General features: G+C 43.5%; 2 protein-coding genes and 1 long non-coding RNA gene across 3 annotated transcripts in view; 2 read left to right on the forward strand and 1 right to left on the reverse strand.

Annotated features, from left to right (window-relative positions):
* LOC110255847 lies at positions 17,308–28,852 on the forward strand. The gene is made up of 2 exons (XR_002336729.1): positions 17,308–17,340; positions 26,843–28,852. It is a non-coding gene; the product is annotated as an uncharacterized LOC110255847 (long non-coding RNA).
* LOC110255845 (multidrug resistance-associated protein 4-like) lies at positions 57,357–188,410 on the forward strand. The gene is given in 28 exon segments (XM_021065788.1): positions 57,357–57,854; positions 69,804–69,914; positions 70,462–70,582; positions 76,512–76,736; positions 82,007–82,096; positions 83,136–83,299; positions 84,861–84,907; positions 84,910–84,985; positions 86,401–86,650; positions 95,792–95,893; positions 99,050–99,139; positions 100,578–100,769; positions 105,923–106,017; positions 106,214–106,300; positions 109,112–109,208; positions 112,814–113,020; positions 114,661–114,801; positions 115,607–115,644; positions 116,680–116,774; positions 119,261–119,407; positions 129,109–129,188; positions 149,541–149,691; positions 155,779–155,898; positions 157,077–157,187; positions 160,138–160,238; positions 161,312–161,503; positions 167,551–167,706; positions 187,362–188,410. Coding segments are annotated over 28 exon segments (3,462 nt in total). The 5' UTR covers positions 57,357–57,780; the 3' UTR covers positions 187,464–188,410.
* The window catches only part of LOC100738425 (multidrug resistance-associated protein 4), a 135,616-nt gene continuing 45,493 nt past the window's right edge, over positions 198,236–288,358 (reverse strand). Inside the window, exons 13-32 of the mRNA XM_021065400.1 lie at positions 280,729–280,814; positions 280,410–280,496; positions 277,409–277,505; positions 273,613–273,819; positions 271,930–272,070; positions 270,786–270,823; positions 270,330–270,424; positions 268,137–268,283; positions 256,917–256,996; positions 249,235–249,385; positions 243,398–243,517; positions 242,112–242,222; positions 239,267–239,367; positions 237,983–238,174; positions 233,742–233,897; positions 223,904–223,993; positions 221,157–221,329; positions 220,024–220,129; positions 211,107–211,241; positions 198,236–200,217 (exon numbers count right to left, since the gene is read on the reverse strand). Of these exons, the coding sequence (XP_020921059.1) occupies positions 200,197–200,217; positions 211,107–211,241; positions 220,024–220,129; positions 221,157–221,329; positions 223,904–223,993; positions 233,742–233,897; positions 237,983–238,174; positions 239,267–239,367; positions 242,112–242,222; positions 243,398–243,517; positions 249,235–249,385; positions 256,917–256,996; positions 268,137–268,283; positions 270,330–270,424; positions 270,786–270,823; positions 271,930–272,070; positions 273,613–273,819; positions 277,409–277,505; positions 280,410–280,496; positions 280,729–280,814 (2,334 nt within the window). The 3' untranslated portion in view covers positions 198,236–200,196. The remainder of the gene's footprint in view (positions 200,218–211,106; positions 211,242–220,023; positions 220,130–221,156; positions 221,330–223,903; positions 223,994–233,741; positions 233,898–237,982; positions 238,175–239,266; positions 239,368–242,111; positions 242,223–243,397; positions 243,518–249,234; positions 249,386–256,916; positions 256,997–268,136; positions 268,284–270,329; positions 270,425–270,785; positions 270,824–271,929; positions 272,071–273,612; positions 273,820–277,408; positions 277,506–280,409; positions 280,497–280,728; positions 280,815–288,358) is intronic.

Genomic DNA, 288,358 nt, shown 5'->3' on the forward strand with positions numbered 1-288,358 from the left:
ACACAAATTAATAAAAATAAATAAATTCCAAAATATGCAAACACTGCTAACACCTTTTTATCAAGAAAAAACACCCGCTCAAAAAATGGTCAGAAGACTTAAATAGACATTTCTCTAAAGATGACATACTGATAGCCAACAGGCATATGAAAAGTTTCTCAACATAGCTAATTATTACAGAAGTACAAATCAAAACTACAATGAGGTATCACCTGACAACAGTCAGAATGACCACCATTAAAATGCCTACAAACAATAAATGCTGGAGAGGGTGTGGAGAAAAGAGAACCCTCCTACACTGTTGATGGGTCATGTGGTGCAACCACTCTGTGGAACAGTATGGATGTTTCCCTTAAAAAAATAAACAGTTCTCATACAATCCTGTAATCCCACTTCTGAGCACATGTCTGGACAAAACCATTAACTGAAAACGATATAATGCATACGGTGTTCACAGCAGCACTATTCACAACAGCCAAGACACACAAGTAATCTAAATGTCCATTGACAGATGAATGGATAAGAAAGGTGTTGTGGGTATGTGTGGGTATAAAGAATATTAATGATAAAAAATGAAATAATTCCATTTGCAGCAACATGGATGGACCTAGAGACTATCATACTAAATGAAATAAATCAGAGAAAGACAAATACCATATGATATCATTTATATATGGAATCAAAAATGTGATACAAATGAACTTATTTACCAAACAGTAAAAGATTCATAGACATAAGAAACAAATTTATGGTTACCAAAGGGGAAATGGGCAAGGATGAATTGGGAGTACAGTAACAACATATACACACTGCTATATGTAAAATAGATAAATAGCAAGGACCTACTATATTGCACAGGGAACTATATTCAGTATATTGTAATAACCTATAATGGAAATGAAGCTGAAAAATATGTGTGTATTTATGTATAACTAAAATCATTTTAGTGTATACTTGAAATTAACTGCATTGTAAATCAACTACACTTCAATTTTAACAAAAGATACTAAGTCCTTCCTCAAAAAAAGGGGAGGGGATCTATTTCTGCCCGCTAAAGTGTATGTGATGATGACCAGTGGTTCTCACCTGGCTACCACTCCTCACCTGTGCCCTATAGGTGGGCTCCTGAGCTGCCTTCCCTTGTGTTTTTGGCAGGCACTCAGGGCAGCTCTGTGTGTGTACATATGTTTATGTGTGTACATGTGTACGCACACACAATTATAGGTAATAGTCCAAGCCTCTAGGTGCTACAGAGAAGCATCATGGTGGCACTGAAGTGGAGAGGTGGAGGGGGACACAGTTGTGGTTCTGGGTCCCTGGTACCACTGTTGGGGTGTTATTTGCTTGGAGATGTAATTATTGTATAAAACTACTCAACTCGTAAAATTAAATGATTAAGCAAGAGGGACAGGCTGTGCCTGATGAAAAGCCCAAGAGAGCTCACGTGGCCTCCATCTACAACATTTGGATTTCTGACTGTTAATGAAGGACAAGATTAATACAAGTAGTTTTCTAAAAATGGTGCAAAGAATCCTGACTTGAAATCAAACATTTCTATGCAGTCATGATCAATAGTTACTGAGGGCCTAACATGACCAAACTTTCCAAACCATCTCAGCACTTGCACAGTTCACACTCCCCTCATGTCCTCAGCTTCTCTGACAAGAGCTTCCAGGCAGTTTCCACAACAGCACTCCCTTTGCAAGGTGACAGTTCACTGACAGAGGCATGGCCAGTATTGGGTGAGCCATGATTTAACCACTCCCTGATGGGCCAAGTGCATCTGGTCCAAGACGGTGCTCAGCCCCCACCTCTGGGGACAAGTCCTGCACTACACTACCCCCCAGCCTGCCAGTCTCTGGGACGAGGGTGGGAGGAAAAGGCAGAGCATATCCCAGAGGCCTGCTGTGCAGTTCAGGAGGGACATTGCCAGGGAGAGTCTCTGCATACTGGAAAATCTAGCGCCCAGCTGGACACCATTCAGAAATCATGATTTCCAATAAGGGGGAATATGAGGATTTATTCAGTACACCATGTGGGGAAAATAGGACGTTTGGGGAAAAAAATGGGACTTATCTTGTAACAAATAGTAAAAGAAATTCCAGCTTCCTTTACTATTAGAAAAATGAGAAAAGAACTAAAATAAAATGTTTATGGAAATTTAGATGATGCTGAGCTTTTAAAAAGATATTACAAAAGCAACAGGAGAGAAAAGGCTCAATATAATTAATGACACATAATTTAAAACCTCTAAACTAAATTACAGGAAAAGTGAAAATCTGGAAAAGTACTATAAGCACTACTGCAAATTATATCAACCTATAAATGCCTCATAGGAGAAAATCTAATAACTCAAAGACAAATGGCAATCGATATGTTTCATCTCTATAAATCAAATTCGAATTAAAACTGTTTGATATTAACCTTAGACCTAAAAAACTATAATTCAGGTACTCAAAAGTTGGCAATGAAGCACATAAACAATGGTTAAATGGCAAACTGGTCCAAACCTGATGAAAAACAATCTAGACTTTCACCCATTATTCTACTTCTGGGAATATAGAAAAAGGAAAGATGCACCAAATTACATGGTCATGAACACGCATCACAATATAATTAAAAACTGTTAAAAGTGGAAGGCTTCATGAATTGCAATTAAATTCTGTGTTTTAAAGGTTATTTTGTACCATAAATAAAAACTACAGAAAATTAGGAAGGATTCAAGACTCAGAACTAGTTTTATTGAAATGTGTGCTAAAGCAAAACGTGTCCCCAAATAGAGTCCCCACCCATTAAATTAAAAAAGTAATAGGAGGCAGGATCAAGCTTGTGGAGGAGTACAACATGGAGCTCACCTACTCCCACAAACTCATAAAAAGAAAAAAAACATGTAGAATGATTCCCATAGAACATTTACTGAAAGCCAGCAGAATACCTCAGATCTCCAAAAAGGGCAAAAAACCCTCCACATAACTGGTTAGAACAAAAGAAAAAAAGAAGAGTTGGGGGTAGCAATCAGGATAGGACCTGCACTCCTGAGAGGGAGCTGTGAAATAGGAAAAGAATCCACACTCAGGGAGGCCACCTAAATGACAGGGAGTTCAGCTGTAATGGAGGGGAAACCTCAGCCTCAGAGGAAAGCAGAGCATCTCGTTTTGGGAAGGCAAAGCAGAGCGAGGGCAAATCAGATCACTGGTGCCACCACCCTGGACATCACAGGCTGAGACATCTGGGCCTGGCTGGGTGTTGAGGCTTGGCCCTTGGAGGTCAGTTCCAGGGAGAGGAATAGAGTTGACTGTGTGTGGAGACAGTCTAAGGGGCTAGGGAGCTGTGTGCTACAGTTCAAAGAGTGCCAGAGGAGGCCTAGGCCGGCAGGAGTACCAAGGCACCATTTGGGGGAGGGTGAGAGGAGGAGGGGTGGGAACACTGTAGGAACATCTTACTCTGTGCACACACATGCTCTCAGGCTTTGGGGCATCTCTTATATGGGCTACAGACAGCAGGAGCAAACTGCCAGAGTTATCTCATACTCCTGAGCTTCATGCAGCCTGTTAACACCAGGGTCCCATGAACAGGCATGACCTGTGGCCCCATTCACCTCAGGTTACTGCCATATAGGGCCCTGAAACCTAGTGCAACCCACTGCCCTCACGCCCCTAGGAACACACATGCCCTACCTTTGCTGCTACCAAAGGCTCTGGGCACTGCTTCCACCTCCCTGTGAGTCCTTGCTAATGTCAAGAGTCAGCAACCAGGTACTGGCTAAAGGAACTGCCCATTGTCTCCAGCTCCCTGGAATCACATGCAGGCCAGACACTGGCTCATCCCCTATTAAGGGGATAACAGTCACACACTGAGGAAAAAGATAGCAAGCATCCAAACCAAAAGCAGCACTCACACCAAAAAATTACTAAGCCCTTACAAGCTATGCAGGAGCACTCCTGCATATAAATAGCTTCCCAAGACTACAGTATATAATTGTTTCCTGAACTGACAGACTAAGAAAAATATAAGCAAAATGAAGAAGCAGAGGAACCATTGCCAGTTAAAGAACAGAAGAATTCTCCTGAAGGATCAAACAATGAAACAGACCTTTGCAGTCTAACAGACACCTAGTTCAAAAAGGAGGTAATAAAAATACTAAAGAAATTAAGATCAGATATGAAGAGTAATACAGGTTACTTTAGAAACAAGAAATTATAAGGAGGAGCCAGGAAAAATTAGAACATTCATTTGCAGAGACACAAGCTGAGTTAAAGACATTGAAGAGCAAAATGAATAAGGCAGAAGAACAAATAAATGTCTTGGAAGATACAAAAATGGAAACCACCCAATCAGGACAGCAGACAGAAAGTCCAATGAAAAAAAACATGGAAACAATTTAACAATTTAGGGATTCCAGAAGGAGAAGAAAAAAAGGGATTGAATATATATTTGAAGAAATTATGGCTGAAAGCTTTCCAAACATAAAGGAGACAGATATCAAGATACAGGAATCACAGAGAGACCCAAACAAGTTCAACCCAAACATTCCTACACCAAGACCTATTATAATAAACGCTGCAAAAGTTAAAGATAAGGAGACGCTTTTGAAGGCAGCAAGAGAAAGAGAGTTAATTATAAGGGAACCCCCATAAGGCTATCAGCTGATTTCTCTACAGAAACACTATAGGCCAGAAAAGAGGGGACAGATATACTCAAAGTTCTGAAAGGGAAAAATTTGCAACCTAGAATATTCTTCCCAGCAAAATTATCATTTAAAATATAAGGCGAGATAAAGAATTTCTCCAACGAACAAAAACTAAGAGTACAAAAATCTAAACCCATTCTAAAAGAAATATTGAAAGGACTCATCTAAATAGGAAAGAAGTAAGAAGACCTAGGATGGAGGAAATCACAATTGGAAATTAATCACTTAAGCCAGAATAAAGATTAAAAAAGAAAAAAAAAACAGTTATGAAAGCAATGATAAACATAAGGAACAGCAAAAGGATAAACATGAAGATGTAAAAAGGATATTAAAATCATAAAATGTGGGGAAAGAGAGTAAGAAAGTCTAGAGTCTTTTTTTGTTTGAGTGTATGTGACGATCAGGCTAAAGCAAGCCGATATAGGAAGGGGTTAGCATACTTGAAACACAGGGCAACAACAAATCAAAACCAAACAATACATTCACAAAATCTAAAAAGAAGAGGACACGATCATAGATGAAAGGTAATCAGCCAACCAAAAAAAATAAAATAAAATAAAATAAAATAAAATAAAATAAAATAAAATCATCTGGAAAACAAGGTTTAAAATGGCAATAATTACATATTATCTATCAATAATTATCTTAAATGGTATTATCTATCAAAGGAGTGATTGCTGCAATAAAAAGACACAAAGTGGCAGAATATATTAAACAAAAGCCTACAATATGCTGCCTACAAGAGAGGCATGTTAGAACAAAGGACACATATAAACTGAAAATGAGGTGATAGAAAAAGATATTTCATGTGAATGGAAATTTCAGGAAAGCAGAAATTGCAATACTTAGACATAATAGACTTGAAAACCAAGGGCAAAAAGAAAGCTAAAGAAGGACACTAGCTAATGATGAACAGATCAAATAAAGAAGAGGATATTACACTCATCAATATGTATGCCCCTAACATAGGAGCTCTCAAGTACATACAACGAATACTAACAGACATAAAAGGAGAAATTAGTGGGAATACCATAATAGTAGGAGACTTTAACACTCCACTCACATCAATGGACAGATACTATAGACAGAAAAAGCAACAGAGATCCTAAGTGACAAAATAGAATAGTGAGATTTAATTGATATTTTCAGGATATTACATCCAAAAATACCAGAATAGAAATTCTTTTCAAGTGCACATGGAACATTCTCTAGGGTTTACCACATACTAGAGCACAAAACTAACCTCAACCAATTTAAGAATATAGAAATTATTTCAAGCATCTTCTCTGACCACAAATAGTATGAAATAGAAATCAGCTGCAGAAAAGCAAATGAGAAAAAAACTGACTACCTGGTGAGAGTGGACATCTTTATCTTGTTCCTGATCTCAGAGGGAATTCTTGTACTCTGAAAACTATAAGACATTGATGAAAGAAATCAAAGACGACACAAACAGAAGGAAAGACATACCATGCTCTTGGATTGAAAGAATCGATATTATCAAAATGACTATATAACCCAAGGCAATCTACAGATTCAATGCAATCCCTATCCAAGTACCAAGGACATTTTTCACAGGACTAGAACAAAATATTTTAAAGTTTGTTTGGAAGCACAAAAGACCCAGAAGAGCCAAACATTCTGAAAAAGATAAATGGAGCTGGAGGAATCAGGCTCCCGGACTTCAGTCTATACAACAAAGATAACAGTCATCAAAACTGTATGGTACTGGCACAAAGACAAATATAGATCAGTGGAACAGGATAGAAAGCCCGAAATTAAACCCATGCACCTACAGTCAACTAATCTATGACAAAGGAGGCAAGAATATACAACAGAGAAAACACAGCCCCTTCAATAAGTGGTGCTGGGATAAATGGACGGCTACATATAAAAGAATGAAATTAGAATACTTGTTAACACTATACACAAAAATAAACTCAAAATGGATTAAAGACCTAAATATAAGACCAGATACTATAAAACTTAGAGGAAAACATAAGCCAAACACTCTCCAACATAAACTGCAGCAATATCTCCTCAGATCTACCTCCTAGAGTAATGACAGTAAAAACAAAAATAAACGAATGGAACTTAACTTAAAAGTTTCTGCACAACAGAGGAAACCCTAAACAAAATGAAACGACAACCTACGGAATGGGAGAAAATATTTGCAAATGAAGTGACTGACAAGGGATTAATCTCCAAAGTTTATAAACACCTCCTACTGCTCAATACCAAAAAAAACCCATCAAAATATGGGCAGAAGATCTAAATAGACAGTTCTCCAAAGAAGACAAACATATGGCCGAAAAACACATGAAAAGTTGTTCAACATCACTAATTATTAGAGAAATGCAAATCAAAACAGCTATGAGGTACCACCTTACACCAGCCAGAATGGCCATATCAAAAAGCCTACAAACAATAAGTGCTGGAGAGGATGTGGTGAAAAGGGAAGCCTATTACACTGTTGGTGGGAATGTCAATTTGTGCAACCACTGTGGAAACAGTATGAGATTCCTAAGAAAACTAAAAATAGAATTATCATTTATCCAGCAGTCCCACTCCTGCCACTGATCCAGAGAAAACCATGTCTCAAAAGACACATTACTCAAATGTTCACTGCAGCACTATATACACTAGCCAAGACATGGAAATGACCTAAATGTTCATCAGCAAAGGAGTGGATAAAGATGATGTGGTACATATACCCAATGGAATATTACTCAGCCATTAAAAGGAAAGAAAAACAATGGCATTTTTAGCAACATGGATGGACCTAGAAATTATAATGCTACGTGAAGTTAGATATGAGACACCAAAATCATATGCTATCAGTTACATGTGGAATCTAAAAAAAAGAACAATGAACTTCTTTGCAGAACAAATACTGACTCATAGAATTTGAAAATCTTTTGGTGCCCAAAAGAGACAGGTTGGGGGGTGAGTTGTGCTGGGGTTGGGGATGAAATGCTATAAAATGGGGTTGTGATGATCACTGCACAACTATAAATGTAATAAAATTCATTGAGTTAATTAAGAATAAATAATGTGATGAATAAATAAAAATTTACATAAGAGAGAAGGTACAATATCTTTTACACAATCCTATCTTGAGTATAGATAGATCCATTTCTATTTTTACAAATACACAGAGATTTTTTTCCCCTCATGTGAACTCTGAAGGCTGCAGATGCTTTAGAGAATGGTTGTAAAATATTTCTAGTCGGAATTGTAGGATGGAAGTGTATGTACACACAGACACACAAACATACTAAAAAAACTGAAAATTACTGGTAAATCACTTTTCTTTTTTTTTTGGGGGGGTGCCCTCCCAGATCATGTGGCATTTCCCAGGCTCAGGGCTTAAATCTGAAGCTATAGCTGCCAGCTTACACCACAGCCACAGCAATGCCAGATCCTAGCCACCCTCTGCAAACCTACACCACAGCTAAGGCAACGCTGTATCTTTAACCCACTGGGCAGGCAGGATGAACCGAATCCTAATGGAACTAGTCGGATTCATTACCTCTGAGCCACAGCGGAACTCCTAGTAAATCATTTTTCTGTTTGTCTCCCAGCTTTGAGATTCTCTCTCTCAGATTCTTAGGTAGTAAAATTACTCTAGATTTATATAATATAGTTCGCGACAGCCAGAGGTTATGTTAATTAAGGAGAAATTCCTGTTAAAAATGTCTTTGAGTTCCGGTTGTGGCTCGGCAGGTTACAAACTGGACATTGCTCTGTGAGGATGGAGGTATCTCTCTGGTCCTCACTCATTGGTTAAGGATCTGGATTTGACACACAGCTAGCAGCAAAAGGTCACAGATGCAAGCTCACTATGATGTGCTGTGGCTGTGGTGTAAGACTCCCAGTGTTACTTCTGATTCGCCCCAGCCTTAAGAACTTCTATTTCCTGTAGGTGTATACTAAAAAGGAAAAAAAAAAAAACAAACCACCATAGAAATTGGCTCCTAAACCTTATAATTAACTCATCTGGTTGCAGCCAAAATTACATTTGAGTATCTCTGAATTCTCATATGACTGAGGTCGTGGAAGTGGTAGAGGATAATACTGCCTTTTTAAACTGCATTGAAAACTTTATGATTAATAAAAATAAACATGGGGTTTATTTCACAAAGTGTGCTTGGTTTCTATGTATGCTTCGTGGAATTGACCCTATCACTTAGTTGATGTCTTCAATGAGAAATCACTCCACTGTGTGTTTCTCCTAGATTTCTTTCTGCCTATATTGACTCTTAGCACTTTCTCAGTGATGCTCACTTGGAGGACGCTCCCCCATCACCTGGCTGCACATGTAAGATACGTTAGGAAGTCCTGAGGGCCCTCAGAGGCGTGAATGTCTAAGAGGCTTGTCTACTTCAGTAGACGAGTTTGTTGGGAAAATGTCACTTCTTTTCTGTATCCACAGGTTCAGCTAAAGAAGCCATTGAAGGTCTCCCTGGAAACTGAATTTACTGATTAGCAGAATCTGGGATCGAACTTGAGTGCTGGACAGAGACAACTGGTGTCCTTTGCCAGGGGCTATTCTCAGGAAAAATAAGATATTGATTTATCGATCAAGCCACATCAATGGTGGATCAAGGTCTGGAGCTGGCGGTCCATGAAACCTGGAATCCAAACATTTAGACTGTAAAGTGGAAACTATTTTGTGATTGCTGAGAAATGTTTCTATTCTTCCACCAAAAGGTAGCTTTCTTGTTATCATAAGTTCTAGAAAATCAGAAGACACCAAAATGTGTTATGTATATTTTCATGTTGTTATGAAGTATCCTAGGAGAGCAGTATTTCTAAATTTCGCTCCTGCGCATTTCAAGTAATTCAAGGGAAGACTATTTCCACGTTGTGACAAATAATAACTTTCTTAAAGGAAAGTTTTAATATTTTTCAGCGAACATAGAGTTAGTTTACCAGTTTAATTTTTAAACACAGTATGAAATATCATGACTGATTTTTAACTCTGCTGCTTTCATATCTTTACTGTAACTTAAATCACCTTTCTTTCATTCAGAAACCGATGAGGTATTAAGAAGAAAGTCCGTGAAGAAATTTGCCCCAGTGCACTGTGTTAACCATCACAAACAGGTTGGCACCGTTTATTTGCGCGAACAGGTGATGGTAAGAGCCTCGTCTGTTTGGGAATTTCAGTTGTTTTTCCATTTATGTTCAATTTTTAACTCATCCTGTTTCTGTAAACTTGATAGAAACCTCCAAAGTATTAATTTTCTCTTAATTCTCCTCTGTTCCTGACATTAACTTCAGCTACTTTAACTCTGCTTTTCTGAGAGTGCTTTTTGAATAATTTCATATTAAAAATTTATTTGCATTGTCATTTTTTGAAGATGGTTAACCAGAAATATTATTCAAAATCCATGTTTGGCTTCATCATTTTCAGACTGGTGGGACATTAGTACCTGTCACTGTGCGTCACAGCTATTTCAAGCTTTGTTGGATTCTTGATTCCAGGAAAATTAGCCTCTTCATCGAGACTGCCCCGAGAGTTGGCTAGGGTTCAGATTTCTCAGCTGTTGGCTGTCAGAGGGGAGGTCCATGAGAACCCGTAAATGGCCTTAGTGAGGAAAAACAAGTAGTTCAACCAGAAGGGATTTAATATAGGAAATTTGTTACATAGGACTTTGAGAGTCTAGAAAAATGAAAGGAACATCTGGGAAAAGCAATTTTAGGAACGCAACTTCCCATGTCCTCAGGACAACGTCCAGACCTAATGACCGAGAGGCAAGAAGGCTCTAAGAGTCGGCGCTCAATCCTTCCAAGTCACCGTCCCAGACTGCTGGTCATTCTGATTGAGGAGCCGAGGAGCAGGTTCTCCATGTGCTGAGAGAGCTGGGAGCTGTGGAGCAGTGTCATCACTGCTGGGGTGATGCTGCAGGAGGAGCAGAGACCAGGTAGCCATTAGCTGAGTCCCACCGTCATGTCTTCCCTCTTGGTGCCCCCCAGTGGCAGAAACCTCCAAGGGGGAGGCAGGTCAGTACAGAAGGCCTCTGAAATGAAGTTTGAGAGACCAGGCTCTCTGCATCACAGGTGAGAGGGTAGAAGAAAGGGGAAAGCTGGGAGCCTGAGAGCCTGTAGAGAAACACCCAGCAAGTGTCTTTACACAGCAGATCTTGGACTCCTGGCACACACAGCAGGCTCCAGGCTTGGTCTTGTGGGTGTCTGTCTAGTGTCTTTCTTCCTGTTGTGATTGGCGCTTTGTTCTTTAGTGATTTAACATTTCTTCCTTAGCTCTAGTCCTTCCTTCCTCCCTTTATTCCTTTACTCTTTCTTTTTAATCTTCTCTCTTTCTTTGTTCTTTCCTCTGTTTTTGCTGAGTTTCAATATATGTTAGGGTGTGGCTTTATAAAATGATAAGGAAATCATCCCTGAAAGGAAAAACCTTTGGCTGCATATAATCCCACAGGAATGCAAAGTATTTTAAGGTTAACCCCTAGCCTGTGACAATGAGTTGATTTCAGTGATCTTATTAATTCTAAGTAACCACTGTCAGGAGACACCACAGGACCAGCTGATGCTTGCAGGAGACTCCGATGATGGCTACCATTTTTTAGCAATAAATTATTTTTACGTTAAAGTCTACACATTGTTTTTTTTAAGAAACAATGCTTAGTGCACACTTGAAGCTACGGTAGAGTGTAAACATAACTTCTCTGTGCCCTGGGACACCAGAGAATCATGTGACTCACTTTATACGATGGTCCTTCATTGTGTGTTTCTGGAACTGAACCTGCAAGTCTCGAGCGATGCCTGTACCTGTTTCCTTTCAGAAAGCAGGTGATTTGTTCTGAAAGGTTTAAGCATAAAGACAAGTCCATCAGCTGCAAAGCTTAATGCTGCAGAGGGCAGGCAGCGCAGCCTCTGGGTTGGAGTGGGCTGGGAGTGATGGACACTGATGAAGGGCATAACCATCAGTGTGTTTCACCTTAAAGTCCAGTCACTGCAAGTGCTTAAGCTGTAATTATTACATTTTGCTGCACTGGTGACTATTCTGCATGAAGATGGATGATGTGCTTTTGTTTACTGTAAGTCAGTCAAACAGAAGTCTGGCTGGTAAACAACTGTGACCTGGTAGGTAGCTTTATGTGTGGTTCTCCAAAGGATTCATTCAGTTTTGCTTCATGACACACCATGAGTGGGTGAGACTTAGAATCTGTTCTACAAAGATGTTCTTCAATTTTCACTTTATTAAACATGGTGTAGTCATAATGACACATAATTTAATCTTCCTTATTTACTCCGTTATCACTAAACAGGAGAACAAGACAAATTAGAAATCCTCTCTTTCCTAAGAGTTACCACTGTACCTACATTGAAGGCTGCTTCTTGTGGTTTTTAGGACCACCTGGTCGCTTGTGGCCTGTTCTCTCTTCAGCCGGTGGCACAGCTTTCCTCCGATCCCTGCACACTCCTGTCTTCATAAGCACCCCCCACCCCCAGATTCTCCCTTGTAGTGTGAGCACAGGAAGCAGGTAAAAATCTGCTGTTGCTCCAACTTTGGTTGCCTGTGTTTCAGCATTTTCACCACCAGCAGTTCGAGGATTCTTGGAAACGAAGGACCCGAACCAGGGCCAGGAAGCTCTTCTGTCCACAGGCAGTCTTGTGGTTTTATGTCCTTTTCCTTCTTCCTCAATGCAAGCCTCTTTGGAAGTTTTTCCAGTGAAATGAAAACCAGAAACTGTTGTAACATAACACCTGAAAAGCACAACAATGGCCCACACCTAACTAGAGTGTTACTGAAATTCTATATTTCACCTTCATGGAATGTTTCTTTCATAAGCCTACATGGCCGCAGTTAAAACATTTCAAGGAGAAAAGCTCTTTCAAAGACATACTAAAAGGAGGAGTTCCCATCATGGCGTAGTGGTTAAGGAATCTGACTAGTAACCATGAGGATGTGGGTTCGATCCTGGCCTTGCCCAGTAGGTTAAGGATCCGGTGTTGCCATGAGCTGTGGGGTAGTTCACAGATCAGCTCTGATTCAGCGTTGCCGTGGCTCTTGCGTAGGCCAGTGGCTACAGCTCTGATTCGACTCCTAGCCTGGGAACCTTCATATGTGCCAATGGAAGAGGCCTAGAAAAGGCAAAAAGACAACCCCTCCCCCCCCAAAAAAAACATACCAAGAGATGTCATTCCAGTTTCCAGAGGGAAGATAGAAGCACAATCTGGAGAGGAAATCCCTTATGGGGGGGAGCTTCCATGTAAAAGCAGCAGCTCTAGAGAGCAGCGTGGAGTCACCATGGCCTTGCCGGCCTCATTCCCCAGCTGAGAAGAGGGGTTTCGTTGTTCAGGACCTCAGAACAGTCTTACGTTAAATACTTGCTACATTGTCAGTCACTGAGAAAGTCACAGGCACCCACTTTACCAGTGACGGACCCACCATCCAAGGTTGGATAACTGCCCCCATGTCACCTGGCAGCCAGAGATAGAGGCCTGACATGAATAACTTCCCCTCCCCCTCTCTATTGTCACTAAGTGGGTCTCCCTTCCTGTGTGTTCCCATATTGAAAGCTGTTCCCAGCATCTCTTTCCTATCTGGCTTTTCCTCCACCCTGTCCTGCCCCCACCTCTCCCTGCAGCCACCCCATTGTCACTGCTGGCATCCTGCCAGTGACATGGAGCAAACTAGTTTGCAGTGGGTCCCTTAGATGTTTATGTCTGGACAGTTACCTGGAATATCTGCAGATACACAGGCCTGATAAACACTCTTCACTGAGCTTCTGTAACTGCCTGACTCATCTCATATACTGTATTTTCCTTAACCTTCCAGAGGGTGGTGAGCAATTCAAGGTTGGCGTTCCTGGAGAGAGCCTGGGGTTTGAGGGTTGTTATCGCACCCCCTTGAATGTGTGGTTAGTTTTATAGTTAACTTGGGTTACAAGAAGAGTGGGACACAGCGGGAGATTACAGGAGCCTTTTTCTTATAGATATAAAGGATATTAACTAAAAATTCAAGTTTATACTAATTTTTCTGTACATAAAGAAAGTTTAGAGTTACTTTTCTGTTTATTTCTTCTGAAATATCTAGATCTTTGATCAAACCGGTAATGTAAAAGGCCACGTGGGTAAAATTCTATTCTAGCCTTTTTTCAGTCTGGCGCCCATCGCAGCTCCTGGAGCCCCTGACCTGAGCCTTGGGGCGCTGCCCTCTGCTCCTTCAGCTCCCCCTCCCTCGGACTGCACCTTCTCTTCTCTCTCTTTCCAGTATTTGACCTCAGTGAGTTTCAAGCCTCCATCCTCAACCCTGGTTTTCTCCCCCTCATTTTTCCTCACTCTCCTCTGGCCCGTGGCCATCAACTGTGGTCCTCCCCGTCCACATCCCTCGTCCTGGAACCCCTGCATCCACTGCCTGAACTGTCTCCCAGGCCAGCTGGACTGGTTTCCTCCTTGGTCTCACTCTACAGTCTTGCAGGCGGCACCATTGGGAGGTCAGCCAGTCATGCCCTGAACTTCATTTCCTTTGTATTTTTCCTTTCAGGCGGCCTGTACTCTGTGCCTCTTACCTGTCATGTACAATGTCAGGGCCCCTAGATGCAACAGAGAACAAGGAAACCACACAACCCTGCCTTAAAAACTTCAAGGCTCACCTCCAGCCCTCCTGGCTCATGTGGTTCCCTGTGTCTGGAAAGACCACTGTCCACCCACCCGTCCTGTGTCTGCAAGTCCACGTCTGTCCATTCGTCAAGGCCCAGTTCCCTGCCCTCTGTCCTCCTTGAAGGTTGTCCTCTGAACCTGTGACCCGAAGTCACCTCTTCTACTATGAACCTGCTCCTTGTCATGCTTTTTTTCTTGCATCATAAACACTTGAGGGTTTTCTCCTCTCCTCTTTCAGTACAGGCTCTCTGAAGGCAGGTGCTGTGTCTGCTGCTTCCACAACTTCTGCATAATGCCATCAATGCAGTTAAATATGCAGTAAAATGTGTGCTGAATCAATACAGAATTAGTGAAAATTTCCTTGCTTTCCTCAGATGTGTTTTAGCCACATGGTATTTACTGTTTTTTAAAAATTGAAGTACAGTTGATTTACAGTATTGTGTTAGTTTCAGGTATACAACAAAGTGATTAAGTTATATATATATTTTCAGAATATTTTCCATTATAGGTTATTATAGGATATTGGATATAGCTCCCTGTGTTATATAGGAAATCCTTTTGCTAATTTTTATGTGTAGTAGTTTGTGTCTGTTGATCCTATCGTCCTGGTTTATAACCCTCTTCCTTTCCCTTTTGGTAACCTCAGTTTGGTTTCTGTGTCTGTGATCTGTTTCTATTTTGATTATAGATTCATTTGTACTTTATTATTTTTTTAGATTCCATATGTAAGTGATGCCATATTTGTCTTTCTCTGTCAGACTTACTTTATTTAATATGATATTCTCTAAGTTCATCTACATTGGTGCCAAAGGCACTATTTTATCCTTTTTTATGGGTGAAAATATCCGTTGTATATATGTATGCCTTCTTCTTAAACCGGTCATTCGTTGATGGGCGCTTGGGTTGTTTCCAACTCTTTGCTTTTGTAAACAGCGTTGCTATGAACTTTGGTGTGCGTGTATCTTTTTGAAATAGGGTGTTCATGTTTTCTGGATGTATGTCCTCGAGTGAGATAGCTAGATCATATGGTAGCTCTATTTTCAACTTTTTTTTTCTTTCTTAGGGCCACACCCACAGCATTTGGAGGTTCCCAGGCTAGGGGTCTATTCAGAGCTGTAGCCACCGGCATACGCCACAGCCACAGCAAAGCCAGATCCAAGCCATGTCTGGACCTACACTACAGCTCATGGCAATGCCAGATCCTTAACCTACTGAGCTAGACCAGGGATTGAACCTGCACCCTCGTGGGTACTAGTCAGATTCTTTTCTGCTGAGCCAGGATGGAAACTCCTATTTTCAACTTTTTAAGGAAAATATTCCTTTTCATATTGTTTTCCAAAATGACAGCACTAGTTTACATTCCCACAACAGTGTAGGAGGGTTCCCTTTTCTCCATACCTCCCAGCATTATTTGTAGACTTTTGTGATGGCCATTCTGACTGGTGTGAGGTGACCTCATATTGTTTCTGATTGCATATCTCTAATGTAGCAGTGTTGAGCATCTTTTCATGTGCTGTTGGCCATCTTTATGTCTTCCTGGGAGAATGTCTGTTTAGGACTTCTGCCCATTTTTCATTGGGTTGTTTGTTTTGTTTGATAGTCAGCTGTATAGTTGTCTGTACATTTTGGATAGTAACCCATGTTGGTCACATCATTGGAAATATTTTTTTCCGTCCCTTAGGTTGTCTTTTCATTTTATTGGCATTTCCTTTGCTACGCAGAAGTTTTAAGCTTGATTATGTCATATTTGTTTATTTTTACTTTTATTTCTTTGCCTTGGGAGACTGAGCTAAGAAAATATGTCAACTATTTATGTCCAAGATATTTTGCCTTTGTTTTCTTCTAGGAATTTTATGGTATCATGTGTTATAGTTAAGTCTTTACACCATCTGAGTTAATTTTTGTATATGATGTGAAGGTGTGTTCTAATTTCCTGATTTCCATGTAGCTGTTCAGCTCTCCCAGTGCCACTTGCTGAAGAGACTGTCTTTTCTCCATTATCTAGTCTTGCCTGCTCTCTCATAGATTAATTGACCAAAGAGGTGTGGAGACCTGTGTTTTAAAATTGCATCTTTGGGAGTTCCTATCATGGCTCAGTGGTTAATGAATCCGCCTAGAAGCCATGAGATTGAGGGTTCGATCCCTGGCCTTGCTTGGTGGGTTAAGGACCGGCATTGCCATGAGCTGTGCTGTAGGCCAGCAGCTACAGCTCCAATGAGACCCCTAGCCTGGGAACCTCCATATGCCATGGGTGTGGCCCTAAAAAAAGGCCAAAAAAATGCATTTTTTTCCTTCTTTTTCAACATTAGGAGGAGTAGTTATATTCTGTCATACTGTGATTAAGTTAAATTACACATTCAGGGGATCCAAATTGGTATTCTAGGTTAGAGGACATTTAAATTATTATTTGGTTATGACAAATTCAGTTATTCTTGAATTTTTTTGAGCAAGCTGCCTTAGCAGTGCTTCCCAGTGATAAGCAAAAGATTAACAGGACGGTGGCCTTTAAGAGATCTAATAAATGCCTCTAGTTAAATACCGTGGGGCAGAATTAACTGCAGTCCTTAGCTATGGAAAAACAACCTGTGTTCTGTTCAGAGTTTCAGCACCTTCTCTTAAAATACATTTAGTCTAAGAATGACCTAAATGAAGAACTCAGTACCCTTAACATCAGAACTATGTCTATAGCTGTATCATTTGGGCCAACTGTTTCAGACTTTCTTCTCTCCAGCACCTTAAGCAAAGCCACTAGTTAGTGGAAAGCAGAGTAAGAGCCCCTTCCTCTTTCTTTTTAATCTAATCATGTGACAATTCCATGTGAATAAATATTTCTGATTATATCATTTGTGGAACATTGTCTGATAATAGGTTCTTTCTCCTGATTATCAGGTTTTGGATTCAGGAAGACAAAAGAATACATTCGCCATATAAGTTGTTGCAAAATAAGAACAGCCTATTTTACAAGATGGTGCAACCCTGGGGGAGGCGAGGCCACTGCCCTCACTGAGACAGCAACACAGGTGAGCTCCAAGCAGAGAATTGTAATTAAAGTTCATTTCCCTGGTTCACTCTTCAGGATCTCCATGAGGGGTCTGGTAACAAGCGCTCTGTGCCCTTTGCAATTATGAGCCTCAGAGACGAAGCTTCATGGTGGGCCTTAACAACAAGGTGCAGGTTGAAGGCAGGTCTGCCGAGAATCTGCAGAAGAGGTGTGGGTGGGGCAGGATGTGTGTGTGCTCAGTGTGCACGCACATGTGCATAAGAGAGAGATTGTAGTTAGACTTTCCACAGGTTTGGACTCTGTGGGTTCAGATTCCCACACAGCACAGATCACTCTCATTCTGCAGACCCTTTGCATTTTTCCTGATTGGTCCTCAGCCCATTTGTGATGCAAGTGCTGTCAGGGAACATCCGGGAAATTTGAGAGGTTGAGGGGAAAATCTGGACTATTTCGGTCTAAAGATCTTACCAGGGAAAGGTTTAGGTTGTTTTTTGTTTCTAATTTGTAAGAAAATCCAACATGATACTATCTCCCTATTCTTTGCTGTTTAGAATTAGGTTGCCTCCCTAAGCTTCCTCTACCTTCTAGAAGGTACAGTTGTCATTAGGACGATCAGGAATTCACACAGCCTTAACACTGTAGTCTGAATGGGGCTTGGGGTTTAACAAAGCCTTTGTGCAGAGCTGGGGGGTGTGGAGCTCTAAGCCTGTAGGCGGTGTGAGGAGGTGCTCCACAAGTAACACTCAGGCCACGTGGTGTCGCTCTAACAGAGGGGAGGTGGTGGTATCTTGTCCTACAGATGTGATAACTCAGGTCTGGCTTCAGAGACTTAGCCATTGCCATGCAGCTGCCTGTAGTTCTATCCGACCAGGTGAGAGTGGGGTTGATGGAGGATGGAGGAGGGAAGGAGGTCTGGTGTCCTTGCCCCTTGAGAGCGTGGCTCAGGTAGGAGGAGGTTCCAACTGGATGTGACGGGGGCTTCTCATCCAAACGTATCTCTGGGCCTTAAATGATGGGAGCATTTTTCCTTCTCCATACTTTTCTGCATTTCCCAGATTTTCACTTGTAAGCAGAATAAAATTACTTGTGTAATATTTAAAATATCTCTTAAAGATATGGCCCAGTGTCCACAGTACTTTTGTATGAATGACTTATCTAAAATGTACCTGAGTTCTCTCTGTCCTGGTTTCACCTCATTCCTCCCGCCTAGAAATGAAGACATGATGAGCAGTGCCTCCACTGTTCATAGGCTAGGAGATTGCCAGGGTCACAGAGCTGGCTGAGGAGTTGACAGAGTTCACTGGTTCAAGCTCGGATTAGGGACAGTGGAGACTTTCCACAAATACTCAGACTGTATGCACATGCAGAGAAGCCGCACTTGGAGCCCGATATTCATTTGTGCCTGAAATGGACAGAGTGCTTTCGTCTCCCAGTCTAAGCTTCCTGTCTGAGACCTGATAATCCTTTAGGAGATTCCCTGTATAACCTAACACAGAACAGCCTGGAATCTCCCAAACCCTTTTATTCATTCACCCTTAGTTATTTCACCTCAAAGAGATGTGCCCTACCTCTGTGTCCAAGTCTTTGTTTAAAAAGTGTGTTATCATTATCTATTATCAAGACCTTGAGCAATGAGAAATAGATCACAGGATTTTAGATAGGGCCAAAGAACAGAAGATAATAGGATTCAACACCCTGATTTTACAAGTGAGGAAACTAAAGCCGTAAGGAGGAAGACGGCCCTATAGATACAACTGGTATGAGATTTATTTGCAGCAGACAGAGAATTGGTAATCTTTTCATTCAATTAATTTTTTAAGTCAAGTGTAACCTACAAACAAAGCAGACATAGGTCACAGAATTAGAAATCTCGTGATTCCTGGTCTAGTGATCTTGTACCTACTTTTACAATATTAATGGTAATTTACTTTGGTGTAGTTCTTTATAATGTGTTTTACTTAGTTCTCACATGTGTGATTTCACTTAATCCTCATGCCAGTCCTTTTTTAACCCATCTCATCCACTGGGTCAAGATTAGGTCAAAGGCTCCCCCAGGGTCACAGAACTGGTCCAGGGAGCACAGAGCAGACCTGCTGGGGGTGGTGGGTGCCGCCCTAGGTACCGTGTTCTGTGCTGAGTCTGAGAAGCTGCTCCTTTGACCTGGTAACCAAGGAGGGATTGTCACCCAAGTTCACAGGGTGGCAGAGCATCACTCCTGGATTTCAGCCCTACCAGTGGCTCGGGTCACCTCTACAGAAAGACACAAGGAGATACACATCCCGATTCTCATCCCAGTTGAATATCTTCCTGCCATTATTTCTGTATATGCTCTGCCCTCTTAGGAGAACAAGTATCAGATTGTCAGCTCTGTAAATGTGCAAGCTTCTGATGTCACTCCTGTCACACTGGGAGGAGTAGCCTAAGTCAGCAAGCTTTTCACTCTAACAGAACAGAATTCATTCATTTGAAAAGAAAACTCAGCATCTGGGAAAAGGTGCTTCCAAGTCATGTTTACTGACCACGTAGTTGCTTCTCTGAAAATGTTAGTGTAGGTGACCCGAGTCATTGACACATTTCGATGATCAGGAAATAGTCAGGACAGTGCTTTTTGATTCTGTGCTGAAGGGTGCATTAGTTTGCTGGGGCTGCCATACAAAGTACCACAGAACAGGTGACTTAACGAGACTCATGTCCTCACTGTCTGGAGGCTGGAGGCTGAGGTCAGGGTGTCAGCAGGGTCGGTGTCCCCTGAGGCCTCTTTCCTGGGCTTGTAGGTGCTGTCTTCTCCCTGTGTCTTCACATGCTCCCTCTGAGTGCCTGTGTCCTAAACTTTTCTTCTTATGAGGACACCTGTCAGATTAGATCAGGGCCCAACTATGTGACTTCATTGTAACTAATCCCTTCTGTAAGGTCCCTGTCCCCAAATATTTTCATCTTCTGAGGGACCAGGGTGGGGGGTTTAGGACTTGAGCATGTACCATTGGAGGGGACACAGTTCAGCCCATAACAAAGGATGATTCCTTCTGCGGTAACGGTAACGCAGACCTGATTGAGGATTTTGAAGTTTCTTTGTTCCAGTGGGTAGCAGAGGTGTCATTGTATCTATTCATGGTACCACCAGCTATAACCCCAAAGTTAAGATATGCTAACATCCTAGATCTAGGAGTCTGGGGCGGTGTGAATAGTGGGGGAGCCACTCAGCAGCCACGTGGCCTCATGTCCCCAAGGTCTCTGAGCCTCAGGGTCCTCCCCTGTGTGTAGAGCAGGGGTTACAGCCCTGCGGGCTTCTTCCCTCTGTCATTACAGGGATCAGATGAGAGGGCATGTGCTTCAGTGCTTTGTGAATATAGAGCCTTTTACAGCGTAAAAGTGGGATCATTTCTTTAAAGGCTGTAGATTGAGCCCTTACCTCCCAATAATAATAAAACGTACCCACAGTTCTTCTAAGTAGCTTTAGAAAATCTAAATAATGAAAGTGTAATTTTAATCATCAGTTTTTAAACAAATGATATATCTAATGCTACCAAATTCAAAAACTTTATTTTTAAAAATAGATTTCTATGGATAAAGAATAAATCACTCTGCCATTCCAGTCACCACACAGCCCCTCCCGCGGAGTGGAGCCCCGGCAGCACCTTTGTTCTGCTGACATGTTCTGTGCATCAGGAAGAATTTGGGCCTGTGTGGCCTTCCTGTTTCTAAGCACAAATGATAGCTGTGCCTTGCTGTTCTCATTTAATATTATATTCTAGATCTTCTCAGTGCATAGTTATCTCATTCTTTTGAAAGGCTACAGAGTATTTATTGCTTTCTCTGTTTCCTGTTCCTCATTTTCCCTTCTAATTAATTGTTGCAGTTTTATTGTTTTTTCCCCCAAAGAAAGAAGAAATTTGCTTTCAACATGTATTCTTCTTTATAATTTATCTCTTTCTGCTTTGTATATTTAATAATTCCTCCCTTCCTTTGATTTACTTTGTTGTTGCTTCCTACTTCTTAAATGCATTTGATTTCATTCCTTCTTGTTCTTTAATATAAATATTTTTAAGTATGAGAACTTTTATCTGAATAGTGTTGTAGCTATAACGTATAGGTTCTGGTGTGTAGTGCTTTTATCATAGTTGTGTTTTTATCTATAGATTCTGCAATTTTGGTTTTCACTTCCTCTTTAGCCCAAGAATTATTTGAGAAGGAGATCTTTCCAATGTCCTAGTTAGAAGATTTTTTAAATATTTGTTTTCTATTTTATACATCATTTCACTCATTTCATTGCCTTGTGATTAAACAAAAATGTTCTTTGTCGTATATCTACCCCAAAACAATATATATTAATATTTTTTGGTGATGTAGTATATTGGCTAAGTTTTGTGGATGTTCTTTGGGTATTTAACAGATGGACATTATCTATTTAAGATACAGAGTTTAACTTTTAATTAGAGTGATTTTTATTAATTACATTATTTAGGTTTTCGCTATCCTTATTTCTTTTGGTCCATTTGGTATGAGTTAGACTGAGAGAGGGGAATTAGTCTTCTGTTATAGCAAGTTTCACATTGTAGTTCTTGTCATTTTTGCTTTGATAATTTTAATGTTATGATTTTTCAGTCCGAGATATTCATGACTTGGGTTTGCACTATGAATTATGTATTTGTACTACTTTAGAGTTCCTTTCTTCAATTTATTTAATGTCTCTGGCCCTGAATCCAGAGTGGTTCGAAACTGAAATTGAGTCCCCTGTATTTATTTCCTTGATATATCTTTGACCGGCTTTTAATATCAGTTGTAGATGTGTCTCCTTCGGTGACAGGTAGTTAGATTTAGCTCTGAGATTTAATCTTGGCCTTGTAGGTATATTTTGTCTTAGTGCTGTTGTGCTATGATTTCAGTTTTTAGGTTTTCTTAAAACTTTTAAATTTATAGCTTGTAATATTTGGTTTTTTTTTTTTTGCACTTTATGTGCATTGCTTCAATTTCTTCTAGAAATATTTTATTTCCTTATTATTGACTCCACATTATAAACATCATTATTTTCCTTTTCTATGTTCTACTAAATGTTTAGTTTTTCTTTCACTGTTTACTTTCAAATCTTTAAAAATACTTAGACCTCTATTATTTTACCTACTTCTATTAAAGGACACTTTTTACACCTCTAGTTGGCTAAAGTTTGTCCTCTAGTTTAGCCTTTTTAAAACTTTGTGTGGTATGGAAGTCATGAGTGGGGCTATGAAATCTGTTTAGTCAGGGGTGACCAGCAAGTTTTAAGAAATGCAATAGAAAAGAAGGGAATGGACGAAAAACAGCAATGTGTGTTTCCTAGAAGTAGTAGATATTTCATGAATTCCTTTCAGGGTACATAAATTTAGATAGAGCTGGTGACTCTGTACTGGGACTCAATGTAAAATTAAACATATTTAGTGTTGAGGATGGCAGCCCCCAAAAAAGTTTGAAAACAAGGCTCTATGTTATCTTAAAGGGGGGGGGTCCCTTGGAGTTAGAATCCCTGACTTATTGTACATATAGGTAACCCTTGAACAGCACAGGTTTGAATTGCATGGGTCCATTTGTATGCAGAGTTTCTTCAGTGACTATGTGCTGTAATATTACCTGATCCACAGTTGTTTGACTATGTGGATATGGAGTGACTGTAAAGTTATACACAAATTTTTGACCATTTAGAGGGTCAGAGCCACTCAGCCCCACCTCGATCAAGGGTCAATTGTATGAAACATATTTCTGTCACATCTCTGATTTCAAATAACTTAATCTTCCCTCCTGGATGCACAAAGGATTCTTTCTTTATTTTGAAGGTCATTGGTTTTTCCTAGGACATCACGTACTCCTGGTCTCTACAATCAAGTGTTTTATTTCGAGAAGTTTGCTTGAGTTATGTCTTTGAGTTTGTTTTATTTGAGGGGAGTCTCCTCTTTATAAATATCTGTAATATATATGTTGCCTGTCCTGTCTGTTTTATCTCCTTAATTCTTTTAAAATTTTTATCAATTTACAGTGATGTGGCTTTCTTTCTCCATCCTGTCCTCCAATGTCTCTATTATTTCTTTAGCTGTAGCTAATCTTCTTTGTGTGGCCTTCAGAACTGTCATTTCTTTGATGTTTTCATTTTTCTCTTCCATTCCACTTTGGCATCTGTCAACTCGTGTTTCATCATCTTCTGTTGCTGTACCATGTTTTCCTGTGCTCTGATGTCTATTGTCCACAGGTTGATTGTTCTCCATTTTCTTTGACTGTATTGCATTATATTTTTACGTAATTTTCATTTGTTAAGTGAGTATTTTTTCATCCCTCACATGCTCATTTTGTTCGTTTTCCTCATTCTTTTTGTTTGTGTATGTTACAGATATTGTACTGCTTTTTTTGTTATTGTTTTTCCTACTACTCGCCTTCGCATTGAGTTTTTTCTAGATCGTATATTTGTGGGTAGTTGTGGTTAGGGCATCATTTCAGGCTGAATGGAATTTGCTCTCTGTAATACATAAGCTCCTCATGGCACAGAAAGATAGAAGAGGGTGTGTGTTTTTCTTTGTCCATCAGCAAGTGGGAGAGAAATTGAGAACATGTATTCATTTAGCCTGTATTCTTGCCTAGCCTGCAGTGATGGGCAGTTCATACCGCTTGCATTTCAGAATCTCTCTTCTCCTAGGACATCACCGGTGTGTGTGCTTCAGGCAAAGATAATGATTCTACATGATCCTAGAATTGGCACCTTAGAATCTGCCCCTTAGTTGGAGAACCATGCTCTCCCGTGATTGCTGAGATCTGTTCCCCTTAAGCACCCTCTCTCTGCCTTGCCACAGCGCATTAGATCCAGTTGCATACGGCAGCCTGTCCAGATATTTCGTCATTTGGGATTTAAAATAACTCCTGATTTCATCAATGATTGGGCTCAATTTTTATCTGCCAATTATCCTTTTTAGGGTGATTTCTGTAAGGATGAGGGGAGAGAAAATGCATTATTCCATTAAGTTACAAGTAGAAATCCTCTCTTACTATTCAGTACTTTTTAACTTGATAATATATGTGCCAGTATATACACAAAAGTTAGACTGCTTTAAAGATGAGGAGGTTGAGGGTTCCTGGGATTGAACCAGGGCCATGCTGTTCAATGAGGATGAACTGACTGAGTCTTAAGCCAGAATTCTCAATGTCTTGAGCCAAGTGCTGGACTTCACTCATGCAGGGGAGTTTTTCTTGCTCTCTTGCTTTTAGTAAGCTCTAATTCCATGACAGTGGCTTTATCTACTAGCTCGATTTTAAGAGTTAGACTTAGTTTCAACCTGCAGTGGAAGAACTATAATGAACCAAGCCCAAGAGAAGGTGGGGAGAGGGCCAAGAAACCCACCACCCACTGGTCTTATATTCTACTTGTTCTGAATTTGAACTTTTTTTTTTTTGACATTTTCTCTTTTAATCTTCACAACCATTCTGAGCTGGCAGTATTATCCCTCAGATGGAGAAACTGAGGCAGAGGAACCTAAGTAATTTCTCAAAGTCACTAAGGGGCCACGTCTCTGAGTAGCATCATGATCACACCCAACACTTAGCTTGGTGTGTTTTCAGCCTGTGGTTTGTAGTCATCCCTTGGTTCCTATGAGGTAGGTCATTGCCTCATTTCACAAATGAGGCCCCCACTGTGGAGAGAGCTTAAGTGATGTTTCCAGAATCTGCAGTGACCCCAGGAGAGGGAGATGAGCCCGGGCTTCCTTACTCCAGCCTCGGGCCATCCATGAGGACTCTGCTAACAAGCTTTCAGTCATCTCAACCCCCTTCACAACCTGCCCTGTGAAAGAGATGCCTTCTCTCACTTGTGCTGTCAGCCAGAGTGTGGTCTACACCATAGTAACACATGAGAAAGAGAAAGGTCAAATCAAGGATTTTATACACAAGATGCTCATCTTCAGTCTCGGTTTCAAATATTTCACACCATGAAACAAAGGCCATTTGGGTTAAAGGTTGCTAGAATTAAAATTGTCTTTATAGCAAATCACATTGAGAAAGAGTTATGGGGAATGGAACCAGGTGATTTTTGGAGGATTGTCAAGCAGAAAAAAGTGAATGTAATTCCATTTGTTCTTTTGGTTGTTTTTAGTTTTACCTGGAGAGTATCTAAATATATAACCACACAGGATATGGCTAGTTTTTAAAAATGGAGGCAGGAGATTCAATGCAATTAGGCTTCCTGCCTTATTTTTAATTTCTTGCATTACAATGAAAGTAACTTCTGATTTCACCCAGTGGGGTTCCAGCATTCTTGAAGAATTTCCTATTTTTCTCCTTAACTTAAGGGGCATTTGAATATATAGCATTTCATATTCAGTGCTCTTTGGGGGGTAGCAGTTATGCAAGCAGCATCAAGAGAAAAAGAAAGTACACCTGATAGGAAAGTAGGTGTCTTGACGCTTTTCTATTTCGTGTGTAAAACCCATCATTTCTCTTGATGACTTTGTGGACAGGACCCACAAATGTACTTGGGGCCAGGTTTTATAAGATAGATCTGCAGTCTCATGACTGAGTGACCCAGCAGGTGACATGAGCCAGCCTAGATGGATAGTACATTTTCTGTTGTCGAGTCTCAAACGAAACTTTTCTCATTCTTCTTTGGGGAAAAAAGATTCCATTTGAAGTCCTTTTTTAGCCAAACACATTCAGAGATAGGAGCTCCCAAGTCTTGACATTATTTCAGTTTGTTCTGTGCACCTGCCCAGGAATGGAGGTAAGATACAGCTCCAAAAAACTGATGATGGTGAAACAGAGAAACTTGACAGTGTTTCATTTCCTTTATGTTCTGGTTATACATTTATCAGAAAACCTGTATGTCTTCCAGTTCAGCTAGAAACTGGTAGAATCAAGAACTCAAAGGCCTGGCAAAGTACTGTCGTATCATTGGTCTCATCTTCCATTTTAGAGAAGTTGCTTAGTTGAGTCCTTGTTAAGCTTTTGATTCTCTTTTCATTCTTGTCACCCACTCTCCACAGATCCCATGTCTATAGGCCCTGCAACTGCTTTGCTGCACAAATTAGACACCAGGAAATTTCATACATATACACCAGTGTTTCAGTGCTTGCCCAAATTCGTAAAATATAGGGATTACAACCTGATGTCAACATCAAAAACTGTTGTTGTGCTCCTCTTATGTGTGAAAATGAGAAACTCTCATGCAGATGCTAGATTTCCTAGCCTCTTTGTCACTCTGTTCTTAATTTATGTCCAGGTTTTGAGTCAGGAAAATGACTTTGCTTTTTACTTTAAAATAGTGATAAAGGATCTCTGTGAATCAGAATGATCAGAACTAAAGTAGATGTGCAGGTTGATTGGCTTTAAGTCCAAGCCCCACGGAGGGTTTTAATGGGGCTACTTCCTCCCTAGAACCAATACATCCCTGGGTTTTAAATTGTGCCTCCACTCGTGCTGTGACTTGCTTCACACGAAGAGGTGGACGTGGAAATGGCTTTGGGACAACTACTTGAAAACCCTGAAACATGTTATTTCTGTTTTTTTTTCCCCCTCAGGTGCACATGGGAAGGAAATAGCCAGAAATCACTCACAATGGCCACATGGTTCTGAACGTTTCCAGTGGATGGGCCTCCGCCTGAACAGTTTGGGGGCAGCACTATGATCCTGCCGTGAGGTCAAGTCTACTGCAGAGGCATTTCTCCAAGTTTTTGCACTGCATAAACTGTATTGTGCTGTTTTTATACCAGCAACGAATATTTATTCATACAGGATGTTAGTTTATTTTCATTTTTTTCCTCTCCACCTTCACCCAGTACTTTCAAGCTCTTAGAAAAATGATTTGTTATTTTTATATATATGTTACACTATTTTTTTCTTGTCCAAATCAGAGGTTCAGGCCACCAATAAAAGCTGTCTCTCAGGGTTTGTGCCTCGAGAGACTCCAGAGCCAAAGCTCATTTTCTAAGGTATAAGAGAAAGTTGTCACAGAGGATTTCACTGCTCCTCCCCACTGCCCCAATTGCCTCCTACTTTCTGGTTGTATCAGGGATTCTGTTCACCTGAAGACTTTAAAGTTGTCATTTTCACTCACTACTTCCTTTAACTGAACTAGGATCCATTATTCCACCCAAATACTTCATATGGAAAACTAAAAATATACTTTAGTGTGTGACATTATAGGAGAGGTGTCCCCTCCTCCAAAAGTTAGAATGACGTATGATTAAAATACAGAAACACAATCTTTACATGTTCTAAAAGAGAAGGAAGAGAAAATACGCTTCTCATAAAAGGAGCCCTTCTCTGGATTTGATGATGAAGGACACACATGTGACTGTCTTCTACATGGAAGGATTTATTTTTTTGCCTTTCTTACTGTGATAAAGTATATACAACATAAAATAAGCATACAATTCAGTGGCTTTAATGGCATTCACAGTGTTGTGCAACAATCAATGTCTAGTTAATTTTGATAATTATTTTCGTACTATTCAGTGTTTTTTCTTTTTTCTTCTTTTTTTTGGTCTTTTTTTAAGGCCAAACCCACAGCATATTGAAATTCCTAGGCTAAGGGTTGAGTTGAAGCTGCAGCCACCAGCCTACGCCACAGCCACAGCTACGCCAGATCCAAGCCATGTCTGCGAGCTACACCCCAGCTCATGCAGTGTCAGGTGCGTAGCCCACTGGGTGAGGCCAAGGATTGAACCTGCATCCTTGTGGATCCAAGACAGTATCATTAACCACAAAGGGCACCATGAAGGGAACCCCCCAGTGTGTTATTTTTACAGAGTCATTTTTGGTAAGTTTTATTTCTCTAGGAGTGGGTCTCTTTCCTGTGGATCTTGAGCTTGATTGGTATAATGTTAACCATAACATCTCATACATTTAATCTCTGTAGCATCTATAATTGTGTTCATTTTGGCTTATTAATTTTCTTTGGGCCTTTTTTCTTTTTAAGAATAATCTTACATGACTTTTGCCTATTAATTTTCAGAGTCAGTTTTTTTGCTTAACTGATGATCTTTGTCTTTTAAAATTTCTATTTAGTCATGATATTCTTTTTTGCAACTTTTCATTTCCTTTGAGATTTTTTTCAAAATACTTAAATTGGAAACAATAACAATTATTTTTGTAATGTAAGTAGACCCAGTTTAGCTTTAACCTACAGGTTAGGTACTTATCAATAACCATAGTGTTATGTATTTTCTAATTTGTGATTTAATTTATTGATTACATATTTTATCCATGAGTTATTCTTCAGTGTAAGGTTTTCTAAATTTCAAATACTAATTCATTTTTCTATTAGCTCGAACCACGTGGAATATTCAACTTTTGTTTAACCTATAAAATGGCAGTTTTCTATGGTTCAACATAACAGTTTTCTTTTGTTATTAATATATAAGTTAATTTCATTTGGTCAGAGAACATTAGATTATGGATTTTGAACCAAAGCTAACCATATTCATACCCAAAGTCCTGTTTCTATACTTTTGTATTCTCTTTGGGGATTTTTAAAGTTGTAAGTATATAAATAACCAGTCATTTTCAAATAAAAATCCTGAGCCCTGGAATCTTTTTTTTTTTTTTTTTTTTTTTTTGATACATATTGCAGGTTGGTTCTGTGGAGTACAGACTCACATGGAGTCTAACGTTGGGATGTGTATTAGGGGTGCATTGGGATCAACACTCATGGAATCAGGAGGAAAGAAACAGGACAGGGCAGAGGGAAAAATCAAGCTGGGATGCTGCCCAGATGACCTGAGCTGACCCTGTGGGGGCTCTGGATGAAGGTGGCCCCTCAGGGTTTCCTGACATGACCAATGGCCTGGTCTTTATGCATCCACATGATGGGTCATTGCACGTATGTGGCCCCCAGAAGGGCTGCTGGTTTAAGGCTGCCCAGTGGCAGCACTTCTGGCAGCTGGACAAGTCCTTGAAGGGAGATCTGGACGTCATGTGTCCACGTCCCCCACGGTGTGTGTCACATGTCCAGAGGTAGAGCTGTGTGTACTGTGTGTACTGTGGAGGGACACTCTTGGTGGCTGACATTTAAGTCAAGATGACTAAGTGCCTGTTCTCATGCCCTGTGATCTGAACATAGAGGAGCAGGTCCATGTAGGGGAGGAACCCTCATTCTCTGAGGTCAGCCCAGTGTTCAGCTCTTCAGGAAGCATCAGTCATCTCCTAGGGAACTTGTGTTTCTGTAAAGCCCTCAACTCCTCTCATTTGTTACACTGACCATACTTGGTTTAGTGTCCTGATGTCACCATCTTGAGATACTTAAATTTTAAACAAGAAACCCTGTTCTTTTCCATTTTGCACTGGGTCCTGTAAATTATATAGCCTGCCCTGATTATGAGTATGCATAGGTGGTCTCTTTTCTCACTAACCCATGAGCTTCTAGAGACCTGGAACTGTGCCCTATTCACTTAGTAATTACACCTTCCACACAGGGTCTGTCACAGGGGGTAAAGGTTTGCTGAATGAATAATGACTGAGAACAAACCTTCCATCTAAACTTCATAATTGTGAAATATTAAGAGGAAGCCTGGGATACTAGAAAGCCCTGGGTTGGGAGTCAGTCACACAGATCAGCTTGTCTGTTCTTTCTCTGCCACTTGCTAGCAACGTGGGTGCCCAAAGAATATACTGTCCAAAGTGGGAGACTTGAGAGTGAGAGGAGAGTGATAACCAGCTAAGGGGCTGGCATAACACACTGGCACCTTCCTTGACAGAATGGGCTGTGGTCACCCTGTAGCCTGGTACCTGGAGTTACATGCTTGGGTAAGTGTCTCAACCTGTGAATCTCAGCCTCTTCATATGGAAAATGGATGTAATTCCCACCCTTGCACAGCTGCTTTCATTGGGATGATGGATGGGCCAAGATTATCCACAGACGCAAAGGATGGAATCAGTGACCTTGGTGACTCCTCATCACCAGGAGAGGAGAGCAGGATTGGTGTGGATGAAGGTGGCTGTGTGGACTGTGGAAGGTGTGTCTGAGGAGGTCCTGACCTGATGGCCTAAACCGAACTGTTCATCCTTCACACAGAGTTAAAATCCAACAAGCACGCGGGGAGCAGCCCGAGGTCTGGAGCCAGGCTTCCAGGGTCAAATGCTGGCTCCTCTGGGCACTGCCTGGGTTTGGACACAAGTTCTGCTCCTGCTAATCGTGTGCTCCTGAGGTTGGGAAGCCCACTGTGCTTTAGTGTCTTTGTCTGAGAGCTGATATGGGAAGGGTACGTTCCTCAGAGGGCTGTGACAAGATTCAGCATGACAGTGACACTCACACCAAGGCCTGTGAGCTAGCGCTGGTCCACAAACTGTTTGTGACTAGGTCTGAAATATGAATGGGAATTTAAAGCAAGCTAGCACCTGACACTGTGGTGACATCCACACTCAGGAGGGGGGGATCTTACAGCCCAGAGACCAGGCAGAGGGTTGAGGTGTATGTGGCTGAGCTGCACACTAGCCGTGCACAGTGGGATCGCTGATGAGGGTACAATGGGCTGAAAATGTAAAATTAAATCAAACCAATTCTTAATCCCAGATAGTTGAGAACCCCTGCTTAGAACAATACTGGCTATGTGATTAGCTCTCTTCACTACCCTCTGTATTAACTGTTACCATGATATTTATGTTTAAAACTAGACAATTTAGGAGTTCCCATTGTGGTGCAGCAGAAACGAATCTGACTAGGAACCAAGAGGTTGTGGGTTTGATCCCTGACCTCACTCAGTGGGTTAAGGATCCGGTGTTGCCGTGAGCCGTGGTGTAGGTTACAGACACAGCTCGGATCTGGCATTGCTGTGGCTGTAGTGTTGGCTGGCAGCTATAGCTTCACTTTGACCACTAGCCTGGGAACCTCCATATGCTGCAGGTGTGGCCCTAAAAAGACAAAAACAAAACAAACAAAACAAAAACCCAGAATATAGATTAACTGAGATTTTGCCTTCTTTTTTTTTTTTTTTTTTTTTGGTCTTTTGCCTTTTCTAGGGCTGCTCCCGCAGCATATGGAGGTTCCCAGGCTAGGGGTCGAATCAGAGCTTTTGCTACTGGCCTGCACCAGGGCCACAGCAACAGAGGATCCGAGCCACGTCTGTGACCTACACCACAGCTCATGGCAACGCCGGATCCTTAACCCACTGAGCGAGGCCAGGGATCAAACCCGCAACCTCATGGTTCCTAGTCGGATTCGTTAACAACTGCACTACAATGGGAACTCTGAGTTTTTGCTTTTTAAACCTAATGTTCTAAGAAAAATAACCTCATTTTTTCCCCAAAAAAACTAAAACAGTAATATGTGTTGAAAAGCTGGGGAAAAAAAATATATGTATTGGAATTTAGAACTGAAAAGTAACATTAGTAGAAGCAGTTACATACCCCAGCCCTGTGAGGCCTCCACTTATGCTCCAGGCCCATCTGACTTGCCTTGGGGTCAACATTGCGATTGTAGGATTTTCTTAAGAACCAAGATTGAGACTTTGATACACTAAAAATGTTCTTCAGAAAGCTTACATTTTGGACGGTTCTGACTAAATTGACTTTTTCACTCAGCAACTGTGCTCATAAAACCAGCCAAATACTCATCTCAAGAATGACCGCTTTGGGTGTTCCAAAACAAGCTTTGGTCCAAATCTAATCATATTTAATTTTGGAAGACAGTACATAAAAAGATTTTTAAAATTAAACTTTGCAGACTACCCGGACAAAAAGTGAGTCTCTGAGATGGAGTTTATATCATCTTAGAAGTGCTGGAAGTAAGAAAGGAACAGTCAACATCGGATTGAGGATTTTTAAACCTTACGCTTTGCAACAATGCATTTTTTTTTTAAATCCATAAATCTGTTCTGATTTTGATAAAATACAAGCTAAATAAAAAGAAGGGAAAGTTTTTTTTGAAGTAGAACAGCAACTGACAAATGTAGGAAGATTGACAGGAAATTACCTTATGGCAGCCATCACTGTCATAAATAATTCAGACAAAATTCATCATTGGCTGATAAATCAATGTAGGGTGAGTGGGGCATTGGGGGAGAGAGGACGTTTTCATAGACTCAAAGTATCTTTCCAGATTAATTCTTTAGGGAAGAATTATATTTTTATTTTATTTTATTTATTTATTTATTTATTTTTGTCTTTTTGCCATTTCTTGGGCCGCTCCCACGGCATATGGAGGTTCCCAGGCTAGGGGTCTAATCGGAGCTGTAGCTGCCTGCCTACGCCAGAGCCACAGCAACGCGGGATCCGAGCCCCATCTGCAACCTACACCACAGCTCACGGCAACGCTGGATCGTTAACCCACTGAGCAAGGGCAGGGATCTAACCCGCAACCTCATGGTTCCTAGTCGGATTCGTTAACCACTGCGCCACGACAGGAACTCCTATATTTTTATTTTAATTTTATTTTTTTTTAATTTTTTTTTACCCTTTTTTTTTTTTTTTTTTTTTTATTTTCCCACTGTACAGCAAGGGGGTCAGGTCATCCTTAGATGTATACATTGCAGTTACAGTTTTTTCCCCCACCCTTTCTTCTGTTGCGACATGAGTATCTAGACATAGTTCTCAATGCTATTCAGCAGGATCTCCTTATAAATCTATTCTAGGTTGTGTCTGATAAGCCCAAGCTCCCGATCCCTCCCACTCCCTCCCCCTCCCATCAGGCAACCACAAGTCTCTTCTCCAAGTCCATGATTTTCTTTTCTGAGGAGATGTTCATTTGTGCTGGATATTAGATTCCAGTTATAAGTGATATCATATGGTATTTGTCTTTGTCTTTCTGGCTCATTTCACTCAGGATGAGATTCTCTAGTTCCATCCATGTTGCTGCAAATGGCAGGGCTGCACACACACCATATGGAGATTCCCAGGCTAGGGGTCGAATCGGAGCTGTACCCTCCAGCCTACACCACAGCCACATCAACGCCAAATCCAAGCTGCGTCTGAGACCACCATAGCTCATGGCAATGCCAGATCCTTAACCCACTGATTGAGACTAGGGATTGAACCTGCATCCTCGTGCATGTTCATCAGATTCGCTTCCACTGAGCCATGACAGGAACTCTGAGAATTCTATTTTTAAAGTGGAAAAATTTGGCAGACACCAGGCTAAGCAAGTGACCAGAGTCAATACCAATAATGGACCTACCGACACCCTTGGCTCTTGATGTGTGAGGTCATGACAATAATATAATGTCTAGAGTATTCATGCTCCATACAAAGAAAAAAAGGATTATGGACTAAAACAGATCAGCAGACAACCCAAACTGAGGACATGCCACAAAACCACAAGCCTGTGCTCTTTAAAAATGTCAATGACCAAGAGTTCCCGTCATGGCTCAGTGGTGAACGAACCCAACTAGTATCCATATGGATGTGGGTTCGAGCCCTGGCCTCGCTCAGTGGGTTAAGGATCTGGCATTGCCTTGAGCTGTGGTGTAGGTTGCAGATGCAGCTCGGATCCAGCGTTGCCGTGGCTGTGGCGGTGTTGTAGGCCGGCAGCTGTAGCTCTGATTTGACTGCTAGCTGGGAAACTCCATGTGCTGTGGATGCGGCCCTAAAAAGACAAAAAGAGAAAAAAAATGTCAATGACAACAGTTGGGACAAGTATTAGCTCATCTGACAAGTTTCAGGTTTGTATCCTCTGCACAGGCTCCAGTCCCGCGTGGGGCCACGGCACAGAGACAGGCACAGCCTTGCCTGGAGCAGGTGGAGTGAGGCGCTGATTGCTAATAAAAGCAGTTTTCACACAGGCGGTATAAGGCAGTAAGTGGTTTTTTAAGGATATAATAATGCCAAACGCAGCATCACCTATGCACGGAATTCCAAGAATAGTGCCATTCCCTGATTGTTTCGGAGGGAGGGGCCCCTGTGGATCCCCTGTGTTCTGAACAGAGGTTCTTTGAACAGCAGAGCTGCAGGGAGCCGTGGATGCCTGGGGCTCCAAAGGCAGTTGAAACACAAACCCCTGCTCCCTGACGCTCCACCCAACGATGTGTCCTGGTGTAAGTTCATTGTCTCCGGAAGGCTCTCTTTTTCCCTGGGGTATATAGATTTTTCTACCTGGAGTTGGGCCAGTAACATTTATTCCAGTATGCCTCTTCTTGATAGGAAGATAAACGAACTCCAGTTCATTTTCTTAAAGACCTGGTTTAACTGATGTGACTCTGCCACTAGTGGATTTTAGAAGAAAGTATCTTCACAGGTTTGATGCTACTTGGACGTGTAGTAACCCAGCCAACACCCAAGCGCACAGGGGAGGGTTGATGATTCTAGAATTCCTTTCCTCCGAGTAGGAAGCCAATTTCAGGAACCTTCACCTGGGCGATTTGAGACAATGCTGAGAAATAGGGATGTCTGCATTCTCCTAACAGATGAACATCTCTGGCCACTTTCGAGTTCTACTGAAATTCGCAGATTTCCTTTACTAACTAAATATGCATAGTTTTCCTTCCTTCTTGTTTTATAGCAAATACAGTGACAGCAAGGACAGCACACTGTCTTCTCCGATTCACAGGCTTAAAACTGACAGTGCTTAGCTCTTGGCAAGGATCCAGCACCCTCAGCTCGTTCACACGTGCTGGCCACCCCTCCCTCCCTCGCAAACGGGCTCTCCCAGCCCAGGACTCCTCACACCTGAGGTGCTGCCTGGCGCTGTTACCCTTGGGAGGCTGGACTCAGGCCACAGGCCCAGGCAGGTTCTCAAAATGGGCTGGGAGGATGGGCAGGACGTTCTGGGATCCTGGGCACCTGAGTGGTCTAGACAGTGCTTCTGGATCTTTAAGGGGCAAATGATCCACCTGGGATCTTGTTAAAATGCAGACTCTTGTTAACTTGCTGTGGGCAGAGGGCAGGCTGAGAGCCTGCATTTCTAACCAGCGTCCAGGTGATGCTGACACTGCTGGTTTGTGGACCACACTTTACCAAGCGAGCACCCGGAGAAAGGGGTGCTGGAGAGGTGTGTCCCCTTGGCTCTCAGAGGCTTCTCCCCATGGGGACCAGTGGGGTCAGTGGGAGGCTGGACTGGGGTCCTCCAGAGTGTGAGGCTCAGGGCAGAGGCCTCTTGCCCTGGTCTAAGGGTGGTCTGGTCCCGTCTTTGCCCTCATCCCCGTGGCATCCATGGGCTGTGTCCCCACACTGCGGGCCCTGGTCCTCCCCACCCAGCTCTGCCACTGCAGCCCTTTGATCTCCCACCCACTCTCCCCACATCCAGTTTCTCTTGGCTCCTTTCCCTGTAGCCTTCCCACTGCATCCTCTGCTTTTCTCTTACTCCATGAAACAAATGTAAAAGTAATGTTTCAAATATAATGAAGATTAATGCTAATGAAATTGGGGAATTTGTGTCTTTGTTTTCTTGGGATGTAAGCAGGCAGTGAAACAATCACAATTACAGCCCCTCCAGTGCCCAGCTATTTTGTGAACAGAATCCTATCTGATCCTCCATCAGCTGAAATTAGGATATTCAAACATAAGTGCTTGCTGGCTTAGAGCAGACTGGATGTTTCTCCCATGTTTTTATTTTGACCAGGCTAAGAAAGCTGTTAGCTCACCATCAGATGGAATCAAACAGGCTGCAGAAAATAACCCCTCAAGTTCCCATTACAAACAGGAAACACCTCTCCCTCTTTGCCTGTTACTGCGATGAAGCTTAATCCTTCTGCTTGAGTTACAGTATTTGCACTGGTTTTGAATTCTTTTCTTCTTTGCAAGGCTGTTTTTCACTATTTGCCTGAGTTATGTGAACAGGTGTCTTTGCACCTCCTATGCTAGTGTGAGGCTTCTCTCTGCTTTGAGGCCACTCTGGAAGGCAGGTGTTTAAGGGAGAAATGGTCCTTTCTTGCTAAACTACTCACACCTGTTCTGCTACCCACCTGTGTGGAACTAAAATGCCATTCCAGAGGGGTCTCCCCTAAGTGGACGCACGCTCAGCAAGGCAGAGGCCCTGTGGATGGAGAGGAGGTAGGAATCCACTTTCTTTTTTCTTTTCTGGTTCCTATGACAAGCAGCCCAGGCACTGTGTCCTGTGGCTTGGAGCTAGGGGACCCCCTGGCTCTGTCTGGAAGCCAGTGGACATTAAGGATCCCTGCGGGGAAGGTTTGTGGGATCCTCGCTGGACTTGGTCACTGGCCGGGTGCAGGTGGGTGCATGAGGTCTCCGGAGCCTCAGCAGACCACGGCTGGGGCCTGAGCCAGTTTCTCCATCCTTCATCCAGGGCTCTTGGAGTGGAGTGTGGGAGCTGTGCTTGGCGGGGCATCACTGGCTGGCTGTCCTGGGGATGCTCTGCATGCTCCCTGGGTACACATCACAGGCAATCGCCCTCCACCCACCTGTGCCCTGGAATGTGATCACAGGTCACCCAGGGCACACCCGTGCCACAGGGGTCAGTGATGGACCTGGGAAGCCTTCCAAGGCTGAGCGAGGGCTTCTCCCGGCTTCCCGCAGGGTGTCTTCTTCTGGGGGGATGTGGCAGGGGAAGGGAGGCCAGTCCTTCTGGCCTCAGGGGAATGAGAGGCCAGGGCTAAGCAGTCCCAGGAGGGGCTGTGTAGACAGTGAAGTCAGGGCCGTGTGGTAGCCACCGAGTATGGACTCCTAACCCAGGGCTCGCTGAGGATGGGCTTTTCTAGAACATTTGCGGGGGCGGGGGTGGGGGTGGTAGCTACATTCTACTGGTTCCCTGATCACAGGAAAAGAAAGAATGAAAGGCACATGCAATAGGCAAGACCCGCCTGGATATAGCTTAAAGGGACCCATTCCTGCCCTCAAAAGTGCCTGTGACGATGATGCCCAGGGGTTCTCACCTGCCCGCCTCTCCTCACACCCACGCAATTACAGGTAATCATCTGAGACTCTGGGACCGTGAGGAAGCAGGAATGCCTGGCACTCTTCCCCTCTATTGATGGCCCTGTACCTACCATGACCTGCCAGTCCCCGTCACCTCTCTAGGAGGCAGGGGTGCACTGGCAGCTGGGCTGTGAGTATGGGACTCCTGTTCAGTGAACAAAGGCCACAGAGAACTGCTGGGAGACATTTCTGGAGGCAGATGCTCACCCGGCCTTACCCATGGACAAGGACAAATGGAAAGTGAGAAAACATACAGCACTTTTTAAAATGTATATAGCAGGTGGGATATAAAAACATAATTTTAAGTTAAATTGTTCCTGAATTCAGGGCAGCTCTCCAAAGGCTTTTGCCAAATCAATACAGCACAACAGTGCAATTTGCAACTATAAGTGTTATAACTTTAGGGAATTGTGCTTTCCTTCCAGCTTCTACCTACCTCTCCTCCAGTGTGTGGCAGCTGCTAGTAGGGTTTTGGACATGCCATAGCTGGCTCCCCCCAAAAAAGAAATGTCAGTAGTGCCAAGAGTGAAAAAGCCTGCTTCCTGTCTCCTGCAATTCCTAAAACACATAGCCATGCTCTTTCTTTAAAGTGCAAATTGGATCATGGCATTCCATTGCCATGGCATTCCATTCCATTCCATTCCATTATTCTTAGTATGAAGATTAACAAAAAAAAAACAAAAACAAATTCTCATCTCCTTGAACCTGCATGACCTGACATCCACCTTTCTCTTATATTCTGTTTTTTAACCAAACTAATATTATCCCCCCCCCTTTTTTTCCTATAAGGTGTCATAATTCTTCCTACCTCACAGGGTCTTGGAACATCTTATAAATCATTTCCCTCCCTCCCACTAGCCTCGCCCCCTTTTGCCTGCTCACTGCTGCCCTCTAATCCTTTAAACTTCAGCTCAAAGTTGTCTCCATCAGGACCACCACAGCGTAAGCAGACTGAGGTGAGAAGCCATGTGGAGAGAGAGCCCAGGCCATCCCAGCTCTTCCAGCCAACCCAGCCCAGGCCTCAAATGGAAGCAAGTCCTGTCCTGGACACTCAGGGTCTGCTGGGCCCCTAGCTGGCGGCAGGTGGGTGAGTAAGCCCATGAGGCCAGCAACACCCCTCCTCCTCAGCCCTCACAGTTGTGCTAAACAATAGCTCCATGCCTCCTGTTTAAGGCCCTTTGTCTTGGGTGGTTTGTGTGTGACAGACAACGGATTCCTGCTTCCTGGCGTCATGAGCTGTGCACTAAGGAGGCTCCCTGAGAGGGTGCGGAATGTCCCCTGACCTCCTGGCTCACCCTGCACAGGACTGTGGGGCAGGACCTGAGTCTCTGGGTCTCTGTGCACTTGACAGGATGATGCTCTGTCCCCAGTAGGTCAGTGCATGGAGGTGGGGCGACTGTCCCCTTTTCCATGTCCCCAGCCTGTCCTGTCAGCCTCCCTGGAACTTTGGCTCTGCCCTGGGTAGGGGTGTTCTGACTCAGTTAATTCAGGAGCTGGATCAACATCCAAAGGGTATTTATTTCAGTGCAGAAGGGAAATGGCTACAGCTCTGACAACGTGCCTTTTCCCAGATTCAAAAAGTGAACACCAGAGAATTGGCCTTTTGGGAGTTCCCGTCATAGGGCAGCGGAAATGAATCTGACTAGGAACCATGAGGTTGTGGGTTTGATCGATGGTCTCGCTCAGTGGGTTAAGGATCTGATGTTGCCATGAGCTGTGGTGTAGGTCACAGACTAGCTTGGATCCTGTGTTGCTGTGGCTCTGGCGGAGGCCTGCAGCTACAGTTCTGATTAGACCCCTAACCTGGGAACCTCCATGTGCCGCGAGTGCAGCCCTAAAAAGACAAAAGACAACAACAACCACAACAACAACAAAGAGAGAGAGAGAATTGGCCTTTTGCCGAAAGCTCCCTTGGTGGGAACTCCGGGGGCCACACCAGTCCTCTTGCCCTTGGTGTTTTATGGAGGCCCCCTTCCACTGTGGTCACGCGACTCTCTACCGCCCCCTGCAGGAAACCCGTCCTCATAGGAACCACTAGTCCTGTGAATCCGGCTCCAGACCCCTGGCCAGTCAGGCAGGTCTCAGGTCCCAGTCCCTCAGTTTAGAGGACAGGGGCGCTTCCTGGGGCTCAGGTCTGTAGGGTGAGGGCGTCTGAAGGAGGAAACGCTCTGACGGGTGGGCTCCTGGGTCTGGTGTGAGCCCGGGTCTCCCGGGCAATGGATTTCCTTCAAGACTCCCGCCTCTGAGAGCGTGTGAGGGTCTGTTTCTTTAAGTCTTTGACCTGATGGAACAAGAAGGGTTGTAAACCTCACGTGGCTTCTATCAGGAGGGGAGACGCACGTTTCCAAGAATCAACATCCCTCTTCAAGGGACATGCAGACCCCACTCATATTTAAGAAATAATTTTCTTAGCCGCTCCCTTAGCTCTGTCCCTAGGGGACATCACACAGCATGACTGAGCAGAAGAGGGTCCCATTTCTTCCTGTCCCGTTACCCACCCTCCCCAGTCAGACCCCAAGGGGGACCTGCTGCCTGGTGTCGCTCACACCTGTGGAATGAGGACTAGTTTGGGTCTGAGGCAAGGGAAGGCTTTGGTCTTTGGTAAGAGACCAGAGAGATGGGAGCCACTTTCTCCACAAGGCTGGTGGGGGGCGGCTGCCTGGGCTCCTGTGGGGGGCGGGGCGGGGTTCCGAGAGGGAGGGGTGGGGCCCTTGGGGGCGGGGCTCGGGTGGGGGCGGGGCTCGGGTGGGGGAGGGGCGAGCAGCTGAGTATCTGCGCCCTCCAGCCCCGCGGAGGTGGAGGCACCGGCCTGTGGCTTCAGGGCGTCTGGTCTGAGGGGCCGAGGGTGAGGCCTCCGCATGAGGCCCCCTGTGAGCACGTGACACTGGACTAAGCACAATGGAAAGAGAAGGTCAGACTTTATTTTGTGAGGCGATTCCGTGTGGACTCTGGGGTTGCTGACGGGCTTGGCGGGTGGCACCGCCTCTCTGGGCCCTCCTGCTCCTGGTCCCTGAGGGGCGCTGAGGGGCACAGGTCCGGCTCCTGCAGCCGCTTCCTGTGCGTGTGGCGTCGTCACGACCCCGGGGAGGAGCAGGGCCTCTCCCCCCACCGCCTGGACCCGTGTCTGGGGCCCCCGGGCCTCAGCCGCACCTGTTCTGTCCCTGAGCCTCTGCCCGTTGGGGTTTCACAGCTGCTCAGGCTCACTGAGGGGCCAGGAAGGGTTTGTCTCCCCGGCTGGGCTCCGGGTTTGTTCCGCCAGGTGAGGCGGCCTGGTCTCCGCAGCCCAGCGGCCTTCCCGGGTCTGTCTTCACCGCCTTCACTTAGGCCACGTGGATCCACCTGCCAACAGCCCCACCCTCACCCCCTCCACCCCTGCCCGCTGGTGCACAGACCCCTCCCCAGGCAGTTGGCGGACAATCAGGGCGACTCTGTCACCCACAGGGCCATCCTGGCCAGGGAGGCAGCAGACTTTTGTCACAGCTGGAAGTCCACATTGGGCTTCTTGGTCACTGTCACCAGGGTGACTGTATCCTGTTTTATGATGGCAGTGATGTATATGGTTCCCTTGCCAAGGTCACTAGCTACCCCCTGGGAGCAGTGATTCCTGCAGTTAGTAGTCTGCATCTGGAAGAAAAGCTTCTCGTCAGAGCGAGATTCACACGTTTGGTCAAGGAGCTCAGTTGGCCCAAGTTGTCTCTCTAGAGGTTGGAGCTCAGGTGGAGACGGCCTCACTTGACCGTGATGCACCCACAGAGTGACCCCCCCACTCCCACCCTCCCACCCCCCCACCCCCGCCATGGCTTCAGGGCAGATGGGTGATGAGCATCACAAGTGGGGTCTGTTCCTCTTAGGAGTGAGCTGGTCTCATGGCTGCAGGTTTTCCAGGGTTTTAGATGCACCTGGTCTCCTGGTTGGAACAGGTGGAGGACAGGTTGGTGGGTGTGGGCAGCACCTGGTCACCATGGTTTCTCCTACTTGGAGGCAGCACTGGAGTTGTTTCAAGGGGGCTAAAGTGCCCCTTCTCTCGGCATTGGGAAGTTCAATGGCTTTCAATTTTAACTTGTCCCTCAGGGTTAGTCACATGCTGAGCAGGGCAATTGGGAATAACTTAATCCAATTTTCTTGACTTTCTTGGCATAGCTTGACTGAAGTTCCTTCTAAGGTTTAATTGGATCTATTTTCTCTGATGATTGGGTTCTCCAAGCTTAGTGCAAATCCATTTCTGCCCACTTGTTATCCCATTTGTCATTTGAGACAGGAATCCTGAGCCATTATCACTTTGTAAGGATCCTGGGAACACAAACCTCTTTGTAATCTTTGCCACTTTGGCTGCAGTTTCAATTCTAGTGGGTGTGAACTGGAGCTTGGCACCTGTCATGGGGCCTCTCCATAGATAAAAGCATGAGCCACTGCAGCTGCTGACCCCTAGCACTGCCTGAGCAGAGCTCAGGGTGTAGATCATATTTTTAGGAAGAGATTTTAGGAACCCATTTCTTGCACCTCCTCATGTCTAGAAAAAGATGAAAATCCTTCGTGGTGATGTCTCCTCCTCCAATGACTAGTAGTAACCTTCATGATGCCAGAAGCAATCCTGTAAACTGTGTGCATGGCTGCATGCACCTCCCCCTTCACCTCTATCACTGCATCCTGATATTTCCCCTTTCCTCTCTGGTGTGGTATTTCAGAGCTGTCTGAAATACTGCCCCCCACCCACCCCTGCTCTTCTTTTTAAAAGCAAAAAGATGTCACAGTCTTCTGTGAGGGCAGCCACTCCCAAGGGTGAACCTGTGAGCACTGAGGGAACTCAGGAAAGAAACAAAGAGTGCTGGCCCATAGCCTATCAAAGGAGTGATTCCACTAAGTCTAGACCCTTGCATCTTGCTGTAGAATTGTGCTAAAATCCTTGACTTGAGATACCTGGTTTTCTGTACATCTTTTGCCCCTACTACCTACCTTTTGTTGAAAAAGCTCCACTAGCACCGTCTTCCAGGAGAGAAATACCTCCTTGCCTCCTTGGAGAGGTTTCTCAGGGCCACCTGAGATGCAGTCTCCCAGGCTTAAGTTCTAATTTTGCCCCAAATAAAACTTAACTCTCAACTTCCAGGTTATGAATTTTTTTTTAAGTCGACATGGTGAACCCTTCTACCCACCCTGAAAACAGGTGCACTAGCACCAAGAGTTATCTGAGGTTGTCCTATGCTCTCGGCATGACAGCAAAGTCAATCTCCTAATCTTCTCCAGGATATGTCCCTCTGGTCTGAATGGGCTTTATCTGGGGGCCTCGGGGTGGGGGGGTGTCTAGTGTTGGGGGTGTTCATTGTGCAGATGGGGCGTGTCTCAACTGTCAGGCAAGAGGAATGGTGTTGGCCAAGTGGAGTTCTCACTTTTCATGCCAGGAGTTACCATGAGCTCAACTAACACATTATACAGAACTTTCCTCACGTAGTGGATTCCTTGATGAGCCTCCCTAATTTCTTAACAGGTTGCAAAAAAAAAAAAAAAATATTGCCCATGTTCATTAACTAGCCCTCCATGGGCTCCTATATCTCTGTTGAAGTCCTGCATCTGGGCTTTGGGAGAAGGTATTAATAATATAGGTTGTTTTTTGTTTTCCACAGGGTAACTCCCTCTTGGTAGGGGCTGATTTTTCTACTAAAACGTGTGAGAGTCCTTGGTTTAGGAAGAGAATTGAGTATTACTTAAATGGGAAAGGACATGGCCTAGACATCAGGGTGCATGAAGAACCAGGTCTGGGCTCCCAGGTGACAGGCTAAGATGCCTCATTAATATGGAAATGATGTCTCTATGTTTTTACCTTGGAGGATGAAAAATAGGGATTATAGACCTAACCTGATTACAAATCAGACTGAAATGGGGCAGGACCCTGTGGGCCTCTCCCAGACACAATCCTTTCCGTATGCCTCTCTTCTTGTCTGTAGGAAATGGGCTTCTTTCAGCCTCCTAGATCTTCCCCTAGTTCCCAGGGGCAGATTCAAATCGTTGCTCATCGTGGGTGGAGGGGTGGAGAGGGTATGTGAACAAGGGAGGAGCAGTCAAGCAACAATAATGCTGCCTTGATGCAGGGTCCTGATTCCTCCACAAAGAATATGCAGACCCGTATCTTTGAGTTGTTCTGCAGAAGCAAGGCCTCCCCCCAGGAGGAGGATGGTACCTTCAGGCTGAGCACTAGGTACCTGGAGCACTGTCCTGTTACCTTAACTCTAGCCAATCAGAGGAAAGCTACACACCCTGCAGGCCTCACCCCAAATTTTGCCTATAATAATCCCGTCCCCCCCAAAAAAAATCCCCATCAGGGAGTTCAGGGTTTTAAAGCATGAGTCACCTGTGTTTCTTGTATTGGTGCCTTTAAAGTAACGCTGCATTTTCCTTCACCATATCCCCAGTCAGCAATCGGCTTTACTGTGTGTGGTCAGGGGACCCAAATTTGGTTTGGTATCAAAATTATCTAGACTTCAGAAAAGTCCTTATGAAAGTGATTTCTGGAGTTCCCATCGTGGCTCAGTAGTTAGTGAACCGGACTAGCATCCATGAGGACACAGGTTTGATCCCTGGCCTCATTCAGTAGTTTAAGGATCCAACAATGCTGTGAGCTGTGGTGTAGGTCACAGACTCAGCTCAGATCTGGTATTGCTGTGGCTGTGGCATAGGCCGGTTGCTACAACTCCAATTGGACACTTAGCCTGGGAACCTCCATATGCCACGGGTATGGTTCTAAAGGACAAAAAGACCAAAAAAAAAAAAAAAAGAAAAGAAAAAAAGTGACTTCCACTTTCCTTGGCAGATATTTTTAAAAATTTACTTTGTTTTTTAGGGAGTTCCCACTGTGGCTCAGCAAGTTAAGGACTCAACTAGTATTCATGAGGATGAAGGTTTAATCCCTGGCCTCGCTCCATGGGTTAAGGATCCTGTGTTGCCGTGAGCTGAGGCAGGAGGTCACAGATGAAGCTTGGTCAACACAGAAACACATCTGACCATAGTTTTAGGAGGCATTTCATAACCATTTTGTCCCATGGTGCTAGGAATGCTCATCCCAGGTCTGGCAAAGATTTAATTGATTAGGCCACTCAATGTGCTGTTACTTGACTAGGCCTTATTACAGTAGCCCAAATCCGCTGGACCACCTCTCCTCATAGTCTATTATGGCCCAGGAATACATTCCCTCTTGTTGCATCTTCCCATATCTAGAGTTACACTATTACAGTCATTGATCTGGTAAATAACCATATATTTAATTAACTGCTTTCAGTCTCCTAGTCATCATGATTTTTCGTTGAGGCTCAGTCACGCATTTGGTAATACAAGAAACAATACTCTTGAAATACAACAGTACTGCTAATAACACTAATAGAGTTTAAGTAAATATTTAAGTCAATAGCTTCCTGCTTCAAACTAGTTTCAGAAGGGGATGTTTCAAACAGGGTCAGAGCAGCAGGTATTTTTAATTGGCCAGGTGCAAAAATCTCAGCCAGTAATAAAATACATTTTCTAGGGGATATTCAGTCAGAGCCTTGGAGATGAGGAATCCAGCAAGCTAAGCCAGAAGTACTAGGCACAGGTAATTGGCCACAACCCAGTAATTGGACTGGTTTTTAAAATTACCCAAGGATGGCGCTCCTGATGGAAGAACATTTGATTCATATGCAGAAGTTCAAGAAGTCGAGAAAACATTATAAATCAACATACGAGTCAGGTCCAGCATCTTGGGCCAGCTGTCTACTTCTCCTGGTATATGTGTTCTTCTTGTCCTGGTGTAGCTTTTCCTCCATGTGAGTGTGATTTTGTCAGCAGTCCTCTTGTTAAGCCCAGTGCAGGGGTCATTCAGCACTGGATTCAGCATTATGGTCTGAAAATCAGGAACTTGTATTTTTCAAAAGTCTTTTCTATAGCTCTCCTTGAGGAGCAAGCATGTTTGCAAAGGTGTTAGAATAAACACAGTAACTGCCTATAATGACAAAAGACTTAAGAAAGCACTTTTAAGGTCTGATTACAATGCAGTTGACAAAGAAACTTGGTCACTCTTGAGACATCATACTGTGGAATCTGAGGCGTATTGTTCATTTGAGAATGCTCTCCATGGATTTCGCTCATGAATTTAGTTCTCCCACTCCCTTCCCTGATGAGCAGCTGTTTGAACTTGCCTTTTGGAATTCAGGGAAGGTCAAGGAAGCTGAATGAGGCCTATTTCCTGAAAAAGGAACGGGGGACACAAAGGCTTCTTCCAGGTGCCCCAGAGGGCCTGGCTCTGTTTCAGGACTGGACAGAAATATTTTGGGTCATCAGAGGTTTGTTTTGTTTTGTTTTTTAGGGCTGCACCTTTGGCATGTGAAAGTTCCCAGGTTAGGGGTCAAATTGGAGCTACAGCTGCCAGCCTACACCACAGGCACTGCAGCATGTGATCCCAGCCACGTCTGGGACCTACACCACACACCACACACAGCCCACAGCAACACCACGTCCTTAACCCAGTGAGTGAGGCCAGGGATTGACCCCACATCCTCATGGATTCTAGTCAGGTTCATTAACTGCTGAGTCATGAAGGGAATTCCCATTATCAGAGGTTTCAGAGGGAGGAAATGGCCAGATTGAGAAGAGAGGAAGAACAAAAGGGGTGGCCTGAGAGTATTCAGGCTGCAACTAGGCCAGGGAGAAGCAGAGGAAGGACTCTAAGCTATTTAATTTACAGGCTACTCATTTTCTTTTCTTGTTTTTTTTTTTTTTTTTTTTTTTTTGGTCTTTTTAGGCCCACACCTGTGACATATGGAAGCTCCCAGGCTAGGGGCCAAATTGGAGCTGCAGCTGCTGGCCTACCACCATAGCCACAGCAACTTGGGATCTGAGCCATGCCTGCAATCTGCACCACAGTTCATGGCAACCTAGTTCCTTAACCCACTGAGTGAGGCCAGGGATTGAACCTGTGACCTCATGGATACTAGTCAGGCTCATTACTACTGAGCTACAATGGGAATTCCCACACTAGTCATTTTTAAAAGAAATATAAGGAATATAATTTTCATTTGCATCTGTGTTCATCAGTGAAATTGGCCTGTAGTTTTCTTTTTTTGTGGTATCTTTGTCGGGTTTTGATATCAGGGTGATGGTGGCCTCATAGGATGAGTTGGGAGTGTCCCTTCCTCTGCAATTTTTGGAATAGTTTCAGGAGAGGTGTTAGCTCTTCTCTAAATGTTTGATAGAACTCGCCTGTGAAGTCATCTGGTCCTGGACGTTTGTTTGTTGGAAGTTTTTAAATCACAGTTTCAATTTCAGTACTTGTGATGGGTCTATTCATCTTTTCCATTTCATCGTGGTTTAGTCTTGGAAGATTGTACTTTTCTAAGAATTTGTCCATTTCTTCTAGCTTTTCCATTTTATTGGCGTATAGTTGCATATAGTAGTCTCTTATGATCCTTTGTATTTCTGTGATGTCCGTTGTTACTTCTCCATTTCCATTTCTAATTTTATTGATATGGGTCCTCTCTCTTTTTTCCTTGATAAATCTGGCTAAGGGTTTATCAATTTTGTTGATCTTTTCAAAGCTTTTTGTTTCATTGATCTTTTCTATGGTTCTTCGTTTCTATTTCATTGAATTTCTGCTCTGATCTTTATGATTTCTTTCCTTCTACTAGCTTTAGGTCTTGTCTGCTCTTCTCTCTCTAGCTGCTTTAGATGTAAAGTTAGGTTGTTTCTTTGAGCTTTTTCTTGTTTCCTGAGGTATGCTTGCATTGCGATAAACTTCCCTCTTAGAATGGCTTTTGATGCATCCCATAGGTTTTGGAGTGTTGTATCTTTGTTGTCATTTGCTGCTAGGTATTTCTTTAATTTCCTCTTTGATTTCTTCAGTGATCCATTGGTTGTTTAGTAGCATGTTGTTGAGTCTCCATGTGTTGGTGTTTTTTGCAGTTTTTTTCTTGTTGTTGATGTCCAGTCGTATAGCGTTGTGGTCAGAAAAGATGCTTGATATGATTTCAATTTTCTTAAAGTTATCAAGGCTTGGTTTCTAGCCCAGGATGTGATCAATCTTAGAGAATGTTCCATGTGTACTTGAGATGAAAGTGTATTATTCTACTGCTTTTGGATAGAATGTCCTATAAATATCTATGAAGTCCATCTGGTCTAAGGCTTCATTCAGGGCCTGTGTTTCCTTATTGATTTTCTGTCTGGATGATCTGTCCATTGCTGTAAGTGGGGTGTTAAAGTCCCCCAGTATGATTGTGTTATTGTTGATTTCTCCTTTTAAGGTTCTTAGCAGTTGTCTTATATATTGTGGTGATCCTATGTTGGGTGCATAGATATTTACAACTGTTCTAATGTTGTTATACAATTAGACAATGTTGTTATACAATTGTTATAATGTTGTTATACTATTACAATGAAATATTTCTCGGCCATTAAAGGGAAAGAAATCATGGCATTTGCAGCAACATGGATGGACCTAGAAATTATCATGCTAAGTGAAGTCAGTCAGAAAATGAGACACCAACATCAAATGCTATCGCATACATGTGGAGTCTAAAAATAGGACACAATGAACTTCTTTGCAGAACAGATACTGACTCACAGACTTTGAAAAACTTATGGTTTCCAAATGAGACAGGTTGGAGGATGGGGATGCACTGAGGGTAAGGGATGGAGATGCAGTAAAATGTGGTTGTGATGATTGTTGTACACCTATAAATGTAATACAATTCGTTAAGTAATTTAAAAAAGTAAGGAATATAATTTCCTTTCTTAGGTGCATGAGGTACCTGCATCACATTGTTTCCCCACTGCTAGTTCATTCCTTCCATTTCGATGGAAGACAGGCAATGGGCGTCGTAATCGCCTGGCTGCCTCCTGCTGAACAGGGGTGGTGAATGGGGGATCTTCTCATGGAAGGAATGAGGTTATTATGCCATTCAGATGGGGGCTTAAGGGTAGTTTTTGTAGTCTTTTTTGCATAAGTATGGAATACAACATAGAAGTAGTCTAATTGAGGCATAAATCATTATTCCTATAAGAAGGGTTAAGACAAAACATTTAATTGTCCCTGAAAGAACTGAACGAATGCCCTGTGGAATCCTGCCCAGTATGTCAGAAAACCAGTCTGAAACTTGAGTCACTACTTCAGAGGCCTAAGCCTTCCCATCCTGTACTTTCTGTGCTTGGGGTTTCATCTCTTTAAGCAAAGCAGAGGTTTCTCCACAGTCATCTGGTATAAAAGTACAGCCTTCTGAGTGAATGATGGCTCAGGTTCCCCCTTGAGAGGCAGTGAGGATGTCTGGGGCCATTCTCTTTTGCAAGATTGCCTTTCTCAGTAGGGAGACCTCAGTCTTTAACAAGGTGATGCTTCTCTGGCTATCAGTTAAGGCTTTTTGGGTGAACTTCACCAGAGCTTCTATATGGAGAGTGACTCTCTCCAGGCCTATGCTGGGAACAAAGAAATTGATTGAATGACCAAAGCATCTGAAAACTGACCGAGTCCATCTAGTAGATTAGCAGTTTGGCAAATTGCAGAGTTTTTTATTTATGTTTGGGGCCCAAGAGAAACCCAGGGTGCATGTGCCAATCCAACCTGGAGGGAGATAGGCCGCTGTGGATGATACTTTTCACAAGTTACAAGAGATTTCAAAAGCAAATACAGGAGTTCCTGTCGTGGTGCAGTGCTTAAAGAATTGGACTAGGAACTATGAGGTTGCGGGTTCAGTCCCGGTCCTTGCTCAGTGGGTTAAGGATCCTGAGTTGCTGTGGCTCTGGTGTAGGCCGGTGGCTACAGCTCCGATAGACCCCTAGCATGGAAATCTCCATATGCCGTGGGAGAGGCCCTAGAAAAGGCAAAAAGTCAAAAAAAAAAAAAAAAAAAAAAAAAAAAAAAAAAAAAGGAAATACGGATCACTTAAAGGCAAAGGACGTCACATAATCTGTTGTAAAAAGAATATCCCAAGAAGACTTCGTTCTCTTAGCAGAGAGAAAAATGCCAAATTCAAGTTTTGTACCAGCTTATTTTAAAAAATTAATTTACTCAAATTTATTCTAAACTTGGTCCTGACCCTTACCATGCACAAACTCTCTTCTCAGAGTCCACTTCCCCCATGCCTTGTATCAATTTCTGTATCCAGATTGTCTGTCCCTTATTTTTCCATCCAGAGCAACAAGCAACAAGGACTTCCCATCATGGCTCAGTGGTTAACGAATCCGACTAGGAACCATGAGATTGTGGGTTCAATCTCTCGCCTTGCTCAGTGGGTTAAGGATCCAGCGTTGATGTGAGTTGTGGAGTCGGTCACAGACGCAGTTTGGATCCTGCATTACTGTGGCTCTGGTGTAGGCCAGCAGCTACAGCTCTGATTAGACCCCTAGCCTCAGAATCTCCTCATGCCGCCGGAGCAGCCCTAGAAAAGGCAAAAAGACAAAAACAAACAAACAAAAAGAAAAAACCTATAAGACAGATTTATTTCCTTTTCCCTTAATAACATGCAGTTCCATTCCTTATTCCGTTTTTACTAAAAACACACTTCCTTTTTTCTAAGGCAACCATGGACTGTCTTTTCTAATTTCTAAAAACTTGTGTTTTCCTTATAGAGAACATCTCAGGGCGGCACCAACCATATTGAGTAATAGTCCTCACTACCTTTCACTTCTGTTTAGTGAATGTTGTCTCAGTATCTCATATGACCTCTATTAAACCTAGGTACCATACGGGATTATATTTAATGTTGATAACTCTAAAGAGGTGTCTATATTGATTATATTAACAAACTTTAGCTTTAATACTAGATATTAATTCAATCCTGAATATTCATTCCCCAGTTCACCTGAACCTAAAATTAATTCTGGCCAGTTCCCTTCTGCATTTTTGAGAATTTATATAAGCACTTAATTTGTTATGCCAGATAATTAGAGTTCATTGACAAATTTTGATACCATCCAAAGGTGAGGACATATACATAATATACACAGACACATAGACCAACACAAGCAGAACTCTCACAGCTTCTTTTTCTAAACTTAATCATGAATCAGGTGTCACAATACAAAACTCAGTACTTTATAAACTAGTTTTTCCTTGTTTCAGTCACAGGATTTGGAGATGATCTAGAAAAGTGATTCTGAGAGCCCAGGTCTCAAGGCACAGGGTGAGAAAAGCAAGTTCTCCCAGAAGCACGTCTTCCCACAAGGTCAGAATTCAGAATTCTGAAAAGAAGCTTTCTCAAGCTTGCTTTTTTACAATTGCATATGCACAAAGAACCAGTTTTGGAACTTTCAGAAGAGTCTCACCCAAACCAATTTCCTCTAGAGTCTGAAGAATAATGCTGTGGCCATACAGCATTAAAATATTCTTTTTCCTTAGTCTTAGCCTCTTTCCAGTCAGAATTCGCCCAAGAGGGCGCTGCAGTGGAACAGAACCAGAATTTCCTATTTCACAAGGCAGAATGCCCATCACGAATGACAACACAGAGCATAAAGTACACATCACACAGGCGTGGTCATCTTAATCAGACACTCCCTTCAAGTCAAGGTTGTAGTCTCAGAAAACCTACAGAGACACAGAACCTTCAGACCCGAGTACTACTCAACTGAGTAAACAGAAATATCTTGGGTCTTCGAAGGTTTCCAAGGGAGGAAAAGAGGCCAGCTTGAGAGAAGGGAAGGGGAAAAGGTCAAAAATCTCTTGTCCCTCACCCGGTCAGGACACTCTGGCCAGTTGTCCACATCAGGAGACCAGGGACCAAAGGGTCCAGGTGGCAGCAACTGGATCTGGTCCTCAAGTGCCCCGAGTGGTCATCATGTCAGTCATGGCAAAGGAGGGATGTCCCACCAGAGTCGCCAATTCTGAAAAGATTTGTTTTTCAAGCTAACTTCCTCTAATAACTGCATATGCAATAAAAGGGCCCATTTTGCCTAATTTTAGGGCAAAAATATTTTCTTTAATACTCAAGTAGATACCTGCAAGTGTAAGTTTTGTACACACATGAATCTGGTTGAGGTGTTAAGAGCCTAGCTTTCTGGTGTTCCCTGATCTTCTGTGTGAGACTTTATTTCTCATTTTAAAGTTGAAATTGTCAGGGTTAGAGTTTATTAATGACATTGTGTGGTGGGCCCGTGTGCTGCTTGAGAGCTTGATTCCTCTAGGTTTTTGTCCAGAGCTGCTTCAGCTCTCCCTTGTGTGTCTTGGGTCTCCCAGGGGCATCTAGGACCCTACAGGTGCTCAGATGGCCCAATGGCCAGGTGTTATTCGTCCCTGGCTGAGCAGGTTTTAATAATGAGTGGGTTTCCCTATGGGACCACAGCATGGTGTGAGGACTCTGCCCCCACCACCCCCATTAAATTTCTAAGTCACCTGAGAAAACTGTAAGTAGCCGGGAGGAGTCTTTTCCCTTTTCTTTGGAGCAAAGACTCTCATGTAATACCTTCACCTTTATCCTGACAAATTCTACTAATGCAGCCAGATTGAGGAAAGGCGTCAGATCAGCCTCTTACCTAAACCCTCAGCCCAGACCCCTCAGTCTCTTCCAGCTAAGCCAGCCATGGTATCTTAGTCATTGGTTCATGGATCTAAGTGGACTAGTTGCCTGTGATCTTCCCCAGGGGACTGCCTGATGGCATTTCAGAGAAATTTCCCAGATTGGCTTTGTTTGTTCTTAGCTTGCACAACAGAGGCATAGGCTAGAACCTGTTACAATCTTTGCAGAGTACCATCAGATGTAATTAAATACTCAAGCACAAAATCGAAAGCACAACTGAAATCCTCACTCACCAGCCATAAGGAAGCCACAGATTCAAAGTCCCAAATTGGCTTCCAAGAACCACTAAGCCTGGGACCTGAGTCCAAGCCGCGCCTTACAGATGAGATCTCCCAAAAGGAAATCCCCAAATAGGAACCAAAGGTTCCCCAGATGGACAAGGTCCAGGGGACCTCGGAATGCATGCTGGGGGAATTACCCAGATGCTGGCAGAGGTGTCCTGACATCCCAGCTGCTACTTTTCTCTTACCAAAAAGGTTTATTGAAGTGGGAAGCTTGGGTCTGCGGGAGCAGAGGAAAAGGAGGAGTTCCCTCAGGGCCAGAGGAGCCTCTGTGGTTGCTAGGGTGGTCCTTGCCTTCCAACCACTTCTCCACCACAGAGTTTCAGCTTCTGAGATGACAATCAGGTCTGCTCAGGGCCAGCCTTGCATCAGGAAACTCTCAGCAACCTGGCCTCCAAAAGGGTCCTGCAACCCTCCCCTCATCCAAAGGGATCCTGGGGTGGAGAGAGACCCCAGAGCATCCGAGAGCCCTGTGGGGCCACCTGCCCGCAGACAGATCCCAGAGGAGCCCTCCAAATTTGTTGCTAAAACTCAGCCTCTGTCCTCCACTGCCAAACAGAAATGCGCAGACAGTTTTGGGTGAAGGAGAAAAAGAGCTTTGTCGCTTTTTCAGGCAAAGGGGGTCACAACAGGCTAATGCCCTAAAAACTGTGCCCCCACCCCCACCCCCTTGGGAGAGATTAGGAGGTGGTTTTATAGTTTGGGGACTAGAAAATGGGTCCAAAGATAAGGATCAGGGTAGAGGCAAGCTTGCATTGTTTCTCTAAGCTGGTGTCTAGTGGCCCCAGGACTCTGGTGGTCCTCTTCTTCCTGGAAAAAAGACTGATCATCAAGTAGTTCTTCCATTTGTGTGTGGGGTTTTAGTTCTGCAGAAAGAGTCAAAGATATTGTTACATGTGTTCCTTGAGGAGGAAGCAGGACCTTGCCCCAAGGCTGCACTATTATCTCTTGACTGCTCCTCCCTGGTCTCTGCATCCCCTCCTTCCCTGATTAGCCACTGCCCTTTGAAACTTGGGGAAGGTTTGGCCATACAGAGATCAAACAACACTCAGGAGAAATTAGTGCACCTGGGGCAGGAGAAATCAGGTCCCCGATCATGTCCATGGCATGGGGATAAAATGGAAGATCCAATTGTGAAAGGGGCCAGTCCCTACTCCCAGGGCGGCCCACTTTCTCTGAGGTCATGAATAAGTTTGAGGTACCTTTATTTCAGTGACCTTGATTCGAACTTGGTGGTTATTTCCAAGGCAGCCCATGGCAGCGATAGAGCCAGATCAGTGGACTGACCCTCAAAAGCACCCTCACAAGAGCTGTAATTTTATACCCCAGACGCTCTTGGTATAAGGGGGTTTTTTCTCAGCTCTGACCTGCTGAACCAGATCCCACAGAACTCTCCTGCCTAGAAAGCCTGCCTGCCTGCTTCCCTAAGGCAGCCTCAGTTCTGATGTGGTCAGTGGATCACTGCCTCTATCCTGGCATGGCTGCGGCACTTCTAGCTTGGATGGGCCCACCAAACAGCCTGCCGTTCCACATCCTTGCTGTGTGTGAGCGAGAACCGAAAGAAATAATGCAGAGCGTAGTAGCAGTAACATATGCTAAAGTATGATGAGTCATCTCAGGAGTCCATATAAAGAGGGTCTCCTACTTTCCCTTAAATTCCTGTTCTTGGATCTAGCATCCTTGTCTTGCTGACCCTGGATGCAGGCTTCATTTTACCTTTCACTTAAAGATCTGAGGCCTCTCCTGCTTTTATTTATGGTTTTATAGATAAGAAATCATATAGATGGTTTCCTGGGTGATTATGAACTTCACAATGATCTCCCAAAGTTCCCTAGGTTTTCCTCTCTTTCTGTGGTGCCCTCCTGGGACCTGCAACTACCTGTGTAACTATCCCACTCCATCCCTATCCATTTGAGGGAAGAGAAGTTTTCATTTTCATTTTAATTATTTATTTTGCTCCTTAGGGCCACACACATGGCATATGGACGTTCCCAGGCTAGGGGTCAAATTGGAACTACAGCTGCCGGCCTTTGCCACAGCCCTTCGGCCATAGCAAGCTAGATCTGAGCTGAGTCTGTGACCAACACCTCAGCTACAGGCAATGCTGAATCCTTAACTCTCTGAGGGAGGCCAGGGATTGAAGGTGCATTCTCACAGATACAAGTCAGCTTCCTTTCCTCTGTGCCACAGTGGGAACTCCTGGAAGAAGTTTTTATATGCAAAATTTGGGGGTGAGGGCTGCAGGGTGTGTGACTTTCTTCTGATTGGTTTGTGGTGAGATAACAGGGCAGGGCTCAGGAGTCTGGGTGCTGGCCTTCAGTCCCACAGAAATCAAAGATATTGAGATATTGTTCTGTACATTCTTTGATCCAGCTTTAATCTCCACACTATAGTTTCTTTTCTTTTTAAAAAAATTATAGTTGATTTATAATGTTGTGCTGATTTCTGTTCTACAGCAAAATGACTGAGTCATTCATATACATAGATTTTTAAAAACATTATTTTCCATCATGATCTATCCAGGAAATTGGATGTAGTTCCCTGTGCTGTACTTTAGGACCTTGTTGTTTATCCATTCTAAATGTAATAGTTTGCACCTTCTAGCCCCAAACTCCCCCAATCATCCCACTCCTTCTCCCTCCCTCTTGGCAACCACAAGTCCATTTGTACTATAGTTTCTTAATTGTTCCTCCTTTGTTTTTGCATTGCCTATTTCCCTGATTAGCAACTGTTTGAACCTGGGCTTTGGTGTTTGTGAGGCTAAAGCCTTTTTTGTGCAAATAAGAAACTGGGTGGACTGGGAAATGTTTTTGTGTCCAGGAGGGCATGGTTACAAATTATTCATCTTGCATAAGTGAAGATAAAGCTGTTGGTTTTTTTTAATTGAAGTATAGTTGATTTACAATGTTGTGTTAAAAGCCATTATTGGGAATTCCTGTTGTGGCTCAGCAGGTTATGAACCCAGCTAGTATCCATGAGGATGTGGGTTCAATCTGTGGCCTCTCTCAGTGAGTTAAGGATCCTGTGTTGCTGTGAACTGTGGTGTAGGTCACAGGTGGGGCTTGGATCTGGTGTTGCTGTGGCTGTGGTGTAGGCTGGCAGCTTCAGCTCTGTTTCGACCTCTAGCCTGGGAACTCCCCCATGCCACAGGTGTGGCCCTAAAAGAGACAAGAAAAAGAAAAAGGCCACTATTAATAACACTATTTTAGGAGTTCCCTCCTGGCTCACTGGGTTAAGGATCCTGGCATTGTCAGTGTTGTGGATAAGGTCACTGCTATGATGTAGGATGGGTCCCTGAACTGGGAATTTATGCATGCTGTGGGTGCATCCAAAAAAAGTAATAACACTATTTTAGCCAAGGTACATGGGAAATACTCAAAGAATAATAAAATGATGTTGTTATAAACACAAAGAACTTTGAGCTTTCTTCATTTAGGGTGGAAGGGAAGAGAAGATGGCCAAGATTTGGATCATTCGGACCTGCTGTCATTCCTTCATTCAAACAGCATATTCTAGGCACTTTTCATGCACACTGTCCACCCTCCAGTGAGACCATGCTGGACTTTCACTTGGGTCCAGATCAGATTTATTTTATTTTATTTTATTATTTATTTTATGCCAGCCTGCTCCATATGGAATTCCTGGGTGTGGATCAGATCTGAACCACAACTCCAGCCTGGAATTCCTGGGTGTGTGTGTCAAATCCAAGCCACAACTGCGTTGCCAGATATGTCAACCCACTGTGCCAGGCGGGGGACCAAACCTGTGTCCTGGTGCTGCAGAGATGCCTCCAATCTCCTTGTGACACAGCGAGAACTCCTACGCATGGATTTTAAATCCTTGGACAAGTTCTGTTCTTGAGCCTCATCTTTCTCATCTGTAAAACAGGGATAATAATACCTTCTTTAAAAGGGTATCGTTAGAAATAAAAGTGTAGGGAGTTCCCCTCATGGCTCAGCAGTAATGAACACAAGTCATATCCATGCGGATATGGGTTCCATCCCTGGCCTTGTTAGCACCAGTCCGTGTGCTGATGCACAGAAAGGCCAAACATACCAAAATGTCGGAGTTTGGAGTAGAGAAAAGTTTATTGCATGGCCATGCAAGGAGAGGCAATCAAGAGTCAGGTTGCAGTGTACAGAGACTTTTATTTACTTACACCCTCAGAGTGCGCAGGCTGCCCTGTGTAGGGACTGGCGCTGGCTGCAACTGGGTCTCTCCTTATATTCCTATATTGTGGACCTGTTTGGGGACTCCTATTCTCTTTCCCCTCACCCACTAATTTCCTGTCCCAACCCCCCTGTGTCATGGGTGCCTAAGGGCTGAAGGTTGTTTTGATCTCTGTATGGGGGGCGTGTTTTGAGTCTCTGATTGGTTCCAGGCAGGACTGCCTTATTTGCGTGGGAAAAAGATTATAGGGAGATGCCTGAAGAGCTTCCTTTGGTACCTGCATGTGTCTTCATTGTTTGATCGCAGGGCTCCTGTTCTTGGAAACGATAAATGGCCTGTTTTGAATCACCCGGGTCCGAGTCCCTATCCATCCTACCTAACACATTTTCCCAGAGCACAGAGTGCCTCAGTCTTGATGCCCACCCTGGGTTCCCTTCAGGGGATGCTGAAGGTCAGTGACTGCAGTGGCTATTGACCGAATCCTTGTAGAGGCGGATGACAAGTGCCAGTTTTCAGTTGGCAGGGCCCCTTCAGTGTCATAAACCTGACCATGGTTTTGGGGACATTTCATTCCACAGTGCTGGGAATACTGATTCCCAGGTCTGGCAAAGATTTCATTGATGGGCCACTCAGTGTGCTCTTACTGGACTAGACCCTATTAACAGTAGCCCACATTCTCTTGACCTTCTTGAAAATGTGGCAGTTTTGCAAAGCATCAGCTTAACTATTAAAGATAGTTAAAAAAAAATAAAAATAATTAAAAGGGCAGTCATGTTGCCAGAAATGCCCATAACCGGTGTTTTATTCCATATACCACTGTTCTTCCACTAGGTTCTGAGCACATGATGAAAACTATCCTAAGGCTGTCTCTCTCGCCATATTCCCCTTTCTCAATCTAAAAGATCAGCCAAAAGCTCACAGAGGTTCCCCTGCACAAGGCAGCAAAGTGAGATGCCAAAAGCATTTTGGAAAGTGATCTTCCAAAATCATTTGAGTTCTCCTAATCCTGTTAATGTATCTATGGATGTTGCAACGTTACAAACATAATCTGTGCTAAATCCAGCCATTGTCCGATGTCAACTGTTTGGCAGCAAGTTGGAGAACCTCCCAGAGCATCCTAGTTTGGTCCTGATGAAGGCAGGGTGCCCAGAGAGTGTACCGCTAAGGCCACTGCCTGCTTTCTCTGGGTCTTCAGAACGCTGCGGGGGCGTTTCTGAGCTGCAGGGGCGGGCAGATACCACGCCTCCCCTCTCCACCTTCTGGTTGGGTACCCAGGCTGGGAGCAGGAACTAAGGCAGAGCTGGCAGCCAGGTGCGAGCACGCTGGTGTCTAGGCGTGGTCCTTGGGCAGGTCTACCACTTCCATCCGTAGGTGCCTACCGCCTCGCCTCGCACTTTCTGGACGGCCTCCGCCGGGCCACCCGTTTGCCCCGCTGCCCCCGCACGCGCCAGCTGCTCCGGGCTTTGGGCCCATCAGGCAACTGCGCACAGTTGGCGGCCCCGCGAGGCGGCGCGGCCTGGGAGGCGGACCGCAGGCGCTCCATTCCCTGAAGCGAGTGTTTCCTGGGCTCCCGCAGCGCAGACCCGGCGCCAGCCTGGGGTCCAGCATCCCTGCCGACCCTTCTGGCAGCAGCGTGAGCGGCACTGCTGCGGGAGCAGTGCGACCGCACCCGTCTCGGCAGTCAGGATGCTGCCGGTGTACCCGGAGGCGAAGCACAACCCGCTGCGCGACTCGAACATCTGCTCGCGCCTGTTGTTCTGGTGAGCGCCCCGCCTGAGTTGTGACACCCCTGCCACAGCGCTTGCGCCTTTCGGGAACATAGGGTTGGGGCAAGTAAGCGCTTTCCGCTGTTGCCCTGGCATATCGGCTTCCGGTGACAATGGGCGGCCCCACGCCGGTTGCTTGGTCCCCGCCTGGGCGCGCGGGGGCGGAGGAGCAGGGCCGGGGAGGGGGGCCTGGCGGCGAGGGCACTGGGCGTCCCTGCCTTTCCTCGCTGCCCCGCCAGCCCGTAGGAGGAGGAGGAGGAGGGGGAGCCGCTGGAGCAGGAGGGGGAGAGGCGGAGAACCAGGCTGCCCAGGGGGAATCTACACCCAGCAGGAGAATGCGCTGCGCCCCCTCCCCGCCCCCTACTCTGTGCTTAGCCTGCTTCCCCAGTACTGCTGGGGAGTTCGCAGTTCTGAACTAAAGCTGCACCCTTTTCCCCTAAGCAAGCAGCTTATGAACAGCTTCCTTTATCTAATTCGTGCCCTGGACCAGTTGCCATCTTCCACTAATGCCCCTGGCCTGTCCTCCGGGGTCGTGGTCACAGGGCAGGAAGTGGGCAGCCCCTCAGCCCGCTGGAGCTCAGGGAGCTGGGCCTGATGGCTCACTCCCCACTTTCTGCTGCTTCTGTGCTCACTTCCTCAGGCCCTTTTCTGCCTCCAGCTCTTAATGTGTCCTGGGTTCTAGGAACTGTCTCTGCTCCTCCTCCTCCCGCCTCAGAAGGTCGGCCCCATTTACTGGGTTCCCTAAATGTCTACACACAGTGAGGTTTGGTGATCTTTGAAGATGTGGGTTGAGGATCAACAGGGGAAGGCCTTGCCCCTCCCCTGCCTCTTCCTCCTCAGCGCCCATCCCTCTGAGGTAGGAGGCAATGTCTCACCTCCTGTGGGCACAGACACTCAGTTTTTTGGGTTTTTTTTTTTTTTTTTTTTGGCCTATCCCTGAGGCATGCTGAAGTTCCCCACACCAGGGTTCAAACCCAAGCCATAGCTGTAAGCTGCAACCAGGGACACAGCCGTGACAACGCTGGATCCTTAACCCACTGAGCCACAAGAGAATTCCCAGCACAGCCGCTCTGACCACTCCAGGACCTGCTGAGACTTTCAGAAATATTTTTCTACATTATGCAGATTCCTATGTTACCAAATAATATTTGTAAAAGTTTGGCCAAGTGTAGCCTCTTTCTTTGCCCCCAGCTAAGGAAACGGGAGGTGCACAGAGGTAAAAACATCTCTGGGCCCAAAGCAGTACAACTTAGTAAGTGGAGAGGATGGAGCTGTCTGAGCTTCCGAGGTTGAGAGATGAATGTGGCCGAGGTCCTTGGAAGGCAGGGGAGGGAGAGTTACATTGAGTTTGAGGAGCTGGTGTGATCCAGGAACAGAACAGGTGGTGCTTATAAAAACTGCATTGTTTCTTAGATTGTGCGGAAATTCTCTTTCTTAAATCTCTTAAGAAGTGCACCTCCAAAGCATATTGCATGCCCTACAGGTGATGGCTTCTTTCCTAGACTTAGCAATCTGGTGTCAGTGTTCCTGCCCAATCTTTTTTTTTTTTTTTTTTTTTTTTTTGGCTTTTTCCTATTTCTTGGGCCGCTCCCTCCACATATGGAGGTTCCCAGGCTAGGGGTCAAATCGGAGCTGTAGCCACTGGCCTACGCCAGAGCCACAGCAACGTGGAATCCAAGCCGCGTCTGCAACCTACACCACAGCTCATGGCGACGCCGGATCATTAACCCACTGAGCAAGGGCAGGGACCGAACCCGCAACCTCATGGTTCCTAGTCAGATTCATTAACCACTGCGCCACGACGGGGACTCCCCGCCCAATCTTTATTTCTGAAGTGTCCCCTGGTTCCTGATAGATTTTTGGCTTGATTGTAGAGAAAAGATTTTGTGTTCTTTGTAGCCAGGTCTTCTGACAGGCCATGATCCTATGCATTGCACTTGCATCTTTTATTTTGGAAGGATATAAATGACTTGGTGTAGCAGCCTCCCTCCTGCCCCTTCTCCCCCAGAGGGGGAAAACAAAATACCTTGATTTGATATAAAATCAGATTAGTAGTAAAATTTTTGACTGCTTGAGGTTATAGAGCCGCTATCTTTCTTTTTTTTCTCTTAACTTTTCAGAGGTCTCTTGTGGCGCAGCAGGTTAAGGATTTGGCATTATCAATCACTACAGGGGCTTGGGTTGCTGCTGTGGCGTGGGTTTGATCCTTGGCCTGGGAATGTCCACATGCTGCAGGTGCAGCCAAAAAAAAAAAAAATTAAAATTTTCCTTTTCACCTGTACCAGGCAGCTCAACTTTTGCTTTGCCCAGGACAGTCCTGGTTTATACTCCTTATCATATTGTATTTATTAACCATACCCTGTTTTACTACTAAGAGTATCTTAGGTTGGATGATAAATAATATGATTGCCCTGATGGAGCTGAAGTTCATATTCCATAAAATGTGCCCCTCCCCTGTGCCATGGATTGTGGGTGGGAGCTTGGACAAGGTCATGGCAGTATTGGCTATACTTTTGCCAAAAGTAATGACTAGTGCAAACCTATTACTATAGCTATCCCACTTGAGCAGGTATTCTCCTAAGGTAACCCTTGACCCGTGGTTTGTGCATGACAGTGATGGCCGTGAAAGCTACAGGGAGAGTGGGTCCTCCCTGAGGTGGCACCTGGCAGGCCCAGTGGGTGGGCGTCTGGGCTGGGTGGTCCTGCTGGGCTGTGGGAGCTGGGGCGACGATGACAGTCATGGGGAAGTCTCTTGTCGTGGTCCAGTCCCAGGGAATATAGGGGTCCCCTGAAGATGTGTGCGAGTCCAGCCAGTGAAGGCACTGAGCTCCAGCAGAGAGGGCCAGCTGAACAGGAAGCTGAGGCCAGGGGACCATGAGGCCCAGGGAAGTCCTGGGTCAGGTGTAGAGACTGGCAGGCCCGCAGGTGACCCAGACCTTCACCGTCTTCGCTCGCTTAGACCATGAGCTGACTGCAGTGCCTTTGCAGTGGGCCAGGAGGAAGAGTGGGCCGTGGACTCCGAGGGCATGGGTGGCTTCCCTGTTGCCCTTGGGCTCTGCAGAGGCTGAGGAAGCCGGATCCACACCCCTGATGGAAGGACCCGGTCTGTTGGCGATTTGAACTCTGTGGTGACTGCCTGCCTGATGACCAGCCCTGTGATCTTGATCTTGGTCCAATTCGACCCCTAGCCTGGGAACCTCTATATGCCATGGGAGCAGCACAAGAAATAGCAAAAAAAAAAAAAAAAAAAAAAAAAGAACAACCTGGAGCCAGCTGGAAGAGGCATTGGCGAGAATAAGAGGGCTGTAATGCTGCATCAGTGTCTTAAGATCCTCAGCTCGCTAAGTGAAACGGAAGGAAATGCATCAAATGCTGCTCTGTGAACACAGGGCCTTTTATTCTAAACTTTCCGTGTTTTCAATGACTTACTCCTCTGGGGAACTGAAGGCACAGCTTGCGTCTGATAGGTGGACCGCAAGAGTCATGACTCCAAGGGACTGGGGACCAAAGGAAGCAATCACGGAGGATTCTGTTCAGGACTTCACACCTGAGCCAAGCTGACCGAACCACACTGAGGCTGGGCCTGATGGAGGGGGCCTAGCTGGTCTGTGCTGAAAGAGTCTTTAGGAGAGGAAAGTGTCTAAAAATTACAACTGTGCTGTGTGGTGACTTTGGGGAAAAAAAGTTAGCAGGTTTTGGGGCGGTTCCAAATGAAGTAGGAACCTTGTTCTGAATAAATTGTTTTTTGTTTTATTTTGTTTTCTTTTTTCGTCCTAAGGCACGTGGAAGTTCCTGGGCCAGGGATCGAACCCATACCTCAGCAGTGATAAAGCCTGGTTCTTAACCTGCTATGCCACAGAGGAACCCCATAAATGAGTTTTTTATGAATTAGGAGAGATAATTGACTTAAATATATGCATCTTCCTGATTTCTTGTGGTGAAAATATCTTTTTTTCTTATCCTTTTTGGGGATATAAAATAAATGGAGTCTGGAGTTCCCTCTGTGGCGCAGCGTGTTAATCCAGCTTGTCCTGTGGCATTGCAGGTTCAATCCCCAGCCTGGCAGAGCGGGTTAAGGATCCAGCATTGCTGCAGCTGTGGTGTAGGATTCAATCCCTGGGAATTTCCATATGCCCCGAGTTCAGCCCAAAAAGAAAAAAAAAAAATGAGGTCACATATTGGGCATATGTGGGCTGATTATTGTGTCAAGTAGCAAGTATTTCGGTTTATCCGGCACTTACTTTGCATCGGGTCTCAGGTGCTTGGGGGAAAGGAGAACAGTAAGGAGGAGGCTGTGGCCCAGTGGGGCTCACATCGTCCCTGAAGGTAGAGGTTCCTCAGATTTCCTGTTTGACTGTGGTCACAGTGGCCAGGCCAGGAGGAGCTCTCTTTGCCTGTGAAAGGCTTTTGCAGAGAACAGCAGCAGCATAAGGCGCCCACCCTCTGGAATGTTTCCCCAAGAACCTTCTCTCAGGTTCTTGAGGTTAATCAGCTTTTGCCTCTCTGAGTACATCCAACACTTTAGATTTCTCATGAATTCTTATTCAAATGGAGTGGGGTTTTTTTGTTTGTTTGTTTTGTTTTTGTTTTTTGTTTTTGCTTTTTAGAGCCACACCTGTGGCATAGGGAGTTTCCCAGGCAAGGGGTGAAATGGGAGCTGTAGCCACCAACCTACACCACAGCAAAGCCAGATCCGAGCTGTGTTTGCAACCTACACCAGAACTCATGGGACCACTGGATCCTAATCTCACTGAGCGAGGCCAGGGGTCGAGGCTGCATCCTTATGGATCCTGGTCAGGCTCATTTCTGCTGTGCCTCGATGCGAACTCATCAAATGGAGATTGTGGTGGAGGCTAGCCCTGGCAGTTCTAGGCAGGGGGAGGCTCAGAGATTCTTGGATGTTCAGCCTGTTTCCCAGCTTTGATCCTGTGGTGATTGAAGAAGGCTGAGGGAATCCTGTCCCCCTCTTCAGTTTTATGCAAAGCCCTGGTGTCATGCAAAGCCAGTCATGCCCTGTGCCCTGTTTCTCTCAGGCCCAATGTCTGTTACATAAATAGCAAAAGGACAGAATTTAAGAAAACTTAACCCTAAGCCCAAGAAAGCTCCACTGCAAACCAGAGCATCTCAGGGTATCTGTGGGATGACTGCCAAGTTCTCTTAGCCTCCTGCAAATTTTGGACAAACACGGTGATATTTGTATACAGCTTTTATAAACACCGCACTGCTAGGTTGTCCAGGGCTGAGGTGATGCAAATGTATGCCGAGGTGTTATAGACAAAGAGTCTGTTAATCATAGCCGCAGTCCCAGTAAACAACTTCCATGTGGACTTTTGTGTGCGAACGGCGTGGCTGGGGATTGTGTGTGAACCTAAGGCCCACGTGTGACCTTCTTGTCTCCTACTCCTGGGCCCGAGGTGGCTGTTCCTGTGCCGTGGCAGTGACCACTTTGTCTCTTCCCAGAAGCCCTCCCTTCCTCCAGGCAGATGATTCCCAGCCCTGGCTGAGGGCCAGAGTTGTCCTGTGGGGAAGAAGCCAGCCTCCCAGGGAGGCATCATTGCAGGCGTCACTGCAGACTGATGGCAGTGGGTCATGTCCATGGGATCATGTGTTCATGAACGTACAGTGTTTCTGGGAACCACACTGGTCACAGGGGTTACAGCGTGAGCCCCACTCTGTCACGGAGATGGCGCTGCTAAGGGCAGTGTCTGCACAGTGGGCAGCTGTCCACACCAGTGTTGTGCAGACATGAGGTTGCAACCCATCAGTGGGTAAGGAAATCAATTTTAGTGAACTTAGTGTTTCTTAAAATAGTTTAAATATATGGTATAATATTACACAGTATTTACCATTTTTACGTATATAGGTGAGTGGTATTAATTACAATACATTCTTACACAACCATCATCACATCAACAGAATTCTCTTTCTATAAAGCAGAAACTCTGTACCCATTACTACAACCCCCTCACCCAATCCCCTGGCTGTCATTGTTCTTCTTTTTTGTCTTTTTTTCTGGGGCTGCACCCGAGGCAGGCTAGGGGTCTAATCGGAGCTATAGCCACCGGCCACAGCCACAGCCACAGCAACAGTAATGTGGGATCGGAGCTGCTTCTGCGACCTACACCACAGCTCATGGCAACGCTGGGTCCTTAACCCACTGAGCGAGGCCAGGGATCGAACCCACAACCTCATTGGTTCCTAGTCGGATTCATTAACCACTGAGCCACAACGGGCAGTCCTCCTTGTTCTACTTTCTGTCTGTATAATTTTGATTCTTTTGGGGACTTCTTGTGAGATTGATCATAATGACCTTAAGGTTCATCTGTGTTGTAGCACGTGTCAGAACTTCCTTTTTTTTTTTTTTTTTTTTCTCTCTTTCTTTTAGGGCTGCACCCACGACATATGGAAGTTCCCAGGCTACGGGTCAAATCAGAGCTGCAGCTGCTGGCCTATACCACAACCACAACAATGCAGATCCTTAACCCACTGAGCAAGGCCGGGGATCAAATCTGCATCTTCATGGATACTAGTGGATTCTTAACCAACTGAGCCACAGTGGGAACTCCTAGAATTCCCACCCTCCTTTTATTTTTGCTTTTTAGGGCCACACCCTCAGCATATGGAGATTCCAAGACTGGGGGTCCATTTGGAGGTATAGCAGCTGGCCTACACCACAGCCACAGTAATGCGGGATCCGAGCTACATCTGTGACCTACACTACAGCTCACAGTAACGCCAGATCCTTAACCCACTGAGTGAGGCCTGGGATTGAACCCACAACCTCATGGTTACTAGTCGGATTTGTTCTGCTGTGCCACAATGGGAACTCCCAGAATTTCCTTTTTCAGGGTAAATAATATTCTGTGTCTGTGTCTACCATACTTTATCCACTCCTTGGACACTTGAGTAGCCTCCACCTTTTGGCTGCTGTGAAGAATGCTCCTGTCATTATAGATATACCATGATTGACGTTTCCTTTATAACAGTAGGGCAGGATAGAAAATATCCAAGTGGCATAGAAAAATCAGGGGAAACGGGTACTCAGTGTGGGCAGACCCTGAGTGCTCAAGAGCGTTTTAGAATGTGGATTTTTATGGGAAATTTTCTTACTTCTTTTAGCTATTATTTAAAAAAATATTGATATGTACCACACCAGACAAGTTTGTTGTTATGATCTTGTGTGTGGGCTTCCAGTTAGTGACTTTAGGGATGAAATGATAGGTACAAAGGACATCTGAGGACATCTGCCATGGAAATTACCCCTGGAACCAAGGAAGTGAGGTGTGCTGGAGAGTTCCAAGAGGCTCCATGAAGGAGCTGGCACTTGAATAGGTGTCATCAGTTAAGCCGGCTTTTAAAAAGGGGGCGGTCGGAACACTCACTCATTGCTGATGGGAATTCAAAATGGGGCAGCTGCTTTGGCAGTTTCTTCCAAAACTGAACATACACTTTTTATGTAATTCGGCCTTTCCTCTTTTTGGCATTTATCCAAACTCTGGAGACGGTAAAAAGATCAGTGGTTGACAGGGGTTGGAGGGAGGGAAGGATAAACAAGGAGAGCACGGAGATTTTTAGGGCAGTAACATTACTCTGTGAGGTATAATAATTTAGATACACGTCCTTACGTGTTTGTCAAAACCCATGGATTGCACAACAAGAGTGAACTAAAGTAAACCATGAACTTTGGGTGATGATGGATGTTTCAGTGTAAGTTCATCAGTCATAGATAGCATCAGTTACCATCTCTGTTGACGGAGGTTGGTCAGGAGGGAGGTTGTGTGTATGTGGGGCAGTGGGTATACAGGAACTCTCTGTACTTTTTGCTCAGAGTTGCTGTGAACTTAAAAAACTGCGCTAAGATTGTTTTTATTTGGAGTTCCTGGGTGGCTTAGTGGTTAAGCATTTGTCATTGATGTAGCTCAGGTCTGATCCTTGCCTGGGAACTTCCTCATTCTGCAGGGATGGCCAAAAAAGAAAGCAAAGTCTATTTGAAACAAAGGCTAAAGACTGGGGCTGGGGAATAGACGGAGTGTTGGTGTGTGTGTTGAGGGGATAAGATGGCAGCTAGCCTGGCCACGAGAAAGGGTTCCTGTTGACGAGGGATATGGACTGGACAAGCAGGTGGGGGCCACTGCAGATGGGCAGGCACTCACACAGGTGATGCCGGTACCGAGGCACAGCTTTGTGAGCACTTGAGATGACATATCTCCTAAGTTAGCCTAAATGCACAGATGTTTATTTTCCATGGACTGATAAACCCTGAGCAGCCTGTGACAACATCAAGGTAACTTACTAGATTCTGTGAGTTCTTTAGCTTTGAGTTAGTTGTCTTATTATTATTATTTTGCTTTTTAGGGCTGCACCCATTGGCATATGGAGGTTCCCAGGCTAGGGGTAGAACTCCAGATCTGAGGTGCGTCTGTGACCTACACCACAGCTCATGGCAATGCCAGATTCTTAACCCACTGAGCAAGGCCAGGGATCACAACCTCATGGTTCCTAGTCAGATTCGTTTCTGCTTTGCCACGATGGGAACTCCTAGGTGTCTTTTTAACTAAGAAAATGTGAATTGCATGTTCACATGCATCGAATTCAGCATCTAGAACAGTTCTTTGATTCAGGTAAGGTAGTTTCTTTCCTATGGTTTGTGGTTTTAGGAATCCCAACGAGTGGCATGGGAGGCTTGCTGGGTTAGGCACTCGTGCTCTTTACTCTCAGGAGGGACCCCTGGAGCCTGGAAGCCAGAGCTCTGTCATCCCTCCTGGGGGATGGAGCCTCACAGTTTGGGAGAAAGCGTTTGATTGGCCCCCCATTCAGGGGCGAGTCCCACCAGATACTCAGGGGCTCGGAGGGGTCTTGGTCAGGATTGAGTCCTGTACCTAGTGGTGGCCATGCATGCTGTGCTAAGTAGACAGGTTGTTACCTGCTGGTGGTGAGGTCCCTTCCTTGTTAGTTACAACCAGTACTGATTTAATCCTTCAAAACCCTGGGAGTTGGCCAGCACGAGTAATATTTTCCTTGTGATTCCTTGCTTTATTCTGTGTTACTGAATTGTGTGCAGATGTGTCAATTAAGGAATTAGGGCAGTTATCATGCGGAATGGTTGTAGTATGGGAAGAAGTTTTGGGAAGATGTGTGGTGATAAGGTAGGGGGCTGTGACCGTAGGATTAATGGGCCAGTCTATTTCTTGCCTACTTAGTGGTAAAGCTCACAGATGTATACTTTTGTTTTAGAAGGAAATTGAGACCTAGAGATACTGGTCATGGAAATGCTGAACTGGGGTGGAGAAGGGGAAGGGCCACATTTGAGGCCCTGGATCCTCAGAACCACTGCTGCTACTAGAATGCAGTATTCTGGCTCCTAGACTGTTTTTTGTTTGTCTTTTTAGAGCTGTACCAGTAGCAAATGGAAGTTCCCAGCCTAGGTGTTGAATCGTAGCTGTGACTCTCGGCCTACACCACAGGCACAGCAATGCAGGATCCGAGCTGTGTCTGTGACCTACACCGAAGCTCATGGCAACGCCAGATCCTTTAACCCACTGAGCGAGATGAGGGGTCGAACCCTAGTCCTCATGAATATGGTTGGGCTCATTACCACTGAGCCACAGTGGGAACTCCATGGACTGGGGTTCTTTAGAGGTGCCAGGTGTTGAGGGTTTGAAAAATCTGAAGTTCAATCTCTCTCATTTCTTCTTTGATAATTCGTAGACACTCATTTATTCAACAGATAATTCTTGGGCATCTCCTCTGCACCCATATTGTCCCCAGAATAATGCAATAAATAAGAGAAATGTGGTCTCTGCCTTATGGGTTATTATTGTCCGGCTTTGGAAATTTTCTAACTCTGCCCAAATCAGTTAAATAGTGTTAATCTTTGGGCTATCTCTGCATGTTAATTATTATCGTTTGAATAATGCACAATGGATGTGAATAGGGTCTTGGGGAATCCTCTTCACAGTTACTGTTTTTTCCTTTTAACGTTAATAAATAATTTGCAGAGAGATAATTTGCGATTATGTAAATATCGTGTTCCACTAGTTTTAACTTCTGTTGATAAATTTCTAACTCTGTGGTTCCTTTTATGTTTGTTTGTTTGTTAGAGCTTTCCCTTCTCTCCTGTTTACATGGCAGTACAGACTCCTGGAGTCTTTCATTATTTAATGGGTTGTCATTCATTGCCATGTATTTGTCGTGATGCTGACAGTATCCCAGGTTTGGGTAGTGAGAGCCATTCAAGCTGGCTTCTCTGTCTTTCTACACATCCTCACAATTCCTGAGCGCTTCCTCACTTGATGGTGCAAGAGGTCCCAGGTCCATCATGGACCTCTGCCTGTGGGTCTTGGTCTCTTGATAGCGATGCTGTGGGTGGGCATGCCTGGGGTGCTGCTCACCTGGGCCTGTACTGGTTCCGGCAGCCCCCACAGACAAGGCCCTTTTGGAGCCAGTGTTGTGGCTGACAGGCCCTGGTGGCTCTTATGATTGTGAGATAGGTTTCTGCAACAACCATCAGGGAACTTTGAAATGTTCAGAGTTCAAGGTTTATCAGTCCCGTGTTGTGGAGGGTTCAAGGCACACCTGGATAGAGAGAGTATGTGTGAGTAAGCGTGGGCTTGGTGTCCTGCCCCTTTGGGGTCAAGGGCAGGATGCCTAACATTTCTGCGTTCACTTTCTGCCGGTGAATTTAAAATATAAGAGCAGGAATTAAGGTGCAGGAAAGGAGAAGCAAGCAGTCAGTGAGATGATCTGTTCTAGGTCCACCAGAGATTTCTAAAAATGGGAACTTCAGAGTTCCTGTCATGGCTCAGTGGAAATAAACCTGACTAGGATCCATGAGAACATGGGTTCAACCCCTGAACTTGCTCAGTGGGTTAAGGATCTGGTGTTGCCATGAGCTGTGGTGAGGTTGCCGACATGGTTCACATCCCATATGGCGTAGGCTGGCAGCTATAGTTCCAATTTGACCCCTAGCCAGGAAATTTCCATATGCTGCACCTGCGGCCCTAAAAAAAAATAGCAAAAAATAAGAAAGAAAGAAAGAAAGAAAGAAAGAAAGAAAGAAAGAAAGGAGAGGAGAGGAGAGGAGAGGAGAGGAGAGGAAAAGAAAACTGGGAACTTCATGGGCGGGGTGGCCTTTTGTCTTTATCTAGTTGTGAGGCTGGCATGTGTTCATGGAGATGGATGTCTTTGAAGCGCGTGTCTCCAAAGCCTAATGACAGGCACTTACATTAAAGTCAAAGAAGCTAATTATCAGGTGCTTACACAGACCTTGGGACCAGCCATTTCTTCAGGAGCCTTGCTTCGTCTTAGGAAGGGTGTTAAAAAACCAAGGAGTGGGTGAAAGGTGCCCAAAGGCGCAGATTCCAGGTATAAAATAAGCAAGTCATGGGATGTGGTGTCCAGTGTGGTGACTGGGGTTAATCACGCTGTGTTACACACATGAAAGCTGCTAAGAGAGTACTTCCTAAAAGTTCTCAATACAAGGAAGAAAAATATGTTAAAAAAATAAGACCCGAAGATCTGGGGTCTGGAATTCCCTCTCTTTTAGGGCCTTTCAGCCTGTAGAGCTAGGGACTCTGTGTGTGTGCGTGCGTGTGCGTGTGTGTGGAAGTAAATAACTAATTTCCCTCCCATATCTCTGTATATTTAAAATGTGGACCTTCTTGTTTTTCTTGGCCTCACCTGTCGTTCCCAGGCCAGGCACCAAGTCAGAGACTCAGCTGTGACCTACACCACAGCTGTGGAAATGCCAGATCCTTAATCCCTTGCGCCAGGCCGAGGGTCGAACCTGAACCTTCCAGAGAAAACACTGGCTCTTTAACCCGCTGTGCCACAGCAGGAACTCTTAGACCATTTTAAGGCAAAGCCCATGAATGTAGGATTCTAATTAGACAGAGATGCCTGGTTTGGATGCATGTCTTTCTCCTTTTCTCTCCATTTTAACAGCTGGCTAAACCCCCTGTTGCGAGTTGGCTACAAGCGGAGGTTAGAGGAAGATGACATGTACTTGGTGCTTCCAGAAGATCGCTCCGCGCGCCTTGGAGAAGAGCTGCGAGGGTGAGCAGCAGGCAGCCAGGCGCAGGGGAGGAAGAGGGAGCAGGTCTCCGTGTGGCTGGTGGTGGGAGTGGGCTCTGCCTTCCCCTGGGCTCTCCTGGAGCCCCCTTCCCCGGACCCTGCACGCTCGCCCCTGCCCCTCAGGCGGAGCCCGGGCTGAGCCGACTCTGGAGGCTGGGGACCCCGTGTGTCCTGGGTGCTTGTGGAAGAGGAGGGGCCCGCAGCCAAGGCCCTGGATGCCGGGCTCTGTCCCCGAGGGGGTGTCCCTGGAGGAGCTCGGCTGCCTTCCTGGGCTGCTCCTGTGCTGTGAGTCCAGCCGAGCTTGGCAGGCACGTGTGTCCTGAGACTGGGCCTCTTTCCCTCAAAGCCTGTTGTTCTGGTGCTTCAGGTTCTGCATCGTTCTGCCTTCAGGAGCCTGCAAGCCATTAGCCAGCCCCTCGGGGACAGTCACAGAGGGCCCTGCAGTAGAGGCTTGTCTCCACGCCGCCCCTCCCTCATGCTCCCTGTGGTGGGCAGGCTGTCCTTTACTGTGCTTTGTGTATCCTCGCAGGTACTGGCATCGAGAAGTTTCGAGAGCTGAGAAAGACGCACAGGAGCCTTCTTTAACAAAAGCCATCATCAAGTGTTACTGGAAATCCTATTTAGTTTTGGGAATTTTTACGTTTCTTGAGGTAAAGCTTTTGCATACAGTGCCTTGCTATTCAGTGTATGTGGATCAATCCTGAGATGGACGGGGTGGAGGGGAGAGAGGCCAGCAGTTGAAGGTCTGAGGATAAGTCTTGTCTAGGGATGATGATGGAGCTCAGCGGTTGTGTTTGTGTTTAGAATGCACAGATGCTTAAAGGCCTGGATCTCCTGGGGATTGCTGTTTTTCTTTACCTGATTAAAACACAATGTCATGGAAGGATGGCACTGAAAGGAAAGGCCATTTGATACCATGTTAAGACACTGTTGGTGCTTAATAAATAATGTAAATGCTAAGAGTGATCCTTGACCGAAACAAGATCCTACAACCTCAAGGAGTATGTGCCCTGTGGTTTGGGGGAAGTAAACTTGGACCAGAGCTCAGAATAACGACATTTTATTGGTGTTCAGAAATAATTAACTTCACCAGGTCATATCTGATAAACACTTTCCTAAGAAGGGGCGTCACCTCTGTCCTTCCAGGGGAGCAGAACTGGGGCCCTGGATCTGGGCTGAAGCTGCCCAGAGCTCCCAGGAGCACTCCCTTCCCTATGGACCGGGTACCCCAAACCCCAGCTCCCTGTGGGGGGAGCTCCAGCTTTACCATGAATTCTGTGTCCCACCCATTCTGGTTTCTGTCCCTGGTTGTCAGCGGTGTTGCTGGTTGCAGGGGGAGGCTTGGCAGCCTGGCGTTTGCAGCGTGTGTAGGAAGGGGTGTCCAGAGGGAGACCAAAGCCTGAAGCTGGGAGGTCTGTGACCACTGTGACCCTGAAGAGTCTGGGTCAAGGTCCCCAGTGAGACTGCTCCCCCCGGGGCACAGTGCCAGTCAGCCGGCCTGTTGTGGGCTGTGGCTGCAGGGTGTCTGCTGCACCTCCTCCTGGTGGCTCATGCTCTCTGTGGTACCTTTGTGCTGCCTTAGGGACATGGGCAGCCTGTGGGTGTGACAGCAAGTGGGACAGAGGGGCAGCTGCCAGGAAAGGGCTGTTTAGCTGGAGAAGGTAGTGAGTTGTCGTCAGTACATTTTGTTGGGCGAGGAGGGTGGGCAGGGGTTTGTAGGTGGGGGTGTGGCTCTTGTCCTGAAGGGCCCTGTGGGCAGAGGGTGGCCAGGTAGGTGAACCTGCCCCCACACTGAAGAAACCAGAGACTCTGTCAGCTCCCAGGTGACTGATGGTGCTGGGAGTCTGAGTTCTCACTGATGACAAAGGTGGGCTGACCATGTGCCAGAGGGTGGGGACAGGTGCAGGGGCAGAGTGTCACCTTTGAGAGGACACAGAGCCCCCAGGTACCGCAGTGCTGTGTAAAGGGCAGTGTTGATCCCACAGTTGTCCAGCCCAGTGATACTCACTGCTGGGGTCCAGGAAGAACAGCCCGGGGCTGCACAAAGTGGCCACTGGTAGAGTGCTGGCCCCTCTTTCAGAGGGTGGTTGTTGGGCGGTCATGGCAGGAAGGTGGGGAGTGGAGGACCTGAGGGTTCATCTCAGTAGTAGTCCTAGCAGTACTCTAGCAGTAACAGGGGCTCATCTCTACAGTACTAGTAGTACTTTTAGCAGTACCAGCTGCTTATACTCCCTAGTAATACTAACAGTACTCGTGGTAATGTAGGTTCATCTCAGTTACAGTGTATTTGTGGTGGCAGCAGGACTGTTAGCAGTTTAGTAATAACAATTTTAAGTAGTCACCAACTGTTATGAGCACTTTCCATGGAATGTCACTTTTGTTTCTTTGGCTTAGTCCATGAAATCCTTGGTGTTATGTTACCCCCACTCTAGAAGAGAGGACACTGAGTACACGTGGTTACATGTGTGCCTGCAGTTACACGAAGCATAAAGGACAGATGAGCCTGACCATCTAAGGACTGATGGCTTGTCCAGGGTCAGGGAGGCGCGTCCTGAGAGCTTCGTCTCCAGGGTCTCAGACACCTGCACCCTGAATTGGCCTCAGGGTAATAAACAGGGTGCTGAGAACTCCTGGGAGCAGGGGCTCAGATTGGGGATCATAAATGAGGGTGGAATCCAGGCGACCACATCCTCTGGGTGCTGGAAGTGCCGAGAGTGTGACACTGGCAGCAGCATCGTGCTGGGTTCACAGGGGTCAGGAGCCTTTAGGAAGAAGCCACCTTTCCTCCTTTCCATCCCAACGTGGGTGAGCTGTGGCGGCCCAGGTGAGCTATGTCTACACGTCCATTCGCACACTTGTGACACCGTTACACACCAGCTCGTTGAGATGGACCCGTGGGAAGGCAGTGGGTCTGGGGTGGTGACTGTGTTGGGACATTGATGATCTGGGCACAGGCCGAGTCCTCTCTGTTGTTACTTAGTGAGAGCACGTGGCTGCTTGCTGAAGGAGGTGTCTCTGAATCTGGGGATGCATTTGCTCATCAGGATTGAGAACCCCAGATCAGCCCCTGGGTGTGGACATTGCTTCTGTCCTTTTGTCTGAATCCACTTTCCCATTGCCTCAGGCCTGAGGTCTTAGGGTGACAGCTGGGTGGGACCAGGCAGTTCCTGGGTGGGTAGCAGATAAATTAGTGTGACGTGAAGCTGATCTTTCTCCCAGGAGGGTGCTTGCTTGTTTTGGCTGTTAAGGCCAATGTTGTGATGACTCCCAGGCAGTGTGCTGTGACCACAGACAGCACAGGCGTGGCCTCCCCCAGCACTACTGGCAGCGCCCACGGGAAGAGGAAGGTGATACCAGTTGAGGACCAGGCTTTTAGTGTTAGGATTTTGAAATATGAAAACCTCTGTTCTATGAGAATTGAGAATGACAGTAACGCTCAGAGAAGCGAGTACCAGGCTGATGTTGACCTGGAGCTCCTGGAGGCCACCCCTGATGAGAACAGATCAGCCAGCGAGCTCCTGGCAGGCCTGGCCCCTGTGTGCACCTCCACGGGGACTGCAGGTGGGGAGGACAGGTCTCTACCTGCCCAGGACCCTCAGGGTGGCGAGGAGGAGCCTTCAGCTGCTTCATGGGCCAGAGACACACAGGTCACCTCCCCACATCATCTGGGGCCTTCTCTCTGAAGCTGCTGGTAGGGAAGTGGGGTGACCTCACAGAGCCAGTGTGGTTCCCCCAGGCCCTTCCCCTTAGAGGGGAGGAGTGGCCGGGGTTGCGTCCTATTCCTGTGACCTTTAGAAATAGCCCGGGCTTTTCTGGTCACTTGGCCTTTGTCCAAGGCCACGCTTGCTGATTGTCTCTGGTCCAGGTGGAGGCTGTAGGAAGGCACGTGTTTGTGGAAATCTTCCCTCTGGAGCTCAGCTGATGGGCAGGAAGGAAGCAGACCCTCTGAGTCTACAGGGAGCTTTGTGCCTCGATTCATGGCTCGTTCCCCAAGAGCTGCCCTGGGCTTTGCGTTTATTCCCCAACCCTTTCTTCCAAGTGTCCCTCACTCCCCTCTGCCCAGGAGGTTGAGGAGTGGCTGCTGGTGGCAGAGACACTGTGGGCCCTGAGCAGCCCCTGAGGACCACGCAGCAAGGGAGGGGTGAAGGAGCACTGAGCAAAGGGAACAGGGGCCCTGCAGGGCAGACCTGCTGTGCACACCTGCTGGTTCCTGAGCACATAGCATTAGCCACTAGATGTGAGTGGTGTCCACAGTGACTGAGTCATAATGGGGGCAGTGCTTTCCAATCCATTTTCCTTATCTTTTTTTAAAGCTTTATGTAAGTTTTAATTGTGGAATCAAAATTTTTTAAAAATTGAATTACAATTGACTTGCATTTCAGATGTACAAACATAGTGATTCAATATTTTTATACATTAGAGAATTTTGACTGATAAGTGTAGTTACCACACAAAGCTATTCCAATATTATTGACTCTATTTCCTCTACTGTGTATTATAGCCACGTGACTTATTTATTTTATGATTGGGAGTTTATACCTCTTAATCTCCTTCACTTATTTCACTTGTCCCCCATCCCCTCAATCCATTTTAAGGAGTCAGGAAATAGGTGACTCATTTTTCAAGATTGCACTCAGAAAGGTTAGTTTTTTTTTTTTTTTTTTTTTTTTTTTTGGCTTCACCCACAGCATGTGGAAGATGCAGGCCAGCGATCCCGCTGCAGTGACAATGCTGCATCCTTAACGCACTGCACCACAAGGGAGCTCCATAATGGTCAGGAATTTTAAGAATATGCTTAGAAGTGAAACGGTTAATCACTGTCTGGAAAAGCTGGCTTTTATGAATGAGGTTTCTCAAGAGGTCATGTTCTCCATGATCACCTCTCAGCAGCAAATGAGTTTTCCAAGCTTGTGCCATTAAGAATCGAGTAGCTTTCTTCCCAGGACTTCTGTGTAGTAAATGATCATAGCTTACACTTGTTTTTATGCTGGTTTCAAAGCACTCTGAGCTGTTATATATCATTTAGTTTTCTCAGGATTCCTTCGAAGTAAAGAAGGCAGGTATTTCCATGGATAAGGACCTGGAGGCGCACGAGGGCTTGTGATGGGCTTGGAGTCATCATCATCCGATGGCTGATCTGGTTTCTGAAGCAAAATGTTCTGATGCCTAGGCCAGTTTTCCATGAATTCTATCTTTCGCTTTTTAACAAATTTCTATTGAAGTATAATTGATTTACAGTGTTGTCATAGTTACAGGTTTATGTCACAGCGCACATATTTCTATACTATTTTTTAGGTTCCTTTCACTTATAGGTCATTACTGAGCTATACAGTAGGTCCTTGTTGGTTGTCTATTACATGTATAATCGTCTGTATCTGTTAATCCCAACCTCGTAATTTACCCTTCCCTCCACTCTCCTTTCCTTTTGGTAACCATTGGTTGTTTGTTTTCTATGTTTCTGAGTCTCTGCTTTGGAAATAAATTCATTTCTTCTTTTTTTTTTTTTTAGATTCTGCATATTAGCAATGTCATATATTTGTCTTTCTCTGATAATCTCTGGGTCCTTGATGGGGGACAAGGGACCTCACACATGGTAACTAGAGGGAGGAAGTAGGCTGTGGGTGGAGTGGCTGTTTCACAGGGTGGGTAAGTGTTGCTATTCCTTTGCCTTTCACATTGGGATAGAAAATTGCTTTTCTCAAGTTTTACTCAGGTCATAGCCCCCATGCCTCTCATCTCATTGGTTTAGGATTTGATTTTTGTCTTGGGGGATAGATGGCAGATAGTGTTTCTCCCAAACCAGCACCTGCAGCGTATGTTGGATGGAGAGCCATGGAAGACATCATTTTTTAGCTTGGCCTATGGCATGTTTAACTTTTGATTCCGGGGAACATCCCAGCTTCTAGGAGGTAAAGACATAACCCCCCCAACCCAGCCCTCCAGAACTGAGAGCCTGGGAGCCTCCCAAGCCTGGTTTCTTTGTGATTCACCAAGAAAATCTGGGCTCCATTCTCTTGATCTACTGACACATGAACCTCAGGTAGGGAAGGATTGGATCTGTGTTTGTGCCAAAGTCTCAGTTCATAAAGGCTCTTAAAGCAGGAGGCGATGGCAAGAGTGTGTCTCCTGTACATGAGCCACCTGGACTTCCTGTTGGCTGGGGCCTTGAGTGCACAGGGGACAGGGACAGGCTGCCAGCGGGGCGCCTTCACATGGAAGCAAATTTCTCACCGTTCTTGTGCCGCCTTTTTCCGTCTTCATCTTAGGCCAAGACTCACTTGGTATTTTGTCAAGTGTGTTCTAAAGCACTGGTTATGGTATTTATTGGGCATCCCCAGTGTACTGAGCACAGTGTACTAAGGCTTCATCGTCTTTGAATGTAAAAAATTGGTTTGAGGTTAAAACTGCCTTCTGCTTGTCTCATAGAAGATAGCAGATCTGCATATTTTTTTCCCTAGATTAGCTATGAATGTAGCATATTGTCAAAGTGTCTTTTTGATACATTAATAACAAAAGTACAGCTTGTGTTAAGAAAAACCAGTATGCCTTGAATTTCTCAATATGACTTTTTTCTTTCAGGAAGGCACCAGAATAGTTCAGCCTGTCCTTTTGGGGAAAATTATTAGTTATTTGGAATACTATGATCCCAGTGATTCTGCCGCCTTCCACGAAGCCTTGGCCTACGCCACAGGGCTGAGCGTCTGCGTGCTCACCTGGGCCTTTCTGCACCACTTGTACTTCTATCACATTCAGCGTGTGGGGATGAGGCTGAGGGTAGCCGTGTGCCACATGATTTACCGCAAGGTAAGTGTCATTGTCACCAAAGCGTGTACTTCCTCTGAAGCATCAGAGGTATTTTGGGAAAGTTCTCTGTAAATGAACAGTTTTGGGAGTTCCTGTCATGGCTCAACAGTCAGTGAACCTGACTAGCATTCATGAGAACACAGGTTCAATCCCTGGCCCCGCTCAGTGGTTTAAGGATCTGGTGTTGCTGTGAGCTATGGTATAGGTTGCAGCTCGGATCTGGCGTTGCTGTGCCTCTGGCATAGGCCAGTGGCTACAGCTGCGATTGGACCCGAGCCTGGAACTTCCATATGCTGTGGGTGTGGCCCTAAAAGAGACAAAAAGACCAAAAAAAAAAAAAATTGTAACTGGGATCATTTACCCGTTATTAGAGAAGCTTGCTATTTGCCTTAAGGCAATTTTGTTATTGTTTAACCTAATTTTACCAGCAAATAATGAAAAGTTTTGTATTGAGATCAGGTCAGGGCTGCCTTTGATAGCTTTTAGCCACACATTGTTGCATGGTACCCACTGAATTTGTAACAAAATATAATTTGAAAGTAAGTATTAAAAGTATGGCGTTGGAGTGCCCATAGTAGCTCAGTGGGATAAGAACCTGATTAGTATCCATGAGGCTGCAGGTCTGATCCCTGGTCTTGCTCAGTGGGTTAAGTATCTGGCGTTGTCGCAAGCTGCGGTGTAGGTTGCAGATGCAGCTTGGATCTGGTATTTCTGGGGTTATGGTGTAGGCTGAAGCTGCAGCTCTGATTTGACCTCTATGTGCTGTAGGTGTGGCGTAAAAAGAAAAAAGAAGAAAAAGAAATAAAAATATCAAATTGATTTTCAGTGTTTTCATGCCTAAATTTGATAGTGGTGTTTATGGAAATTTTGTTTTTGGTGTTCATTAAAACCTTTGTTTACATGAAACTTGTATTTAAAGTGAACGTCGGTGATTGAATCTATAAAATGAAATCTAGTAGAAAAGAATGTTTTGGGGAAGGGTATGATTCTATCTTTAAATGACATTTAATATAACTGCCTGTTCAACATAATTGCATTAACTAAAGAATAATATAAATGAGATCTGTTGTGAATACAGACTCCCTCACTATATTCTATAGCTATGATTGCTTTTAGTAGTATTAAAAAAATAGTGACTGTTTGGGATGAAACTTGAAATTTTGCATCATTTTTAGTAATTTTGGAGAGAATTTGTTGCTATTCATCCAAGTTATTTTCTTTTTTTAATAATTATTTTTATTTTTTCCATTATAGCTGGTTTACACTGTTCTATCGATTTTCTACTCTCAGCAAGGTGACCCAGTCGCACATACATATTTGTCTTCTTTTTCTCACATTATCATGCTTCATCATCAGTGACTAGATACAGTTCCCAGCGCTACACAATAGGATCTCATTGCTTATCCAATCCAAAGGCCATAGTTTGCATCTATGAACCCCCAGATTTCAGTCCACCCCACTCCCTCCCCACTTGGCAACCACAAGTCTGTTCTCCATGACCATGATTTTCTTTTCTGTGGAGAGGTTCATTTGTGCTGGATATTAGATTCCAGATATAAGTGGTATCCTATGGTATTTGTCTTTCCCTTTCTGACTTATTTCACTCAGTCTGAGAGTGTCTAGTTCCATCCCTGTTGCTGCAAATGGCATTATTTTGTTCTTTTTTATGGCTGAGTAGTATTCAGTTGTGTATACATACCACTTCTTCTTAATCCACTCATCTGCAATGAACATGGTTTTTCCATGTCTTGGCTATTGTGAATAATGCTGCAATGAACATGTGGGTACATGTGTCTTTTTCAAGGAACGTTTTGTCCAGATATATGCCTAAGAGTGGGATTTCTGGGTCATATGAAGTTCTGCATATAGTTTTCTAAGGTACCTCTATACTGTTTTCCACAGTGGTTGTACGAATCTGCATTCCCACCAACACTGCAGGAGGGTTCCCTTTTCTCCACACCCTCTCCAGCATTTGTTATTTGTGGTCTTATTATGATGGCCATTCTGACTGGTGTGAGGTGGTACCTCATAGTAGATTTGATTTGCATTTCTTTAATAATCAGGGATGTTGAGCATTTTTTCATGTGCTTTTTGGCCATGTGTATATCTTCTTTGGAGAAATGTCTATTCAGGTCTTTTGCCCAAATTTCACGTGGGTTGTTGGCTTTTTTGCTATTGAGTTGTATGTTGTTTGTATATTTTCGAGATTAAGCCTTGTCAGTTCATCATTTGAAACTATTTTCTCCCATTGTGTAAGCTGTCTTTTTGTTGTCTTTATGGTTTCCTTTGCTGTGCAAAAGCTTGTCAGTTTGATTAGGTCCCATTGGTTTATTTTTGCTTTTATTTCTGTTGCATTGGGAGACTGACCTAGAAAACATTTATAAGGTTGATATCGGAGAATGTTTTGCCTATGTTGTCTTCGAGGTGTTGGTGTCTTGTCTCAAGTTTAAGTTTTTAAGCCATTTTGAGTTTATTTTTGTGCATGTCAAGTTATTTTCTTAATACAGTATTCCTTTTTTCTTGAGTATGCATTGTAACACTTTTAATGATACCTGATCTGATGTGTTCAGTGATTTTGTAATGAGAAACGCTATAACATTCCATAGTTAACCCTGATCTTAACTAGTATAAAAGGAGTTAGGATTTTAGATGTCTTTACAAAGAAATTGACACAGATACACCATGTCATTAATTGAAACGCTTTTATAAACTTGATGCTGGATACGTTTTTGCCCTGGGATGTTCTCCTTTACTTAAAAAAAAAAAAATCTTATTTAACTGTACTGTATGCCTGAAATTTGCTGAGAAAGTAGGTGGTAAGTGCTCTCCCCTCACATAAAAGAGGATAACAGCGTGTGCTGATGGATGTGTTAGGTGGTTTTATTACAGTAATCTTTTCCCATTGTGTATTTATATGAAACATCACACTGCACACCTTAAATACATGAATTTTTGTTAACAAGTAAAATCCTTATTGAAAGCTAAAACCAAACAATTTAAATGGAAAATTTAATTTCTTTCCCGTAGTTGGTACTTTCCTGGAGCTTTTGTTTCTTGGGATTATTCTTGTCAGCCAAATGACATCTGTTTCCTCCTCTTCTCTCCTGGAGCAGAGACTCATCCATTTTGTGGCCCTGTGAGCCCAGGGCCTGGCCACAGCCACAGTGACACCAGATCTGAGCCGATTCTGTGCAACAGCTGGTGGCAATGCTGGATCCTTAACCCAGTGAGCAAGGCCAGGGATCGAACCCACATACTCATGGATACTGTGTTGGGTTCTTGACCCTCTGAGCCACAACAGCAACTCTGGCTTGGGCCCTTTTAAAGGTGATCGCTAAGGCTGCACATCTGCCAGCTTCCCACTGTGGCCCATTCAGCATTTTAGTGCTCTCTTCAGCTGAATTTGAAATGACTCTGAGGGCTGTATCATATATAAAAATGACTTGTCATTTATTTACTGTTCCACAGCTTTGATAAAATTACTTTTGGTTTTTGGTCATTGATTTTTTTTATTGTGCTAAAATATACACAGCATGACATTTACCGTCTCAACTCCTTAAGTGCGCTGTTCAGTGACATTAGGTGCATTCATGCTGTGGTCCAACCGTCACCGTGTGCATCTCCAGAACTTTTCTTCTTCCCAGACTGAATCCCTGTGCCCATTAAACATTCACCCCCCAGTCCCCTCCCCCAGAGCCATCACCATTCTGCTGCTTCTCTCTGTAAATTTGGCTGCTCTTGGTGCCTCATATAAGTGGAATCAAACAGTGTTTGTCATTTTGTGTCTGGCTTATGTCATGTAAGAACCATGTCTTCAAGGTTCATTCATGATGTAGCAGGTATCAGAATTCCTTGTTAAGGCTGAATAGTATTCCATGATCAGTATATACAGCATTCTGAGTATCCGTTCATGTGGTCAGAGGACATTTGAGTTGTTTCCACGATTTGTCTGTTGTGAACAAGGCTGCTGTGAACATGGGTGTACAAAAAATATGTTCAAGTTTGTGCTTTCAGTCCTTTTGAGTACATCCCCAGAAGTGGAATTGCTGGATTATCTGCTGACTTTATGTTCAGTTTTTGGCAGAATTTGTATATTCTCTTCCATCACGGCTACATCATTTCACATTCCTACCTGATTGTTGATTTTTTTTTTTGTTACCTTCAGGACTAAATAAGATTTTTATGAACTTGACATTTTGTTTGGATCAGCGGGTCCAGTTGGCATCTGTTGAAACAGCTCATGGTGTCTGTTCAGGGTCCTCAGATCTCTAGGGCGCTTTGTTAGAACTTTTAACCAAGTAAGTAGATTGTGCTGCACAGGCTGTGTTTTCTGTAAAGCCAACAGACTGGCATTAAGAACACAGGTTCCCCCCAACAGAAGTAGTGTTTGTGTTTGTTTTTTTAAAAAATTTTGAGCATAGTTGACTTACAATGTTGTGTTAGTCCCAGGTGCTCAACAAAGTGAATCAGTTATTTATGTCTCCAATCTTTTTCAGATTTCTTCTCTATACAGGTTATTACAGAGTATTGAGTAGATTTCCCTGTGGTTTACAGTAGGTCCTTCTTAGTTATCTCTTTTATTTTTGAATTTTAAGTTTTTTGGCTGCCCCAAGGCATATGGGGTTCCCAGGCCAGGGATCAGATCTGAACCACATTTGTGATGTATGTGGCAGCTGTGGCATTGCCAGTTCCTTTAACCCACTGTGCCAGGCAGGGAATCACACTCACATCCTGGTGCTGTAGAGACACTGCTGATCCTGTTGCACCACAGCTGGAGCTCCAGTTTCTCTCTTGTGTACAGGAGTGAGTGGATGTTAATTCCACCTCCTAAATTATCCTTGACTTAACCGTGTCTCAGATTTACTTTAGTTGACTCCTAAGTCTAAACCTGTATCCTTTATATGTGGGTGTGTCCAAAGTCATCAACAATCAGGGTGGGGGGGTTGCTTCTACCTCCTATTCTCCCTTTACTGTCGCTGAGGGTGTGGCTGCCACCACATTAAAGAGGCTGTGGATGGGAGTTCCCTTGTGGCACAGAGGGTAAGGATCTGGTGGTGTCACTGCAGCAGCTTGGCTTTGATCCCTGACCCAAGCACTTCCCCATGCTGTGGGCGAGCCAAAAAAAAGTCCAAGCCCTGCTGTCCGGGGTCATCCTGCTCCTCTTGACACGACTCAAGAGCCCATGAAAACACGCTCCCTTTTGCTGTGACCTCAGAGTGACTTGGTGTCACCATAGGAATCCAGTTCTCTGTTCCCTTCTCTCATTTCAGGCACTTTGCCTGAGCAACTCGGCCACAAGGGAGACCAGCACTGGCCAGATAGTCAATCTGCTGTCCAATGATGTGAACAGATTTGACCAGGTGAGCTGTACCTGAGGGATGGTTTCCATTTCCTGTCCTTCTAACGGGTTTAGCTTATTGGACACCAGGCACCATGTTGGGTGTTGGCCAGGATTCTTTAGGGGACCTAAGACAAGGGATGTTTTTATCGATCCACCACTGATTTCTTCTGTGTGCAGCTTAGATGTAACACTGTGTGTTGTCCTGGAGGTGAGAGCTTTGTTGTCCTAATAATAAACAGGCAGCCGTGGTCCTACCCAGCCTGGTTACTGTCCCTGAGGGTCCCCCTGGAGGGCCCTTCCTGGCACATTGTGCTGCTGTTGCTGTCGGACTGTCTGCTCCTCGATCAGGTGGTGTGGGCTGGGGCAGGGATTGTTCCTCCCCCTGTGCCCTGTTCAGTGCCTGCTGCCCAGGGAGCCTTCGGGAATCATGCCAGATGGGCGGGGGGGGGGGGGTCCCAGCCAGACACAGCCTGCTGTCGACTGTCCCACACTCTCTTACACTTACCTTATGAATAGATCACATTATCCAGGGCGTGGTAGCTGTTAGTCAGATCTGTATTGCACTAGACCACTTCTCTTTCAGTTATTCATTCATCAAACATGACATAAGGCCCCTATTCAGTCTCAGGGATGAGTAAGATTCCGTTTCTTCCCTGGAGAAGCCCCAGCGTGTCAGGGGGGTAAATACACAAGTATTGGAGAGTGTGGTAGGTACTATAATATAGGTTTTGTGTGTGTCGGGGAGGGATGGGGGCTGAGTTTTGGGGCAGAGAGAGTTTGGGGAAGCCCTGAGCTCATCTGTGGTCTTTAGACAAAATCAGCATCTTGCTTCCAGTGCTGCTGCTCTGGTCTCCCTGTTGTGGGCTCTGGGCTGACCTGGAGCAGCTTCATGTGGGGCGGAGGCTTGGATCTCTGCTTTATTAGCAGGCGGAAAACCTGCTGTGATCATTTCTGTTTAGGTTGCTGTCTGTCCCTTCAGAGCAGACAGTTTCTCTACTGTGTCCTTACGGGTTGTGTTTTGATATAGTCCTAAGAGGTCCTTGTCTTCTCCTTTTAAGGTGACGATGTTCCTGCACTTTCTGTGGGTGGGGCCTCTGCAGGCTGTCGCGGTGACCGCCCTGCTCTGGATGGAAGTAGGAATATCGTGTCTTGCGGGGATGGCGGTTCTAATTCTTCTCCTGCTTTTGCAAAGCTGCATCGGGAAGTTGTTTTCATCACTCCGGTAAGAGAAACACAGGGTTAAAAAACAGGTGACATAGAGTTGGAAACATTCAAAGTTTGCTCAATGCGTTTGTTTAAAAACAAGATAAATACCTTCTCTGCTCTCTTTGTGTGTGTTGTAGCCTCTTCAGGCTTAGCCAGGGGAGGGAGGCTCCAGCCTTAAGTTGAAGGCTGAACTTGAAGTGGGAAAAGCGAAGGCATTCATGGCTCTTCCTGGCATCCCACCTGAATAGGTAGAGTGTCCTACAGCAGAATTTACTCATGTCAGAGTTATTTAAACATTGCTAAAAATAGTAATAATCTTACTGGCCCATATCTAGCTGCATATATTTTTGTTATGCTTGTATTAGAATCATTTTCGTGTATGCATGTTTGTGACTTAATTTTTTTGTTTGTTTGTTTTACTTTTTTTTCTTCTTTGGCCACCCTGCAGCCTATGGAATTCCTGGGCCAAGGATCAGATCTAAGCTGCAGTTGTGACCTAAGCTGTAGCTGTGGCAGGGTGGATAATTAATACACTGTGCTGGGCTGGGGATCAATTGTGTGTCCCATTGCTCCCAAGATGCTACTGATCCTGCTGCACCACAGTGGGAAGTCTAGTTCTTATTTTCTTTTTCTTTTTAGGGCCACACCTGTGGCATATGGAAGTTCCCAGGCTAGGGGTCAAATTGGAGCTGCGTCTGTGACCTACACCACAGCTCATGGCAACACCAGATCCTTAACCTACTGAGCAAGGCCAGGGGTCGAACCCGCATCCTCATAGATACTAGGTGGGTTTGTGACCAACTGAGCCACAGCTGGAACCCCCATGTCTTACTTTAATTCAGTGTCTCCATTAAATTAGCAGCATTCAAGGGCAAGGTCAGTCTTAATTATCTCTTTGTTAAAGCCCCCCATTCCCAGCAGCATATGGGATAGAAAAGTGTCTGATGATGAAGAAAGATCTGATGGTGATGAGTTAGTCCTGAAGTGGGTCCTCGAGGGTTAGAGGTGGGTCATTGTCCAGGGTGTCCGGTGATGAACATTGAGTTGTGGTGGTGGTTTTGGTACATTTCTGTGTGTTATTCTTCTCTTCTTGGGATTTCCTTTCCCATCTCTTCAGTGGAGAGATGTTCCTTATCCTTTGTGGGCCTGTTCCAGTGCTAAAGGGTCTCTGAGGATATTCTTGCTCTCCTTTCCCTTTAGAAATAACAGCCCCATCTTTTCTGCTCCCCACTCTTCACTCCTCTGTTATGACAGCACAGCCTGTCTTCCTGTTAGATTCCTTTCTGTCTTTCCTGCCCAACTGTGACCTCCTTGTGGAGACGGTTTGTATCCGACTCATTTCAGGTCTTCCGTAGCGATCCTGCAAGTTCTCCAAGGTGCTTGTTGAATCGCGCTGGAGGGTTGGCTCATTGAAGTCTTTCTCCATTTGTACTTTGAGTAGGACCTGCCTGTGACATCAGCACAAAGGGCTGCAGGGAATCACGTGATTCCTGGTCCCTCCCTGTGCCCCCTGCTGCTGCTGCTACAGAAAGTTGGGCTGTGGTCACTAAGCTCACCTCTCATGTCTGTCCCCTTAGGAGTAAGACTGCAGCTTACACAGATGACAGGATCAGGTCTGTGAGTGAAGTATAACTGGCATCAGAACAGTAAAAATGTACACTTGGGAAAAGTCACTTGCGGATCTTATTGCCAGATTGAGAAGGTAAGTTTTACTGCATGTCACCCATATTTTTGTACTCCCCCCCCATTTTTACTGAATGAATTTAGAAATCTTACGAGTTTTCACATTAAGGTGAATTTAAATACTATCCACCCTCCACATGTGGCCGTGTGGTTAATAGAATAGTGGAGACATTATTTTAACCTGCTCTTCCTTTTTACGTTCTCCTTAAAGGAAAAATCTATCTGCTTCTCACTTATGCAGAAATGAAATTCCAAATATTTCTTAGTACTGCAAATCTCAAATGAGTAATGGTTCTAAGATGTTAGTGTTTGAGATTGATGTTTGTTTGTTTGTTTGTTTATTTATTTAGGGCTGCAGCCAGGGCAAATGGAAGTTCCCAGGCCCAGGGTGGAATTGGAACTGAATCTACCTGCCTGTGCCACAGCAACGCCAGATCCAAGACACATCTGAAGCTACACCGTAGTTTTTGGCAGTGCCGGATCTTTAACCCACTGAGTGGGACCAGGGATGAACCCGCATCCTCATGGATACTAGTGGGGGTCGTTACCATGGAGGCACAACAAGAACTGCAAGATGATGATGTTTAAACTAAAACTGTCATTTAAGTTAATGTACCACAAATGGGGGCGATTATAGATGTTGGATATACCTGTTTCAGCCCAAATTTTGCTGATCAGTCTTCTTCATTCCAGAGCCATGAAATACTGTTCTTTTTGCTTTGCTTTATGTGTGTAGAATTTTCCCCACCTTTCATGTAAGTGTCTGATGAGAGCTTATACTCCAGCTCAAGGGGCTTATACCTCTCCGCAGTGCCCTGTCACCTCTCACCTCTGCACCCTCGTGGGTGCCCCTCCCTCTGCCTGGAACACACTCTCGTCTTCCTTCTTCTCTGGCCTCCGCCAGGCCTGACTGACGCCAGCTCGTCTTCTCAGGTTCCATGCATGTGCAACTCGCCATGACTCCACGACTCCGGGTTCCAGGCTCTGCTCTGTGCTGTGGGGGCCGTGCTGGCTGCCTCTGTCGAGTGTCTCGGTGTCTCCCAGGCTTGGGGTTGCTGCTTCTTTTCCCCCATGAGTTCATGAGCTCCTGGAGGGGCTGGGCTGTGTCTCTGTCAGCAGTGAGGAGCCAGTGCAGGACTTGTGGTTCCCAGTGCTTGCTGAATGAATGTTCCAACTTGGTCTCATTGACCCAGAATGTTTAAAAGTGTGAGCTTAAGCCTTCCTTTATTTGGAAGCAAGATGGGGTGATGAGGTGTGTGGTCCTTGTGTCGGGCAGACCCCCAGGTGTGCACTGTGTAGTGTCTCCATGCTGTGAGGGTGGTTTCTCTTAATCCATGTCCACCCTCTTGAAAAGGGCCCCCCCCACAAGGCTCTGGAATTCATGACTTGACTGTTGATGCTTCTTTAAAACCTGTTTCCTCCTCTCTTTTCCAGGAAGGAAGTTTCCAAGATTCTGAGAAGTTCCTACCTTAGAGGACTGAATTTGGCCTCATTTTTTGCTCTGAGCAAAATCATGGTTTTTGTCACCTTCATCACCATTGTGCTCCTTGGCAACGTGATCACAGCCAGCCAAGTGTTTGTGGTGGTGACACTGTTCGAGGCTCTGCGGTTGACGGGCACCCTCCACTTCCCCATGGCCGTCGAGAAGGTGTCCGAGGCGGTCGTCAGCATCCGAAGAATCAAGGTTTGGTGACAGGTTTTTTAAGTGTTAGTTGTAGGTGGATTTTACATAAAATTGCTTCTTTTATTTGGACGTCACTGGTCTAGTTAGGTGAGATTTAACTCTCTCAGTGCCAGAGCTGGTCGTGGTTCCACAATGTCCTGTGTCCTCCCCTGTCATCTTAGGTGGAGTCGTTACAGGTCCGTAAGGTTCCTGCTCATTTCTGGGCAGGAGGAACAGTAACAGCTCAGGCTCTGGGTGAGCAGTGACGATGGCAGGCGATTAAAATATTCAGAGCAGGAGCAGCAAACAGATCCATCGTCTGTGCTGACGCGAATGACTGGGTAGTGTCAGGGCGCAGTCCTGGGGAGCAGGACTCTCTCTGGGCCGGGAGGGAAGGAGCTTGCTGAGCAGTCCCTGCTCCTGGGCAGGACGAAGGGCTCAGCCTCCGTTAGTTCTGTGTCTCCAGTGGGTTCTTGGCTCTGTGGATGCCTTGCTTGTGGAGGGCTGAGCTCGCCTTTTGGATCTGCCTCCTCGTCCCTGTCCTCTTTTCCCTTTCTGCTTGAGCCTCTCCAGCTGCCTCTTCCTTTCACAGGTGTGATCTCACCATCCCCACTGTCTCCTTTTCCTAACTGTCCCTAAATACCGGGGACAAATAATTTACATCATCAAGACAAGGGCCTGGCTCCCCGCAGGTGCTCTAGTATTTGTGTGCTGATGATTAGGTCTCAAATGAGGATAAATGGTCTCTGGGAGCTGCCTGGGCATGAGCTTGAGTGTCTGGGCTTCATAGAAAAAATCTGATTTGTTTTGTTCCTACTTTGTCCACTGTGATGGATGCTAGTAATACATCTCTAGTGAAGTCAGATAGCTCAGGGTGTGATTATGTTTTATCTTTGGGCCTTGTCATGAAAGCTGAGATTTTTTTTTGTGTGTGTGATTGTTTCTATACCATAATGTAAAAAAACTACTACTTATAAACAGATGAGTCAAATGGGGTCAGCTCTGGTCCCCCAAGTTCATCATTCTCTCTGACGGGGCTTTAAGGGATGGTCATGCAGTTCAATAAAATTTCTTTTCATGCCTTTCATATCCAGAAAGAGGGCATTTAGGAATGTCCCTGGACCATGGTGACATTCTCAGTGACACTAAATTGTCCAGATGGTGACTGCCCATGTGTACTGTGCTGCGATGTTGCTGTTTTCTTATTGCCACAGCCGCTGTCTTCCATCACTACCACCCGGGCTTGCCGTGTGGTCCAGGTGCTCTTGAAGCCTTTACTCATCATCTCATTAAATCCAGACAGCAGTTGAATGAGATAAGCATTAGTGCCCCTACTTTACAGATCAGGAAACAGGTTCCTATAACAGGTGAAGTAGCGCATCCGTCCTCATATAGCTTGTAAACGACAGAACTAGGGTTCTGCCCAAAGCCTGGTTTCCCAGCCATTGTCACACTGCTTTCCTAGTACCTTCTGGAATGTGGACTCTCTCCTTAGGTGTGGTTTCCATCATCTAGTCTTACTCTGAAGACCTTCAAAGTTTTCATGATGCCTGAAACATCAAAATTTTAAACTCTAGGCTCCACTGGCTGCTCTGTTTCCCAGCACATGACCGTCCACTCTGGTAGGGGTGGGGAGAGGGAGGGTTCTCTCCATGACATGCCATGTTGATCCCCACTTTGGGGTCTTTGCTCTCTCAGTCTGGCCCCCCTTGTCTGCCCTCTCTTCTGTTCTTGATTTAAGCAAATGCTGCTCCCATAGGCCTCCCATAGCCCCATGACCCCTCACAACACTTTCATTCATGCTGATCTAAGACTTCCATCGATGGGCACCGCACCACCGAGCACATGTCACGTGGGGTGATCCTGACTCCCCAGGAGTGTTCTCAGCCCCCTGACAGCAGACTCTATCTCCTAGTTCTTTATCATAGTCCATGGCCTATGTTGGACTCAGCATGGGCATCAAATAAATACTTGATTGACTAAAATAGCAGTGCAGGAAACAGCTGGGACCGTGCAGAGGCCCAGGGTGGGCCAAACTTTACTAGAAGCCAGAGAAATGTAGAGCAGGGAGCAGACAGGAGTCAGGCATTTCTGGGACATTGGGCCCTGGAAGGGGCAGGGGTCTCAACCCTGGGGACTGGTCTTTATCCAGAGTGCGAATAGATCTGAATCGTCCCCTTGTTCTGTGTGTTTGTCTGTGTATCTCAGACCTGCCCAACTAGACTTGGTAGACCTGCCTCTGAAGATAGGAGCTTGGCATGTGCAGTCTGTGTTCATGCAGATCTGCTGGCCTGTCTCCTGGGCTGGGCTCTGGGACCTTGCAGATAATTAGAAACTCTCAGTCTTACTTGGTTAACTGTCTTGCTTACTTGGTTAACTGTCTTGCTGGTCATATGAAATAAAAGAAGATTAAAACCATGAGGCTTTACATTTATGACGAATCCATAGCCAATATTAACACCCAATGGAGAAAAGCTGAAAGCTTTCCCACTAAAATCTGGAACAAGACAGGGATGCCCACTCTCACCAGTTTTATTCAACATAGTATTGGAAGTCCTTATACCCCCAGCAATCTGACAATCAAAAGAAATAAAACGTATCCAAATTGGAAGAGAAGAGGTAAAATTGTCACTCTATGCAGATGAAATGATACTATATAGAGAAAATTCTAAGGACTCCACACAAAAACTATTCAAACTGATCATCAAATTCAGCAAAGTAGCAGGATATAAGATTAATATTCAGAAATCAGTTGCATTTCTGTATACTCATAACGAGATATTAGAAAAGGAATACAAAAATGCAATACCTTTTAAAGTTGCACCCCCTAAAATTAAATATCTACGAATAAACCTGACCAAGGAGGGGAAAGACCTATATGCTAAGAACTATAAAACCTTAATCAAGGAAATTAAAAAGGATTAAAGAAAGTGGAAAGATATTCCATTTTCTGGATTGGAAGAATTAATATTGTTAAAATGGCCATTCTAGCCAACCCAATCGACAGATTCAGTGCAATCCCTATCAAAATACACATGTAATTTTTCGCAGAACTAGAACAAAGAATCTGAACATTTATATGGAACCATAAAAGACCCAGAATTGCCCAAGCAATCCCGAGGAACAAAAACCAAGCCTGAGGCATAACTTTCCCAGACTTCAGGCAATTTTACAAAGCTACAGTAATCAAGACAGTGTGGTACTTGTACTGAAACAGACGTACAGACCAATGGAACAGATTAAAGAACCTAGAAATAAACCCAGACACCTATGGTCAATTAATCTTTGACAAAGTAGGCAAGAATATAAAATGGGTAAGACAGTCTTTTCAGCAGGTGGTGCTGAGAAACCTGGACGACTGCATGTAAATCAGTGAAAGTAGAACACACCCTCACAGCATGCACAATAATAAATTCAAAATGGATTAAAAGCTTAAACATTTCAGGCAAGACACTATAAAACTCTAGAGGAGAACACAGGCAAAACATTCTCTGACATCCACTGTACAAATGCTTTTTTTTAAGTGAGCCTCCCAAGGCAATAGAAATTAAAAACAAAAATAAATCAATGGGACCTAATCAGACTTAAAAGCTTTTGCACAGCAAAGGAAAACAACAACAACAACAAAGAAAACAAAACAAAAAGATAATCTATGGAATTAATTGGAGAAAGTAATTTCAAATGATGCAACTGACAAGGTCTTAATCTCTGAAATATAAAAACCACTTATACAACTCAACACCAAAAAAACCAACAACCCAGTTGAAAAAAGGAGGCTGAATAAGGTTGAGTACTATTCCAGTAGTATTCTATTAAGGCTGAAGACCTTAATAGACATTTCTCCAAGGAAGATATACAGATGGCCAAAAGGCACAAGAAAATATGCACAACATCACTGATTATTAGAGAAATGCAAATCAGAGCTGCTCTGAGGTACCACCTCACCCTGGTCAGAATGGCTATCTTTAACAAGTCAACAAATAACAAATGCTGGAGAGGTGTGGAGAAAAGGGCACCCTCCTCCACTGTTGGTGGGAATGTGAATTGGTACAGCCACTATGGAAAATATGGAGATGCCTCAGAAAACTATAGAACTACCATATGACCCAGCAATCCAACTCGTGGGCATCTATCTGGACAAAACTTTCATTGAATAAGATACCTGTGGAGTTCCTGTCATGGTGCAGTGGTTAATGAATCCAACTAGGAACCATGAGGTTGGTGGTTCGTTCCCTGGCCTCACTCAATGGGTTAAGGATCCAACATTGCTGTGAGCTGTGGTGTAGGCTGGTGGCTACAGCTCCGATTAGACCCCTAGCCTGGGAACCTCCATATGCTGTGGGTACAGCCCTAGAGAAGACAAAAAAAAAAAAAAAAAAAAAAAGAGAAAAGGATACCTGCACTCCTACGTTCATTGCAGCACTATTCTCAATAGCCAAGACATGGAAACAACCTAAATGTCCATGGACAGATGAATGGATTAAGAAGAAGTGGTATATATACACAATGGATACTACTCAGCCATAAAAGGAACAAAACCTGCCATTTGCAGCAACATGGCTGGAACTAGAGACCCTCATACTAAGTGAAGTAAGTCAGAAACAGAAAGACAAATACCATATGATATTACTTATATTTGGAATCCAATATAGGGCACAAATGAACCTTTCTACAGAAAAGAAACAAACTCATAGACTTAGAGAATAGACTTGTGGTTGCTGAGCGGGAGGGAGAGGGAGTGGGATGAACTGGGAGTTTGGGGTTAGTAGATGCAAACTATTGCATTGTAGTGGCTTAGCAATGAGATCCTGCTGTATACACAGGAACTATATCTAGTCACTTGTGATGGAACATGGTGGAGGATAATGTGAGAAAAACAATGTGTGTGTGTGTGTGTGTGTGTATATATATACTTAAAAAAAAAACAACCAACCACACAACCAAAAAAAATAAGGCTTTAGCTAAAATGTATCTCTATCGAAGGTGATCTTGAGACAGAATTCCCTCCTCCAGAGTTCCCGTCGTGGCTCAGTGGTTAACGAATCCGACTAGGAACCATGAGGTTGGGGTTTGATCCCTGCCTTGCTCAGTGGGTTAACGATGCAGTGTTGCCGTGAGCTGTGGTGTAGGTCTCAGACGTGGCTCGGATCCCGCGTTGCTGTGGCTCTGGCATAGGCTGGCAGCTACAGCTCCGATTGGACTCCTAGCCTGGGAACCTCCATATGCCGCAGGAACTCCCAAGAAATGGCAAAAAACAAAAAAACAAAACAACAACAACAAAGAATTCCCTCCTCCATGGAGCTGTTCAGACTTTTTCTCTTAAGGCCTCTGACTCATTATATGAGGCCTATCCACACTATGGAGGATCACCTGCTTTACTCCAAGTCCATGGATGTAAATGTCGATCTCATCTGAAAAATACTTTCACTGCGATGTGTGTGTGTGTGTGTGTGTGAGTGAGTGTCTGGGGCTGTGGTTTAGCCAGGTTGACATAAAATTGACCCTCACACCCTCTTGAGTCCCTCTCTCTTCCTTTGAGCTCCTGGATGTGACTCTGTCCTCACTAAGCCACCTGTTTATGGATTTCTTTCCCTCCCTTATCTAAAGGGCAGATACAGGGCCCTGTTCACCATCCTCCTCCTCGCAGAGAGCAGGTGCTCAGAAAATGTGCCACCGAGCAGACCATCCAGCTCCATCATGTCTGTGACCCCATAGGTGCCTCACCGTTAAGGATGGTTTTAGTGGAAAAGTGATAACTCTGATTCTCTGATGGATTATGTGATGCCCCAGAGAGTCTATGACAAAAGGGGTCCTGCAGAAGGTTTTCAGGGAATTGTATTCAAATATTTGAGTAGGATTTTTCTTTTTTCTTTTTAGGGCCGCACCTGGGCCATATGGAAGTTCCCAGGCTAGGAGTTGAATCAGAGCTGCAGCTGCTGGCCTACCCCACAGCCACAGCAACACAAAATTGTAGTGGTGTCTGTGACCTATACCATAGTTCATGGTAATGCCAGATCCTTTAACCCACTGAGCGAGGCCAGGGATTGAACCTGAGTCTTCCTGGATACTAGCCGGGTTCGTTACCACTGAGCCACAAAAGGAACTACGGATTTTTTTTTTAATTCTTTAATAACATTTTTTAAAATTAATGTAGAGTTGATTTACAGTGTTGTATCAATTTTTGCTTTACAGCAAAGTGACCCAGTCTCATATACACACACATATATATACATAAACATATATATATACACACATACACGCACATTATTTGTTCATATTATCCTCCATCATGTTCTATCAAAAGAGACTGAATAGACTCCCCTGTGCTGTACAGTAGGATTGGGTAGGTTTTTGATTTCTTTTCCACCAAATGCAGCTGAACTGTCTGAGGCTTGAAATTCCTTGCCACGTAGTTGTGTGCAGTAGCATGAACATGACAACCTGCTGAGGACTTGGGATTTTCCTGGGGCTGACTTGGTCAAGCTGCTTTGTGTCCTGATGAACAAAGCACCTTTGTTTTGGGCAGCAAACCTAAATTTTTTCTCATGTACATAAAATTTATGGCAGGAAGGTGGTCTAGGAGTTTAGAGATCTGTTCAGCATTAGTTGTTGTCAGTAAAGGGGGAAAATGTCTGAGAATAAGAGTGGTGACAAGGGTGGGTGTAGCCCAGCAACCTGCTTCGTGGTGTGTTGAGGTAATTGTTGAATTTTTTTCTATTAGATCATGGACCCTTTTTCAGCCCTTCTAGTGTCTACAACCCTTTAAAAAGCTTAGGTCTCTGGTTCATCAGAATTACCTGGAGTGCTTATTAAAACTAAATGATCCCACCCTGGAGATTCTGATTCTCCAGGTCTTGGCTGGGGCCCAAGGTACCTATGTCTTTAGTAAGCGCCCCTGTGCTCCTGCAAGTAGGCCACGTTTGGGAAACATTGCTGTAGAATAGGAAAACACACAAAGCCTCAATGTCCTTTAGCAAATATAAAGACATCTTGTTAAGACTGAAAGAATCTTAAGACTAAAATGAATTTAGAGGAAAACCTGTCTTGGTTTGTGCTAGACTTTTTGGGGGCCAATTTGCAATTTATTCACCCATTCAGTCACGTACCCCACAGAATAACAGGGTAGCTGCTTGGAGCCTGGCGCAGGCTAGATGCACGTGTCCAGTGGCAGGTGAGCAAGTACCGAAAGTCCTTTCTGCTTGGAATTTATGTTTCATCAAGTGGCGGGTTAATCAAGAACCAAATAATGAAACTCAGTGTGCATCTCTATGTCCTTAGGGCTTGGGAGGTGGGGGAGGTGGGAGGCTGATGCTTTGCATTTTCCTGGGGATGGTGATGAAGTAGGGGAGCGAGAGGTGGATTGTGGGCTGCTTTGGGTTTGGGGGCTGCAGAATCACCTGGATGCACTGAAATGTGGAATACTAGAAGAGGACCAGATTTGAGGAGGAGAAGAGCATGAACTTGGCTTTGAGTTCTGAGGGGCTTTTGAAATACCTGGTATTTGCTCTAAGACCCAGGCCACCAACCAGCCATGGGTCTGATTCAGCCTCCTTTTTTAACGGTTAGTGGGCAGTAATCAGATGCTCCGTTTTCTTCCTTTCTCATCTCTCTCTTAGATGTGTTACTGCCCACTGAGAAGGCAGAAAGGGCAGCGGGAGGGAAAGAGAAGGTCAGCCCAGTGGACTGACCGGATGTCAGGACTGGGCGAGGTTTGTCTGTGGATGCGCTGAAGGTGTGGGGGACACGTCGAGTGTAGAGCTCAGGTGCTGTTAAGCCCTGCTGCCCCACTGCTTCTGCAGCCTGGGACTCAGCAGATTGGATGGGCCCCTCCGGGATTTGCACCAGGTCACGTCTGGGGCTCTAAGAAGGAAATCCACCACCCCTGCCCACCTTGGATGTGGGGGATGGTCCGTCCCCACGGCAGACCTCCAGGTGGCTTCATAGTGTCGTGTCTTCTTGTTTACACATGCTTTTCAGTTTCCTTTTTTTTTTTTTTCCTTGTACAGAAATTGGATTGTTTATTACAACCTTGTAGGTCCAAGAAGCCTCTGTATTTTTCTCTTAGTAAGGAAAGGAGGCTGAAGGTCTTCGCATTGAATGACTCCAGTAAGATTGTAAATATCTTGCCACAATTTCAAAGCCCTGATAGTCCTCAGTGGCTTTTCCCTCCAGTTAAATGTGTCTTTTAGGTTATATTGATCACAAAGCTGCTTAGATTTGTGTTAGCTTTGTAGTGGTTCCCAGGGCTTGGTTTTACTCAGCTAAACGGTGTCGAATAGCTGCTAAATTGTGGGAAAATGGCAAGAAGTGGAAGATGGGCCATTCCTGCTGTGCAATTGAGAGCACTGACCAGTGATTGTGAGATGATGCTTGTATAGTGTTTGTTAAGAGATAGAAAGGTAACAAGAGCATTTCATTTTTAGAACAATGACTTAAGTGATAGTTAATGACAAGCAGTGATGTGGATTTAACACGGTGAGGAGCAGAGCAGAGTGTACTTAAGTGTCTGGGTAAAGGTCATGACCCCAAATTGGCAGAACCAGGATTTTCCTTCTGAGTCTCTGCTGGAGGTCTTGTGCTCCCAGCTAGTCCTGTGACACCTGATTCCCGAAGGCCTGGGAATGGCCTTCCCCTTTGTTCCAGCATGTGCCTGGTGCTTGGCAGATGGTGGGATTCAACAGTCTTATGGAATTGTTTCCTAGTAGCTCCTGTGTTTGTTGTTAGTAACACAAAAGTAAAACAATGGAAGTGTCCAGGTTCTAAAGGTGTTAGAGTTTAGAGGCATATTTTCACTTAAAGGAGGAACAAGGACACTTTGTGAGAAAGTTACAACTTTCCTCATGGCCAGAACTCTTAATTTGTGTGTGTGTGTGTGGCCACGTGCGTGCATATATATGTATATGTAGGTAAATATACACACACATATATACTCTATTATGTATACTATATACATACTATATTACCTGATTGTATATGTTACACTAATAATAGTATGTTATTCTATATGTTATTTAGTATGTTCTGGAGTGAACCAACACTTTAAGTATGGTTGGCAAAATGATATGTAGGCTGTATAAAGTTTTTTAGTGCAAGTTCTAGGGGAGCAATTATTTTTGTACTTTGTTTCTGCAGTTTAAATATCTGTTTTTCCTTTTTCTGCAGAACTTTCTGTTACTCGATGAGGTATCAGAGCGCAACTCTCAGCTGCCATCAGATGGCGAAACGATAGTACAGTTGCAAGATTTCACTGCTTTTTGGGACAAGGTAACAAGTCCTCTATTCTAAGAATGTAACTGCTAAAAGACTGTCAGCAACATAGATTTATTGGAGAATTTTGAGAATTTACACAAGGCATAAAATGTGATTTACTCATTTACCCAAAGTATGTTATAAAATTGCTGAAAATGAGGAATAAAGTTTGTAACTAATGGAAATTAAGTATAAAGGCAGCCTAAGACCTTTGACTTGTTCTCCCATCTCATTTTCAAGAGAACTTTCACAGTGTTAGCACATTTTGAACTTAAAGTACTTACATTTGTTATGGTAGAATTATATGACTGGCCAGACAAAGTGCTGCAGTGTAAAGGGGGTTCACTGACAGATACATAAGCAACTGTTAAAAATCAGAGGCTTTGGAGAATCAGTGCACGTATGTTTGCCTTGATACTCTCTGACCATCTCATTGCAATACATGGAGCAAGGTCGTGATCTGGATCTTTGCTGGGGGGTAGGTCGGGACCCCCTCCTAAGCTGCTGGGTGGTGCTGGCTACTTTGGTGGCAGCCAGTCATTTAAATTCTTAGCAGTTCTCCTGGTCAGCTGCTACGTTTGTCACTATATGTTCACATCTTTTAAGTTATTAATTCTTGACCCAGGCTTCTGGGATTCAGAGGACACCCGGGAGACTATAGCTTTTCTGCAAACAAGAGGCAGGCAGAGGACACGGGGGAGGGGTCTGTCCCAGGAAAACTGCATAGGGTCCTGCTGGGTTACATCCTCAGACTTTGTGCACCTTGCATTGTAGTACAGAGCACCCTATTCTGTTGTCCTGGCCTTGCCTATGGTGATTGTGTCCCATGCTGGGGTCATTAGTAATTAGGGCCTGTCAGGTTAGGTCATGGGTGAGAGTCCCCAGGAGGGGGAGGGCACAGACATTGGGGGTTTTGGGGAGAAGCCGAGTCTGAATGAAGCACATGCTGGTTGGGAGGCAGGAGATAGACACGAGCTCTCTAACCTGCTCCTCTAGACAGCCAGGTGGGCAGGTGGGGGAAGGTCTCAGGCACCCAGGTCTCATTCATGAAATGATGGCCTTGTCTCAGTCTTTTTTTTTTTTTTTTTTTTTTGCTATTTTTGGCACTCCGGCATATGAGTCCAGCTAGGTGAATGGAGCTTAGCCACGCCTACGCCAGAGCCACAGCAACGCGGATCCGAGCCGCTCTGCACCTACACCACAGCTCACGCAAGCGGATCTAACCACTGAGCAAGGCAGGACTGACCCGCCACCTCATGTCCTAGTCGATTCGTTACCACTGCGCACACGGAATCCTGTCTCAGTCTTTAAATTTCAAAATAAATGGTCCTGTGGGAACCTCCAAATCTCCAGGGGGTAGGGGTATCCAACTGGTTTGGCACAGAGTAGGGGCTCAGCTGATGATCCTGGCTGAGTCATTGTCCCCTGAGCCTGGATAACCTGGAGAGAAGGGGACCCAGTACCCCTGAGCTGTTTGGTGCTGCCCTCTTCTGGTTACACTGGGGTAGTGCCGGATCCTGAAGCCTGATGGAGAGGGAGCTCTGGGTCTGTCCTGACAGACTGTGTGTGTGTGATAGTGGGGGACAGCAAGCTGATGTATGTGGCTATTTTGTAGTCCTAACTAAAATAGGAACCCTAAGTGTCGGACAAGAAGAATGAAGTGGAGAAGTATAAAAAAATTTCTCTTGTATTAAAATCTAGCTTCTTGATAGTTTTTATAATTGCTATGAAATCTGGGGCTAGCAGTTTTGATAGAGTAATTTTTGTTTTAGTAAGTGACTATCCCACAATCTGTTCAGTCATTCCCAGAAAAGCTTTTCAGTTTGAAGATTATCCAGACTTTTTATCCAGCCCCTCTGCTTTTGGGCATTTTACTAATCACCCCCTCTTTTTTTTTTTTTTTTTAAGCATGAGCAGCTCCTGAGAATTTCCTAACATTATATGTACAGATATACATACACCCTTCCGTCTCTTTATCTTGGAACTTACAGATTGTTCAGGAACACGAGCTGTGATTGGCATGATGAGTCCTCGGTCTTTCTTCTCCCTCACTTGGATTGTGTGCTGTCGCATGTATCTCCATGTTCTGTTTTTTTTTTTTTTTTTTTTTTTTTGTGGGTACTGTTTTGTTTTGTTAATAGTAGAAGTACTTTTTTGTTCCTGTCTAGCCAAACAGGTAATGCCTGTAAGGTGTATAAGACTGAGGCTTTTTCACTCTGATCCGTGAAGTCATGCTTAAGTTCTTTATTCTTCAGTTTTGTTGCTGTTAGTGTTAAATACATCCCTGGTGAAATCTGAGGCTTGGAGTTCCCATTATGGCTCAGCGGGTTAAGAATCTGACTAGTATCCATGAGGATATAGGTTTGATCCTTATCCTCTCTCAGTGGGTTAAGGATCCAGCATTGCTGTGTGGTACAGCCTAGGTCATGGATCTGGCTTGGATCTGGTGTGGCTATGGCTGTGTGGAGGCCGGCAGCTGCAGCTCTGATTCGACCCCTAGCCTGGGAACTTCCATATGCCTCAGGTGTAGCCCTAAAAAGAAAAACAATAGAAATTAGAGCCTTGACCATCATTGACATGAATTTACCAAGAGACTTTGGCATATGGAGTGCCCCTTTGCTTTCTGGGCATTACTGAGATTAAATCTTTCTCATGCGAAAAATGGAGATATTAGTGAATATTTCAAATTATTTCTTAGCAAAGGGCCAGGCACTCCATGTACTTGCTTCCATATGCCATAGGCACGGCCATAAAAAATAAATAAATAAATAAAACCAAGGGTCATAATTCAAACTGATGAATGGCTAAAAACCTCCCACACTGAATATTGTATTAAGTATATTATTTTAATAAGCTAGTGTGCATCATGAAATTTGCCTTTCAAGCAGGTGCCTTGTCATTTCAACTGCTTAAATTCTGTGGGTGTCTAGGGCTGTGTCCGTGTGGAAATCTGGTAAAAGATGGATCCTTCCTAAAGGCAGCTAAGCTGCTTCAAACCCTTAGAGAGGTGTGATCGGATGAAAAGGCCTCCAGGACACAGTATCTTCACACAGGAAGGAGGAAGATCGGGGTTATATTCATGTATCAGTGGCCTTTAATTTTCTTCACTTTCTGAAGCAGTTTGTGTTACTTTATTGAAATGGGCACATTTTTGTAAACTTTCATTTGTAGGCCTCAGGAATTCCAACCCTCCAAGGCCTTTCCTTTACTGTCAGACCCGGGGAACTGTTAGCTGTGGTCGGACCTGTGGGAGCAGGAAAGGTAAGTTATGATGCTTCAGGCAGCTTGATGCAATGATGCAGCCCCTAGCAAATCTCAGAGTCCAGCCCAAAGGTGTGTGGAAAACACCCAGTGTGCATTGGGTGTATGTGGAACAGCATTTCTCTAAGTGTGATCCACGGAACTTTTGTTTTGCAAGAAGGTTTCATGGCCAAATAAACCTGGATAAACACACACTGTGTTTTCCTTCTTGGTGCTTCCATTCGCACAGCTGGAACTGCTTGTTGGGAATCTGTATGTCCCAGTGAAGGAAATGATTTATGTGAGAGCTGTTCAGGATAGACTGAGACCTGGGGACTTCTCTTTGTCACGGTGGCCCTCCAGGAAGTCAGGAGGCTGTCAAGGCTGTTTGGGAAGCTTTGAGCATCTCCTCCTGTGACTGGACTTGGTCCTGTCAGTCAGTCATGTGTGAATGTGAATGTGCAGCCACGGGCTGGAGCCAGAGACACAGGCGTGAGCAAGACCCCGCCCCCCTGCCCTCCAGAGGCAGCCAGGTTCCGGGGCGACACAGAGACGCAGGCAGGTTATTTCAGCCCTGTGTGGCGAGTGCCCTGGTGGTGTGGACACAGACACGTCCCCTGTGTGTGTAGAAGATCCGGAGTTCGTGCACGTGCACTGGAGTCCTGTGTCTGTGCAACAGAGTGCAGACCATCAGCGTGGGCTGTGTCCATGTGAGGGCGATGGTTCCTCTGGGATGGACTTTGCTCCTCGCACACAGCGCCCTGCAGAGTTCTTTTAAATAATCATCTTTGGATGTATTCCTGACACAGAGCTTTTTAAGAATAAGTACCTGTCAGGTAGAGGATACCCAGATGCAGGAACAACTGCATTAAACACCAGACACATGCTGGGCTGCTGTGCTCGTTAAGGATGTCAGACATTCTTTTTTCTCTCTGCTCTTGAGGGCCGCACCCGTGACATATGGAAGTTCCCAGGCTAGGGGTTGAATCAGAGCTACAGTTGCTGGCCTACACTACGGTCACAGGAATGTGAGATCCAGGCCACATCTGCGACCCACACCACAACTCATGGCAACGCCGGATGGATCTTTAACCCACTGAGCGAGGCCAGGGATCAAACCTGTGTCCTCATGGATACTAGTTGGGTTTGTTACTGCTGAGCCATGATGGGAACACTGTCATTCTTACTAGTCTTTGCTGAGTATAACACTTCATTTGGGGAAATTCTTGGGCAGACTATGTTGTTGTACTATCTTGTTAATATTCCTTATCAAACATTAGTTTACACTTTCTAATAATGTTAATTAAGATTTTTGCCACATCTGCCAGTACTGTACTTTATCCTACTCTGAACAAAAGGGTTCTGTTGTTTATCAAGCGCCCAGGGCAGGGAAGCTGTGCTGCGGGGCCTGTTCATCCTGGGTGCTGCCTGCTCATGGGTATGTTTGTGTCTGTTTCAGTCGTCACTGTTGAGTGCGGTGCTGGGGGAGCTGCCCCCGAGTCAGGGGCAGGTCACCGTGCGCGGGAGGATCGCGTATGTTCCTCAGCAGCCCTGGCTGTTTCCCGGAACCGTGAGGAGTAATATTTTATTTGGGAAGAAATATGAAAAAGACCGATATGAAAAAGTACTAAAGGCTTGTGCTCTGGAAGAGGTGAGTAATGACTTCTGAGTTGCATGTACTCAGATTTCAAATAATAATACTGTTGATTTAACTACAGGGCTTGTTGAAAGTTCTTTTTTTTTTTAATTTGAAAGATCTTTGAATTTTTAATAATTTAAGGTGGCTTTCTGGGTAAATATGCAGGCACATACACTATTATTTCAATCCTGAGGTGTTAACAACTCTCAATGCTTTTTTAGGGAGATTCCTTCATTTTGTGAAGTTTCACTTACTTTTAACCTATTTTTTAATGGACAATCTAAAAAATCTGCAAAAGTAGAGAGCATCTTGTAGTGAACCCTCAGGTACCCAGCTTCAACCAGCATCACTGGCATCCAATCCAGTCTTGCTGCATCTGCACCCAGCCCTCTGCCAGCCCCAGCCCCACCCCACCCCAAATTATTCTGAAGCTGATCCCAGACCTCAGATTAGTTCATCTGTAAACATTTCATTCGTTTTTCCTAAAAGATAGGAAAGCCTTTGGGGGGAAAAAAAATCATGTTATGTCACCTGAAAAATAACCCAGATTCTTAAATATCATCAATATTCTCATCTGTGTTTACATTTGTTAACCAGCTCACTGAGAAATCTCCTTCACCATTGGTTTGAATCAGACTCACATGAGCTCTGCCCCCTGCACGTGGCTGATGCCTCCTACATCCCTTTCAGTCTCTAGGTTGCCCTCTGCACTTGTAATTTATTATTTAAAGAATAGAGAATGCTCTAAAATTTCTTTCTCTTTCTTGCTTTCCTCTTTTTATGGCTGCATCTGTGGCACATGGAAGTTCCCAGGTGAGGGATCGAATCAGAGCTGCAGCTGCCAGACACAGCCACAGCCACAGCCACACCAGATCTGAGCCGCACTGAGACCTACGTACAGCTTACAGCAATGCCTGATCTTTAACCCACTGAATGAGGCCAGGGATTGAACCCACATCCTCACAAAGAGGACGTAGGGTACTTAACCAGTTGAGGCACAGGGGAAGCTCTGCTTTAAAATTTCTTTTTTTCTTTTTGTGTCTTTTCTAGGGCCACACCTGTGGCGTGTGGAGGTTCCCAGGCTAGGGGTCTAGTCGGAGCTGTAGCTGCCGGCCTACACCATAGCTCATGGCGATGCCAGATCCTTAACCCAGTGAGTGAGGCCAGGGATCGAACCCGCAACCTAATGGTTCCTAGTGGATTCATTAACCACTGAGCCACGAAGGGAACTCCTTAGTATTTTTTCTTTTTTTCCTTAAAAATTTCTTAGTACTGCATTGTTTCACTGTGGGAGAGATTGTTTTCAGAAACGGCATTCAGTTTCACAGAAAATGGCAAGATGAAGTGCTTGTTTAACTGTATGTTGACATTTAAATAAAATTAGCAAATGAATGTTGAAAACTGAATTCACCTGATGGAGGAATATAGTTCCCATTGTGGCTCAGCGGTCAACGAACCCAACTAGCATCCATGAGTATGACGGTTGGATCCCTGGCCTCGTTCAGTGGGTTAAGGATCCAGTGTTGCTGTGAGCTGTGGTTTAGGTCAAAGATGTGGCTCCTATCACATTGCTGTGGCTGTGGTGTAGGCTGGCAGCTGCAGCTCTGATTTGACCCCTAGCCTTGAAAAAACAATAATAATGTGGTATTTGTCTTTCTCTTTCTGACTTACTTCACTCAGTATGAGAGTCTCTAGTTCCATCCATGTTGCTGCAAATGGCATTATTTTGTTCTTTTTCATGGCTGAGGAGTAGTCCATTGTGTATACATACCACATCTTCCTAGTCCATTCATCTGTTGGTGGACATTTTGGTTGTTTCCATGTCTTGGCTATTGTGAATAGTGCTGCAAAGAACGTGCGGGTGCATGTGTCTTTTTCAAGAAAGATTTTGTCCAGATATATGCCCAAGAGTGGGATTGCTCGGTCATATGGTAGTTCTGTGTATAGTTTTCTAAGGTACCTCCATACTGTTTCCCATAGTGGTTGTACCAATTTACATTCCCACCCACAGTGCAGGAGGGTTCCCTTTTCTCCACACCCTTTCCAGCACTTGTTATTTGTGGACTTATTAATGATGGCCATTCTGACTGGGGTGAGGTGGTATCTCATGGTAGTTTTGATTTGCATTTCTCTCATAATCAGTGATGTTGAGCATTTTTTCATGTGCTTGTTGGCCATCAGTGTATCCTCTTTGGAGGAATGTCTATTTAGATCATCTTTTGCCCATATTTCACGTGGGTTGTTGGCTTTTTTGCTATTGAGTTGTGTAAGTTGTTTGTATATTTTCGAGATTAAGCCCTTGTCAGCTGCATCATTTGAAACTATTTTCTCCCATTGTGTAAGTTGTCTTTTTGTTTTCTTTATGGTTTCCTTTGCTGTGCAAAAGCTTGTCAGTTTGATGAGGTCCCATTGGTTTATTTTTGCTTTTATTTCTGCTGCCTTGGGAGGCTGACCTGAGAAAATATTGGTAAGGTTGATATCGGAGAATGTTTTGCCTATGTTCTCTTCTAGGAGTTTGAGGATGTCTTGTTTCAGGTTTAAGTCTTTCAGGCATTTTGAGTTTATTTTTGTGCATGGTGTGAGGATGTGTTCGAGTTTCCTTGATTTCTCACAGCATCCTTAAGTGTAGTGCTTCTTGTTTTTGTAACACAGTCTGTAGAAGAGGAAAATGAGACTTAAGGTGATCAAAGGACTTGTTTATCATGAAGACGCCAGAGTGCCACTTGCTTTCTCCCCAAATTTGCTAACATAGAGACAGACATGAGAGCTCCATCTGCAGAAAACTATTGCTGTGTGTCCTAGGTTGATGTCTGAGAGGATTAGTGGGTTACACTCCTGCCACCAACCGCCAAACTCTGCTTGTCTGTGCCAGGATGGTAGAGTGGTAATTATAGGCAATCTAAGAAAAGGTTTCTAATATGATAACGTGCAACCTGAACCTGACCTCTTGCCATTTGGGGGGCTGTTCTTCTCATCTTTTGTTCCCAGATATTCTGGTTTGTCTATTTACTTCTTTTTCTTTTTGGGCCACCCCACAGCATGTGGAAATTTCTGGGCCAGGAATCAAGTCTGAGCTGGAACCACAGCTATAGCGAATCTGGATCCTTAACCCACTATGCCACAGCATGAACTCATGTCTATTTACTTCTTTTTTTTTTTTTTTTTTTTGTCGTTTTGCCATTTCTTGGGCTGCTCCTGCGGCATATGGAGGTTCCCGGGCTAGGGGTCGAATCGGAGCTGTAGCTGCCAGCCTACGCCAGAGCCACAGCAACGCGGGATCCGAGCCGCGTCTGCAACCTACACCACAGCTCATGGCAACGCCGGAACCTTGACCCACTGAGCAAGGACAGGGATTGAACCCGCAACCTCATGGTTCCTAGTCGGACTCGTTAACCACTGCGCCACGACGGGAACTCCTATTTACTTCTTAAATAATACTCAGATATAACTTTTGATAGATTCCCAGTTCTTCAAGTCATAACTTCTCATCCTTCTCAGCTTCGAGTTTTTCATGACTTTTCACTGAGTAGGATAAGCACCCACTTAGTCCAGCTGCTCTGCTCAGTGTCCCTCGAGCTCACTGTGTCTTTCCCTCTGGTTTTTCCTGCCAAGCCTGCTCTTTCTGCCCCCATTTCTTGTACAGATCTTGTCTGTCACCCTATCACCTGCCTTAAGTATCACTGTGAAGACATGGGTCAGGTGTTGTCCCTTCTCTGAAAGTGGGAAGCTGAGACCGAGTCAGCAAAATGGCCAGTTTAAGCCACACTCATTCTCTGATAAAATAAACCTGTGCCTTCACCAGCCTGTGCCACCAGCCCTCACACTGGTGCCTCTAGCCCAAACCTTCACACTTGCACATCCAGCTTCACGGTGATGTTACCTAGAGGTCACCACAGCTTGTCCACAACCAAAGTCTCCCAAACCTGCATCCACCGTCTTCCCCAGCTCAGTAAGTGGGACCCCATCCTTCCCCTTCCTCACCCCCACACAGCACAGGCCTCCTCTTCTCCTGCAACCCACACCCGCCGTCAGCAGGTCTCACAGATGCCACCTTCAAGATGTGTCTGGAGTGTGACTCCGTCCCTTCACTCCTGCTATTTCCACTCTGGTCCTGGCACTGTCATCTCTGGCCTGGATTATTGCAGAAGCCTCTAACTGGGATCCACCCTCCCCTCCCCATCTTCCTCACTGTTTTCCTCAAAGAGGCAGGCGTGGTTCCTTAAAGTCTGGGGTTAGTAGATGCAAACTATTGCATTTGAAATGGATAAGCAATGAGATTCTGCTGTAGAGCCCAGGGAACTATATCTGATCACTTGTGATGGAACATAGTGGAGGATAATGTGAAAAAAGAAATGTATATACATGTATAACTGGGTCACTTTGCTGTAGAGCAGAAATTGACAGAACATTGCAAATCAACTGTAATAAAAAAATTTAAAGAAAATAATTTAAAACTAAAAAAAAAAAGGCACCTCAGGCCATGTCATCCTCCCCACCCCTTTTCCTACGCATGACACCAGGGCTCCTTCTTCTGCTCTGTCTGCCCTCACTCCCCTCATGCGTGCTCAGCACCAGCTCTCCTGGCCTCCTTGTCTGTCTTGGAAAACCTTGGGCGTCTGCCCCATGGCCTTTGCACTGACTCCTTCCTTTGTGTGGATCACCCTCTCCAGGTCTGGGGAGCCCCCTCCACACTATGAAATCTGTTCAGACCCCGTCTGAGCCGAACCCTTCCTGACCCCAGTGTAGACACACTCTCCCCCTTTCCTCTCTGTCCCCTAAGCCGGCCTCCTTTTTCTCCTGGTGCTTAGTGCTTGTACTCGTGTTAACTTTCCATATTGTCCATCTCCCACCATGGAAGAAAATCTAGGGACTTAGTTTCCTCATGACTGAATTCACTGTGCCCAGAACAAGGTTTGGCATAGAGTCAGTCCTCAATAAATATCTGTTGAAATGGTCAAATGCATAAATGCTGTGCAACTCTACAGAATGAGAACGAATGAAGAGCCCTGCAAGTTTTTTTTAATGTTCAAGGTTGCACTTCAGTCACTATGAAATATACTCAATGTTCTCCATCAAATACTTGTATGAAGAATTGATGCTGGAAGTTTAGGATGACAGGAGGAGAACACATTTTAAATCTTGTTCCTTTTTCTATTTTTGTCTAGGATTTGCAGCTTTTGGTTGACAGGGATCTAACTGTGGTTGGAGACCGGGGAACCCCGCTGAGCGCAGGGCAGAAAGCCCGCATCAGCCTCGCAAGGTAAAGGGCGTTTCCGAGGCCTCTAGTGGAGGTGAGTGTGCGGACCCCTTCCCGGGTGGGCGCCATGGGAAGCAGGGGCCCGGCCCTTTCCCTGGGCTCCGGGAAGGAACGCAGAGATGCTGGATGCTGTCAGGATCCAGAGATGGGATCCCAGAGTGGAAGCATCCTTCTCCTGACGTCTCTTTACGTTTTCTAGAGCCGTGTATCAGGACGCGGACATCTACCTCCTGGACGACCCGCTCAGCGCTGTTGATGCAGGAGTCAGCAGGCACCTGTTTGAACAGTAAGTTTGCTCTTGTGTCCTGTCATTTCTGCTGCTTCCAGGATCCCTGCAGGTCCAGGGAAGGGAGCTCAGGAAAGCCCATGTTTCCGGAGACTCGGCTCCTTCCGCCCTATGTCCCTTCCCCTCCCCACCTCCATAGAAGACCCATCGCAGAGAATCGTGCAGAAGGATGAGGTCAGGATGGAAAGTGCAGAAGGGGCTTCCAGTGTGTGGAGGCCAGTGGAGTGGGTGCTCTAGGGAGTGAGGAGCAGATGGCAGTGCCCCTGCTCCTTGCAGCTGAAAACCAGACCCTGTGGACAGATCCTGAGCCCAGAAATAAGAGGGTGCTGTAGGAGAGTGGGACTCGGGAGCCTGGTGCTTGGGTGCCAGTTCTTCTCCTCCATCATTCGTTGAAGGCCAGTTAGTTAGAAGGGAAGTTTCCAGCACTGACACAGAGCTTCCGTGGAAAGGCCCTGTTGGTTTGTGCTTAGTGTTCTGTCGGTTTGGAAATACTTAATACTTAGTAAAGTCTAGGATGTTAAATGATTTATCCCGTATCAGAGTATGATTTCAATTCTTTAACATTGCTTCACAGATACTCAGTAGACTTAATACTTAGACTCACAGTGCAGGGTTACCTTGAATTTGAAACTAAGTATCTAGATTCTGGCGGGAATCCTAAGTCTTATTTCATGTTTCTGGAATTTGTTGTCAGTGGTTCTTGCTTGGCCACAAACCCCTGAAATAGAACAACAACTGCAATTCTTTTCTGTGTATAATGTGCCCCTAACACATGCCTATGCCTCGGATGGCGTCTAGACGGCCTTTTTTTTTTTGTCTTTTTGCCATTTCTTGGGCTGCTCCCGCGGCATATGGAGGTTCCCAGGCTAGGGGTCTAATCGGAGCTGTAGCTGCCAGTCTACACCAGAGCCACAGCAACGCGGGATCCGAGCCGCATCTGCGACCTACACCGCTGCTCACGGCAACGCCGGATCCTTAACCCACTGAGCAAGGGCAGGGATCGAACCCGCATCCTCATGGTTCCTAGTTGGATTCATTAACCACTGCGCCATGACAGGAACTCCCTAGACTGGCCTTTTTGAAAGCTTCCTGGATTTGCTTTTGTTGCAACACTGACATTTACCCCTTGGTTAGTTACCTTCCTGTTGTTCACTTTGTTAAAGCCAACAAGCCCTTCAGCTGCACTTATTAAAGCCCTACTGTGTCCACTGAGGTCGATGCCCTTACAGATGTTAGTTCCCACAGGAGGGCAGTGAGCCTGGAGAGGGGATAGAGCCACATGGGACAGAGTGAGGGAGACAGAGATGCTCAGCCCTCCTTCCTGCCTCTCAGGAATCTGTGTCCCAGCAGAGCTCATTCAGGCAGATGCCTGGGGAAAGGCCAGCAGATTCAGGGTGTTGAGGTTTCCATACAGGACAGTGAGTGCTGAGTGGAGGCCCACATGGGCAGCAGGAGGTTTCAGCTTAAGCTGGAAAGTTCCCCGTGCACTGGGCGTGGAGGGAAGGGCCCCCCCGCGCCTACAGGCTGGGTGGGGTTTATGGTTCTGAGAAGAGGGTTGAGTTCCTTTTGCTGAAGGAACAGTAGAAGCCAGGGTGTGGAGGGAGGAGGAAGCAAGGCCGTGAGAACAGCAGGCACGTCCTCGCCTGGAGGATGCAGGCTGTTGGGCAGCGAGAAAAGCGTTTGGAAATTCTTGCGAGCTTATGTGTCTGAAGCAAGGTGCTTGAATGACACCCCACCTTGTGGGGATGTTGGGGTAGGATCTGGCTGCTGTCATTGCCCCCAGGAGGGGGAGAGGGGAGATTACCAGTTATAGGGGGAATTGAGATCAAGTTGGCTCATTGGTTACCATGGAAACCAGCAAAAGGGCGCACCCCTCACTGCCCCTTGATCAGCATAGTGGAGAGTTCTGATCTAAAGCTAGAGGCAGTCACTAGCTGGGCCCTGGGGCAAGTTTGTAGGAAGGTTAGTGAGTGAGTGAGTGAGTAGGGTGTGGGTGAAGCAGGCGCTGGTGGAGCAGGGGATGTGCAGAGAGCAAGAGGACAGCCATCCTGCTGACCTGACCAGACGGGGTCTTGGCTGCAGAGAAGTGGGGTGTCTTTTATGCTGTTGGATGATTTCTACTGTGATTCAGGCCATTTGGATTCTGTTATTTTATTTTCATACTGTAAGGGTTTCAGTCCTCATGAAATAAGACTTACTTCCTGGCTGGTATGGGAAATGCTGTAGAGACAGATTGAGGCCACACTGGCATTTATTTTGTATCTAATATTATTCGGGGAGAGGTGTCAAGAAGGTTGACTCTGGAAAATTTACCAAGAATCTTATTAGTTTTTTCATCAGTATGTACATCATAAATCATAAAAAAATCACCTAGAAAACTGCCTAAGGAAAAAATATACACTTTTTTTATATGACATGGATCCTCTTCTGTCACTCTCACATGGCGATAAAATAGTGTTTTAGTTCAGTCAAGTTTTGGAATCTCCGTCTTGCTCAATTGTTTTTGTTATGAAACATGTAGATTGTTAAGCTGAGTATTTGGAAAAAAGAAAAACTTAGCTCTTGGGGTCTCCTTCAGTGGACTGCTTTTTAGATTTTTTTTTAGCAGAGCTAATTTGATGAATTTGAGACCTAGTCAGAAACATTGATTTATATTTGTAATACATTTCTGTGATTTATTTGGTATGTAAACTACAGATCATTGACTGCTGTGTTGTCTTTGTCTCATTACATTTTCAAAATATGAGTTTTCAGTTGGGAGTGCCCCCATTAATGTGCTTTTGCTGCTGTACCTTTTACGTTTCTTTGTAGGTGTATCCGCCAAGCCTTGCACGAGAAGATCACAATCTTAGTGACCCATCAGCTACGGTACCTAAAGGCTGCAAGTCAGATTCTGATATTGAAAGATGTAAGTAGTTTCTAGAAGTCTGTGGAACTTGGTAGCACTCAGGGGTGTTGCTAGCCAGGCCTCCCTGTAGGTCACTGTCCTTGGGTTCATGGTAAATGCCCACTTTTCCGTCCGTTTTATGCCCCCTTCTTCTCAGAGCTGGTGTTGACGGCTTTGAGGATGAATCCAGAGACCTGTAGAAATGTGACCTTTACACTCGAAGCCACAGAAACCCTAAAGTATATGAAGGTGCTGCCACGGGGTTACTGAGTTATCACTGTTCTGGTGAAATGTGTTCAGGATAGTGATGCTGTTTTATTTAGAAGTTTTGTTTTCCCATTCTGTGACTTAGTTCAAAGAGTGTAATTTGAAAATTAGGGATACTAAAACCTGTTTGTGTCCATGTGACTGTCACATGCATTTTGCCTGAAGAGCACCTTCCTTTAACGCTGGAAGTGAGGTTGGGGAGCTGAGCACCGTGTCAGAGACGCCCGCTCTGCTGGTCTGGCAGGTGCTGGTCTCACCGCGCAGGTCTTTCTATGTGCTGAGACATGCAGGAGCCTGTGCAGCGGGAGGACTTGTGCCTTCGTGGGGCTCCTGTCCTGTGGGGTCAGATGTGAGGAAAGAGTGGGGTGGGGCTGCCTCCCTGAGGAGGTGGTGGCTCACGGGCCTGAGGGACAGGGAGGTGGGGGCCTCACTGTCACCTGGGGGTGGGGTCTGAGGCAGGGGGTCCTCAGGAGGGCGCTGACCTGGCCTGTGGGAGGAGGGCAGGAGGGCCAGCGTGTCTGAGGCCCTTTTTGGGGGGATAGGGCACCTCCCAGTCAACCCACAACGTCTGACATGATTTGGGGTGGAGATTGGTGAGAATTTTTCAGACTTGGTATTAGTTGATGCTTCACTCCCTGGCTTCTTTGCCTCTGTGCCTCAGAACCTCTGTCCTTAACTTTGTCTGTTCCATCAGGCCCTTGGCCAAATCCCTCTTTTATCAAATGAATTTCTGCCCTAGGAAAGATGATTAAAATGCAGAGTCTCTGTATCTTTTGAAGCAGTGCCATGTGTCATTTCTTCTCTGTGCCTCTAGGAATGGGGAGCTCAGTTTCTCAAACTTGAGAACAGTCACTTTCATGTGCAGAGGGGGTGATCCTAGTGTGTAAAACCCCAGCCTTGGCAGCATCGTGAGCACAGAACCAGTGGGCAGGAGAATAACCTGTTTAGCCAGTCCCTACATGTTTGGGGTCCCCTGCTGCATCTTCGAGGAGACAACCCTCTATTTTAGTACTATCAGAACAACCATTTGTCCTCAGTGAGCCTCCCTGGATGAGTTGGGGTCCATCCTTGCTGTTAGTCTGGTCCTTCTGTCACAGCAGAGAGGGGACAGCTGCCCTCTTGGCCCCTCAGGATTGTCTGTGCTTGGCTGCTGAGTAAAATTGCCATATCTTTGTACCACTACATGGATAGTGGTAATTTCATAAAAACACGGTGCATGCATTTTGCCTCCCCAGTGGAACAAGGCACAATGTATCATGAATACTTTTCTAATTCTGCGCAGTCACATGATGCCCAAAGGCTTCCTTGAGTGTCTGCCAGAGGACCACCTCAGGGGATGAGGTGAGAGGAGAACCAGCTCGGGTCCTGGGCCACCTTCTTCCACCTCACCTGCCTTAACCAGAGCTGCCCTCCTTTGATTAGCTTTGCATCTTGTTATTTTGCCTAATACTTTCTTTGACACTGAGTGAATCAGCTGAGTTTTGTTTCATGGGGGCAGAAAATAGCACATTATTTTATTAAAAAATCTTTTTATTACTCAATGAATTTATTACATTTGTAGATGTACAATGATCATCACAATCCCATTTTACAGGATTTCCATCCCACAACTCCAGCGCATTCCCCTACCCCCCAAACTGTCTCCTTTGGAAACCATAAGTTCTTCAAAGTCTGTGAGTCAGTATCTGTTCTGCAAAGAAGTTCATTGTGTCCTTTTTTCAGATTCCACATGTCAGTGAAAGCATTTGATGTTGGTGTCTCATTGTATGGCTGACTTCACTTAGCATGATAATTTCTAGTCCATCCGTGTTGCTAAAAATGCTGGTATTTCGTTCCTTTTAATGGCTAAGTAATATTCCATTGTGTATATATACCACATTTTCTGGATCCACTCCCTCTGCCGATGGATGTTTAGGTTGTTTCCATGTCTTGGCTATTGAAAAAAGTGCTGCAATGAACATTGGAGTACGTGTGTCCTTGTGAGTCATGGTTTTCTATGGATAGATGTCCAGGAGTGGGATTGCTGGATCAAATAGTAGTTCTCTTTTGAGTTTTCTGCGGAATCTCCATACTGCTTTCCACAATGGTTGCACCAATTTACAATCCCACCAGCAGTGTACTAGCATTCCTTTTTCTCTACACCCTCTCCAGCACTTATTGTTGGTAGACTTTTGGATGATGGCCATTCTGGCTGGTGTAAGGTGGTACCTCATCGTGGTTTTGATGTGCATTTCTCTAATAATGAGTGATATTGAACATCTTTTCATGTGTTTTTTGGCCGTCTGTATGTCTTCTTTGGAGAATTGTCTGTTTAGATCTTCTGCCCATTTTTCAATGGAGTTTGTTTTTTTTTTTTTTTTTTTTTTGGTATTGAGCTGCAGAAGTTGTTTATAAATTTTGGAGATTAATCCCTTGTCAGTTGATTCATTTGCTAAGATTTTCTCCCATTCTGTGCGTTGTCTTCTTGTGTTGTTCAGGGTTTCCTTTGCTGTCAGCACGTTATTTTATATAATTTTGTAAGGAAGGGAAATTGTGCAATGACGTACCCCATGCATTCAAAGAAAATGATTAGATTGAGTGTAGCTTAAGCAGATGCTTGACGTGGGGAAGCCTGGTTGGCTGCTTGTGATTGGTTGTTCTTAAGTCTTTTCTCAGATTTCAGTACATTCATTCTGGCTTTGGTTTCGGTTTGCTGGCACAGGCATCCAAGACGTTAGCGTCACTTTGGTCTCTGTCTCCTGGCTCCTTTTTGGTTACTTTATCAGGTGGAATATTGAATTTTCAGTTGGAAACTTCCTGCGTTTGTGGACAGTGTGAAGACCATGATGACACTGCTCAGGGTCCTCTGTCCAGGGCTGGTTCCTACACGTCTTGACCCAGCAGGTACATGAACCTATGACAGTGGTCAGCGAAGACTGACGAGTGACCTGACCCATGCGGATGTGCTTGTGCCCACCTCGGGTCAGTCTTAAGTTTCCTTCCAGGAATATCCTCTCCAATTCACTGTTTTTTAAAATTCTGCTTGTCACAGGAGGCTTCTCTCAGTTTCCATGTTGTCTAAAAAGACCGACTGATACTTCCACCAGCATCTGTGCTTTTTGCCTCCCTCAGTGCATTTTTAAGACATGATCACATGTTCCTTTCAAATCCCCCAGCACCTCACACAGGGTTTGGCAGAGAACAGAATGCTCAGTTCTGTGTCGAGTTGAACCGAACTAGGTTTTCAACCAGAATTCCAACCTAAGGGTCATTTTCATAGGAAAATCGTAATTTAGGGCTGGCTCACTTTTCTTGATAAGTATGTTATTAGATTAATAGTATCAAATACAAATGTATTCCTCTCAAATTCTTTCTTCTAGGGCAAAATTATGAAAAAGGGGACTTATGTTGAGTTTCCAAAACCTGGGGTAGATTTTGAAGATATCCTTTTAAAGACGAATGAGGAGGCTGAACCATCTCGAGTTCCAGACTCTCCCACTCTGAGGGATCGGCCCTCCGAATCTTCTGTTCAGCCTCAAGAGTCTCCCAGACCCTCGCTGGAAGATGCTGCCCCTGAGGACCAAGATGTGAGTTTCTCCTCCTGCAACATGCCCTGGTCTCTCTGCCTTTGGTGGCCTCATGGCCCGTCAGTCTGTTCCACTGAGGGCATCTTTCTTTGTCCCAAAGTAGACCCTAAGATTTCAAAGCCGTATTCCACGGAATTAGTAGAATTAAAAGAGCATGAAGGGAGCAAGCCTGATTGGGGTTCCCTTTGGGTGTAGGATGGAGAATCTTAGGGAGATCAGTAGTGGGTATACTGCTATGAGTTCCTGGGCATATGTGACCCACACTGATACAAGATCTCCTCAGTTTACCATAGTTACATCCTGCTCACTCTGGTGGCCCTTGGCTTCCTTTATGCATCCAGAGGCTTAATTTAAAGACCCCCTTAGACTGAGTCCTGCTGCAGCCCAAATTAAATCAGCTGCTTTTCCTGTATGCTGGAATTACTGCATGTAATTGATGGTAGTGTTTTGCCCCATTCTCAGATGGTTTGTGATAGGCCAGAGGTAGCAGGTGCAAAGGACCTGACACACAGTGGCCACCTTGGAGTTAGTTCCCATCTTCCTTTCTTTTTTTTTTTTTTTTTGGCTTTTGTCTTTTTGTTGTTGTTGTTGTTGCTATTTCTTGGGCCACTTCCGCGGCATATGGAGGTTCCCAGGCTAGGGGTCTAATCGGAGCTGTAGCCACCGGCCTACGCCAGAGCCACAGCAACTCAGGATCCGAGCCGCGTCTGCAACCTACACCACAGCTCACGCAACGCCGGATCCTTAACCCACTGAGCAAGGGCAGGGACCGAACCCGCAACCTCATGGTTCCTAGTCGGATTCGTTAACCACTGCGCCACGACGGGAACTCCCCATCTTCCTTTCTTATCCTTCAAGACTGAGAAGCACATCTTATCCACCTTGAATCCCAGTTGTCAGCACAGAGCTGAGGACATCCTTGGCCCATGTGACTCTATAACACATTCTGAGTCCTGCAGACAGAAATGCGGACATGTACCAGATCTCCCTTAAAAACATACATAGATATTCCTCAATATCGAAACATTCACTATCCAAATACTTGAATGATTCTACAAGTCTTCAGATTAGTCCCTCACATTCCAAAGTTAGGAATCACTCTCTGAAATTCAGGAACCATATGGATTTGGATCACACGCTATCCCATGCTATCCAAACTTGCATCACTCCAGCTCTCTGTGCAAACTCAGTTTACTCTGTTTGAGCCCCAACCGTATTTTATGTTTCCATCACTGAGTCACACAAGCAATCTAAATGGATACATCATCTCATAGCATTTTGTGTATTATTTTGGTACAAGTTTCTGCATTTGTACTTGAAAGAGGTATATTGCATGTGTGCTCAGAGTCATGACTGCCCTTAAGTCCTTAACAATGAATAACCTCAAGCAAATGATGTTTCCTTATTTCGACCAGATTCCTAGAGATAGGGTGGCTGGGTCCAAGGGTAATGTGTATATTGTTTGTCGAGATATTTCCACACCTTCTCCATGGAGATGGACCATCTTGCACTCCTATTCCTACTAGCATTGAGATGCGTCTCTTTCCCCACAGCTTTGCAATGGGGCATATTATAGAACTTTAGAAATTTGGAGTTTGTTATATAAAATTTTGTCTCTTACTGCCATTTTTCCCTCCCAGTCTGAGACTATACAGGTTACCTTGTCACTGGAAAGCCGTTCAGAGGGAAAAGTTGATTTTAAGGCCTACAAGGATTACTTCACAGCTGGTGCTCACTGGAATATCATCATTTTCCTTATTCTCATAAACATCGCAGCTCAGGTAAATAAGGACATTTGTTTTGGTTTGCGCCCTCAGCTTGATATTTACATACTATTTGTACTGTATTTATTATTTATTATTATTGTTAACATGTACTTTAAGAGATTTATGTCAGAGAACTGGCTCACGAGATGGTGGGACCTGAGTGGGTGAACCTGAAATCAGTCAGGCAGGCCCTCAGGCTGGAACGTCAGGCAGGAGCCAACACCGCAGTCTTGAGGCAGAATTTCTTCCTTCTCCAGGAAGCCTCAGGGTTTGCTCTAAAGGCCTTTGACTGACTGGATGAGGCCCCACGTTGTTCGGGGTGACCTCTTCTACTTCACTTATCTTAGTGTAGATGTGAGCCTCATCTGCAAAATACCTGCAAAGCAATTTCCAGACAAGTGTCCGTTTGAATCACTGAGACTGGCCTGGCCCAGCTGACACACCAAACTGACCATCCCAGTACCTATCAAGCTTTTTTCCTTTGAAAAATCCCAACATTTATACTATTATTATTATATTTTCAGTCCACTTGGATTTGCATTGTAGTGTGTTTTCTGTGGGGAGCAAAATAAATGAAGCTTACTCATGTTATGTGTACATGACAGAGAGCTTCTAGGATACAAAGGACGTCTTAGAAGATTTTCACATGTCACATGCACTTCCCTGACCTGTGGTTGTCTGGGGCATGGGGCTTGGTGCAGATCTGAGCCAGAAGGACCATGTCTGTTTTCTGGAGCCTTCCCATCACCCATTGTCGTGAGCGGGGGTTTTGAGGGGCTCAGTGATGTCAGCGTTTGATTGATGGTTGTTCCTGCTCCAGGTGTCCTACGTCCTTCAGGATTGGTGGCTCTCATCCTGGTGAGTGATTCCTGGTCTGACCCAAAGTGCTGTAAAATCAACAGGAAGCCTCATTTCCCAGAGTCCAGGGAAGAGGCAGGGCTTGTTCAGCCTCCTCTTCTGATCCTCACATAGTTTCCCTGAAGAAAAATTAAATTCCTGCTGATGGAGTGTGACCCTCGCATGGTTTCTCCCCATGTCTGACCTTCAGCACCTTCTCACAGACAATTTTGAGAACCGAAAGTCATGATGAAATTGAATTTTTTCTTTTTTCTTTTTAGGGCCGCACTCCAAACATATGGAAGTTCCCAGGGTAGGGGTCGAATTTGAGCAACAGCTGCTGGCCTACACCACAGCCAGAGTAATGCCAGATCTGAGCCGTGTCTGTGACCTACACCACAGCTCATGGCAATGCTGGATCCTTAATCCACTGAGCGAGGCCAGGGATCAAACCCACAACCTCATGGTTCCTAGTCGGATTTGTTTCTGCCGCGCCATGACAGGAACTCTGAAAGTGAATCTTTATAAGGTAGATGGACACAGAGTCCTGTGAGCTGGGGATCTTTTTTTTTTGAACAATGATCAGACATTTTATTTGACCTAAGATAGTAAGAAACTTCAGTACACAACTGGGCTCAGCTCTGACTAATAGGAAGGATGGCTGGGGATTTACAGCAAGTGGGTGGGGTGAGAAAGTTCATGGATGGAAAATTACAAAATGGAGCTTGATTAGTTACCACCGGTGGAGGGAGTCTCAATAAAGTGGCTTAGTAGAATTCTTGCTAAAACTGGGTTCATCAGGCCAAGGTTAAGGCCTAGCAGAGAGGAGGGCTCAGAGAGGTGTGGCTGAAGTTTAGTCAAAGAGTGAGTCCCCAGAATATATGTCTGAATCACTTTTCTGTACACCAGAAACCAACACAACACTGTAACTCAACTATGCTTCGAGCTGGGGATCTTTTTCCAACATGAAACACATCTCCTATATCGAGCTTAATTTTTAAAATTATTTTTCTAAATTCTATCTATAGTGTAATATTTTTCTTCCCTGTTTCATAGGGCAAATGAACTGAGTACCCTGTATGCCATGGCATATGGAAAAGGAAGTGTAATCTTGTTACCTGATCCTGGCTGGTACTTTACACCTTATTCAGGTAAAGCCGAGTCATGTGCTCTAACATATGAGTGTCTGAGGTGCTTACAATGAGCCTGTGTGAGCAACTAGGGCTTCCAGGAGTAAGTCAAAAATGTCTCAACAGATATAGTTGAGTCACATTTACTCTGTGAATTAATTAGAATAATTATTTTTAAATCTACTAGAAGAAAGAGGGTGGATGAAGACTCTTAGATTTCTTTGTACTGGATTTTGGAAGTTAAACCAGGATTGCACATTCAGAAAATCAGCCACTGGAAATCCGTGGCAACTGACTATGCTAATAGGTTGCTTTAGTTGAGTCTTTGCTCATTATATGGATGGCAAGGGGATTAGAAACGGATCCCCACCCTGTGGTTCCAATTGTTCCAATTCTGAATAAACCCTGTATTTATTGAACTTGGACAAAGTTTTCTGGCAGCAAAGGCTCCCCCCCCCCAATGAAAGCATCATTCTCTCGCAGGTATGCAGAGCTCCCCTTCACCACACAGCTCATTTCCTCGGCTTCACTAATTACTGAAGAGAGAAGCTGAGCAGGAGAAACCAAGTGTCTGGGAACTGGGGTCCTTCTCTGTCTAACCTCGACATCACTATGTTATCACATCCCCAGCTGTGTGATTAATGTAACATCTGGCTTGCTAGACTAATATTAACACAGCTCTCTTCTTAGAACATATGTCACTTTGGAGTTCCTTTTGTGGCTCAGAAGTTAACGAGCCAGACTAGGATCCATGAGGTTGAGGGTTCAATCCTTGGCCTCACTTAGCAGGTTAAAGAGTTGTGGTGTAATTAGCAGACGTGGCTCAGATCTGGTGTTGCTGTGGCTGTGCCGTAGGCCAGTGGCTATATCTCCGATTTGATCTCTAGCCCGGGAACTTCCATATGCCAGAGGTACAGCCTTAAAAAGCAGGGGAAAAAAAAAAGGATATATGTAGTATTCCATACTATTTAAAGGAAATCCTTGTGTAAAAGATTAAATATTCCCACAGGAAATGCTCTTACAAGCTTTCTGTGAAAGTAAAGTGAGTTATCTTTGTAAGGACCCACTCGATGAAATTTGGTATTTAGGAGTTCCCACTGCAGTGCAGCGGAAACGAATCCACCTAGGATCCATGAGGATGTGGGTTTGATCCCTGGCCTCGCTCAGTGGGTTGAGGATCGGGGGTGCTATGAGCTGTGGTGTAGGTCTCTGATGCAGCTCAGATCCAGAGTTGCTGTGGCTGTGGTGTAGTGTTGCCCTAAAAAGCAAAAAAAAAAAAAAAAAAGAAAGAAAGAAATTTGGTATTATTTGGTATTTACTTCCTTGATCACTTGCTAAGAAACCTAAATCCATTAGTTGTTTGCCTTCTGAATTGGTGGACTAGGGGAGCTTCAAGGAAAAAGAAAGGATTCTGTTACGTGTTTATATAGGATGGTGGGCTAAGGCAGATAGATGCCTGTTGATAGAATCAGGAATTTGAGCAGCTTTCAGAAATGAAATAACAGATACATTAGCAGAAGAGGAAACAAAGTACCTGATTGAATGTTACAGAAGGTTTCTCCAGTCTCTTTAGTGTGGTGGCTTCAAGAACTGTTCAGAGATCTATTTTAATTTCTACATGACTAGTAGGTACCCATTTATGTCATTAATAAACTGTACATTTAAGTGAATATGTTCATTTCCAAATGCTTCACGTTGCTGTAAAACACTTAGTGACAGTTTAGTTGCTCATTAGATTAATTATCTTGTGTTAAAATAAAATTTGTATTTTCTTGCAGTTGAATTATTTAAGGAACTTTCCACTTACAAGTTAATATGTTGTTTTCATACTCTTTAAAGCTTTTTGGGCGTGGAAATAGCTACTTTATGTGGAAGTAAATTTCCATATGAGTTTACCATGTACATGGAAATCCTTTCTCCTGTTCCCATGCTAGTACAAAGCATTCCTCAATTTTGGATTCTGAAACCTGTTGTAAGTAGTAACACTTGAAATATGTAGAAAGGACGATCAACCACTTTTTATAATTTTCTTTCTTCTGAGGTGTTTTTTTTTTTTTTTTTTTTTTGTCTTTGTACGGTCGCATCCACAGCATAAGGAAGTTTCCAGGCTAGGAGTGGAATTGGAGCTGCAGCTGCTGGTCTGTGCCACAGCCACAGCAACGCTGGATCCCCAGCCCACTGAGCAAGACCAAGGATCAAACCTGCATCCTCATGGATACTAGTCTGGTTCGTTACCACTGAGCTACGATGGGAACTGCCTGTGTCATTTCTATTTAATGAGAGGACTGTAGTGATTTTTATATTGTTTATAAATGTATCTTGCGAATGTGTTACATTATCATTGAACCCATTTTATCTAAATTTATTCTACATTCTACATATGAATTTATATATACATTATATTTTAAAAATTAAATACATCATATCTTTGTAAGCTGCCTTCCACGCTTTAGCATCATTGAAGAAAAGGCAGAGACTTTGTGCTGAGCGATGTTTCTTTGTTCCAGTTCTCACTGCAGGTACCGTGCTATTTGGCATCTCGAGGTCCCTGTTGATGTTCTATGTCCTTGTTAATTCTTCACAAACTCTGCACAAGCAAATGTTGGAGTCCGTTTTGAGAGCTCCGGTATTGTTCTTCGATAGAAATCCAACAGGTGAGTCAGACCAAGTTTCTCAGTAAATATGTCTTGTTAACGCATTTAGTGCTTGGTTACGTTTGATATTTGAAAATGGAGAAGATGCTTGGAAGGCAGTCACAAAAAATTTTACAGATATTTTTTCCTACCAAACGACATCTGAATATAGAATCATATAAGATTTTTTTTTTGAGTTCACTTTTTTTTATCTTATTTTATTTTATTTCATTTTATTTTATTTTCCCACTGTACAGCAAGGGGATCAAGTTATCCTTACATGTATACATTACATTTTTTTTCCCCACCCTTTGTTCTGTTGCAACATGAGTATCTAGACATAGTTCTCTATGCTACTCAGCAGGATCTCCTTGTAAATCTATTCTAAGTTGTGTCTGATAAGCCCAAGCTCCCGATCCCTCCCACTCCCTCCCCCTCCCATCAGGCAGCCACAAGTCTCTTCTCCAAGTCCCTGATTTTCTTTTCTGAGGAGATGTTCATTTGTGCTGGATATTAGATTCCAGTTATAAGTGATATCATATGGTATTTGTCTTTGTCTTTCTGGCTCATTTCACTCAGTATGAGATTCTCTAGTTCCATCCATGTTGCTGCAAATGGCATTATGTCATCCTTTGTTATGGCTGAGTAGTATTCCATTGTGTATATATACCACATCTTCCGAATCCAATCATCTGTTGATGGACATTTGGGTTGTTTCCATGTGCTGGCTATTGTGAATAGTGCTGCAATGAACATGCGGGTGCATGTGTCTCTTTTAAGTAGAGTTTTGTCCGGATAGATGCCCAAGAGTGGGATTGCGGGGTCATATGGAAGTTCTATGGATAGATTTCTAAGGTATCTCCATACTGTTCTCCATAGTGGCCATATAAGATTTTATGCCAGTTTACGTGTGTGCAGAAATATAAATGAACACTCACTTTGTAGGATGGATTAGGAATCCATTTGTTGTGTGGCATATGAAACACCCTACGGTCACGTGTCAGTGTTGTTAACTAGTTGCTAAAAGTTTGGCTGTGTTACAAAGTGTTAAGCTAGGTTGTCTTCTAGGAAGAACTTTCTTACAGTGAATCTCTGTAAGAGACAGGCTGTGGGTGTCTTTTTTCATCGTCCATCCAATTCTGGAAACACAGAGCTCTGGCACGTGCTGCGACCTAAAATGGTAATGAAAGATTCCTAAAACCCAAGTTTGGTGAAATGTAAACATCCTCTTCAATACAATTAATTCTCTAGTTTTACAGTGGACTTTTAGTGCCATGTAAGAGGTTTGTGTGGTCTGTAGCAGGAGGATCTTCAGGAGTAAGATTCTCAATATGAGTGTCCCTGGAGGTTTCCCAGTGGTTGCTTCCTCTGCCCTGAGGCCTTTGACCTGTCCTGCTTTGAAGGTAGCTCCTGACCTGGGTTCGTTCACGAATAGTTCATCAGCATGCATGCCCACTCTGTTTTGTTGGTTGGATTTGTGGTGAGTCCCAGGGCAGCTTTGTTGTTGCAGGTGATGATTGACGGGAACTGTAGAGGCAGGGAGGTGGGCTGGAGGGAGGAGAGGAGTAGCCTTGGCCTGACCATCAACTAGGCATGTGACCAAGACCAAAACAGGTGAGTATTTCTGGGCAGGCAAATCTCAAAGCAGGGTGTCATCATGGTTGTACATATGGGCTCTGGAGCCAAGTGCCTGGGTTCAGTCCTGGTGCTAGTTACTCATAGTGGTAGATGGCTCTAGTTATACTGATGCTTATGTGCTACTTATTTAAGTTCTCTGTTTCTCAGTTTTCTCCTTACAAGATGGGGATGCTATTCTCATGTACCTTATCTATATCTTGATACTGTGGGCATTAAGCAGGTCAGTACGCTCACAGCACTTAGTGCTCCGTCAGTGGCTAATGAACCTTAGTGACAACAGTGACTTGGTGCCTGGGAACTTCCTCTTCTGTGAATTGGGAATAGCTTCTGCCCTTCCTGTTTCACAAGACTCTGGTAAATATGAAATAAGACTGTTCAGGGAAATATCTTGTGTAGATTTACTCAGCACATGCTGTCAGTCCAGGCACCGTGCAGAGCACTTCTTGGTAAACTGCAGAGGCCCCTCATGCATCTTATTTATTATGACGCCAGTATGAGAAAGTGATTGGAGGAGTTCCTGCTAATATGGCTCCACTTTGTCAGCTAAAGTGAAAACTACAGTCATAAAGTTGGGAGGATTAAGTGGGACTGGATTTCTATTATTATAGCCTCTGAGTGCTCATGACCACAGTTAACCAGGATCTTCATGTTCAAGACTTGTAGGCTCTTCCAGATGCTAATTCATTTGTTATTCATGGAAATCAGACCAAGTTTAAAGCTTCAAGGTCACTCATCTAGAGCAGTCAGGACCCTAGTGTTTATCTTGCCTCCCCCTCCCATATCTCTTAGCAGGACTTCATTCCTTCAAGAAAGTAGAAGCCCAAATAAGTACTGCAAAGATAGACCTTCTTTGTCCAAAATGTTTAGGGACCATGAATTATTTACTCTTTTAATGGTAGATTAAATTGAACTCTTTCCTATAGTTATTTGCAAAAGGGGAATTCATAGTAGATTATTTATGATGGACTTTGTTTCTGGCATGTGATGGCATGAAGAAAAAAACCACACATGCCAGTTCTTTGGAAGCTGTGTTTTGTGGAACCAAACTATCCAAGCTTCCAGATACTGTTGTCTGTGAGTCAAGGAAATAAAACTGTCAAACACCTAATACATGTCTCTGGGATGTAGTTCTGCATAGAAGATGAATCTTGCAACTTAAGTGGCTTAAATAGTTGATACCTGATAGTTTTACCTTATAAACTGTAGCCCTTAAGAAGTAGAGAGGAGGAATTAATCCATTTAAAACATCATTAGACCTTTAAAAACTGTTACTGGACAGGGAGCTGAGAAGATAGGTGAAGATGTTGTGATGTCCCAGTTGTGCTGGAACACAGCCTTGGGAGAGCAGTGCCCGTCACTCCCCTTCTCTTGGCCTCAGGTCAGAAGAGGGGCCTTTTCACTCATCAAGCATTTTTTGGTCATCTTCTGGTTGTCAGTTGTGGTCCCAAGCACTGGGACAAAAAGTCCCTGTCTTTCAAGGCTTTTGCCAACTTAAATGATTGCCGACAATGGATTATTTTTTTTGTCTTTTTGCTATTTCTTGGGCCGCTCCTGCGGCATATGGAGGTTCCCAGGCTAGGGGTCTAATCAGAGCTGTAGCCACTGGCCTACGCCAGAGCCATAGCAACGCAGGATCCGAGCCATGTCTGCAACCCTCACCACAGCTCACGGCAACACTGGATCGTTAACCCACTGAGCAAGGGCAGGGACCGAACCCGCAACCTCATGGTTCCTAGTTGGATTCATTAACCACTGCGCCACCACGGGAACTCTGGATTATTTTTAAAAATTGTCAATGTTCTATGACTGCATATGGAAAAGATACAGATTCAGAATTTAATACAGCTCTAGATTGGAGAGCTCAATGCATTTATAAACAAAACACAGATACGTACATCGGCCCTATGGTGTATTTCTTTTTCATAATCAATTATAATGATTGTCCTTGATTTCAGAAAATTTCCAGAACCTGTTTTCCTGGAACTTTAAAATAGATTGTTTTCGAAATACAACCATACCAGTGGGAGTGGGAGTGGAATTTCAGAAATAAGGTGACTTTTTACTTAAAATCATCATCTCTGAGCTTACAGCAAACTCAACCTGGTTTCTGACTAGACTCTTGATGAAGCTGAAATGCTCTCCTGCCCCATCAGGACTGTCTGGGTGCAGAGCTCCTCTCTGAAATCTGTGTTCAGGGAGAAAAGAGGGAAGCAGCACTTCCAGCGTTGTCCTTTGTAAATAGCCACACACACTTCTCTTTGGGCTTTTGAGAGTTGGGTACAGATGCTTTGGCAGAGGTCAAACATTATTAGCAATGCCATTTTCTCCATAAGTAATGTTATCATGAAATCACCTATGGTGTCTGTGTTGAGTGTTCTCTTCATTCTTGGAAACCAATTTCTAATCTGTTAGAAATTTCCCCTCATTTAGGTAGAAACTCTTTAATGTCTAGAAGTAGATGGTAAGCGTTGAAATATATTTTGAGTGGGAATTTACTAAAATCCTGTTTTTAAATGGAAAGCTATCATAAAATCAAGTTCTCTGTTCTGGAAATATTTTCTTTTCTCTATTTTGCATTTGCAGTTTAATAGATTGTGTCACATGGGAGACATTTCAACCTCTTGAACACCTGGAAGGTCTCTTTGAGGCTTTTTATGTGGTTAAGAATCTTTGTCCAGACGTTCTTCCAAATGCAGTCGTGCTCCTCATGGTGGGCAAGTCCTGCCTCCGGGTCTGCTGCTGGGGGACGCAGTGCTGCAGGGCAGCGTGTTGTTCACACAGCAGCAGAAACCAGAGCATCGGCCCTGGTTGATTCGCAGCCTAAGCCCTGATTTGGGAATGGTTAGGTCAATAATTAGGTAGTGATTTCTCTCAGATCTTCAAGTGATTGTTTCAAGAAGTGTTCTTTCGGCTCAGTGACTGATCTTATTCTTTATTCTTTTGGGTTTTTTTTTTTGTTTTTTTTTTTTTTTTTTTTTTTTTTTTGTCTTTTTGCTATTTCTTGGGCCGCTTCTGCGGCATATGGAGGTTCCCAGGCTAGGGGTCGAATCGGAGCTGTAGCCACTGGCCTACGCCAGAGCCACAGCAACGCGGGATCCGAGCCGCATCTGCAACCTACACCACAGCTCACGGCAACGCCGGATCGTTAACCCACTGAGCAAGGGCAGGGACTGAACCCGCAACCTCATGGTTCCTAGTCAGATTCGTTAACCACTGCGCCACGACGGGAACTCCTTATTCTTTATTCTGATTGAGGAATACAATTAAAAAATAGAGATTTTTTTGCTGGTGTGATGAGAAAAACATTGTACCCACTTCTTTCTGATCCATACAAAAATACTTGCACAGATACCACAGTGGATCTGGACTTGGCCTTAAATATATCTTCCTACATTAAATACTTACATATATCTAGATCAGCAGTGGTGCTTTGAAATATATTCAGAATCATGCTTTAATTTTTTCATCACCTTTAAATATTTAGAGAGAAATTAAGAAGGAAGTGCTTGCTTTCTTGTATGGAGTCATTATTTTTAGAAGTTTTTCCTTTTTTCTCCTGTTGGTATCAGACTGCCTGAGCTCAAAAATTTATTTCTTTTGGGAGAACTATAAATTTATTGTTCTTCCTTTTTGGATAATAAAGCAACCATAACATCTTAAAATTATATCACATGTCAATATAAATCTTTTGGATATTCTTTTTACTTAGCATAAAAATGAAGAGGGAGTCAAATATGGCTTAATGAGTTTCACTAATGGCCAATACTGTAGACAGAAGTATTTCTTATTGGTGCCAGGTTTTCACTGTTAGTCTTGACCTAGTCCTGTAAACGAAAGGAAAGTAAACATCTACTTTAAGATGACGAGTAATCGGTGTTACTAGAAAACTATGCTTTGACTTCAAGACAAAATAAATAGTTGTTGATAGAAATAGCCAGAGTAATAAAAGGCGGCACCTGTGTAATCTTGGAGTCAGTGGTTTATCCTACAGTCAGAGAAGCTGCTGTTTATTAACAAATGCTCAATCTTTGGACCAGGTGAGTAAATTTCACTGCTACATTAGGGAATTTTAAAACTCACTTGAAGAAGCTTTAATTCCCGTTGGTGCCAGATTTTCTATCCACTCCCATCTCTTTTGACAAAGAAGACAGTAGGAGTTTCAGGCTTAATCGACTCGGCCTTCCAGTGTATGTCTCTTGGTTCTTGTTATATTCAAGTAGTCAGATGAGAATAAAGTTTGAGTGTTAGGTAACACAATGAGTCCATTATACATTTTGGATAAACACTGAGTATTTTTACTCTTAGAAGAGATCATAGACAAAACAGTCTGACATAAACTGTCCAAATGTTTTCTCAGGTCAGTCTCCCAAGGCAATGAAATAAAAGCAAAAATAAACAAATTGGACCTATTCAAACTTAAAAGCTTTTGCACAGCAAAGGAGATCATAAACACAAAAAGACAACCTATGGAATGAGAGAAAATAGTTGCAAACGATGCAACCAACAAGGGCTTAATCTCCAAAACACACAAAGAACACATACAACTCAACAATGAAAAAAACCTAAGAACCAGTTGCAAACTAGACAGAAGATCTAAATAGACATTTCCAGAGAAGACATGTGCATGGCCAGCAGCATGGGAAAGGATGCTCAACGTCACTCATTATTAGAGAAAGGCAACTCAAAAGTACAGTGAGGTACCACCTCACACTGGTCAGAATGGCCCTCATTAATAAGTCTACAAATAACAAATGCTGAAGAGAGTGTGGAGAAAAGGGAACCCTCCTACACTGTTGGTGGGAATGTAAATTGGTACCACTACTATGGAAAACAGGAGAGATGTTCCTCAGAAACTAAATGTTGAACCACCATATGATCCAGCAGTCCCACTCCTGGGCACATATCTGGAAAAACTATAATTCAAAAACATGCATGTGTTCCCCATGTTCATAGAAGCACTAGTCATAGTAGCCAATATGTGGAAGGAACATAAATGTCCACCAACAAATGAATGGATTAAGAAGATGTGGTTCGTGTATAGTGTGGAATACTACTCAGCCATAAAAAGGACAAAATAATGCAATTCACAGCAATATGGATGAAACTAGAGATTTTCATACTAAGTGAAGGAGGTCCGAAAGAGAAAGACAAACACCATATGATATCACTTCTATGTGGAATCTAACATATGGCACAAATGAACATATCTATAAAGTAGAAATAGACTCACAGACATAGAGAACAGAGTTGTGGTTTCCAAGGGGGAGGTGGGAGGGAGTGGGATGGAATAGAAGTTTGAGGTTAGTAAACGCAAACTATCAAACACTTAGAATGGATAGAGAGTAAGGTCCTACTGCGTAGCACAGGGAGCTCTGACCAATCTCCTGGGATAGACCATGAGGGAAACATATATGTGTATGTGTGTATATGTATATGTGGAAAACGTATAAATGTACATGACTGTCACTTTGCACTACAGCAGAAATTGGTACAGTATTGTAACTAAAGTTTACTTTGATAAAAAAATAATAGTCGGGGGGAGTTCCCTCTTGGTGAAGCAGGTTGAGGGCCTGGCATTGTCACTGCAGTGGCTTGGGTTACTGTTGTAGAGCATGTTCTATCCCTGGCCCAGGAGTTTCCACAGGCTGCAGTCACAGCCAAAAAAATAGTAATTGTGTAGGGGTTTGTAGTAACCGTAAGTAACCACAAAGGATGTTGACATGTTCAAAAACAGTCAAACCATCGATATCCAAAATATTATATCTGGGTTCTCATGAAAAGTTGTATTTATGCTCCATATCTTTTGTTGAACGTGATCTTACTGTATAGCACAGGGAACTATATTCAGTATTCCGTAATAAACCATAATGGAAATGAAATAAAATTAAAAGTCGACAAAGGTCTCTTGTCTGCATGAAAAATGTTCTGTTAAAATGACTAAAATAAATTTTGTTATTTCAAAGGTACTTAGTAACTTAAAATTTTAACCTTACAAAAATCTATCATTTCCCCAACTAATTTTAGTAAGCATCAGTTGTTGTCCCTGTGGTGGTTGTTCTAGTCCAGGCTTTGGGTTCTAGGGGCAGAATATACCCAAGTTGGTTCAGAGGAGGAGGACTTGAATGAAAGGAAGTGGGCATCTCGTGGAGCTGGAGCAGTGCTGACTTTCCTGGGAACTGCAGCTGGGAACTGGGTCCTTGTGGGAGCTGGGACCATTGTCACAGGGCTCCTGCATGTTCCCAAGCCCCCTTGCTTGTCACCTTTGCTGATCACCTCTGCTCCACTTTCCTGATTCTCTCCTGGCCTCATAGTTCTTGGCAGGGAAATCAGAATGATTGGTAGTTAGTCAGTGGCTTAGCTCCCCCTGGGCCCTTCTGGTCAGTTAGCTGTGCCAGGGCTGTGGGGGTTCCTGAGAGGGCAGCACAGTTATTCCAAGCCTGTCCAGTAAAGATAAAGGAGCTCACATGAGTGGCAGATTCCTGGAGCTACCTTTGCCAGCAAGAGTCTCAAGGAGGAGCAAGGGCTAAGGCTGAGATCTGGAGAGATGGGGCCGGGATCGAGGACCTTGTTGGTGGGAAGAAGAGAGAGGAGCGGGCCCCCATCAGAATAAGGACCTGTGGCCAGGAGTGAGGGAAGAGAGGGAAGGTCGGTACCTCTCTTCTGTCTCCTCTCTCCTCACTGTTCCTAGAAACATGGTAGGTTTGATTTGCTAAAGAAAGGTGGATGCAGATGAGTTTATTTTAAATGACAGGGTGAGACCTGTTGGTAATTATGTGAGGTCAAGAGACGTCAAAAGTGAGTAAGAAGTTTTTATGCTCAGTGTTGGGCAGAGGTCTAAGGCAGAGTTTAAGAGGTTGAGTGTAGGTAGTTATGGGTCAACTTTAAAGGCTTCTGTTCACTTTAGACGGCAGCCAGCACGTCCTGGGCAGTGGAAACTCCACCCCCAGCCTCTGGTCATTCATGGTCCTGTTGTGGCTTAGTGTGAAGGGCCTTGGGAGGAAGTCTCCTGTGACAGAGGTCAGGAAGAGCACTGAGAGGTCCTGCATCTCATCTGCAGGCTGGCCTCCTGAAGTGTCAGTTACAACTGCAGTTCAGGGGCCTAGATGACATATTTCTCAAGAGTTGCTGCACCAAAATAGGTTGTGAGTGTGGGTGTATGCGCGTGCGCATGCACCTTAGCCATTGCTACCAGTATCCTGTGGTTTCTCATCCTGTTTCCTGAGGCTGTGCTTTTGGGGGGCAGCTTCAGTGTCTGATGGCTGCAACATCCTTTGTTACTGATGTGACAGGGAGCATTTGTAGTTTACACTAGGTAGTTATTAGAAATTCTCATTTTCTAATCCTAAAACCTCTAGGGTATACTGTTTTTGTGGATTCTGAGAAGGTAAATAAAATCAATGATGATAAGTGACTTTTGGTTATTAAGTAATATTTCTTTTTTTCTACCTCCATCTCTCTGGTCTGCTTGGATGCTTATGCAGGAGTCTGTGTTCCTCACACCCGGTGCACCTCTGAAAATAACCACTTACTACCCCAGTGGGAAACTCATAACTTGGAAATGGCAGGAATCTGCAATTTCCCAACATGTGAGGTCCTCTGTTGTGTCTTGAGGGGAAAATTTACAGAGAGGTTATAATATGTTTACTTTAAAAGTATGACTTAGCAAAATTTATTTTGATAACTAAAGCAAAATTAGAGTCATAATTAGGATTAACTTAAATATTTTGCAATTGTGTATTCACCGACTTAGCACTTAGAACGAGTCTTAGATGCGATGGATCAAAAAAGAGGGACCATTCTCAAATGCACCAACCCTTCCCGATGCTGCCACACGATCCCACCCCCATACTTTTAACATCCCAATCTCAACATTTCCCTCAGTGCCATTCGGTGGCGTTTTTGTTTATCTTTAGGTGTCATTGTATTTTCTCTTTCTTTACCACTGACATGGGCTTATTTCATAGGAATCTCTAATATACTGAATACATATACTTTAAAAGTACTGCTTTGATTTGTTCATGAATTGCTTGCCTTCAAGGGTCTATCTGGAGAAAGGAGTAATTTCTCATGTTCTATTCTTACAGGAAGAATTTTAAATCGTTTCTCCAAAGACACTGGGCATATGGATGCTTTGCTGCCCCAGATCTTTCAAGATTTCGTGCAGGTAAAGTAACAGTCACATCGATGTTCTCACAGGGAAAAGCCAAGTGCCTGTTTTTCAAGGCCTTTTCTCAGGGGCTGAGGGTGGGCCTTTCAGCCTGGTGCTATGTCCTTTTATCTTAGTAAAAGGCCGTGTTTGGAAGATAAGGTGCAGTTATGATTGGGAGGCTGAGTTAACATGCTGAGTTAACATAATACCTGGTGTGGCCGTGGCTGCGCCGTCACGTCAAGGTTGATGTAAAGCAGCGACATGCTTGGTGAGTAGGTCTCCCTCTGCCATCCAGGTATCTGGCGTGGATTCCCTTCACTGTGAGCACATTTCATAAGATAGAAACCTCACCTCTCATGGAAAGAGAGCCTAGATTAATTAAGTTATGCATTGTTATCATCACAAAACATATTGACTGCACTATTTTGGGGGAACTTATATTGGATAAATGCAGGTGTGGTTACTTACAAAGAAAAGATCAGTAATGATAAGGTGAAAATAATACTTGGACAAGGCCGATAGAGAGCAGGTATTGATGATACAATGTCTCTAAGCCAGTAATTGGAGTAGAGGATCAAAGTTCTCTCAGAAAATTTTTTTTATTAACCTAGTTATTCTTTTCACTCATTGATTTATCTCTCTTAAGGTGTCTTATTTTTTTTATTTTATTTTTTTTGTCTTTTTGCCTTTTCTAGGGCCGCTCCCTTGGCATATAGAGATTCCCAGGCTAGGGGTTGAATCAGAGCTGTGGCCGCCAGCCTATGCCACAGCCACAGCAATTCGGGATCGGAGCCGCATCTGCAACCTACACCACAGCTCACAGCGACGCCGGATCCTTAACCACTGAGCAAGGCCAGGGATCGAACCTACAACCTTATGGTTCCTAGTCAGATTCGTTAACCACTGCACCACCACGGGAACTCCTTAAGGTGTCTTTAAAAAAAAAAAAAAAAAAAAAGACAGGAGTTCCTGAGGTGGCGCAGTGGTTAATGAATCCGACTGGGAACTATGAGGCTGCAGGTTCGGTCCCTGCCCTTGCTCAGTGGGTTAAGCATCCGGTGTCGCCCTGAGCTGTGATGTAGGTTGCAGACACGGCTCTGATCCCGCGTTGCTGTGGCTCTGGTGTAGGCCGCTGACTACAGCTCCGATTGGACCCCTAGCCTGGGAACCTCCATATGCCGCGGGAGTGGCTCTAGAAAAGGCAAAAAAAGAAAAAGAAAAAAAAGAAACACCCCCAGAAATAAATCCCTTCTGTCCATCCTTCTTTTTGTCTGTAAACTTGAGGTTCTAAAGAATGATGTTGGTCACCTCAGCTCTCATCTCCTCATTCAGTATCACTGCTCATGCGGGATGTTTTTCCTGTTATTTAATTCTGTCTGCTTTTCAGTGATTCAGGCTGTGGAGGTTTCTTCATTTCCAAGTGTTCTTTTTGGAAATGAAAAGCATGTATCGAAAGTTGCCTACAGAAATGCAGCCACGAACATTTGACTGCAAACCACGTATTCTGTGGGCAAAGGCTTCTACTCTTGACCAGTGAGCAGTAAGCTGATCTCAGAGGCAGAGTACTTTTATAGCAAAGAGATCTTATTTTTTGTTTTATTTTCTGCAAACTTATTTTGTAGATGTGTCCTGCTGAGTTTAGGTATCTAACTCATCCACAGAGGCAGTCTAACCCTACAAACAGTGTCACATTTTGATAGTGATTGTTAATTAATTTGAAAGGATTGTGTGAAAGTCCTGTTTCTCTGCTACTACAAGTGAGAACAAGGTTGGGTTTCCAGAGCTGGCTGCCCCGCTGTGTGCTGAGCACATGGTTAGTTAGTTCTCATCATCAGAATCTGTGACATATTATTGCATAAAGAGGGACAGGGATAGATGCAGCCTGATTTCAGTAGAAACTGTTCTCAGAGGTGCAAGGAGAGAGTCTCCCTGATTTCCAGTCCCAGTTCTCCCTGTTAGAGTTCAATTACCTTGAAGTTTTGGGACCCTCAGGTGCAAGCACACTTTATCTAATTGGAAGTGAGAATCTGGTGGTTGAGAGAGACGTGGGATGAGCAGACACGGGTGTATTCTTCACTGAGCAGGTAGTAGCTGAATCTGTGAAGATGGGTAAGGTTGGCCAGAGAGAGAGAGAGAGGGAAGTATTTTTAGGGGCCAAGATCAGAAGGTTATGGAAGCCTTTCTATTCAGAGCAAGAGCAGAGGAGATGCATACAAACAGCAGGGAAGAGAGGAGGGAATAGGTTGGGGAACAGAAGAAAGACAGGTCTATTCAAGGAGAAGCTACGTCTGTGGAGAGTTGCTGGCTGATGTGGGACCAGGAGGCCTGTGGTGACCAGAGGAGAAGGTTTCAGCTGGGAGGAGGCCAGAGGGCAAAGGGCTGAGACTGGAAGAGGCCTGGAGGGAGCAGAGGTGCAGGCAGGCTGCTCTGAAGGAGTCTGACTGAAACAGGAGTGAGGCCCATGGGCAACGCAGGCTCTGAGGAGGGGGTGCTGCTTGTTTGGTGTGTAGTTTGTGGGTCAGAGGAGGACGTGGTGGTGTTTCCCTCTCTGCCTCCTTCCCTTCACCAAACAGGGACCAGCGTTGAGGCCCTGAGGCTCAGGGGGGAGTCAGGCACGAAGCCCTCCGCTCATGGGTCTCCTCCAGCCGCTCGAGGGGTAAGGGGCATCCAGGGACTCCCCCCTTGCTGCCTTTGGATCCTGATTGTGCGAGAGGGCTGTGCAGAAAGTCCTGGAAGGCAAACTGGCTGTGGGGTTGGAGGCAGTGGGGAGCCTGGTCCAGGAGGAGGTGGGCGGAGCTTCCAGGAGGTGACCTTTGATCCCAGATGAGAGGAAAAGGCCCCTGTGGGTGGAGGGCAGCAGGTGCTGCCAGAAGCTGAGTTCCGGGTGGGAGCCAGTCTTTTCTGTCTGTCATCTGCTGAGAGTGGGGTCAGGAAGGGGCTTGAAGAGGGTTGCTTAGTTTTGTTTTAAAGGACATAGTTAGTGCCCAGTGTGTTTGAACTCATCTTTGCTAATTCTGCTCATCCTTGGTATATTTGACAAGCTTTGGAAGATACTTGATCATTTTCATTTTTAATTGCATCACTTCTAAAGTGTTAAGTGTTCTTCTCTATACTTTCCTCCATCTAATACTTTCTCATTCCCTTAAATAAAATCTCAGACAGTTTATTTACTGTTTTCTAATAGTGATGCCAAGGATGGCTAAAGAAAACCCTGCATTCTGAGCAGTGGTCCTCACTGCAGGTCAGCCCAACCCTAAGGCAAAGACATTCAGAGGCCATGTCCCAGCCGAGGGGAATCAGGAGTGTGGATGACATCACGTGCACTGACTCATCCCTCCCAGATCTGTGGCCTGTCCAGTCACATTATGGTTCGTGGCTAAACTGGAGCCGTTCGCCTTCCAGAGGAGGAAGGCAGGCAGCATGAAGAAAATCTGCTTGTGTGGTGCGCTTCCACCTGACAACCATGTGTGAGGTCAGCGCTGTGAGAGTGGTGGAGCGGGGCCCGCGGCCTCCCTTTCCAGGCTTGAGTCCTGGCTCCCCCCTTCCTGCCTCTGCCCCACAAAGCCGCACTTTCCTTCTCTGTAAAGTAGGGAAATAAGACCAATTTCATGAGGGTCGTTGGGAAGACACAGTGAAGTCCTGGTAATAAAACTCTTAGCGTAACATCTAAGTGCATGTTGAGCACTCAGTAATGGGCAGTTACATTTAAAAAAACCATATGTCTTTTTAAGTGGGAGAAATGGACTTATAATGGCATTATGTTGCATTGAAGTTATTGTTACAGGCAGTTTCCAGGGACAAAATATCACCTCATGAATTTGTATTATAGGTTTGTAATGCTTGAGGATGTTAATTGACACTTTCCCATATAGACTCACAGAATAAAAATCAATTATTTTCCAAAATACACCATTGAGCATTAAATATTTCAAATTAATGTAACTTTTCATACAATTTGCCAAAGTCCAGGATAACATTGAGTAAGGAGTTTCAGTTATCTACAGTTCTTGTCATTAAAATCATCACTTCCAAGAAATCTTCATACTACAAAAGCAAGTAAACATGAAGCTAAGATGCAGACGTTGGATTTAGGCATTTTAATTAAAAAAGAAAAAAGGCACTGCTCTGATCATGCAAAGTTGAACTCAGCTACCCTCAGCAAAATGCTATAATTTATTGAGGAAAACTAAATTGCAAAATCTTTCCTCCCCACACAGCCCTCATACAGAAAAAAGAAAAAAAAAAATCAACAGCTTGGCTTTGCCTAAAAAACCCACTTTTCATCTCCTTTCCTGGACACAAAGGGCTAATACTGAGGCTCCTTGAGCCCCCAGTGCCGCAGTGGTGGGACCAAATGGAACGTGTCATTCCCTCCTCCCCGCACGCAAAACACACCAACTGCAGCTCTAGGAAGTGAAAATGCCCAAGAAAAAGAAAATGGGAAGCAGGTGCCCCCAGTCATTCCTTCCCAGAGGGGGGAGCGCAGGAGAAGGAGCTGCTGCCTCTGGACACTGAGAACAAAGCCAGCCTGAGACTCAGCATAAGGGGCGGGTCACTGGCTTTTAGAGAAGCAAAGAGTGGAACTGCCTTTCCTTGTCTCAGCACCACTGACCGTGCATCTCATGGTGTAGAGACCTCAGGGAACGTGTGTAGGGAGCATCCCAGCCTCTTTCACTGAACAGTGACCTTGTCATGTTGAGATTCCTGTGGAGTGTTGACCCCTTTCCTCACCCCCTCCCTCAGATCCCCGTTGGGGATATTTATTTCTAGTGTGTGTATTTTATACTAGTCCTTCGTGAATATTTTCTTCCAGTCTGTGGCTTGCCTTTTTATATCCTTAATGGAGATCAAGTTTTAATTTTGGTAAAGTCTGAAATTTATTTTTTTCCTTTTGTAGTTCCTGTTTTGGTATCCTAAGGAATCTTTGCTTATCCTTAGGAGTGTGACAAAACTTTCCTGATGTTCTACCTTTTTAGAAATTGCTGCATCTTGCTTTAATTTTCGTATATGGAAGTGTGGTTAGTGCTTGAGCTTCACTTTTTTCTAGTGATTCTTGTCACATTTGTTAAAGACTTTGATGCACTGAGTTGGCACTTTGATTCAAAATCATTGAACTTTATGTGAGGAAGTCTGTGCCTGTATATTTTGTTTCATCAATCTGTTTACCTGTCTTTACCTATCTATTTTTATTCTGCAGTATTAGTTATTGTACATTTTTTAAGATTTGAAATCCAGTGGTTTAAGTCTTCTGTGTTTATTTGTGAAGATTGTTTGGATCATTCTAGATTCTTTACTTTTCTGTATAAACTTTATTTATTTTTTTATTCTAATTTTTTTTCTCTTTTTACGGCTGAACCCGCAGAATATGGAGGGTCCCAGGTTAGAGGTTGAATCGGAGCTGTAGCTGCTGACCTACACCACAGCCACAGCAACTCATGTTTTGAGCCATGTCTGCGACCTACACCATAGCTCACTGCAATTCCGGATCCTTAATCTGCTGAGTGAGGTCAGGGATCGAACCTGCCTCCTCATGGATACTAGTCAGAGTCATTTCCACTGAGCCATGATGGGAACTCCTATGTGTAAACTTTAGAAGCATTTCAACTTGTTTTTTAACTGAAGCCTGCTGGGATTTTTACACATATTTCCTTTTAGTGTAGATCAGTTTGAGGAGTCTGAGTCTTAGCAATCTTGAATCTGCAGTTATGAAAATGGCAAATCTATCCACTTACTTAGGTCTCATTTAATTTTAGAAATATTTTGTAATATTTAGTATAGCTATCTTACACTTCTTTGCTTAAATGTATTTCTGAGTATTTGATATATTTTTGTTGCATTATTGGATTGTCTTTATTATTTATTTATTTTGCTTTTATTTATAAATAAATAAAATTCATTTATTTTCAGGGCTGCACCTGTGGCCTATGGAAGTTCCTAGGTTAGGGGTCAAATCAGTTGCAGCTGCAGGGCTATGCCCCAGCCATAGCAACGCAGGATCCTTGCTGTACCTGTGACCTACACAACAGCTCATGGCAACACCAGATGCTTAACCCACAAGCCAGGCTAGGGATCTAGCCCTCATCCTCTTGGGTACTAGTGGGTTCATAACCCACTGAGCCATGACAGGAACTCCTATTGGATTGTTTTTAATTCTACTTTTTCAACTGCTTGTTGCTAGTATGTAAAAATACAGTCGATATATTTGTGGATTTAGTTTGTATTTACTGGAGTTGCTGGTGGTGTTTTTAAAAATTCTGTAGGATTTTGTATATATACAGTCATGTCAGTTGTAAATAATGATAGTTTTACTTTTTCATTTCCAATATTTATGACTTTTGAATTGTTGTAGCTAGAGCCTCTAGTACATCATGGAATAGAACTGATGAGATAAGATAATCTTTGTTTTGTTTTATTTTGCTTTTAGGGCCTCACCTGTGGCATATGGAGGGTCCCAGGCTAGGGGTCAAATCAAAGCTGTAGCTGCTGACCTACACCACAGCCACAGCAATTCAGGATCCAAGCCGCGTCTACAACCTATACCACAGCTAACAGCAACACTGGATCCTTAACCCACTGAGCAAGGCCAGGGATCAAATCTGCGTCCGCCTGGATGGTAGTCAGATTTGTTAACTGCTGAGCCGCAACAGGAACTGCAAGATAAGATATTCCTGTACTCATCAAAATCTTGCAATATTTTTACATTGCAGATGAAGTTTACTGAGATTTTCTAGGTAGCTCTCTGTCATTAGATTGAAAACGTTTCTTTTAATTCCTCAATTGACAAAAATTTTACTTTTTAAAAAAAATCAAGAATAGGTATTGAAAATGGACATATATTTTTCTATATTTCTTTAGATAATGATGTGATTATTCACCTATACTCTTTTAATGTGAATTATAGTGATTAGTGCTTGAGGTTAAACTTAGATTCCTGGAATAAACTCCATTTTGTCATAATACAGCATCTTTTTTCTTTTTCTTTTAATGTATCACTTTATGTAATTTGTTAATACTTTATGAAGAATTTTTGTATCTATTGTTTATCAAGGATAATGGCCCGTAATTTGTTTTTCTTGTTTTTTGGTTTTGTTTGGTTGTTGTTTTTTTCCTTTTTTGGCCACATCTGTGGCATATGGAGTTTCCCAGGCCAGGGATCAAATCCAAGCTGGAGTTTTGACCTGTGCCACAGCTAGAGCAATGCCAGATCTTTAACCCACTGTGCCACAGTGGGAACTCTTGTAATTTACTTTTCTGGAAATATTTTGTCAGCTGGTTTTGGTATCAGAATTATACAGGCCATGGAATTCCCGTCATGGTGCAGTGGAAACAAATCCAACTAGGAACCATGAGGTTGCCGGTCTGATCCTTGGAATCACTCAGTGGGTTAAGGATCTGGTATTGCCATGAGCTGTGGTGTAGGTCACAGATGCGTCTCAGATCTGATGTTACTGTGGCTGTGGCAAAGGCCAGGAGCTGTAGCTCCTATTGGACCCCTAGCCTGGGAATCTCCATATTCTACAAGTGCGGCCCTAAAAAGCAGAAAAAGAAAAAAAATTATGCAGGCCTCATGAAAATACATAGGAAATGTTTCCATTTTGTGATGGTCGTTTTTTTTTTTTTTTGCTATTTCTTTGGGCCGCTTCCACGGCATATGGAGGTTCCCAGGCTAGGGGTCTAATCAGAGCTGTAGCCACCGGCCTACGCCAGAGCCACAGCAACGCACCATCCGAGCCACGTCTGCAATCTACACCACAGCTCACGGCAACACCGGATCGTTAACCCACTGAGCAAGGGCAGGGACCAAACCCGCAACGTCATGGTTCCTAGTCAGATTCGTTAACCACTGCGCCCCGACGGGAACTCCCGTTTTTATGTGTCAAATTGATCAGGTTATATTTCCCAGTTATTCAAACAAAAAGGAATCAAGGCATTGCTGTACAGGTATTCTGTAGATGTGATTAAAGTCCATAATCAGTTGATTTTAAGTAAGAGTGATCATCCTAGATAGTCTGTGTGGGCACAGTTCTGTCAGCTAAAAGGCCTTGAGATCTAAGGCTTCTCGAAATCGGTGGATGAACAGCATCAGCTCCTGCCCAAGAGCCAACCCCACCCCGTCCTTTCTAACAGCCCGCCCTTTGGATTTTGGACTTGCCTAGCCAAGACTGATTGTGAAATATTCTCTTTTTTATATTGTTAGATTCAATTTATTGGTATGTTGTTTGATGTTCCTGAGATAGTTGGTTTGTAATTTGTCTTTAATGTCTTTATCTGGGTTTTATATGCTAGTAATGCTGGACTCAAATTCCCTGGATGAGTGTGGTAAGACTTTTTCACAGAATGTATTTGGTGAAGCCCTCTGGGCCTAAAATCTTTTCTGTGGGAAATTTAAGGATTACAGATTTAAATTCTTAAATCAATATGAAATTATTCAGATTATCTATGTCTCATTATGTCAATCTTTATATGTCACTTTCAAGATATTTGTCCTTTGCATGAACATTTAAACATTTATTAGCTTAGTGTCTATTATTTCCTCTTTTTAATGCCACTAGTATCTCTTGTTATCTGGTGTTAATTCAAGTTAATGGTAATTGCTCCACCTTTTTTTTTCTTTTTACATTTCACTGATACTTTCAAAGAACCATGCTTTATGTTTGTTTTTTTCTTTTGTTTTTCTTTTTTTTTGGTCTTTTTTGTATTTTCCAGGGCTACACCCACGGCATATGGAAGTTCCCAGGCTAGGGGTCTAATCGGAGCTGTTGCTGCTGGCCTATGCCAGAGCCACAGCAACACCAGATCTGAGCCATGTCTGCGACCTACACCACAGCTCACAGCAATGCCGTAACCTTAACCCACTGAGCAAGGTCAGGGATCATACCCACAACCTCATGGTTCCTAGTCGGATTTGTTAACCACTGAGCCATGGAGGGAACTCCTATGTTTGTTTTTTTCTACATAGAAGTTGGTTTTCCATTGGATCTGTGTCTACTTTTTATTTATTTCCATTCTTTTACATATTTTAATATGCTGCAATTTTTTGTTTTTCTCCTGTTTTAATGTGGATTTAAAAACCCTCGACTTTTAGCTTTTTTTGGTGTGACTTTATTTTTTGCTAGGGCATTTTGTCAGTTCACAGCAAAATTAAGTGGAAGTATAGAGATTCCCCAGTGTATCCTCTGAAGCCTTCTAAAAATATGTTAAAAGCTGTAAATTTACTTCTAAGCACAGCTTCAATTTGCAGCCCTCAAATTTTAATATTAGTAGATTTTCATTTTCTTTTAAGACAGAATACTTTCTCATTTATTGTAATTTTGAACTAGGTGATATTTTCAAGTGTTTTATTGAGCTTCTAAATACTTATTAACTTTCTAGTTACCTTTTTGTTACTGATTCCTTGTTAATTCCATGTAGGTTAGAATATGTTCTATACAATTTCTGATCTTTGAAGTTTGTTGATTCTCGTATTAGTATAGTATAATACAATTGAAAAGAATGTGTTATGTAGTTATTCATGGCAGTATTGTGTATTTCCTATTTAGTTCAAGTTTATTGATCATGTTTTCACAATCTTCTATGTCCCTATTGATTTTTATCAGTTTGTTTGGGGGTGAATTTAAATCTCCCGCTATGAACATGGAATTGCCTATTTCTCCTGAGTTCTGTCATATTTTCCATTATGTATTTTGAAGCTACGTTATTAGGATTATATAAATTTAGATTTTTACAAATATCTTCTGGATAAATTGGCCCTTTATTCATATGCAATGTTTTTATTTATTTCTAGGAATCCTTTTTAACTTCATGTTCATAGTGGTGTAGATAGATACTCCAGTTTTCTTTTCATTAGTGTTTTTAAGGAGTACCATTTTCAATGTTTCATCTCTTTTCTATGGTGTTATTTTTAAGGTGTGCTTTATAAAAGTAGCAAATAGATGGACTGCAGTTTTGAATTTTTTAATAAGCTTAAAGCCTGACAAAGGGTAGAAAGGAAGCCACTGATCAATGAGATAGGCAGAACATGTGCATTATATTTTCCCCTGATGCTTTCTGTTGTAAACCAAATGCCACCATTCACTTTTCCATAGAGGTGATTATGACTCTCAATTCTAACTGAAGAATACACATGTCCCTGAGCTAATGGGGTTGTGAAGAGATCCGAGGCAGGAAGGATGTGATTAGTGTATCCCAAGGAAGGGATAGGATGAGAAAATCTGAGTCTCAAGGTTTGTATAGATCTCATCATAGAGATATGACACACCAATGTTCTATAATGTTCTGATTTAACAGAATTAACTGAGTTTGCTGAGGTCAAAGGGAACAGAAGTGATAAAGGAGGGATCTGGGAACCAGAGCTGATCTCTGAACTCTCTGAGACTTGCAAGGTACCATATCAGCTTACGCTTGCAATCTCAATATTAATCATTGGTTGCTATTAGGCTTAGGAGCTTACGGTTAAAAGCCTTCCATGTTTTTCTTTTTCATTGATTTATCCTGTAATTGATATGTAATGAATACGGTTTGATAGAGGTTATATTTTATTTCTTGATCCTTTCAAAGATTTGTGTAGTCAGATCAGGATTTTACTGCCTCCATGAGAATCTTGTGTTAGCTAGCAGCACAGTCCATGTGATAGTCGTTTCATTGAAAGGTTATTTTTAAAATTTCATATGTCTGCAGAATAAATAGATGCAAGGATCTCTCCTACACACACATCAGTAAACAGCATACTGATCAAAAACAAGTCATTTTTTTTCTCTCTCTAAATCACAAGGAAATCTTGCCTTGTTTTCTTGCCAGGAAGTGAATCTTGCTGTGTTTATTGCACTTTAGTTGTACCTTCTGCAGAATGAGCAATAATTTAAGAAAATCTGGACTATGGGTATTTATCACAGTTTGAAATAGAATTCTTAAGAATCTGACAGCAGAACTAAAATTTTTGAAATTCTTTTGAGATATTAGCAGTCTTAATGATCCCAATTTCATATTTTAATACTGTAAACAATAAAAATACTATCTACTGATTGACTTTGTGTTTAAATATATACTTCACATTATGCCTAATATAAGTATGAGAGCAGGCAAGTGAGGATTCATATAAGACTGGAGAGAGCCAGAGTATGGATGGCATAGTTATTTGCATAAAGTAAGATGAATCCCTTTTTATTGATGTTTATAGACAACATGTTCTTTGGCACAAGCTTCACAGAGCCTATGAGGTACAAATCCCTTGGAATTAAGGTTAAGAGTAACATGTAGGTAGGTACCTAGGAATTCCTACAGGACTGTAAGCGACTGGGAAGGTAAATGCCCAGGAGGCCAACAGGCCTTGTCTTCAGCTGGTGCTTGTGGAAGGAGTGTGTTAATCTGCGATATGAGATACAGTGTTCATCCCACAGGGAGAGACGCCCTTGTGAACGTGGGATGAATGAATTGCAGCTGGTCATGGTGAGTGATGTTTTTTCTATGTTTTTGGATTCAGTTGACTAAAATTTTGTTGAGAATCTTTGTGTCTATACTCATCAAAGCAATATTGGCCTGTAATTTTCTTTTTTGGTAGTATCTTTGTCTGGTTTTGGGATTAGGGTGATTGTGGCTTCATAGAATGTCTTTGGAATTATTCTTTCTTCTCAACCTTTTGAAAAGTTTAAAGAGAATGGGTGTAAGTTCCTCTTTGTATGTTTGGTGGAATTTGCCTGCAAAGCCATCTGGTCCTGGACTTTTGTTTGTAGGGAGTGTTTAATTATATGTTCAATTTCATTTCTAGTGATCTGTCTGTTCAGTTGATGTGTTTCTTCTTGATTCCGTTTTGGTGGGCTCTATGTCTCTAGAGAGTGTCTATTTCTTCTAGGTTTTCAAATTTGTTGGCATGTAATTGTTGATAGTATTCTCTTATGTTTTTTGTATTTCTGCAGCATCTGTTGAGATTTCTACTTTGTCATTTCTCATTTTGTTTGAGTTCTTTCTCTCCTCTTCTTGGTGAGTCTGGCTAGAGGTTTGTCAATTTTGTTTACCCTTTCAAAGAACCAGCTCTTAGTTTGATTCATTTTTTTTTCCTAATGTTTTTTGGATCTCTATTGTATTGATTTCCTCTCTGATCTTTGGTGATTTCCTTCCTTCTGCTGACTTTAGGTTTTGTTTGCTCTTCTTTTTCTAGTTCCTTTAGGTGGTGGGTTTAAGTTGTCGATTTGAGATTTTTCTTCTTTTTTTGAGGAAGGCCTGTATTGCTATGAACTTTCCTGTAAGCAGTGGTTTTGCAGCATCCCGTAGATTTTGAATGGTTGTGTTTTCATTATCATTTTTCTCGAGGTATTTTTTAATTTCCCATTTGATTTCCTCATCAACCCATTCTTTTTTTTTTTTTTTAGTAGCATGTTGTTTAGTCTCCATGTAGTTAGTTTTCTTTTAAATTTCTTTTTCTGGGAGTTCCTGTCGTGGCGCAGTGGTTAACGAATCCGACTAGGAACCATGAGGTTGCGGGTTCGGTCCCTGCCCTTCCTTGCTCAGTGGGTTAATGATCTGGCGTTGCCGTGAGCTGTGGTGTAGGTTGCAGACGCGGCTCGGATCCTGCGTTGCTGTGGCTCTGGTGTAGGCCAGTGGCTACAGCTCCGATTGGACCCCTAGCCTGGGAACCTCCATGTGCCGCGGGAGTGGCCCAAGAAGTAGCAAAAAGACAATAAATAAATAAATAAATAAATAAATAAATTTCTTTTTCTATGGTTGATTTCTAGTTTCATGCCATTATGTTCAGAGGTGATACTTGAAATAATTTCTACATCTTAAATTTGTTGAGGTTGGTTTTGTGCCCCAGTATGTGGTCAATTATTAAGAATGTTCCATGTGCACTTGAGAAGAATGTATATTTTGTTTTTTTCTTTTTTTGATGTAATGTCCTGAAAATATCAATTAAGTCTAACTTTTCTATTGTGTCATTTTGGATATCTGTTGCCTTATTGCTTTTCTGTCTAGAGGACCTGTCCATTTATGTAAATGGGGTGTTAAAGTCTCCTACTATTATTATATTCAAATCAATTTCTCCTCTGATATCTGTTAGTATTTGTTGTATGTATTTGGGTGCTCCTATGTTAGGGGCATATGTACTGATGATTGTAAATACTCCTCTTGACTCAATCATTTTATCATTAAATACTGTCCTTCTTTGTCTTTCTTTGTGGCCTTCATGTTAAAGTCTATTTTGTCAGATATGATTATTGCAACTCCTGCTTGCTTGTCTTTTCCATTCACATGAAAATCTTTTTCCACCCCCTCATTTTCAATTTATATATGTCCATTGTCCTAAAGCTAGTTTCTTATAGGCAACATGTTGTAGGTTCTTGGTGTTTTGTACAGTCCGCTGCTCTGTCTTTTGATTGGAGCATTCAGTCCATTGACATTTTAAGGTAATTATTGATATATGTGTATTTATTGCAATTTTAAACTTTGTTTTCCAATTGATTTTATGTTTCTCATTTGTTCTTTCTCTTTTTGTTTAGATGATTTCCTTTTATTTTATGCTTGTGTCCTGTTCTTTTTAGTGTTTGTGAATGTATTGTTTGGTTTTGATTTGTGGTTGCCCTGTTTTTCAAGTATGTTAACCCCTTCCTATATCTGCTTGCTTTTGCCTGATATTCATATAGGCTTCAAATCACTCTAGGAAAAAAAAATAGTCTAGATTTTTTTACTTTCCTTCCCCACATTTTATGACTTTGATGTCCTTTTTTTAGCATCTTCATGTTTATCCTTTTCCTCTTCCTTGTGTTCATCGTCATTTTCATAATAGGGTTTTTTTTTCTCCCTTTTAGTTTTGTATACCGTCTTGTTTATGTGATTACTTTCCAGTTGTGATGTCTCCCATCCTATTTCTTCTTACTTCTTTTTTATTTAGAGGAGCCCTTTCAGTATTTCTTTTAGAAGGGGTTTAGTATTGTTGTACTCTTTCATTTTTTGTTTGTTGGAGAAATTCTTTATTCTTCTATTTTAAATTATATTCTTGTTGGGTAGAGTATTCTAGGCTGTGCATTTTTTTCCCTTTTAGAAATTTGAATATATCCTGCTACTCTCTTCTGACCTGTAGTGTTTCTGCAGAGAAATCAGCTGATAGCCTTATGGTATTCCTTTATAATTAACTCTTTGTTTTTCTCTTTCTGCCTTTAGAATCCTCTCTTTACCTTTAGCTTTTGCCTTTTTTTATTGTAATAAGTCTTGGCGTGCCTGTTTGGGTTGAACCTGTTTGGGCCCATCTGTGCTTCCTGTATCTTGATGTCTGTTTCCTTTAGATTTGGAAAGTTTTCAGCCATAATTTCTTCAAATATATGTTCAATCCCCTTTTCTTTGTCTTCTCCTTTTGGAATCCCTATTTTGCATAGATTGGCCTGCTTTATGTTATCCCACAGATCTCTCATGTTGCTTTCATGTTTTTTCAGTTGTATTCCGTCTGCTGTCCTGATTGGGTGATTTCCATTATTCTGTCCTCCAAGTCACTAATTCGTTCCACTGCATTATTCACTCTGCTCTCCAATGCCTTTAACTCAGTTTGTGGATCTGTAAATGAATTTTCTACTTTATCTTGGCTCCTTATATTATCTAGTTCCTTTCTAACACAATGTGCATTACTGTTCATATCCTCTCTTAATTCCTTCAAAATCATTCTTAATTCCTTCAGTACTTTCACTGTCTCCTTTTTGAACTCAGTGTCTGTTAGACTACAGAGATCTGTTTCATTATTTGCTCCTGCAGGTGAATTTTCCTGTTTTTTTTTTTTTTTTTTTTTTTAACTGAGAATGGTTTCTGAGATTCTTCATTTTGCTTAAGTTTTCTCTTTCTGTGAGTTTAGGGAAATCAACTACTGTGGTTTTGGAGGGCTGTTTATGTGCAAGAGTACCCCTGGGTATTTTGTGAGGGCTTACTACTTATTTTTGATATGAGCGTTTGGATACTTGCTGTCTCTTTCCTCAGTGTGAGCAGGCTGTTATCCCTTTGATAGGTTGCTGCGTGTGCACTGGGGGAGAAGAAGGCCATGGGCATGGCTAGTAGTCAGTGCCTGGTTTCTGGGCCCTTGACTGTAGGAAGGACCCCCAGGAAGGTGGCACATGCTGCTCCTAGTTGCAGGGCCCTGGGAAGTGTCAGTGAGCCTCAGGCACATTTAGGCAGGGCCTGGATCATGTGGCAGTGGCAGCAGTAGGGTGTGTTCATTCCCAGGCGAGTGAGAGCAATAGCGGGTGGTACTTGGTTGCATTGTGCTTACCTGTGCCAACTTCTAAGGTGACTGGGGCCACAGGTGGTGCCTGCTCATGGACACCTAGTGGTGATGGGCCATGGCCTCTAGAGTCAGAGATAACTGTGGTGTTTTGCCCCCACTGCCTGTAGACCACACAAGAAGCACCCCATCCCGCTTAGCCCACACATGAGGTATTGCCACTCATAGCCGGTGCAAGAGTGGCCAGTGCACGTAGCCTGCACAAGAGGCACTTTGCCACCCCTAGCCCTACCCTCTGAGAGCCCATGCATGTGCAGAGAAAGATATTTCTGTGGTGGTCCACCCCTACTCCTCTTGTGTTCCCTAACAATGGCACCTTGCCTCTCCTGTGGGCCCAGACCTCCTCCTGGGCTCCCTTGGCTGTAGTGCTCCACTCCCTAGCTTCCTCAGGCTGTCTCCACATTGGCAACCCTAGTCCTTTCCCTGGAACTGACCTCTAGAGCCTGAGTCTCAGCACCCAGCCCAAACCCGAGCATCTCAAACCGTGGTGTCCTGGGGGGTGGTACTGATGGTCTTTGTGGCTCTGTCTCTATTTTGCCCTCTTCAGTCCAATTGCTGCACTTTTCTCTGTGGCTTTGAGGTCCCTCCATTTCAGCTGATCTCCCTGTTAGTTAGGTGGCTTTCCGGGGTGTGGGCTCCTTTCCTCTTTCTCAGCTCCCTCTCAGGAGTGCTAGTCCCATCCAGATTCCTTCTCTCTCGCTCTCTTTTTTTCCCCTTTGTTCTACCCAGTTATGTGGAGGGTTTCTTGCACTTTTTGGAGGTTTAAGGTCTTCTGCCAGCGTTTAGTAGGTGTTCTGTGTGAATCGTTCTACATGTAGATTTTTATTTTTTATGTATGTGGGTGAAGGCGAGAGCCACATCTAACTTGTCTCTGCCGTCTTGATTGGACCTGTGAACCTCCCGCCATTTAATGTAATTGCAACAGAGAAAGTCAAGCTGTAACTGAGTCCCAAACCATTGTATTGTAGCTGAGTCCCAAGTCATTACTTCCTTGCTCATTGGCTAGATCTGGAGAATTGTCAAATTTCTTCCATATTATGAAGAAACTCACCATGGCCTCTAGGAATAAAGCAGTGTCTTCTTTTCCAGGTTTTTTGAGTGGGCAGGTGTTTAAACAAAACCATTAACATTTTTCACTAGAATTATTTTCTTTACTGTTTTTGTGTCTACCTTATTAATAATTCATTTAGATGCCAGTGAGGTTTGTCAGAAACAGCTTCACAGGACAGCATTCTTCCTGAAGATGAGAGGTGCTCATCACACTCCCTTCCTCAGGTGGTGGCGACAAGGTCCTCTGCCTTAGTCATCCTGACGTCCCAACCAGGCTGCTTGTCTGCACCAGGAAGGCTGACCTGCAGTGGACCCAGGTGGATTTCCTGGGATTCACTAGTGTGTGAAATCTAGCTTTTGTACTTCCCTTGATAGCATCACACCAGTTCATGGTGCATGATATAGAAAAGGTCAAACTGATCTCCTCTTTGGACTGTATCGAATAACTGTGTTGGTTTTGTTGACTCAGAAAAACTGATTCCACACTTTTCCCCTTAGTCTCTCATAAAAGCCTAGTGGTTTTACAACAGGAAGTCTTCACCAAGAAAAAGCAAAACCTGAAAAAGAAGATATGGAATAAGAAAAGAAACATCTCAAAAACTATTGACGTGCCTTCATTTCTTTAAGGTTATCAATCTTTGGAAGGCCTAGAGTTGGGAAGAAAATACAGAGAGGACAAAAATTATAGTAGGTATGAGGTTTACAGGTCATATTACTTTAAAGGTGCATCCTCAATCAAAATAGACTTGAGATACTATTTTTGCTTTGACCAGAGAAAAGCCACAGTCACTTTGGTGTATATGACATCATCTACGAAAAATAGCACCTGCTTTTTTAAGTCCTTGTATAATATAAGCTGTGTCAGTGGTTCGAATGAGTGACCTCTTAGGGTCCAACTTCATGAGCTTCTTAAGATTCTTTGGGTCCTTGGACTTAGTCGTAATGGACTTAGAGTTTCAGTTTGTTATGTATGAGCTGGTAAGCACTTTACCTGCATGATCGCATTTAATTCCCACCAGCATCCCTTTATTGTTGTTGGTATATCCCAGTTTTCACTATGATTGAGAGTAGGTGTAGGGCCTTACCCTCCCTGCTAATATCCAAGAAGGTTGGCCCTAAGCCCCGTCTTCAGCACAATATCTGGCTAATGGAATTTCCATTCCAGGTTTAGGTTTTCATTCTCTGCAAACTAAAGAATTATTCTGAATTGTGATAAATCAGTATATACTCTCAAGTGAAATATTTCATCCAACAATTTTTTTTGTATTTCTTCATGTGGGTTCATAGAATTTGGATAGAATTCCCAAATGCTATGCTCCAAGTAGGCTATAAGCACAGCAGCATAATGATGGTCTTTATTTCTTGGTACTTTAGGACTTGGGTCACTTGCTTCTGGGTCACCATGTTTCTTTCTCCCCCATCATTGTCTCTGTGACATAGTGTAACAGAGGCACAGAGGCACTGGCCATGGGGAGGTGGGCCATCAGATGAGCCTGAATTCCAGTTAGATATGGGCGGGGAGAATTGAGTGTGTAGCCTGGGTTATGCTCCTTGGAATTCCTGGGAGTGTGGAAGGAAGAAATGAGATTGGCCTCAAGGAAGGGATATTTGTCGTGCACCAGAATTGTGTTTCCTTCTTCAGAGAGTTGGCTCTTTGCTTAGATAGTATTTTTGTCTTCTACAAACTTGTATAAAGAGTTTGAGACAGCTGGCAAGAAAAGGTTCACAAATGTATGTCCATAGATACATATAATTATAAACCCATACCTTGTGTTTTACTTCCCTTGTTTTTGTAATATCCAGTCCACTATGAGGCTGGCTATAGTATGACCTACAAGTAGAGACAAAACTCTTGCAGAAAGCCTCTTTGAACAGCTTCAGAATTTAGGGCCATGAGATCTAACGGACTTAACCTAACTAGGGAGCTTCTGAGAGCAACAGTTACCCACTGGTCCTTATGGCTACCAAGGAAAAACACTGACAGAGCGCCCCTGGAGCTCTGCTTCTTCTGGGCTGTGCCCACAGCATGTGGAAGTTTCCAGGCCAAGATAGAGCCCTTCATTTTGATCTTAGGTCTGCTTCCCAGGTAACCTGCCAGGCTGGGTTAGTCATAAAAGGCCCTTACCTGGAGAGAGCCAGATTATTGAAACTGGTGATTTTCCGATCAAATGATGTGAATCTGCTAAAAACTATAACTTGGATTTTTTTCATAATTGACATTTCATTAAGTTTTTTTTTTCTTGTCAACTTATGATGGCAAGCCAAGTGACTTTACCTAAGACCATACACAGAAGCAACCAGAAGGACCCCTCCCCATGAGCATGAAGGGCATAGCAGGGTGGGATGTGTCAGTTAATCCAGGAGCTGTAAGAAGTCGTACAGGCGTATGTATAACAGGGGAGAGGTCGGACAGCTCTATCTCCACTTACGGTTGGAACTTGTTCCTTCAGAATTCTATTCCTCTTCACTCTAAGTTTTATGTTGATACCGCAGCAGAGCCTGGGAGAAACAGGAAAAGCAAAGGGGTCTCCATCCAGATAATGCAGTTTGGTTTACAAGGGCTCCTGGCCACAAAGTCACAGTTGTGGAAGTTTCCCTGCTAGCCCATCCCTCAGAGATGTGACTGGGGCCAGCTGCCCTGGGTGATGAGGTGGGAAGGCCCTGGGCTGGTGAGGTCAGGATGCAGGTGCTGGTGCTGAGAGGACCCAGAACAACCAGTGTTAAGTAGGAAAAGCCTCTTAACCTTCCTAACCCAGCTCTCTCTTGGTCAAAACTTCTATGACCTGTGACTACTCTCTGCACGTTACTCATGCCACACTTCCCTCTAAGAAATCCTCTAAGAAAAGCGTTCAGATATTCTTTCCTGTGTTTGCCCAGTGCTCTGCGCCTTGTCCAGATGGTCATGGATTTATATCCATCTGGGATCATAAACTTTAGAGGCCTTGGCCCAGGCTGAGTGAATCAGCCCGTCCTCAGCAGCCCACCCCGGTTTCCCAGCACAGGGACACTGAGTGTCGCTTGAGTTCCCCTCACCTGAAGCTGTGCACCATGGTGTCATGCTTTTCGTGATAAAGATGGATACTTAAGTGAGAATCAGCCAGTGGCTTAGGTTTCTATTCTTCCTGCTATATTTTTAGATCAAGGTCATTTCCTGAGATTTAAAATCACCTCGTGAGATGAGGTGATGATTAAGTGCATGCTCACTTAATGTTCACTTAAGATCTCTTGGCACAGTGCCTGGTATGCAGTAAACACCTAGTAAATGGCATCTGCTGTTATCACCATTAGCCTTTGAAATGGACATTTAGATACTTAGCATAATGAAAGAAAGCTGGCTTACATGGTGGGGCAAACTTAAATATGTCACAGTGGCTCATAACCTGGGCTCTCTGGCTCTGTGACTTATGCTTTGCCGTCTCCACCACGTTGCGTTTCCTCTCCCTGTGCCTCAGTATTTCCATCTGTAAAATGAGACCATACTGTTACTCAGTAGTGCTGCTGTGAGGAGTAAGGAGGTAATAGGTGTGAAGTACTGAACACCCTATACACAGTCAGCACTCAGTAAATGTTAACTATGGGTAGAAGACCAAGAAAAGGAGTTCCTACTTCCAAAGGTCACCATGTGACTTTTTCCCTACCTTTCTGGTCACTAAATTTATAATTAGCCACTTCTTTATCCCTACACCTATAGCAGAGGCTTCTGGATCCCTCATCTATGCTACCTGTGTGGTCATCTACCTACTGACACCTGCTGACTCCTGATAATTGGGATTCAAGCCCTACTCTCTGAGCCTCAAATATTCTCCTCTGTTAAAAATAGCAATGCCTGCTTCATAGGCCCCTTGTATATCAAAGAGCTGATACCTAGAAAGATCTTATCAGAGTTTTTGATGCACGTATATCATGAGGACCACCTGTAATTTTATTTCTTTGACGGTAAAACATTCCCTACCATTCCAACAAGTCTTTCGAGGAAAGAAGTTTAATCCTCACTAATCCATTAAAGTTTATCTTTGCAAAGAATCCTTGATAGAGAGGCCTCTGTATCTTTTTTCCTATTTCAGACATTTCTTCTTGTGATGGGTGTGGTGGGCGTGATGGTGGTGGTGATTCCTTGGACTGTGATACCCTTGATTCCACTTGGCATCATCTTCTTTGTTCTTCGGAGATATTTCTTAGAGTCGTCACGAGATGTGAAACGCCTGGAATGCGCAAGTGAGTACCTGGGCTCTCGGGGTGGGATGCAGATGCAGGCCGGCTTCCATTTATGCTGTAATTAACCAGATCCCTGAAATCCTGCAGGTGCTGTCTTCTGGAATTTCTCACCAAGTGAACCTTAGGTAACTGAGTATTATGGCCACTGGGAGTCCCTTATGGCACATGGAACTGGTGGCAAGTGAGCTGCAGCTTTGCATTTTAGCGCGAGGATGAATGTGAGCACTGTGAGAACAGGGCCCGTTTCTGTCTTGTTCATGACATACGTCCGAACAGAGCTGCCACTCAGTAAATGTTTCTCTAGAAAAAAAAATATTTTATCCTGTTGGAACTAATGTAGAAGGAAAATAAGGGAATTTTTCTTCCCCTGAAGTTACTAGAAATATAAAGGAAAGAAAGACTAGATAAAGGAGAGGAGGCATCAGGAAATATATGTTAGAAGTGATATATTTGAAAAATAAATTGTTTTATATGTTCAAAAGGCAAATTAGTTGCAGTTGCTAAATATTTTGAAAAGATAAGCCCTGTTCTTTTCAGGTTTGCTCTTTGTTGTCACCAGTAATTGGTGTTAATGCCACAGTGTTTGTGGTCCTCCCTCCCCAAGGCTGGTCATAGGAATGGATGCTGAGAATAATCCCCTTGGGAGGCCCTGGGAGGGGGCGGTGTCTGTTCAGCACACATGTAATCTATTGCTCCGTTTGACTGCCTAGATTTGGAATATCATTTCTAGTCTACAGGTAATCAGAAAGGCTGAAATTCATTGTTAATGCACCAACACATTTCATCATTATGAAAACCAAAAAGCATGAGACTAGAATTGTTACATTCTTTTTAAAGGTCTATGAGTGGTTGCCAAAAAGTAAAAAAGGAAGATGTTTGTATCCAAAACCTCAACCATGGATAGTTCCTGCGAATTAATACCAACTGAACTTTCTGGAAGCCAAGCCAAGAAGAAAAGCCTTTTGAGTCCCATAGTTTTCTATATCTATTAAGTGGAGTAATCTAAATTCATCAAGACAAAGAAGTTTTTTTGTTGTGATATTTGCGTGCTTTGTTTTTAATAATACGCTCTTAAGAGGCACTTGTCCTGAGCATTTGAGTAAAGGATGGTGGGCCTCAGTTTCCTAAAAGCTGTAGAAACGTTTCTCACTCATCAAGGGGAGCAGCTCAACCCCCTGAGGTCTGGTTTGTGAGGAGTCTGAATGGACAGCAGAACAGCGGAGTCCAGGTGTGTGTGACCATGTGACGTGGTAGGAGGCAGGACCTGGGGAGGCAGGAGAGGAAGTGAGAGCTCCATCCAGCCTTCTGCGTAGACAGGGCCTCAGATGTTTTGTGACTTGAGGCCACTTGTGAAGTGGAGTCACTCAGCAGTCTTGTTGCAAAGCAGTTTTCTGGTACATTACAGGAGGGGTGGTTCCAGAAGGAATGTTTGCCAGAGATCTGTGCCTGGGGCTGGGACCACCTTCTGTCCGTGTGGTCATGGAGAGAAGGACACCCCCTGAGGCTTTTTTCAAGAAGCAGTAGAGGATTTTCTCAGGGTTTGATCTGGAGAGTCTGAGAACTCTGGCCCTCATGTGTGTGGAATGTTGAGATTTTTGGCACCCTAAATAGGCTGCAGGAGTTGGAGAATGAATTCAACCCAGATGCTCCTTCCTCCACACCCCAGGTAACCAAGTGTGGTGGATGGTTGATTAGAGCTGTTTATGTTTTCTCTCTAGGTGGTGGGTCTGTGCCATAATAATAACACCACTATCTTCCCTATGCAGTAACTGGTAGTGTGTCTTAAGGCCACTGTTGGAGCCACCAGCAAAAGAAGGTATAACCCTGCTTCATCCTTGTGCTCTGAGGGACCACTGAAGTCCCAAGATTTATTTTCAGATCCTGTTGCTTCATCTTAATGAAAGGTCTACAGCTAATTATAATTTCTTCCCCCATTTGCAAAAGTGGGCATAGTAACAGTCACTTATGGATCCCTGCATAAAACCAGCAAGGCCTTATGTTGCCTTTTTCTGGTCAGCTCTATTCCTTTAGCTGTGCCCGAATGATGAAGCCACATCCACATTCTGTCTGAAAGGTGCTGTAATCAACTAGCAATGTCTGCCATGGGCACCGCTAGGGAGGATTAGCATGTGTGACATGTGTATTCAGACCATGGAGTCTCAAGTCTGCTGTTTTAAGGGTTCTTAGGCCAGTTTCCCAGGGACTTTGTTCAGCTTCAGGTACTTAATAAGATGCACAGGAATGTGAAGGCTATTGGATGTTAGCTGAGTAAGATTTGGGGTTTTCTAAACATAAACAACAAAGTCTAGGGAAAAGTGCCTGTAGTCACGCATGGGAATCCTTAACCCTGATTACTCTCCCTCTGAGACAGTGTGGCTGTGATTAAAAGCACAGCCTTGGGAATCAGAGAGTTGGCTGAGTAAGTGGGTTAACTGACTGACTCTTGGGCAGTGTGTGCTCTTAATCCCTCAGTCTGGTTTTCTCTCTGTCAAGGATATAACAATACCTGCCCTCTGTGGTCTCATGAGGATTTCTTGAGTTGATGCTTATAAAGTGCTTGCCAGCTTCTCTCAAAGGCATAGAACCTTGAACATGAGGGAAGTAACATATTAACAACTCATGGGCATCACGTAGCGTGAACGATAACCCGCAGCAGGGCTGTCAGCCTGGGGGCCTTGCATTCAGTTCCCTGCCCTCCCCCTGCCAGGGAGGATCTGCAGGCCTTGTGGGGGTGTGTCCCCAAGAGTCCTCGAGGTGGTGTAAACACAGCCGTCAGTCATGCGAACTGTAGGGTTACAGGTGTCTGTGACTGCGTACCAAGGCCATGGCTGTGACATAGTCTCTTTCAGAATAGCGAGCTCAGTCTTTGTGGGAAAAGGATGTTACTTTGGGCGAGATGATGCAAGAGTCTTAATTTTAGCCTAGTTTTCTTTGCAGACTCTCCAGTTCATGCACCCTGGTAGCTTGCTCAGTCGTAAGTGGGTTTGGAAGAAACAGGATAACTTTTCATGGGTCTAGTTTCCTGCTGGATTCTGTGCCTCTTTGGCATGAGGTGAGGTAGGTGATGGGTGTTTGGTGTCCCCAGCGATCAAGGCTGAGATGACACCTGATTTCTAAAGTGCATTCCATCCTCCATCCCTGCTGGAAAGAAGTACCTGCAGCTTTGATCTCCTGAGAAGGGAAGCAGCAGAGGGTGGCCAGGCTGAAGAGTTCACCTCACGACTCTTCTGGGTGACCAGCATGTCTGCTTCCTTCTCAGAAGCCTTGTCTGTGATGAGTAGTGTTGACGTCACAGCGTTTGCTCTGGGATGAGAGCGGGGTTCTAGTGAGTTCTCTGTGCTCTCTGGGGCTGGACTCCTGGCCCCTCCTGACAGGATAATGGGCCCTGGAATTCTCCCGCATTGTCCCTGTGACCCCCCCCCCCGCTTCCATATGGACTGAGTTCTGGGGGCGGGTTGGGACACCTGCTGGGGCTGCAGGAAAGGCCTGATCAGAGCTTCCAGCCTTCCTTACTTGGAGCATGAGTTCAATATGTGTTCATGCTGCTGTGTTAAAAGTGCAAAGTTAAACTAAAATAAATAAAATTAAAAGTCGCTCAATAGAATGAAGGGAAAAAGCAGTGTGGATGCTGGAATAAGACCCCAAACCTGCAGCTGGCCAGTCAGAAGCTCCAGCGAGTCTCTTACGGCTCTTTGTCTGACTTTGATACAAGAGGAAATCTTAGGTCATGTCCCGGTTTAGAGAAGGATTTTTTTCATGAACACACCATCACAGGTGAGGGTCCCTAACAGTGAAGGTTCCTGGTCAGATGTCCTAGTGGAAAGAGCCCCAGCCTGAGTGGCTGGTCACTGGCCCATGGCCCAGGCTGTGCTCCCCCAGCCCAGGACTTCCCACCCTCTCTGAACCCCAGTGTCTCACAGGAGGAAGCTGCTCCATCCTTGCTTGCAAATCAGGGACACTAAGCACAGAGGAGGTTCTGTGTCTTGGCCCATTTGTACCCAGTACCCCCAACACATGCAGCGCCCATGTGCACATCGGTACTGAGTGAACTGCCCCCAGACAGGCATTTGGATGCCAGGCTAAGGAATAAGGTCCTGAAAATAATCTGGAGTTTTCCCCCATTCATTGCTATCGCCTCCATCATTTTCTAACATCTCTGTAGCCCCCTGTGAGTTGTTACCTTCCCCTAAACACCTAGGTTTTGCTGACACTCCTTCTCTAAGAGACACACAGGTACTAAGTGCTGAGTGTTTCCTGCTGATAAAGCACAAGTTATCACTCATCCCGGACAGAGGTCACAGGCTCCGAGTCTGCCCTTGACCACAGTGAGTTACAGCCTGGTTCACGGTGGGGAATGAAAGCCGTGAGGGCTCCTCCCTGCCCAGCAGCCTGAGCCCACCTGTTCAGTGATGGGCAGGAGCCTGGCCCTGGTGCTGGTGTTCAGTGGGCTCTTAGGGCAGACGGCAGAGAGACGAATGGCCAGTCATGTGCCACCAACTCCTAAACCCATGTGAAGTCTCTCAAAAGAGAATGGCCACTAAGGCCACCGTCTGCTTCTAAAAGGGTGATGATGTGAGTGTCACATGCCACAGGGACCTCCAAATGCCAGGACAGGTCTCCAGCAGGGTAGTTATAAAAACATCCATCAGGTTCCCAGAGCAGAAGTCATAATAATTCAAAGACAACTTGGCTGCATGGGTCCTGTGGGCACAAGGGCCCTGTGGTACCAGGTGCGCTGTGACCCGTGTAGCACAGGTGCAAGGAAAGTCCCAGGATGCAGGGTGATGGCAGACTGTCCCCTCACCTTTTTTATCTCGCACCTGTCCTGGGCCTGGCACTGTTCCAGTTTGGGGGACATACCAATTTCATCCCAGCCCTCAGGTTACTCACCTAAGGTGGGGACAACCCACAGCTCCTCAAAATTCAGTGTGGTTAGGGTTAGGGTCACGGAGAATTAAATCTGAAAATACTACTCACTGAGAAATTCGTAAATAGTAATTACACAGGAATAAAAAGACTCAAATGTCGCCATATGCAGCAACGTGATGTACGTAGAGAATGTTATTCTTAGTACAGTAAGTCAGAAAAAAACAAATACCATATGAGATCACATATGCAGAATTGAAAAAATAAGACAAATGAATCTCTATTCAGAATAGAAACTCTGTAACATCGAAATCAAACCCACGGTTATCGAAAGGGAGAGGGTCAGAGGAGGGAGGGACAGAAGAGGAGTGTGGGGTTAACAGATCCGCACCACTGCACATCAGATAGGGAGCAACAAGGGTTTACTGTGCAGCACAGGGAGTTGTATTCAGTCTTTTGTAAGAACCTCTAATGAAGTATAACAGAAAAACCTCAATTACTATGCAATGTTCCTGAATGTAACATGACATTGTAAACCAACTACATGTCAGTAAATTAAAAACAATTAGTGAATAGTTTCCACCTGGGGATGTGTCCGGGAAGAATTTGGAGGGAGGTGTGTTTGAGGGGGACCTTGATGGATGAATTAGTGAAGAAAGAATTTCGTGATCTTGGAGTTCCTGTTGTGGCTCAGTGATTAACGAATCCGACTAGGAACCATGAGGTTGTGGGTTCGATCCCTGGCCTAGCTCAGTGGGTTAAGGATCCTGTGTTGCCATGAGCCGTGGTGTAGGTCACAGATGCGGCTTGGATCCCGCGTTGCTGTGGCTTAGGCATAGGCTGGCGGCTGCAGCTCCAATTCGACCCCTAGCCTGGGAACCTCCATGTGCCATGGGTACGGCCCTAGAAAAGACTAAAAAAAAAAAAAGGAATTTCATGATCTAAATGTAGCTGTGATTTGGATTTGGTCAAAGAGGGGTTCAAAGAGAAGCTTTCATTTCCAAGGTGTTAAAGTGAAGCTGATGTGAACAGGAGTTTGAGGTTCACACGGAGGGTCCTCTCCAGAAGGGGTGTCATCCCTCCTCCCCCAGACAGCCCCCCAGGCAGTCCTAGGTGTGCCCCTTGGTGGGATGTATGACCCCAGAGCAGGGGAGGCAGTGGGTTTCCTGGCATCCAGCCTCCCTGACCTGCTCTGTCGTGTCTCTGTCTCTGCTTCCCCAGCTCGGAGCCCAGTCTTTTCCCACCTAGCATCTTCTCTCCAGGGACGCTGGACCATCCGGGCGTTCAAAGCCCAACAGAGGTTTCAAGAGCTGTTTGACGCTCACCAGGATTTGCACTCAGGTCTGTGAGTTTCTGGAAATGATTCAAAGTAAGGGATGAGCTGCCTTCTGAGGTCTGACGTCCCCCTCAGGTGGCCCTGCTGGCCAGCACCTCTCTCTGTGCTGCCCTGGTCCCCCTCTGCACATCCTCCCCCTCCCCCACCCTCCCTCTCAGCTTCCCCTCTGTGCTCCCCTCTGCCCCTCACAGCCCTGCTTTTCTCCCCTGACTGCTTTGCATTGTCCTTCCCTCACGGTGCCCTGCGGATTTCTGTCCCTTTAGGACAGGGGTCTACAAACTTTTCTTCCTTTCTTTCTCTTTCTTTCTTTCTTCTTTGTAAAGATCCAGATAGAAAATGTTTCAGGCTTTGTGTGCTCTACTGTTGCATTTGCTCACCTTTGCTGTTGTGGCACCAAAACAGGCAAAAAGTATATATCAGCTAATGGTGGCGGCTGTGTTCCATAAAACTTGATTCATAAAACCAGATGAGGGCAGTTCTTAGATAACAGGCTGTAGTTTGCCAACTCTCCTCAGAGTATGCAGGGTGGCAGAAGTGATTGAGGAAAATAATTTCCTGATTTGCCACCCACTTGATGAGTATTATTCTTTGTAGCAGTGATGTTTTTTTCTAGGGTAGAATTTTCAGAATTTCCTCTAAGCCTGTAAGATCCTGGCCCAGCTTTGCAATCTTTATTCTATTTTGTGCAATAACATTTTCAAAGCCACATGCAGATCCTTGTAGCTGATAGTCATTTAGATACTGGCCTCTAAGAATAAACATGTGCAGGGCCCTGCCATGAGCACAAGAAGGTGCTGGAAACAGAGGGAGCTGTGCTCTGCTGTCAGAGAACCAGGAACCGTCAACTTGTGAGAGGAAGAATCTCCCTTGAGGCCCCAGCCCTGCAGGAAACACACCAGTGAGACCATTTTCCATCTTTGTCCTTGTGACCGTATTTCTGTTATGACCTGTGGGTTGAGGTTTTCAGCACACGCTTCCCACCAGCCCCTGGACTGATTCCTCTGTGTCCCACATGTTGTCTGGTGTGAGAGCCTAGATTTCTGGAATCTTCAGGTTCCTTGAGGGGATGACTTTGTGTGAAAATCTCCTGTAGCTCAACTGAGCAACATGCTCCATCTCATGAGAAGCTGCTAACGTGTTTTCTCTGCTTGTTTGTTATCCTTATTTCGGTTCACGAATCCAGAGGCCTGGTCCTTGTCTTTGACCACATCCCAATGGTTCGCCCTATGCCTGGATGCCATCTGTGCCGTCTTTGTCATTTGTGTTGCCTTTGGGTCCCTGTTTCTGGCAGAAAGTAAGTAAAGATGTGGGTAACTATTTGTGGTATGATTACAGTTTATGGCTTCATATACATTTATTTTATTTTATTTTATTTTAGTCTTTGTTGTTGTTTTTGTTGTTGCTGTTGCTATTTCTTGGGCCGCTCCCGCGGCATATGGAGGTTCCCATGCTAGGGGTTGAATCGGAGCTGTAGCCACCGGCCTACGCCAGAGCCACAGCAACGCGGGATCTGAGTCACGTCTGCAACCTACACCACAGCTCACGGCAACGCCGGATCGTTAACCCACTGAGCAAGGGCAGGGACCGAACCCGCAACCTCATGGTTCCTAGTCGGATTTGTTAACCACTGCGCCACAACGGAAACTCCTTCATATACATTTATTAAATTAAACTCTTGCTAACTTGCCTAATATCATATACTCTTTGGTTCTTTTGAATTGTATTAAAGTATTTGCAGCTTGTGAGTCTGAGTGTGGCCCATGGAAGGAGTCATTTGATTCTTGATAAGACCTTTTATTCTTCTATCTTTCTTTGAATGGGTTGAAGTCTACACAACTGTGGCAAGCTGACCTTCAGAACATTCTAGGTTGTGTCCCATGGTTGGGAGGAGAGAACCAGCTTAGGGCTTTGGGGTTTAGCTTTGGGGCCACTTGGATCTGGTGGTTGAAGGTGCCTGGTGCACAGAGGGGAGACGATGCTGTGTAGGAAAGAACAGTCTCCTCCCTGCTCTCTGGGGGTGTTGGTGTGGGTTGTATGGAGTCACCGTCCCTCACTACTCCATGGTAACAACACAAAATCACAGTCTGTAATGATGGAACAGGTGTTTCTGCCCTGGCACAAAGGGTTAAGAACCTAACTACAGTGGCTTGGGACAGTGTGGAGGTGAGGGTTTGATTCCAGCCTGGCATAGCGGGTTAAAGGATCCAGCATTGCCACAGCTATGGTGTAGTTTGCAGTTGTGGCTCTGATTCAGTCCCTGGCCCAGGGAACTTCCATGTCCCACAGGTGTGGCCATAAGGAGAAAAAAGAAATAATACTCTCATTATATGCACGTGATTTAAATATTATAAGGAAGTCTTCTTGGCAAAGAGACAGAAGGAACTCGGCTTGGGATGAAGAATGGGACTGACTGGTTCTCTTCAGCAGGTAGTTCTGAGAAAGTTGGAAGCTGCATGTGAATCAGTGAAGTTAGAACCTACCCTCAAACCATACACAAAAATAAACACAAAATGGCTTAAAGATTTAAATATATAATATGACACCACAAAACTTTCTTAGAAGAGAACATGGGCAAAACATTCTGTGCCATAAATTGTACCAGTATTTTCTTTTTCTTTTTTTCTTCTTGGCTTTATTGGGCCACACTTATGGCATATGGAAGTTCTCGGGCTAAGGGTGGAATCAGAGCTGCAGCTACCTACCTACGCTACAGACACAGCAATTTGGATCTGAGCCACATCGGCCACCTACACCACAGCTCATGGCAACGCCAGATCCTTAACCCACTGAAAGAGGCCATGGATCAAACCCACATCCTCGACCCACATTCTCGTGGATTCTAATCTGCTGTGTTACTGCTGAGACACAATGGGAACTCCTATACCAATATTTTCTTTCTTTCTTTTTTTGTCTTTTTTTTTAGGGCCACACCCACCTACAGCTCCAGTTCGACCCAGACTAGGGGTCGAACTGGAGCTGTAGCCACTGGCCTGCAGCACAGCCACAGCAATGCCATATCTGAGCCATGTCCATGACCTACCCTGCAGCTCATGGCCACGCTGGATTGTTAACCCACTGAGCCAGGCCAGGAATCAAACCTGCATCCTCATGGATACTAGTCACATTCGTTTCTGCTGAGCCACAACGGGAGCTCCAAGAACTCCCATACCAATTCATTTTCTTTAGTCTCCCAGTGCAATGAAAATAAAAGCAAAAGAAAAAATAGGAACTAATAAAACTTACAAGCTATTGTCCAGCAAAGGAAGACATAAACAAAATGAAAAGACCACCTGTCGGCTGGGAGAAAATATTTGCAAGTGATGGGACTGACAAGGGCTTAATTTCCCAAATATATAGACACCTCAAACAACTCAATAACAAAAACTAAACAACCCAATTTAAAAATGGTCAGAAGCCCTAAGTAGACATTTCTCCAAAAAAGACATACAGATGGCCAATAGGCACATGAAAAGATGCTCAGCATTGCTAATTAGTAGGTAAATGCAAACTAAAACTGCAATGAAGTACCTCCCAAAACCATTAAGAATGGCCATCACTAAAAAGTGCACCAATAACAAATGCTGGAGAGGCTGTGGAGAAAAGCGAACCCACCTGCACTGTTGGGAAAGTAAGTTGGACTCTAAAAAACAAGCAAACAAACAAAAAACCTTAAAAACAGAGTTACCATATGATCCCGCAATCCCACTCCTGCCGCTCCTCGGCATATACCAAAGGAAACCATAATTTGAAAAATACATGCACCTCAATGTTCAGCTCAGCATGATTCACAGTAACGAAGACATGTTACTGTGAATGGACACAACCTAAATATCCATCACCAGAGAAATGGATAAAGAAGATGTATTTCAGGGGTTCCTGTTGTGGCTTTGCAGGTTAAGAACCTGACTAGTATCCATGAAGATGCTGGTTTTATCCCTGGCCTTGATCATGGGGTTAAGGATCTAGCATTGCTGCAGGCTGCGAAGTAGGTCACACAGATGCAGCTCAGACCCCAGTTAACAGATGCAAACTAATACATTTAAAATGGATAAACAACAAGGCCCTACTGTATAGCATGGGGAACCGTATTCCGTATCCTGTGGTAAACCATGATGGCAAAGAGTGTGAAACAGACTCTATATATAACTGAATTACTGTACAGCAAAAATTGACACAACATTGCAAATCAATAAAATTAAAAAAGAAGAGCACTGACCTCATTCCTCCTCTTCATCCTCTTTTAGCTTTGAATGTCGGGCAGGTGGGCCTGGTGCTGTCTCTCGCCCTCACGTTCATGGTGATGGTCCCGCGGTGCGTCAGGCAAAGTGCCGAAGCCGAGACTATGGTAAAGTGTTTATCTTAAACTTCTTAGCCTGTTCTAGTCTCCTTGCCATTAAATGGTATAACATCAATTCTTATGTGAAATATTAAAACTCTTATTTTTAATTGTAGGTAACAGAATTTTTTAGATCCTTCCTGTCTGTTTAAAGTTAATGGAAAGTAGAATATACACATCTTTTTCTCACTCTTATGTGTGCCACGTCCGTAGGTTTTCTGTTCATCACATGCTGTCTTCACGTGTAATAAATGTCGCTGTAGGAGGGAGGTTCTGAAATCCTGGAAAGAATTAAAGTCGGTCTCTTAGAGGCTTATTTATTTTTGTTTCTTAGTTGGTAATTCCTCATTTTTTAAAAAAGATGAATGTAATGTTTTGAGGTTGGTTGTTTAATGGGTATCCCTCAAATTTTAGCATTTATTCTTGTGTGTGTTGAGCTCCTGAATTTGCAGGTGCCCCTTCTTTCTGGCAGAATAAGCCCCGTCCCAGAATGTGCTGTCTGAGGTGTTGAGTGAATGGTCGTTTAGGAGGCCTTAGTCAGTTTGTAAATTATCTCCTTTTTTGAATATCTGCAACTTCTCCTAAGAGAGAAAAACAATATAAAGGAAATGTTTCCATTGCATTCTTCACTTTTGTAGAGAAGGTGACTAGTTGTTAAAACGAGCTTGCTGACTGTCCAGTTCTGCTCGTCATGACAGACGCCCTTCTGTACCACACATTACTGATCAGGGTCCATCAGTATCCCTTCCTTTGACACAACTCTCTTGTTTTTTTATTCAGGTATGAAAAGTGGATCAGTAAAGTCTTAGCATTCAGTTCTCTAGTTCTTTTGGTTTTAATACAATGTTGAAGGAAGTGGCCGTAAGTGACAGTGTTACAGGACGATGAACAAGTTTGCAAATCATCAAAGGCCTCGTCAGACGCCTCCTTCTGTCCTTTGGGGATGATAAGACCTGGGATAAACTTAACCAGAGAAAAGCAGATAGGAAGATAAAAAAAGCAAAAGATCTCATTTAAAGTCTCTGAACCTCCATAAACAAGACCCTTTGTTCCTAACCCACGTGATGTCATGTGTCTTTCAGATGATTTCAGTAGAAAGAGTGACTGAATATACAGACCTTGAGAAAGAAGCACCCTGGGAATATGAGTATCGTCCACCGCCATCCTGGCCCCATGAAGGAAGCATTGACTTTATTAATGTGAGCTTCAGGTACAGCTCAGATGGGCCTCCAGTACTGAGGGAGCTGATGCCATGGATTCCCCAAAGAAGCAAGGTTTGTTTAAGCCATTTGCCTCATTCATAGTCCAGCTAAAATTTGAATAGTGTATCAGCTGTCAGCTTCCTCGTCAGTGTGTCACAGGGATTCTTTGTCCCTCTTGGATGCAGATTAGGTCAGTGACGTTGTAGGTGAATCTTTCTTAGAAACTGACCATGGAAGGGAGACACTAGGATTTCTTTCCCGTTGTCATGAGCTCCCTCATGGTGGTTGGTGCCCTGAGCTACAGAGCTGGAGCTCAGCCTGACCCAGGATACTGTATGTGACACCTGATTATTCATGCGAAGTCTGGATGTCACCCTGGCTCCCTGTCCCTAAGTCTCCAATATCTCCTTCCTTTCCATCCTTCCTTCTCTGTATTTCTGAAATTTTCTCTTCCTCCAATGGTCCCATCAGCTGCAGCCCCTCCTCTGTCCCTTGGCCCTTTCTTAGACTTGTCCTCCACTAGCCCCCACTGAGCTGTCAGCCCCTATCCTCCCCCTCACAGGCTGCTGCTTCCTGAAGCTCAGAGCTGGTCCTTACTGTCCTGAGTAAGCTGCTGCTGGAACCATTGTGCAGCCCCGGGTCCACTCCAGCAGCTTGTGTCCACCAGAGAAGAGCCCAGAATCTTGATTCAGTGGTGGGGGGGAGTGAGGAACCAGGGCCCCCAGCTGGAGTCAGGGCCCAGAGACTTGCTCAGAGTCGATGAAAGCACATGGAAGGGAGCAGGGAAGACACACGTGGGAGACGGCAGAGGGCGTGTGACCCTCGTCCTGCCAGCGTCCCTGTCTGCTGACGGTGTCCCTGTCACGCTCAGCTTTTGGCCCTCGGTTGGGACCAAGGCCGGGTCCTGACAGAGACTAAAACCAGAGCAGACATGGCGTTGGCAGCTCTTCAGCACCACCCTCTCCCCCAGGTCCTGGCCCACATGCGGTCCCTGCGCTCAGGTCATGGTCATTCTCCCGGAGCCCCATGTCCTCCCAGCCCCCCCACCCGCCCCCGTGTGCACAGCTGCCCCTCGACCTCGGACCCCTTCCCTCCCGTCATCTGGCTGCTGAAAGTCTCCTCCTGTTCAGAGTCAGCTCTCCTGCACCTGCCTCTTCAGGCTCCTCTGTGCTTCCACAGCATCTTAGAGGGTCTAAGATAGAGCTTATGGTACATCTGTGTTCATAGCAGCCAAAGGTGGAAGCAATCCAGGTGTCCATGTGGAAAGTGATAGATGACTGTATATCCTGTAGTGAAATATTATTCAGATTTAAAAAGGGAAGAAAATTATCTGACCTGAGGACATCATGCTGTTGAAGTAAGCCAGACACAAACAGAACCATTACTTTATGATTCAGTGTATCTAGAGGAGTCAGATTCATAAGGACAGAAAGTAGGAAAGTGGTCACAGGGCCGGGGGAGGGGGTAATGGGGAGTCATTGTTTAATGGGTACAGAATTTCAGTTTCACAAGAGAAAATGTATTCCGTGGTTGGCTTGTACAACAATGTGAATACACATACCACTAAACTGTTCACTTTAAAATACTTAATTTGTAAATTTTGTTAGTGTATTTTACCACCATTAAAAGACATAGCATGTATGGCATGCTTTGCAATTTTGGGTCCATATCTCACAGAGCCCTCAGTGTTCTTTGTCATTTGTTTGTTTTTGCTTTTTAGGGCCGCACCTGCGACATATGGAGGTTCCCAAGCTAGGGGTCAATTTGGAGCTATAGCTGCCAGCCTACCCCACAGCTACAGCCACACAGGATCCGAGCCATTTTTCTGACCTACACCAGAGCTCATGCCGACGCTGAATCCTTAACCCACCAAGCAAGGCCAGGGATCGAACCCACAACCTCATGATTCCTAGTCGGATTTGTTTCTGCTGTACCACAGAGGGAACTCCACCCTGAGTCTTCTGAAGATCAGGGGCATCTTATTTTCATATCCATTTCACAGAAAGTGGCATTCTTCAGGCCACAGAGAGGGTGGTAAGGGACTGCTGGCTGAGAAGGTGAGTGAATAACACACTGGTGAGAGCAAGCAGTGACTGAAACACATGCACCTCCAAAAGCAACCAATTATGTAGCATGTTAAACATTTAAGAACTGCTCTTTAAGACTCTTTTGACCACAGAAAGACATCTAGTGGACTGCAGCTGTAACAACAGGTATTATGCAGGTTTCTAATTCATGAAAGAAAGAGGAAGTAAAAATAACCAAAATAAGGTAAATAGCACCTTAGTCTTCCTGGTTTGATTCTGACACTGGTTGTATTTTTTTATTCAGATGTTTTTGTGGTTGATTTGATTATTTTAGAGAGTAAAGGAAATTTTAAAGCATTTTCCAGCTCTAGAGGTAGATTGATTTGGGTTTTTTTCTTGCTAAAATGTATTACTTGGAATACACGCATGCGCGCACACACACATATATAAACATACATACATATAATAATCACTTTCCCTGTGTAAATTGTTGTCTGTCTGTGAAAATGAAGGGTTGGCCATTTGAAATTGTATTTATGGCTCTAGGATCCATCTAATGTGTCTGTCTCTCTGTCCAGCTTGTCAAATACCTAAATATTATGTTTATAGATTTTTCCTTAAATTTCTATATCCTGAGTTAAAAAATCTCAGCTCCCTACTTAATGTCTCTTCTGTGCAGGACTTCACAGGTCATACAAATAGTACAAAGGCAAACCCAGTATAGATCCTGCTGTCAACATATACAGTCCAGTTGAAGATGTGAGAAAATGGCTCTATCAGCTGTGTAAGATAGGAGGTGGTCGTGATGTTTATAGACGTTTAGGCAAAGATGATGTAACATCTGTTTCGGTTGAGAGACGCCTACACGAGGGATCAGGTAGAGCATTTCCGAGGACTGAGGCCTGTGAGACAGACTTAGTGACGTGTGGCTAGGATTTCAGCAGGTGGCAATGCATGGGACAGGCCTTCTGGGAGGTGGGACCAGCATGAGCACAGGCACAGTGTCCTGATCCTGTGAGTGAAGAACTAGGCCCCTGCAGAGCGTTCAGGGAACAGAAGTAGCAGGTGCAGAGCACCCACTGTCACGGTCCTTCCTCACCCCTACCCAGTGGTCCCAAGGGAGCTGACTCTGAGATGAAGGACGGAGAGGTTGGTGGGGACAGTTTCATAGAAGAGACTTCCTGGGGCGGAGTGACAGGCACAGACTCCTCCCTGGAGTTTGGAGCTCCCAGGCCTGTGGTCATGAGCAGCCCACAGGCAGTGTCCCTGTCCTCTCTTGGCCATTGACCCAAAGTCTACGAATGTCCCACTTTGCGTGGATGGATCAGTTTCAGTAGAGCTGATGGTGTGGGAACCTCCACACTTTCTCACAGCCACGTTCTCACCCGTGTCCCGATGCGTGTCGATGTGTCTATGAGGACACTCAGAGACACCGGCGTGCCTGGTTTATTCTGCTTCCCAGGCAGTGCATGTTCTACAACTTGAACATTTGTGGCAGCCCCATGTCAAACAAATCCATCGATGCTATTTTTCCACAGCATTTGCTGACTTAAGTGTTGTGTCTCTGTGTCACATGTAGGTAATTCATAGAATATTTCAAAGCTTTTCCTTATTATATTTGTCATGGTGATCTGGGATCCTTGTTCTTTGAATGAAGGCTCAATTGATGGCATTTTTTTAAGCAATAAAGTAGTTGAAAATCAAGGTACATGCATTATTTTTCAGACATAATGCTGTTGTACACTTTGTAGAGTGCGGTTTAGTGTAAACGTAACTTTAACATGCACAGATGAACAAAAATGCATATGACTCGCTTTATTTTGCAATACTCACTTCATTGCAGTGTCTGAAACCAAATTTGCAGCATCTTTAAGGTCTGTCTGTACCCAGAATATGTGAGTCACATATATACACACAGGGATCTGCCTATGTACAGAGAGTGGCCCGTCTATATTACATAAATTAGAGTTTAAAGTTTCAGAGTGGCTACAAAGATAATAAAGTTAGCTAAACCCACTTTTTTTTTTTTTTTTTTTGTCTTTTGTTGTTGTTGTTGTTGTTGTTGCTATTTCTTGGGCCGCTCCTGCGGCATATGGAGGTTCCCAGGCTAGGGGTTGAATCGGAGCTGTAGCCACCGGCCTACGCCAGAGGCACAGCAATGCAGGATCCGAGCCGCGTCTGCAACCTACACCACAGCTCACAGCAACGCCGGATCGTTAACACACTGAGCAAGGGCAGGGACCGAACCCGCAACCTCATGGTTCCTAGTCAGATTCGTTAACCACTGCGCCACGACGGGAACTCCTAAACCCACTTTTCTTATATTTACTCTCTGTAAACCTTTTTTTTTTTTTTTTTGAAATGCCATGATTGTTTTTACAGACTAAGATTTGAAAGTTTAGAGTTATTCAAATGGGAAAAGATGAAAAATTCCCACTTGGAGTTCCCTGATGGCCTAGCCTAGTGGTTGAAGATCAGCGTTATCACTGTTGTGGCTCAGGTTCGATCCCTGACCTGGGATCGTCTGCATGCCGTGGGTGCAGCCAAGAAAAAAAAATTTTCTGTACTCTGATCACAGTGCTCAGGAAGATTTAGTTCTTCTCTGTTTAAAGGCATGAGTATTTTAAATTTACCAAATTAATTGACAAATGAAAGCATGTCGTAGATCCTCCATGGATTCTGGATTCCTAAATAGAGATGAATTTTTTTCTTGGGAAGATCCCACCAGGGAATAATCCAGTTGGGCAAGTTCATTGATAAGATGGGCCAGTTTCTCTAAACATGTTTGAATGCACACAACTTAAAGCCAGTATTTACAGCACAGTTTTATTCCTCACCAGCAATTTATCTGCATTATATCGATTCTTTAATCTTATTGTTAATGCACTTAATTTCTCTCTGCTTTGGTTGTAATAACTAGACTGATACTTCACATCTTTCCAAGATACAGTTTTTAAGTATTAATTGGTTTATAAAATGCCTTTTTTTTTTTTTTTTTTGTCTTTTTGGTTTTTAGGGCAGCACCGTGGCATATGGAGGTTCCCAGGCTAGGAGTGGAATTGGAGCTGAAGACTCCAGCCTATGCCACAGCCACAGCAACTAGGGATCTGAGCCTCATCCGAGACCTACACCACAGCTCACAGCAATGCCAGATCCTTGACACACCAGGGATTGAAGCTGGTGATCATGGGTGCTAGTCAGGTTTGTTAACCACTGAGCCACAATGGGAACTCCTGATATACCTTTTGAACTGCTCTGCTGAAAGGTCTCCTATAAATAGGAGATGTTCTTTGTGGTATTGTTGACCTTATTATGTGCATTGTGTCTACTGGCTACTGTCTTTTAAGGGACTGAGACCTTCCTTTTATAATTTTTAGATTTTTGCTTTCAAGATAGAAGATCATTAAGATATTTAATATTAGGAAGTGATTTAGTTTCTCTACCAAAGAAAAACCCCTCTTAAATAATAGATGCTTGAGAAGGTGAGTATTGTTTATGTACAACACTTCTGACTTGACTCGTTGCCCACATAATTCTCAAGGTCAAAGTACCCAGACATTAGGACTAAAGGTAATTTAATGAATTATATCTAATGGAATGGTTATCTGTATCTAAAAAGGTATGAATTTATTGCAAAATCTGCAAAAATGTCAAGACTGGATTTAAATATATAAAAAAGATGTGAATCTAAATAAATGAATAAATAAATAGATGGTGACATCTTCTGAACCACTTAGGAGACGGCTGGCTTTTCACTACCAGTAGATCGATTTTGTTATTTTTAACTCTTTTGGAGACCAGGGGTTCCCAACCAGAGGACATTTGTCAATGTCTGACATTTTTGGTTGCCACAATTGGGCGGGGGGGGTTCTGGTAGCTAGTGCGTAGAGTCCAGGGTTCCTGCTGAACATTCTACAGTACACGGGACTTGCCCAGCACCGCCCCCCGCCACCGCCGCCAAAAAAATGAATTATTTGGCCCATAATGTCAACAGTGCCATGGCTGAGAAACCTATAGACTAAAATTTATCTTCAATAGTCAAAGTTTTGCTGCCCATTTTTAATTGTTAATCACTCCTGGACTTCTTTACAGGTTGGCATTGTGGGAAGAACAGGAGCTGGAAAAAGTTCACTCGTCTCGGCCCTTTTCAGATTATCAGAACCCGAAGGTAGAATTTGGATTGGTGGGATCAAGACAACCACCATTGGACTTCACGATTTAAGGAAGAAAATGTCAGTCGTACCTCAGGTATGCATATCAGAGCATTCTCACATGTTCTTTTCATAAGGTACCTAAGTTTAATTGCTTTTAATTTGATTGTCGTTTTTTCAAATTGCATGAAAATGTTGATCTTTTTCCTCCCAATAGAGCGTATTTTTAGCAGCAGATATTTTCAACAGTTATTTTCATGAGGTTTTGTTTGTTCATTCATTTGTATCTGATTTAATAACTTACCCAGATGGATTTCTGGACTCTTCTGCTGATAACGGTATCATTCTGAGAAAAACATATAAATGGTTTGTTTAGCATCGGAGAGGTTCCTAAAGGGAAACACGAGTTCTAAGTGTCTTAATGAAGCACCTTTGCTATAGGAACTAAAGCCACCCTTTTAAAAGTGATCATCTCCCTGGAGGGATTTCTGTGCTCCTTTGGGGCTTTGAGAATTAGAGAGTGTGTGGGTGCTTTGGGGAGACATTGAGAATTCAGCCATTCATCAGCGAGTAGAACCAGGGAGGCCGTAGAGAAGAGTGAGGAGGAGCACGGGACTCGGATCCCATCTCTGTGCTCCTCAGGCTTCTCCCCCTCACAGGGCAGCTCGCAGTACCACCCCCTGGAGCTGTTGTGAGGACTAAACAGGTCCGTGCGTGTGGAGAGCTTCCTGCAGACCCCATGCCTGGTTGCTGTGACAGTGGAGCCTTGACGTGACCCTCTCTTCCTGGGCTCTGGTTCTGTTTTCTTCTGCTTCTTTAAAAAGTACAATGTGCAGGGAGTGTTTGGAGATTGGATTATATGCACAGCAGACACTCCTATCATTCCTTTTGGTTCACCCACCCAGATAATTCAGAGACTATTGATTGAGCAATTACTAGTCTCTCATTATAGAGTCAAGGGCAACATAGGCTCTACGCCCACATCTTCCATCCTGCCCTCTGCTTTAACAACTTGTTGTTTACACACACACACACACACAATCATCAAGGGAAGCTCAGGAAAACATCCTCTTGAGATGAGAAACACAGGGAAGAGTCAAGACAAAAGGCTCAGGCAGACGTGCTTCCTGGAAGCGGGTACAGTGAGCTCTGAAATGCCTCTTTAGGAGGAAGCATGTAGAACGTGGCACCAAAGGAAGGAGAACATGGACGTGTGTCCTGTGACAGCACAGCTACTGCCACCCACCCCTGACCTCTGAGATAACTGGAATTAGTATAAGTACTTTTGAAATCAAGATCTTTCTTTCAGACCACAGTGAGACGCCACCTCACACCCCTTATGATGTCCGCTATCGATACAATAAAATAAAATAAGTGTTGGTGAGCATGCCAGAAAATTGGAATCCTGGGTGTTCTGGTGTGGTTCAGTGGAAATGAATCAGACTAGCATCCATGAGAATGAGGGTTTGATCCCTAGCCTTGCCTAGTGGGTCAGGGATCCAGTGTTGCCATGAACTGTGGTGTAGGTTGCAGATGCAGCTGGGATCCCGAGTTGCTGTGGCTGCGGCGTAGGCCAGCAGCTGTAGCTCCGATTTGACCTGAAGCCTGGGAACCTCCATATGCCACAGGTGTCTTGATGGTAGGAATGTAAAATGGTGCAGCCACTGTGGCAAACAAGATAGAGTTTCCTCAAAAAAGTTAAAAATGTAGTTATTATATGATCTACCAATTCTGCTTTGGGGTATAAACACAAAAGAATTGAAAGCAGTATTTTTGAGATACCTGTACATGCATGTTTATAGCAGCATTATTGACAATAGCAAAAAGGTGGAGACAGAATGTGGTACAAGAGTTCCCTGGTGGCCTAACGGTTAAGGATTCAGTGCAGACACTGATGTGGCTGGGGTTTGACCCCTGGCCTGAGAATTTCCACATGCTGTGGGTGCATCAGGAAAAAAAAAAGAGAGAGAGAGAAAGAAGAAGGAAAAAAGTATGGTACATATACAAACAATGGAATATTTCTCATCCTTAAAAGGATGGAAATTCCGACACATGCTGCAACACCGATGAATCTTGAGGGTGTTATGCTACATGAAATAACCAGTCACATGAAACAGATACTGCATGATTCTACTAATGACAGGTACCTAGAGTAGTCAGTTCATGGAGACAGGAAGTATAATGGTGGCTGCCAGGAGGTGGGGGAAGGAGAGTAGGGCATTCTTGTTAAATGGTACAGAGTTTGAGTTTCGCCAGTTGAAAGGAGTTCTGTGGCTGGATGCTGATGTTTGCTGTTCAACAGTGGGAATGTGTTTAATACTACTGATCTGTACACCTGAAAAATGGTTAAGGTAGTAAATTTTGTGTGGATTTTAATCACAGTAAAAAAATTTTAAAGATACTGCTTATGGGAGGAATAGAAATAAATTTTAGCACATAAAATCTCTCTGTTAAAAGATTCCCCCTGTTATTTGATTTCATGACTTCATGATTACAGTAGAAAATAGATGAGTTTGCATTCTCAGATTTTATGTTTTGATTGTACCCACTTCTTTTTTTTATAATTTTTTTTATTTTCCCACTGTACAGCAAGAGGGTCAGGTTATCCTTACATGTATATATTGCAATTACAGTTTTTCCCCCACCCTTTCTTCTGTTGCAACATGAGTATCTAGACAAAGTTCTCAATGCTATTCAGCAGGATCTCCTTGTAAATCTATCCTAAGTTGTGTCTGATAAGCGCAAGCTCCCGATCCCTCCCATTCCCTCCCCCTCCCATCACGCAGCCACAAATCTCTTCTCCAAATCCATGATTTTCTTTTCTGAGGAGATGTTCATTTGTGCTGGATATTAGATTCCAGTTATAAGTGATATCATATGGTATTTGTCTTTGTCTTTCTGGCTCATTTCACTCAGTATGAGATTCTCTAGTTCCATCCATGTTGCTGCAAATGGCATTATGTCATTCTTTTTTATGGCTGAGTAGTATTCCATTGTGTATATATACCACCTCTTCCGAATCCAGTCATCTGTCGATGGACATTTGGGTTGTTTCCATGTCCTGGCTATTGTGAATAGTGCTGCAATGAACATGCGGGTGCACGTGTCTCTTTTAAGTAGAGTTTTGTCCGGATAGATGCCCAAGAGTGGGATTGCGGGGTCATATGGAAGGTCTATGTATAGATTTCTAAGGTATCTCTAATCTGTTCTCCATAGTGGCTGTACCAGTTTACATTCCCACCAACAGTGCAGGAGGGTTCCCTTTTCACCACACCCCCTCCAGCACTTGTTCTTTGTGGATTTATTAATGATGGCCATTCTGACAGGTGTGAGGTGGTATCTCATGATAGTTTTGATTTGCATTTCTCTTATAATCAGCGATGTTGAGCATTTTCTCATGTGTTTGTTGGCCATCTGTATATCTTCCTTGGAGAAATGTCCATTCAGGCCTTTTGCCCATTTTTCTACTGCGTTGTTGGCTTTTTTACTGTTGGGTTGTATAAGTTGCTTATATATTCTAGAGATTAAGCCCTTGTCGGTTGCATCATTTGAAACTATTTTCTCCCATTCTGTAAGTTGTCTTTTTGTTTTCTTTTGGGTTTCCTTTGCTGTGCAAAAGCTTGTCAGTTGGATGAGGTCCCATGGGTTTATTTTTGCTCTAATTTCTATTGCTTTGGGAGACTGACTTGAGAAAATATTCATGATGTTGATGTCAGAGAGTGTTTTGCCTATGTTTTCTTCTAGGAGTTTGATGGTGTCCTGTCGTATATTTAAGTCTTTCAGCCATTTGGAGTTTATTTTTGGGCATGGTGTGAGGGTGTGTTCTAATTTCACTGCTCTGCATGCAGCTGTCCAGGTTTCCCAGCAATGCTTGCTGAATAGACTTTCTTTTTCCCATTTTATGTTCTTGCCTCCCTTGTCAAAGATGAATTGACCATAGGTGTCAGGGTTTATTTCCGGATTCTCTATTCTGTTCCATTGGTCTGTCTGTCTGTTTTGATACCAGTACCACACTGTTTTGAGGACTGTGGCTTTGTAGTATTTCTTGAAGTCTGGGAGAGTTATGCCTCCTGCTTGGTTTTTGTTTCTCAGGATTACTTTGGCGATTCTGGGTCTTTTGTGGTTCCATATAAATGTTTGGATTGTTCGTTCTAGTTCTGTGGAAAATGACATGGGTAATTTGATAGGGATTGCATTGAATCTGTAGATTGCTTTGGGTAGGATGGCCATTTTCACAATATTGATTTTCCCAATCCACGACCATGGAATATCTTTCCATTTCTTTACATCTTCTTTGATTTCTTTGATTAAAGTTTTATAGTTCTCGGCATATAGGTCCTTTACCTCCTTGGTCAGGTGTATTCTGAGGTATTTGATTTTGTGAGGTGCAATTTTAAAAGGCATCGTATTTTTGTATTCCTTTTCTAATATTTCATTGCTGGTATACAGAAATGCAACTGACTTCTGAATGTTAATCTTATATCCTGCTACTTTGCTGAATTTATTAATCAGTTCAGGGAGTTTTGGGGTTGAGTCCTTAGGGTTTTCTATGTATGGTATCATGTCATCTGCATACAGTGACAGTTTGATCTCTTCTCTTCCTATATGGATGCCTTTTATTTCTTTTGTTTGTCTAATTGCTGTGGCTAGGACTTCCAAAACGATGTTGAAGAGCAGTGGTGAGAGTGGGCATCCCTGTCTTGTTCCAGATTTGAGTGAGAAGGCTTTCAGTTTTTTCCCCATTGAGTATTATATTTGCTGTGGGTTTCTCATAAATGGCTTTGATTATATTCAGGAATGTTCCCTCTATACCCACTTTGGCGAGGGTCTTAATCAGGAATGGATGTTGGACTTTGTCAAATGCTTTTTCTGCATGAATTGAGATGATCATATGATTTTTGACCTTTTTTTTTGTTAATGTGGTGTGTGATGCTGATTGATTTGCGTATGTTGAACCATCCTTGTGAACCTGGGATGAACCCAACCTGGTCATGGTGTATAATTTTTTTGATATGTTGTTGGATTCGGTTGGCTAAGATTTTGTTGGGAATTTTTGCATCTATATTCATCAATGATATTGGCCGATAGTTTTCTTTTTTGGTGGTATCTCTGTCTGGTTTTGGAATGAGGGTGATGGTGGCCTCATAGAATGTCTTTGGGAGTATTCCTTCTTCTTCAACCTTTTGAAAGAGTTTAAGGAGGATGGGCACCAATTCCTCTTTATATGTTTGATAAAATTCACCTGTGAAGCCATCTGGTCCTGGACTTTTATTTGTAGGGAGTGATTTTATGACCTCTTCAATTTCATTTCTAGTGATCGGTCTGTTCAGTTGGTCTGTTTCTACTTGATTCAGTTTTGGCAGGCTGTAAGATTCTAGAAAATTGTCCATTTCTTCCAGATTGTCAAACTTGTTGCCGTATAGTTGTTCATAGTATTCTCTTATGGTTTTTTGTATTTCTGCTGTATCCGTTGTGATTTCTCCTTTTTCATTTATAATTTTGGTGATTTGGGTTCTTTCTCTCCTCTTTTTAGTGAGTCTGGCCAGGGGTTTGTCAATTTTGTTCACCTTTTCAAAGAACCAGCTCTTGGTTTTATTAATTTTCTCTATTGTTTTTTGAGTCTCTATTTTATTGATTTCTTCTTTGATCTTTATAATTTCCTTCCTTCTGCTGACTTTAGGACTTTTTTGTTCTTCTTTTTCTAATTCATTTAGGTGGAGGGTTAAGTTGTCAATTTGGGATCTTTCTTCTTTTTTGAGAAAGGCCTGGATTGCTATAAATTTCCCTCTGAGCACTGCTTTCGCAGCATCCCATAGATTTTGAGAGGTTGTGTCTTCATTATCATTTGTTTCAAGGTAGTTTTTAATTTCCTTCTTGATTTCCTCATTGACCCATTGGTTTTTTAGTAGCATGTTGTTTAGTCTCTGTGTAGTAGGTTTTTTTCTCTTTCCTTTTCCCATGGTTGGTTTCTAATTTCATGGCATTGTGGTCAGAGAAGATACTTGAGATAATTTCTATGCTCCTAAATTTATTGAGATTCGCTTTGTGTTCCAATATGTGGTCGATTCTTGAGAATGTTCCATGAGCATTTGAGAAGAATGTGTATTCTGATTTTTTTGGATGTAGTGTCCTGAAGATATCAATTAAGTCTAACTTTTCTATTGTTTCCTTTAGGATCTCTGTTGCTTTATTGGTTTTCTGTCTAGAGGATCTGTCCATTGATGGGAGGGGGGTATTTAGGTCTCCTACTATGATTGTATTCTCATCAATATCTCCCTTTATGTCTGTTAATATTTGTTGTATGTATCTGGGTGCTCCTATATTTGGGGCATATATGTTGACGATAGTAACATCCTCTCCTTGGATGGATCCCTTAATCATTAAATAGTGTCCTTCTTTGTCTTTCTTTATGTCTTTTGTTTTAAAGTCTATTTTGTCTGATATGAGCGTTGTGACTCCTGCTTTTCTGTCATGTCTATTGGCGTGAAATATTTTTCCCCACCCTTTCACTTTCAATGTATATGTATCTTTTGTCCTGAGGTGAGTTTCTTGTAGGCAGCATATTGAAGGTTTTTGCCTTTTTATCCACTCAGCCACTCTGTGTCTTTTGATTGGGGAATTCAGTCCATTGACATTTAAGGTGATAATTGATAGATGATTATTTATTGCCATTTGAACCTCATGTTCCAGTTGATTCTATGGTTCTCCATTCTTCCTTTCTTTTTTTTTTTTTTTTTTTTTTTTGGTTGGATGGTCGCCTGTTGTTATCTGCTTGAGTGTATTTTTTTTTCATTTTTTGCAAATGCAATAATTGGTTTTGGCTTGTGGTTGCCCTGATTTTTAAATATGCTAACCCCTTCCCATAATTGTGTGTTTTAGCCTGATGGTCCTGTAAGTTCAAACACTTCATTACTATATTAAAATTAAGAAGAGAAACATACAAACTAACAAACAAAATGGGTTATTTACCTCCTAACATCCCTTGCCCACATTTTATGGTTTTGATGACTCTTTTATTTTTTTATTTTTAATTTTATTTTGTTTGAAGCATGTTCATGATTAAATCTGTTTTCTGGCTTATTTGAGTGACTGCTCTCTGATTGCGGTTTCCACAGTCCTAGTTCTTCCTCTTCTTCTTCTTCTTTTTTTCTTTTCTTTTTTCTTCCCTTTCCTTCCTTTCTTTTTGGTTTAGAGAAGCCCTTTCAATATTTCCTTTAACCTGGGTTTTGTGTTGCTGTATTCTTTAAGTTTTTGTTTGTTGGGAAAAAATTTTATTTCCCCTTCTATTTTAAATGATATTCTTGCTGGATAGAGTAGTCTAGGTTGCATATTTTTTTCCTTTTAGCACTTTAAATATCTCTTGCCATTCCCTCCTGGCCTGTAGTGTTTCTGTAGAGAAATCAGCTGATATTCTTATGGGGATTCCCTTGTAGGTAACATTCTGTTTTTCTCTTGCTGCCTTGAGGATCCTCTCTTTATCACTAACTTTTGCCATTTTTATTATGATGTGTCTTGGTGTGGGTCTATTTGGGTTCAGTTTGTTTGGGGCCCTCTGTGCTTCTTGTATCTTGAACCCAGTATCCTTTACATTTGGGAAGTTTCCATCGATAATTTCTTCAAATATATTTTCCATTCCCTTATCTTTTTCTACTCCTTCTGGAATTCCTATTATGCGTAGATTGGCCCGCTTTATATTATCCCATAGGTCTCTTATATTGCTTTCCAGTTTTTTGATTCGGTTTTCTGTCTGTTGACCAGATTGAGTGATTTCCATTATTCTATCTTCCATATCACTGATTCGTTCTTCTGCATTATTCATTCTGGTTTTTACTGCCCTTAGTTCAGTTTGCATCTCTGCAAATGAATGTTCTAGTTTTTCTTGGCTCCTCCTTATATTTTCTAGTTCCTTTCTGAGGGTATCTGCATTTCTGTTCATATCTTCTCTTAATTCCTTCAGTATTTTCACTATTTCTCTTTTGAAGTCCAGGTCTGTCAGACTGCAGAGATCTGTTTCATTGTTGACTGCTTTAGGTGAGTTCTCCTGTTGGTTTGACTGGGGGTGGTTTCTCAGCTTCTTCATCTTGCTTGTTGTTTTCTTTCTCCTGAGGGAGTTGTACTCTCTGTTATCGGGCAGTGTTTGCCTTGTCACTGCCGTGGAATATTTCCTGAGGGCTGGTATTGTTGGTCAGTCTTTTTTGAGGCAGTGTGGCTTTTCTGGAGTGTTGATGGGGCTAACAGTGTTTCTTTGAAGCAAAGGAGGACTTCCTGAGGGCAGACAGGACTGAGAGGTCCACACCGCGATGGTAGCAGATTTCACTTCGTCATGCAGAGCTTGCTCTGGTGTTTTTAGGCTGTGGGGTTCTTGCAGGGGGTTGGCAGTGTTGGGAAGCTGTTCGGAGTGCAACACCCCCTGGGGGCTGGAGCAGCTATCTGGGTCTCTGAGAACCTAAGAGGCTCTTCCCTAGGGCAGCCCAACTCAGAAGGATGGCCTGAGAATGTAGGCAGAACTTTTCACAGACTGGCCAAGCTTGTTGCAGCTTTTCTGGGCTGCAAGGGGGCTGGTGGTGCTGAGCAGCTATTCCGCAGGGGTGGGGCACCCCCTGGGGGCTTGGGCGGGTAGCAGGGCCGCTGGAAACCCAAGAGGCTCCTCCCTGGGGCAGCCCGACTCAGAAAAACCATCCGAGAATTAGGCAGATCTATTCACGGCCTGGCTAGGCTTGTTCTAGCTTTTCTGGGCTGCAGGCCTTTTCTCGGGGGCTGGTGGTGTTTGGTGCTACTCTGCGGAAATGTAGCCCCTACAAAGGGCAAGCAGGCTTGTGCAGGGACAGCCCCTGCGATGGTAGGCTTCAGGCAATTTCTGAGGCCAGCCCTCCTGGATGGCAGGCAGCCCCAGGTTCGGCGAGAGTGTAGGGGGTGGCGGGGGTGGGGGGAGGGGATGCACTGGGAAGCACAGCTTCCAGCTAGCTAGCAGGCCTGTAAGCTTGCTGTGGCGTGGGGGTATTCTATGGGGACCCACCCCTTCTTCTCTCCTCTCCCCAGCACAGGCGCAGACCAGGCTCTTCTCCCAGGTTCCCTCTGATGAGGCTTTCCACTTCCCCGCCCCTAGAGTATTGCTCCCTTCCTCTGCGACAGCTTTGTTTTCTAGTCTCCCAGGCAGTCTCTGCCCTGTCAAATGGTTTCTAGACCTCCCAAGCAGTTTCCGCTCTGCCCCGCCCCCCCCAGCCCGTTCTGGGGGTCTAACCTCTGGAGCCGAGGTCCCGGTGCCCAGCCCCTACCCAGGCGTCTCAATTTTTGGTGACTGTGCCCGTAGTTCAAATGGTCCGTTGGGTTCTTGATCGGCTTTTCCGTACTCCAACTTACTGCTACACTCTTCTCTGCATCTGGAGATTCCTCTGGTTCGTTTGATCTTTCCCCCGTGTAGGTGACTTTCCAAGGTGTGGGATCCCTTTCTCCTCCGCAGTTCCTTTTCGGGAGAGCCTGTCCCGCTCGGATTCACCTTCTCTCACTCTCCTCTTTTCTCCCGTTCTGCCCAGTAATGTCACGAACTTCTTGCCGTTATTGGAGTTTAGGTTCCGCTGCCAGCGATTGGTTGCTGTTCTGTGTGAGTCATTTATTCTGTAGATGTGCTTTTTTTGTTGTGTTTGTGGGAGAGGGCGAGCGTGTCCCCCTACTCCTCCGCCATCTTGTCCTCTCTCCCTGTACCCATTTCTGACATGGGCCAACTGAAACTAGGTAGCAGAAATGATGAGTGTGTCCAAAAGTCCTTTTATGTCCTTGGATGAAAGGATTTAGAAATGTGCCCTGCGTTTTTAATGCTTCTTAATAAGAAAAGTTTTATGCTTGTGTATGGAAAAGAATTCTATAAACAAAGAAATAATGTTGGCTCTGCTCATCATGTTTGGAAGCACATCTGAGCAAAGGCTAAATAGACCTTGGCATGAGCAGGTTTAGGTTCTACCCTACTTTAGAGCATGCTCTGCACACATACTCTGCATGCTTACAAAACAGAGCTAAGCTTTGTATCCATGCAGATAAGGCTCACCAACCATTGTAAACACAGAACCTTTATTATTCCACTTTTTATGCCTTTGTCTCCAAGGCACAATATTGGTTGATTAAAGAGAGAATGTGGAGTTCCCATTGTGGCTCAGTGGGTTAAAAACCTGACTCATATCCATGAGGAAGCAGGTTCGATCCCTGGCCTCGCTCAGTGTGTTGAGGATCCAATGTTGCTGTGAGCTGTGGTGTAGGTTGCAGATGCAATTCAGATCCCATGTTGCTGTCACCAGCAACTTCAGCTTGGATTCGACCCCTGGCCTGGGAACTTCCATATGCTGTAGGCGAGGCCCTGAAAAAAACAACAACATTTTAAAATGTGTATGGAAATAGAGAAGATCTCTAATAGCCAAAACAATCTTGATAAAGAAGTACGGAGCTGGAGGAATCATGTTCTCTGGCTTCAGACCATACTACAAAGCTACAATAATGAAAACAATACAACACCAGCACAAACATCAGATACATAATCAGTGAAACAGGATAGAAAGCCCAGAAATAAACCCATGCACTTATACTCAATTTGTCTAAGATAAGGGATACAAGAATATACAGTGGAGAAGACAGTCTCATTAAGAAGTGGTGCTGGGAAATCTGGAACAGCTCCATGTAAGGGAATGAAATTAGAACATTCTCTAACACCACATACACAAATCAATTCAAAATGAATTAAAGACCTAAATGTAAGACAAGATACCATAAAACTCTTAGAGGAAAACAAAGGAAAAACACTCTTGGACATGAATCACAGCAATATTTTCTTGAATCCATCTCCTAGAGTAATGGAAAGAAAAGCAAACATAAACCAATGGGGCCTGAATTAAACTTAAAAGCTTTTGCACAGCAAAGGAAACCATAAACAAACAAAAAGACAACTTAGGAAATGGGAGAAAATATTTGCAACTGATGCAACTGAAAAGGGGTCCATTTCCAAATACAAACAGGATCAAATTTAAGGAGAATCCCAGCTCCATAGCCTGAGCAGATAACCACTCTGCTAGTGACTTCAAAATCCTCTTGATGGCAGTCCATGGTGGAACTGCTTCATATCGTGACTTTATGTGAGTGTGCGGCACATGCACAGAAACAGGAACAAAAACTTCACAAAATAATATTACTCTTGCTCTGTGCTCTGACAATTTCTGTCATATCAGTTCTAGTTCATATTAGAGACAAAATGATGGTCATGTGGCACCATATTTATTTCCTGATCCATTGGCTACACCTGCAGTTTGACAAACACGGTCCCTCCCTGTCCCCTGTTGACCTGGTCCTGGTCCGTGTGAGCCTCATGCCAGGATCTTTATTGTTGTTCTATATTCTCCCAGCAGCCCTGCAAGGTTAGCCCCATCTTCCAGTGAGGGAAATGAGGCTTGGGAAGATTAATAACTTACGGCAAGTCTACTAGCTAATAAGCTGTAGAATCAGAGCTTAGAACAGTCCTTTTTTTTTTTTTTTTTTTTTTTTTTTTTTTTTTGTCTTTTTGCCTTTTCTAGGGCCACTCCCGCAGCATATGGAGGTTCCCAGGCTAGGGGTCGAATTGGAGCTGTAGCCGCTGGTCTACACCAGAGCCACAGCAACATGGGATCCGAACTGTGTCTGCAACCTACACCACAGCTCACGGCAATGCCGGATCCTTAACCCACTGAGCAAGGCCAGGGATCAAACCCACAACCTCATAGTTCCTAGTCGGATTCGTTAACCACTGCGCCATGACAGGAATTCCATAGTCCTTTTTTTTTTAATGAATATTTGTTGAACTGAATGATATTCTCGTCAAATATTTTTTCCACTTTTTCCTACTGCACACTCAAAAGGATTCCCCAAACTATAACATAGTAAATATATACAGAATAGAGCTGGCAGATATTTCTCCTAGTGTCGTGTCCCTAATTTGAAGGATAGTATTAGTTCAGAAACAGGTTTGTTCACTTATATGCCATGGGCTAATGAGTGTCAGGAGAAGATACTCAAAATCTTACCCTCTCCAGCCAAGAACCATTTTTCTTCACAGTGTCAAACTGGCTTTGGAAGTGGAGAAAATCCATTGGTTTGATTCCTTGAAGTCACCTATTCAAGTGCAGAAAGCTTACACCCTTCTTCCCTCAAGTGAGTAGGAAGCAGTGTTGCTGGCACCTGAACATCCTGAGGGAGGGAACCTAGGACGCTGAGAGCAGACTCTGCAGAGGGGGCCCAGTGCTGTTTCTCTGCGTTGCCTGCTTGGGTGCATGGGGCCCACATCAACCTCCCTGACTCCCTGCTCCCTGTAATCCTGGGAGCAGCAGGGAGCTTCCAGAGTGCTCTCTCCATCCCAGGCTCATCCCTGTCACTGCTCACCCCACCATGAGCAGGTCAGAACTGGGGGAGATGTGGTCTTGGTGAGGACCTTCATAGGAACCAGAGGCAGGGGAGTGGGGACTTGGACTGTCAGTCCTGGAGTCCTGGGGGGACCTTTCAAAAAACAGCTATTGGGGGCATAGACAGTGCTTCTCCATTTGTATTCAGAATTTCAGGAAAAAGCAAAAACTGAAAGCAGTTCCTAAATACTTTCCATCCACAATGGGCAGCTACAGTGTATGTGTCCTTTGTGCTCCAGACTGAAGTGTGTTCCCCGGAAAGAACAGCCATTGTGATGATATTAAGGGAAGAACTTGCTTCTCTGAAAGAATCTGGAAAATGGATTTTAGAACTTCTCTGGATGATTCTTTACATCCAGGGATCTTTATCCTTTTGGCACAAAGAAAATTTTTTCTTTTTTCTTTTCTTTTGTCTTTTGAACTTTTAGGGCCCACACCCTCAACATATGAAAGTTCCCAGGCTAGGGGTCTAATCAGAGCTGTAGCTGCCGGCCTACGCCACAGCCACAGCAACACAGGATCCGAGCTGTGTCTGTGATTTACACCACAGCTCACAGCAACGCTGGATCCTTAACCCACTGAGTACGGTCAGGGATCGAACCCACAACCTCATGGTTCCTAGTCTGATTTGTTTCCACTGTGCCAAGATGGGAATTCCTCCGACAAAGGAAATATTTTCAATTGAAGAGGGATCCCATGTAAATTTAGTATGTATGATTGTAACTCAGAGTTTGGTACTGAACAGTGTCTGTCATCTTTATCATGATTAAACAGATTCATTTTTTATATTTGAGGTTTTTTTAAAAAAAATCAAAGCAAAAGCCGAGTATTTTTTAAACAGCCCACACTGCTCTTTTGGTATTTCCATTCCTGCATTTTCTTTAGTAGTTTGAAGAAACTGAACCAGACTGTCTCTTTAAGATTCCTTCCTGATTACCTGGTTTTCTTTCCCATTTTTCCTTATTAATAAGAAAACTCAAAGAAAGAGGAGGTGGGTGTACTGTTACTGGTAAAGAAAGATAACTGGATTCGAGCCTAATATAGGCGGTGCTTTTTATCTGACACTGAAATCTTTATAAAATCCCATGGAACTGCTTGTTGGAGCCGCTGAAAGAGGATTTTATGAGAATTGAGTTCAGTCATTGATTCAGAGGTTACAGGCTTAAAAAAAAAAAAAAAAAAAAAAAAAAAAAAAAAAAGGAGGAAGAAGCCAAGATGTACAGTGACTTCCTGTGATTCCCTCAGTCTTGAAACAGGGGCACTGGCTGCCGCTTAAGTCAGGTCCTCAGATTAGAAATGAGAAGGTAGCTCTGAGGAAACAGCAGCAGCAGCTACTCTTGAGGATGTATTTTAGTGGAGGGCAGTTTTCTGGTTTGGGACTGAAACGATTGGGGCAAACTGTTGCGCTTTATCTGGTTCCTTTGTCACCAGTTGTATTGTTTTGCCTTGATCCCAGGTCCTTAAGCCTCTGAAGGTGAGTGTGTAGGGTTTCTTTTTAAGATAATGAGGGTCTTGTCTTCCAGCAGCGCAGACACAAGGGCCAGTAAGATTGCAGTTCTCAGTCTTGCAGCTGTGTTGAGGGATTATCCACTTACTACACTAAATGCTCTGGGTCACACAGCTAATATGAACTTGTGTTATATTAGTTACAACAGAAATAATTACTACCGAATGTGGCAAAAAGGATTAAATTTATTTTGGGTTTGTTTTTAATAAATTTCATTGACGTATAGGTGACTTAACAATGTTGTGTTGGTTTCAGGTGTACAGCAAAGTGAATCAGCCATATATATACATATATCCATTCTTTTCCAGATTCTATCCCCATATACGCTATCACAGAGAATTGAATAGATTTCCTCGAGATATACAGTAGGTCCTTGTTACCAGTCGACTTAGTATATAGCAGTGTGTATATGCTGATCTCAGCCTCCCAATCCATAGAAAGAATAAAATTTTTAAAGTATAAATTTTGAATCATGATGGAAACAATTTCAAGGGGGGAGGGGTTCACCCAAAGTTCCCAGGCCAGGGATTGAACCTGCATAGCAGTTGCAGCCTGCACCACATGTGTGGCAATGCTGGATCCTTAACCTGCAGTACCACAAGGGACGCTCCAAAACAGTTTGGAAACTAATGTTCCACTTAATATTTTACACTGAAGAAGAACATTTGTTTCCCTGACTCTGCTGTGCCAGCTAACTCTTGGTAAATGCAGTTTAAATGTGTTCCTTCAGAAAAAATATGTGTGAGCCAATAAATACTGTGTGTATTTATGTGAAGGTTGTGTGTCCTGCTATAAATGTCTACACTGTGTGTTCTACCCGCAGATGTTTATGAAATTAGTTTATTAACTTCATTGCTCAGAGGTGAGTAATTGAATATCTGTCGGAAATGATCCTTAGTTTGACCTTTACCTGCCCTTGCAGTGTCTGTCTGTAAGTACTTTTATTACCTTTTGAAGATAACAATGGTTTCTTATGGGCGAGTGATGAAAGTATAAACCAAAGTGACCTCTGTGCGTAAAACACATGGACATTTTAAAACAGACATTGTTCATAAGTTACTGGCTTTAATGAAAAATACAGCTTCAGTCAGTTAATGTTGTAATCAGTTATTCTTTTCCATCAACTTTTTATTGAAATTTAACTGATTTTGAAACATATTTGGCACATAACAGAGAAATAGTTATTAAACTATGTTCTTCCATCTAACACTGCTAAATAAATACTTGTATTTGTCCAATATATCCATTTAGACTGTTAGTATAGATTTCAGTGAGGGCCTTTATTGCTGTGGGAAATCTTAACCTTATTTTTTTTTTCTTTTTACAACAACCAGCAGTGGTTTGGTGCTAATGAGCAGAACCTCCTTAAGGCCTGCCGCGTGTCTGAGGGCTCTGACCACAGCTCAGCCTGAAGCAGCTGCAGGCGTCTGGCAGGGGCTCAGGAGGAGGGACTCCTCTTTTTGCAAAGAATCTCCCTTTAGTCCCCAGTCTTTGCAGAGCTTCATCCTCTTCAGGGAGTTTCCTGAAGAGAAGAAGGTGAGGGAGGTGACAGTAGAGAGAGGCCCCGATTATGAAGCAGGTGATTGAACTTTAAATGGGGTCCCTGGCCTGTTCTCCTGAACCAGCAAAATGGCTGTCAGTAACCTGCTAATACTGTGAGCCTTTTCTTTGTGAATTGAAGGAACAAATTAAAAAACGTTATTTAATTTTTTTTTTTTTTTTTTTGTAGATTAGCTTAGGTAACTAATACCTCTCTAGAGTATATGTTGAAAACCTGGTGGACACTTTAAACCTTAGACCCCTTACAAGACATGAACTTGCTCCGTGAGAGGAACCTGGAGGGAAAAACTGTTCAGGTCACACAAGCTGTGATGGGCAAAGAGACATTCTTGTCCTTATTATGAGCACAGAGACCCCGTCTCCCTTCTCCCAGTTGGGCTCAAAGCTGGTTCATTAACCTGCCTTTTTCAGGCCCCTCACCTCCTCAAATACGAGTCCTTGAAGGGTCCCGCATCTGGGCCCCGGAGTAGAATCCGGCCCCTGCTTTAGAGCCTTGAGGGAAGGTGGGGAGAGTCAGAGGGGAGGGGGGAATAGTGGGCACCAGCCTCCCCTCGCCTGCTCACGTCGTTTGTGTAAACCTCGTGGAAAAGCCGAAGGAAGCGCCATTGCCTGGCCTGTGGAAACAGAGTTGCTCATTCCAGAGAGTGAGAAGTTTTTCCAAAATGTAAAGTAGATGATGGTGATTTCCCTGACAGGGAACTCTTACCATTGCCTAAGTGGTTGTTTAGTCTTTGAACCTAAATTTGAGAGTTTTAAGGGGACCTTGCATTTGGGTCTCAGGATTTTTCAGCTCAGTTCAGTATTCCTTTTGTAATGTCACATGACCAGTGATTTTCGGTGCTTTGGAGGTATGTTGGCCGCTTAAACAGCTTTGTGCAAAGAGAGCTCCCTTCATAATTTTAAAAAATTTTTATTTATATGTAGTTAATTGACAAGGTTGGGATAATTTCTGCTGTACAACAAAGTGACCCCGTCATATGTATACACATGTCCATTTCTCTCAGATTCTTTCCCCACATAGATTATCACCGGACACTGGGTAGAGTTCTCTGTGCTGTACAGCAGGTCCCCAATGGCCAGTCCTTCCATATACCTCAGTGTGCATATGCCAATCCCAAACCCCCAGTCCAACCCTCACAGCTCCCCACCTGTCCCCTTTGGCAACTGTATGTTTTTCAATGTCTGTGAATATGTTTCTATCCTGTAAATAAGTTCATTTGTGTCCTTTCTTTTTAGATTCCACATATAGGTGATATCAGATGATGCTGGTCTTTCACTGTCTAACTTCACTTAGTATGATAATCTCTAGGTCCATCCATGTTGCTGCTGATGGCGTTGTTTCATGCTTTTTATGGCTAATAGTCCATTGTGTATCTATATACCACATTTTTTTTTTGTCTTTATTGACATTTCTTGGGTCGCTCCCACAGCATATGGAGGTTCCAAGTCTAGGGGTCGAATTTGAGCTGTAGCTGCCAACCTACACCAGAGCCACAGCAACACAGGATCCGAGTCACGTCTGCAGTCTACATACACCACAGCTCACGGCAACACCGGATCCTTAATCCACTAAGCAAGGCCAGGGGTCGAACCCCCAACCTCATGGTTCCTAGTCGGATTTGTTAACCACTGCGCCACAATGGGAACTCCTATACCACATCTTCTTTATCCATTCTTCTGTCACTTGACATGGAGGTTGCTTCCCTGTCTTGGCTGTTATAAGTAGTGTTGCAGTGAACACTGGGGTGCATGTATCTTTTTGAATTATGGTTTTCTTTGGATAGATGCCCGTGAGTGGGATTGCAAGATCATGTGGTAGTTCTATATTTAATTTTTTGAGAAACCGCCATACTATTTTCCGTAGTGGTTCCACCAATTTACATCCCCACCAATAGTGTAGGAGGATTTCCTTTTCTCTGCACCCTCTCTAGCATTTATTATTTGTAGACTTTTTGGTGATGGGCATTCTGGATGGTATAAGATGGTACCTCATAGTAGTTTTAATTTGCATTTCTTTAATAATTAGAGATGTTGGGTATCTTTTCTTGTGTTTTTTGGCTATCCATATGTGTTCTTTGGAGAAACATCAAGTTAGATCTTCTGCCCATTTTTTTTTCTTTTATCTTGTTTGTTTTCTTGCTATTGAACTGCAGGAGGTGGTTGTATATTCTGGATATTGATCCCTGTCAGTTGCTTCGTATGCAACTATTTTCTCCCATTCTGTAGGTTGTCTTTTTGGTTTGTGTATGGTTTCCTTTGCTGTGCAAATGCTTTTAAGTTTAATTAGGTCCCATTTGTTTATTTTTGTTTTTATTTTCTTTAGGAGGTGTATCTGAGAAGATATTGCTGTAGTTTACATCAGAGAGTGACCTCTGTTTTCCTCTAAGAGTTTTATAGTATCTGGTCTTACATTTAGGAATGTCTTTTTAATTTTGGATTTTGCTTAGAGTTGTGTCTTTTTTTGGTGGCACAGCGTGTGTCTTCTGCATCCATTTCTCTCTCACCAGACCTCAAACTAAGACAACAGGGAAAGAAGGTACGGGAGGCTCTCCGAGTGTCCTCCTTCACGGCTATGGAAGGAAATGGCTTCTTCATCTTTCTTCGTGGGCTTTTGTGAGTGAGGAGGAACCAACAGTCCAGCCCAAGGCCAGGCAGGAGGATTTGAGGCTGGTGATTCCTTGCAAAAGCTCCTGTGCCCTCATGGAAGAGTCAGGTCTCCTTTGTTCCCACATCCGTGCATCCCATTGTCCTGTCCCTTCACCAAAAGGAGCCAGTTGGGCTCTTCTCTGCTGCCTGTGTTCTTGTGGTTTAGGTTACTAGAGCTTTCCAGAAGAAAACATAAATGGCCTATGTGAGCTTATGTGCAAGATCCTGTCTTGAAACCTAGAAGGAGGCTTGTGTTTCCAGAGTGATTTACTTGTGTCTCTTCTGGAAGCAGATGAATAGGAACAATAGTTTTTTTGTGCGGTGCTCGTCACAGTGGGTTTCAGGTCACCCTGGCCCTGCAGTTAATAATGAGGTTTTGTGAGGCTCATTCTCCTGATGCACCATTGAGATGATGTGGGGGTCAGCTGGTGCAGGATCAGAGGTGATCTCCTCATGAACAGAGGTACCACAGACCTCAGTATCTGAAACTCTCTTTGCACGTGTGGAGATGTCCCACTTACACACGTAGAAAAATTCCAGATCCCAGAAGACTCTCTGACCAATGCCGAAAATATCCTAGTTCATTCTTCAGGGCCAATGTGAAAAAATAGAACAGTTTTGCTTTGAGGCACAAACCTCAACTAATCATGCTACTGGTATTTCCTAGTATCAGACCAGAGTGGACAATGTATCTAGCTCTCCTGATGCAAAGTTCATCAACTGATAATAGTGATTCTAATAGTAATAATAATAATTTGTATTTTTAGGGCTGCACCTGCAGCATGTGGACATTGCCAGGCTAGGGTTCAAATCGGTGTTGCAGCTGCTGGCCTACACCACAGCCACAGCAAAGTCAGATCCAAGCCACATCTTTGACCACGGCTCATGGCAACGCCAGATCCTTAACTCAGTGAGTGAGGACAGGGATCGAAAACCAGCATCCTCATGGATACTGGTCAGATTTGTTTCCACCGAGCCACCACAGGACCTCCTCCTCAAATAATTATATCCTTATATTTTTGCTTAGGCAGATGTTTTGTTGAATGCCATACTTTAGGTGTCAAGGATCATAGGATTTTCTGGCAAAATAACCACTCCTCACTTAGTTTAACAAGAATTAGAGGGTTTATTAACAAAAGACTACAGTTAAGACACTGGTTAAGGCATAATAGTAAAAGATAGAGATTCATACATCATCAAACTGAGGAAACACCTACATCCAGATCCAGGCAGCACAGGAGAGTCCTGTGAACAACAACCTGGAGTCCCAGTCGGGAAGAGCTCCGGGCAGGGCACCCACTCCACAGGTAATACTTCAGTTTGCCATTCGAAAGAGTCCAGCTTTTAGCACCAGGCCATGGGCTGTTCTTTTCTTCAGCTTTTTTCTTAAGATGACACGTTCCAGCACTTTCCTTTTTTAGTGTTCAGTTGTCTGCAAGATATTTTAGAGCCTACTTTGTACAGTGGAAATTGAGAGATACTGTTTTGTAAACAAGCATTTGCAGCCTTGTTTTTAATGATTATGGTAAATTTTGGTTTTCTGTATTTTAATTCTGTTCTATAATCAGTCTAGCATGATAAAAAGTGTAGTTAATTTAATAACATTCACAATTTTGGGGTATTTAGGAACCTGTTTTATTCACTGGGACAATGAGGAAAAATCTGGATCCCTTTCATGAGCATACAGATGAGGAACTGTGGAATGCCTTAGAAGAGGTAATTTATTAAATGTAATTAACTTGTTAGTATAAGTGTGTGTACATTTGTATCACTGCAGGTAATTAAGGGGAGCTTATGAGTTTAACTGACTTTACCTCCTAGGAGACCATTGATGACCTGGGTACAACTGTAAATGAAAATGTGTCTATTGATGGTGATGAAAACTGAGATAATGCCTTATGTTTTCATTTTAGCTTTATTCCTAGAACCCAGGGTAACCAGAGACATCTTGTCCTTAGCAAAGCACTAAACTAGAAAATATAATTATGGGTTCAAATTCTACCAAGTGACCCAATAAATTAATTACCTTAATTACCCTGAAATACTCACTTTATTCCTCAGGTCTTAGGGAACATACTAAGTGGAGACAATAGTAGTTTTTTCACTATTAACTGAGAGATAAATGAGATCATACCAATAAAAAGCCGTTAAGTTTTGTAAGTGTTTCTAAAGGTAAATTATGTAGTTGGGATATGATGATAATTGGTTTTTGACAATCATGTCATTTTGATGCTGCAGCATGAATGCAGATAACAGAACCTGGGTCTTTTGCTCAGTGCTATATGCAAAGGTTTATTTCTAGAAAATTTTCTGTTAAATGTGTGTTTCCCTTTACATGAATTTTTGAATTTCCTTACCTTTGCATGAAAAGGATTTTGACTTCTTAAAAAATTTTTTATTTATACATATATCCATTCTTTTTCTCATATAGGTTATTGCAGAATATTGAGTAGACCTTTCTGTGGTTCGTGTATTTTGATAGATTATTTTGTGTATTCACCCTAGTTTTGTAAATTGATTCTATGATGGCTGAAGCTCTATTTAGACTTCTGAACTGTAGATTGGGTTCTGATTTCCCAGAGGACCTAGCTCAGTTTTTTGCTTTTAAAAAGAAGCACTTAATAAAAAGGTTCTAGGAGTTCCCATTGTGGCTCAGCAAAAATGAATCTGACTAGCATCCATGAGGATGTGGGTTCAATCCCTGGCCTCGCTCAGTGTGTTAAGGATCTGGCCGTGAGCTGTGGTATAGGTCATAGACATGGCTCGGATCTTCCTGCATTGCTACAGCTCCTATTTGAACCCATCCTGGGAACCTCCATATGCTGCTGGTACAGCCCTAAAAAGACGAATAATAGTAATAATAGTAGTAGTAGTAGTAATAATAATAAATAAAAAATGTTACTAAATGTTTAGCGATATTGTTATTTCAGAGAATTGTACCTTGCTTCTTTTTTTTTTTTTTTTTTTTGCTTTTTAGGGCTGAACCCATGGCATATGGAGATTCCCAGGCTAGGGGTTTAATTGGAGCTGTAGCTGCCAGCATACACCTCTGCTCATGGCAACACTGGATCCTTAACCCACTGAGCAAGGCCAGGGATCGAACCCACAACCTCATGGTTCCTAGTTGGATAAATTTCCACTGCGCCACAATGGGAACTCCCAAGTGTGGCTTACTTCTCAAAAACATGTTGTTGTTGGTTTTTTTAAATACAAATCCATGTGACTGTTCATATTCTTATTTTGATCTGGTGCATTTGGCATTTAGTGTCACCCTTCTAGGGATAGCTCTGAAGTCTGTGGGTGGATTTGGAGGCCTGACAATTTCCTGCCAGTGATTCTGGTTCCTTAGGGCATGTCAGCATTCATTCTTTGCACACTCATTCTGCATTCAAGCAATGGTGGGCTTTTATTCTCCTAAATGAGCCAATTACTTCACCTTCTCTGACTTGAAAAGAATTGCGCCTCTCATATTTCATTTAAGTTTGTTAATCTTTCTACATTGAAATTCTGGAAGAGAAAGGTGGGGAGAGCAGTTAACCATCACATATAAAGAAAAATAGGATGATCCATTGATTTGAAATCACAGGATAGATTTAATGGTGAAATTGTGATACCTTTAAAAAAAATGGAGAGACAGGATTAAGATGATGGAACAGAAGGACTGGAGCCCAACTTCTCTCCTAAAGACAAAAAAATTACAACCAATAATGAACAGCCTTCAACCAAATGGACTGGAAACTTTCAGAAAGATATCCTACTTCAGAAGACAAAGAGGAGGCCACATCAAGTGGCTGAAGGGGCGATTATGTGATATAAGCAACCCGGTACCTCCCTGGTGGGAAGCCCACAGACTGGAAAGTAACTATCACAGAGACTAACCTGCAGGAGTGAGAGTTCTGAGCCCCACATCAAGTGCCCACACCTGGGGATCTGGTATTGGGAGAAAGAGCCCCTGGAACATGTGGCATTGAAGGCCACTGGGGCTTGTGCACAGGAGCTCCATGGGACTGGGGCAAACAGAGACCACATTCTTGAAAGGCACACACAGGCTTTCATGTGCACTGGGCCCCAAGGCAAATCAGAGGCTCCAAAGGAATCTGGGCCGGGCCTGACTGCAGTTCTTGGAGAGTTGGAAAACAGGGTATGACTGTGGCTCATTGTGGGGGAAGGACATTGAAGGCAAAGCTTTTGGGAATATTCATCAGTGTATGTTTCTCTGGAGGTGGCCATTTTGGGAAAATCTGGCCCCACCCATCAGCACTGAGAAGCCCCTTGCCAAACAATAATCCATGTGTGATCACAGCCCCACCCATCAGCAAACAGGCTGCCTAAAGACTCCCGCAGGCACACAGCTGCCTCTAATCTCACCCAGAGACAAAGTTCCACCCACCAAAGGGATAGGAATCAGCCCCACCTACCAGTGGGCAGGCACCAGTCCCTCCCATCAAGAAGCCTACAGCAAGCCCCTGTACCATCTTCAGCCACAAGGGGGGAAAGCCGACAACAGAAGTAAAAGAGCCCACAACTCTACTCTCTGCAAAAAGGTCATTGTACCAAAAACCTATAAAAATAAAAATGAAAACATAGAGAACTATAACTGAGATAAGGGAGAAAGAAAAATCCTAGAAAAACAGTTAAGTGATCTGGAGATTCTCAGCCTCCAAGAAAAAGACTTTAGACTGATGATGCTGAAGATGATGCAAGACATTTGAAATAAACTGGAAGCAAAGACTGTTAATTTAGAGCAAAAATTGATCAAAGAAATACAAGATTTAAAATGTAAGCAAGAAGAGATGTAAAATACAGTAACTGAAATAAAATATTCATTAGAAGCAGCTAACAGCAGAATACAGGAGGCAGAAGAACGAATAAGTGAGGTGGAGGACAGATTAATGGAAATCACTGATGTGGAACAGAAAGGAGAAAAACAATTGAAATGAAGAGAGTCTCAGAGAACTCTCAGACAATGTTAAATGCACCAACATCCGTATTATAGGGGTTCCGGAAGGAGAAGAGAGAGAGAAGGTGACAAAAAAAATATCCCAAGAGATAATAGCCGAAAACTTCCCTAACATGGGAAGAGCACCACTCACTCAAATCCAGGAGGCACAACAAATACCATATAAAATAAACCCAAGGAGGAACTCCCCGAGAAACATATTAATCAAACTGACCAAAATTAAAGACCAAGAGAAAATATTGAAAGCAGCTAGGGAAAAGAAATAATATACAAGGGAACCCCGGTAAGGTTATTGGCAGATTTTTCAGCAGAAACTCTGCAGGCCAGAAGGGAGTGGCATGATATACTTAACGTGATGAAAGGAAAAAACCTACAACCAAGATTACTTTACCCAGGAAGGCTCTCATTTGGATTTGAAGGACAAATCAAAAGCTTTAAAAATAGGCAATAGCTAAGAGAATTCAGCACCACTAAACCAGCTTTACAACAAGTACTAAAGGAACTTTTCTAGGCAGAAAAGAAAAGGCCGCAGCCAGAAACAAAGATACCACAAATGACAAGTCTCTCCAATAAAGGCAGTAAAGCCAGGAAATTATGCACGAACAATTATACTACCAATATCAGAAATTGTCAGAAGAGGAGCCTACAAATGGAGGACACTGGAGATGCACTTGCAATTAAGAAACCAACAACTTAAAACAATTTCATATTTATATTGAGTCCTATATCAAAACTTCAGGGTAACTGCAAACCAAAAATTTACAGTTGATACACAAACAAATAAGAAAAATCACTAAAGATAGTCATCAAACCAGAAGAGGAGAGAACAAGAGAAGAAGGGAAGAAAGGAACAAGAGCAACAAAACAAATCCAAAACAGTTAATAAAATGGCAATAAGAACATACATATCAATAATTACCTTAAGTGTAAATGGACTAAATGCCCCAACCAAAAGACATGGACTGGCTGAATGGGCACAAAAACAAGACCCATATGTATGCTGTCTTCAAGAGACCCATTTCACTTCTAGGGACACAAATTGAAAGTGAAAGGATAGAAGAACATATTCCACATAAACGGGAATCAAAAGAAAGCTGAGTAGCAGTACTCATATCAGACAGAATAGACCTTAAAATGAAGAATATTTTGGTGACAAGGAAGGACATTACCTAATGATCAAAGGATCAATCCAAGAAGCAGATATAACAATTGTAAATATATATGCATCCTACATAGGATCACCTAGATAAGGCAACTGCTAACAACCTTAAAAGAAAAACTTGACAGTAAGACAATAATAGCAGGAGACTTTAACACCCCACTTATGGCAGTGGTCAGATCATCCAGACAGAAAATCAACAAGGAAACACAGGCCCTAAATGAAGCATTAGACCAGTTGGACTTAATACATATTTATAGGACATTCCATCCAAAAGCAGGAGAATACACATTCTTCTCAAGTGCACATGAAACATTCTCTAGGATTGATTACATTCTGAGCCCAAAATCAAGCCTCCATAACTTTAAGAAAACTGAAATCCTATCAACAACAACAACAAAAGTGCAAAAAACAAACACATGCAGACTAAACAACCAATGGATCAGTGAAGAAATCAAAGAGGAAATTAAAAAATACCTAGAAGCAAATGGGAACAAAGATACAACCCTCTCAAACCTATGGGAAGCAGAAAAAGCAGTTCTAAGAGGGAAGTTTATGGCAATACAAGTCAACCTCAGGAAACAAGAAAAAGCGCAAATAAACAACCTAACATTACATCTAAAGCAGCTGGAGATAGAACAGACAAGACTGAAAGTTAGCAGAAGAAATCATAAAGATCAGAGCAGAAATCAATGAAATAGAAATGAAGAAAAGCATAGAAAAGATCAATGAAACTAAAAGTTGGTTTTTTGAAAAGATCAACAAAATTGATAAACCCTTAGCCAGACTTATCAAGAAAAAAGAAGACTCAAATCAATAAAATTAGAAATGAAAAGGGAGAGGTAACAGCGGACATCACAGAAATACAAAGGATCATAAGAGACTACTACATGCCGCTATATGCCAATAAAATGGAAAACCTAGAAGAAATGGACAAATTCTTAGAAAAGTACAAGCTTCCAAGACTAAACCAAGATGAAATGGAAAAGATGAATGGACCCATCACAAGTACTGAAATTGAAAGTGTGATTTAAAAACTTCCAACAAACCAAAGTCCAGTACCAGATGGCTTCTTAAGTGAATTCAATCTAACATTTAGAGAAGAGCTAACACCTATCTTTTTGAAACTATTCCAGAAACTCGCAGAGGCAGGAACACTCCCAAACTCATTCTGTGAGGCCACCATCACCCTGATAACAAAACCACACAAAGATACCATAAAAAAAGAAAATTACAGGCCAATTTCACTGATGAACATAGATGCAAAAATCCTCAACAAAATACTAGCAAACCTAATTCAACAATACATAAAAAGGTTGCACAAAATGATCAAGTGGGATTTATCCCAGGGATGCAAGGATTCTTCAATATCTGCAAATAAATCATTGTGATACACCACATTAACAAACTGAAGAATAAAAACCGTACGATCCTGGGGAGTTCCCATCATGGCTCAGTGGTTAACGAATCCAACTAGGTACCATGAGATTGTGGTCTCGATCCCTGCCCTCAATCAGTGGGTTAAGGATCTGGCGTTGCTGTGAGCTGTGGTATAGGTCACAGACATGGCTCAGATTCCAGCGTTGCTGTGGCTCTGGCGTAGGCTGGTGGCTACAGCTCTGATTAGACGCCTAGCCTGGGAACCTCTATATGCTGCGGGTGCAGCCCTAGAAAAGGCAGAAAGACATACACACACAAAAAAAATATGATCCTCTCATAGATGCAGAAAAGCCTTTGACAAATCCAACACCCATTTCTGATAAAAATCTTCAGGAAGTGGCTAACGGGAACCTACCTCAACATGATAAAGGCCATATATGACAAACCCACAGCGAACATCATTCTCAATGGTGAAAAGCTGAAAGAATCCCCACTGAGACCAGGAACAGACAAGGATGTCCGCTCTCACCACTACTCTTCCAATAGTTTGGAAGTCCTAGCCACTGCATCAGAAGTAAAGAATAAAAACAATCCAAATTGGAGGAAGAAGTAAAACTATCACTATTTGCAGATGATGTGGTGCTTACTTAGAGAATCCTAAAGACTCTACCAGAAAAAAGTTAGAGCTCATAATTGATTTTGGCAAAGTCGCAGGATACTGCTTTTCTATATACTAACAACAAAAGATTAGAAAGAGAAACTAGGGGAATAATCCCACTTACCATCCCATCAAAAAGAATAAATACTTAGGAATAAAGCTACCTAAAAGCAACAAAAGATCTCTACTCTGAAAACTATAAGATGCTGATGAAAGAATCAAAGATGACAAAAACAGATGGAAAGACATACCATGCTCTTGGATTGAAAGAATCAATACTGTCCAATTGATTCTACTACCCAAGGCAATCTACAGATTCAGTGCAATCCCAATCAAAGTACCAAGGACATTTTTCACAGAACTAGAACAAAATATTTTAAAGTTTGTTTGGAGCACAAAAGACCCAGAAGAGCCAAAGCCATCCTGAAAAGAAAATGAGCTGGAGGAATCAGGCACCCTTACTTCAGATTATACTTCAAAGCTATAGTCATCAAACTGTATGGTACTAGCACAAAGACAAAAATATAGATTAGTGGAACAGGATAGCCCAGAATTAACCCCATGCACCTACAGTCAACTAATCTATGACAAAGGAGGCAAGAATATACAATGAAGAAAACACAGCCCCTTCAATAAGTGATGCGGGGAAAACTGGACACCCACATGTAAAAGAAAGAAATTAGAACACTTCCCAACACCACACACAAAAATAAACTCAAAATGCATTAAAGACCTAAATATAAGACCAGATACTATCAAGCTGTCAGAGGAAAACCTAGGCCAAACATTCTCCAACATAAACCACAGCAATATCTTCTCAGATGCACCTCCTAGAGTAGTGACAATAAAAAAAATAACAAATGGGACCTAATTAATTTAAAAGTTTCCGCACAGCAAGGAAACCCCAAACCAAACAAAAAGACAACCCACAGAATGGGAGAAATCTTTGCAAATGACAAGGGATTAATCTCCAAATTTATAACACTTCCTGCAGCTCCATACCAAAAAACAAATAACCCCATCAAAAAATGGGTAGAAGATCTAAACAGACAGTTCTCCAAAGAAGACAGATTGCCAAAAACACATGAAAAGTTGTTCAACATCACCTATTATTAAATAAATACAAATCTAAACCACTATGAGGTACCACCTTACATGGGCCAGAATGGCCATCATCAAAAAGTCTACAAACAATAAGTGCTGGAGAGGATGTGGAGAAAAGAGAACCCTATTACACTGTTGGGAGTGTAAATTTGTACAACCACTGTGGAAAACAGTATGGCGATTCCTAACAAAACTAAGAATACAATTTGATCCAGCAATCCCACTCCAGGGCACCATCCAGAAAAAAACCATGACTCGAAAGACACACGTACTCCAGTGTTCATTGCAGCACCATATACAATAGCCAAGACATGGAAATAACCTAAATGTCCATCGACAGAGAGTGGATAAGGAATATGTGATATATATACACATGGAATGTTACTCAGCCATTAAAAGGAAAGAAAAGTAACAGCATTTGCAGCAACATGGATGCACCTAGAAATTATGCTCAGTGAAGTCAGTCAGACGGGTGAGACACCAACATCAAATGCTGTCACTTACATGTGCAAAATTAAAAACAAGGATGCAATGAACTTCTTTGCAGAACAGATACTGACTCACAGACTTTGAAATCCTTACGGTTTCCAAATGAGACAGGGTGGGGGGTGGGGAACGGGCTGGGATTTGGGGAAGGAAATGGTATAAAATGGGGTTGTGATGATCACTGTACAACTGTAAATGTAATGAAATTCATTGAGTAAAGCGATGAATAAATAAAATTAAAAAAGAAGGTACAATACCTTTTACAATCCTATCTTGATTGATAGATCCATTATCTATTTATTACAAATACACACAGATTTTTTTCCCCCTCATGTGACTCTGAAGGCTACAGATGCTTTAGAGAAGGGTCGTGAAATTTTTAATAGGCTCGGAATTTGAGGAGGGAAGTGTATGTACACACACACACAAACATATAAAAAAACTGAAAATACTGGTAAATCATTTTTCTTTTCTTCTTTTTTTTTAGGGCCCCCTCCCAGATCATGTGGAAGTTCCCAGGCCAGGGGTCAAATCTGAGCTACAGCTGCCAGCTTATACCACAGCCACAGCAATGCCAGATCCTAGCCACCTCTGCAACCTACACCACAGCTCAGGCAACGTCATATCTTTAACCCACTGGGCAGGGCCAGGGATTTAACCTGAATCCTAATGGATACTAGTCTGATTCATTACTGCTGAGCCACAGCAGGAACTCCTATTATTGTCTAGTTTAAACATAAATATCATGTAACAGTTAATACAGAGGGTAGTGAAGAGAGCTAATCACATAGCCAGTTTGTTCTAAGCAGGGGTTCTCAACTATCTGGGATTAAGAATTGGTTTGATTTAATTTTACATTTTCAGCCCATTGTACCCTCATCAGCGATCCCACTGTGCCAGGCTAGTGTGCAGCTCACACATAACCTCAACCCTCCGCCTGGTCTCTGGGCTGTAAGATCCCCCCTGTCCTGAGTGTGGATGTCACCAGTGTCAGGTGCTAGCTTGCTTTAATTCCCATTCATATTTCAGACCTATCACAAACAGTTTGTGGACCAGCCTAGCCACAGGCCTTAGTGTGAGTGTCACTGTCATGCTGAATCTTGTCACAGCCCTCTGAGGAAGGTACCCTTCCCATATCAGCTCTCAGACAAAGACACTAAAGCACAGTGGGCTTCCCAACCTCAGGAGCACACGATTAGCAGAGCAGAACTTGTGTCCAAACCCAGGCAGTGCCCAGAGGAGCCAGCTTTGACCCTGGAAGCCTGGCTCCAGACCTCGGCTGCTCCCGCATGCTTGTTGGATTTTAACTCTATGTGAAGGATGAACAGTTCGGTTTAGGCCATCAGTCAGGACCTCCTCAGACACACCTTCCACAGTCACACAGCCACCTTCATCCACACCAATCCTGCTCTCCTCTCCTGGTGATGAGGAGTCACAAGGTCACTGATTCCATCCTTTGGTCTGTGGATAATCTTGGTCCATCCATCATCCCAATGAAAGCAGCTGTGCAAGGGTGGGAATTACATCCATTTTCCATGTGAAGAGGCTGAGATTCACAGGTTGAGACACTTACCAAGCATGTAATCCAGGTACCAGGCTACAGGGTGACCACAGCCCATTCTGTCAAGGAAGGTGCCAGTGTGTTATGCCAGCCCCTTAGCTGGTTATCACTCTCCTCTCACTCTCAAGTCTCCCACTTTGGACAGTATATTCTTTGGGCCCACGTTGCTAGCAAGTGGCAGAGAAAGAACGACAAGCTGATCTGTGTGACTGACTCCCAACCCAGGCTTTCTATTATCCCAGGCTTCCTCTTAATATTTCAAAATTATGAAGTTTAGATGGAAGGTTTGTTCTCAGTCATTATTCATTCAGCAAACCTTTACTGAGCACCCTGTGACAGACCTGTGTGGAAAGCGTAATTACTAAGTGAATAGGGTACAGTTCCAGGTTTTTAGGAACTCATGATTTAGTAAGAAAACAAACGACCCCTGAACACTCATAATCAGGGCAGGCTATATAATTTACAGGACCCGGTGCAAAATGGAAAAAAGCAGGGTTTTCTTGTTTAAAATTTAATATCTCAAGATGGTGACATCAGGACACTAAACCAAGTATGGTCAGTGTAACAAATGAGAGGAGTTGAGGGCTTTACAGCAACACGAGTTCCCTAGGAGATGACTGATGCTTCCTGAAGAGCTGAACACTGGGCTGACCAGAGAATGAGGGTTCCTCCCCTACGTGGACCTGCTCCTCTACGTTCAGACCACAGGGCATGAGAACAGTCACTATGTCATCTTGACTTAAACGTCAGCCACCAAGAGTGTCCCTCCACAGTACACACACCCCACCGTCTACCTCTGGAGCTGTGACACACACGGGGGGGACTGGACACTGACGTCCAGACTCCCTTCAAGGACTTGCCCAGCTGCCAGAAGTGCTGCCAGTGGGCAGCCTTAAACCAGCAGCCCTTCTGGGGGCCACATACTGCAATGACCCTCATGTGGATGCATAAAGACAGGCCATGGGACATGTCAGGAAACCCTGAGGGCCACCTTCATCCAGAGCCCCCATGGGGTCAGCTGGTTTCTGGGCAGCATCCCAGCTTGATTTTTCCCTCTTCCCTGTCCTGCTTCTTCCTCCTGATTCCACAAGTGCTGACCCCAAGACACCCCAATACACATCCCGACACTAGACTCCACTGGGTCTGAACTCCACAGAACCAACATGTATCCAAAAAAAAAAAAAAAAAAAGATTCCAGTGTTCAGGATTTTTATTTGAAAATTATTAGTTATTCACATACTTACAACTTTAAAATCCCCAAAGAGATACAAAATTGCAGAAACAGGACTTTGGGAATGAACACGGTTAGCTTTGGTTTAAAATCCATAATGTCTCTGACTAAAATGAAATTAAGATAAATATTAACCAAAGAAAACTATCATGTTGAACCATAGAAAACTGCCATTTGATAGGTTAAAACTACGTTATGTTCCATATGCTTCAAGCTAATAGAAAAAAATGAATCAGCCTTTGAAATTTAAGAGACATTATGCTTAGGAATAACATGTGGGTAAAATACATAACTAATAATTAAATTAGAAATTAGAAAATATATAACACTATGGTTATTGACAAGTACTAAACCTGTAGGTTGAAGCTAAAGTGGGTCTTAGAAAAGTAGGCTTCATCTACTGACATTAGAAAAATAATTGATATTGTTTCCAATTTAAGAATTTTGAGAAAAAAATCTCTAAGGAAATGAAAAGTTAAAAGAAGAATATTATGACTAACTAAAAATTTTAAAAAACAAAGATCAATTAAGCAAAAAACTGACTCTTGAAAATTAATAGGCAAAAGTCATGTAAGATTATTCTTAGAGAGAAGGCCCAAAGAAAATTAATAAGCCAAAATGAACACAATTATAGATGCTGCAGAGATTAAATGTAGAAGATATTATGGTTAACTTTATACCAATCAAGCTCAAAATTCACAGGAAATAGATCCCTCCTAGAGAAATAAAACTTACCAAAATGAATCTGTAAAAAAAACACACTGCAGAGTTCCATTCATGGCTCAGCAGTTAACAATCCTGACTAGGATCCACGAGGATGCAGGTTCAATCCCTGGGCTCACTCAGTGGGTTACACATCTGGCATTGCATGAGCTGTGGTGTAGGCCACAGACATGGCTTGGATCTGGCGTTGCTGGGGCTGTGGTGTAGGTTGGCGGCTGCAGCTCCAATTCAACCCTCGCCTGGGAACTTTCATATGCCATGGGTGCAGGCCTTAAAAAAGACAAAAAGAGACAAAAAAAAAAAAAACCTGAATAGTACTAAGATAATTACCAAAAATTAACCAGACATTGATTGTTGCACAACACTGTGAATGCCATTAAGGCGACTGAATTGTAGGCTTATTTGACGTTAAATACATTTTACCACAATAAAAGTGTAAAAAATAAAACCCTCCATCCAGAAGACGATCAGTCACATGTGTGTCCTTCATTATCAAATCCCTCTGGAGGATATTTCTCTTCCTTCTCTTAGACCATATAAAGACTGTCCTCTATCTTAACCACAGGTCTTTTTATGTTTTGGAGGGGGGGCACCTCTCTTCCATAATGTCACAAACTAAAGTATATATTTTTTGTTTTTCCTGTGAAGTATTTGGGTGGAATAATGGATCCTAGTTCTGTTAAAGGAAGAAATGAGTGAAAATGACAACTTTACACAGTCTTCAGGTGAACAGGATCCCTGATATAACTGGAAAGTAGTAGGATGTAATTGGGGGAAGGGAGGAGCAGTAAACACCTCTGGGACAACTCTGTCTTATAGCTTAGAAAATAAGCTTTGCTCTGGAGTCTCTGAGGCACAAAACCTGAGAGACAGTTTTATTGGTGGCCTGAGCCCTGATTTGGATAAGAAAAAAAAGTGTAACATATAAATAAAAATAACAAATCATTTTTGTAAGAGCTTGCAATCACCGGGTGAAGGTGTAAGAAAAAAAAATAAACTAACATCCTGTATGTGTAAATATTTGTTGCTGGTATTAAAAAAAAGTAAAATACAGTTTATGCAATGCAAAAACTTGGAGAAATGCCTCTGGAGCACACCTGCCCTCACGGCAGGATCACAGTGCTGCCCCCACACTGTTCAGGCGGAGGCCCGTCCTCTGGAAACGTTCAGACCGTGTGGCTGTTGTGAGTAATTTCTGGCTATTTCCTTTCCATGTGCACCTGAGGGGAAAAAATACAGAAACCATGTTTAAGGGTTTTAAAGTACTTGTCCCTAAGCCATTTCCACATCCACCTCTTCATGTGAAGCAAGTCACAGCACGAGTGGAGGCACAATTTAAAACCCAGGGATGTATTGGTTCTAGGGAGGAAGTAGCCCCATTAAACTCGTGTCACCTGCTGGGTCACTCAGTCATGAGACTGCAGATCTGTCTTATAAAACCTGGCCCCAAGTACATTTGTGGGTCCTGTCCACAAAGTCATCATGGGAAATGATGGATTTTACACATGAAATAGAAAAGTGTCAAGACACCTACTTTCTATCAGGTGTACCCCCACCCCCTCCGTGGGGCTTGGGCTTAAAGCCAATCAACCTGTAGATCTACTTTAGTTCTGATCATTCTGATTCACAGAGATCCTTTATCACTACATTAAAGTAAAAAGCAAAGTCATTTTCCTGACTCAAAACTGGACATAAATTAAGAATAGAGTGACAAAGAGGCTGGAATCTAGCATCTACATGAGAGTTTCATTTTCACACATAAAATGAACACAACAGTTTTTGATGTTGATATCAGGTTTAATTCCTATATTTTACAAATTTGGGCAAGCACTGAAACACTGGTATTATGTATGAAATTTCCTGGTGTCTAATTTGTGCAGCAAAGCAGGTACAGGGCCTATAGACATGGGATCTGTGGATAGTGGGTGACAAGAATGAAAAGAGAATCAAAAGCTTTAACAAGGACTCAACCAAGCAACTTCTCTAAAATGGAAGATGAGACCAATAATAGGACAGTTCTTTGCCGGGCCTTTGAGTTCTTGATTCTACCAGTTTCTAGCTGAACTGGAAGAGATACAGGTTTTCTGATAAATGTATAACCAGAACATAAAGGAAATGAAACGCTGTCAAGTTTCTCTGTTTCACCATCATCAGTTTTTGGAGCTGTATCTTACCTCCATCCCTGGACAGATGCGCAGAACAAACTGAAATAATGTCAAGACTTGGGAGCTCTTATCTCTGAATGTGTTGGCTAAAAAAAGACTACAAATGTAATCTTTTTTTTCCCCCAAAGAAGAATGAGAAAAGTTTTGTTTGCGACTTGACAGCAGAAAATGTACCATCCATCTAGGCTGGCTCGTGTCACCTGCTGGGTCGCTCAGTCATGAGACTGCAGATCTATCTTATAAAACCTGGCCCCAAGTACATTTGTGGGTCCTGTCCACAAAGCATCATGGGAAATGATGGATTTTACACATGAAATAGAAAAGTGTCAAGACACCTACTTTCCTATCAGGTGTACTTTCTTTTCTCTTGATGCTTCTTGCATAATTGCTACCCCCCAAAGAGCGCTGAATATGAAATGCTATATATTCAAATGCCCCTTAAGTTAGGGAGAAAAATAGGAAATTCTTCAAGAATGCTGGAACCCCATTGGGTGAAATCAGAAGTTACTTTCATTTTAATGCAAGAAATTAAAAATAAGGCAGGGAGCCTAACTGCATTGAATCTCCTGCCTCTATTTTTTAAGGCGAGCCATATCATGTGTGGTTATATATTTAGATACTCTCTAGATAAAACTAAAAACAACCAAAAGAACAAATGGAAATACATTCACTATTTGTGCTTGACGATCCTCCAAAAATCACCTTGTTCCATTCCCCATAACTCTTTCTCAAAGTAATTTTTTTTTTTTTTGTCTTTTTGCCATTTCTAGGGCCGCTCCCGCGGCATGTGGAGGATCCCAGGCTAGGGGTCTAATCAGAGCTGTAGCCGCCAGCCTATGCCAGAGTCACAGCAACGTGGGATCTGAGCTGTGTCTGCGACCCACACCACAGCTCACGGCAACACAGGATCTTTAACCCACTGAGTGAGGCCAGGAATCGAACCCACAACCTCATGGTTCCTAGTCGGATTCGTTAACCACTGAGCCACAATGGGAACTCCTCAAAGTAATTTTTTATAAAGAAATTTTAATTCTAGCGACTTTTAACCCAAATGGCCTTTGTTTCATGGTGTGAAATATTTGAAACCGAGGCTGAAGATGAGCATCTTGTGTATAAAATCCTTGATTTGACGTTTCTCTTTCTCATGTGTTACCATGGTGTAGACCACACTCTGGCTGACAGCTCAAGTGAGAGAAGGCATCTCTTTCACAGGGCAGGTTGTGAAGGGGGTTGAGATGACTGAAAGCTTGTTAGCAGATCCTCGTGGATGGCGCGAGGCCGGGTAAGGAAGCCCGGGCTCATCTCCCTCTCCTGGGGTCACTGCTGATCCTGGAAACATCACTTAAGCTCTGTCCACGGTGGGGGCCTCATTGTGAAATGAGGCAATGACCTACCTCATAGGAACCAAGGGATGACTACAACCACAGGCTGAAAACACACCAAGCTAAGTGTGGGTGTGATTATGATGCTGCTCAGAGACGTGCCCCTTAGTCCATGGAAAGTAGCAGCATTCCTTGCCTTGAATGATGAAAACAAAACTTCTGGGAGGCCCTTTGTGAATCTTCTGATTTTACCTTTAAAGAAGCCCAGAGTCTTAGTTGGACATATTGAACTCAGTGAACATGATAAACTGGGAGGCAGAAAGGTGGTTAAAAGATGCCTAACTCTTTCTAACCTGTGATTTTGAGAAATTGCTTAGGTTCTTCTGTCTCAGTTTCTCCATCTGAGGGATAATAATGCCAGCTCAGAATGGTTGTGAAGATTAAAAGAGAAAATGTCAACAACAACAAAAAAGTTCAAATTCAGAATAAGCAGAATATAAGACCAATGGGTGGTGGGTTTCTTGGCCCTCCCCCCTCCTTCTCTTGGGCTTGGTTCATTACAGTTCTTCCAATGCAGGTTGAAACTAAGTCTAACTCTTAAAATCCAGCTAGTAGATAGCCACTGTCATAGAAATAGATCTTACTAAAAGCAAGAGAGCAAGAAAAATTCCCTGCATGAATAAAGGCCAGCACTTGGCTCAAGATATCAAGAATTCTGGCTCAAGACTCAGTCAGTTCATCCGCATGGCCCTAGTTCAATCCCAGGAACCCTCAACCTCCTCATCTTTAAAGCAGTCTAACTTGTGTATATACTGGCACATATATTGTCAAGTTAAAAAGTACTGAATAGTAAGAGAGGATTTCTACTTGTAACTTAATGGAATAATGCATTTTCTCTCCCCTCATCCTTACAGAAATCACCTTAAAAACGATAATTGGCAGATAAAATTGAGCCCACGAAAGCAGTGCTCAGAGGGAAATTTATAGCAATACAGGCCTTTCTCAAAAAAGAAGAAAGATCCCAAATTGATAACTTAACCCTCCACCTAAATGAATTAGAAAAAGAAGAACAAAAAAGTCCTAAAGTCAGCAGAAGGAAGGAAATTATAAAGATCAAAGAAGAAATCAATAAAATAGAGACTCAAAAAACAATAGAGAAATTAATAAAACCAAGAGCTGGTTCTTTGAAAAGGTGAACAAAATTGACAAACCCCTGGCCAGACTCACTAAAAAGAGGAGAGAAAGAACCCAAATCACCAAAATTATAAATGAAAAAGGAGAAATCACAACGGATACAGCAGAAATACAAAAAACCATAAGAGAACACTATGAACAACTGTATGGCAACAAGTTTGACAATCTGGAAGAAATGGACAATTTTCTAGAATCTTACAGCCTGCCAAAACTGAATCAAGCAGAAACAGACCAACTGAACAGACCGATCACTAGAAATGAAATTGAAGAGGTCATAAAATCACTCCCTACAAATAAAAGTCCAGGACCAGATGGCTTCACAGGTGAATTCTATCAAACATATAAAGAGGAATTGGTGCCCATCCTCCTTAAACTCTTTCAAAAGGTTGAAGAAGAAGGAATACTCCCAAAGACATTCTATGAGGCCACCATCACCCTCATTCCAAAACCAGCAGAGATACCACCAAAAAAGAAAACTATCGCCCAATATCATTGATGAATATAGATGCAAAAATTCTCAACAAAATCTTAGCCAACCGAATCCAACAACATATCAAAAAAATTATACACCATGACCAGGTTGGGTTCATCCCAGGTTCACAAGGATGGTTCAAGATACACAAATCGATCAGCATCATACACCACATTAACAAAAAAAAGTCAAAAATCATATGATCATCTCAATAGATGCAGAAAAAGCATTTGACAAAGTCCAACATCCATTCATGATCAAGACCCTCGCCAAAGTGGGTATAGAGGGAACATTCCTGAATATAATCAAAGCCATTTATGAGAAACCCACAGCAAATATAATCCTCAATGGGGAGAAACTGAAAGCCTTCTCACTCAAATCTGGAACAAGACAGGGATGCCCACTCTCACCACTGCTCTTCAACATAGTTTTGGAAGTCTTAGCCACAGCAATTAGACAAACCAAAGAAATAAAAGGCATCCATATAGGAAGAGAAGAGATAAAGCTGTCACTGTATGCAGATGACATGATACTATACATAGAAAACCCTAAGGACTCAACCCCAAAACTCCTTGAACTGATGAATAAATTCAGCAAAGTAGCAGGCCATAAGATTAACATTCAGAAGTCAGTGGCATTTCTGTATACCAGCAATGAAATATTAGAAAAGGAATACAAAAACACGATACCTTTTAAAATTGTACCTCACAAAATCAAATACCTCGGAATACACCTGACCAAGGAGGTAAAGGACCTATATGCCGAGAACTATAAAACCTTAATCAAAGAAATCAAAGAAGATGTAAAGAAATGGAAAGATATTCCATGTTCCTGGATTAGAAAAATCAATATTGTGAAAATGGCCATCCTACCCAAAGCAATCTACAGATTCAGTGCAATCCCTATCAAATTACCCAGGACATATTTCACAGAACTAGAACAAACAATCCAAACATTTATATGGAACCACAAAAGACCCAGAATCGCCAAAGCAATCCTGAGAAACAAAAACCAAGCAGGAGGCAGAACTCGCCCAGACTTCAAGAAATACTACAAAGCCACAGTCATCAAAACAGTGTGGTACTGGTATCGAAACAGACAGACAGACCAATGGAACAGAATAGAGAACCTGGAAATAAACCCTGACACCTATGGTCAATTAATCTTTGATAAGGGAGGCAAGAACATAAAATGGGAAAAAGAAAGTCTATTCAGCAAGCATTGCTGGGAAACCTGGACAGCAACATGCAAAGCAATGAGACTAGAACACACCCTCACACCATGCACAAAAATAAACTCCAAATGGCTGAAAGACTTAAATATACGACAGGACACCATCAAACTCCTAGAAGAAAACAGAGGCAAAACACTCTCTGACATCAACATCATGAATGTTTTCTCAGGTCAGTCTCCCAAAGCAATAGAAATTCGAGCAAAAATAAACCCACGGGACCTAATCAAACTGAAAAGCTTTTGCACAGCAAAGGAAATCAAAAAGAAAACAAAAAGACAACTTTCAGAATGGGAGAAAATAGTTTCAAATGATGCAACCGACAAGGGCTTAATCTCTAGAATATATAAACAACTTATACAACCCAACAGCAAAAAAACCAATCAATCAATGGAAAAATGGGCAAAAGGCCTGAATAGACTGTTCTCCAAAGAAGATATACAGATGGCCAGCAAACACATGAAAAAATGCTCAATATCGCTGACTATAAGAGAAATGCAAATCAAAACTACCGCGAGATACCACCTCACACCAGTCAGAATGGCCATCATTAATAAATCCACAAAGAACAAGTGCTGGAGGGGCTGTGGAGAAAAGGGAACCCTCCTGCACTGTTGGTGGGAATGTAAACTGGTACAGCCACTATGGAGAACAGTTTGGAGATACCTTAGAAATCTATCCATAGAACTTCCATATGACCCCGCAATCCCACTCTTGGGCATCTATCCGGACAAAACTCTACTTAAAAGAGACACATGCACCCGCATGTTCATTGCAGCACTATTCACAATAGCCAGGACATGGAAACAACCCAAATGTCCATCGACAGAGGATTGGATTTGGAAGATGTGGTCTATATACATAATGGAATACTATTCAGCTATAAAAAAGAATGACATAATGCCATTTGCAGCAATATGGATGGAACTAGAGAATCTCATACTGAGTGAAATGAGCCAGAAAGACAAAGACAAATACCATATGATATCACTTATAACTGGAATCTAATATCCAGCACAAATGAACATCTCCTCAGAAAAGAAAATCATGGACTTGGAGAAAAGACTCGTGGCTGCCTGATGGGAGGGGGAGGGAGTGGGAGGGATCGGGAGCTTGGGCTTATCAGACACAACCTAGAATAGATTTACAAGGAGATCCTGCTGAACAGCATTGAGAACTTTGTCTAGATACTCATGTTGCAACAGAACAAAGGGTGGGGGAAAAAATGTAATTGTAATGTATACATGTAAGGATAACTTGATCCCCTTGCTGTACAGTGGGAAAATTAAAAAAAAAAAACACTCTAATTAAAAATTAAACTCTATATCTTAAAAAGATAATTGTCCATCTGTTAAATGCCAAAGGAACATCCATAAAAATTACCCCATATACTAGACCACAAAAATATTAATAAACACTGTTTCTGGGTAGAACATTTTTTTTTATCACAAGGCAATGAAATGAGTGAAATGATGTATAAAATAGAAAACAAATATTTAAAAAATCTTCTAACTAGGACATTGGAAGGATCTCCTTCTCAAATAATTCTGGGGCTAAAGAGGAAGTGAAAACCAAAATTGCAGAATCGATAAGTAAAAACCTAACTAAGATAAAAGCACTACACACCAGAACCTATAGGTTATAGCTACAACACTATTCAGATAAAAGTTCTCAGACTTAAAAATATTTATATTAAAGAACAAGAAGGAATGAAATCAAATGCATTTAAGAAGTAGGAAGCAACAACAAAGTAAATCAAAGGAAGGGAGGAATTATTAAATATACAAAGCAGAAAGATAAATTATAAAGAAGAATACATGTTGTAAGCAAATTTCTTCTTTCTTTGGGGGAAAAAACAATAAAACTGCAACAACTAATTAGAAGGGAAAATGAGGAACAGGAAATAGAGAAAGCCATAAATACTCCGTAGCCTTTCAAAAGAACGAGATAACTATGCACTGAGAAGATCGAGGATATAATATTAAATGAGAACAGCAAGGCACAGCTATCATTTGTGCTTAGAAACAGGAAGGCCACACAGGCCCAAATTCTTCCTGATGCACAGAACATGTCAGCAGAACAAAGTTGCTGCCGGGGCTCCACTCCGGGGGAGGGGCTGTGTGGTGACTGGAATGGCAGAGTGATTTACTCTTTATCCATAGAAACCTATTTTTAAAAATAAAGTTTTTGAATTTGGTAGCATTAGATATATCATTTGTTTAAAAACTGATTATTAAAGATACATTTTCACTATTCAGAGTCTCTAAATCTACTTAGAAGAACTGTGGGTACATTTTTTATTTTGTAATTGGGAGGTAAGGGCTCAATCTACAGCCTTTAAAGAAATGATCCCACTTTTACGCTGTAAAAGGCTCTATATTCACAAAGCACTGAAGCACATGCCCTCTCATCTGATCCCTGTAATGACAGAGGGAAGAAGCCCGCAGGGCTGTAACCCCTGCTCTACACACAGGGGAGGACCCTGAGGCTCAGAGACCTTGGGGACATGAGGCCACGTGGCTGCTGAGTGGCTCCTCCACTATTCACACCGCCCCAGGCTCCTAGATCTAGGATGTTAGCATATGTTAACTTTGGGGCTATAGCTGGTGGTACCATGAATAGATACAATGACACCTCTGCTACCCACTGGGAACAAAGAAACTTCAAAAATCCTCTATCAGGTCTGCGTTACTGTTACCGCAGAAGGAATCATCCTTTCTTATGGGCTGAACTGTGTCCCCTCCAATGGTACATGCTCAAGTCCTAAACCTCCCACCCTCAGAATATGAAAATATTTGGGGACAGGGACCTTACAGAAGGGATTAGTTACAATGAAGTCACATAGTTGGGCCCTGATCTAATCTGACAGGTGTCCTCATAAGAAGAAGAGTTTAGGACACAGGCACTCAGAGGGGAGCATGTGAAGACACAGGGAGAAGACAGCACCTACAAGCCCAGGAAAGAGGCCTCAGGGGACACCGACCCTGCTGACACCCTGACCTCAGCCTTCAGCCTCCAGACAGCGAGGACATGAGTCTCGTTAAGTCACCTGTTCTGTGGTACTTTGTACAGCAGCCCCAGCAAACTAATGCACCCTTCAGCACAGAATCAAAAAGCACTGTCCTGACTATTTCCTGATCATCGAAATGTGTCAATGAGACAGACTCAGCTCACCTACACTAACATTTTCAGAGAAGCAACTACGTGGTCAGTAAACATGACTTGGAAGCACCTTTTCCCAGATGCTGAGTTTTCTTTTCAAATGAATGAATTCTGTTCTGTTAGACTGAAAAGCTTGCTGACTTAGGCTACTCCTCCCAGTGACAGCAGTGACATGAGAAGCTTACACATTTACAGAGCTGACAATCTGATACTTGTTCTCCTAAGAGGGCAGAGCATATACAGAAATAATGGCAGGAAGACATTCAACTGGGATGAGAATCGGGATGTGTATCTCCTTGTGTCTTTCTGTAGAGGTGACCCGAGCCACTGGTAGGGCTGAAATTCAGGAGTGATGCTCTGCCACCCTGTGAACTTGGGTGACGACCCCTCCTTGGCTACCAGGTCAAAGGAGCAGCTTCTCAGACTCAGGACAGAACATGGTACCTAGGGTGGCACCCACCACCCCCAGCAGGTCTGCTCTGTGCTCCCTGGACCAGTTCTGTGACCCTGGGGGAGCCTTTGACCTAATCTTGACCCAGTGGATGAGATGGGTTAAAAAAGGACTGGCATGAGGATTAAGTGAAATCACACATGTGAGAACTAAGTAAAACACATTATAAAGAACTACACCAAAGTAAATTACCATTAATATTGTAAAAGTAGGTACAAGATCACTAGACCAGGAATCATGAGATTTCTAATTCTGTGACCTATGTCTGCTTTGTTTGTAGGTTACACTTGACTTAAAAAATTAATTGAATGAAAAGATTACTAATTCTCTGTCTGCTGCAAATAAATCTCACACCAGTTGTATCTATAGGGCCGTCTTCCTCCTTAGCGGCTTTAGTTTCCTCACTTGTAAAATCAGGGTGTTGAATCCTATTATCTTCTGTTCTTTGGCTCTATCTAAAATCCTGTGATCTATTTCTCATTGCTCAAGGTCTTGATAATAGATAATGATAACACACTTTTTAAACAAAGACTTTGACACAGAGGTAGGGGCACATCTCTTTGAGGTGAAATAACTAAGGGTGAATGAATAAAAGGGTTTGGGAGATTCCAGGCTGTTCTGTGTTGGGTTATACAGGGAATCTCCTAAAGGATTATCAGGTCTCAGACAGGAAGCTCAGACTGGAAGACGAAAGCACTCTGTCCATTTCAGGCACAAATGAATATCGGGCTCCAAGTGCAGCTTCTCTGCATGTGCATACAGTGTGAGAATTTGTGGAAAGTCTCCACTGTCCCTAACCCGAGGCTTGAACCAGTGAACTCTGTCAACTCCTCAGCCAGCTCTGTGACCCTGGGCAATCTCCTAGCCTATGAACAGTGGAAGGCACTGCTCGTCATTTCTTCATTTCTAACGGGGAGAAATGAGGTGAAACCAGGACAGAGAGAACTCAGGTACATTTTAGATAAGTCATTCATACAAAAGTACTGTGGACATTGGGCTATATCTTTAAGAGATATTTTAAATATTACACAAGTAATTTATTCTGCTTACTAGTGAAAATCTGGGAAATGCAGAAAAGTATGGAGAAGGAAAAATGCCCCCATCATTTAAGGCCCAGAGATAATGTTTGGATGAGAAGCCCCATCACATCCACTTCGAACCTCCTCCTACCTGAGCCACGCGTCTCAAGGGGCAAGGACACCAGACCCTCCTTCCCTCCCTCCATCCTTCCATCAACCCCACTCTCACCTGGGTCCGGATAGAACTACAGGCAGCTTCATGGAAATGGCTAAGTCTCTGAAGTCAGATCTGAGTTATCACATCTGTAGGACAAGATACCACCACCTCCCCTCTGTTGGAGCGACACCACGTGGCCTGAGTGTTACTTGTGGAGCACCTTCCTCACACCGCCTACAGGGCTTAGAGCTCCCACACCCCTCAGCTCTGTGCAAAGGCTTTGTTAAACCCCCAAGCCCCATTCAGACTACAGTGTTAAGGTTGTGTGAATTCCTGATGTGTCCTCATGACAACTGCACCTTCTAGAAGGTAGAGGAAGCTCAGGGAGGCAACGTGACCTAATTCTAAACAGCAAAGAAGTAGGGAGACTTAGTATCATGTTGGAGTTTTCTTCACAAATTAGAAAACAGAAGCAACCTACACCTTTCCCTGGTAGATCTTTAGACCCGAAATAGTCCAGATTTTCCCCTCAAACTCTCAAATTTCCTGGATGTTCCCTGACAGCACTTGCATCACAAATGGGCTGAGGACCAATCAGGATAAGATGTAAAGGGTCTGCAGAATGAGAGTGATCTGTGCTGTGTGGGAATCTGAACCCACAGAGTCCAAAGTCATGGAAAGTCTAATCTACAATCTCTCTCTTATGCACATGTGCATGCACATGTGAGCACACACACATCCTGCCCCACCCACACCTCTTCTGCAGATTCTTGGCAGAACTGCCTTCAACCTGCACCTTGTTGTTAAGGCCCAGCCATGAAGCTTCGTCTCTGGAGGCTCATAATTGCAAAGGGCACAGAGTTATCAGACCCCTCATGGAGATCCTGAAGAGTGAACCAGGGAAATGAACTTTAATTAGAATTCTCTGGAGCTCACCTGTGTTGCTGTCTCAGTGAGGGCAGCGGCCTCGGCCTCCCCCAGGTGTTGCACCATCTTGTAAAATAGGCTGTTTCTATTTTGCAGCAACTTATACGGCCGACTGAATTCTACCCGTCTTCCTGAATCCAAAACCTAAAAATCAGCGGAAGGAAACCTATTATCAGACAATGTTTCCCAGTAACATAGTATAACTCAGATAATATTTTATTGCACATGGATATGTTCACTAATTGAAACTTAAAAGGAAGAGGAAGGGGCTCTTACTCTGCTTTCTACTTACTAGTGGCTTTGCTTCAGGTTGTTGGAGAGAAGAAAGAGTCTGAAACAATTGGCCCAAATGATACAGCTATAAACATAGTTCTGATGTTAAGTGGTACTGAGTTCTTCATTTAGGTCATTTTTAGACTAAATTTATTTTAAGAGAAGGTGCTGAAACTCTGAACAGGACACAGGTTGTTTTTCCACAGCTAAGGACTGCAGTTAATTCTGCCCCATGGTATTTAACCAGAAACATTAACAAAGTCTCTTACAGGCCACTTTCCTGTTAACCTTTTGTTTACCACAGTGAAGTATTGCTAGGGGAAATCTGCTCAAAAGAATTGAAGAATAATTGAATCTGTCACAGTCACATAATAATTTAAATGTCCTCCAAGTGGGCATGCCAATTTAGATGCCCTGGATGAGTAACTTTACTTAATCATAGTACAATGTAACATAACTACTCCTCCTGACGTTGAAATTAAGAAAACAATGCAATTTTAAAACACAGGTCTCCACACCTCTTGGGTCAATTAATCTATGAGAGAGCAGGCAAGACTAGATAATGGAGAAAAGACAGTCTCTTCAGCAAGTGGCACTGGGAGAGCTGAACAGCTACGTGGAAATCAAGGAAACTAGAACACATCTTCACATCATATACAAAATAAACTCAGATGGTGTAAAGACTTAACTATAACACATGATACCATAAAACTCCTAGGAGAGAACATAGGCAAAATATTCTTGGACATAAATTTTAGCAGTATTTATTTATATTAGTCTCCTAAAGTAAAATAAATAAAAGCAAAAATAAACAAATGGGACCTAATCAAGCTTAAAAACTTTTGCACAGCAAAGGAAACCACCAACAAAATGAAAAGACATTCTAAGGAATGTGATAAAATATTTTCAATGATGTGACAAACAAGGGGTTAATATCCCAAATACAAAAACACCTCATATAACTCATTTTCCAAAAAAAAGAGGCAACCCAGTAAAAAAAATGGGCAGAAGTCCTAAAGAGACATTTCTCCAAAGAAGACACAGAGATGACCAACAGGCACATGAAAAGATGCTCAACATCACTAAGTCTTAGAGAAATGTTAATCTAAGCAATAATGAGGTATCACTTCCCCAATCACCAAAGCCTACAAGTAATAAGTACTGGGGAAGGTATGGACAAAAGGGAACCCTCCTAGACTGTTAGTGGGAATGTAAACTGGAGCTATCATTTTGGAAAACAGTATGACATTTCCTTAAAAAGTTTAAAATAGACCTTCCATATGATCCAGCAATCTCACTCCTGGGCATAAATCCAGAAAAGATGAAACCCCTAATTCAGAAAGATACACACACCCCAAAGTTCACAGCAGCATTCTCTACAAAAGCCAAGAGTTGGAAACAACCCAAGTGTCCATCAACATATGACAAGTTTAAGAAGAAGGGGTACATATATACAATGGATATTTCTCACCCATAAAAAAGGATGAAATAGTGCCATTTGCATCAACGTGGATGGACCTAGAGAATATCATACTAAGTGAAGTGAGTCAGAAAAAGACAAAATATGGTATCACTTACATATGGAATCTAAAAAATAATAAAATACAAAGGAATCTATATTCGAAACAGACTCACAGACATAGAAACCAAACTTAGGGTTACCAAAAGGGAAAGGGAGGGGTTATAAATGAGGACGATGGGATCAATAGACACAAACTGCTACACATAAAAATTAGCAAAAAGGATTTCCTATATAACACAGGGAACTATATCCAATACCCTGTAATAACCTATAATGGAAAATACTCTAAAAAATATGTATAGCAATTACTTTGCTGTATACCTGAAACTAACACAATACTGTAAATCAACTGTACTTCGATTTTTAAAAAACAGTAAATAACACGTGGCTAAAACACATCTGAGGAAAGCAAGGAAATTTTCACTAATTCTGTATTGATTCAGAACACATTTACTGCATATTTAACTGCATGGATGGCATTACGCCAGAAGCTGTGGAAGAGGTAGACACAGCCCCTGCCTTCAGGGAGCCTGTACTGAAAGGAGAGAGAAGAAAACCCTCAAGTGTTTATGATGCAAGAAAAAAAGCACGACAAGGAGCAGGTTCGTAGTAGAAGAGGTGACTTCGGGTCACAGGTTCAGAGGACAACCTTCAAGGAGGACAGAGGGCAGGGAACTGGGCCTTGAAGAATGGACAGACGTGGACATGCAGACACAGGGCGGGTGGGTGGACAGCGGTCTTTCCAGACACAGGGATCCACATGAGCAGGAGGTCTGGAGGCGAGCCTGGCAGCTTTTTAAGGGCAGGGTGTACTGTTTCCTTGTTCACTGCTGCATCTTGGGGCCCTGACATTGTACATGACAGGTAAGAGGCACACAGTACCTGCTGGCTGAAAGGTAAATACAAAGGAAATGAAGTTCAGGGCATGACTGGCTGACCTCCCAATGGTGCAGCCTGGCAAGACTGTAGGGTGAGACCAAGGGGGGAACCAGTCCAGCCCGGCTGGGAGTCAGCTCAGGCAGTGGGATGCAGGGGTTCCAGGACGAGGGATGTGGACGGGGAGGACCACAGGTTGACGGCCATGGGCCAGAGGGAGAGGGAGAGGAAATGAGGGAGAGAAAAACCAGGGTTGAGGATGGAGGCTTGAAACTCACTGATGGTCAAATACTGGAAAAGAGAAAGAAGAGAAAGTGCAGTCCGAGGGGAGGGGGAGCTGAAAGGAGCAGGAGGGCAGAGCCCCAAGGCTCAGGTCAGGGGCTCCAGGAGCTGCGATGGGGCCCAGACTGAAAAAAGGCCTAGAATAGAATTTTACCCACGTGGCCTTTACATTTACCGGTTTGATCAAAGTATCTAGATATTTCAGAAGGAATAAACAGAAAGTGACTCTAAATTTTCTCAAATGTACAGAAAAAATAGCGTAAACTTGATTTTTTAGTTTAATATCCTTTTATATCTATAAGAAAAGGCTCCTGTAATCTCCCGCTGTGTCCCCACTCTTCCTGTTACCCAAGTTAAACTATAAACTGACCACGCATTCAAGGGGATGTGAAAACACCCCCTCAACCCCAGGCTCTCTCCAGGAACGCCAGCCTCACATTGCTCATCACCCTCTAGAAGGTTAAAGAAAATACAGTATATGAGATGAGTCAGTCAGTTGCAGAGCTCAGTGAAGAGTGTTTATCAGGCCTGTGTATCTGCAGATATTCCAGGTAACTGCCCCAGACATAAACATCTAAGGGACCCACTGCAAACTAGTTTGCTCCATGTCACTGGCAGGATGCCATCAGTGACAATGGGGTGGCTGCAGGGAGAGGTGGGGGCAAGACAGTGTGGAGGAAAAGCCAGCGATAGGAAAGAGATGCTGGGAACAGCTTTCAATATGGGGACACCCAGTGAAGGGAGACCCCACTTAGTGACAAGCAGAGAGGGGGAGGGGAAGGTATGAGTGTCAGGCCTCTGTCTCTGGCTGCCAGGTGACATGGGGACAGTTATCCAACCTTGGATGGTGGGTCCGTCACTGGTAAAGTGGGTGCCTGTGACTTTCTCAGTGACTGGACAATGTAGCAAGTATTAACTTAAGACTGTTCTGAGGTCCTGAACAACTAAACCCCTCTTCTCAGCTGGGGAATGAGGCCGGCAAGGCCGTGGTGACTCCACGCTGCTCTCCCAGAGCTGCTGCTTTTACATGGAAGCCCCCCCATAAAGGATTTCCTCTCCCAGATTGTGCTTCTGCCTCCAGGTGAATTATCTTCCCTCTGAAAACTGGAATGACATCTCTTGGTATGTTTTTAAAGAGCTTTTCTCTTCTAAATGTTTTAACTGCAGCCAGTAGGCTTATGAAAGAAACATTCCATGAAGGTGAAATATAGAATTTAAAGAAAACTCTAGTTAGGTGTGAGCTGTTTTTGTGCTTTTCAAGTGGGTATGTTACAACAGTTTCTGGTTTTCATTTCACTGGGAAAAACTACCAAGAAGAGGGCTTGCATTGAGGAAGAAGGAAAAGGACATAAAACCACAAGACTGCCTGTGGACAGAAGAGGTAGAACCTGAGCTTCCTGGCCCTGGTTCGGGTCCTTCATTTCCAAAGAATCCTCGAACTGCTGGCAGTGAAAATGCTGAACACATGCAACAATAGAGTTGGAGCAACAGCAGATTTTCACCTGCTTCCTGTGCTCACACTACCAGGGAGAATCTGGGGGTGTGGGGGGTGCTTATGAAGACAGGAGTGTGCAGGGATCGGAGGAAAAGCTGTGCCACCGGCTGAAGAGAGAACAGGCCACAAGCGACCAGGTGGTCCTAAAAACTACAAGAAGCAGCCTTCAATGTGGGGACAGTGGTAACTCTTAGGAAAGAGAGGATTTCTAATTTGTCTTGTTCTCCTGTTTAGTGATAACGGAGTAAATAAGGAAGATTAAATTATGTGTCATTATGACTACACCATGTTTAATAAAGGTGAAATTGACAGAACATCTTTGTAAAACAGAATTCTAAGTCTCACCCATCAATGGTGTGTCATGAAGCAAAACTGAATGAATCCCTTTGGAGATCTAACACATAAAGCTACCTACCAGGTCACGGTTGTTTACCAACCAGACTTCTCTTTGATTTACTTACAGTAAACAAAACCATATCATCCATCTTCATGCAGAGGTAGTCACCAGTGCAGGAAAATCTAATAATTACAGCTTAAGCACTTGCAGTGACTGGACTTTAAGGTGACAACACTGACGGTTATGCCCTTCATCAGCGTCCATCACTCCCCAGCCACTCCCCCTAACCCAGAGGCTGGCTGCCTGCCCTCTGCAGCATTAAGCTTTGCAGCTGATGGACTTGTCTTTATGTCCTTAAACCTTTCGGAACAGACAATCACCTGCTTTCTGGAAAGGAAACAGGTACAGGCATCGCTTGGAGACATTGCAGGTTCAGTTCCAGAACACCACAATGAAGGGACCATCGTAATAAAGTGAGTCACATGATTCTCTGGTGTCCCAGGGCACAGAGAAATTATGTTTACATTCTACGGTAGCCTATCAAGTGTGAACTGGCATTGAGTCTTAAAAAACAATGTATAGACCTTAACATAAAAATAATTTATTGCTAAGAAATGGTAGCCATCATTGGAGCCTTCGGCAAGCCATAGTAAAAACATCAGAGATCAGTGACCACAGATCAGCATGCAAATATAATGATGGTGGAAAAGTTTTTGAAAGACTGTGAAGAGTATCAAAATGTGACAGACACAGAGACGTGGAGTGAGCAAGTGCTGTTGGAAAAATGGCACCCACAGACTGGTCTGACTTCACGTTGCGACAAACCTTCAATTTTTAAAAACAAATACAGTATCCACAATAAAATAAAGTGTGCCTATATTTTTTTAAGCAAGCAAGAGAAAATTGCCTCAAAAATCACAGGTTGAGAGAGCATTATTTATGGTATTTTTGCTGAATTGAAAGCCAGTTGGTAACCAGAAGCTCCAGAACAAAATTAACAGTTTACACTTGGGGTGCATGAAGCACACAGGACAGCTCCTCCGCTGTGAACCTAGGGCATCCATGTCTCTTGGGTGTCCTGAGATCTAATCCTGCCACTCCCACCAAGGAAGTCAGCAGCTACACCACCTCGGACGAAGATGTAACAAGTGGCCAAGTTTACATCTCCTGGTGGGATCTCCCTGTGACATCACTGATGGCCTGGGAGCCCAACACTGAAGGTCTCCCAACACAAGAGAGGGAAGGGCAGCTCCACAATGACGGGCACGGTCACCACAGAAAACAAGGTCTATCATCGCAAAAGTGACAGGCTCCGAAGGGAATCCTTGCATTTCCCTTCTCCCTCCTTCTTCCCCCTTCATCCCCATGCTCAGGCCCCACCCCCAGAATCCGGCATCCACTCCTCTCTCTGCCCTCAGATCTCACGTTCAATCCATCACATAGTCCCCTTGGATCCACCTCAATATCTACCCCAAATCCAACCATCTCACCATCTCCACTGCCAGCACCTTCACCTGAGCCACCAACAGTCATGAGAGGGCACAACTGTAAGAGAATGAACACAGCATCTGGAGAACTGTAGACCACCAGCGTGGTTTTAGCTCTAAAGGAGAGAGGGAGAGCAGAGTGGGACACAACTAGAAAGGTGAGGAGGGGCCGGGCTGTAAATCGCTTTGTAAACCATGTTAAGGATTTTTTCCAAGTCACTGACCAAGAGAGAAAACTCTGAGTTCATAGAAATTTACCAAGAGGTACTGATGAGTGAAGCATTAAATAAATGGATGTATTTGATTTGGTCTCAAAGCTGACTGGTTACAGGGATACAAGTGTTCACATCCGTGCATGAAGTGCTGATAGATAAGACCTAGGAGTGACCAGCTGACACATCTGCCAAGTCCAATCCTTCCTCACTGTTGTCCTAACCGATCATATATTCTGAGGTGACAGTATTTGTAAGAATTAGATACAACAAAAGGAACCAGCTACTGTCAATGCCGTAATACCAAAAATATATCTTCAGGGTACATTCAGGAGCAAAGAGTTTATTTGAATGTACACCTAACTGAGCTCAAGATCAAGCTATCTTTCTGCTGCTGCCTCTAAAGCCTAACAATGGGCTTTAAACAGGTAAATTTCCCAGCATTATTTATTTACTGTGGAAGAAGGATGTTTTGGGGGACCGTCTGGGAAATACAATGCTGAGAGTTAAGAACAACAAAGTGAGAGATAAAGTAAAAATAAAAGGTTACCTTTCCAATTAGCATTCAAGAACACAAAAGGGGGGACTAAAAATGCCTGTCGCTGAACAAATTTCTGGAATTGAGTCACTGTCCTACACTCACAGAATGTCACCCAGTCCCTCACAAAAGTCTGCAGGTAGGTCCCGCTTCCTGTGACGTTCTAGCCCAGATGACCGACCAACTGCTTGGAGCCTAGAGCAGCCCTAGGCTCCTGGTTGGGGAGCCCCACTCCTGTCGTCTCATCCCCAGAGCTCACCCCTGTACACGTCCAGCTCGGGAGTGAGGCTAGAGGCCCTGCCTCAATGCTGACAGTATGGTATCTTCCCAATGCCCACTGATGAGCCCATCTGATAATGCCTGGGAGGTAGGGTGGAGGGGATATTCCAGAAACTGCCCAAGATGTCAAAAGAGACAGCTCCATTTGCACTGAACAGAAGGAAGTTTAGGTATCACTGACCGTTCATGTGGACCAATAAAATCACAGGTTAACTCCATCTGCGGCCTCTTATGCACATGCAGACTTTCTTTATCTATTTACTTCATCCCTACGCAGCATCCCTGGACCTGTGGTATCTCCCAATGATAGTTACTTAGCATCCTTAAGATGAGTGAAATCAACTCATTGTCACAGGCTAGGGGTTGACCTTAAAATACTTTCTTTGCATTCCTGCGGGATTATATGCAGCCAAAGGTTTTTTCCTTTGAGGGATGATTTCCTTATCATTTTATAAAGCCACACCCTAACATATATTGAAACTCAGAAAAAACAGAGGGAAAGAACAAAGAAAGAGAGAAGATTAAAAAAGAAAGAGTAAAGGAATAGAGGGAGGAAGGAAGGAAATAGAGCTAAGGAAGGAAATATTAAAAGAGCCAATCACACCTGAAAGGAAGACACTAGACAGACACCCACAGACCAAGCCTGAAGCCTGCTGTGTGTGCAGAGTCCAGATCTGCTGTGTAAGACACTTGCTGGGTGTTTCTCTACAGGCTCTCAGCTCCCCATCTCCCTTCTTTCTACCCTCTCACCTGTGATGCAGAGGCTGGGTCTCTACAAATCTCATTTCAGAGGCTCTGTGACCTGCTCCCCTTTGGGAGGTTCTGCCACTAGGGGGCACTAGAGGGAGACCAAGGGTGGGACTCAGAGCTAATGATCTACCTGGTCTCTGCTCCTCCTGCAGCATCACCTCAGCAGTGATGACTGCTCCCAGCTCTCTCAGCACATGGAGAACCTGCCTCCTCGGGCTCCCTCACAGACATGACCAGCAGCTGGACGGTGACTTGGAGGATTGAGTGCCAACTCTTTAGAGCCTCTCCTCTCGGTTCTTAGGTCTGGACATCTGTCCTAGGACATGGGAGTTGGTTCCTAAAATTCTTACCCTAGTGTTTCTTTCATTTTTCTATCCCTCAAATTCCTACGTAACAAATTTCCTATATTAAATTCCTCTGTTGAACTACTTTGTTTTTCTCACTAGGCCATTTCTTCTCATGGACTCCCCTCTGACAGCACTAGCTGAGAAATTCTGAACCTTAGCCAACCACCTTGGGGCAGTCTAAATGAGAGGCTAATTTTTTGGATGAAGGGAATCCAAAGATGCTGAAACAACTGTAACACAGCAAAGTGACTGTGTCCCACCATCTGAAATACGAAGCCATTACATGGATTTTGAATATTTTCATGGTTAGCCTTAAAAAAGTGATAATTCAAACAAATTTTTAATGTGAAAATATTCAAAAGCACATTCAGAAAGCAGAGTAAGTACCTGAGTTAATGTCAGGAATGAGAAGAGAAACTAAGAGAAAATTAAATTATTGGAGGTTCCTATCATATTTTACAAGGAAGGATGAGTTAAAAAATTGAACATAAACGGAAACAACTGAAATTCCACAGATGAGGCCCTTACCATTACAGATTCGCTGTCAATAACAGTTCTCAACCTGTTTGTGATGGTTAACACAATGGACTGGGCAAATTTCTCACGGACTTTTTTCTTAATTAACTCATCAGTTCTGGAATCAAAGAAGTTGATTTAGTTCAGTAAAGATATGAAAAGCAGACAAAAGACTTAAAAATCATAGGATATTTTCAGACTGTTTTTTAAAAAATAATACTCTAAGACACAATCTTGTTCCTGAAAAACTATTAAAAATTCCCTTAGGAGTTCCCGTCGTGGCGCAGTGGTTAACGAATCCGACTAGGAACCATGAGGTTGCGGGTTCGATCCCTGCCCTTGCTCAGTGGGTTAACGATCCGGCGTTGCCGTGAGCTGTGGTGTAGGTTGCAGACGCGGCTTGGATCCCGAGTTGCTGTGGCTCTGGCGTAGGCCGGTGGCTACAGCTCCAATTAGACCCCTAGCCTGGGAACCTCCATATGCTGCGAGAGCGGCCCAAGAAATAGCAACAATAACAACAACAACAACAACAACAAAAGACAAAAGACAAAAAATAAATAAATAAATAAATAAATAAATAAAAATTCCCTTAGAAATTTATTATTTTTCATAAAACAGTGGGAAATAGTCTTCCCTTGAAATTACTTGAAACCATCAGGAGCTAAACTCAGAAATCTCTCTTAGGCTGTTTCATAACAATACGAATACTATATAACCCATTTCGGTTTCTTCTTTTGTTTTCTAGGATTAATGATAACAAGAGATATCTTTTAGTTGGATAAAATTATTAGAAACATTTCTCAGCATCACAAAAGATCTCCCATTTACCACATTTAAAATTTGGATTCCAGGGAGTTCCCGTCTTGGCACATCAGAAATGAATCCGCCTAGGAACCATGAGGATGTGGGTTCCATCCCTGGCCTTGCTCAGTGGGTTAAGGATCCGACATTGCCGTGAGCTGTGGTATAGTTGCAAACGCAGCTCAGATCTGGTGTTGCTATGGCTGTGGTGTAGGCCAACAGCTACAGCTCCAATTGGACCTCTACCCTGGGAACATCCATATGCCAGAAGGGAGGCCATAGAAATAGAAAAGACCAAGAAAAAAAAAAATTGGATTCCAGGTTTCATGGATCCCAGATCCTACCTTGTATCCACATTAGATGTGGCTTTGTCAATAATCAATATCTGATTTTTCCTGAGAATAGCCCTGGCAAAGGACACCAGCTGTCTCTGTCCAGCACTCAAGTTTGATCCAGATTCTGCTAATTCAGTATTCAGTCTCCCAGGGAGACCTTCAACGGCTTCTTTAAGCTGAACCTGTGGATACAGAAAGAATGACATTTTCCTCAACAAACTGCTACTAAAGTAGACAAGCCTCTTAGACATTCGAGCTCTGAGGGCCTCAGGACTTCCTACATATCTTACATGTGCAGCCAGGTGATGGGGGGAGCTCCTGCCAGTGAGCGATCACTGAGAAAGATGCTAGAGTCAATATAGTACAGAAGGAATTCCTGGAGAAACACAATGATGGGGTGATTTCTCATTCAAAGAGACATCACTGTGGTAACAGGGTCAATTCCAGAAGCATACATAGAAACCACACACTTTGCGAAGTAAACTCAGGTTTATTTGTTTACATAAAGTTCCAAATGCATTTTAAAAAGGCAGTATTATTCTCTACCACTTCCACGACCTCATCATTATTAGAATTCAGAAGCCACTAAATTTTATTTTAATTTTGGCTCCTACAGATGAATTAAGTATAAGTTTAGGCCAAGTTCTACAGTAGCTTTTTTTTTTAATTTTTTTTCTTTTTACTACAGCCCCTGCAGCATATGGAAGTTCTCAGGCTGGGGCCAAATCAGAGCTATAGCTGGGTATCTACACCACAGCCACAGCAACACCATGTCCGAGCTGCACCTGCGACGTAAGCTGCAGCTTGTATCAACACTGGATACCTAACGCACTGAGTGAGACCAGGGATCCAATCCACATCCTCACAGAGATAACGTCCAGTTTTTAACCTGCTGAGCTACAATGGGAACTCCAAGACAGTTTTTAAAAGAATTTGTCTCCTAATTAACATATCCTCTCTGTCCATGGAAAAATGTATTCTAAGATTCTAGAGTAAATTTACTACCTAAGAATCTGTGAGGAGAGATCTCAAGCTGGGAAACAAATAGAAAAATGGCTCAGCACGTAATGAATCCAACTAGTATCCATGAGGATTCAGGTTTGATCACTGGCCCTGCCCAGTGGAGTAAAGATCTGGCGTTGCCTGAGCTGTGGTGTAGGATGCAGGGGCAGCTTGGATCTGGCATTGCTATGGCTGTGGTGTAGACTAACAGCTGTAGCTCAGATTCTACCCCTGGCCTGGGAATTTCCACATGCCCTGGGAGCAGCCCGAAAGAAAGAAAGAAAGAAAGAAAGAAAGAAAGAAAGAAAGAAAGATGATTTACCAGTATTTCCAGGTTTTTTTCTTTTTTCTTTTTTTAAGGTATCACAATTTTACCATTAAATCTACTCTGTGATTTCAGGATCAGTGGATCATCCTATTTTTCTTTATATTTGATAATTAACTGCTCTCCTTACCTTTCTCTTCCAGAATTTCAGTGTAGAAAGACTCACAAACTTAAATGAAATATGAGAGGTACAATGTTTCACGTCAGAGAAGATGAAGTAACTGTCTCGATTTAGGAGAATAAAAGCTTCACAGGTGCTTGAATGCAGGGTGAGTGTGTAAAGAATGACTGCTGACATGCCCTCAGGAACCAGAATCACTGGCAGGAAATTGTGAGGCCTCCAAATCCACCCACAGACTTCAGAGCTATCCCTAGAAGGGTGACACTAAATGCCAAATGCACCAGTTCAAAATAAGAATGTGAACAGTCACATGAATTTGTATTTTAAAAAAATTTTAAGAGGTAAGCCACTCTCTGAAATAATGAGATTGCCAAACATTTAGTACCTTTTTATTAAGTGCTTCTTTTTAAGAGCAAAAAACTGAGCTAGGTACTCTGGGAAATCAGAAGCCTATCTACAGTTCAGAAGTCTAGATAGAGCTTCAGCCATCATAGAATCAATTTGCAAAACTAGGGTGAATACACTAAATAATCTGTATCAAAATATACAAAATATTGAGGTCTACTCAATATTTTGTAATAATCTATATGAGAAAAAAGGATGGATATATGTATATGTAAAAAAAATTTTTTTAAGTCAAAATCCTTTTCATGCAAAGGTAAGGAAATTCAAAGTAGCCCAAAGGGACCCAAGACACATTCAACAGAAAATTCTCTAGAAGTGAATCTTTGCATATAAAAATTGAGCAAAAGATCCGGGTTCTGTTACCTGTATTCATGCTGCAGCAGCAAAATGATATGATTGACAAAAAAAATTATCCTCACATTCCAATTGTATAATTTACCTCTATAAATACTGATAAAACTTAATAGCTTTTCATTGGTATGATCTCATTTATCTTTCAGTTAATAGTGAAAAAACTACTATTGTCTCCACTTAGTAGATGTTCCCTAAGACCTGAGGAATAAAATGAACACTGCAGGATAATTAACGTAATTACTTCACTAGGTCACTTGGTCACTTGGCCATAATTATAACTTCTAGTTTACTGCTTTGCTGAGGACAAGATAATGTCTCTGGTTACACTCAGTTCTGGGAATAAAGATAAAATGAAAACATAAGGCATTATCTTAGTTTTCATCACCATCGATACACATATTTCCATTTACAGGTGTACCCATGTCACCAATGGTCTCCTAGGAGGTAAATAAAGTCAGTTAAACTCATAAGTCAGTTAAACTTAATCACTGCAGTGCTACCAATGTACATACACTTATACTAACAAGTTAATTACATTTGATAAATTACCTCTTCTAAGGCATTCCACAGTTCCTCATCCGTATGCTCATTAAAGGGATCCAGATTTTTCCTCATTGTTCCAATGAATAAAACAGGTTCCTAAATACCCCAAAATAGAGAATATTATTAACTACACTTTTTATCATGTTCAAATGATTACATAAACAGAATTAAAATACAGAAAAAGCAAAATTTATCATAATGATTAATAATATGGTTGAAAATGCTTATTTATAAAACAATATCTCTCAATTTTCCACTGTACAAAGTAGGCTCTAAAATATCTTGCAGACAACTGGTCACCAAAAAAGAAAGTGTCGAAATGTATCATCTTAAGAAAAAACTGAAGAGAAAGGAATAGCGTGTGGCCTGGAGCTAAAAGCTGGACTCCTTCAAATGGCAAACTACAGTCTCACCCTGGGAGTGGATGCACTGCCCGGAGCTCTTCCCAACTGGGACTCCAGCTTGCTGTTCACGGGACTCCCCAATGCTGCCTGGATCTGGATGTAGTGTTTCCCCAGTTCGGTGACGTATGAATCTCTATCTCCTACTATTACGTCTTAACCAGTGTGCTGGAGTCTTTTGTTAATGACAGCTGCTTTGCTGGTTCAAGAGAACAGGCCAGGGACCCCATTTAAAGTTCAATCACCTGCTTTATAATAGGGGCCTCTCTCTACTGTCACCTCCCTCACCTTCTTCTCTTCAGGAAACTCCTTGAAGAGGATGAAGCTCTGCAAAGACTGGGGACTAGAATGAGATTCTTTGCAGAAAGAGGAGTCCCTCCTCCTGAGCCCCTGCCAGACGCCTGCAGCTGCTTCAGGCTGAGCTGTGGTCAGAGCCCTCAGACACGCGGCAGGCCTTAAGGAGGTTCTGCTCATTAGCATCAAACCTCTTCTGGTGGTCATAGAAAGAAAAAAAATGAAGTTTATGCATTTCCCACAGCAATAAGGGCTCCCACTTAAGTCTATACTAACAATCTGAAAGGATATATTGGGCAATTACAAGTATTTATTTAGCAGTTTTAGAGTGAAGAGCATACGTTAATAAATATTTATGTGCTACATTTATGCTTTTTTTTTTCCTGCTGTACAGCATGGTGACCCATTTACACATACATGTATATATTCTTTTTCCTCACATTATCATGTTCCATCATAGGTGACTAGACATAGTTCCCAGGGCTACACAGCAAGATCTCATTGCTAATCCACTCCAAAGGCAACAGTCTGCATCTATTAACCCCAAGCTCCCAGTCCATCCCTCCCCTTCCCCCTTGGCAACCACAAGTCTTTTCTGCAAGTCCATGATTTTCTTTTCTGCAGAAAGATTCCTTTATGCCATATATTAGATTCCAGATATAAGTGATGTGTTTCAAAATCAGTAAATTTCAATAAAAAGTTGAAGGAAAAGAATGATTTATTGCAACATGAACTGATTGAAGCTGTATGTTTCCCTAAAGCCAACAGGCAACTTGGAAACAATGTCTATTTTATTTTGTTTTGTTTTGTTTTATATTATTTTATTTTATTTATTTATTTTATTTTGCCTTTTAGGGCAAAATAGTATCTATTTTAATATGCCAATGTATTTTATGGACAGTGTTCATTTGGTTTATACTTTCATCACTTGCCAATAAGAATCCATTGTTATCTTCAAAAGGTAATCAAAGTACTTACAGACATACACTGCAAGGGCAGGTAAGGGTCAAATTAATGGTCATTTCTGACAGATATTATTTAAATTACTTACCTCTAAGCAATGAAGTTAATAAACTAATTGTATAAATATCCGCAGGCAGAACACGCAGTGTAGACAGACATTTATAGTAGGACACACGACCTTCACCCAAGTACCCAAAAAATTTATTGGCCCACACATATTTTTTCTGAAGGTACACAATTAAACTGCATTTACTAAGAGTTAGCTGGCACAGCAAGTCAGGAAAACAATGCTCTTGTTCAACGTAAAATAGTAAGTGGGACATTAGTTTCCAAACTGTTTTGGAACGTCCCTCGTGGTACAGTGGGTTGAGGATCCAGCATTGCCATGGCTGTGGCACAGGCCACAACTGCTATGCAGGTTCAATACTTTTAAAATGTAATCCTTTGTATGGATTGGGAGGTTGAGATTGGCATATACACACCACTATATACTAAGTCGACTGGTACAAGGACCTACTCTGTATCTCGAGGAAATCTATTCAATATTCTGTGATAGCCCGTATGGGGATAGAATCTGGAGAAGAATGTATGTATGTATATATATACATGGCTGATTCATTTTGCTGTACACCTGATATTAACACAATAGTCACCTATACTCCAATGAAATTTATTAGAAACAAACCAAAAATAAATTTAATCCTTTTTGCCACATTCAGTAGTAATTATTTCTGTTGTAACTAATATAACACAAGTTCATATTAGCTGTGTGACCCAAAACTGGCCGCTCTGAATCAGAGCATTTAGTGTAGTAAGTGGATAATCCCTCAACACAGCTGCAAGACTGAGAACTGCAGTCTTACTGGCCCTTATGTCTGTGCAGCTGGAAGACAAGACCCTCATTAGCTTAAAAAGAAACCCTACCCACTCACCTTCAGAGGCTTAAGGACCTGGGATCAAGGGAAAGCAATCACCAATACAACTGGTGACAAAGGAAGCAGATAAAGCACAACAGTTTGCCCAAATTGTTTCAGTCCCAAACCAGAAAACTGCCCTCCACTAAAATATATCCTCAGGAGTAGCTATTGCTGCTGTTTCCTCAGAGCTACCTTCTCATTTTTAATCTGAGTACCTGACTTAAGGGGCAGCCAGTGTCCCTATTTCAAGACTGAATCACCGGAAGTCACTGTACATCTTGGCTTCCCTCTTTTTTTCTTTTTAAATCCTGTAACCTCTGAATCAACTGATCATCACCCATAATCAGAAGAAAAGAACACTCTTTGCCAACAAAGGAAAGAGATTTAAGTCCCAAAAAGTCCTCTTTCAGCCTCTCCAAGGAGTGGTTCCATGGGATTTTATAAAGATTTCAGTGTCAGATAAAAAGCACCACCTGTATTAGGCTTGAATCCAGTTGTCTTTCTTTACCAGTAACAGTACATCCACCTCCTCTTTCTTTGAGTTTTGTTATTAATAAGGAAAAACGGGAAAGCAATCATGTAATCAGGGAGGAGTCTTAAAGAGACAGATCTGGTTCAGTTTCTTCAAACTACTGAAGAAAATGCAGGAATGGAAATACTATTCCTATTTTTAAAATACTCAACTTTTGCTTTGTCTTTTTTTTTTAAAAAAAAAAAACCTCAAATATAAAAAATGAATGTATTTAATAATGATAAAGATGACAGACGTTGTTCAGTGCCAAACTTTGAGTTACAATCATAAATACTCAATTTACATGGGATACCTCTTCAACTGAAAATATTTTCTTTGTGCTAAAGGGATAAAGATCCCTAGGAGTGAAGAATCATCCAAAGAAGTTTTGAAATCCATTTTTCAGATTCTTTCAGGAAAGCAACCTCGCTTCTGTTCCCTTAGTATCATCACAGTTGCTGTTATTTCTGGGGAACACACTTCAGTCTGGAGCACAAAGAACACATACACTGAGGCGGCCCATTGTGGATGGAAAGTATTTAGGAAGTGCTTCCAACTTTCGCTTCTTCCTAAATCTGAATACAAATGGAGAAGCCTCCAGTAATTGTTTTTTGAAAGGTCCCCCTAGGACTCCAGGACTGGCACTCCATGTCCCCACTCCCCTGTCTCTGGTTCTGATAGGAAAAAATATCTGATGAGAACATCATTCAATTCAACAGACATTTTTTTTTAAAAAAAAGTATTGTTCTAAGATCTAATCCTGCTGCTTATTAGTTAGTAGACCCAGGGTGAGTTCTTAATCTTCCTGAGCCTCAGTTCCCTCACTGGAAGATGGGGCTAACCTTGCAGGGCTGCTGGGAGAATATAGAACAACAATAAAGCTCCCGGCATGAGGCTCACATGGACCAGGACCAGCCCAACAGGGGGACAGGGAGGGACGGTGTTTGTCAAACTGCAGGAGCAGCCAATGGATCAGGAAATAAATATGGTGCCACATGACCATCATTTGTCTCTTACATGAACTAGAACTGATATAATAGCACATATCAGAGCACAGAGCAAGAGTAATATTATTTCGTGAAGTTTTGTTCATGTGTGCATCGCACCCTCACATAAAATCACAATATGAAGCAGTTCCACCGAGGACTACAATCAAGAGGATTTTGAAGACACTAGCAGAGTGGTCATCTGCTCAGGCTATGGAGTTGGGATCCTCCTTACATTAAATTTGAATTCTGTTTGTATTTGGAAATGGACCTCTTGTCAGTTGCATCATTTACATATATTTTCTCCCATTTCCTAAGTTGTCTTTTTGCTTTGATTATGGTTTCCTTTGCTGTGCAAAAATTTTAAGTTTAATTAGGCCCCATTGGTTTATTTTTGCTCTTCTTTCTATTACTCTATCAGATGGATCCAAGAAATTATTGCTGTGATTCATGTCAAAGAGTGTTCTTCCTATGTTTTCCCCTAGGAGTTTTATGCTGTCTGCTCTTACATGTAGGACTTTAATTCATTTTGAATTGATTTGTGTATATGGTGTTAGAGAATGTTCTAATTTCATTCTTTTACATGTAGCCATTCAGACTTCTCAGCACCACTTACTAATGACACTGTCTTCTCCGCTGTATATTCTTGCATCCTTTATCTTAGACAAACTGAACATAAGTGTATGGGTTTATTTCTGGGCTTTAAATCCTGTTTCACTGATTATGTATCTGATGTTTCTGCCAGTGTTGCACTGTTTTCACTATTGTAGCTTTGTGGTATGGTCTGAAGTCAGAAAGCATGATTCCTCCAGCTCCGTACTTCTTTGTCAAGACTGTTTTGGCTATTAGAGATCTTTTCTGTTTCCATACACATTTTAAAAAGTTTCGTTCTAGTTGCTTGAAAAATGCCAGTGGCAATTTGACAGAGACTACACTGAATCTGTATTGATTCTTCTAATTGAAGAACATGGCACATATTTCCATCTGTTTGTACCACCTTCAATTTCTTTCATCAGCATCCTGTAGTTTCTAGGGTATAGGTCTCTTGCCTCCTTGGTAGGTTTATTCCTAGAAATTTAATTATTTTTTTGATGCAATGATAAATGGAATTTTTCCCTTAATTTCACTTCCTGCTATTTTGTTATCAGTATACAGAAATGCAACATAAAAAAAAAAAATGGGAGTTCCTGTCGTGGCTCAGTGGTTAACGAATCCGACCAGGAACCATGATGTTGCAGGTTCAGTCCCTGGCCTTGCTTAGTGGTTAAGGATCCGGCGTTGCCATGAGCTGTGGCATGGGTCACAGATGTGGCTTGGATCCCGTGCTGCTGTGGCTGTGGCGTAGGCTGGTGGCTACAGCTCTGATTAGACCCCTAGCCCGGGAACCCCCATATGCTGAGGGAGCGGCCCAAGAAATGGCAAAAAGACAAAAAAAAAAAAAAGACATAAGATGGCAAACAGGCAAAACAGGCACATGAAAAGATATTTAACAGCACCAATTATTAGAGAAATGCAAATCAAAACTATAATGAAATATCACTGCACACCAGTCATAATGGCCATTACTTAAAAGTCTACAAAAAATAAATGCTGGAGAGGGTTTTGGAGAAAAGGGGACCCTCCTATACTCTTGGAGAGAATGCTAACTGGTACAACCATCATGGAAAATAGTATGGAAGTTTCTCAGAAAAAAAAAAAAAACTGGAAAAAGAGTTACCATATATTCTAGCAATCCCACTACTGGGTATATGTATATAGAAAAAATGAAAATGCTAATTCAAAAAGATACATGTGCCCCAAAGTTTATAGCAGCACCACTTATAACAGCTGAGACATGGAAGCTACCTGAATGTCAATTGACAGAAGAATGGATAATGATGATGTGGCGTGTGCGCGCACGCACACACACACACACACACACACACACAAATATTACTCAGCCATAAAAAAGAATGAAAGAACGCCATCTGCAGCAACATGGATGAATCTAGAGTGTATCATACAATGAAGTAAGTCAGACAGAGAAAGATAATCATGTGGTATTATTTATATGTGGAGGCTAAAATAATGATACGAATGAACTTTTACAAAACAGAAATAGACTCAAAGACATAGGAAAGAAACTAACAGTTACAAAAGGAGGAAGTGGGTGAGGGATAAATTAGGAATTTGGGATTAACATATTCATGCTACTATATGTAGAATAGATAAACAAGGACCTACTGTATAGCACAGGGAACTATATTTAAAATCTTGCATAACCGGAGTTCCCATCATGGTGCAGCAGAAACGAATCCAACTAGGAACCATGAGGTTGCGGGTTGGATCCCTGGCATAGCTCAGTGGGTTAAGGATCTGGTGTTGCCTGGAGCTGTGGTGTAAGTTGAAGACGAGGCTTGGATCTGGTGTTGCTGTGGCTGTGGCATAGGCTGGAGTCTTCAGCTCCAATTCGACCCCTAGCCTGGGAACCTCCATATGCCGCAAGTGTGGCCCTAAAAAGACCAAAAAAAAAACCCTTAAATAAATAAAAAAATAAAATCTTGCATAACCTATAATGGGAAAGAAACTGGAAAACTATATGTAGAAATACATGTAAAATTGAATCACCTTACTGAACACCTGGAACATATAAATCAACTATACTTCAAATTAAAAAAACACGGGACACACAAAATTTGATCCTGGCTCTGCCCCTTACTTGGTAGTGGGGTAAACTCACAGTGCCTCATCTTTTTAATCTATCAGATTATAACAACAGAATCGTGAGGATTAAGTGACAGATGGTAGGAAAACAGGCTAAAACATGTTGAGGATTCCACAAATGTTAGGAATTATGATTAATACTTGTGCAACTTGTGGGCCTCAGCAAGCACTAGAGCAATAGAAATGAGAGACAAAGGTCCTCTAGAGCCTCATAGGAAGAAAATCGTGGAGCATGTGGGGAGGGCTGAGAACAATGCCAGAGGTCTCCATGGGAGGCTGGGAAGTCTGAGTGAGCACAGGGCGGTGGTCAGAAAGAGCCTGGAGAGAGAGAAGCCAGACATCAAGAGAACACAAAGAAAGGATTGCTCCCTCTTGTTCTTGGCGGAAAAGATTAGATACATTTCTCTGTTATGCTTTTCCCCAAAACTCCTACTGTGTGTGTGTGTGTGTGTGTGTGTGTGTGTGTGTGTGTTGTGTTTTACTCTTTAAATTTGTATAAACAGGAGTTCCCGTCGTGGCGCAGTGGTTAACGAATCCGACTAGGAACCATGAGGTCGCGGGTTCGGTCCCTGCCCTTGCTCAGTGGGTTAACGATCCGGCGTTGCCGTGAGCTGTGGTGTGGGTTGCAGACGCGGCTCGGATCCCGCGTTGCTGTGGCTCTGGCGTAGGCCGGTGGCTACAGCTCCGATTCAACCCCTAGCCTGGGAACCTCCATATGCCGCGGAAGCGGCCCAAGAGATAGCAACAACAACAACAACAACAAAAGACAAAAGACCAAAAAAATAAATAAATAAAAAAATAAATTTGTATAAACAACTTGGTTTATGTTATAAGCAATAAATATAAAGAAAACCACCAAGGGCTACAAAAACAAACAAATTAAAGAGCAAAGTCATTCCAGAATCTGTTACTCTCATTTCTTAACCAGAAATAATACCTAAAAGGTCAGTGCCTCGATCCTTAAGAATAATAATAGTTGCTGCTGACTGAGCGTTCCCAAGAACAAAGGCTTTCTCACCCAGCGGCATCCTCACAACAAATCCATGAGGCAGCAGCTCCTAGACCTGGTGTAAGGATGAGGACTATGAAGATTGGAAGCTGAGTGACTTCAAGGTCCCAGAGTCCAGGGGCAGAGCTGCAATGGCTGCACAGTGGCTGCACCATTTTACATTCCTACAAGCAATGCACCCGAGGCATATGGAGGTTCCCAGGCTAGGGGTCAAATCTGAGCTGCGGCTGCCGGCCTACACCACTGCTCACAGCAATGCTGGATCCCTGACCCAGTGGGCAAGGCCAGGGATCAAACCCTCACTCTCATAGATTCGTTTCCACTGAGCCACAAGGGGAACTCTTAGGATTTCAATTTCTGGACATGCTCACCAACACATTGTATTGTATTGTATTGATAGTGGACATTGTAAGGGGTGTGAGGTGGCATCTCACTGTGGTCTGAAAGAAATATCTTGATTTCGGAGTTCCCGTCATGGCACAGTGGTTAACGAATCCGACTAGGAACCATGACGTTGCAAGTTCGGTACCTGGCCTTGCTCAGTGGGTTAAGGATCCAGCGTTGCCATGAGCTGTGGTGTAGGTCGCAGACGCGGCTCAGATGCCATATTGCTGTGGCTCCGGCGTAGGCCAGTGGCTACAGCTCTGATTAGACCCCCTAGCCTGGGAACCTCCGTATGCTGCAGGAGTGGCCCTAGAAAAGGCAAAAAGAAAAAAAAAAAAAAGAAAGAAAGAAAGATCTTGATTTCCAAAGTACTTCTACTACTTCCAGGTATTTCAGAGGTTGGGGCAGGTGGCAGTAGCTGTGCTGTCACAGGACACACGTCCAAGTTCTCCTTCCTTTGGTGCCACGTTCTACATGCTTCCTACTAAACAGGCATTTCAGAGCTCACTGTACCTGCACCCCAGGAAGCACGTCTGCCTGAGCCTTTTGTCTTGACTCTTCCCTGGGTCTCTCATCTCAAGAGGTTAGAAAAATATATATATATATATATATATATATATCCCTCAAAATAAAGAAAGAAAAACAGTAAGTCTGTTAAAGCAGAGGGCAGGATGGAAGATGTGGGCGTAGAGCCTATGTTGCCCTTGACTATATTATGAGAGACTAGTAATTGCTCAATAAATATGAGCAATTATGCTCATATGAGCATAAATATGAGCAATTATGAGAGCCTATGTTGCCCTTGACTATATTATGAGAGACTAGTAATTGCTCAATAAATATTCTTTGAATTATTTGGGTGGATGAACCAAACGGAATGACAGGAACGTCTGCTGTGCATATAATCCAATCTCCAAACACTCCCTGCACATCGTCCTTTTTAAAGAAGCAGAAGAAAAGAAAACAGAACCAGGGCCCAGGAAGAGAGGGTCACTTCAAGGCTCCACTGTCACAGCAACTAGGCATGGGGTCTGCAGGAAGCTCTCCACACGCACTGACCTGTTCAGTCCTCACAACAGCTCCAGGGGGTGGTACTGCGAGCTGCCCTGTGAGGGGGAGAAGCCTGAGGAGCACAGAGATGGGATCCGAGTCCCGTGCTCCTCCTCACTCTTCTCTACGGCCTCCCTGGTTCTACTCGCTGATGAATGGCTGAATTCTCAATGTCTCCCCAAAGCACCCACACACTCTCTAATTCTCAAAGCCCCACAGGTGCACAGAAAGCCCTCCTGGGAGATGATCACTTTTGAAAGGGTGGCTTTATTCCCTATAGCAAAGGTCCTTTATTAAGACACTTAGGACTCGTGTTTCCCTTTAGGAACCTCTCCGATGCTAAACAAACCATTTATATGTTTTTCTCAGAATGATACCGTTATCAGCAGAAGTGTCCAGAAAATCCATCTGGGTAAGTTATTAAATCACATACAAATGAATGAACAAACAAAACCTGATATCTCACGAAAATAACTATTGGAAATATCTGCTGCTAAAAATGTGCTCTGTTGGGAGGAAAAAGATGAACCCTTTCATGCAATTTGAAAAGACAACAATCAAATCAAAAGCAATTAAACTTAGGTGTCTTGTGAAAAGACCACGAGAGAATTCTCTGAGGTGCACACCTGAGGTACGACTGTCATTTTCTTCCTTAAATCGTGAAGTCCAATGGTGGCTGTCCAGATCCCATCAATCCAAATTTCACCTTTGGGTCGTGACAATCTGAAAAGGGCCGAGACGAGGGAACTTTTTCCAGCTCCTGTTCTTCCCACAATGCCAACCTGTAAAGAGATCCAGGAGGGATTAACAATTAACAATAGGCAGCAAAACTTTGGTTATTGAAGATAAACTTTAAAAGTTCTATGTAGAGATCTATCTATAGGTTTCTCAGCCATGGCACTGCTGACATTATGAGCCAGATAATTCCTTCGGGGGGTGTGCACTGGGAGCCAGTCCTGTGTACGGTAGGATGTTCAGCAGGGTCCCTGTCTCTACCCATTAGACACCAGAAGCACCGCCCCCCCCCAATTGTGGCAACCAAAAATGTCAGATATTGACAAAAGTCCCCTGGTGGAGAATCCCTGGTCCCCAAAAGAGTTAAAAATAAAAAAAATCAATCTACTGGCAGTGAAAAGCCAGCAGTCTCCTAAGTGGTTCATAGGAAGTCACCTTTTATTTATTTACTTATTTTTGATTCGTATCTTTTTTACATATTTAAATCCAGTCTTGACATTTTTGTAGATTTTGCAATAATCCACACCTTTTTAGATATAGATAATCATTCCATTAGATGCAATTCATTGAATTAGCTTTAGTCCTACTGCCTGGGTACTTTGACCTTGAGAATTATGTGGACAATTTTACAGAGATCAACAAGTCAAGTCTGAAGTGTCATACATAAACAATACCCACCTTCTCAGGCATCTACTATTTAAGAGGGATTATTCTTTGGTAGAGAAACTAAATCACTTCCTGATTTAAATATCTTTATGATATTCTATCTTGAAAGGAAAAATCTTGAAATTATAAAGCAAAGGTTTCAGTGTCTTAAAAGTCAGTAGCCAGTAGCCACAATACACGTAATAAGGTCAAGAACAACTACACAAAGAACATCTCCTATTTATAGGAGACCTTTCATCAGAGTAGTTCAAAAGGCATTTATAAACCAATTAATACTTAACAATTGTATCTTGGAAAGATACATGTCAAATATCATCAGTCTAGTTATTAAAACCAAAGTAGAAAGAAATTAAGTGCATTAACAATAAGATTAAAGAAGCGATATAATGCAGGTAAAATGCTGATGAGGAATAAAACTATACTGTAAATACTGGCTTTTAGCTGTGTGCATTCAAACGTGTGTAGAGAAACTGGCCTGTCTTATCAATGAGCTTGCCCAACTGCATAATTCCCTGGTGGAATCTTTCCAACAGACAAATTCATCTGTAATTAGGAATCTAGAATCCATGGAGGGTCTGAGACATACTTTCATTTGTAAATGAGTTCAGTAAATTTAAAACACTCATGGCTTTAAATAGAGAAGAACTGGAGTTCCCATCGTGGCTCAGTGGTTAATGAATCTGACTAGGAACCAGGAGGTTGCAGGTCAGATCCCTGGCCTTGCTCGGTGGGTTGAGGATCCAGCGTTGCTGTGAGCTGTGGTATAGGTTGCAGATGCGGCTCAGATCCTGTGTTGCTGTGGCTCTGGTGTAGGCCAGCAGCTGCAGCTCCGATTAGACCCCTAGCCTGGGATCCTCCAAGTGGCGTGGGAGTGGCCCTAGAAAAGGAAAAAAAAAAAAAAAAAAAAAAAAAGATAAACAGAGAAAAACAAAATCTTTCTGAGCACTGTAATCAGAATACAGGAACTTTTTTTGGCTATACCCATGGCATGCAGAAGTTCCCAGGTCAGGGATCCAACTCAAGCCACAGCAGTGATAACGCTGATCCTCAACCACTAGGCTAGGCCATCGGGGAACTCCAAGTGGGAATTTTTCATATTGTTTCATTTGAATAACTCCAAAGTCTCAAATCTTAGTCTGTAAAATCAATCATGGCATTTCAAAACAAAATTATCTTTATAGAGATTACATGTAAGAAAAGTGGGTTTAGCTAACTTTGTTGTATTTGTAGCCACATTTACCTCATGTTAAATTCTGTATAATACAGATGGGCTACTCTCTACATAGGCAGGTCCCAGTGTAAATACGTGATTCACGTATTCTAAGTGCAGGCAGACCTTGAAGATCTGTGGATTTGGTCTCAGACACTGCAATAAAGTGAGCATCACAAAATAAAGCAAGTCACACAGACTGAAAACTTACGGTTTCCAAGTGAGACAGGTTGGGGGTGGGGGTGGGGATTGGGATGGAAATGCTATAAAATTTGGTTGTGATGATTGTTGTACACCATAAATGTAACAAAATTCATTGAGTAATTTAAAAAAGATTAAAAAAAGAAAAACAAAATAAAGTGAGTCACATGCATTTTTGTTCCTCTGTGCATGTTAAAGATATGTTTACACTACAAAGTGTACAACAGCATTGTGCCTGAAAAACTATGTACATACCTTAATTTTCAAGTACTTTATTGTTTAAAAAAATGCTATCAACTGAGCCGTCACTGGGTTGTGGTAACATTAAAGAACAAAGATCACAGATCACCATAAAAAATATAATAATGAAAAGGTTGGAAATATTCTAAGAATTACCCAAATGGACACAGAGCCACAAAGTGAGCAAATGCTGTAGGAAAAAGAGCATCGATGAGCTTGCTTGACACGGGGCTGCCACAAATGTTAAAGTTGTAAAAGATGCACTGTCTGTGAAGCAGAATAAACCAGGCACGCCGGTGTCTCTGGGTGTCCTCACAGACACATCGACACGCATCGGGACACGGGTGAGAACGTGGCTGTGAGAAAGTGTGGAGGTTCCCACACCATCAGCTCTGCTGAACTGACCCATCCGTGCAAACTGGGACATTCATAGACCTTGGGTCAATGGCCGAAATAGGATAGGGACACTGCCTGTGGGCTGCTCATGACCACAGGCCTGGGAGCTCCAAATTCCAGGGAGGAGTCTGTGCCTGTCACTCCGCCCCAGGAAGTCTCTTCTATGAAACTGTCCCCACCAACCTCTCCGTCCTTCATCTCAGAGTCAGCTCCCTTGGGACCACGGGGTAGGGGTGAGGAAGGACCGTGACAGTGGGTGCTCTGCACCTGCTACTTCTGTTCCCTGAACGCTCTGCAGGGGCCTAGTTCTTCACTCACAGGATCAGGACACTGTGCCTGTGCTCATGCTGGTCCCACCTCCCAGAAGGCCTGTCCCATGCATTTCCACCTGCTGAAATCCTAGCCACACGTCACTAAGTCTGTCTCACACGCCTCATTCCTCAGAAATGCTCTACCTGACCCATCATGTACGCGTCTCTCAACCGTAACAGATGTTATATCATCTTTGCCTAAACGTCTATAAACATCACGACTACCTCCTATCTTACACAGCTGATAGAGCCATTTTCTTACATCTTCAACTGGACTGTATATGTTGACAGAAGGATCTATACTGGGTTTACCTTTGTACTATATGTATGACCTGTGAAGTCCTGCACAGAAGAGACATTCAGTAGGGAGGTGAGATTTTTTAACTCAGGATATAGAAATTTAAGGAAAAATCTATAAACATAATATTTAGGTATAGGACAAGCTGGACAGAGAGACAGACACATTGGATGGATCCTAGAGCCATATATACGATTTCAAATGGCCAACCCCTCATGTTCATGGACAGACAACAATTTACCCAGGGAACGTGGTTATGGTCATTTTACCCTTGATGAAAATGACAGATATCTTGTCCAGCATTTACTCTGTGCCAGTCTCCATGGTGGGTGTTTGATTTATTTATTATTTATTTATCTTTAAGGCTGCACCCGAGGCATATGGAAGTTCCCAGGCTGGGGGTCGAATTAGAACTACTGCTGGTGCCTACCCCACAGCCAAGGCAACACTGGATCCAGACTGCATCTGCGACCTACACCACAGCTCACGGCAACACCAAATCCCCAAGCTGAGCGTGACAGGGACACCGCCAGCAGGCAGGGATGCTGGCAGGACCAGGTCACACGCCCTCTGCCGTCTCCCACGTGTGTCTTCCCTGCTCCCTTCCATGTGCTTTCATCAACTCTGAGCAAGTCTCTGGGCCCTGACTCCAGCTGGTGGCCCTGGTTCCTCACCCCCCACTGAGTCATGATTCTAGGCTCTTCTCTGGTGTACACAAGCTGCCCCACAGCCTCTGCTGGAGTGGACAACAGCACATGCGGTGCTCAACCTTTAGCTGGACTATGAACAAGGCAAATGGCTTAAACAAACCTTTTTTCTTAAGTCAATCAATGGTATCAGGTCCTTCAAGACCAGAGGCCCATCTGAGCTGTACCTGAAGCTCACATTACTAAAGTCAATATCTCCTTGTTGGGGCCAGGACGGTGGCGGACGATGCTTGTATTCCCAGGGTGCTTCTTTCTCAAGGTCTAGATATTCAGTCACTCTTTCTACTGAAATCATCTGAAAGACACATGACATCACGTGGGTTAGGAAAGGAGAGTCTTCTTTATGGAGGTTCAGAGATTATAAATGAGATCTTTTGCTTTTTTTATCTTCCTATCTGCTTTTCTCTGGTTAAGTTTATCCCAGGTCTTATCATCCCCAAAGGACAGAAGGAGGCGTCTGATGAGGCCTTTGATGACTTGCAAACTTGTTCATCGTCCTGTAACACTGTCACTTACGGCCACTTCCTTCAACATTGTATTAAAACCAAAAGAACTAGAGAACTGAATGCTAAGACTTTACTGATCCACTTTTCATACCTGAATAACAAAAAAAGAGAGTTGTGTCAAAGGAAGGGATACTGATGGACCCTTATCAGTAATGTGTGGTACAGAAGGGCGTCTGTCATGACAAGCAGAACTGGACAGTCAGCAAGCTCGTTTTAACAACTAGTCACCTTCTCTACAAAAGTGAAGAATGCAATGGAAACATTTCATTTATATTGTTTTTCTCCCTTTAGGAGAAGTTGCAAATATTCAAAAAAGGAGATAATTTACAAACTGACTAAGGCCTCCTAAACGACCATTCACTCAATACCTCTGACACCACATTCTGAGACGGGGCTTATCCCGCCAGAAAGAAGGGACACCTGGAGATTCAGGAGCTCAACACATACAAGAATAAATGCTAAAATCGGGGCGGGGGGAGGGTTGCTACCTATTAATTAAACAACTAACCTCAAAACCTTATATTCTTCTTTTGCCAAAAATGAGGAATTACCAATTAAGAAACAAAAATAAATAAGCCTCTAAGAAACTACCTTTAGCTCTTTCCAGGATTTCAGAACCACCCTGCCATAGAGACACTTATTACACATGAATACAGCTGTGATGAACATAAAACCTGCAGACGTGGCACCCATAAGAGTGAGAAAAAGATGTGTATATTTTATTTTACATTAACTTTAAACAGATGGGGGAAGGATCTAAAAAATTCCATTACCTGCAATGTAAAAACATCAGTTTTAATATTTCACATAAGAATTGATGTTATACCATTTAATGGCAAGGAGACTAGAACAGGCTAAGAAGGTTAAGATAAACACTTTACCATAGTCTCGGCTTCGGCACTTTGCCTGACGCACCGCGGGACCATCACCGTGAACGTGAGGGCGAGAGACAGCACCAGGCCCACCTGCCCGACATTCAAAGCTAAAAGAGGATGAAGAGGAGGATGAGGTCAGTGCCCTTCTTTTTTAAATTTATTTTATTGGTTTACGATGTTGTGTTAATTTTTGCTGTACAGTAATTCAGTTATATATAATCTTTTTCACATTCTTTGCCATCATGGTTTACCACAGGATACGGAATACAGTTCCCCATGCTGTACAGTAGGACCTTGTTCTTTCTCCACTCTGTGTGTATTAGTTTGCATCTGCTAACTCCAAACTCCCAGTCCATCCATTTCCTTCCCCTCCCACCCCTCCTCCTTGGCAACAATAATTCTGTTCTCTACGTCTGCGAATTAGTTTCTGTTTCATAAATAAGTTCATCTCTGTTATATTTTAGATTCCACATCTTAGTGATATGATCTGATACTTGTTTTTGTGTGACTTACTTCACTTAGTATGACAATCTCTAAGCCTATCCATGTAGCTGGAAACAGCATCACTTCATTTTTTAAGGTATTCCAATGTATATGTATCACACTTTTTTTTATTTTATTGTTAATTAAAATTAACAATAGGGCTGCATCTGAGGCATATGGAAGATCCCAGGCTAGGGGTCAAATCAGAGCTGCAGCTGCCAGCCTATGCCACAGCAACTTGGGTCTGAGCTGCACCTGTGACTTACACCACAGCTTGTGGCAAAGCCAGATCCTTAACCCCATGATCAAGGCCAGGGATAAAACCTGCATCCTCATGGATACTGGTCAGGTTCTTAATCTGCTAAGCCACAATAGGCACTCCTGAAACACATCTTCTTTATCCATTTATCTAGTGATGGACATTTAGATTGTGGCCATGTCTTAGTTACTGTGAATCGTGCTGAACTGAACATAGATGTGCATGTATTTTTCTCTGGGTATATGCCCCAAAGTGGCAGCAGTGGGATTCCTAGATCATATGGTAACTCTATAATAGTTGGTTTTGTTTTGTTTTGTTTTGTTTTTTAGAGTCTCCATACTATTTTCCATAATGACTGCACCAAATTACGTTCCCAACAATGCAGGAGGGTTCCCTTTTCTCCACATCCTCTCCAGCATTTATTACTGGTGGACTTTTTAATGATGGCCATTCTTAATGGTGTGGGGAGGAACTTCATTGTAGTTTTGGTGGGACTTTATCTAATAATTAGCAATGCTGAGCGTCTTTTCCATCTGCATGTCTTCTTTGGAGAAATATCTATTTATGTCTTCTGTCCATTTTTAAGTTGGGTTGTTTAGCTTCTGTTATTGAGTTTTTTGAGCTATCTGTATATTTGGAAATTAAAGCCTTGTCAGTGCCATCATTTGCAAATATTTTCTCCCAGTCCAGAGGTTATCTTTTCATTTTGTTTATGTTTTCCTTTGTTGTACAAAAGTTTGTAAGTTTGATTAGGTCCCATTTGTTTATTTTTGCTTCTATTTCCATTGCATTGGGAGACTGACTTAAGAAAATATTGGTACGGGAGTTCCTGCTGTGGGTCAGTGGTAACAAACCCAACTAATATTCATGAGGATGCAGGTTCAATCCCTGGCCTCGCTCATGGGATTAAGGATCTGGCATTCCTGTGAGCTGTGGCATAGGTCACATATGCGGCTCCGATCCCAAGTTGCTGTGGCTGTGATGTATGCTGGCAGGTGCAGCTCCGATTTGACCCCTAGCCTGGGAACTTCCATTTGCCACAGTTGTGGCCCTCTAAAGCAAAAAAAAAAAAAAAAGAAGAAGAAGAAGAAGAAAATATTGGTATGATTTATGGCACAGAATGTTTTGTTTATGTTCTCTTCTAGGAGTTTTATGGTGTCATATAATATAGTTAAGTCTTTAAGCCATTTGAAGTTTATTTTTGTGTATGGTTTGAGGGTGTGTTCTAACTTCATTGATTTACGTACAGCTTCCAACTTTCCCAGAACCACCTGCTGAAGAGACAAGTCAGTCCCATTCTTCATCCCAAGCCTGGCTCCTTCTGTCACTTTACCAAGAAGACTCCTTTATAATATTTAAGTCGCTTGCATATAATGACAGAATTATTTATACTTTACTAGCTGTTGATTGAGACCATGATACAATGCCAAAAAAAAAAAAAAATCCCACTAGGAACTCAGAAAGACTATTAAATTAGTTTACTTCTTTTTTCTTTTTATGGCCACACCTGTGGCACATGGACATTCCCTGGGCCAGGGACTGAATCAGAGCTGCAACTGACCCACTGTGCCAGGGCAGGAACTCCTGATCCATCATTACAGACTGTGATTCTGTGTTGTTACCATGGAGAGTGAGGGAGGGTGACTCCATACAACCCACGCCAACACCTGCTCATCTGGTGCCCACAGAGCAGGGAGGAGACTGCTCTTTCCTACAGAGAATCTTCTCTCCACACTGCACCAGGCACCTTCAACCACCAGATCCAAGTCGCCCCACAGCTAAACCCCAAAGCCCTGAGCTGGACACAAGGCTTAACGGTGAACCTGGTTCTCTCCTCCCAACCACGGGACACGACCTAGAATGTTCAGAAGGTCAGCTTGCTACAGCTGCATTCAAAGAGAGATAAAAGAATAAAAAGTCTTATCAAGAATCAAATGACTCCTTCCATGGGCCACACTCAGACTCACAAGCTGCAAACACTTTAATACACTTCAACAGAACCAAAGAGTATATGATATTAGACAAGGTAGCAAAAGTTTAATTTAATAAATGTAAACGATGCTATAAAGTGTAATCATACCACAAATAGTTACCCACATCTGTACTTACTTTCTGCCAGAAACAGGGACGCAAAGGCAACAACAATGACAAAGATGGCACAGACGGCATCCAGGCACAGGGCGAACCATCGGGACGTGGTCAGAAACAAGAACCAGGCCTCTGGATTCGTGAACCATCATAAGGATGACGAACAAGCAGAGAAAACATGTTAGCAGCTTCTCATAAGAAAGAATATTTTGCTCAGTTGAGCTACAGGAGTTCACACAAAGTCATACCCTCAAAGAACCTGAAGAATCCAGAAATCTAGGCTCTGACACCAGACAATGTGTGGGACACAGAGGAATCAGTACAGGGGCTTGTGGGAAGGGTGTGCTGAAAACCTCAACCCCAGGTTATAACAGAAATACGGTCACAAGGACAAAGATGGAAAATGGTTTCACTGCTGTGTTTCTTGCAGGGCTGGGGCCTCAACAGGAGATTCATTCTCTCACAAGTCGATGGTTCCCGGTTCTCTGAGGGCAGAGAGCACAGCTCACAGTTTCCAGCACCTTCTGTGCTCACAGCAGGGCCCTGTACATGTTTATTATTAGCCAGTATCTAAATGACCATCAGCTACAAGGATCTGAACGTGGCTTTGAAAATGTTGTTTTACAGAATATAATGAAGATTATAAAGTTGGGCAAGGATTTTACAGACTTAGAGGAAATTCTGAAATTTCTACCCTAGGAAAAAAAATCACTGATGCAAAGAATAATACACATCAAGGCAAACCAGGAAATTATTTTCCACAATCACTTCTGCCCCCCCACACACACCCCATATGCTCTGAAAGGAGAGCTGCCAAAATACGGCCTGTGGTCTAAGAACAGCCCATCATCTGGTTTGTGAATCAACTTTTATTGGAACACAGCCAGGACCATTAGCTGATAGATAATCTCTGCCTGCTTTGGTGCCACAATAGCAAAGGTGCATAGATGCAACAGAGACAGGAGAGTACACACACCCTGAAATATTTTTCATGCAGATCTTCCCCCAGTCCCCGTGCCAAAAAATTAGTTTGTAGACCCCTGTCCTAAAGGGACAGACAGCCGCAGGGCACCGTGATGGAAGGACAATGCAAGGCAATCAGGGAGAAAAGCAGAGCTGTGAGGGGCAGAGGGGAGCACAGAGGGGAAGCTGAGAGGGAAGGTGGGGGAGGGGGAGGATGTGCAGAGGGGGACAAGGGCGGGGCGGCACAGAGAGAGGTGCTGGCTAGCAGGGCCACCTGAGGGGGAGGTCAGGCCTCAGAAGGCAACACATCTCTTCCTCTGAATCATTTCCAGAAACTCACAGACCTGAGTGCAAATCCTGGTGAGTGTCAAACAGCTCCTGAAACCTCTGTTGGGCTTTGAACGCCCGGATGGTCCAGCGTCCCTGGAGAGAAGATGCTAGGTGGGAAAAGACCGGGCTCCGAGCTGGGGAAGCAGAGACAGAGACACGACAGAACAGGTCAGGGAGGCTGGATGTCAGGAAACCCACTGCCTCCCCTGCTCTGGGGTCACACATCCCTCCAAGGGGCACACCCAGGACTTCCTGGGGGCTGTCTGGGGGAGGAGGGATGACACCCCTTCTGGAGAGGACCCTCCGTGTGAACCTCAAACTCCTGCTCACATCGGCTTCACTTTAACACCCTGGAAATGAAAGCTTCTCTTCGAACCCCTCTTTGACCAAATCCAAATCACAGCTACATTTAGATCATGAATTTCTTTTTTTTCTCTTTTTTTTTGTCTTTTCTAGGGCCTCACCCATGGCACACGGAGGTTCCCAGGCTAGGGGTTGAATCGGAGCTGCAGCCGCCGGCCTATGCCAAAGCCACAGCAACGCGGGATCCAAGCCCCATCTGTGACCTACACTACAGCTCATGGCAACACAGGATCCTTAACCCACTGAGCTAGGCCAGGGATTGAACCCACAACCTCATGGTTCCTAGTCGGATTCGTTAATCACTGAGCCACAACAGGAACTCCAAGATCACAAAATTCTTTCTTCACTAACTCATCCATCAAGGTCCCCCTCAAACACACCTCCCTCCAAATTCTTCCCAGACACATCCCCAGGTGGAAACCATTCAGTAATTGTTTTTAATTTACTGATGTGTAGTTGGTTTACAATGTCATGTTACATTCAGGAACACTGCATAGTAATTGAGGCATTTCTGATTATATTCCATTAGAAGTTCTCACAAACTACTGAGTAAAACTCCCTGTGCTATAAGCAAATCCTTGTTGCTTCCCTATTTGATGTACAGTTGTGTGGATCTGTTAACCCCACACTCCTGATACGTCACCCCCTCTTCTGAAACGCTCCCTTTTGATATTCATGAGTTTGATTTCTATGTCTCTGAGTTTCTGTTTTGAATAGAGACTCATTTGTATTATTTTTTTGATTCCACACATAAATGATCTTATATAGTATTTGTTTTTCTTTGACTTACTGTACAAAGAATGACATTCTCTGGGTATATCCATGTTGCTGCATATGGCAATATCTGATTCATCTTATTACTGTGTAATTATTGTTCACTAATTTTTCAGTGAGTAGTATTTTAAGATTTAATTCTCCATGAGAGTCCTTGCCACACTGAATTTTTAAAAAGTTTTTATTATGGGAGTTCCCGTCGTGGCGTAGCAGAGATGTTATAAAATGATGGAGGGATAGCAATGAATGGGGGAAAACTCCAGATTATTTTCAGGACCTTATTCCTTAGCCTGGCATCCAAATGCCCATCTGGGGGCAGCTCACTCAGTACCGATGTGCATGTGGGCACTGCAGGTGTGTGTGTGGGGGGGGGGGGCGCTGGATACAAACAGGCCAAGACACAGAACCTCCTCTGTGCTTAGTGTGCCTGTTCTACAAGCAAGGAAGGAGCAGCTTCCTCCTGTGACACACTGGGCTTCAGAGAGGGTGGGAAGCCCCGGGCTGGGGGAGCACAGCCTGGGCCGTAAGCTACTGACCAGCCTCTCAGTCTGGGGCTCTTTCCACTGGGACATCTGACCAGGAACCTTCACTGATAGGGACCCTCACCTGTGATAGTGTGTTCATGAAAAAATCCTTCTCTGAACCGGGACATGATCTAACATTTCCTCTTGTATCAAAGTCAGACAAAGAGCCGTAAGAGACTCGCTGGAGCTTCTGATCGTCCAGCTGCAGGTTTGGGGTCTTATTCCAGCATCCACACTGCTTTTTCCCTTCATTCTATTGAGGGACTTTTAATTTTATTTATTTTAGTTTAACTTTGCACTTTTAACACAGCAGCATGAACACATATTGAACTCATGCTCCAAGTAAGGAAGGCTTGAAGCTCTGATCAGGCCTTTCCTGCACCCACAGCAGGTGTCCCAACCCGCCCCCAGAACTCAGTCCATCTGGAAGCAGGGGCCTCACAGTGACAATGCAGGAGAATTCTGGGGCCCATTATCCTGTCAGGAGGGGCCAGGAGTCCAGCCCCAGAGAGCACAGAGAACTCACTAGAACCCCGCTCTCATCCCAGAGCAGACATTGTGATGTCAACACTACTCATCACAGACAAGGCTTCTGAGAAGGAAGCAGACATGCTGGTCACCCAAGAAGAGTCGTGGGGTGAACTCTTCAGCTTGGCCACCCTCACCTGCTTCCCTTCTCAAGAGATCAAAGCTGCAGGTGCTTCTTTCCATCAGGGATGGAGGGTGGGGTCCACTTTAGAAATTAGGTGTCGTTTCAGCCTTGAAGACTCACTAGGGAAGCCAAACACCCCATCATCTACCTCACCTCATGCCCAAGAGTCACAGCATCCCAGGGAATCTAGACCCCATGAAAAGCTATCCTGTTTCTCGGCATCCCCACTTAGGGTTGAGCAAGGTATCAGAAAGCGTGAACTGCAGAGTCTGCAAAGAAAATTAACTAGTACAGAGGGAGAGGGGATGTCAAGGCTCTGGTATTATCTTGCCCAGTGTAACATCCTTTTCCCATAAAGACTGAGGTCGCCATCCTGAAACAGCCTATGTCATAGCCATGGCGTCAGTCCGCAGTCATAGACATCTATAACCTTACAGTGCACATGAATGAGGGCTGCATTTCCACTACCCTGAGGACTTTTGGAGACAAACCCCACAAGGCCTGCAGATTCTCCCTGGTGGGGAGAGGGCAAGGAACTGCATGCAAGGCTCCGAGGCTGACAGCCCTGCTGACAGTTATCATTCACTCTATGTGACACCTGACGGTTGTTAGTATGTCCTTAATTCCCTCATGTTCAAGGTCTGAGTACCTTCGGTAATAGACGGCAAGCAATTTATAAGCACTGACTCGCTCTTTATGACAAACTAGAGGGCAGGTATCATTATTTCCTTGACAGAGAGAAAATCAGGCTGAGGGATTAAGAGCACTCACTGCCCAAGTGTAAGTCAATTAACCCATCTATGTGGTAAAGCTGAATGTCAGAGCCAACTCTCTCTGCTTCCCAAGGCCATGATTTTAATCAAAGCCACTCTGTCTCAGAGGGAGAATAATCAGGGTTAAGGATGCCCATATATGACTACAGGCATTTTTCCCTCTAGACTTTGTTCTTTATGTTTAGAAAGCACCCAAATCTTACTCAGCTAACACCCAACAACCTTCACATTACTGTACATCTTATTAAGCACCTGACAGAGAACAAATTCCCTGGGAATCTGGCATACATGAGGCTCTATGACCTGAAAACACATGGCACACATGCTAATCCTCCTATAGCAGTGCCTGTGGCAGACATTGCTAGTTGATCACAGCACTGTTCAGACCGAATGTGGATGTGGCTCCATCATTCAGGCACAGCCAAATGAATAGAGTTGGCCAATGCCAACCTGGTTTTATGAAGAGATTCGTAAGTGACAATTTCTTTGCTCACATTTGCATAAATGTGCAAAGAAAAAAATATATAATTAGCTGTAGATCTGTCAATTAAGATGACAAAAGTTAACCTAAGATTCCAGAGGCAGCAAGGCAGTAGGATCCGAAAATAAACCTCAGGACTTTAGTGGTGCTTCAGAGCACAAGGATGAAGCAGGGATATGCTGGAGGGTGACTCCAGCAGTTCCCTTAAGACACACCATCAGTTACTGCAGAAAGAAAACAGCGGTGTTATTAACCCACCACCCAGAGAGAGAACACAAATAGCTCTAGTGAACCATCAACCACACTTGGTTATCTGGGGTGTGGAGGAGGGAGAGTCTGGGTTGAATTCATTGTCTAACTTCTGCAGCCAATTTAGGGTGCCAAAAATCTCAACATTCCACACAGATGAGGCCAAAGTTCTCAGACTCTCCAGGTCAAACACTGAGAAAATCCTCTACTGCTTCTTGAAAAAAGCCTTGGGAGATGCTCTTCTCTCCACGTCCACATAGATGGAAAGAGGCCCTCACCCCAGGCAAAGATCTCTATCAAATATTCCTTCTGGAACCACCCCTCTTTGCATGTACAGAGACCTGCTTTGCAACAAGACTGCTGAGTGACTCCCCTTCATGAGCGGCCTCAAGTCATAAAGCATCTGAGGCCCTCTACACAGAAGGCTGGATGGAGCTCTCACTTCCTCTCCTGCCTCCCCAGGTCCTGCCTCCTACCACGTCTCATGGTCACACACACCTGGACTCCGCTGCTCCACTGTCCATTCAGACTCCTCACAAACCAGACCTCAGGGGGTTGAGCTGCTCCCCTTGATGAGTGAGAAACGTTTCTACAGCTTTTAGGAACCTGATGCCCGCTATCTTTTACTCGAATGCACAGGATAAGTGGCTCTTAAGAGCTTATTATTCAAAACAATGCACACAAATACCACAACAAGAAAACTCCTTTGTCTTGATGAATTTAGATTTTTCCACTTAATAGATACAGAAAACCATGGGACTCAAAAGGCTTTTCTTGTTGGCTGGACTTCCAGAAAGTTAAGTTGGTATTAACTTGCAGGAACTACCTGTAGTTGGGGTTTCAGATACAACCATGTTCCTTTACACCTTTTGTCAATCATCCATAGACCTTTAAAAATAAAAAAGTTAACAGGAGTTCCCGTTGTGGCTCAGCGGTAGCAAACCTGAGTAGTAACCATGAGGATACAGGTTTGATCCCTGGCCTCGCTCAGTGGGTTGGGGATCCAGCATTGCCATGAGCTGTGATTTAGGTTGAAGACGCAGCTCAGATCTGGTGTTGCTGTGGCTATGGTGTGGGCCAGCAGCTGTATCTCAGATTCAACCCCTAGCCTGGGAACTTCTATATACCAGAGGTGGAGACCTAAAAAGCAAAAAATAAATAAAAATACATTTTTAAAATTTTTAAAAAGGTAACAATTCTATTCTCATCCTTTTTTGTTCTAATAATGATGAAATTTTCGGTGCATTAACAATGAATTATTTCATCCTCTATGATTACCTACAGCCTAGAAATGATGATAAAATGTGTTCCCCATTATTCCAAACCTGGAAGTTGAATGGGGCAATAGATTAAATGTGTGCTGAACTGATCCCCTCTGTGTCCTCCCAAGGGGATTATTTTCAGCATCCATTTGAGTGACCAGCCTTGGGGAGGGAGGACCACAAACAGTGTGGCATAACAGCAATTACTGGTGATGATAAAGAGCAAACCTGAAAAGAACAGGGCTTATCTTTTCAAAACATTTAACAACTGCAACTAATGTGACATCTTTCAAACATGTGAAAGAACACATTTTTCAAATATATACTTCTGACATATACTTCCTGACACCTATTTTCCTAAACTTTTCCATCCTTTGTCATTTCCAGGAGCTTCAGGAGAAGAAAAACTCCCTATTTTCCTTCTACGTTAGTTCCAACAGGATGAAATATTTTATTTTTTAGAAAAATGTTTACTGAGCAGCTGCTCTGTTAGGATGTACGTCATGAGCAAGACAGAAATGGTCCCTGCCCTCACGGTGCTCACATTCGTCCTCCTTCTGCTAAAATGCAAAGCTGCAGCTCACCCAGCACCAGCTCCAGGTGCCATAAGGGCCACACTGACTCCCAGTGGCCATGACATTCAGTTACCTAAGGTTCACTTGGTGAGAAATTCCAGAAGACAGAACCTGCAGGATTACAGGGATCTGGTTAATTACGGCATAAATGGAAGCCAGCCTGCATCTCCATCCCATCCCGAGAGCCCAGGTACTCACTTGCGCATTCCAGGCGTTTCACATCTCGAGACGTCTCTAAGAAATATCTCCGAAGAACAAAGAAAATGATGCCAAGTGGAATCAGGAGAATTGCGGTCCAAGGAATCACCACCACCATGATGCCCACCACACCCATCACAAGAAGAAATGTCTGAAAGAGTGAAAACAGATACAGAGGCATCTTTATCAAGGATTCTTTTCAAAGATAAATTTTAACGGGTTGTTTTGTTAGGATTAAACTTTTTTCCTCGAAAGACTTGTTGGAGTGGCAGGGAATACTTTACCGTCGAAGAAATTAAATCATAGGTGGTCCTCATGATATTTGCTGCATGTGTCAAACACTCTGTGAGATCTTTCTAGGTATTAGTTCTTTTGATACGCTCATAGCCCTATGAGGCAGGCATTGCTAGTTTTAACAGATGAGAATATCTGAGGCTGGAGAGTAGGCATTGAATCCCACACTCTCAGGAGTCAGCAGGTGTTAGTAGAGAGATGAGCAAGCAGGTAGCATAGATGAGGGATCCAGAAGCCTCAGTTACAAAGTAGGGAGAAAGGGGCTAATTATAAATTTAGTGTCCAAAAAAGTAGGAAAAAATTCGCATGTTGATGTTTGGAAGTGGGAATTTCTCTTTCCTGGTTTTCATCCATAGTTAACATTGACTGAGTGCTGACTGTGTACACGTCACACGTTCAATACCTCACCCTATTACCTCATCACTCCTCACAGCAGCCCTACTGAGTAACGGTATGATCTCATTTTACAGATGGGAATACTGAGGCACAGGGAGAGGAAAAGCAACTTGGCAAAACAGAAGTCACAGAGCCAGGGAGCCCAGTTATGAGCCACTGTGACATATTTAAGTTTGCCCCAACATATAACCCAACTTAACATCACTATGCTAAGAATTCAGATATCCATTTCAAAGGCTAATGGTGAAAACAACGGCAGATGCCATTCACCAGGTGTTTACGGTATGCAAAGCACTGTGTAAGAAGTTGTGTAGATGCATTCACCAGGTGTTTACTGTATGCAAAGCACTGTGTAAGAAGTCCCATGAGGTGATTTTATCTCGGGAAATGGCCTCGATCTAAACATACAGCAGGAAGAATAAAAACCGAAGCACTGGTCGATGCTGATTTAAGTATCCACTGTTATCAGGAAAAGTATGACACATGGTGCACAGCTTCAGGCGATAGGAATGCAAGCAACACTCAGTGTCCCTGTGCTGGAAAACCGGGGTGGGCTGGTGGGAGCGGGCAGATGCACTCGGCCTGGGCCAAGGCCTCCAAAGTCTATGACCTCAGATGGATACAAATCCATGACCATCTGGACAAGGCACAGAGCGCTGGGGAAACACGGGAAAGAATATCTGAATGCTCCTCTTAGAGGGTTTCTTAGAGGAAAGTGTGGCAGGAAAACCTGCAAGTTGTAATCACAGTTGACGGACGTTGTTGACCAAGAGAAGGCTGGGTTAGGAAGGTTGAGAGGCTTGTCCGACCTAACACCTGGGTCCTCTGGACCCGCCTGGTTCTGCATCCTCTCAGCACCTGCACCTGCATCCTGAGCTCACCAGCCCAGGGTCTTCCCCACCTCCTCACCCAGGGCAGCCGGCCTGGGTGCATCTCTGAGGGATGGACTAGCAGGGAAATCCCTGCATCACAGAGACGCGGGTTGTCGTTTCACAGCTCTTCCAGATCAGTTTTCTCAGAGGAGCCTCACAGCCATTTTGTGGATGATAACAGCCAGAACCAACATTTCCATTTGCAGGTAAAAAACATGAAGCTGGGAGGGTACGTGGTTGTCCTAAGTTTCCCAGGGAAGGTGCCACAGTCATGGAAAAAGACAGGAGCAGTTGGTCCTCAGGGAATCCCAGTGCCACAGCTGCAGGAAGGAGGAGCCTGGATGGAGAGGAAACTTCCAGAACTGTGACTCTGTGGCCAGGAGCCCTTGTGAGCCAAACTGCATTATCTGGATGACACCGGTGCTTTCCCAGTTTCTCCCAGTATGCATCCACTATGGTATTGGTATAAAACTCAGAGTGAAAAAAAATCTCAGACTGAAGCAGAATGGAATTCTGAAGGAACAAATTCCAGTCAGAAGTGGAGATGAATAAGGCTGTCTGACCTCTCTCCTGTTACACCTACAGCCATCCTGTTACACCTACAGACACATCCCACCCTGCTACACACACCCTTCATGTCACAGGAAGCAGCCTTCCAGCCCCTTCTGGGTCTGGTCTTAAGTAAAGTCACTCAGCTTGCCATCATTAGCTACCAGGGGGGGAAAAAAAAAACCTGCTGAAACATCATTTATAAAAAAAAAATCAAAATTACAGTTTATTAGCAGATTCCCATCATTTGATTGGACGAGTACCCGTTTCAACAATCTGGTTCTCCCATGAGGGCCTTTCATGACTAACCCAGCCTGGCAGGTTAGCTGGGAAGCAGAGGTAAGATCAAAATGCAGAGCTCTGCCCTGGTCCAGGAACTTCCACATGCTGCGGGCACAGCCCAAAGACAACAACAACGGGGCTCCACAGGACCTGTGTCAATGCTTTTCCCTGGGGAGCCATGAAGGACCAGTAGGAAACTGTTGCTCTCAGAAGCTCCCTCGTTAGGGTGAGTCCTTCAGATTTCATTCCCCTTCAATTCTGAAGCAGTTCAAGAGGATTTCTGTAAGAGGTTTTCTACATCTTCTTTTTTTGTTTTGTCTTTTTAGGGCCACACCCGCAGCATATGGAGGTTCCCGGGCTAGGAGTCTAATCGGAGCTACAGCTGCCAGCCTACCACAGCTCATGGCAATGCCACATCCCCAACCCACTGAGTGAGGCCAAGATCGATCTCACAGCCTCATGGTTCTTAGTTGGATTCATTTCTGCTGCACCAAGACGGGAACTCCAAGTTTTTCTACTTCTAAGTCATACTATAGCCAGCCTCATAGATGATTCGATATTATATTACAAAAACATACATACACACACACACACACACACACACACACACACACACACATAATGTGTTTACATTTATATATATCTATGTATATACATTTGTGAATCTTTTACTGCCAGCTGTCTCAAACTTTTTATACAAGTTAGTTGAAGACAAAAATAGTATCTAAACAAAAAGCCAACAATCTAAAGAAGGAAACAGGAAATTCTGGTGCACAACAAACATCCCTTCCTTGAAGCCAATCTCATCTCTTCCACACTCCCAGGAATTCCAAGGAGCATAACCCAAGCTACACACTCAATCTGCAGCCCCCCCCCCATATGTAATTGGAATTCAGGCTCATCTGATGGCCCACCTTCCCACAGCCAGTGCCTCTGTACCTCTGTCACACTATGTCACAGAGGCAATGATGTGGGAGAAAGAAACAATGAAATGCAAGGGTCAGTGGTGCTGAGACAAGGAAAGGCAGTTCCACTCTTTGCTTCTACAAAAGCCAATGACCCCCCCTTATGCTGAGTCTCAGGCTGGCTTTGTTCTCAGTGTCCAGAGGCAGCAGCTCCTTCTCCTGCGCTCCCCCTCTGGGAAGGAATGACTGGGGCACCTGCTTCCCATTTTCTTTTTCTTGGGCATTTCCACTTCCTAGAGCTGCAGTCAGTGTGTGTTGACTGTGGGCAGGAGGGAATGACACGTTCCATGGTGGTCCCACCACTGCGGGCACTGGGGGCTCAAGAGCCTCAGGAATAGTCCTTTGTGTCCAGGAAAGGAGATGAAAAGTCAGTTTTTAAAGCAAAGCCAAGCTCTCAATTTTTCTTTTTTTTCCCTGAATGGGTGTGTGGGGAAGAAAGGCTTTGCAATTTAGTTTTCCTCAGTCAACTACAGAGTGTTGCTGAGGGTGGCTGACTGCAACTTCACATGCTCAGAGCAGTCCCAACCCTTTTTTTTTTTTAATTGAAATGCTTAAATCCAGCTTCTGCATCTTACCTTCATCTTTACCTGTTTTACCAGTAGGAAGATTTCTTGGGAGTGATTTTAATGACAAGAATTGTAGATAATCGAGATTCCTTAATGTTATCTTGGACTTTGGCAAATTGTATAAAAATTACATGAATTTCAAATATTTAGTGTTCAGTGGTCTATTTTGAAAATAACTGACTTTTATGTGAGAGTCTACATGGGAAAGGGTCCATTAAACTCTTCAAGGATTACAAACCTGGATTCTCTGTGCAAACTCATGAGGGGATATTTATGGGCCCAGAAACTGTAACAATAACTTCAATGCAACATAATGCCATTATCAGTCTATTTCTCCCACTTAAAAAGACATATGGTTTTTTTAAATGTAACTCCCATTACTGAGTGCTCATCATGGACTTAGATGTTACGCTAAGAGTTTTATTACCAGGACTTCATTGTGTCTTCCCAACGACCCTCATGAAGTTGGTCTTATTTCCCACTTTACAGAGAAGGAAAGTGCGGCTTTGTGGGGCAGAGGCAGGAAGGGGGGAGCCAGGACTCAAGCGTGGAAAGGAGACCGCGGCCCCGCTCCACCACTCTCACAGCGCTGACCTCACACATGGTTGTCAGGTGGAAGCACACCACACAAGCAGATTTTCTTCATGCTGCCTGCCTTCCTCCTCCGGAAGGCGAACGGCTCCAGTTTAGCCACCAACTATAATGTGACTGGACAGGCCACATAACTGGGAGGGATGAGTCAGTGCACGTGATGGCGTCCACACTCCTGATTCCCCTCTGCTGGGACATGGCCTCTGAATGACATCACCTTAAGGGGATGGACTGTCCTGCAGTGGGGACCACTGCTCAGAATCCAGGGTTTTCTTCAGCCATACTTAGCATCACTATTATAAAATATTAAATAAATTGTCTGAGATTTTATTTAAGGGAATGAGAAAGTATTAGATGAGGAAAAGTACAGAACACTTAACACTTTAGAAGTGATGCAGTTAAAAATGAAAATGATCAAGTATCTTCCAAGCTTGTCAAATATACCAAGGATGAGCAGAATTAGCAAAGATGAGTTCAAACACACTGGGCACTATGTCCTTTAAAACAAAACAGAACAACCCTTTTCAAGCCCCTTCCTGACCCCACTCTCAGCAGATGACAGAAAGAAAAGACTGGCTCTCACAGGGAACTCAGCTTCTGGCAGCACCTCCTGCCCTCCACCCACAGGGGCCTTTTCCTCTCATCTGGGATCAAAGGTCACCTCCTGGAAGCTCCGCCCACCTCCTCCTGGACCAGGCTCCCCACTGCCTCCAACTCCACAGCCAGTTTGCCTTCCAGGACTTTCTGCACAGCCCTCTCGCACAATCAGGATCCAGAGGCAGGCAGCAAAGGGGGTGTCTCTGGACATCCCCTCAGGCGACTAGAGGAGACCCATGAGGGGAGGGCTTCGTGCCTGACTCCCCCCTGAGCCTCAGGGCCTCAACGTTGGTCCCTGTTTGGTGAAGGGAAGGAGGGAGAGAGGGAACACCACCATGTCCTCCTCCGACCCACAAACTAAACCCCAACAAGCAGCAGCCCCTCCTCAAACCTTCATTCCCAACAGGCCTCCCTCCTGTTTCAGTCAGACTCCTTCAGAGCAGCCTGCCCGCACCTCCGCTCCCTCCAGGCCTCTTCCAGTCTCAGCCCTTTGCCCTCTGGCCTCCTCCCAGCTGAAACCTTCTCCTCTGGTCACCACAGGCTTCCTGGTCCCACATCAGCCAGCAACTCTCCACGGTCGTAGCTTCTCCTTTGCCTTGAAGAGACCTGTCCTTCCTCGGTTCCCCAACCTATTCCTCCTCTCTTCCCTGCTGTTCATATGTGTCTCCTCTGCTCTTGCTCTGAATAGAAAGGCCTCCATAACCTTCTGATCTTGGCCCCTAAAATACTTCCTCTCTCTAGGCAACCTCACCCATCTTCAAAGATTCAGCTACTACCTGCTCAGTGAGGATTACGCAGGTGCTGAGCTCACCCCAGGTCTCTCTCAAACACCAGATTCTCACTTCCAATTAGATAAAGTATGTCTGCATCTGAAGGTCCCAGAACGTCAAGATAATTGACCTAAAAGTGACAGAGCTGGGACTGGAAATCAGTGAGACTAGCGTTTTCTCTCCTCACACCACTGAGAATGTTTTACACGGAAATCAGGCAGCATCCACCACTGCCCTTCACACCAAGGAAAAATATGTGACAGTTTCTGATTATGAGGACTAATTAACCATGTGCTCAGCACACAGCGGGCAGCCAGCTCTGCAAACCCAGCTTGCTCTAAGCAGTAGCAGAGTTACAGGACCTTTTGCAAAATGTTTTCAAATTAATTAACAATCACTGTCAAAATGGGTTTGTAGGGAAAGACTGCTTCTGAGGATAAATTATGTAGCTAAACTGAGCAGGACACAGTTATAAAATGAGTTTGCAGAACGGGAGTTCCCGTCGTGGCGCAGCGGAACTGAATATGACTAGGAACCATGAGGTTGCGGATTTGATCCCTGGCCTTGCTCAGTGGGTAAGGACCCGGCGTTACTGTGAGTTGTGGTGTAGGTCACAGACGTGTCTCGGATCTGGCATCGCTGTGTCTGTGGTGTAAGCAGGTAGCAACAGCTCTGATTAGACCCTTAGCATGGGATCTTCCATATGCCACGAGTGTGGCCCTAAAAAGACAAAAGACAAAAAAAAAAAAAAAAGAGTTTGCAGAAAAGAAAAACATCAGATCTCTTTGCAGTAAAAGTACTCTGCCTGTGAGGCTCAGCTTACTTCTCACTGGTAAACAGTGGAAGCCTTTGCCTGCAGGCTACATGGTTTGCAGTCAGATATTCATGGCTGCATTTCTGCGCACAACTTTTGATAAATGCTTTTCATTTCTAAAAAGAACACGTGGAAATGAAGAAAATCCTCACAGCCTAAATCACTGAAAAGTAGACAGAATTAAATAACAGAACAAACATCCCACAGGAGCAACAATACTGAATGAGATGAGAGCTGAGGTGACCCAACATCATTCTTTAGAATCTCAAGGTCACAGACAAAACAAAGCCTGGAGAGAAGCTATTTTGTGGATGTCTCTGTCATTTTTTAAGACACCTTAAGACAGAGCAATCGATGGATGAAAAGAAAAACTGTCTACAAAGACAGAAAAGACATCTGACTTTGACAAAGACAGCTGACTTTGATCCTATACTGAGTTACTGGTTTAAAGACTTTGTATCATCAATAACTGCTTTCTATTGTCCTTGTTCAAATATTATTTTCACTTTAACATTACCGATCCTTTCTTTGAATGTAACCACACCTGGATTTATCCAAAACAAAACAAAACAATGACAACAACAAAAAACAGTGCAGTGAATATGTTTTCTGGTAACACAATGCATCATTTCGTTAATCTAGGCTCTCTTTCCATAAGACGTGATATTTCTATATTATGAAATGTGCTCACGGTAAAGGGAATCCACGCCAGATACCTGGACGGCAGAGGGAGACCTACTCACCAAGCATGTCGCTGCTTCAAATCAACCTTGACGTGACTGTGTGCCCACTGCTGCAGCAGGTATTACTCATGTTAACTCAGCCTCCCAATCACAACCGCACCTTTCTCTTCCAAACACAGCCTTTTACTAAGATAACAGGACACAGCGCCAGGCTGAAAGGCCCACCCTTAAACCCCATGAAAGGCCTTAAAAAAATAGTTGCTTTGCTTCCCTGTGAGAACTTTAACGTGGCTATTACTTTACCTGCACGAAATCTTGAATTATCTGGGGCAGCAAGTCATCCATATGCCCAGTGTCTTTGGAGAAACGATTTAAAATTCTTCCTGCGAGAACAGAACATGAGAAATTATTCATTTCCCCAAATAGACCCTTGAAGAGAAACAATTCACGAACAAATCAAAATAATATTTTTTAAGTATATCTATTCAGTATATCACAGATTCATATGAAATAAGCCCATGTCAGTGGTAAAGAAAGTGAAAATACAATGACACTTAAAAAGAAACAAAAATGCCACCAAATGGCAATGAGTGGAGCACTGACATTGAGCTCTGAGTTTTAAAAGTATGGGGGTGGGATCCTGCGGCAGCATCGGGAAGGGCTGGTGCATTTGAGAATGGTCCCTCCTTTTAGATCCATCCCATCTAAGACTCGTTCCAGGTGCTAAGTCGGTGAATACACAATTGCAAAATATTTAAGTTAATCCTAATTATGACTCTAATTTTGCTTTAGTTATCCAAATAAATTTTGCTAAGTGATACTTTTTAAACAAAGATAATTTTAACCTCTCTGTAATTTTTCCCCTCAAGATACAACAGAGGACCTTACATTTTGGGAAATTGTGGATTCCTGCCACTTTCAAGTTATGAGTTTCCCAATGGAGTTATAATGGTTATTTTCAGAGGTGTACTGGGTGTGATGAATACAGACTCCTGCATAAGCATCCAAGGAGACTAGAGGGATGGCAGCAGAAAAAAGAAATATTACTTACTAACTAAAAGTCACTTATCCTCATTGATTTTATTTACCTTCTCAGAATCCACAAAAATAGTATATCCTAGAGGCTGCAGGATTAGAAATGACAATTTCTAATAAATACCTAGTGTAAACTAAAAATGCTGGCTGTCACATCAGTAAACAAAGGATGCTGCAGCCATCAGACACTGCAGCCACCCCCCAACAGGGCACCCTGAGGAAACAGGATGAGAAAACACAGGATACTGGCCCCAGATGGCTGGGGTGCAGATGAAAGGAATGATTTCAGACTCTTGTATCTTCTCAAACATAGAAAAACACTAAATTCCTTAACGTGAGATACCTGGTTTGCTTTTATTAAGAGTAATCATTTGATGTTTTGACAACCTGGTCTTTGTGGCAGAAATTCCTATTATCCTGGCTGCCCCACTTGCCTCTCCGAAGCAGTCTCTGAGAGTGACCTGAGATGCTGTGTCATAGGCTTAAGTCCTCAGTTTTGCCCACTGAATAAAATACAGCTCTCAGCATTTAGGTTGAGCTTTTTTTTTTCAGTTGACACTAGTTTTATAATGATCAAATAAAAAGAAACTGATGTTACACACACACACACACACACACACACACACGGGATATATTTGGAGTAGCAACTCTGGAAAAATGTCATCTAGGCCCCCAAACTTCATTTGTAATTGACTCTTCAGGAGGCCAGCCTGCAGGTGAGATGTGGGCACTCTAGGTGCTCTTCCTGACCTCTGTCAGGAGACTTCCTCCCGAGACCCTTCACACCAAGACACAACCAGACCATGAATGACCAGAGGCTGGGGACTCAGTTTCCACTGCCCAGGACATGCTGGCTGCCGTTCTCCATAAGGTGCCTGGCTCACCGGAAGTAAAGGATGTGCCCAGGCCAGGAGCTGAGGACTGGAGATTGTCCCCCTTGACCAGGCCATTACAGGTGGGGCCTCAATGTTCCTGTCTCTACCTTAGGAAATTCAGACACCAGAAACTGTCTTTTCGTGACACTTTTGAAGGACCAGTGACAACCTTTCTGAGCCTCTTAGGGATCCCGGCTTTGGAGGGTGATTCTCAGGATTAAAGGGCTCCTGAATTTGAAGAACCCAGTCTCCAGGCCAGGTGCATTAACAGGTGCTCAACCACCAAGGTGAGAAATGACTTTGATCCCCAGGTTCTGCAGCATCACGGTCCCTGGGAAGGTCTACCAGGCACCGTAGGAAGGGCCATGTGATAAAGTGAAGATTCTGACTCAAGAGTGTTAGGGGGGAGCTAGAGAGTCTTCATTTTTTCCAAGCAGCCAGGTGATGCCCTATCTGCAGTTTCCCAGACCAGCTTTGAGGGCGAAGAAGATGGGTTATTATTTAAATGGGTCTGCTTTAGGAACATTAAAATCAAATAGAAATTTTTCTCCATATTCTTATGGATTTTGCAGCCAGCCTAGTTATTTTTTAACTCCTCAAAGTAGCAATACCAAAATAAGGAAAATATACATCAAAAAATGTTAAAGGCAGGAGTTCCCACTGTGGCACAGTGGGTTAAAAATCCAGCTGCAGGGGCTCAGGTCACTGTAGAGGTGTGGGTTTGATCCCCGAGCCAGCACAGTGTTGCCACAGCTGCAGTATAGGTCACAGCTTTGACTCAGATTCAATACCTGGCCTGGGAACTTCCACATGCTGCAGGTGCAAACAAGTTAAAGGCATAGTTTAAATGCTTGCGGTTTTTTTTGATGGAAAAAATGTAACTGTTTACCATAACAGGATTCAGAAATACTCAAGTATGATTCAGCCAAGAAAGTTTTGAAAGCAATACTGGAATATTTTTAAGAAGAAAAGGCTACTTAGAGATGAACAATATGTGAAAATCACCCCTTTACCTTTCACCAGATGTGAGAGTCTTAAGGTCTGAGAGACTCTGGTGTTGACAACTAGTGTAAAATTCAAGGAAAGCAAATAGGATGAGAAAAAAACACACACCCCCCCAGGATGGAATGTCCAAGATGGTCAAAAAAATAAACTCATTCACCAATGAGCTGAGTATAGAAAATGTGAGATAAGAAAGTTCAGTGGTTACCTCCTTGCACTAAGCAACATTAAGAGACTAGGCGTTCCCCTTGTGGTGCAGTGGAAATGAATCTGACTAGTATCCATGAAAATGTGGGTTCAATCCCTGGCCTCGCTCAGTGGGCATTGCTGTGAGCTGTGGTGCAGGTTGCAGACACAGCTCAGATTCTGCATCACTGTGGCTATGGTGTAGGTTGGCAGCAGTAGCTACAATTTGACCCCTAGCCTACTGAGTAGTTTGCTGTTACATAGTAGGATCTCATTGCTTATCCATGCCTGGGAACTTCCCTATGTCATGGGTGCAGCCCTAAAAAGCAAAAAAAAAAAAAAAAGGAAGGAATGAAGAAAGGGAGGGAGGGAGAGAGGGAGGAAGGGAGGAAGGGAGGAAGGAAGGAACATGAACATTAAGAGACTATTTCAGAAATATTTCATTGGGCTTTGTGATAGACTGTTGTAACCAGAACGGTGATTCTAAGTTCATGGCCTCATAGTACTAAAGTTTTCTTAAAAGTCTCCAAATGAAATCCTTATGATGAATTCCCTTCACACACATTCTATGACTCTTCATCCATATGACAGGTGGCTCCTGCTGAATTAGCTCCAGGGATGAAGAGGGAAGGGGGACTTACCGTGAACAGGGGAACCCAGTCCATTTTCAGACTGTTGTGTTAGACAGGGCTTCCTCATATGAAACTGAACCTTCTTTCTGGAACATCCAACCTCTGCTGCTGATTCTGCCCTTAATAACCACACAGAGTGAATCTGATTTCTTTTGATATGATAGCCTTTCACCTCCTTGAAGGAAGTGAATTCCTTGAGTACTTGGCTGTCCTACAAAACATCTTACTCCCAGTACACCTAAAGTGAACAGAAAGAAGCCTTTAAAGTTGACCCATAACTACCCTACACTCAATCTCTCAAGCTCAGCCTTAGGTCTCTGCTCAAACTCACATAAAAATTCATTCAGTTTTGACGTCTCTTGACCTCACATAATTACCAACAGGACTCACCCTGTCATTTAAAATAAACTCATTCACATCCACCTTTCTTTAGCAAATCAAAGCTACCATGTTTCTAGGAACAGTGAGGAGAGAGGAGACAGAAGAGAAGTACCGACCTTCCCTCTCTTCCCTCACTGCTGACCGTGGGTCCTTATTCTGATGGGGGCCCGCTCCTCTCTCTTCTTCCCACCAACAAGGTCCTCGATCCCGGCCAAATCTCTCCAGATCTCAGCCTTAGCCCTTGCTCCTCCTTGAGACTCTGGATGACAAATTTAGCTCCAGGAATCTGCCACTCACATGAGCCCCTTTATCTTTATTGGACAGGTTGGAGTAACTGTGCTGCCCTCTCAGGAGCCCCCACAGCCCTGGCACAGCTAACTGACCAGAAGGGCCCAGGGGGAACTAAGCCACTGACTAACTACCAATCATTCTGATTTCCCTGCCAAGAACTATGAGGCCAGGAGAGAATCAGGAAAGTGGAGCAGACTCACCACACCCAGCAAAGGTGACAGGCAGAGGGGCTTGGGAACATGCAGGAGCCCTGTGACAATGGCCCCAGCTCCCATAAGGACCCAGTTCCCAGCTGCAGCTCCCAGGAAAGTCAGCACTGCTCCAGCTCCACAAGATGCCCATTTCCTTTCATTCAAGTCCTCCTCCTCTGAACTAACCTGGGTAGGTTCTGCCCCTAGAACCCAAAGCCTGGACTAGAACAACCACCACAGGGACAACAACTGATGCTTACTAAAATTAAAATGAGAGATTTTTGTAAGGTTAAAATTTCAAATTACTAAGTACCTTTGAAATAACAAAATTTATTTTAGTCATTTTAACAGAACATTTTTCATGCGGACAAGAGACCTTTGTTGACTTTTAATTTTATTTCTTTTCCATTATGGTTTATTACAGAATATTGAATATAGTTCCTTGTGCTATACAGTAAGGTCATGTTAAACAAAAGATAAAGAGCATAAATACGTCTTTTCATGAGAACCCAGATATAATATTTTGAGTATCGATGGTTTAACTGCTTTTAAACATGTTCTTTTTGGTTACTTACAGTTACTTAAGATACACTACAAACCCCATCCCATCCAATAACTTTTTTTTTTTTTTGGTTTTGACTATAGCACATGGAAGCTCCTGGGCCAGGAATAGAACATGCTCTACAGCAATGACCCAAGCCACTGCAGTGACAATGCCAGGCCCTCAACCTGCCACATGAAGAAGGAACTCCCCAATTATTATTTAATTAAACTTTACTTACAATATTGTACCAATTTCTGCTATATAGCAAAGTGACACAGTCATGTACATTTATACATTTTTCATATATACATATACAGATACACACACACATATATATGTATATATGTTTCTATCATGATTTTCCCAGGAGATTGGTCAGAGCTCCCTGTGCTACACAGTAGGACCTTACTCTCTATCCATTCTAAGTGTTTAATAGTTTGCATCTACCAACCTCAAACTCCTATCCCATTGCACTCCTGCCCACCTTCCCCCCGGCAACCACAAGTCTGGTCTTTATGTCTTTGAGTCAGTTCCTGTTGTGCAGATAGGTTTTCTGCCATATTTTTTTTTGTTAAAGTATAGTTGATTTACAATGCTGTACCAATTTTTGCTTAACAGCAAAGTGACCCAGTCACTTATATTCATTTCTATTGTGCTCTATCCCAAAAGACTAGACATAGTTCACTGTGCTACATAGTAGGACCTCATTGCTTATCTATTCTAAATGTAACAGTTTGCATCTACTAACCCCACACTCCCAGTCTATCCCACTCCTTCCTTCCCCCTTGGCAACCACAAGTCTCTTCTCTACGTCTCTGGGTCTATTTCTGTTTTGTAGATAGGTTCATTTGTGTCCTATTTTAGATTCCACATATGAGCGATACCATATAGTATTTGTCTTTCTCTTTCTGACTTACTTCACTTAGTATGAAAATCTCTAGTTTCATCCATATTGCTTTGAGTTGCATTTTGTCCTTTTTATGGCTGAGTAGTATTCCAATGTATACATGTACCACACCTTCTTAATCCATTCATTTGTCAATGGACATTTGGGTTGTTTCCATGTATTGGCTACTATGACTAGTGCTTCTATGAACATAGGGGTGCATACATCTTTTTGAATTGTAGTTTTTCCAGATATGTGCCCAGGAGTGGGACTGCTGGATCATATGGTAGCTCAACATTAATTTCTGAGGAACCTCTACACTGTTTTCCATAGTGGTTGCACCAATTTACATTCAACAGCATAGGAGAGTTCCCTTTTCTCCACATGCTCTTTAGCATTTGTTATCCATAGACTTAGTAATGACAGCCATTCTGACCAGTGTGAGGTGGTACCTCATTGTACTACTGATTTGCTTTTCTCTAATAATGAGTGATGTTGAGCATATTTTACCATGCTATTAGCTATGCATGTGTTCTCTGGAAAGGTCTATTTAGATCTTCTGTCCAATTTTCAATTAGGTTGTTTGATTTTTTTGTTGTTGAGCTGGATGTATTGTTTGTGTGTTTGGGAAATTAAGCCCTTATTGGTTGCATCGTTTGGAACTATTTTCTCTCATTCTATAGATTTTCTTTTTGTTTTATTTATAGTTTCTTTGCTGTGCAAAAGCTTTTAAATTTGAATAGGTCCCATTTGTTTATTTTTGCTTTTATTTCATTGCCTTGGGAGACTGACCTAAGAAAACATTTGGACAGTTTATGGCAGACTGTTTTGTCTATGATCTCTTCTAAGAGTAAAAATACTCAGTGTTTATCCAAAATGTATAAGGGACTCATTGTGTTACCTAACACTCAAACTTTATTCTCATCTGACTACTTGGATATAGCAAGAACCAAGAGACATACACCAGAAGGCCAGGTTGATTAAGCCTGAAACTCCTACTGTCTCCTTTGTCAAAAAAGATGTGAGTGGATAGAAAATGTGGCACCAAGGGGAATTAAAGCTTCTTTGGTCGAGTTTTAGAATTCCCTAATGTAGCAGTGAAATCTACTCACCTGGTCTAAAGATTGAGAATTTGTTAATAAATAGCAGCTTATCTGACTGTAGGATAAACCACTGACTCCTGGATTACAAAGGTGCTGCCTTTTATTACTCTGGCTATTTCTATCTACAACTATTCATTTAATCTTGAAGTCAAAGAAGAATAGTTTTCTAGTAACACTGATTAGTCATCACCCTGAAATAGCTAGTTATCTTCCTTTCATTTACAGGACTATGTCAAGACTGACACTGAAAAGTTGGTACCAATAAGAAATACTTCTGTCCATAGCATTGTCCATTAGTGAAACTCATTAAGCCATATTTGACTCCCTTTTCATTTTTATGCTAAGTAAAAAGAAGAATATACATAAAATTTATATTGGCATGTGGTACAATTTTAAGATGTTATTGTCATTTTATTATCCAAAAAGCGAAAACAATAAATTTATCGTTCCCCAAAAGAAATAAATTTTTGAGCCCAGGCAGTCTGATACTAACAGGAGATAAAAGGAAAAAATTCTAAAAATAATGACTACATATACAAAAAAAAAAAAGACTACATACAAGAAAGTAATCATTTCCTTCTTAATTTATCTCTAAATATTAAATGATGATGAAAAAAATTAACCCATGATTCTGAGACTATTTCAAAGCACCACTGCTGATCTGACACGTAGAATTCTTTAACGTAAGAAAATACATTTAAGAACAAACCCAGATATACGCCGGTATCTGTTCAAGTATCTTTGTATAGAACAGAAAGAACTGAATACAATGATTTTCTTACCACACCCTCAAAAATCTCTATTTTTCAATTACATGCCTCAATCAGAATAAATGATAAGATCAGTCACTGAGCCAAAAGAACACTTCTAGAAACAACCACATGAATATCAGACAGAAATCACTACCTAATTATCGATTTAAGCATCCCCAAATCAGGGCTTAGGCTGTGAATCAACCAGGGCCGATGCTCTGGTTTCTGCTGCTGTGTGAACAACACGCTGCCCTGCAGCACTGCTTCCCCCAGCAGCAGACCCGGAGGCAGGACTTTCCCACCATGAGGAGCACGACTGCATTTGGAAGAACGTCTGGGCAAGCCTAAAATAGACTTTCCAAGTGTTCAAGAGGCTGAAATGATTCCCCATGGGATATGATCTATTAAATTGCAAATGCAAAAAAGAAAGAAAAGAAAAGAATTCCAGAACAGAGAACTTGATTTTATGATGGCTTTCCATTTAACAACAGGATTTTAGTAAATTTCCACTCAAAATATATTTCGAAGATTGCCATCTATTTCTAGATATTAAAGAGTTTCTACCTAAATGAGGGGAAATTTCTAACAGATTAATCCTGGTTTCCAAGAATGGAAAGCATACGCAACACACACACCATAGCTGATTAAATGATAACACTACTTATGGAGAAAATGCCATTGCTAATGTCTGACCTACTGCCAAAGCATCTGTAACCTGATTCTAAAAAGCTCAAAGGGAAGTGCGTGTGGATATTTACAAAGGTTAACGCTGGAAGTGCTGCTTCCCTCTTCCTCCCCTAACAGACTTTTCAGAGAGGAGCTCTGCACCCAGACAGTCCTGATGGGTCAGGAGAGCATTTCAGCTTCATCAAGAAACCAGGCTGAGTTTGCTGTAATCTCAGAGATGATGATTTTAAATAAAGAATCACTTTATTTCTGAAATTCCGCTCACACTCCCACTGGTATGATTTCATTTTGAAAATGATCTATCTTAAAGTTCCAGGAAAACAGGTTTTGAAATTTCCTGAAATCAAGGACAATCATTACATAATTGATTATGAAAAAGAAATACACCATAGGGTTATGCTTGTAGGTATCTGTGTTTTGTTTATAAATGCATTGAGCTCTCCAATCTACAACTGTATTAAATTCTGAATCTGTATCTTTTCCATATGCAGTCGTAGAATATTGACATTTTTTAAAAACAATTCACTGTCAGCAATTATTTAAGTGTGCAAATGCCTTGAAAGACAGGGACTTTTTGGTCCCAATGCTTGGGACCACAACTGACAACCGGTAGATGACCAATAAATGTTTGATGAGTGAAAAGGCCACTCTTCTGACCTGAGGCCAAGAGAGGGGCAGTGACTGGCCCAGCTCTCCCAGAGCTGTGTTCCAGCACAACTGGGACATCACGACATCTCCACCTACCTCTCAGCTTCCTGTCCAGTAACAGTTTTTAGAGGTCTAAGATGTTTAAAAATGGATTAATTCCTCCTCTTTATCTCTTAAGGGCCTGAGGTTTGTACAGTAGAACTATCAGGTATCAACTATTTAACCAACTTAAGTGCCAAAATTCATCTTCAATGTAGAACTACATCCCAGAGAAAGTATTAGGTGTTTGACAGTTTCATTTCCTTAATTGACAGACAACAGAACTTGGAAGCTTGGAAGTCTGGTTCCACGAAACACAGCTTCCAAAGAACCAACATGTGTGGTTTTTATTTCATGCCATCACATACCAAAAACAAAGTCCATCATAAATAATCTACTATGAATTCCCCTTTTGCAAATAAACTATAGGAAAGAGATTGATTGACTCTACCACCAAAAGAGTAAATAATTCAAGGTCCCTAAACATTTTGGGCAAAGTAGGTCTATCTTTGCAGTACTTATTTGGGCTTCTACTTTCTTGAAGGAATGAAGTCCTGCTAAGAGATACAGGAGGGGGAGGCAAGATAAACACTAGGGTCCTGACTGCTCTAAGATGAGTGGCCCTGAAGCTCTAAACTTGCTCCCAACTGTTTGAATAACAAATGCATCAGCATCTGGAGGAGCCTACAGGTCTTGAACATGAAGATCCTGGTGAACTGTGGTCATGAGCACTCAGAGGCTATGATAATAGAAATCCAGTCCCACTTAATCCTCCCAACTTTATGACTGTAGTTTTCACATTAGCTGACAAAGTGGAGCAACTTCACAGCCATATTAGCAGGAACTCCTCCAATCACTTTCTCATACTGGCTTCATAATAAATAAGGTGTATGAGGGGCCTCTGCAGTTTACCAGCCAGTGCTCGGCACGGTGCCTGGACTGAACAGCATATGCTGAGTAAATCTACACAAGATATTTCCCTGAACAGTCTTATTTCATATTCACAAAAGTCTTGTGAAACTGGAGAGGCAAAAGTTATTTCCAATTCACAGAAGAGGAAGTTCCCAGACACCAAATCATTGTTCTTCACGGGTCTGTTAGATACTGACCGTGCGCTAAGTGCTGTGAGTGTACTGTCCTGCTTAATGCCCACAGTATCAAGATATAGATAAGATACATGAGGAGAAAACTGAGAAACAGAGAATTTCAGTAAGTAGCACATAAACATCAATATAACTAGAGCCATCTATCACTATGAGTAACTAGCACCAGGACTGAACCCAGGCACTTGACTCTAGAGCCCGTACTTACAACCATGATGACACCCTGCTTTGAGATTTGCCTGCCCAGAAATACTCACCTGCTTTAGCCTTGGTCACATGCCTAGTTGAAGGTCAGGCCAAGGCTACTCCTCTCCTCCCTCCAGCCCACCTCCCTGCTTCTACTGGTCCTGTCAATCATCGCCTGCAACAACAAAGCTGTCCTGGGACTCACCACTAGTCCAACCAACTGAACAGAGTGGGCATGCATGCTGATGAACTATTCGTGAGCGAACCCAGGTCAGGAGCTACCTTCAAAGCAGGACAGGTCAAAGGCCTCAGGGCGGAGGAAGCAACCACTGGGAAACCTCCAGGGACACTCATATTGAGAATCTTACTCCTGAAGATCCACCTGCTACAGGCCACACAACCTCTCACATGGCACTAAAAGTCCACTGTAAAACTACAGAATTAACTGTATTGAAGAGGATGTTTACATTTCACCAATCTTGGGTCTTAAGAATCTTTCATTACCATTTTAGGTCGCAGCATGTGCCAGAGCTCTGTGTTTCCAGAAATGGATGGACAATGAAAAAAGACACCCACAGCCTGTCTCTTACAGAGATTCACTGTAAGAAAGTTCTTCCTAGAAGACAACCTAGCTTAACACTTTGTAACACAGCCAACCTTTTAGCAACTAGTCAACAACACTGACACATGACTGTAGGGTGTTTCATATGCCACACAACAAATGGATTCCTAAACCATCCTACAAAGTGAATGTTCATTTACATTTCTGTACACACATAAACTGGCATAAAATCTCATATGATTCTATATTCAGATTTCGCTTGGTAGGAGAAAAATATCAAGAAAACTTTTTGTAGAAATGGATCAACATGCACAGTGACTGTCTTCCAAGCAAGCATCTTCTCCATTTTCAAATATCAAACGTAACCAAGCACTAAATGTGTAACAAGACATATTTACTGAGAAATTTGGTCTGACTCACCTGTCGGATGTCTATCGAAGAACAACACCGGAGCTCTCAAAACGGACTCCAACATTTGCTTGTGCAGAGTTTGTGAAGAATTAACAAGGATGTAGAACATCAACAGAGACCTCGAGATGCCAAATAGCACGGTACCTGCAGTGAGAACTGGAACAAAGAAACATCGCTCAGCACAAGGTCTCTGCCTTTTCTTCAATGATGCTAAAGCATGGAAGTCAGCTTACAAAGATATGATGTATTTTATCCTATAAATATACCGTATATATAAATTCATATGTAGAATATACAATAAATTTATATTTAATGGATTCGATAATAGTTTAATATATTCACAAGATACACTTATAAACAATATAAAAATCACTATAGTCCTCTCATTAAATAGAAATGAGATGGGGAGTTCTTATCATGGCTCAGTGGTAATGAACCAGACTAGCATCCACGAGGATGAGGGTTTGATCCCTGGCCTCACTAAGTGGGTTAAGGATCCTGCACTGCCGTGAGCACAGATGCAGCTCGGATCCTGTTCTGCTGTGGCTATGGTGTAGGCCAGCAGCTACAGTCCCCAATCGACCCTAATCTGGGAACCTTCATATGCCGCAGATACCGCCCTAAAAAGACAAAAACAAAACAAAACAAACCTCAAAAGACAGAAAACCATAAAAAGTAATTGATCCTCCTTTCTCCATGTTTCAAATCTTACTATTTACCACATGTTTCATAATCTAAAATGAGGAATACATTGATACCAGCATGAATTAACAGGGAACAGGAGATATGACTGACCATTTCCATGTAAATGGTAAATTTATACAGAAATTTACTTCCATACAAAGTAGCTATTTCCATGCCCAAGTAGTTTAAAGAGCATGAAAACAACATATTTACTTGTAAGTGGAAAATTCCTTAAACGATTTAATTGTAAGAAAATATAAATTGTATTTTAACACAAGATAATTAATCTAATGAGCAAATAATCTATCACCAAGTGTTTTATAGCAACGTGAAGCATTTGGAAATGAACATAATCACTTAAATGTACAGTTTATTAATGACATAAATGGGTACTTACTATTCATATAAAAATTAAAATAGATCTCTGAACAGTTCTTGAAGCCACAATGCTAACCAGAGTGGAGAAACCTTCTGTAATATTCAATCATTTTTTTTCCTCTTCTGCTAATATATCCTTGTTATTTCATTTCTGAAAGTTGCTCAAATTCCTGATTCTATCAACAGGCATCTATCTGCCTTAGCCCACCATCCTATATGAACGCATAACAGAATCCTTTCCTTTTTCCTTGAAGCTCCCCTAGTCCACTAATTCAGAAGGCAAACAACTAATGGATTTAGGTTTCTTAGCAAGTGATCAAGGTAATAAATACCGGATTTCAAGGAGGGGCTCCTTACAAAGATAACTCACTCTACTTTTGCAGAAAGCTTGTATGAATGTTTTCTATGGGAATAGTTAATCTTTTATATAAGGATTTCCTTTAAATAGTATGTAATGCTACATATATTCTAAGAAGAAAGCCACGTAAATATTAGTCTAGCAAGCCAGATGTTAAATTAATTACACAGTTGGGGACACAGTAACATTGTGATGTCAAGGTAAGGCAGAGAAGGAACCCTAACTCCCAGACACTTGGTTTCTCCTGCTCAGCTTCTCTCGTCAGTAACTAGTGAGGCCCAGGAGATGCACAGTGTGGCGAAAGGGAGCCCTGCATACCAGCAAGGGAATAATGCTCTTATTTGGGGGGCCCTTGCTGCCAGAGGATCTCCTCCAAGTTCAATAAAAGCCAGGGTTTATTTAGATGGAAATGGAACAATCTGAACCATAGGGTGGGGATCTGTTTCTAATCCCCTTGCCCACCCATATACTGACATAAGACTCAGCTAAAGCAACCTATTACCATAGTCAATAGCCACAGATTTCCAGTGGCTGATTTTCTGAATGTGCAATCCTGGTTTAACTTCCAAAATCCAGCACAAAGCAAATGAAGAGCTTCATTCAACCTCTTTCTTCCAGAAGATTTAAAAATAATTATTCTAATTAATTCACTGAGTAAATGTGACTCAGACTATAATCTGTTGAGACATTACCAAATTACTCCTGGAAGTCCTAGTTGCTCATGTAGGTTCATTGTAAGCACCTCAGACACTCATATGATAGACCAGATGACTCAACTTTACCTGAATAAGGTGTAAAGTACCAGCCAGGATCAGGTACCAAAATTTCTTTTCCTTTTCCATGTGCCGTGGCATACAGGGTACTCTGTTCATTTGCCCTATGGAATAGGGAAGAAAAATATTATACTTTAAAAATTCAGCTTGATTTAGGAGATGTGTTTCATGCTGGAAAAAGACCCCCAGCTCACAGGACCCTGTGTCCATCTACCTTATAAAGATTCAATTTGAACAAGGACTTTCAGTTCTCAAAATTGCCTGTGAGAAGCTGCTGAAGGTCAGACATGAGGAGAAACCATGCAAGGGTCACACTCCACCAGCAGGAATTTAATTTTTCTTCAGGGAAACTACGTGAGGATCAGAAGAGGAGGCTGAACAAGCCCTGCCTCTTCCCTGGACTCTGGGAAAGTGAGGCTTCCTGTTGATTTTAGAGCACTTTGGGTCAGACCAGGAATCACTCACCAGGAAGAGAGCCACCAATCCTGAAGGACGTAGGACACCTGGAGCAGGAACAACCATCAATCAAACGCTGACATCACTGAGCCCCTCAAACCCCCACTTACGACAATGGGTGATGGGAAGGCTCCAGAAAATGGAGATGATCCTTCCCGCTCAGGTCTGCACCAAGCCTCACATCCCAGATAACCAGAGGTCAGGGAGGTGCTTATTACATGTTAAAATCTTTAAAAGACATTCTTTTTTCCCTGGAAGCTCTCTGTCATACACACACTTAACACAAGTAAGCTTCATTCATTTTGCTCCCCACAGATAACACGTTTCAATATAAATCCAAGTGGACTGAAAATATAAGAATAATAGTATAGGTTTTGGGATTTTTCAAAGGAAGAAAGCTGGACAGGTACTGGGATGGTCAGTTTATGTGTCAGCTGGGCCAGGCCAGTCTCCCATGATTCAAGCAGAGAGTGGTCTAGATGCTGCTCTGCAGGTATTTTGCAGATGAGGCTCACATCTACACTAAGACAACTGAAGCAGAAGAGGTCACCCCGAACAACATAGGGCCTCATCCAGTCAGTCAAAGGCCTTTAGAGCAAACCTTGAGGCTTCCTGGAGGAGGACGAAATTCTGCCTCAAGACTGCGGCACTGGCTCCTGCCTGATGTTCCAGCCTGAGGGCCTGCCTGACTGATTTCAGGTTCACCCACCCAGGTCCCACCGTCTTGTGAGCCAGTTCTTTGACATAAATCTCTTAAAATACATGTTAACAATAATAATAAATAATAAATACAGGAGTTCCCGTCGTGGCGCAGTGGTTAACGAATCGACTAGGAACATGAGGTTGCGGGTTCGGTCCTGCCTTGCTCAGTGGTTAACGATCCGGCGTTGCCGTGAGCTGTGGTGTAGGTTGCAGACGCGGCTCGGATCCGCGTTGCTGTGGCTGTGGTGTAGGCCGGCAGCTACAGCTCCATTCAACCCTAGCCTGGAACCTCCATATGCCGCTTGAGCGGCCCAAGAAATAGCAACAACAACAACAACAACAACAACAAAAAGACAAAAAAAAAAAATAATAATAATAATAATAAATACAGTATAAATAGTATGTAAATATCAAGCTGAGGGCACAAACCAAAACAAATGTCCTTATTTACCTGAGCTGCGATGTTTACGAGAATAAGCAAAATGATGATATTCCAGTGAGCACCAGCTGTGAAGTAATCCTTGTAGGCCTTAAAATCAACTTTTCCCTCTGAACGGCTTTCCAGTGACAAGGTAACCTGTATAGTCTCAGTCTGGAAGGGAAAAATGGCAGTGAGACAAAATTTTATATAACAAACCTCCAAATTTCTAAAGTTCCATAATGTGCCCCATTGCAAAGCTGTGGGGAAACAGACGCATCTCCCACACTGGTAGAGTGCAAGTTGGTCCATCTCCATGGAGAAGGTGTGGAAATATCTGGACAGACTATATACATATTACCCTTGGACCCAGCCACCCTACCTCTAGGATCCTGGTAGAAATAAGGAAACATCAACTGCTTGAGGTTATTCACTGTTGAGTGCCTCTGCTTAAGGGCTTAAGGTCAGTCATGACTGTGAGCACACATTCGACATCCCTGTTCAGAGTTCCCATTGTGGCACAGTGGAAACAAATCCGACTAGAAGCCATGAGGTTGTGGGTTCAATCGCTGGCCTTGCTCAGTGGGTTAAGGATCCAGTGTTGCCATGAGCTGCAGTATAGGTCTCAGACACAGCTTGGATCTGGTGTTGCTGTGGCTCTGGCGTAGGCCAACATCTGTAGCTCCGATTAGACCCCTAGCCTGGGAACCTCCATGTGCCGTGGGTGCAGCCCTAAAAAGACAAAAGACAAAAAAAAAAAAATCTCCATTTCAAGTACAAATGCAGAAACCTGTACCCAAAATACTATGAGCCGATGTATCTGTTTAGACTGCTTGTGTCACTCAGTGATAGAAACATAAAACATAGTTGGGGCTCAAATATGAGTGAGTTTGGATAGCATGGGACACCGTATGATCCAAATCTATATGGTACCTGAATTTCAGAGAGTGATTCCTGAGTTTGGAATGTGAGGGACTAATCTGAAGACTTGTCAGAATCATCCGGGCCCCATCTTTGGATAGTGAGGGTTTGGATATTGAGAATATCTGTGTATGTTTTTAAGGGAGATCGAGTGCATTTCTGTCTGCAGGACTCAGAATGTGTTACAGAGTCACATGGGCCAAGGATGTCCTCAGCTCTGTGCTGACAACCAGGGATTCAAGGTGGATAAGATGTGGTTCTCAGTCTTGAAGGATAAGAAAGGAAGACAAGAACTAACTCCAAAGTGGCTACTGTGTGTCAGGTCCTTTGCACCTGCTACTCCTGGCCTATCACAAACCATCTGAGAATGGGGCAAAACACTACCATCAATCGCCCATGGTGCCAGAACATTCCAACATACAGGAAAAGTAGCTGATTTAATTTGGGTCACAGCAGGACTCAGTCTAAGGGGGTCTTTAAATTAAGCCACTGGGTGCATAAAGGAAGCCAGAGGCCATCAGAGCGAGCAGGATGTAACTACCAGAAATTAAAGAGTTCTCATGTCAGTGTGGGTCACATACGCCCAGGAACTCACAGCAGTACACCCACCACTGATCTCCCTAAGAGTCTCCATCCTGCACCCAAAGGGAACCCCAGTCACTCTTGTTCCCTTCGTACTCTTTTAATTCTACTAATCCCATGGAATGTGGCTTTGAAACCTTAGGGTCCACCTTGGGACAAACAAAGATGCCCTGAGTGGAGCAGAATGACCACATCACAGGAGGAGAAACTCACATCTTGGTCCTCAGGGGCAGCATCTTCCAGCGAGGGTCTGGGAGACTCTTGAGGCTGAACAGAAGATTCGGAGGGCTGACCCCTCAGAGTGGGAGAGTCTGGAACTCGAGATGGTTCAGCCTCTTCATTCGTCTTTAAAAGGATATCTTCAAAATCTACCCCAGGTTTTGGAAACTCGGCAAAAGTCCCCTTTTTCATAATTTTGCCCTAGAAGAAAGAATTTGAGAGGAATACATTTGTATTTGATACTATTAATCTAATAACATACTTATCAAGAAAAGTGAGCCAGTCCTAAATCATGATTTTCCTAAGAAAATGACCCTTAGGTTGGAATTCTGGTTGAAAGCCTAGTTCAGTTCAACTCGACACAGAACTGAGCATTCTGTCCTCTGCCAAACCCTGTGTGAGGTGCTGGGGGATTTGAAAGGAACATGTGATCACGTCTTAAAAATGCACTGAGGGAGGCAAAAAGCACAGATACTGGTGGAAGTATCGGTCAGTCTTTTTAGACATGGGAATTGAGAGAAGCCTCCTGTGACAAGCAGAACTTTAAAAAACAGTCAATTGGGGAAGATGTTCCAGGAAAGAAACTTAGGAGTGACCCTGAGGTGGGCACAAGCGCATCTGCATGGGTCAGGGTCACTCATCAGTCTTTGCTGACCACTGTCACAGGATCCTCTGCCTGCTGGGACAAGACGTGTAAGAACCAGCCCTGGACAGAGGACCCCTGAGCTGTGTCATTATGGTCTTTACACTGTCCACAAACGCAGGAAGTTCCCAACTGAAAATTCAATATTCCACCTGATAAAGTAAATAAACAAGGAGCCAGGAGACAGAGACTGAAGTGACACTAACGCCTTGGACGCCTGTGCCAGCAAACCGAAACCGAAGCCAGAATGAATGTACTGAAATCTGAGAAAAGACTTAAGAACAGCCAATCACAAGCAGCCAATCAGGCTTCCCCACATCAGGCATCTGCTTAAGCTGCAGTCAATCTAATCATTTTCTTTGAACACATGTGATATGTCATTGCACAGTTTCCCTTCCTTACAAAATTATGTAAAATAACATGCAGATGTTTTCACTATTTTCTGCCTCCATGAAACAAGACTCAGCTGATTCACTCAGTGTCAAAGAAAGTATTAGGCAAAACACCAAGATGCAAAGCTAATCAAAGGAGGGCAGCTTTGATTAAGGCAGGTGAGGTGGAAGAAGGTGGCCCAGGACCCGAGCTGGTACCCCTCTCACCCCATTCCCTGAGGTGGTCCATTGGGAGAGACACAATGAGGCCTTTGGACACCAACTGACAGTGCAGAATTAACAAATAATTGAAGATACACTGTGCTTTGCTCCACGTGGGAGGCAAAATGCATGCACTCTATTTCTATGAAATTACCTCTTCCCACGTAGTACCTGTAAGATGAACAAGAAAACGACTAGTGGTACAAAGATATGGCAATTTTACTCAGCAGCCAAGCACGGACAATCCTGAGGGGACGAGAGGGCGGCTGTCCCATCTCTGCTGTGACAGAAGGACCAGACTAACAGCAAGGATGGACCCCAACTCACCCAAGGAGGCTCACTGAGGACAAATGGTTGTTCTGATAGTACAAAAATAGAGGACTGTCTCCTCAAAGATGCAATAGGGGACCCCAAACATGTAGGGACTGGCTAAACAGGTTATTCTCCTGCCCACTGGTTCTGTGCTCACGATGCTGCCAACGCTGGGGTTTTATACACTAGGATCGCCCCCTCTGCACATGAAAGTGACTGTTCTCAAGTTTGAGAAACTGAGCTCCCCATTCCCAGAGGAGCAGAGAAGAAATGACACATGACACTGCTTCGAAAGATACAGAGACTCTGCATTTTAATCATCTTTCCCAGGGCAGAAATTCATTTGACAAGCAAGGGATCTGGCCATGGGCCTGATGGAACAAACAAGGTGCTGAGACACAGAGGCAAACAAGCCAGGGAGGAAAGCATCAACTAACACCAAGTCTGAAAAATTCTCACCAATCTCCACCCCCAATCATGTCAGGCGTTGTGGGGTGAATGGGAGGTGCCCCATTCCCCCAAAAAGGTATGTTCAAGCCCTATACACGGCACACGTGGACATGACCTTGTTTGGAGACAGAGTCTTTGCAGATGTAATCAAGTTAAGATGAGGAAATACTGGAGTAGGATGACCCTAAATCCAATACAACCAATGTTCTTAGAAGAGAAGCAGACAGACATGGGGACAACAGCCACATGACAACAGAGGCAGGGGTTGCAGTGCTGCAGCTGGAAGTCAAGGGGCCAAGGAAGGCCTATGAACACCAGAAGCTGGAAGGAGGCATCTCCCCTGGAGCCTCAGGGAGAGCACGGGCCTGCCTGCACCCTGATTTCAGACTTGGAGCCTCCAGAACAGTGAGACAATAACTTTCTGTTGTTTCAAGCCACCCAGTTTGTGGCACTTTGTTACAGCAGCTCTAGAAACTGACACACTAGCCTGAGCCCACACTCTGTCCTCTCAACCTTACTAAGACTTCCCCCTGCTTCTGCTGTGGCCCCTCCAGCAAACATCAGACGATCTTTTAAATCTCTCATCAGACCACGTCGCTCCTCTGCTCTGACCGTCCAGTGGCTCCCATCCCACTTCCGGGCCCGCTGCCCACTGCTCAGAGGCCAGCTCCCTCCACATGCCCTGCTCCCTCTGCCTCAGACATGCTGGCCCTCCTGCCCTCCTCCCACAGGCCAGGTCAGCGGCCTCCTGAGGACGCCCTGCCTCAGACCCCCCCCCCAGGTGACAGCAAGGCCCCCACCTTCCTGTCCCTCAGGCCCTGTGAGCCACCACCTCCTCAGGGAGGCAGCCGGGAGGTCAGCCCCACCCCGCCTCTTTCCTCACATCTGTCCCCACAGCACAGGAAGCCCCACGAAGGCAGGGCCTCGTCCTCCTGCTGCACAGACTCCCACACGTCTCAGCACATAGAGAGACCTGCGCAGTGAGCCCAGCACCTGCCAGACCGGCAGAGCGGGCGTCTCTGACCCGGTGCTTGGCTCCCCAACCTCACTTCTGGTGTTAATAGAAGGTGCTCTTTAGGTAAACATATGACAACTGACATGGATACAAACAGCTCTTAACATGGAGAACAGACTTGTGATTACCAAGGGGGAGGGAGTGGGACAGACTGGGAATTTGGGGTTAATAGATGCAAACTACTGCCTTTGGAATGGATAAGCAATGAGCTCCTGCTGTGTCACTTATGATGGAGCCTGATAATGTGAGAAAAAAAAACATACACATGTATGTGTGACTGTCACCATGCTGTACAGTAGAAAACTGACAGAACACTGTAAACCAGCTATAATGGAAACAAATAAAAATCATGAGAAAGAAAAAAATTAAATTAAAAAATAAAAATAAAAAAACAAGAAAAAAATAAATAAATAGGTCTTAATATCTCTAATTTCCAAATAATACTCTTTAAGTCATGGAAGGGGAAAACGAAAACTTCTAATAAAACAGTTTCTTTATACTGAACACATTTCACTGGAACAGTGGTAACTCAGGAACCCCATGGTACCAACTTCATATTCGTTAACGTTTATGTGGCTTCGAGTGTAAAGGTCACATTTCTACAGGTCTCTGGATTCATCCTCAAAGGTGTCACACCAGCCCTGAGAAGAAGGGGGCATAAAACTGACAGAGAAGAGGGCATTTACCATGAACCCCAGGAGAATGACCTGCTGGGAGGCCTGGCTAGCAATACCCCTGAGTGCTCGCAAGTTCCACAGACTTCTAGAAACTACTTACATCTTTCAATATCAGAATCTGGCTTGCATCCTTTAGGTACTGCAGCTGATGGGTCACTAAGATTGTGATCTTCTCATGCAAGGCTTGGCGGATACACCTACAAAGGCAAAAGGTACAGCAGCGAAAGCACATTAATGGGGGCACTTCCAACTGAAAACTCACACTGTGAAAACATGATGAAACAAAGACAATATGGCAGTCAAAGATCCATAGTTTAAATATCAAATAAATAACAGCAAATTAATACAAGTATAAATCAATGATTCTGACTAGGTCTCAAATTCATCTAGGCCCTAAAAAGTTCATCAAACTTGAACCTAGCTCTGCTAAAAAAAAAAAAAAAAAATCTAAAAAGCAATCCAGTGAAGAAGACCCCAAGAGCTAAGTTTTTTTCCCCAAAATACTCAGTTTAACAATTTAAATGTTTCAGGGAGTGCCCATTGTGATGCAGCAGAAACAAATCCGACTGGGAACCGTGGGGTTGAGGGGTTGATCCCTGGCCTCACTCAGTGGGTTGAGAATCCAGCATTGCCATGAGCTGTGGTGTAGGTTGCAGTCATGGCTCGGATCTGGTGTTGCTGTGGCTGTGGCGAAGGCCGGTGGCAACAGCTCTGATTAGACCCCTAGCCTGGGAACCTCCATATGCCGCGGAAGTGGCCCTAAAAAGACAAAAGACAAAAAACAAAAACAAAAAGAAAACAATTTATATGTTTCAAAATGAAAAACAATTGAGCAATACTGAGATTCCAAAACTTGAGTGAACTAAAACAATATTTTATCACCATGTGGGAGTGGGAGAAGAGGGTCTATGTCACATAAAAATGTGCACATTTTTCTTAGGCAGTTTTCCAGGTGATTCTTCATGATTTATGGTGTACACACTGATGAAAAATAATCTTGGTAACTTTTTCCAGAGTACATTTTTTAGACATTTCTTCTCAAATAATATTAGATAGAAAATAAATGCCAGCATGGCTTCAATCTGTCTCTATAGCATTCCAGTCCCAAACAAGCAAGTCTTGTTTCATGAGGACTGAAACCCCTACAATATGAAAATAAAATAACAGAATCCAAATGGCCTAAATCACAGTGGAAATCATCCAACAGCATAAAAGACACCCCACTTCTCTGCAGCCAAGACCCCGTCTGGTCAGGTCAGCAGGATGGCTGTCCTCTTGCTCTCTGCACATCCCCTGCTCCAATAGCGCCTGCTTCACCCACACCCTACTCACTCACTCACTCACTGACCTTCCTACAAACTTGCCCCAGGGTCCAAGTAGTGACTGTTCTAGCTGTGGAATAGAATTTCCACTATGCTTATCAAGGGGCAGTGAGGGGTGTGCCCTTTTGCTGGTTTCCGTGGTAACTGATGAGCCACCTGAAATCAATTCGCCCTAAACTGGTCATTTCCCCGCCCTTCCCCTCACCCTTGGGGCAAAGACTGAAGCCATGTCCTGCCCCAACGTCCCCAAAACAAGGTGGGTGTCACTCAAGGACCTTGCTTCAGACACATAAGCTCGCAAGAATTTCCAAATGCCTTTCTCTCTGCCCAATAACCCGCATCCTCCAGGCGAGGACTGCCTGCTGTTCCTCGGCCTTGCTTCCTCCTCCCTCCACACCTTGGCGTCTACTGTTCCTTCAGCAAAAGGAACTCAACCCTCTTCTCAGCCCCTATAAACCCCGCCCAGCCTGCAGGAGTGGGGGTGGGGTGGGGGTCCTTCCCGCCAGGCCCAGTGCAAAGGGAACTTTCCAGCTTAAGCTGAAACCTCCCGCTGCCCACGTGGGCCTCCACTCAGCACTCACTATCCTGTATGGAAACCCGACACCTTGAGTCTGCCGACCGTTCCCTGGGCATCTGTCTGAACGAGCTCCGAGGGGACACAGATTCCTGAGAGGCAGGAAGGAGGGCTGAGCGTCTCAGTCTCCCTCACTCTGCCCTGTGCGGCTCCTCCCCCTCTCCTGGCTCACTGCCCTCCTGTGGGAACTAAGGCCTTTTGTGCAATAACATCTATAAGGGCATCGACTTCAGTGCACACAGTAGGGCTTTAATAAGTGCAGCTGAAGGGCTTGTTGACTTTAACAAAGTGAACAATGGCAAGATAACTACCCATGGGGTAAATGTGGGTATTTTAGCAAAGTAAGTCCCTGAAGCTTTCAAAAAGGCCAGTCTAGACGCCACCCAGGCATGAATCCGCATGTGTTAGGTCACGTTATACACAGAAAGACATCAAAGTTGTTCAGTTTCAGGGGTTTGGTGGCCAAACAAGAATCACTGACAACAATTCCAGAAACATGAAATAAGACTTAGATTTCAGCTAGAATCTAGATATTTAGTTTCAAATTCAAGGTAACCCTGCACTGCAGGTCAAGTATTAATTCTAGTGAGTATCTGTGAAGCAGGCTCAAAGAACTGAGGTCATACTCTGATATGGAATAAATCATTCTCAAATCATAGACTTTACTAAGTATTTCTAAACCTACATGACACTAAGCACAAATAGGGTCTTTCCCTGGAAGCCCTATGTCAGTGCTGAACACTTCTAATGGGCCTTCAACAAAAGATAGAGGAGACGCCCCCCACCCAAAAAAAAACAAACAAACAACAAATGATGGAGGAGAAGAACTGGCAGCCAAGCACCAGGCTCCCGACTCCCACTCTCTGTACAGCATCCCTCTTATTCCTGGGCTCAGGATCTGTCCACAGGGGCTGGTTTTCAGCTGCAAGGAGCAGGGGCACCTGCCATCTGCTCCTCACTCCCTAAAGCACCCACTCCACTGGCCTCCACACACTGGAAGCCCCTTCTGCACTTTCCATACTGACCTCATCCTTCTGCACGATTTCTCTGCAATGGGTCTTCTATGGAGGTGGGGGAGGGGAGAGGGACGCTAGGGCGGAAGGAGCCGAGTCTCCGGAAGCACAGAGGCTTTCCTGAGCTCCCTTCCCTGGACCTGCAGGGATCCTGGAAGCAGCAGACATGACAGGACACAAGAGCAAACTCACTGTTCAAACAAGTGCCTGCTGACCCCTGCATCGACGGCGCTGAGCGGGTCGTCCAGGAGGTAGATGTCCGCGTCCTGATACACGGCTCTAGAAAACGTAGAGAGAAGTCAGGAGAAGGACCCTTCCCGCTCCTGGATTCCATCTCTGGATCCCGACAACATCCAGCATCTCTGGGTTCCTTCCCAGAGCCCAGGGAAAGGGCCGGGCCTCTGCTTCCCACTGCGCCCACCCGGGGAGGGGTCCGCACGCTCAGCCCCCGCCCCCCCCGCTAGAGGCCGTGGAGGAGGTGGGGGCAGGAGGCTGCGGAAACGTCCTTTACCTTGCGAGGCTGATGCGGGCTTTCTGCCCTGCGCTCAGTGGGGTTCCACGGTCTCCAACCACAGTTTGATCCCCAGCCTCCAAAAGCTACAAATCCCACACAGAGATAGAAAAGGGGAAAAGGACAAGATTTAAAATGTGTTCTCCTGTCATCCTAAACTTTTAGCATCAATCCTTCATACAAGTAATTGATCGTGTATATTTCGTACTGACTAAACTGTAACCTTGAACATTAAAAAAAGTATTCTCAGTTTGTTTTGTTTTCATTCTATAGATTTTCACACCATTTATGCATTTGACGATTTTAATAGATATTCATTGAGGACTGACTATATGTCAGACATTGTTCTGGGCACAGTGAATTCAGCCATGAGGAAACTAAGTCTCTGGAGTTTCCTCCATGGCGGGAGATGGACAACATGGAAAATTAACACGAGTACAAGCACTAAGCACCAGGAGAAAAAGGAGGCGGGCTTGGGGGACAGAGAGGAAAGGGGGGAGAGTGTGCCTACACTGGGGTCAGGAAGGGCTCAGCTCACAGAGGGTTTGAGCAGATCTCAGAGGGTGGAGGGGGCTCCCCAGACCTGGAGAGGGTGATCCACACAAAGGAAGGAGCCAGTGCAAAGGCCATGGGGCAGACGCCCAAGGTTTTCCAAGACAAGCAAGGACCAGGAGAGCTGGAGCCGAGCACACCTGAGGGGAGTGAGGGCAGACAGAGCAGAAGGAGCCCTGGTGTCATGCCCAGGAAAGGGGGGGTGGGGAGGACGACATGGCCTGAGGGGTTAAAGGAACCAGTCCTGCCTCTTTGAGGAGTGGAGAGATGGCGTCACACTCCAGACACATCTCGAAGGTGGCATCTGTGAGACCTGCTGACAGGCGGGTGTGGGTTGCAGGAGAAGAGGAGGCCTGTGCTGTGTGGGGGTGAGGAAGGGGAAGGATGGGGTCCCACTTACTGAGCTGGGGAAGACGGTGGATGCAGGTTTGGGAGACTCTGGTTGTGGACAAGCTGTGATGACCTCTAGGTAACATCACTGTGAAGCAGGATGTGCAAGTGTGAAGGTCTGTGCTAGAGGCACCAGTGTGAGGGCTGGTGGCACAGGCTGGTGAAGGTATAGGTTTATTTTATCAGGGAATGAGTGTGGCTTAAACTGGCCATTTTGCTGACTCGGTCTCAGCTTCCCACTTTCAGAGAAGGGACAACACCTGACCCGTGTCTTCACAGTGATACTGAATCCAAGTGACAGAGTGACAGACAAGCTCTGTACAAGAAATGGGGGAAGTTCTCGTTGTGGCTCCGTGGAAGCAAATCTGACTGGTATTCATGAGGACACAGGTTCAATCCCTGGCCTTGCTCAGTGGTTAAGGATCCAGCATTGCCGTGAGCCCTGGTGTAGGTCGCTTATGTAGCCTGGACCCTGAATTGCTGTGCCTGAGGTATGGACTGGTAGCTGCATCTCCGATTCAACCCCTAGCCTGGGAACTTCCATATGCCGTGTGTGTGGCCCTAAAAAAAAAGAAGAAGAAGAAGAAGAAAAGAAATGCGGACAGGCAGAAGGATCAGGCTGGGCAGGAAAAACAAGAGGGAAAGACAAAGTCTGTTTGAAGGACACTGAGCAGATCAGCTGGACTAAGTAGGTGCTGGTCTGTGGGAGCAGGAAGAACTCAAGACTGAGAAGGATGGGAAGTTGTGTTTCTTTTTCCCCGACCCAAAGCACGCAGAAGTTCCTGGGCCAGGAATGAAGCTGAGCCACAGCAATGACAAGGAATAATATTTAACAACTAGGCCACCAGGGAACTCAGAAGGATATGAAGTTTTGACTCAAGGATCTGAGAATCTATCAAAAGTTATATTTAACTATTATTGAAGAAGTAAATAGACCAGAGTACCCGGGAGAAAAAAAAGAAAAGATGAGAAGAACACCCCCAAAAGACAAGTTAACAATCGGTTGAAGTTACACAGTATCATATTAGTAACCTTTGAGGGCCTATAGTTATCACCTGGTACAGAAGTTCCCATCATGGCTCAGCAGTGAACGAACCCAGCTAGTATCCATGGGACATGGGTTCAATCCGTAACTTCAGTAAGTGGGTTAAGGATCCAGCGTTGCCGTGGCTGTGATGTAGGCTGGCAGCTACAGCTCTGATTCTACCCCTAGCCTGGAAACTTCTATATGCCATGTGTGCAGCCCTAAAAAGATTAAAAAAAAATCAACTGGTACAGACAAGCAGAGTTTGGGGGGAGTTTGTTATCCACTAAGCCCCGCAGGCATCAACCTAGGATGCACAGCAGGACCTTTCTGCAGATGGAGCCCTCATTTCTCTGTCTGTACTTTAGCAAATGTCTGGGGAGAAAGGAAGTGACACACTGGGGACTCCAGGATAAACACGTCCTTTGCTCTCCCTAAAGAAAAGTCTCATTTTCCTCTTCTACACAAAGTGCGGCAGAAACCAGCGTCACTGAACTCAAGGATGCTGTGAGAATCAAAAGCAGTCTGTCATCAGCCTCCATAAAAGGAAAATGGACAGGAACTGACTGTAACTTGCACTGGTCACTGGATGCTTATTTTCTCAATGAACCATAGTGGGACCCCAGTCGCAGGGGGAATCACAACATGCACATCACAAGACCACAAGAAGAGAGAAACTGTCCCATCATAACCCTCCCTGACAGCCACAAAGACATGCAGCCACGCATGGGTTGACTGCAAACTCTAAGCTTTAACAGGGGGCATCAAACTGAAAGGCAGCAATTACTCTTGTGAAAATCCATCATTTATTTCACCTTCTTTCTTTGTTGAGCTCAGAAATTAATACCATCTCTTGCTTCTCATTTTCATGAGAAAAAATAAGCCATTTTAAGACAGATTCCCAGCTACACACACACACACACACACACATATATACATTGTTTACTCAGCCTCTGTTTCACTGTTAATAGCTCTTGCAAACTGTTCTGCTTTTTTTTTTAATTTATCATGTGACTTTTTAATTTAATTTTTATTTTATATTGGGGTGTAGTTGATGTACAGGGTTGTTAGTTTCAGGTGCATAATTGTATGTATATATATAGCCATTCTTTCTCAGATTATTTTCCCATGTAGGTTATTACAGAATAGAGTGGAGTTCCCTGTGCTGTACCGTAGGTCCTTTTGCTTATCTACTTTATATATAGTAGTGTGACACTTTTATGTGTCCTAGTGGGTGTGAAATGATAGCTCAGTGTGGTTTGGATTTGCATTTCCCTAATATCTAATGCTATTGAACATTTTTTTATGTGCTTATTGGCCATTTGTATATCTTTGGTGGAATGTCTATGCAGGTCCTTTGCCTGAGTTTTAATTGGGTTCCTTCAGTTCTTATTTATTGTTTTTATTGAGTTGTAAGAGGTCTTTATATAGGCTGGATGAGTCTCATCAATTATATGATTTGCAAATCCCATTCTGTAGATTGTGTTTTCACTTTTTTTTTTTGTCTGTGCCCATGGCATATCAAAGTTCCCAGATAGAACCTATGCCACAGCACTGACCCAAGCTGCTGCAGTGGCATCACAAGATCCTTAACCCACTGTGCCACAAGAGAACTCTTCTTTTTACTTTCTTGATAGTGTCCTTTTGGTTTTTTTTTTTTTTTTTTTTTTTCCCACTGTACAGCAAGGGGGTCAGGTTATCCTTAGATGTATATATTGCAGTTACAGTTTTTTCCCCCACCCTTTCTTCTGTTGCGACATGAGTATCTAGACATAGTTCTCAATGCTATTCAGCAGGATCTCCTTGTAAATCTATTCTAAGTTGTGCCTGATAAGCCCAAGCTCCCGATCCCTCCCACTCCCTCCCCCTCCCATCAGGCAAGTCTCATCTCCAAGTCCATGATTTTCTTTTTTGAAGAGATGTTCATTTGTTCTGGATATTAGATGCCAGTTATAAGTGATATCATATGGTATTTGTCTTTGTCTTTCTGGCTCATTTCACTCAGTATGAGATTCTCTAGTTCCATCCATGTTGCTGCAAATGGCATGATGTCATCCTTTTTTATGGCTGAGTAGTATTCCATTGTGTATATAGACAACATCTTCCGAATCCAATCCTCTGTCGATGGACATTTAGGTTGTTTCCATGTCCTGGCTATTGTGAATAGTGCTGCAATGAACATGTGGGTGCATGTGTCTCTTTTAAGTAGAGCTTTGTCCGGATAGATGCCCAAGAGTGGGATTGCAGGGTCATATGGAAGTTCTATGGATAGATTTCTAAGGTATCTCCAGACTGTTCTCCATAGTGGCTGTACCAGTTTACATTCCCACCAGCAGTGCAGGAGGGTTCCCTTTTCTCCACAGCCCCTCCAGCACTTGCCATTTGTGAATTTATTGTGATGGCCATTCTGACTGGTGTGAGGTGGTATCTCATGGTAGTTTTGATTTGCATTTCTCTTATAGTCAGCAATATTGAGCATTTTTTCATGTGTTTGTTGGTCATCTGTATATCTTCTTTGGAGAACAGTCTATTCAGGTCTTTTGCCCATTTTTCCATTGATTGATTGGCTTTTTTGCTGTTGGGTTGTATAAGTTGTTTATATATTCTAGAGACTAAGCCCTTGTCAGTTGCATCCTTTGAAACTGTTTTCTCCCATTCTGTAAGTTGTCTTTTTGTTTTCTTTTGGGTTTCCTTTGCTGTGCAAAAGCTTTTCAGTTTGATTAGGTCCGTGGGTTTATTTTTGCTCTAATTTCTATTGTTTTGGGAGACTGACCTGAGAAAATATTCATGATGTTGATGTCAGAGAGTGTTTTGCCTATGTTTTCTTCTAGGAGTTTGATGGTGTCCTGTCGTATATTTAAGTCTTTCAGCCATTTGGAGTTTATTTTTGGGCATGGTGTAAGGGTGTGTTCTAGTCTCGTTGCTTTGCATGCAGCTGTCCAGGTTTCCCAGCAATGCTTGCTGAATAGACTTTCTTTTTCCCATTTTATGTTCTTGCCTCCCTTGTCAAAGATTAATTGACCATAGGTGTCAGGGTTTATTTCCGGATTCTCTATTCTGTTCCATCGGTCTGTCTGTCTGTTTTGATACCAGTACCACACTGTTTTGATGACTGCGGCTTTGTAGTATTTCTTGAAGTCTGGGAGAGTTATGCCTCCTGCTTGGTTTTTGTTTCTCAGGATTGCTTTGGCAATTCTGGGTCTTTTGTTGTTCCATATAAATTTTTGGATTGTTTGTTCTAGTTCTGTGAAAAATGTCATGGGTAATTTGATAGGGATTGCATTGAATCTATAGATTGCTTTGGGTAGTATGGCCATTTTCACAATATTGATTTTTCCAATCCAGGAACATGGAATATCTTTCCATTTCTTTACATCTTCTTTGATTTCTTTGATTAAAGTTTTATAGTTCTCGGCCTATAGGTCCTTTACCTCTTTGGTCAGGTGTATTCCGAGGTATTTGATTTTGTGAGGTACAATTTTAAAAGGTATCGTATTTTTGTATTCCTTTTCTAATGTTTCATTGCTGGTATACAGAAATGCCACTGACTTCTGAATGTTAATCTTATATCCTACCACTTTGCTGAATTTATTCATCAGTTCAAGGAGTTTTGGGGTTGAGTCCTTAGGGTTTTCTAGGTATAGTATCATGTCATCTGCATACAGTGACAGTTTTATCTCTTCTCTTCCTATATGGATGCCTTTTATTTCTTTGGTTTGTCTAATTGCTGTGGCTAAGACTTCCAAAACGATGTTGAAGAGCAGTGGTGAGAGTGGGCATCCCTGTCTTGTTCCAGAGTTGAGTGAGAAGGCTTTCAGTTTTTCCCCATTGAGGATTATATTTGCTGTGGGTTTCTCATACATGGCTTTGATTATATTCAGGAATGTTCCCTCTATACCCACTTTGGCGAGGGTCTTGATCATGAATGGATGTTGAACTTTGTCAAATGCTTTTTCTGCGTCTATTGAGATGATCATATGATTTTTGACTTTTTTTTGTTAATGTGGTGTATGATGCTGATTGATTTGCGTATGTTGAACCATCCTTGTGAACCTGGGATGAACCCAACCTGGTCATGGTGTATAATTTTTTTGATATGTTGTTGGATTCGGTTGGCTAAGATTTTGTTGAGAATTTTTGCATCTATATTCATCAATGATATTGGGCAATAGTTTTCTTTTTTGGTGGTATCTCTGTCTGGTTTTGGAATGAGGGTGATGGTGGCCTCATAGAATGTCTTTGGGAGTATTCCTGCTTCTTCAACCTTTTGAAAGAGTTTAAGGAGGATGGGCACCAATTCCTCTTTATATGTTTGATAGAATTCACCTGTGAAGCCATCTGGTCCTGGACTTTTATTTGTAGGGAGTGATTTTATGACCTCTTCAATTTCATTTCTAGTGATCGGTCTGTTCAGTTGGTCTGTTTCTACTTGATTCAGTTTTGCCAGGCTGTAAGATTCTAGAAAATTGTCCATTTCTTCTAGATTGTCAAACTTGTTGCCATACAGTTGTTCATAGTATTCTCTTATGGTTTTTTGTATTTCTGCTGTATCCGTTGTGATTTCTCCTTTTTTATTTCTAATTTTGGTTATTTGGGTTCTTTCCTCTTCTTAGTGAGTCTGGCCAGGGGTTTGTCAATTTTGTTCACCTTTTCAAAGAACCAGCTCTTGGTTTTATTAATTTTCTCTATTGTTTTTTGACTCTCTATTTTACTGGTTTCTTCAATGATCTTTATAATTTCCTTCCTTCTGCTGACTTTAGGCCTTTTTTGTTCTTCTTTTTCTAATTCATTTAGGTGGAGGGTTAAGTTGTCAATTTGGGATCTTTCTTCTTTTTTGAGAAAGGCCTGGATTGCTATAAATTTCCCTCTGAGCACTGCTTTCGCAGCATCCCATCGATTTTGAGAGGTTGTGTCTTCATTATCATTTGTTTCAAGGTAGTTTTTAATTTCCTTCTTGATTTCCTCATTGACCCATTGGTTTTTTAGTAGCATGTTGTTTAGTCTCCATGGAGTAGGTTTTTTCTCTTTCCTTTTCCCATGGTTGATTTCTAATTTCATGGCATTGTGGTCAGAGAAGATACTTGAGATGATTTCTATGCTCCTAAATTTATTGAGACTCGCTTTGTGTCCCAATATGTGGTCGATTCTTGAGAATGTTCCATGAGCATTTGAGAAGAATGTGTATTCTGCTTTTTTTGGATGTAGTGTCCTGAAGATATCAATGAAGTCTAACTTTTCTATTGTTTCCTTTAGGATCTCTGTTGCTTTGTTGGTTTTCTGTCTAGAGGATCTGTCCATTGATGTGAGGGGGGTATTAAGGTCTCCTACTATGATTGTATTCTCATCCATATCTCCCTTTATGTCTGTTAATATTTGTTGTATGTATCTGGGTGCTCCTGTATTTGGGGCATATATGTTGACGATAGTAACATCCTCTCCTTGGATGGATCCCTTAATCATTAAGTAGTGTCCTTCTTTGTCTTTCTTTATGTCTTTTGTTTTAAAGTCTATTTTGTCTGATATGAGCGTTGTGACTCCTGCTTTTCTGTCATGTCTATTGGCGTGAAATACTTTTCCCCACCCTTTCACTTTCAATCTATATGTATCTTTTGTCCTAAGGTGAGTTTCTTGTAGGCAGCATATTGAAGGTTTTTGCCTTTTTCT

This window comes from Sus scrofa, chromosome 11, assembly GCF_000003025.6.
Source record: "Sus scrofa isolate TJ Tabasco breed Duroc chromosome 11, Sscrofa11.1, whole genome shotgun sequence".
Lineage (NCBI taxonomy): Eukaryota > Metazoa > Chordata > Mammalia > Artiodactyla > Suidae > Sus > Sus scrofa.